This window comes from Tinamus guttatus, unplaced genomic scaffold (assembly GCF_059628265.1).
Source record: "Tinamus guttatus ecotype Peru unplaced genomic scaffold, ASM5962826v1 Tinamus_guttatus_pri_ptg000172l, whole genome shotgun sequence".
Lineage (NCBI taxonomy): Eukaryota > Metazoa > Chordata > Aves > Tinamiformes > Tinamidae > Tinamus > Tinamus guttatus.
The window spans coordinates 5,144,584-5,429,844 of NW_028288706.1; the positions used below are offsets into that span (position 1 = coordinate 5,144,584).

At 44.5% G+C, this 285,261-nt stretch overlaps 8 protein-coding genes across 9 annotated transcripts; 4 read left to right on the forward strand and 4 right to left on the reverse strand.

Moving 5' to 3' along the window:
* Nucleotides 1–8,403: 8,403 nt before the first annotated feature.
* Nucleotides 8,404–25,996, forward strand: RHBDF1 (rhomboid 5 homolog 1). Its single transcript, XM_010222940.2, is given in 19 exon segments — nt 8,404–8,540; nt 10,195–10,325; nt 14,861–14,874; nt 14,877–14,951; nt 14,954–15,072; nt 16,076–16,282; nt 16,988–17,110; nt 17,228–17,388; nt 18,901–19,152; nt 19,758–19,869; nt 20,675–20,749; nt 21,094–21,255; nt 21,372–21,472; nt 22,079–22,142; nt 22,496–22,590; nt 23,515–23,590; nt 23,866–23,966; nt 24,234–24,387; nt 25,236–25,996. Coding segments are annotated over 19 exon segments (2,562 nt in total). The 5' UTR covers nt 8,404–8,420; the 3' UTR covers nt 25,656–25,996.
* Nucleotides 25,997–26,129: 133 nt separating this feature from the next.
* Nucleotides 26,130–29,193, reverse strand: SNRNP25 (small nuclear ribonucleoprotein U11/U12 subunit 25). The gene is made up of 6 exons (XM_088523139.1): nt 29,067–29,193; nt 28,887–28,977; nt 28,437–28,542; nt 28,273–28,347; nt 27,740–27,802; nt 26,130–26,338 (listed from the first exon to the last, which is right to left on the reverse strand). Exons 1-5 carry the CDS (start codon nt 29,172–29,174, stop codon nt 27,748–27,750), a joined length of 435 nt encoding a protein of 144 aa, XP_088379265.1. The 5' UTR covers nt 29,175–29,193; the 3' UTR covers nt 26,130–26,338; nt 27,740–27,747.
* A 1-nt stretch (nt 29,194) lies between these two features.
* On the forward strand, nt 29,195–29,753 carry POLR3K (RNA polymerase III subunit K). Its single transcript, XM_088523140.1, has 3 exons — nt 29,195–29,321; nt 29,397–29,484; nt 29,589–29,753. The coding sequence occupies exons 1-3, from the start codon at nt 29,211–29,213 to the stop codon at nt 29,714–29,716; spliced, it is 327 nt and encodes a 108-aa protein (XP_088379266.1). The 5' UTR covers nt 29,195–29,210; the 3' UTR covers nt 29,717–29,753.
* Nucleotides 29,754–31,253: 1,500 nt separating this feature from the next.
* GTF3C1 (general transcription factor IIIC subunit 1) lies at nt 31,254–75,303 on the reverse strand. Its single transcript, XM_088523141.1, has 37 exons — nt 75,083–75,303; nt 74,269–74,478; nt 73,257–73,433; nt 70,615–70,758; nt 69,917–70,013; nt 69,095–69,218; nt 66,109–66,267; nt 65,084–65,199; nt 64,398–64,719; nt 62,677–62,885; nt 61,606–61,742; nt 60,578–60,731; nt 60,291–60,394; nt 59,785–59,969; nt 59,167–59,451; nt 58,266–58,411; nt 57,330–57,427; nt 55,538–55,634; nt 54,870–55,047; nt 53,956–54,094; nt 52,021–52,156; nt 50,254–50,335; nt 48,757–48,939; nt 47,179–47,336; nt 46,918–47,060; nt 45,130–45,211; nt 44,170–44,282; nt 43,251–43,313; nt 42,597–42,690; nt 41,615–41,787; nt 40,720–41,004; nt 38,501–38,754; nt 36,204–36,490; nt 35,176–35,836; nt 33,078–33,117; nt 32,380–32,572; nt 31,254–31,623 (listed from the first exon to the last, which is right to left on the reverse strand). Exons 1-37 carry the CDS (start codon nt 75,301–75,303, stop codon nt 31,402–31,404), a joined length of 6,471 nt encoding a protein of 2,156 aa, XP_088379267.1. The 3' UTR covers nt 31,254–31,401.
* A 383-nt stretch (nt 75,304–75,686) lies between these two features.
* On the forward strand, nt 75,687–134,340 carry KATNIP (katanin interacting protein). Its single transcript, XM_010223300.2, has 27 exons — nt 75,687–75,775; nt 76,220–76,296; nt 78,668–78,837; nt 79,594–79,676; nt 82,141–82,275; nt 83,223–83,345; nt 85,069–85,330; nt 89,309–89,458; nt 91,733–91,896; nt 93,275–93,387; nt 93,796–93,910; nt 94,732–94,944; nt 97,776–97,916; nt 101,688–102,579; nt 110,587–111,318; nt 111,620–111,828; nt 113,302–113,377; nt 116,564–116,741; nt 118,656–118,821; nt 122,672–122,829; nt 123,142–123,206; nt 125,258–125,368; nt 127,351–127,490; nt 128,944–129,045; nt 129,713–129,873; nt 132,265–132,353; nt 134,202–134,340. Exons 2-27 carry the CDS (start codon nt 76,226–76,228, stop codon nt 134,255–134,257), a joined length of 4,875 nt encoding a protein of 1,624 aa, XP_010221602.2. The 5' UTR covers nt 75,687–75,775; nt 76,220–76,225; the 3' UTR covers nt 134,258–134,340.
* A 16,964-nt stretch (nt 134,341–151,304) lies between these two features.
* On the reverse strand, nt 151,305–217,137 carry GSG1L (GSG1 like). Of its 2 annotated transcripts, XM_088523142.1 has the most exons (8): nt 216,540–217,137; nt 196,859–196,906; nt 178,291–178,443; nt 173,999–174,110; nt 170,896–171,063; nt 163,142–163,209; nt 152,302–152,907; nt 151,305–151,854 (listed from the first exon to the last, which is right to left on the reverse strand). In XM_088523142.1, the coding sequence occupies exons 1-7, from the start codon at nt 216,838–216,840 to the stop codon at nt 152,885–152,887; spliced, it is 873 nt and encodes a 290-aa protein (XP_088379268.1). In that variant the 5' UTR covers nt 216,841–217,137; the 3' UTR covers nt 151,305–151,854; nt 152,302–152,884. The 2 variants fall into 2 exon arrangements, with proteins under 2 accessions (XP_088379268.1, XP_088379270.1); XM_088523144.1 differs by lacking the exon at nt 178,291–178,443.
* Nucleotides 217,138–231,071: 13,934 nt separating this feature from the next.
* Nucleotides 231,072–239,568, reverse strand: IL20RB (interleukin 20 receptor subunit beta). The gene is made up of 7 exons (XM_088523220.1): nt 239,425–239,568; nt 237,383–237,509; nt 236,470–236,660; nt 234,669–234,793; nt 231,851–232,001; nt 231,408–231,553; nt 231,072–231,235 (listed from the first exon to the last, which is right to left on the reverse strand). Exons 1-7 carry the CDS (start codon nt 239,498–239,500, stop codon nt 231,110–231,112), a joined length of 942 nt encoding a protein of 313 aa, XP_088379346.1. The 5' UTR covers nt 239,501–239,568; the 3' UTR covers nt 231,072–231,109.
* Nucleotides 239,569–240,671: 1,103 nt separating this feature from the next.
* Nucleotides 240,672–246,946, forward strand: LOC148594977 (coiled-coil domain-containing protein 81-like). Its single transcript, XM_088523221.1, has 11 exons — nt 240,672–240,747; nt 241,218–241,279; nt 241,823–241,976; nt 242,222–242,478; nt 242,789–242,874; nt 243,370–243,443; nt 244,018–244,123; nt 244,409–244,517; nt 244,679–244,816; nt 245,921–246,078; nt 246,859–246,946. The coding sequence occupies exons 1-11, from the start codon at nt 240,672–240,674 to the stop codon at nt 246,944–246,946; spliced, it is 1,308 nt and encodes a 435-aa protein (XP_088379347.1).
* The last annotated feature ends 38,315 nt before the right edge of the window (nt 246,947–285,261 follow it).

The following is a 285,261-nucleotide window of genomic DNA, read 5'->3' on the forward strand; positions in this document are numbered from 1 at the left end:
TCTATCTTCACGGGAGGAGAAGCCCTCATGTCTGGTGTCACACAGGTTCTTCAGCCCAGTCACTTGTTTGGCCTTTTTCAGAGGTAGCGGATGAATCAGTTGAACTGAACAAGCATCAGGACCTCTTAGTTAACTTACTAACAGAGTAATTAGGTGACTTGTCCAGCAAGTCACCCCCGAGATCAGCTCCCACATGCAAATAATAGAGAGGCACCAGGGAAGGGCCAGTCCCAGCCCTGCAGCTAGCAGTTCCCGGGTGAGGTTTAGCATGGGGAGGAAGCAGGTTTATGAGAGGACGTTTCCCAACGGGCGAGCTCACAGCCCTGTCGGAGTGTCCTCGGAGCACCCTGGGCTGATTCAGCGCGTGCTGCGCGCGGTGGCAGCGCCGGCTGCACAGGCCCCGAGGCCCTGTGCCCTGCCCATGCTCAGAGCCTCGCGCCGACGCGTGGCTTGAGGGCAATGTGGCCCCAAAACCTCTGCTCTGTGCCCAAAAACCTCTGCTCGGCGCCACTGCCAATGACCGGGGTCGATCCCGGCGGAGTGAGGACGCAGCCTGTGCTGCGGACGGAGCAGTGGAAGCTGTGCTGAGGTGATCGCCTCTTGTGTCTGTGTTAGCCCAGGGCTTGCTCCTTTTTTATTTTTATTTTTTGGTTTTCTGATCTAGCTGCTCTCCAGGACTGGTCAAACCCTACTGAAGAGCAGCACTCGTGTGTCTCCAACTCGTCGTTTGGGTCCATGCTGCTGTAGGAATGAGGAAGTGGGTTTTTGTTATGAGTGTTGTGATGATGCCACAAAGAGCAAATTAGTAACTGAAGTTTTGAACAAATCACCTAAACTCTGGTAAAATTCTTCTGTCCAGCAAAGCGTGGCTGTCTGCTGCTTGTTGAAGGCAGAGAGGTTATTCTCCCTGTTGACCTTAATAGTTAAGTGCCCTGTGAGCTACACAGCACAAGTGTTATGGACCGTGTTCCCCTGTGCAGGGAGAGCACATGTCAGAGAGATGTAAACCTTGGGCTCACTCTTCAACTACGCAGATGCAGCAGTTGTTTGAAACGTCATTTAAACTATTCTGTTCACAGCATAGGAATGCTAGAACTACTGCAGTGTAAACCTGAGCAACAGATACATTTCCGAAGAAATGGACCTTCCTTTCGGAGTCAGGGCATCTCTAAAGTGCAGGAACTGTTAAAGGAAATGGGATTTCTTCCCAGTAAACTAGGAGGTGACATAATTTTTCATCTCAATGTCGTTGCAAAAGACTTCCGTAGGGCAGCCTTCCCAGGGAGAGGAGAGATACCGAGACATGTCTGGTCTTGCCTTTTCTGGAAAGCCTCCCCTTCCTGTTTCCACTTTGCTGAGAAACAGCCCCTTGCTCTGCTGGTCAGCAGCATTCCTGCTTTAAAATTGTTTTTTGTTTTTAAGGAATGATCTGTGCGGGATTACCCTGAAGCTGCACAGGATGCTGCTTTTTCTGTTCGCAGCTCCAGCACTTAGCCCTGGCTTAGTGAAAGGTGTGGCAGCCTGAAGTTTACAATCTGGAGGGCTCAGACGACTGGGATCTGGTGAACACAGCGTCTGCGTCTCCGATGTTATCACCCCCACATCAGTCAGCAGATGGGAGATGTGTTTCTCTGCCTGAATTCAGAGTCTGGTGCTTTAAAGTGAACCTCAAAAGACACCAGGCTAGGACTGGTTTTGTCTAAGGCAGGAGTGCAGCTTCCTGTTCTCTGAGTGCTCTGGACCTGTAACTTCTGGGAAGAGGTGGGAAAGCACCTGCCAGTTGCTTAGTGGGCGGATGATACATTGGATGAGACATCTCTACATGCAGAGATGTTTTTTCTCAGACAGAGTTAGCCTGGTGCTTTCTGCTGCTTGCATTACCGGTGAGTGCTGCGCATGAACGTGCACGCGTGTGTGCTCACCCAGCCCCTCCTGCCGCTGCTTCCCAGTTAGATGGTGTAGGAGGAGATGGCCTGACCAGCTGAGGAGAAACTGGAGTGTTGGAGCCTGCGTCTGCTGTCCTCTGCCTTGGCTCTGGCTGTGTAAGAAGAGCAGCTCCTCTTGAACCAGCACCGTGGCTATTTCAACATTCATTTGAAGTCCACCGAGGGCTCCCGAGTAGCTCTGTGCATGGGCATGGTTCTGCAGACCCCTTCTCTCCTTTGTATTGAGGTGAACAGAGCCCTGGTTGTGTTGGAGAAAGCAGCTGTGGGAAGGTGAGTGAGGATGCTCTGAATTTCAAAGGAACACACAGAGGAACTCATCCAGAATGGTGCAAATGCTGCTGCTTCTGTGCTTCAGAACACAGAGTCTGTCTTCGAGTGGCTTCAGCGTTTGTTATTTCCTCTAAGATTTTTTTTTTTTCAGATTGCTATTCAGTGTGGTTTTGTGTAACTTTCCATAGGAAATGTTGTCATTTTGTGGCAGTTCTGATCCCATTTTTCAGTGAGACATTTTTAGTTAGCGCATTGAACAGTGGTTCTTAGCTGTTTTTAGTATTGGAAATCTTTGCTGTAGACATGTGGTGCTTTCTGGTCTAACCTAATTTTTGGATTGAAGTATTGTGACCTTTTCAGGGAAGGTTACTAGATTTGGCAGTTGCTTTTCATTAGTTGTTCATTGGCTTCATGTTTTCTAAATTGCATATACATTATAAACACTAAGTGACATTAATTTACCAAGAGAGTTGCTTATAAGGTGGATACATGGCTGGCTGCTATTCCAAAAACTCCCAGAGCCAGAATCCATGACTGTCTTGAGTCGCACCTGTGCCACATCCTTAGTTTTCTTGTGTCCCAAACCCTTGCAGTGTTCTTGATAAACACAAGACCTGATTTTGAAATTCTGCATCTGGAACTTCTTTTCTGTGAAAAAATGATACCTCTGTTAAAACCCACACCTATTATGTTGTTGCATTTTGTTTTCTAAGGTGGGATCATGGATGCTCTGACGCGAGTGCTTCTGTGACTCTCCGCTTACCATATCCTCTAGGCAATGGCCGTGTTCACGCTTAGGGCAACCCCCACTGTTCCTGTTCTCCTGGGGACGGGAAGCTGCTGGTGACGGTGTCTGGCAGAGCTGTTGGCAAGTTGTTGCAGTAAGTTAAATGCGTGCTAAAGTGGACATGCTGAGATGCAACAACCATCTGGTACCCGGTGACGGATTTAACTGCAAAGCAGCCCCCTTTGCGGATCAAGCAGTGCTGACTCGGCCACCTCCCCTTGTGAGTGGAAGTGCTGCTCGGTGCTGACTTCTCACCCTGTGCTGGAGTCATAGCAGGCGCCAGCAGCAGCCTGTGCCCAGGTGTCCCTGCTGCAATGGGGAGAATTAGGATACGGCAGGTGGAAACGTGGCTGCTGCGTGTGATGTTCTCCGTGCAAAGCTGCACATTGCGTGTTCACAGGGTAACACAATGAAGACGCCAAAGCAGACCCAAAGGTTTCCCTCTGCACCCCTTCCCTGTGGGTTATATTTTACACTCAAACTGTTCCTCTTGCTGCTTTCTGGGTGGGCTGTAGATAGCTCCGTATCAGGCTTCCTCTGGAGGATGGAGTTTGGTGCTGATGCTTGTTGCCTGGGCCCTGTCTGGGCTCTGGGATGCAGCCTCACTGGCCAGTGCTGTGGCTGTCCTTGTGCGTGTGTGTGCTAGGAGGTAAAGCAGGGAGCCCCTCTGCCCAGGCTTCTGTGCTTGGCTCCTTTCCCTCTGGTTGTTTTGTGATGCTGGTGGCCAGAGCAGTCCTGGCAGGGTGAAACTCATTCCTGATCTTCAAACCCTTCTAAAGGATCTGCCCGTAGATGAGACTTGGCCACTGAGCTATCGCTGAATAGGCCCGTCCTACCCTTCCTCTCTGAGTTTGCGCTGAGCTTATCTGGAATTGTGTGAGCCTCTTCAGGATGCCGGATCAGCAGGAAACCATTGACTTTTGGGTGGGGTTAGTTTTATGCTGGTAAAACCCCTTGAAGTGGCTCAGTGAGGGAAGCCAGGCTAACCTGCAGCAAACTGGGGTTGCCTGGCCTGTAAGGGGAGGAAGGGGAGAGCCCTGCGGCCGCCAATGCGGGGCCAGCACCCGTGGCCTGGCTTCCTTGCCAAGGTGGCAGGGGCTGGGATGTGGTGGTGGTCTCTGCCAGGCCTGGGTGCTGCTGCACCCCGGGGAGCTTTCCCCAGGAATGCAGGGCTGCAGGCCAGCTCCATCTTCCTGCCTGCCTTGTTTTAAGGTCTGCCTTATGCCTAATAGTTGGGTTATTGTTTGTAACTTTGGGTCTGCTCCCTGCTAGATGGTTTTCTTGGCAGTTGTCAGGCTGAAAGCCCATTGCTCCTTTTCTTGGACTTCCTGCCTTTCCCTACAAGCAGTGCCAGCAGCAATCCCAGAGACAGAGCTGTGGCCAGCAGCACCCTGCCTCGTCTGGAGAAGACATTTAGGATCCTGATTTCTTTGCTGTCTCTCCCTGTGGAAGCCTGCCAGCCTCCCTCAGCCAGCACACCCACAGGGGCAACCCCCTTCAGGTGCACAGGACCTGGAGCAAATACAGCTGCTGCAGGGACAGCGGGTAGAGAAATGCAGGAAAGCAGTCGGGAGTCCTGCTGGACATGGGACGTGGGGTTTGCATTGCAGTGGGGTAGCCCTGGAGTCCGTTACCTCCCCAGGGGTGTCTGGAAGAACGTGCATGTGCTGGGCTGGGGAGGAGTGCGGGGCTTGGGGGGAAAGGTCCAGTGCATGTTCATGCCATAAAGTGGGATTGAGTTGTTTTTGCTCAGTGTTTTGTTGCGGGGGGAAAAAACAGGTTTATTTTAAGTGAAAATGCTAGCAAAAATAATGGAAATTTGGAAGAAGAAATGAGCAGGTTTCTATGGGACTAGCATGAGTTGTCTGTTTAAATGAAAAGAGTGTCTTTGGTTGAAGTAGTTGTGCAGATCTCAGTGTTCTTGAGATGCCCCTGAGTTGCAGGGCCGTTCTGCAGCGCTCTGTGGGAGGCTTTGTGTTCTCCACTGGGGTCTGGGATTTCACTAAGCAGCTTTTCTTGATCATGGGCCAGCTTGGGGGTTTAGCTCTCTCTCTTTCTGCTGGTTTGGGCCACATCACTGAGGATTTGGATTTCATTCCCCTGCTGTGGCAGCCCTGCTTTAGCGTGGCGTTTTTGAAGCAGCCCTCCTAGGTCATCTGCACCATGCAGATGTGGGTTTTTTTATGGAAATGGTCATTTTTTTTTTTTTTTGTCTGCTGTGTGATTGCACGTGCAGCTGGTCAGGTGGAAGATGCTGGCTTGGCAATTGCTGTGTGCTGGACACTGTGCTGGGGAACAGGGCTGGTACTTGCCAGTGCTTTGGCTCTGCAGGGCTGAGAGAAGAGCTTGGCCCATGGGCAGGGGGTGGCAGCACCAGCCACTGCTGGGCTCGTCAGAGCAGTTCCTGGGCTTTGGGAGAGCTGCAAACCACAAGCTCAGGCTGGAGGTCTAGGCCAGCTCACGTCCAAGGGACAAACAGCTGGATGGGGATTATGCTATTTGTGAGGAGAAGAGGTGGGAGAAAGAACATGGAAGAGATTTGTAGGAGCAGGAGTGACGTGGAGAAGGGGTATTGAGAAAGCTGTTTACTCCTCCAGCCCAAGAGCTGGGGGGGCATCAAGAGAACCTGGCACGTGGCAGACTTAGGAGCAAACCAAAGGAGAGAGGTCTGCACACAACACGTGTCTCAACTGTGGAGTCCTCTGCCACAGGCAGTTAGGGGTACTAAAAGCTGACATGAATTCAAGAGGGGTCTGGATAAATTCTGGATGAAAAAAAAGAGTCACAAGAGCCGTTAAATACAAAGGCATCATCTCTGGTAGGAGAAACTCCTGAGTCAGTCATAGCACATGTCTTGAGTGCGTGCTGGGTGTTAGGAGCAGCGCTGCCTATACTGCACTCTGGTATCGGGAAATGGCTGTTTTGGTGTGTGAAAAAGGTCAAACCGGCTAACGAATTTGCTGCTGAGTTCAAGTTCTCTGTTTGCAATCAGAGCTTACACACACATACACCGTTGCTACCTACCCATTTTGGTCCATGTTTTCCCATTTCTACAAGAATAAAGGAGGCTTAACTTCCATGGTAAATATCCTTTTCACTAGTGTTTTAACATCATTCCAGCATACTCCTGCAGCACTCCAGGCAGGGTTACTGGCTCTCCTTGTCCTCAGAATGTCCCTTCCCTCTGCTCTGGATCGTTCCCGGGTGGAGGATCTGCTGTACAGCTGCAAGTCCTTCGCTGCAAGCTGATCCATTTGGAAAGCAGCTGAATTGTTTGTTCCCTCAGTACTGAGATCCCTGCCTGGATTTGCAGGAGTTTCCTTAAGGAAATGCAGCAGCAGCTTCATGCAGGAGCTCTTAGTTATCAGCTTGTGCTAAGTTAGGCCGTTTCCAGTAGCTTTAAGAGCATCAGGGAGGATTTGCTGAGCAGTGCAGTGTGTCCGCAGCGGGAGGGACCGGAGGGTCGCGGGGCACGAGCGTGTGCCCAGGAGTGATGGGTTGCACTGTGCCTGGACAAGGGCTTCTGTGAGCCCCAGAAAAGCCTCTTTGCAAGGAAAATAGAAGGGTGGCTGGGATCACCTCGTGCTCTCTCCATTCACATCTCGTAGGAAGTCAGAAGAGGTGCTTTCAGTCACTTTTGAAGGCACAGACACTCAGAAATAAGGAATCGTGCCCCTTTTTCTGTGCAGCAGCAGAGAAGCTGTGTGCGCAGGAGCCCGCTGCCTGTACAGAGGGCATGTCTGGACAGGCTACATTATGAATTCCCAGACTTTTGGGGGCCTGCGGTATTTGCTGAAACTCAACCTTCATCCACCTACAGCCGAGTCCTCCCTTTCTGTCGTTCCAGCTCAGCTGAGCGCGACGCTTTTGGCAGCCAGCCCGGCATATCCGACTGAACTAGCAGCTGCTCTTCACGTCCTCGTAGAGGAGATTCACTCCTTTTAACCCAGTCCAGGCTGCCCCACACTCCCAATCCGTTTTATTGACGGACTTCCCCCCACATGCGTGACTTTGGTAGAGGTAAACTTTGCTGCTTGCACAGCTCCCCTTCTAGGAACAGCTTCAGCAAGCCAGGAGAAAATGGTAGAAACACAGTGGCGGACAGTGTATCCTCAGAGAACTAGAGGTTGTCTGGTCCAGAGCAGCGCTAATTGGACCCTGTTTAGGCTAATTCTGAATGTCTCCAAGGATGAAGGTCCCACCACCTCTCTGGTCCTATCCATGGTCTCAGCTACTCCCAGGGAAAAATTGCTTCCTTGCCTCCTAGCCTCCAGTTCAAACCTTTGCCTGTATTGTGCATTCGGAATAAATTGACTGTGAATGTTATAAGTATCACTGAGTTATTTATAGTTCAAACAGAGAGCTTTTCTTCTGCTCCCTTTCAGATCATTTGGACTTGCAGAGTTAACCGGATGCTCATTCCAGCTGTCCACCATGGAGAGGGGAAGAGGCTGAGGCTCTGTGTTGATTTTTGTCTCTTAAGGGATAGATCCCAAGATAGAGATTACGCAGCCTATCTGGACCCTTGTTCCAGTTTGTAGAAACCCTTTTTTCCCTCTCCTGGAAAATGCCTGTAGGAGAACTCTGCTTATCCCCGTTTCCCTGGGCAGGCACAATCAAGGAGATGCTCTGCCAGCGTGAGAGTTGCGTAGCCCCTGTCCCCGTGCGTGCAGCCCGATAGGCAGAAGGAGGTTGCAAGGCAGCAACCAGGGTGGGCAGGATGGCAATGAGTTACCGGTTACTTGGGTGTTCTGTGACACAGTGGTTTTTATTAAAATACTGTATCATTATTATTAAGTAGGAAAAACACTCGCAGTTTGGGATTGATGCCAGTTTTCTGTTTGTGCTGCACTCATTCTGTGCACTGTGTTCTGTCTCTGGAAAACGGTTGCATTTCAAGGAGATTAAGAACAACTATGAGGAACGGTCATTGCTGCTTGCTGAGCAGTGCTTGTTGGGGGCTTTGGGTGGGTGATGTGGCCTGCACGACCCGCAGTCAGGTTTCAGAGGGAGGCTGGTGGCTTCTGTTGCTGCAGTCACTTAGCTAGTTGGGCTGGATCCAGATCTAATTAAGAATTAATCCGTGACTGCTTCTTATGGAATCTGGGTTTTACAGTAGTCTCAGAAAATATTAACGGGAGTGACTGTAAAACCTGTGCCTGCCGTCAAGGTCCTGTGGAGCTCAGCAATGCGCTGCACTGGGTGCCTGCTCCTGCCGGAGCAGCACCGGCACCCGCTGCAATTCCGAGCACCGGGGAGGTGCTGGGTGAGCGGTGCCGCGCGCAGGTCTGGGATTGCAGTCCGGAGAAGGACAGGCTGCTGCCTCGCAGCCCCGCGCGCCGTGTGTCAGAGGGTGTCTGGCTCCCTCCCAATGGCGGCTTCTCCCCTCTCCTAGGCCTGAGGACTGACGCGGGACCATGTCGGAGGTGCGGCATGACAGCACGAGCAGTTTGCAGCGCAAGAAGCCACCATGGTTGAAACTGGACATCCCGGTGCCGGTGCCCGTCTCGGTACCGGAGGAGCCCCCGGCGGTGCAGGTATGGAGCCTGGGGCAGGGAGGGGGGCTGCAGCCATGGGCGTGCGATGAATCTGACCTAGGAAGAGCCAGGACAATTCCAGGGCCTCCTCAGTGACAGCGGAGAGAGAAGAGTGGCTGGTGACCCACAGCTGTTACCAGCTGGAGGAGCATAAGAAAATTGCACAGAAAGAGAAAAAAATAACTTTGAGGAACAGGGAAGGGGCGATAGGTGAGTAGGAACCATACAAAGTATGAGAATAAAACATTCATGTTTGTGAATAGGTAGAATAACAGGAACTACTGCTGCAAGCTGGCAGAAACTCTTACGTGTGCGTGAGCCCTGGGCAGGGTGACGCTGGCTGCTCGTGTGACTCTGTGCAGGAGCTGTGGCCGCCTGCCCCAAAGAGCCCGGGGGCTGCATGTTTGCCCAGCTACGTAGGTGAAAGAACTGCTCGGCCAGGAGGAGCGGAGGGTTGTGCAGCCTCCCCGGAGGGGAGCAGGGTGCAGGCTTGTCTAACAGGGTGCTGGCGTGGGAGCTTTCCGTGATGTATCTCGAAAGGCAAAAATGGAAACATTGACCTGTAGGAGTTACAAGTGGAATGCAGGGTTTGAAGGCGCAGGTTGAAATCATCCCCATCACTTAGATTAGGCTTTGACAGGTGTTGTCATGCTTGAAATCCATCCAGGCATCTTCTGGAGAGATGCTTCTCATGTGCGCTGGAAGCTGCCGTAGGGACAGCCCTCTGGAAGCCTGGTGTGCATGGCAGGCTGGCTGTGCACGGGGACTCCTTTGGCTCATGATGTGTCTATACATCGTGTTTGCATAAAACAACAGAAAAATAAGTTAGGATGAGAGTAAATTAGCACTTCTGTGACTACAGGGACTGAGTGGCAAGCAGCCTCAAGGCACAGAGACTGGGTCTGACCAGGGACACAGAGTTTCACTGGTGAGTGAAGCCAAGGGGCAGGCTGCTCAGCCTGCCTTTCCGGGTAGAAGATAGTGTTTCTGCCAAACTGATGAAAAATTAATCCAGAGCGGCCTTGGAGGAGGTACTTGTATGGGATGAAATCTGCCTGGTGAACTGTGTTTGGTACCTGATGTTGAGCCAGGAGATGCTGGGGCTAGAGTGAATGTAGGGCATGTAGGGAAGCTGATGCAGCTCTCTCAGCCCTTGCTGGGCAGCAACTGCTGTGAGAGTTTTGGGTAAAGCTATGCTGACCTTCCAGTGCAGATCTGGAGTTACTTCCAAAGCAAATCTCTCTTGTCCCCACTTAGTGCACTTAGCTTCACCTTGCAGAGCAGCCTTGGAGCAAATGATTTGAATTGCCTTTGGCTGGACAAAGCAGGAGGGTCCATTGCAGGAGTTCATGTAACACAGTCTTCTAAAACTGGACATGAGTCTGTGGGCCAGGCTAGACGCAAATTGAACTGCAGCCACGTGCAGGTGTCAAGTCCTTGGCAGTGACTTCTCTGCTCTGCATGATCTGCTTCTGTTGGCTCACAGCTGGGTAACGTGGACACAGTTCTTGCCAGCCTGACTCGGCTGCCCAGCTGCCTGCACCCGGTGTGTGTGAGGGGGTCTGTGGAACTGCTAGCTTCATGTTTCAGCCCCTGGCTGGCCCTGTGAACCTCACTTGGAGAACACTAACTCCCCTCCTGCTCTGCCTTGCAGCCAACGAAGCGCCAGGGCTTCCTGCGAAGCGTGAGCATGCCTGCCGAGAACACCCGCGTGCCCTCGCTGGCGAACGAGGCGCGGAGACCGGTGCTGCAACGACAGACCTCCATCACCCAGACCATCAGGAGGTGAGGTGGAGCCTGCTCTAAAGGACGGCACTGCATGGCAGAGTCCACTCTGCCTGGTCTTCTGCTTGTGCCGCTGCCTGCCATTTATGTGGCACTCTGTCACGTCAGGGTTGATTGAGTTGTTTCCCTCATTTTTGGTAGGGAGGTTGAGCCAGAAGGTGGGTGTAGGTTGCTCCATGGCTGCTCTTCTGAGGTGCCAGCCTTCACCCACTTGTGTTGCGGAGCAACTTTCAGCTAGGGGATAGACTGAAGTCCCACGTGCTGCTCTCCTTTGCCTCAGATGATCCCCACCTGCCTTGGTGGTGAAGTCCTCCCACAGTATCCCTGCTCCTGCTGGGGTGGGAGCTGAGCGGTGGCATGGTGGCAGCTCAGGCTGCTTCTGGGCCTGCCTGAGGCTGACCTTGTTTGCCCAGCTCACCCGTGTGGAGGGTGGTGGTGGTGGTGGTGAAGCTCCTGCACGCTGAGGGAGGCTGCACATGTCCTGCTTAGCATCAGGACCGTGGGCAGGTGCACTTGGCAGATGTTTTTGGTAGTGCTGGGATATTCTGTTCCAGTGGCCTTGATGCTGTTTCACTATGTGACAGGTCACATGCAGCCTGTGTGCAACATGAGGGTGGCCAAGAGTCTCTTCTCCTGGAGTTGCTGTCCTCAGAGTCACTGGGGTCTTGCAGCTGGCAGGGGCTTACTGCGGAGTCCTGGTCAAAGGCTGCCCAAGGGACAGAGCTGCAAAAGATGCACAAGACACTGAAACTAGCAATAAGAGTATGAAACAGCTGGGTTAGAAACGAGAATGGCCTAAAATCCCATGGTCTTTATAGGGCCAGAGCTTGGAAGACATGGATCAGGTGCGAGTCCAAGGTCAAACCTGTGTGGTCCTGAACATGGCATTGTAGTGGCTTGGGCACCTGGTTATTACATGTAGGCATCAAACACCAGGCTCTCAGGATGTCTGAGATGTCTACAGGGTGTAACAGATGTGGCACAAATAGACTTGTGCCCATGCCAGAGACCAAGACCGGTGGCATCGGTCACCTGTGTCTGAACAGAACATGTCTCAGCCTGCAGCTGCCTCTGTGCTTTCACACCCCAATGTCCAACGTCACCAGTGGGGTTTGTAGCTGGGTTTCTGGGTGGAAAAGGGCAGAACTCAGAGGTCTAGGGGCAGAAGGGGAACACAGCAACCCTCAAGAGCAGTGCCTGATGTAAGTCAGGGACACAGATGCACTAAGGGACTCAACAGCTCACTGGGTTTGGAGACGGTGGCACGTGCAGCTTCAGTTTGGTTCTTTCCCTCCAGCTGTGCTGTTGGCCAGAGCCTGTTGCCATGTGCAGTATGGGACTAAAGAAGGAGAGGGGAGGTGTCGGATGCAGGTCACTGCCCCACTCCCCAGCCCAACAGCCTCCTCCCTTCAGCTCTCTTTTCTTTGCAGCAGACAGGTACGGTTTCAAAGGAGTCACACCATGCCCGTTCACGGGCACCAGGGGGGCAGGAGCTCCCTGAGAAAGCGGCAGTCCCTGCCCCGATCGTTTTTCAGGTATTGGTAGCACTGAGTGTGAACCCACCCCTGCATGTGTGCGCAAGCTCTGAGCTGCACAGGCCGTGGCTGTGGCCAGGACCAGATCGCCAACGCAGGCGCTGGCCAGGAGGCCCACAAGAGAGCCACAACATCTGTGCGTGCGTCTAACACAAACCCATGGTCACTCCTACTAAGTATGTAGGCAGCTGTCAATAAATAGCATGGAAGTGACTAACGAGCTGTCCACCCGCCAGCCTCACTCCCTCCTGCCTTCCTAACAAGCTGTCACCCTCCTGGTGTTTGCTGCAGCTGGAGCATCTCCCCAGGCAGCTGTGGTGCAGCCTGCCTTTGCTAGCATCCATGGCACACGTGGGATGTATGGACCTCAGCCCCCAGGCCAGCTTGGGCGAGACGGCAGAGAGAGGAGGCCACACTGAACGGATACTCGGTGCAGAGCTGCAGATGGGACTCGGAGGCTGGTGAATCTGACCCTTTCCTCTTGACCCTGTAGGATCATAGCGGATGCTAATCCAAAAGACTGTCTTCCTTTTGAGGTGGAGATCTTAGCTTCAAGGAGATCAACCCTTCCTGGAGTCCGTGGCCCATCCACACCCCTCTTCCCTCCCCAAATGAAGCCCAGTGAACTTGTGAATAAGACAGACAATGTGACTGTGTGTCTGGACCTAATGCCTTGGAGTTCCTTTCCACCCTGTCTTCCTCGCTGCTGCCCTTGGCCAAATCCTGCGCTGGCACCACATCTACCCCGGGCAGCTGCTTGGGTCTGGGCTCAGGCTCTCGGGCCTGGCTGGTTCGAGTTGATAGAAGAGCTTTAGTGAGAGTCAGCCCCTGATGCTGGTTCATTGCTAGTTGCAGTGTTGGTTCATTGCTGGTTATGGTGCTTCATGAGTCTCTATAGGAGGGAATGAGACTCCCCAGCCAGAAGGGATGTTCAGTACCTTCCTGGGGCACTCTGGGTTCTGTGAACTCCATGGACAGCTCTCCTGGACCATCTCAGCTACGGTCAGAAAGTAGGAAGGATCTTTACCCTGGGCCTGAGCTGGCAGTGGTTGTTGGCAGGTTACAAGTAGCACTCACTGTGCAAAGCACCTGCAGTTGTGCTGGTGCTTTCAAGCAGTGGGAACACAGTTTTAGAGGGCCCTTGGGCACTGTGGTTTGCACAATGGCCAGTCACCAGCAGGCTCATACAGACTCAAACATCTGTCCTTTCCCTTTTAAGAGTGACCCCACACACTGGCTTGTTGTCCAAGGTTGCCTTGATCTTGAAATACTGGTTGTAGAAATCTATGGCAAGCCCTCTGAGCTGTTCTAAGGGTTTGTGTGTTGTGCCTGTGTAGGGAGGGAGAGTCCTTGCTTCTGTCCTGGTGTCTGCACAGACAGAACATTCCCTCTGTGCTAGCAACATGGCTTGGGGGTATCAGGTTGGGTGCTGACCCTCGGCCTTTGCAGTTCAGAGTGAATGCTGTGCTGGCGAGGGGGGCTCTGTGGGAGCCAAGCTCTGCGAAGTGGCAGCCCCTTCGCTGGAGCCCTGCCCCATACTGACATGTTGGAGGCGTTAGAGAAATTCGGGTCAGTGAGATCAGGCACCATCTAGCAAAGACCCACTTGCCCTTGGTTCCTGTTGAGTTTGTAGTGGGAGTCTGGGAGAAGAGGGACAGACTGAGGGCAGTGTGTGGTCATCTGCAGCTGGAGGCACTGCATGAAAGGGCTGTGGCTTTTGTATTTACATGTTTTTACATAATGGCAGGATATCTTGACCTTTACATTGGTGCCATTTTTGTTTTTCTGTAGAGCAAAATAAGCAGAATACTGGGCGAGTTCTGCATCTCAGTGGATGGCAGAATCCATAGGCATCAGCTTGGTTCACTTGTGCAACCTGTCTCTAGGTTTAATCAACTACCTACTCCAATGTGGTTTTTAGTGCTCCCTTTATGGTCTGTGAAATTTTCTGCCTCCCAAATAGCTGGAAATCCAGCTCCGGAGGATCAGGGGATTGGAGGCCAGATTTTGGGTTTGGCTTGGAAGGACTTTCAGGTTTTGGCACTTGGGCCAGACAACTGTGGCTCCACAAAACTTGTCCTCTTCTAAAGCAGGATTAGCCCCAGTGGGGAGGGCTTGGCAGGCCTGAGATGGTCTTTGTAGGTTTACAGCACCAGCTGTCCTTCAGCATGTGATGCAGGTGGTTAGTCCGATTTACACCTATCCCTCCCTGCCTTCCTTGGGGTTTTGCTTCTGATCCAGAGCTCTTCTGTGACAGCAGCCGCTTGGCCAGTGCGGGCTGGTGTGTTCCCAAAACAACTTCATCTGGCTGAAGCCCTGGGCTCCTCTTCTGCCACCAGCAGCTCAGAGCAGTGTGTGCCCATTGCAGCAGAGCTCAGGACCACAGCAAAGCTCTGCTGTTAGAGTTACCTATACTTGGGATGGGAATCCTGCAGCGTGGTGTGCAGAAGTTAGTGTGGGGGGAAGGCTGAGAAAACAGCACTGAGTTCTGGTGGGTCTTGGGAGAAGCTACAGAGCCATGAAACAGCAGAGTCCCACCGTGGGTTGGCCTAGAGCTGGCCACAGAACGGTAAGTGTTTTCCATGCATGTTTTTAAAGAAAAAGCCTTTCACCATTTTTTCCTAATTTCTGTTTCATCTCTTTTTCTTTCCTTCTAGAAAGCCTCAGAACTAACTATCCTTTACCCACAGTGAATCTCTTCTGTCTTTTGTTTATTGTTTGTGCGTGTGTTAAATGACAGGATGTCATTGGCGGGTGAACATTTCTGGCCAGCATCTGTTTTTTTTTTTTTTAAAAAAAAAAAGAGAGAGAGAGAGAAAAAGAAGGAAAAAGGAAAAAAAAAAAAACAACGCTGAGAAGAGGCTGTGAGACGTTCATGGGGGAAGAATTCTGCCTTTGGACTGGGTGGGCGGCAAATGATCACCAGGGCTTTTGACTTTAAATTTGTCTAGTCTGAGCAAATGTAAAGCTCCTGTGCACTTGTGTGTTGCAATCTTTCAGAGGTACAGCAGACTGGTTGGGGTGAGCAAAGACAGTGATGCGACCCAGAAATGGCAAAGAAAGAGTCTCCGCCACTGCAGCCTGCGGTATGGAAGCTGAAACCTCAGGTCATCCGGGAAATGGACTTGCCCAGCCAGGACAATATTTCTCTAACCAGCACAGAGACTCCCCCTCCTCTCTATGTTGGGTCTTGCCAGCTGGGCATGCAAAAGGTGAGTGGCATCTAGGACAGAGTCAAGGTCACGAACTTCCTGCCTCCCCAGAAGCTATGTCCAACCTGGGCTTAGTTCTGCCTAGATACTTCTGGTTTGTGTTTTCAGGCACTTACGAAGCCTCAGATAAATGTTCACATGCTCCCTCCTTCAGCAGCCTCTCTCCAGCCTGGTTGGCTGAGATCCTACGTCTCTCTGGGTGACAGGCTCAGAAGCGTCTGTCACATCATGACGCTGGTGCCATGGCAGGTGATAACACCCGTGGGCAGCACTGCAGAGGGCTCCCAAATCAGGCTTTCCATTTCGCGAGGACAAAAGCCATGTCATTCACAGGAGGGACGTACCCCAGACCCGTTTGTAGGGAGCTGTTGGCACTCACACTCGCCTATTGAATCCTTGCCCAAGCTGAGTGCAGGCAGCAGCACAAGTATTGACTGGCTATGACGTAGGTCTTCACAAAGCGTTTCTAACATCAGCTGGATCCCCAAAGAGGGGCTTGTAGCTCCTGGAAACTTGTCTATTTTTTCCAGCTGTTACAACCTTCATGTAGTTCAAACTCAGATAGGACACTACCTAGAAAAAGAGCATGGCTCTATTCAGGATTTGTCCTGAACTCCTGTTCATGTAGCACATCCTCCTCCTATAGAGCTCACTGGCACAGAAGATGCATAAAAACAAGCATGTAAGAAGGGCTGAAGAAGGTTTGGATTCCCTTGTGAACATAAGGAACATTGTACATTAAGTAGTCAATATGAACAAAAAGAAAAAGGAGCAGGGGGGAGAGATTTGAGGACTTACGTTTGTGACTTGGAGCTAAGGCTGAGTTGGGACATATTATTTGTCATTTCTTTGCTGTTGAATTTGTGTCCTTTCCAGCCTGGTTCCTGGTCCATCTCAGGTCCATCTCAGCTACTGCTTAGGCCTCAATATGTTGACTGGAGGCAGCAGGGCTTGGTGGGCAAGGGCTGAGGGTGCGTGGACTGATGGCCTCCTCTCTGGGCAGATCATAGACCCCCTGGCGCGCGGCCGGGCTTTCCGCATGGCCGATGACAACGATGGCTGCAGCATCCCCCACACGCCGATCACGCCGGGGGCCACCTCGCTCTGCTCCTTCACCAGTTCGCGCTCAGGCTTCAATCGCCTCCCACGGCGGCGGAAACGGGAGTCTGTGGCCAAAATGAGCTTCCGGGCGGCTGCGGCGTTGGTGAAGGTACGGCCTGGGGGAGGCAGGGACCAGCCGGGCAGCAGGATGTGGCCTTGCCTTAGGAGAGGGGTGAGAGCGAAAGAGCTGCCTGTGTGGAAGGAGGCTGGTCATGGAGAGAGCAGTGGTGGGTGAGAAACCAAGTCGTCCTGCTGTCCTGTCTCTGCTACTTGTCTAGGAGGGAGGATTCATGAGAAGGGGTGGAGATGGATATGCCCTGCTTGCCCTTAATCAGCCTGGGGGCCTCATTTGCTATGAGCAGCAACTTCAGAGGGTTGCAGCAGTTCCAGTTCACCCTGCCTGGACCTCCAGGTCAGCAGGAATGGCAGAGCAGAAGAACCTGAGCCTCTTGTGGTGCGATGCTCTTCCACCTTCCTCAGGGTCAGTTCTCTTTTCTTGTGTGGCTGCTGGAGCCTGGGGCTGTGCCAGAGTCCCAAGGGACCCCAGCAGCCCTTCTGCTCTGTCTGATGCCACATGTCACTGCTGTTTGGTCAGAGATGTGATTGTACAACATGCGACAGAGCAGCATGTCGCGGGCCTTGCCTGTCAGCCCCCATGGGTGCTGCACATGAAGAAGTGGGCTAGGGTTTGAGTCTCGCAAGGAGGTGTCACTGGGTGCCAGGAGCTGCACTGGCTGCTGGGGCCAGGCTGCCCTACCTGTGCCTGGGCCTCGGGTCTCTCGTGGTGACTCAGTGCCACCCTCTCCTGCTGCAGGGCCGCTCGGTGAAGGACAGCACCCTGCGGAGGGCTCAGCGGCGCAGCTTCACCCCAGCGAGCTTCCTGGAGGAGGACACGGTGGATTTTCCAGACGAGCTTGACACTTCCTTCTTTGCTCGGGTAAGGGGCAGGGTGCTGGGGTGGCCCTAAGTGCCAGAGTCATGCAGGACTCTCCCTGGCTGGTGTCTCCAATGTGACGATAGCCCCTTCTGATGGGACTTCTGTTTCTTTGCCCAGGAAGGAGTCCTCCAGGAGGAGCTCTCTACTTATCCCGATGAAGTGTTCGAGTCACCATCGGAAGCTGCGATCAAAGATGCTGAGGTGAAACCTCTGGATCAGACAGATCTCACAGGAGGTGCTTTGGACAAAAATGAGCTTGAGAGAAGCCATCTGTTACTGTAAGTATGTTCCTGAGAGCTGCCACTGCCTATTGTGGGGCTGTTCAAAGCAGGACCTTCACCATTGCTCCCACATGGGATATGCCAAGGTGCAGGTGCCATGGACACTTAGAGCAGGTCCAGTGTGTGACGAGTGCAGCAACTGGTTCTCCTGAAGTCCAGTTTTGCTTCTCTTGATGCTCTGGGTGAGGTACCTCCTGCTCCAGCTACCCAGGCATGTGGAAGGTGACTCTGAGGGCACCTCTGCAATCTCCAGCAACTTCTACCTTCCCCTGAGGTGCTTCAGAGGCTGTATCACGCCTCGAGGAAGCAAAAGTCACTTTAGAGCAGCTGTGGGATGCTCAGGGCCCAGCTTTCGGCTATGAGAATTTAGCAGAGATGAGAAGGCTGTTGCCGTTGCCACAGTCACCAGGAGCTGTTTCCTTGCTCCGAGGAGCAGTGTGAAGCAGCGCTGAGAGTCGAGCCATGCTGCATTCCTCACTTGAAACCAGAGAAAGGTGTGGCGCCAGCACCGAGAGCCCGGCAGATACGTGGGTGGTTCTGTGCTGTGTGCCCAGATTTTTTCCACCTGAGTAACTGGTACTGAGTAACTGCTCTGTGTCATTCAGAGTTGGCTCTGGCTGCCTCGCAGCTCAGCCCAGCAGGGAGCTTTGCTAGGTGTGAACATGGAGCAGACCGGGAGAAGGTGCTTGTGGTTCTGCCATTCACAGCCCATCTTGCTGGTGCTTTCCCTTCAAGTGCTGCCAAGACCTTGACTCAGTCTGAACGTAGGTGGAAGTAGCATATGGTGGGAATTTGGAGTCTCCCCCCTCAGACAGTCTGAGTCTTCTTGTCTCTGTTTATATCTCCTCAAATGTTTATTTATTTATTTATTTATTATTTACTGAAGAAGATACAATTCTATCACTTTAGATAACTATAATCAGAATGCCAGGCAGGTGGCCTTTCAGATAGAGTTTATCCTGGCGTAGGCTGATTGCAGAGACCTGCACAGGAGATGCTGAGAAACAGCACGTCCCTAGCACAGAAGCAGCCTGAACCCTCAGGACAAGAGCAAGCTGGAGTGGACTCTGCACTTGCTATTGGAAAAAAACATTTTGTGACATCTGTCTTGGGAAGCCTGTCCCAGCCGGGGCTTCTGCTGAGTGCAGTATTGCAATGAGACAAGGGTCCACAGAAGTGATTTGGGCTAATGAGGTATCAGATTTTCCTTCATCCTGTTGCTTGTCCATGCCCCAAAGCTGTCTGACTTCTCTGGGATGCTCTGGTGAATCTTTAGAAAAAAGGTGGAGCACTGGTTTCTCTTAACTGTTTCTGATGATCATTATCTTTGTGCAGACCTGGAAGCCTGTGCAGGAGACATGTTTGTTCCTCATGCACCTGGACAAAATGAAGCTGTGGGGATGTGCTGGGAGAAGCAGGATCAGAAGGGTGGTTTTGCTGGAGAAGGTTCTGATCCCTCCTGCTGTGCCATGGGGAAGGAAACCACTTCTGTCCTGCTTTGTGTTTCAGCCCACTGGAGCGAGGCTGGAGGAAGCAGAAGGACGGGGCCCTGGCTCAGCCCAAAGTCCGCTTGCGGCAGGAGGTGGTGAGCGTGAGCCCGCAGAAGCGCGGCCAGCGCATCGCCGTGCCCGTCAGGAAGCTCTTTGCCAAGGAGAAGAGACCCTACGGGCTGGGGATGGTGGGGAAGCTGACAAATCGCACCTACCGCAAGCGCATCGACAGCTACGTCAAGCGGCAGATCGAGGACATGGACGATCACAGGTGAGAGTCGCAGTCACAGGAGAGCGTCCCCACAAATCTAGCGAGGGAGAGAGTCTCCTCAGGGACTCGGGGCACTGAGGGTGGTTGGGTGGAACATGCTCAAGACTGTTCAGCACAGCATCACGAAGCCGTAGCAGAGAAGCACATTGGTGTCACCAGGCACTGGGAACTTGTCCCTCTCCTGGTGTTCCTTTGGGTGCTGTTATATCTGCTGGTGGTGAGGGACAGAGGGTCTCTGCCCTGCCAGGGCTGTCCTAGGGGAGAAGATGAACAGGAGAGTGCAAGGTTCCCTGTCTCTGATCATTCTCCTACAGTCATTAGGTCAGATATGCAGCACACTGGTGTCAAGCTTGTGTGTTCATAGTTGTTCCCCTCGGCAGAGAGTGGCTTGTCCTAGCTGTGGGGGTCAGTGTAGACAGAGGGTTGTCTGCCAGCAAGGTCTTAGGTTGTTGTGTCCAGTCCTGTGCTCCCTGGCTGATCTTAGCCTGTTCCCCAGAGTCTGCCAGGCATGTGGGAAGCAGCAGCAGGTTTTCTCCTGTGCTCCGTGAGCAGAAGCGATGTGCCTGGATTTTAGCCTTTGATCTTCTCCCTTTCCCTCCACCCAGGCCTTTCTTCACATACTGGGTCACCTTCGTGCATTCGCTCATCACCATCCTCGCCGTGTGCATCTACGGCATCGCCCCCGTGGGGTTCTCGCAACATGAAACTGTTGATTCGGTGAGTAAATCCCCACCACCTGCCCGGGCTGTTGTTGCCTCTCAGCCTTCAGCCGCTGGCCCCAGCATATCAGCTACTGGCCCACGAGCCTTGGCAGGTGGACACCAGTACCCAGCACTGGGCTGGGAGCCAGCCTCGGCCTGTGGACCGGGCACTGCCCCCCTTGCTGGCACCCATGGGTGCTGCGGCAGCTGGACCAGCTGCTGGGTGGGCTTGGGCACGTGTTGGGGGTTGTAGCTTTTAGTGATTGACTGGAGGAGGAGTGATCCTAGCAGACCCACCAGCAGCACTGGGATTTCTTTCCACTTTCTTCCTCGCTGTGGAGCAGTGAAGATGGCAGGGAACCCTGTGCAGGGTGGGTTGAAAGGGGGTTGTCCAGGCCTTGCAGCACTTGGCACACAGCGTGGCGGGCTTGTCACAGGCTCTGGCTGTGGCCTTGCTGGCAGCCCTTGGGGCAGCTTGCTCTCCTCCTGGTGTCCACAGCAGGGAGATGTTTCAAATCTGAGTTAAGTTTATGCAGCAGCTGCAGGAGTCTGCTCCTGCTGAGAGCAAAAACTGACCTGTCCAGCGTTGAGGGCTGATCTCAAAGCTGTTTTTGCTCGCCCCATTTTTGTTGTCAAAAATCTCTCTTAAGATATTAATCGCCCCAGCCACGTCCCTGTTTCACACAGTGGGTGCTCTGTGATATCTCACTGCTCTCTCTGGGTGTCGGTGCCTGCACTGCTGGTGTGAAAGATGCTGCATGTGCCTCTGGTCTGTGTGAAGCTCTGCAAACTCCCGGTGCTCTCGCTTGCTCTCTTTGCAGGTCTTACGGAACCGTGGGGTTTATGAAAACGTCAAATATGTCCAGCAAGAAAACTTCTGGATTGGCCCCAGCTCGGTGAGCGCCACTGGCTGGGCTGTTGTTGGGTGATGGGGGCTGCACACCAGCAACCGAGTCCAGCAACAGCTTTTTGATGCTAGTATCCACTGAATAAAGCAGTACTGTCCCAAAGCCTCCCTCCCCAGCACTGATGTTGCTGTGGCTGTGGTCAAATCCCTGGACTCTGTTTTGGGATTGGTTCTTCAGGTCAAATGCTGAGAATATGTCTGCGTGCAGGTATCCCTTTGCAGGACCTGTCCCAGGTCTCTTTGGCCTGGCAGGGGAGCCCCTCGCAGTGTCCTCCAGCCTGCTCTGCCCTGGGCAGCTGTTGGTTGAGCTGAACGTTTCCATCTTTTTTCCAGGAGGCCCTGATCCACCTGGGGGCCAAGTTCTCCCCGTGCATGAGGCAGGACCAGCAAGTGCACAGCTTCATCAGCGCCAAGCGGGAGAAGGAGAAGCACTCGGCTTGCTGTGTGCGCAACGACAAGTCCGGCTGCGTGCAGACCTCAGAGGAGGAGTGTTCAGTGAGTGCGGAGGCCCCTCTCCCACTGTCCCATGGGCTCAGGGCTGCTCTGTTGATGCCTCTGTGGCCCTGGGCTTCACAGTGATGCCTCCCCTTTCCCCTTCCCCTCTCCTGCAGTCCACCCTGGCCGTGTGGGTGAAGTGGCCCCATCACCCCAGCACACCAATGCTGGCAGGAAACAAGAGGCAGTTCGGGTCTGTTTGTCACCAGGACCCCAGGTAGGTCCTGCCTAGCCCAGCCACTATCCTGGGGCACCAGCGGAGTCAGAGGGGCTTGGTGAACCCAGGCCAGTTCCTTGTTGGACAGGCAGCAGCTGCTTTGAGGACCAGAGACATGTGGGTGGGGATGTTATCGCCTGCCCTGGCAGCTGTAGGGATCAGGATCCCTGGTGGGGGCAGGTGCTGAGGGTGGCTGCGGATGCAGGGAGGTTTGAGGCAGAGCTCGGGCTCAGGCTGGCCCTGCTCGGTGGTCAGCAGCCGTGTTGCCAGCACTGGGTCACCATGGTTGGGACAAGCTGAACCCTTGCTCTTGTGGTCGCCCGCACCTGGAAAGGAGCTCCAGCTGCAGCCAATTGCTGGACGCTGTGAGCTGCCTGGGCGCTGCCCTCTGCTGATGCTGGGCTCTGCTCGCTGGAGGCAGACGGACCCCCTGCTCGTGCCTTTGATCTGCAGGCCCTTGGCTGATCCAGTGCAGCGTGTTGCCAGCTCTGTCCCGGGGCAGGAGAAGACGTGTGGCCAGGGCAGGGGCTCTCAGGGTGATCCCACCTGCTGCTCCTGGCAAGGGAAGCGGCTTCTCTGGGTGATCTTGGCTTTCTGTTGCTGCAGGGTGTGTGAGCAGCCAGCCTCGACAGAGCCGCACGAGTGGCCAGACGACATCACCAAGTGGCCGGTGAGCATCACCAGTGACACGGGGCTGTGCTGGCCTTGGCAGCCCTGGGCATCTCACGGTGCAGAGACACAGCAGTGTTGGTGGAAGGGGCCCTGGCGCGCTGGTGCAGCCTCCTGCTGGTGCAAACACTGGATCAGGGCAGCTGTGGCTTTATCCAGCTAAGGCTCAAGGTGTTCCAAGGTCTCTCGTGGACCCTGTCAGGAGAAGGACTCAGTCAAGGGGCTGTTTTCTTCACTCAGCAGCTGGGAACCTCTCTGTGTGGCATTGGCTGCTTGCCAAGGGGCTGCTTTGAGCCCACCCAGGCAGCAAGCAAAGCCAGGGTTGTCTCATGGCAGCCTGTTGTCACCTTCCAGATCTGCACAAAAAACAGTGCTGGGAATTACACCAACCACCTTCACATGGACTGTGTGATCACAGGCCGACCCTGCTGCATTGGGACCAAAGGAAGGTAACGAGTTTTACCGGTCTGGGAAAGGGCTGACTGTTGGGATGAGATGCAGGGGTCCTTGCCTGGTGATACACACAGTTGTTTGTCCTCTTCCTGCCCAGAGCCCTGCTGGGAAGAAGGAATCAGACAGGAAGCTGGGACACGTCTCCCAGATGGAGCAGAGCTCTGGGGCGAGCATGGGAAATGGCCAGCCTGAGTCCCTGGTGTGGGTCAGGATGCATCATTCCACTGTTCTGAAGTCCAGAAGGACTCCTATCCCTGGGGATTAATTACTTGTCCTGGGCAGGGGGTGGGTTCAGCAATTTCCCTTTGGAAAGGCCAGTGCATTCCTGACATGCTGTGTTGGACCAGCATGATGTCTCTGAGCATTTATGGAGATACTTGAGATGATCTGCCCTGGGTTTGCTGAGGAAGAAGATATTCTTCCTGTTGCTTCTCAGCTTGAGTAGCTACTCAGTGCTTTGACCCGCTCTTTTCTTGCTAGCAAGAAAAATTGGTGCTGCCTGAGGACTTACACTCTGTCCATGAAGGTCATGACAGGACCTTTGGCCTAGTCCCTACTTTCTGCTTTGCCAACTGGCCCCCAGCTACAAAGACCCCCCAAGCTGTGTTGTTCCTTTCTCAGCTGCAGTAACTCACCTCACCGGTGCTTCAGCATCCATGCAGGCACCATGTTAGTGTACCTGGAGACTTGGGCTTGTGTTTGGCAGGGAAGCAGGAGGGAAGTGCTGAGGAGTGGTACCCAACTCAAACGGGAATGTAATAGTGTATGCACTGTAGAGACACTGCCCACACTACAGAGTAGTTCTTAGGCTAGATCTGGGATGAGGGGAGTGGGATTAGATGGCTCGGGGGCACAGGATGGTCCTCTGTGCCATCCATGTGACGTATACTTCTTGTTTTATTTACTTCTGCCTTGCCCAGGTGTGAAATAACCTCCCGGGAGTACTGTGAATTCATGCGAGGCTATTTCCACGAGGAGGCAACGCTCTGCTCTCAGGTACGGGCCGAGCCAGAGGCTGCGATGGTGGCGCGGCCCTTGCCTGCCCGGGCTGGTGGGAGGCAGTCCCTCATCCTGCCCCAGCCAGAGCCCCGCTGCTGAGTCCCACCTCGAGCCCGGGGAGGATGTTCATATGGCTGGGGACACTTGGCCCTGTGTTGGAGACCATTTTGGGACTTGGTGCAGCAGAGAAGAGGGGAGCCCCTCATTTAGAACTAGCCGCGGTCTCTGTGCGCTGGCGGGTTCACCACACACCCCTGCTTTTGTTGCCCTAGGTGCACTGCATGGACGACGTCTGTGGCCTCCTGCCTTTTCTAAATCCAGAGGTCCCTGACCAGTTTTACCGTCTCTGGCTCTCACTTTTCCTCCATGCTGGGTAAGCAGAGGCGTGAAGCTGCTGGAGCCCGAGGGAGCCCTGGGCCCTGGCACTAGGATTGGTGAGGGCTGCCAGGAAGGCCCTTCCCTGGGGAGCTGGGGGGCTGAGCTATTGCCCTGCTGAGGTTCTGTAGGCAGCGTTTGGTGCTGGGGCTAGAGGGGTGGGTTGGGCCCAGAGCCGTCCGCAAGGCTGGACAAGAGAGGCAAGTGAGGACGGGGGGTGGCGGCAACGGCTGCTCCTTCAGCTCCTGTGCTCTGAACTTGGCAGGATCCTGCACTGTCTGGTTTCAGTCTGTTTCCAAATGACGATCCTGCGGGACCTGGAGAAGCTGGCAGGATGGCATCGCATTTCTATCATCTACCTGCTCAGTGGCATTACTGGGAACCTTGCCAGTGCAATATTTCTACCCTACAGAGCAGAGGTGGGTCTTCTACAGACTAGGGTCCCACTAACCTGCCCTGAGACCAATGTGCTGAATTCAGGCATTCTCCACGTGCCTGTGCTGGGCTGGATGGCAGAGAAAGCAGAGTTGGGCTCATCTCTGCAGCGCACGGCTTGTGCAGATTTGTCAGTAGACATCTAACTGCTAAACAGTAAATTCACACCCAAAAGCTCCCCGGGCCTTCTAAGCAACTGGCCTGTTTTGGCTCCAGTAGGAAGGCTGCCTCTTGCAATGAGTGGGCTAATGCTCTTTGGCCAGCCGGAGCAGGAGAGGCTCCTGGGGGACAGGGAATTGAGATCTGTAGCCAGTGCCAGAGACCAGCCGTGTGTGGGTGGCAGGCAGCTGAGGGTGAGGGCAGAGCAGCCTGCTTTCCCCACACAGCACCCAGGACTGTCCTTGTCCATGTTCCACAGCTGGGGAAGTCTGATGTGACCATCCAGCTTCACTTCGGATGACCATGTGGCAGGACCTGGAGAACCATCTTCCAAGAATGGTCCTTCACTGAGGAAAAAGTATGGGATAAGGGGAGGGAGAAGGGAGCTTGAGTCTTCACCTTGGTGACTCAGACTACATCTGCCTTCCTTAAGCCTAAAGTTCATTCTGGCAGTTGTGGACCTCACATACTTCATTCCCAAGATCAAATCAGGCATTTTAGTCCTTAAATTCCATTTTAAGGACAAAGGCTCAAGCTGTGGCATCTCCTTCCTAAGTTCCAAGTATTCCTGAATAGGAGCCAAACGTCAGATAACTGTAATGCCTGGAGCTGGCTGCAGAAGCCAGGCAGGTGGTATGTGGCTGATGTTACTCGTAATGCTCTTCTTCTGCAGGTTGGCCCTGCAGGATCCCAGTTTGGGATTCTGGCCTGTCTCTTTGTGGAGCTCTTCCAGAGTTGGCAAATCCTGGCACGCCCATGGAGGGCCTTCTTCAAGCTGCTGGCTGTGGTGCTTTTTCTTTTCGCCTTTGGCCTCCTGCCTTGGATTGATAATTTTGCTCACATTTCAGGATTTATCAGTGGCTTCTTCCTCTCCTTTGCCTTCCTGCCCTACATTAGCTTTGGGAAGTTTGACTTATATAGGAAGCGATGCCAAATTATAGTTTTCCAGCTCATCTTCATTGCACTCTTCTCAGGACTTGTGATTCTGTTCTACTTCTACCCCATCAAGTGTGAGTGGTGCGAATTCCTTACGTGTATACCATTCACAGACAAGTTCTGCGAGAAATACGACCTGGACGCACAGCTCCACTGAAAGGCAAAGACTGGCTTCTCGAGCAGGCCCTGGAGATGGACTGTCTTTGCATTGCTGTGCCAGTTCCATATGGACAGAGTCGCTAATCCAAATGACACTTCTAACCCTGCCCGTGGTTAATTTAAACTCTCTCCTTAGCACTTGGCAGGCATGATTTGCCTTATCTCAGAAGACTCTGAAAACAGAATTTGTGCCTTGTTCAATTGTATTGAACCTTTTCTGCTGCCATTATTTTTATTACACTAGTTTCAATACTACATTTTTAACCAGAGTTGTTTACTACTGCTAAGGTGGTGATTAAATGGAAAGGTAGCGTTTTAGCTACTGTTAATTGTTCTGCATAGTCTGTGGCTACATTTGTTACTTTATCTCATCTGTGCTGTTTCATGGACCTGTTTAGGTTAAGTCCTTTCTAAGAACCCAACACAGAGCCAGACATGGGTTTGCTAATGGAAATGTAAAGACCATGAAGTATTAGAAAATCGCAGGGTCTCTTTAATCCCGGAGAATGGACACAACATACAGCTTTGAGGCACATTTCAAACAGCAACTGCAAAAGCTGTGCCAGGTAGGAGCTTCCCTTCAACTCTGAGTCTGTTCTCTTTGAAATGCGACAGCCTTTTCCTCTAAGAAGGTGCAGAATCCCCAGTCTGGTCTTGGCACAGCTGCATTCTCTTCTCCCTCTGTTAAAGACAGAAAAAATATCTATAGGGACAAGAGTTACCACATGCTGGGCTCTTATATCACCACAGCACTAGGTCTAGAGTGTCTGTGGGGATCAGTCACTGCCATAAATGACCAGTGGTCAGAGGCACCACCAGGCAGAGCTCCTGTGTGCACATTTTCTTGTGGATGCTGTGAATATGACAGCACTGAAAGAGGAAAAAAAGTCACTGTTGTCACAAAATGCCATTTTCTCATCCAGACAGAGTTGCAAAACAAAATGAGGAACCACACATTTGGAAAGCTGATATTACGACTGCTTTTCAGAGTTTTAGATGCATTTTTTTTTGGGGGGGGGGGCGGAAATAAAGTGGCACAAGTTTACACTTATTAAGCTTGAAAGTCTTGGCCACACCATGCATTTTTATATACATATATATTTATATATTTTAAATGACAGTCTGATACTGAAATCATGATGGCCACAGGGGCTACCTACAGATAAATATACACATATTTACAGCACTTCCTGTGCTGGAAGCATCTCAGATGCATCAAAAATACCAGGAACAAAACTTGTCTAACAGTGTGTCCTGTCTTCCCAAAACAATGAATCAACTGAATTCAAGTTTCCGTAAACCAGAAAATGGAGAATATGAGAACAAAAAAAGATACAGGACATAAGCTAAGATCTCTTTTATCTCTAGCTTGCAGGAAGATGGCTTAAAATGCACCCTCTGTGGAAGAGTGGAGAACACGATGCTGCGTTTGCTATTGCATTTGCTTATATGCACTCAGTGGGCTTTTCTATTATCTGTGGGTGCTCTCACGGTACAGAAAGGAACTAGGGGCAAGGGGTGAGGACAGCTGCTCTCTTCTGTCTGGAGATAGTCTGAGACACAGAGGAGGATCAAATGAGCTGGGTGATGGCTATCAACAGGAGCCACAGAGAGGGCTTCTTCATCCTACAGCTTATTTAGCAGCCTGCACCATTCCTGACAGCGAGCTCCAGAGATGATGAAGCCAAAAATGAAACAACATCCTCAAGCAGTTTAAGGGCAAACAAAGAAGCACTGCACTCAGTGAGCGGCAGCACATGGTGGGAGCAGAGTCAGAGTCCGGAGGTAAAACACACTTAGAGATAAGCCCTTGCCAGCACTAAGATGCCACATTGCAGGAGCAGCAGCAGCGTTAACAATATGCTGCGGTAGCATCCAGTCCTGTGAAGAGCTACGCAGGCTACAAATCCAAAATGTGGAAATGGACCAGACCAGGGTGTGAGGCTCATGCAGATGTGGGCATTTAGGAATGCTCTGCTAAGCAGTGAGGAGCAACCCCACCAGCTGCTGCAAGCACTTGCCCTAAAGCCTTGGGAAAATGAATGTGAGCAGGTAGTTCTTAATGGGGTTTTCAGGACTTACCTGACAAGCTACTTTCGAAGTTTCTTTATGAAGCTGACCTCATCGCGGTTTCTAATGCCGTACCTGAACAGAGAATTATGCTGTTACATGCTAATTCCCCAGGAACCACTGCCTTTGGCTGACATCCTGTTGGCCTCCTTTTGCCCCTGGGGAGATGGACTCAGACTGCCGTGCAGAACAAAATCAAGTTCTCACCGCATGAGTAGACCCTCCTGCCAGCACTCCAGGATGTGATGATCTGCCTTTTAAACTGCAATACACCCCCCAGCCTACTCATGGATAGATCTTTCAAGGAGATTTGCCTTAGGTGGAGCTGTCTTCCTAGGGATTTTTCATGTTTTTGTACAATCTGTTGGAGAGAACTCCAGCACCACCCTCTATGTTGGACTAGATGAAGACCAGAGGTCCCTGGGCCCCTGGCACAGCGGCACAGATAAACCCATGCCCATGTGCAGGCTGCATGGACAGCGTGAACCCGAGCGGCTGCTGCCTTCCTGCTGCCTCACCGGGCCGGGAGACCCCTGCCCACTCACTCTCTCAGCTTCTTCCTGTCATCTGCCAGCTTCTCTCCGGCGTAGGTTAAGTGGTAAGTCCTCCAGATGTATTTCCTGGGGGGGAAAACACGCAGGGGCTGCCCCACCAAGGCGGCGCGGGCGGGTGAGCGGGCAGCGCTCGGCAGCCGCGCGGCCGCACTCACCAGCTGAGGTGCTGGACGCCGCCCTGCCGCGCCTGCCGCAGCTGCACGTGCCGCCGCAGAGCCTTCTTGAGGTCCAGCACCGAGGCGTTCTGCACCACCACCACGGCTGCGGGAGAGGCCTCAGCGCCTGACACCTGCTCCTGGCGCCCCGACCACCCTTCACCCCAGTCCACTCGGCTCCTGCTCCCGCTACCCCCGACCATCCCACATCCCTGTCCACCTGGCATCCCACTCCCAACAAACACCCCTGCCCACCCAGCACCTGCACCCACCCTGCATCCTGCTCCCGACACCGCTGCCTTCCTGGCACCCGCTCCCGACACCCCTGCCCGCTGTCCCGCTCACGGCGCCCTGTCTGCAAAGCGCCCGATCCCACCGCCCCTGCCCTCGCCGCAGCCCTCCCTGCACCCCGCGCCGCCCCCCGTGCCCTCGGCCCGTCCCGCCACGCACGCACGGTCTCGCCGTCCGCCTTGCACACGCGCACGGTCATGGCCTGTCCGTACTCGAGCGCCACCTGCGAGCCGATCTCCTCGGGCGTCACCTGCGGGCGGCAGCGCGAGCCGCGGGGGCCGTGACCCGCGAGCCGGGCGGGCCGTGCCCCGCGCGCCGCCCGCCCCGCGCCGCCCGCACCTGGGGCGGCAGGTCGCAGAGCAGCGGGTCCTGCACGAGCCGCGCCAGCGCCGCCTGGAAGAGCTCGAGCACCTCGGCGTGCGCCAGCTCCTCCTCGGCCTCCGCCATCGCCGCCGCGGCCGGAAGGGGCGGGCGGGCGCCGCCATGCTGCTCTTCTGCCCGGCCTGCGGCAACGTCCTGGTGGCCGAGGAGGGGCCGCGCTGCCACCGCTTCGCCTGCACCACCTGCCCCTACGTGCGCAACGTGACGCGCAAGGTGCCGCGCGGGACGGGACGGGACGGGCCGGGGTGGGGGGTCCCGCGGCCGCTGAGCGCGCCTGGCCGCCCGCAGGTGACGAGCAGGAAGTACCCGCAGCTCAAGGAGGTGGACGACGTGCTGGGCGGCGCGGCGGCCTGGGAGAACGTGGACTCCACGGCGGGTAGGGCCGGGGCCCCTGGCCGGGCCGGGCCGGGAGGGGGGTGGCGGGTGCGGGCCGGGGGCCGCGGCCCCGCGCGGCGCTCACGGCCGCCGCCTCGCCCGCAGAGCCGTGCCCCAAGTGCGAGCACCCCCGCGCCTACTTCATGCAGATCCAGACGCGCTCGGCCGACGAGCCCATGACCACCTTCTACAAGTGCTGCAACGCGCAGTGCGGGCACCGCTGGCGGGACTGAGCGCGCCCGCAATAAAGGTGCTCGTGACCCAGCCTGGCCTCGCGTGCTGCTGTGAGGGGGGCGCGGGGAGGCCCCTCGGGGCCGCCGCGGCGACGGGGCGGGAAGGGGCAGCGGCCAGGCCGGGCGCCGAGGCCCTTATCCTGCCAGGCACGGGGGTTGCACTGAAATCACCCTGAAACCAGCGCTGCGCCCGGGGGGAGCCCAGCGCGCAGCCCCCCCGAAACCACGGCCTGGAATCCTGACCAGAGAGCTCCGAGCCTGAAATGGGGAACCTCAGGGAACAGCCATCATGGGGGAAAACGCCGCCTCTGTGGGGATAAGGGGAGGGGGGAAAAGGACTTCCCTGTGCTGGGCTGCAGCCAGAAACCAGCATCTTCCTGGAGCAAGTTGTGTGTGGACAAACAAAAGCAAATACTCCGGTTAAACTCTTGCAAAAGCTACAGAGCTGAAGGTATGTGTAAAACCAGGCAGGTGGAGCAGGGGTTTAGCACTGCAGCCCTTTCTTTTGGAGAAGAGGCCGTGTCAGGCTCAGTATTTCATCTCCAGCACAAAAACAACACGAGCATTTTGAGGAAAGAAAAATTCATTTTTTATAAACACCCCAATTATAGGTTATTGCCTGCCAAAGTAATCTTGCATAAGAATGCCTGCCAAAGAACCAGTGCCAGATCTAAAACAAAAGAAAACAGCATTACACAAAATACTGTGTGTTACCAGTGCACCTACATAGCAAGGAATAGGAGGGCAGCACAAGCATGGATGTGATTTCCGCACTTTGTATTCTCCCCTGAGGGATTTGACAACATACACTGCTCTGGTCAGACTAGCAGGGCTGCACAACTGAAGATTTATGACAAGTATGGTCTGTCCTACACTTTTTTTTTTTTTTCCCCTTCATCAACTTTTATGCTTTGCACTGACATCAGCTGGCTTCTCTCATTGCTCTGTGAGAACTAGCAAGGCATCATAAACTGACTGGAAGCAGGAACTGATGTATCAGTGAATGAAAACAAATAGGTAGGATGGAAAATCTTAAAGTAACTTAAAGGTAGCAAATGCAGGAGGAGGTGATGAACTGGCCCAACAGGCCTGCAGCAAAGTGCTAGATGAATGTGTTTGAAAGGGCTTATTGCATTTGACAGTATCTTGCATTTTACTAAGATGGGTCTGGATAGGTTCTTCATGGCTACTTGTTTTAAGATTTTAGCACAGCATAGACGCAAATTACTACAGAGGTCTCAGTCAAAGACAAAACTCAGGTCACAGCTGTGAATAATGATGATCAAGATGATAGTGTTATTCCAAGAGGAAAATCCAGAAAGAAGCCTAAAAGGGCAGGTAAGCGATCAAGACAATCAAGACACATGAGATTGAATTCCCTCTGGACTGGTGGTGAGGTCAGGAGTTCAGTAAAGCTAAGCAGTCTGTGAGGAGCATAGTTGAGTTTGCAGAAAAACCCAAAAGATAAAGCAGAAATTGTGAAGTGTAGGCTGTACAAGCAATTAGAGCATGTACTTAAAATACGATGAAATAGGACTTGCATCTTAATGTTAGATTTTATTCTCAGTATATACATTCAAAAGTAAAAAGCATAAATAACTTTCTTACTTAAAAAAAAAAGCACAAATGCATTAATGGTCACTTCTGCCAGCTAAAACCAAGTTAACATGTGTCAGCCTAACCTTTTATACATGGATCATCTGTACCCATTTATTCCAATTAACTTCACAGGGGAACACTCTTCCCAGCCTGAGAGTGCAGTCTATGGTAGGCTCATAGTATATTGTTGGGTTTTCACTCAGTTTGGGATTGTTTAGCTCTTCTTCCACAACTGGATGAGAAAAAAGAGACACTACTGTTGGCTTTTTCATGTAGAATCGTTTAATGCAACCAAGGGCTTCCAGACCCTGTAGAGAAGGGAAAAAAAAATCACATGCTTTCAGCAACAAAAGTTGCACAAAAAGACATATTAAATGCTATTCTAACCATACTGTTTTCAGAAACTTTAGACTTTACGTTAAGTGACTCATCCCTCTTATCCCTGGAGAGCGCAGCGTATGGCAAAGGTTACAGTGGAACAATGCAAATTCACCTGACTATGTGCTCAGTTATCATTTTGTTGTCAATTACAGTATCTATTCAGGATCAAACCTTCCAGCACAATGGTTGACATCTGGATACAGAATGCATTTAACAACAGATCTGCAAGGTTTAGGACCAGTTATAGATCATTTCAGTGCTGCTGTATATGGAATTCCAGACTTCTGGGTTGCTTCTTGCTGAAGGGCTGGCATTTGTTCTCACAGCCACACTCCGCACAACAATGTATGTACTGTAAATATCCAGTGTGTATTTGGTGATCTTACCTAGATAGGCACCTAGATTTATTATGTGTACTAGCAAGTATTAACTTGCATTAGTACCAAAATGAACCTGCTTTCTGAATCAGTACAGTCATTCAGTGAACAGTGGTACAACATCCTCCATCCTCACTGCTAAGAACCTTACTTTGTCTTTGATTAATCTGCACTGAAGGGAAAAGGCCGTTTTTCATGGGCCGTTGTCAACTGCCACCCGTTGCCCTGAAACTGCCAGCGTGCTGAGCGCAGGCCAAGGGTGGAAGGTGACCCAGGTTAAGTTGCAGTGGCCGCGGGTTCACATACCTGCAGTATCTCCAGGACGGCGACGGGCTGCAGCACTCCCGTGTAGTGCTGCAACAGCGCGCGTTCCGTTACGCCCGGTCTTGTCATGACGTGGTAGAGCACAGCCTCCATCATTCCCTTGCACACAGGCTTATTCAGAGTCCCATCCACAATCCTCCACGGTCTCCCGAGGAAGCAGACGTTCTCGCAGGCCCTGCAGAAGATGGGGAGTCAGCGCCCTCAGTTGCTACTTTGATAGTGAGAAATGCTGCTGGCTGCAGCAAGACTCCTCCTCCCACTCCCTGTCCTAGCAGGCAGGAACGAACACTTGCAAAGAGGTCCTTGTCTTTTATGCAGAAGGACCTACCCTGACCTTAGTGCCTGCTGGGTTTTCCTGATGGGAATGATTCTTCTGGCTAGATTTCCCATCAGCTACTGTTTACTAGAGAGTCTTACTGCAAAACCTCGTGGCAGTAAAATTATTTGTGGAGTAAGATTATTTTTTGCTCCTTTGATATTTGGAATTCATTGCTTCTTGAAAACAAACAGGTACCAAAGAGATAAGCAGCATTAACAGAGACAGTCAAAAAAAAAAGGTTCTCCGTCTTCAATAGCCTGTGACCATCAGAAGATGAAACTAAAATCACCAAAACATTTCCTTGGAGAAGTTATTTTGGTCATGCTAAATGTTAGCTATTCCACAGACGTCTCCTACTCACCTGTCCCGGGCTGCCTGAGATAGGTCTGTCACAGAACTTCCTGGAAAGAAAAGGACATGAACGTTGTATGTAAGGTAGCTCAAACTCTACACCTACAGTGCAAGGAAAATAAAAGGTGGCTAAGCTGCAAAAGACAATGATTTATGCTAGAAAATAACACCAGCAAACTGAGCCATGTGTTACTGGCAGTTGCATGGGGCTTTCTGAACTTCCCCTCTGCATTTATCTGTCTGCAGGATCTTCTCTCTCTCCGCAGCTGTTTGTTTAGCCACATCTGTCTACTCCAGCTACAGCTTTTGTGGCCCTGTCCCAGATCACAGCAAAAAGTTGTATTCCTATAATCTTGCTACATGACTGACTGATGGATAATTACAGGGATTGAAAATGAACCAAGTTTTGCACAGAGCGATGCAGGGTCTCTGCTTGCAAGCACTCACGTAGGTTTAACCTTACTACTCCTACCAGCAAAGCGAAGCTGAGCGGGAGACTGAGCAGCTGCAGACCTGTGAGTCGATGCAAACTCGAGAGCTCAGCAGGGTTCAGGTCTGATGAGAAGGCAGTGTGCGACTGCCACGGTGCATTATGACATGGGCTTTAATTACACAATTACTTAATTTGGGGTAATTCCATTGCACCCAGAGGCTAGCAGCTTTGGCATAAGCACGTTTTGCCCTCCTGTGTAAACCCTTCTGAGTAAAGCAGTTGTTAAGCAAAGGCTGTAGACTAAAGCTTTAATGGCAAAACCAAGTCCAACTCAGCACATGAATGTGTGAGGACAACAGAATTCCACACCATGGATCTGACATGGAAGTCAAAGAAACCCTAGCAGGAGCTTTCCAAAAGGCTTTCTTTACCCCATTTGACAACTTGAGCACTTACACTCCATTTGAAGGCAAATGGAAAAGAAATGCTGCTCAGATGCACCTGAAACATTATTTAAAAAACAGGAACTTGAGAACTAAGATTCAACAAGGATGCAAATTTTGTGTTTTGGCAGACACATAATGACTGAGCTAAAAGCTTGGCGCTGCAATCGTGCAACTGTGTGTCATCCTGCACGTTTAGATTTCTTTTTTCTTTGCTTTAATTCAGTGGTACGCAGGATATACCACTTGACAGTTGCCTATTTAGGACATGTGATAATGTTTTAAGACCACAGATGTGTAGTACAAGCACATATGTCTTGGTAAGTGCCAGATGGACTTCATAAGTATGACTGGTAAAAACTGTAAGCTTAGTATAACAACTAATTAGGACTTTTTCCCCTCCTAAAAATAGAGTTAATTAAATCAAGAATACATTAGCAGTTTTACATTAAGCTGCTGAAGTCTGTGTTGTTTAGGCAGCCCTGAGTCGACAGCCTGTAGGAAGGCTCCGTTAAACACCACTAAACTCTGGATTGCTTTGTACTGACTCACGGGACATGGTGCAACTGTCAAAGCAGAGGAATGGCACATATTAGCAAAAAACTTCACAGGCAATCTCAAGTCAAAGCCAATAGGAACAAAAACAAAATAAAACTCTCCAACACAAAATCTGAGGTAGTTCTTGGCATGGACTACTAGCTATTAAAGAACACTAGCAGTAAAAACATAATAAAAATGAAGTCAAACTTGGTCATAAAAGAGGCTGTTAATCTCACTGACACATGCCATTTGCTGGTGAATGGTTTAAGGGCTTCACAGCTTTCAATCATTGATGTTCTAGTCAAATGTAAACCAGTAGCACTGGATTTGCTAGTTCTAAAGACATCTGCTCTTTGTGCTGAATCCAGAGAAGAAAAACCTCAAAATCTAAAGATCTACATCTAAAATCTTCATTCATTAAGACATGAAACATGTTTCTAAGAAAAGCCGATTTCTGAATTAGTCATGAATACTCCAGCAGCAGGTCTGGGAAGGAATCTTTGATGTATTTGAAGCCTCTGTCACCTTCCAGATCAACTAGTGCAATGCCACTTTTTCTGTGAGAAATTAAAACCCCTCTCAGTGGTGTTTGTCTTCACAAAAGACCTTGTATTTGCCTATAAAATGTAGTACCTGTTTGGGATCAGCACACGGTGATCTAGTTTCTATGCCTTACGTGCAGAACTACATACCTGAAGAGACTTCGGGGTTCTCCTGTAAATGGGAAACCTCATCATGCTGCTCCTGGGAAGGATTTTCAAGGCCAGGGAGCTGCTTCTCCTGCTCAGTGCTGAGATCATCATTCTCTGCTTGAAGATCTTTGTCCTCAAAACGAGGTCTGTCTTGTTCCTCCTGAATGTCCACACTGGCAGCATCTGAAGCACATGCTGAGTCTTGAGCTACAGGGTCTGCCTGCCCTCCCGAGGGGTCTGTTTCTTCATCAGCAACTGAAGTGTCCCTTGTTTTAACAGGAGCAGTAACATCTGTGTCAGAGTTATTTTCACTTGCACTTTTCAGACCGCTCTGTGGACCCTGGCAGAGTTGGCTGCTATCTTGTAGCTCATCGTTTTGAATCTTAAGTCTCTTCTTTGGAGGTTCTTCATCACTGACACATTTTATGTCATTTACTGGCTGTTCCTCCTCGGTTAAGCACTCCTCCCCATTCTTTGGTCCTGGCTGCAGATAATCCTGCTGCGTGTCTGAGGCAGTGGTGTCTGTGCCTTGCTCACCAGAATCATCTGATTTATTCTTCAGACATACTGAATGTAGTAGCCATGGCTTGGCAAATATTATTGCAACCAGTCTTACGGAATGGGCTCCTACTTCTAAAACTTGTTGCATTTCGATGAGGTCCTATAGAAGAAAAAAAAAAGTTTTATTAGCTTGCACTGCAAAATAGCACTATATCTCAATATCATAGATTTCCAATCTTTAACTGGCAGCAAGAAAAGATAAAGAGCTTATTGGGACACTCGGCTTACATTAAATGAAAAGGGAAAGCTTTTCGCTTCTGAACATGCGCTCTGGTACCTCTCACTTTCTGCAACTGTTCCTTCCTAGCTTTGACAAAAATTTGCCATCGGGTCATTGGTATATTATCTGTCTATGTATCTTTTTCAATTTATATTTACGTCATACAGTTTGGGAGATTGTCCTGTTCAAGAAGAATACTAAACACAAACACATGCATGCACAGCCACGCAGCTGGCTATGAAACCACCTGAAGGTACTGCTGCAAATTCCTGGTGTGTTCAGGTCCCGTTTCTTCATAGCTGCAGAAATGTCTGCACAGTTCAGCTTTGCCAATCCCAAAGTGGGAAGTTGCCTCTATTGCATTACGGATCTCCAAAACAGCAGCCACATCTCTGGGACTGTAGCCATAACACTCTGTACACTCACGAAGAAAGCCATCAACTTCGTAATTTTCTTCTTGCACTTTTATCAGTCTGGTGAACGTTTTAGGGAGGCAAGAGACTCCCACAGCCATCTTATCAAGCAGAGAAGAATCTGCAAAGCAAATAAAAAGCAAGTGTATATGCTGTGAAGCATATGCTGTTATTGTGTTGTGCTCTATGGAAAGATAAAAAACCTGAAACAGGTAAGAGGTTTTCTAGATGATCTCAATTAAAAATACAGCTCAGCTTTTTGTGTTCATTACTGCAACTCCTCGTTCTGCTTTACACATCACCCTCTGAAAAGATCTGTAGAAGAGCGAGCTGGTTTACAAGGGCCTGTCCTCACATGGATGCGAAGTATCAGTGAAAGACACTGTAGGCTTACTGGTGTTGTCTCCAACGCTCTAAGTTGATGAGGAAATCATCTTTTTTCTCCCCTCATAGAAGGCCAAGTAAAGAGCCTGTGGCATGAAAAATCTATGGAGAACCCTATTAATCAAAATATGTGGTGGATGACAAGTTGACCATGAGGTAGCAGGGGGCCCTCGTGGCCAAGAAGGCCAATGGAATCCTGGGCTGCATTAAGAAGAGCATCTCCAGCAGGTCGAGGGAGGTGATCCTGCCCCTCTACTCAGCCCTGGTGAGGTCGCATCTGGAGTATTGTGTCCAGTTCTGGGCTCCACAGTACAAGAGGGATGTGGAGCTGCTGGAGAGAGTCCAGCGCAGGGCTACAAGGATGATCAGGGGCCTGGAACATCTGCCCTATGAGGAGAGGCTGAGGGAGCTGGGCCTGTTCAGCCTGGAGAAGAGAAGGCTGAGAGGGGACCTGAGCAGTGTCTAGAAATACCTCAAGGGAGGGAGTGCAGAGGACGGGGATGGTCTCTTTTCAGTGGTGGCCACTGATAGGACTAGAGGAAATGGCCGGAAACTGAAACACCAAAAATTCCATAGGAACTTAAGGAAAAATTTCTTAACAGTGAGGGTGACAGAGCACTGGAACAGGCTGCCCAGAGAGGTTGTGGAGTCTCCTTCTCTGGAGATCTTCAAAACCCGCTTGGACGCAGTCCTGTGCCACGTGCTCTAGGTGTCCCTGCGTATGCAGGGGGGTTGGACTAGATGATCTCTAGAGGTCCCTTCCAACCCTAAGCATTCTATGATTCTATGATTCTATGTAAAGAAGGGCAGAAAGCTACTGGCCAAATATGGTAAAACAGACAAGTTTCCAATGTCTTAGTACTATCAACATAACAAAGCACTTGAGCATAGTGTGTTTGGGGACAGGTCTATCACTGCACCAAGACTCACCCCATCTATACAAAGCTGAATCAATATAATAGCATTTTGCAGCACTGGATGATTAGAGAATAGTTTTGGCAGTGTTCCTGTTTGCTCCCCACCCTTGTATCTGCAGGTGCCTTTATATGGTGCCTTCTGGGGCACTCCTGACAGCTACTCTTCTTTGACAGCCAAGAAAAGAGGAGTCCAACTGTAATGAGCTGTGGCTAAGCAGGCCTGCAGGGTGTGTGAGGTAGGAGAGACCTGAAAAGATATTTCTGTTTTACCTCTATCGCAACAGCAGTGGCAATGGACAGGGGCAGCACCAGCCAAAGGAGAGTGCTGGCAAAAAAATGCAAATTATGCAAATTATCAAAATGTTTAAATTACTATACCTAAAATGGCAGAGATTAAACACCATGAAGATGTTTCTAGGAGACAAAATAAATGTGAATTTCTGTCCAAGGATCTCTGAAAAGATCTTTTTTCTTTACCAAAGGGAAGTTCTTACTATAACATAATAGCGGATTGTAAGTTGTAAAAGCGACTGAAATACTTCGTAAAGGGATGACAAAGTTAAAAAACTAACTTCTTTGGATTAATGGTTTCACAAAACATGATATACAGCCTAAAGCTTATTACCACAAAATGTCCCTCCTTAAGCCAATTACCTGTTAGTTCTAAATGAGGAGAAAAAGCATTGCAAAGCAAACCACATGGTCTAACGAGGAGGAAGAAAAATGTTCCTGTTACAAGGCTTTGCTCAAATCAGTTCCTCAGCTCATGAATTTTCTATCGTGCCTCTTCCAACCTACTTCTGTGCAAGTTGGGCTATACAGAAACTAACCTGGATAGCTGAGTCTTCCTGGCACGGGAGTACATCGCAGCTTAACCTTCACTTGGCAGGAGTTAACCACAATGTTGTCACTGGGGCTCAGGTTGCGTGTGCTGACAATTCCAGGCGCGTAGTAGCCTCTCATCAGCAAGTAATTGGTATGAGATGCTTGACGAGCTTTTACTTCTATTCTCCGTTTGCCTCCAGAATTGTCATCTAAGTCATCATCCTCCTCTTCCTCCTCCTCCAGTCCTTCTTTTCCCAAACTACAGCAAACAGAAACATTTTGTTTAGGGGTTCGTTTTTTTTTTTTTCATTTTCCAAAATAATAACTTAAGTGACTTATTACAAAGAGCAGAGGAAGAGCATATGTTTTTCTGTATCCTAGAATTTAGTCATGAACAGCTGTGGATATGTCGATAGCAGGCTAATTTACAGCGCTGAGAACAAGCAGCAACAGAAAGGATAATCCTGTGCAGGTCCTTGGAAAAGGAAACACTCGTTTTGTCAGCATTTTGAAAGGAACCCAAAATGTTTCAGCTCACACTGCTAAGGCTCTGGTTCAGGATGCCCTTCATCACGAGAGCACACATGTCAGAGCACAAAGGCCGAGACCATAAAGGATAGTGCAGCATAGAGCAAGCTGTTTTTAAGGAGGGAGATAAAAACAATTTACAGACCACACGCTTCAGTTACTAAAAAAAAATACACAAAAAACACAGACACTGCAGACAACCTCAAACATGGGAGCAATAGTAAAAGCCTGGATGGACTTGCCAGGGGAACAGATTTAGTGAAACCAAAACTATTTCCTTCCAGGACAGAACATGAGCCCTGTTGGATAAAGGTGAAGTGGATAATTTCCAAAAAAACTTGATCTAGCTCTGAAGTTGCCTCTGCTTTAAGCCGATTAGGCCAGAGACAACCAGAGGCCCCTTTCCAACCTTTACTAAGATGATTTAGACCCTAAGTATCTTCTAAAATCTTCATAACCAAAATAAACGAACAATTAGAAAAACTAGTGTGAATCCATGACCAGTTTTAAAACAGGACTCAGATGCCTGTATTAGCAACTGGGACTTGTCTAGGGTTCAGCCTTGTGTGTGTTTTCACTAATGACCTGGATGATAAAAGAGGGACTTTGCATATTAAGTTTGTAGGGGATATCAAACTGGAGAGGCTGTAAGTATGTGGGAGGACAGGATTGCAGGTAAGAGCTTTTCTAGAAAACGGGAGAAATGGCCTGGAAAAGAAGAGAAAACAATTTAATATGGAAAAATGCATACTGTGTATATCATATACTATGCACCTGTCTCCATCCTGGAGGGGAAACAAGCGACTAGGTAAAAGAAGAGAAGCTTGTTATAGTGAATCACAAGCTGGACATCAATCACTGAACTTCTTTTTTTTTTAATCCCTATCCTTGTGGCCATTCATCATCTTGGGCAGTATGAGCAGACATATCTATTTAATATGTGATGTCATTGGCATGTATCTGCCAACAGGAATACATTATTTGGCTTTTGACATCACAGTTCGGAGAAGAGTAATGAGATAAGGATCTAGATAACATAAAAATAAATAACTAAAGCAATGGAGATGGTCTGTTTTAAAGAATAGCAGATTATGGAAGAAAGCCTATGTTAATATATGTAATAAACTACTCTAAAGAGAAGAGATCATACTGTTTTTTCATGTATACTGCCAAGAACCAACAGGTTAAACTGCAGCAAGAGATTTTAGCTGCACACTAAGAAAACATAATGATAACAACAACAGTATTCATAAGATTAGACAACGTAGGGTGAGAATGGAATTTAAATTATTGGGTGCTTAAAAAAAAAAGAGAATAGGCAATGCATAGAACAAATACTGTGTAGAGTTTTCTCTGAAATGGAAACCTTGTTATCAATCCTTGTTAGCCCTTGAAAAGGGGTGGTGATGAAAGTGCCTGTGCAGCACACACTGCTCTCCTCATCACTTCAGCTCTGCTGGCAGTGAAGTGCCTGGCAATTTAAATGTCACGTACGTGAAGACAAATGCAGTCCAAGGCTATAATGACAAGCACTGAAGTGCCATTAAATCCTCAAAACGCTCCCTGAAAAATAATAACCTAAACAGTGTCACAGCAAAACATGAAAACAGGCTAAAACTAGAGCATAAAGCACTAATGCATGTCAGATCTCCTTCGGCCTTCAAATCTTATTCACAATGAAAACACTGGTGCTTACCTTTTGATCACTTCGTTCTCAACCATGGTGCTGTCCACCACCACTATCTGCTCTGGGATTCTCACATTCACAGATACAAGTCCCAAGGCAAACAGGGAAAGCATCGCCACGCACTGGCCTCCAGGCCCATCCATAGGGAATGCAGTCATGCTTTCTGAGGAGTTTGAGTCTTCATCTTTAAATGAGAAGCTATCCGGCTGGTCGGATTTTTCATTATCCTTCAGCTTCTCAAGGAATTGAAAGGATTCTGTACAAATTGTACTGGGAAATCTCCATGTAAAAACTCTGCACAAAAGAACAAGTTCAAACAAGCACACACCATTGATACTCTGTTCTTACTAGTCACAAATTTCAGTTCTCTGGTAGCACAAAAAGAATTCAATAGTTTAAGTTCCATGCTAATGCTGGTAACCATGAACCTTCTACACCTACTAGTACAGCTGTGTGGCCCAAATATATATATAGCAAATGTAAAGCAAAGATCTCATCTGCTGCTTCAGCATTAAATAAGTTTACAGTTAATGCTGCTTCCCCCATGCCAAATATCCAGGTACAGTGCAGCACAAAATTACTGGGGAGGAAAAGAAAGCAACCATCGGAATGACAAGAGGACTACAGAAATCTTTCCACTGTATCAAGAACTTCAGTGCTACGTCCCTGCTCTGTGACCCTGTGTGAAGGTTTGCTCAGCAAACTTGGCTCTGTGGCCTCTACAGCCCTAATTGCTAACTGCAAACAGGGCTAACAAACCTTGACGTTACCTTCACCTATTCCAACATGCTGGGCAGGTCCTTTGCTCTAGATCCTTCCTGCACACTGTCTCCTGCATGGCAAGCACACGTGGGTGCATTCTTGTGCTGGATCACACATCAGCAGTGAACTTCCTGACACCCACCTGTAGTAACTCTGAGAGAGCTGATAGGACATGGGCACGAAGGGCAAAGCTCGGCTTTTCTTGGGACCCAGCGTGTGGTTCACTCGACGGCGATTGACCAGGCTTCTCTTCTGGCACTCTCCGAAAGCCTTCACCAGAATGTCATCCTGGTACTCGCGGTACAAACGAAAAGTCTGCAGAGCAAAACCCCCTCAGTGGAAACACGCAACTGGCAGTTGCTATTGTAACTCCACTGGACACTTAATGCCACAAAAATGCGTTAAATACAAACGCACTGTTAGACCCACCCACCTGACATTTCCTTTAACTAAATGAAAATAGAATTACATGCCAGAACATAAATGATACATATGCATTTAGTTTTTATATTATTCTATTGCTTTTATAGGGTTCTAGGCTTTCCATAGCAAACACCAAATAAATTAACTAAATATTACAGACATTTAATATCCAAAATGGGATCAGGCTCCTGCTAGAATTATATATATTAAAAAACATTCCTGTGTACCACATCTGAGTGGACTCTTCCAATCGTTTTACCAGGAACACCTGTTTCTAAAAGCTTGTCTGATAGACATTAATCTCCAACTTCTAGTTTTTTTTCTTTAAGTACTTGGTACTTATAGGTGATCTAGGCCTAGGACCGTTTGTGATATCCAGAGCTTAATTCCAATTGCTCAAGCAAGCTCTGAATCATCATATAGTTTGGTCCATTGGAAGGGATGTGGAGTTCATTTCATATGATTTTTGGGGATTGCTCCAAACTCCCATCTTGCGGTCTTATCCTCACAGGGAAAGGCAACATATTGAAAGACTACTTGGAACACACGATTTTCTTCAAGCAGAAGAAAACAATACAGAATGGACCCAGATTTAAGCTTCTGAGTTTTTTTGTCTCCAATTTATCTCCTACTTTGTCAGAGTAGGATGGAGAAGCTCTTCAGAGTTGTATATGTGGTAAAGTTTAGTCTGGATACTGTACCTGAAAAGACTGGCAAGATTTCATCTGGTTATCAGAGAGTGCCAGAGTGCTCTGAATCAGATTCTGTAGCACCAGAAAATGAATATCATAGATGCTGGAGAAAAAAAAAAAAAAAAAAAAAAGCAGGAGAGGTTTTATTCTTGATTTTTGTGCAGGAGGTACCTAACTATTAACCTAGCACAAAAATTCTCTGACTCAATCAACTACTTCTAGAACAGATGTGTAAAGTTCAGTACATCTGAGAACTGTCAATACCAAGGATTTTGTTCCTTTTTCTTGACTTTCCAACCTAAACTTTTGTATCAGTTCAGATGATTTGACATAAAATTACATTCTCTCTAGTAACATTTTCCCTTAAGGTATAGCACCCACATAGGAAACCTCTGTTGTTGTCATAATGCTAACGGACCACCAGAATGAGGAAATAGTGAGATGGTCATCCCTGTTTTCAATTTATCCATTGAATCTATAATTGATACCACAGGTCCCTACAATCTTGAGAGAGTATTTTTCTATTAATAACTTTACACATTCAAGAAACAGCTGAAAAAAGGTACTAATTAGAAAAGTACACATACGAGCTTCACTGATGCAAGGGTGAACATGATCTTGGGGAGTCCTGATTGGAAAAAAGATGATAATACTGCTTCTCACCTGGTGAGACTGTCCTCTTTGGTGTTTTGACTTGTGTCATCTCCAATTGCCAAAACTCGAAATCTAGTTAAGGGAAGAGATAAGAAAACATTGCAACAAAAGTAACATGCCTTCTACTGGATCCGTGCCATACAGAGACCTTGGTTTTTTGTGATCCATGAAACTCAGAGGCTGACAAGTGCCACTGCTAATAAGGTATCTGTTGAAATATCGCCAACAGCCCTCAGCAGAAGTGTCAAAAATCAAATAAACTGTCCAGATCAATCTCCCTCACTCTACTAAGATATTTGTCCATAAGGGGAGATATACGTGGAAAAAAAAGACAGGAGAGAATCAGCAAAAACTTAGGTAAGATCACCCTGGACAGCAAGATTCGTACAAGAAAACTCATAATTTTTCCTTCACAGTTCCATGACAAGAAGGATTTGCTATCTTGAGGTTTTGGATTTCCACTTACCAGCTGCAGTACTTCTGCTGTAATGTACAGCCCTTTCCAAAGTTATAAAATTTATAAAAGTGCGAAAATTTATAAAGATGATCTGGAAAATAGTAAAGGCAGATCTTCTGATTCTTACATCTGAGTATTCACATCTCTAATAGCAAAACTGAGGAAGTGACCATGTATGACTATTTGATATTGTGAATTTTGTTTTTTAAAAAGTATTATTTAGTAAAATGAAAATGCTTCAAAATAGGCAAGCTTATACACACACAAAAAAGAAAAGTAGCTCTATATATTTAGGGAGTACGGATTTGAAAGAAGAATTGTTTGTTCTATTATTTGAATCTTCTTTTGATACCATAAGAACAGGTAACAAAAGGTATAAACCACAAAAAGCACAGAACAGGTCAAATGTGAAACACAATCCTCCCGTCCTGTCCTAGAAACTCAAAAATAACTGACTCATAACTGAAATACCTGGAATAAAGCTCCTGCAAAGTATCAGGAATCTCAAGTTTGGGATTGCCCAGGGTTGAACTGAATTTCTCTTTCAGTCTTTCCACAAACTCTTTAAACTCTTTTGAACAAACCTTTGAAAACAAGAGATAGAAAAGTTGTCAAGCTTAGTTTCCTAGAGTGGTAAAAGATGTTGTAATTTCAAAGTCTTCACAAAAAAATGCCCTAGAAGTGGCTATGTTGTCAATCAAGCTGGAGAAAGAATCTAACAGACAAACTAGGAGAATGCATTAAAAAGCTCTGTAAATGTTCTGTTTGCTGACTTGCTTAACAGTTGCTAATTCTATTTGCTATTAGGATGTCTCAGAGTTAAAAGCAAGCAACCAAGAACATGTCACAGAACAGATGAACAACAACAAAAGATGCATTTGGTGTTATTTTCAAATTCCTTATAAAGTAAGAAACTGTGGCAGAAGACACAAGAAGACAATGTCGTATCTTCGGTTAATTTAAGGGATAGAAAGCTCAAAACTTAAATCTTTTAACTGACCAAATGAAGGTATTCTCTCAGGTGATTTGCTTAAATTCCCTCAGTCACCCTCAAAATTTAAGGCAACATTTAAAAAAATGGAATTAAAAAGAAAAGAGAAATTTCAGTGCAAAATTGTTTTCTTGCTCAGATAAGGAAGAACGTGACAGGATTAGAAAAAAAGAAACAGTGCATGTGCACACAGTCATGGATGTTTAGAAACAAGCACAACGGAGAACAAAACTTTGCTGCACAGCAGAGCTATTCATATGCCTATTCTTATCTTGCTCCCAAAATAGCAATGATGTGGCATTTTTACAATGATGTTTTTAACATCTAAAAGTGCAAGGGGGAAATGAGAAGTGAAATCAGAGTAACCCAAACAGAGCAAATATTTACTGGTCCAAACAGCGTTTGCACTCTGTGACCTTTTAGAATATTTCTCTTTTTACCTGTGGATCTTCATAGTTATTTTCTCTATTCATGAACTCCTCAATGAGGGCTTTATCCTGGTAAACCTCAGCAAGGCAAACTCTGCAACAGATACAATTGAAGGGGTTGTAACGAGTTATAGTTTTCTCAGTTCAGTGCTGCTCAGAGAAATTAAAGCACTTATTTCAGCTGAGGCATCATTTCTGTACATTCCAAACAAGCATTAATCAAACAGGATTTAAAGAAAAATTCTGCCTAACTTATCATGCACATATCAACATCAAAATATCAAATATTTTCAATGCAACTAAGCCAACTCATCACCATCTCATCACTTCGTATGAACTGTGATAGAACTGAAAACCAAATGTAAATCCTCCTGCTATTTTATTTGTTCCTGAGAGAATGCAAACTAATAAATGATAAAGCTTCCTCCTCTTGCAAAAGCTGCTGTTCCACAGCACAAACACATTGCAAGAGGAGTCACGTGTAAGCGAGTCGGCGTCACACCATCTCGAGATGTTATAAGGAAAAGAGAAAGTGGATGGGGATGGGAAGCAGATGTGCTCTGAAAGGAAGGGAGGAGGATTTGAAAAAACTCAGAGGCCTTTCGGTTCTCTGAAGCATGGGATGCTGAGAAACAGTTTATTAGTTGCCAGTCACTGACTGATATTTCCCTGTTGATGTGTCCTTGTTTTAGTCAGAACGTCAGGACAGTGAGGATCGAGTTCTCATATCTGTCCTTCTTGCATATCCCTGTATCTCTAGGTTATTTAGGGAACTACTGCTCTTCATTTTGAACTGGCCATGACTACTTGTTCCTCTTACTAGTATGGATGTGATGAATGATTTTATGGTTCTCTAACATCTCCTCATGATTCTGTTTTCTAGGAAGCAAAGCTTAAAGCTATTTAGCTCTTCCTTGTATAGAACCTGTTTTTACATCTCTAATTATCCTTGCCGCTAATCTCTGTGCTTTTACAAAAAGTACTGTATATTTTTATGTAGTTTTAGGGGTGGGAAGAACATTCGGGCAGAATACCAGCTAGAAACAGAACGTTACAGTGCCTTCAAGATGCAGATGTACTATGGATTTATATTCTTGCCTATTTTTTTGTGTTGCTTTTTCTACCTTTAATAATAATTTTCCACACTGTCTCCTTTTTATTTTTTTTGCCATTTCCATGGTATAGTAGAGCCCAAAGACCATATCTGTCAAAATCAGTTATTGTATATCTAAAATTACAGTTACTGCCCTTTCACTTGAATCATTTTATATGAAATTTCATCTGCCATTTTATTGTGAGGTCTTTCTGCATGGCCCAGAGCCAGTCTTCATCTTCACTGACCTGTTACCATCACAGATAGACAGATCATCACCTAGTGTTCATACCACTGCCAGACCACTTAGGATGTGGAATGGCAGGTGTTTTACCCACATACGTCTGTGTGATGCCACTAGTGACTTCCCTCAATCGAGGAAACTGTTTATTTACTCCTGTTGTTTGTTTCTCACCTTTAATCCATTTAGTTTGAGAACATGAGGCCCTTCCATTTTATCCTATGGCAGCTTGATTTGCCTGAGCCTTACATGAGAGACTTGCCTAAAACCTTTGGGGATTCCAAATACATTTGTCAGCTGTACAGTTGCTGATCCTGCCTTTCCCATTGGAAGATAAATTTCGTAGCACTATCGGGGCAGAGAAGTAGAAATTTAAATTCGACAAAAACCTGGGAAAAGCAAATCCCTTAATTTTATTTCAGAAGACTTTAACTTATACCTAGAACATAGAAAGAAACCTTCTTACTTATAATTAAGATAGGTCTGGGGATTTCTGACAATGTAACGAGCTCTTCGTCCAACAGAATGAGAAGTTTTATCTAGGGACTCTTCAAAGCTGGCATGCATGATATCACGTACTACTTGCCATGGAACAAAGGGTCCTTTTACCTGTGTGAAGAACAAGAATATTCACAGTTAAACTTCAGCTTCTAGGCACACAAATGATGGTCAGCACCAGGATGAATTCCTGGGACCAGTGTTAAGCATGTTGTGTCTTTTCAAATACCTTTGCATTTAGTACATGACTGGCAATTCTGCAGAGCATGAGCAGGCTGTCTTCTTGCACTGTCCAAGTGACACGCAGACGTGTCATTCTCTGCAGGGCACTTTGGTCAGCTTCATCATGGTAGCGGAGCCTTTTGCTTTTTTCTACAGAGTTGTCTTCTAACAAATCCAGAAGAATAGAGTTAATATAATCACAGGTATAGCCAAGCCAAGCTTTTTCCACTGTTGTGTTTCTGTAATTCAGCTAGATGGTTCACTATGACACACAGCAAGGGAGGTGCAATGAAAAGTATCTCTGAAATACGAGATAGGTCAGATGTATTTTAATGAGGTTATGCCTTATCTGCAGGGAAAACTGAAAACCTGCTAGAGACTATGCATTCAGCAAGGTGTATGCATTATGAAAGCCTACGATTTATGATTCGGAGAATACTGTAATACATTAGCAAGTGCTTTCAAATTACTATCCTTTTATGTTTTAATTTACTCTGAATTGTCCTTAGGGCTAGGTGCTTCAGAACTGGAAAGGGAGTAGCTTGCCTTCAAAAGATAGCTGAAGGGCAAGCTTGAATCATCACAACTGCATTTTACACACAATTAAGTCAAAGTGATGTTTCTTGTAAATAAAAGCACAAAGCAGCAAGACATTTCAAATTACAAAAGAGAAAAATGTTTACCTTGACTAGAGAAGAGTGGAGAACAAGCAACTGAGGAGATGAGGGGACTAGGGTTTTAGTTCCCACCACTAACTTTCCAACTAATTCAGAATATAACTCCTTTTTACTGTTGTTATATGATTTATCACCTCAATATCATAAAAATAAAGGAAAAGATTTTAAAAACCCCTTATTCCTAGCACACTTTAACTACAATCTTTATTTTTTGTTTCTTTCCTTCTGTGCTGCTTTTCCATCCTCGGTTCTGTCACTCAAATGTAAATAGCTACTTGTATAAGAGAAGTCTGTTGCACACCACCTTGGACACGTAAGAGGAACAGTCCAGATATGCCACAGACATGCAGTGCATCAAAGACAGTTTATCTGTCTGGATGTGGATCCCTAAAAGGAAGAGGAAGAAGAGTACAGGGCTGAGAGCAGTACTCACAGCTGAGTTTGTAAGAATGAAAGAACAGCAGAGAAGGGAGTATGCAACAGCAACTGAGAAAGTAAAATGCATTAATGCCTTGCTCAGGAATGAGGACACCACCATGTTAGCAAGAAAACCGACTGGAAAATATCCCCCATGGGAGGATGTTCTGAGGCAGCAAATGGAAAATGACTGTGACATTGTAATGAGCTGATCTGGCCCAAACACAACTGGAATTTCTTTGGTTTGCACAGTACAGTAGCACAGCAATGACTCAAACTTAGGTCATAGTTACAACATCCTCCTGTTTTTCCACTGAGCTACTATAGAGCCTTGTGACAGTTGAGTCTCTGCTAAAGGGCAATCTAAAGAGATTGTTAGTCCCAATTCCCAAACCATTTATCAGTCACCACAGCTCTTCTGAAGCAACTTACAGCAGGCTGATGCCTTGAAAATAAGGCTTCTTTTCAGGACATGCATGCTGGTTACTTACCTTTCTTTTTCTTCTTCGTCTTCTTACCAATGTCTTTCTTAAGCCTCTTCCTCTTCTGGCTTTTTCCACCTCTCACTCGTTTGTTTCGATCCTGAGTTGCTTCTTTACTTATTTCACATTCCTCTTTGTGCAGAAATGACTCAGATTCTACTTCTGTTTCTCCAAGAATGCTAATTTTGTTACCTAAGATGACATGTGTTTACATTAGTGGAATTTTGTAGCAATTACACTCGACAATATTTAGAGCGAATGCCAAAGTTTCAGTATATTAAAAGATGCCCTTTCAAATTTGCTCTTTTTTAATTATGTAATTTCATGTTATTTCTCAACAGCTTATACACAATAACACCTCTCACAAATGAATAATGGTCAGGTAATTACTAAGCCTAGACTAAGGTGCACAACCCCAAGGGAGCTGAGTTGAGGTTTTATTATTCAACCTGAAGCTTTTCCACCTTCTTAGTTCAGATGTTTAGATTGCTGTGCAATTTTTGCAGTGTCTTAATAAAGATTCATTAGAGTGAACTTTTAAAAACTTACTGGAAATTTAAATCAATGCAGGCTTGACAAAAATGGCTTAGACATTTCAGAGTTATGACTGTTTAATGTTGCACATTCTTCTCAATTTAATAATAAAGTAAAAGGTTTTTAATTTAATCCTTTAATCCTTTTAATTTGACAAAAGAGGTTTATAAAAACGTGACAAGAATCCCTTGCAACAATGCCTTTGACTGTAACTTCAACTAGGCACTACAAAACAAGCTACGGATGATGAAAATTAGAGGTTTTAAAATGCAATAAGCCTGTTTCAAACCAGATGTCTAGCCATACTTACATATATAACATACACCCAACAGCTTGTCTGTAGGGCAGCCAGAGCCTAACATGCAATGGGTACAAGCGTATGAACATTCTTAACCTCAGATAAAAGATGCTATAGCTATTTTCAAAACAGTCATTTCAATAGAGAAGTCTGCACAGGTCAAATCTCAGTTAATTTAAATGAAGAATTGTCTGAAGTGTTAGAACTCTCTTACATGAAAAATATTTTTCTTTTCTCATCTCCAAGTTACTGAGGAAAGCTCCTAAACCAAAGAAACATGAAGTTTTTCACTTTTGGGAAACCAATGACAAACGGCTCAAAAGATGGAAAAAAAAAGAAATTGCTCTAGAAAAATAATGCTTGTGTTTTACACTACATGGGTACAAAGCAGATTTCTGACATGATTGAGGCCTTATCAGAAAGCTATGTCACCTAGCAGGCCACTCTTAGATAATATTGATGCCTCTGGACTTTCTGCAAACTACACATGAGAAGTAACCAAGGCTAAAAATTATTGTTCCATATATCTAGAAATAGGAAAATAAATTAGTTTTTATTTCTTGCCCAAGAAACGTCCTAGATTATCATAAGAAAGAAGGAATAAACCACATTATCATTGCTGGGTTTGACAGAGACAGTAACATCCGATGCAGATGACAAGGTACATCCCTTACCTCCAGTGCTGAGTGGAAGGGGGTGTTTTGTTAAGAACGTTTGGAGTCTCATTGTCGGTCCATTTTCAGAAACTGTACTTTCCTAAAACAACAGAACTTGCACCAAGGTGAAATGCCAAAAGCCAAAGAGTATACAGGCTTTAATGTTACTATAAATTACTATCTTTAATGTTAAGATTAGTTTAGAAAGATGATTTTAGCATAAATGTTAAAAAGATTCCCAGTTATGATGAAGGATTGATTTATTTTTCTTACTTCTTGACTTCCTTTCTTGTTAAGGAGGCTGAATAGAAATCTTTAAAAAAATATGTTTTTTTTCAAAGCACTCTGCATTACACATGATGTTCAAAATGCACACCATCAAAATGTGAATGCAGATATAAGTAAGTGCCTCCTATACCATACTCTATCCCATATAATTCTGAGTCCAAATGTATTGCAGGATATTAGAACTTTTGCTGTCACAGCAAAAGCCATTTCCCTCGTGCTGAGTTCACTGCGACAGGAGTTGATCAAGGAGTGAACACGACTGCCAAGAGCAAAGCTGAATAACTGGTGACACAACAGTAAATGAAATGATACTGTCCAAATGGAAAACAGCAATTCTGATTTTATATATAAGCTCATGGGCCCTAATTTGACCATTAGTGTCAGGAATGGGATCTTAGGGTTATTATAGCCAGTTCTCAGAAACTATCTGTTTAATGCACAGTAATGGACAATAAGCAAAGCAAATGCTAAGAATTCTTAGGGGAGGAAAGCATCATTATGCAGTTATGAAAATCCATGGCTGGCTACAGCCTGAATACAATATGTGATTCTGTTTCCATCTTCAAAGGGACATAGAAAACTAGCAGAGGTTAAAGAAAGACAGAAACACTCCAAGGCAGGAAGTTCCATGCTGAAAATAGTAAGTAATCCAGTACTTTACGAGCTGGGAAAAAAAAAAGAGAGAGACGGTAATGGCAAACACAAGAGAGCTTTGTGAATTCACAAGTGATGGAGAAAGAGTAATGAAAAATGGTATTTGTTTTGGTTTCCCTTAGTACAGCTTTGAGGGGGCATCACAAACACCAGAGATGACAAGCTTAAAGCCATCAAAAGGAAGTGGTAAATATGCCACAGGGCTTTGAAACTTCTTGTTACAAGAAGTTTTAGACACCAAAGTTTTAGAGGCATCCAAAAAGCAATCAGACAAATTAATGAAAGAAGAAGACTCTACTGACAGCTATGAAACATCACTACCATTCAGGTTTAGAAAGAACTCGAGCAAAACCTGCTGACATCTGGACAAATATTTTGAAGAGGACATCACTATTCGTCTCCCTAAACATGATGTGAACATATCATGATAAACTTCCTGTGGTCTTAGAGCCTTTCGTAGAGATCTTTGACTGGCCAACACCAGACATTGGTCTCAGAGATCGTCATTCCTATCTATTTATGTTGGACTTGGTGGCATTTTTGGCTGTGTGTCTTGTTCTGAGTATTTCAGTTTTCCTCTGACAACTCTTACATTCAGGGAAGGTAAGAGACACCAGTAAGTGATCTTAATTTCTTATTAATGAAGTATTTTCTTCTTTGGCTATGACCACTTTTTTTCCATTCACTTCACCACCAAGATTTGCCACACTTGCCATTCATTTCTTCCAATGATACAAAACCTCACAGAGGTGCATGTTTCTGAGAAAGAAAGCAAAGTTTTTGCTATACCAGTTCTTAAGAATATTAAAGCACTACACAATGGATTAATTTGAAAATACTCACCTTCCTAGTCTTATTGATTATGTAGCTTGTCCAAATCCAATTGCGTTTTAAATGTCCATAAAAGCTGGAATCTAGACCTGCAGCTCCTAGCCCATCCCCAGGAATAGTCCCATCATCAATGACCTCTCGACTGCCTCTAACAGGAAGAGTAACAAAAATACACACACACACACACACAAAATACTTTGCAAGAGCAGCAGAGTAACATTTCCTAAAAGATGTGCACATAGTGCAAAACTCTCCCTCTGCCCTCTGCACAAGTTAGATAGGGTTGGAAAATAACAGAGATTATTAACAGATCCTCGATCCTTAACCCTGCTCCAGAAGTAGAGTAGCAGCAAGGTTTTCCATTATGTTTTATAGCCAATATGTAATCACTGAGCTTTAACTTTGAAATTATAACCAAAGCAACTTCATTATTGTTAACTAAATTCCAGCTGACATGTTAAACATGGCTCTCAGTATGTTTCCTGCCACAAATCTAAAGAAAATACCTGCCCAGATGAAAAACCTTCTCAAAGCAACTGTGAAGAAAACTTTCACAAGCAACCTGTAGGCTATCACATGCCATGATCATTCAAACATACTGTTAAACATAGTTCTCTCCATTTTTCTAAGAGATGTTTTGTTTGAATTTGAATGCACATACAAGCCAAAAACAAAAATCACAATGTAGTTCAAATTCCAATTAAAGAAAAAATGAATGGAATGTAATAGATGAATCAAAGCCCTTCCTGCATGACTGCAAGTAGTTCAGCTACCAAGGTGATGATACATTGCAGGACAAAAACAAGTGTCCTATTTGTAAAGAAAAAATTCTTGGAGACAACAGCTGCTTCTTCAAATAAATGGATGGAAAAATGAATGAACTTTACATTCCTAGTTGGTAGCATATGTCTGACAGTCTTGTACAAACATAAAAAGTATTTTGGAAATCCTGTTTCACCTTATGAAAGATTTATTGGGAGCTACCATGAAAAAAGGATTTCAGTCAAGGTTTCAGCTAACAACTCTTTGATAGAAAACATTACATCAGCAATTCAATTGAAAAACTGCTTCTTGATCTTGGAGATGCTGCTGTCAACTCCAGTCTAACTACAAGCCATAATCATTTAAAAAGACATTGTAGCATGTAATGGAGACCGTATGGAAAAGCTGACAAGTGGATTGAACTTGTCAATCTACCAGCATGAACCAGGGGAATTAGGGGCCTTCAGGTTTTTTTAAATGGTATTGTCAATTGCCTCAGTGTTACAGACAGATATATCAAGTTACCGTAAACAGACTGTTTATAACTTATTAAAACAGAATAGAATATAGACAACAAAACCAAACACCAACACAAAACATGCACCATAAAAAGCATAACTGGCGTTCTGCATGGTTATCACAGGTCATAAACTTGCAGTCTTCTCAAATTTCTGGTTGTGATTAGGCTGAAGATGGAGTGTTTGAGAAGATACTTCCAGATATCACCAGTTTAAATTGATACCATAATCGGAATTAATCTATAAACAATATGCAGCAAAATGCAAAGCAGAATTTAGAATGTGACCATAGGGAGCTTCTGGAGCTACCTGTTCCTTGGGATCTATAAAGTCTTGGGACGGAGAATTTTTGAAGTATTCCCTTGCATTAACTGTATTTATCATTCTTTCTCTCTCCACTTTGCTTTCCCAAAAGATTCTTGCAACCCATATCTGTGCTATTTTGGAAGAAAATCTGAGTCTGGTTTTCCCACTCAGAGAGCATGAACACCTGCGTCGTAGATAATTAACTATCCTTTCCATTAGACAGCTTCTGTATTGCAAAAAAAACCCTGACCAACTGAAATGCTAGATTCTTAACCACCTTTGCTGTCTAGTAACCTTCTCAAAACTAGAATGGCTATTTTTACGCATTCTATTTAAGCAATAAAACAGAAAAAAGACATACGTGGTATATTCCAACATTGCACACTTCCGTTCCAGATTGTGTTTATCCACTGCTGACTCTTGCTCCATTTCTGCTTCTAGTGCAGTGCTGGTCTCCTTTCCTTGATTACTTTTCTTTGTGCGAGGAAAACGGACAACCCCTAGGCATACAAATAGTTTTGACTACCAGCAGGAGAAACAAGACTATAACCCATCCACACCACTATGGAAAACTAGTGCAACCTCTTCCTTAGGGAGGAACGTGAACATTTTTACCATCTCGCTATAAAGACTGTTACTAAGTGACAGAGGCTAATGGCCCTCCAGTTAATTTCCTCTACAAGGTGCTAACTTGCACAAACTGTACTCAGAACAGAAGTATAGGGAGGCTCCTGCTGTTTATAAGTAGAAAATTGCAGCAGTTCAGTGACATTCTAGGCATGGATCCCAGCCCTTAATACGAGATGCAAGCCCTTTATGTTGGAGATATATTTGGGATATAGCACCAGAGTCACATGAAGGTTCACTGAAAATACTGCAATATGAGAAAGCTTTCATAAATATGCGAGCTGGTGAAACAAAATCATTCCTGTATTTTGGATGCCAGAGACATTCAAGGTCTGATCAGCCTATGAAGGTTGTAACAATCACAAAACACGCCACCATTTTGCAGATAACTGCTTTGAAGCAAAAGTAAGCTAAAATTATGAGTAGATTCTTTCTCTTGAATGACTACATTACAGAAAAACAGGAAAGCGTTGTCTGATATTTCAGGTGCTCCCTCTTTCCCACATTATTTTAAAATATGTCCCTGTTGCAGCTCTGTATCCTATTTAAAAATGTAAAAGGACCAAACACATGCCTAATGTTGTGGAAAAGGAAGAGGAATTGAGATACGAATTGAATAAAACATAAGGGTGGTACAGTTCTACCTACCCAATGGTGTATTAAGGCAGACACATTGCAAATCAAACCAGAAGTTTTCCACATCTTGCATGGTGCTCAGGATGTATAAACGTCTCTCAAATGGGCGACTGCTTTGAGCCAGGTTATAGTGAGGGTCACAGATAGTGGTGTCAACAATCACTGCATTTCTCTTCATATACACAAATACCTGTCAAATAGAGCGTGTGTCAGGCAGGTAAAAATCACTGGAATTGCCTAATTTACAGGACAATCAATTAGTTAAGGAGTGATTAGAACTGCTTAGTCTGCTCTTTTGAGCCAATACTCCCGGAAGAGATAGACAGATGCATTGCAAAATATTCCTAAAATTACTTTGCCAGAGATCCAGAAATTTTACTTCTAGATTGAGAATGAGAGTTTCTTTTTCCCCTTGTGCACCGGGACTATTCCAAGTTTCCAGAGAGTGATTATTTTCTATAAGCCTTCATTCAGAATTTGAGGAATAATTAGATCTGATTCAGGGCCTAATTAATTTTTATTCTTACAATTCTTGCAGTATGTCACTAGGAATTTGAAGTTTGTATGCACATTTCAAACATGAACACTTTACTCAATTATTTAAAGTAATTAGAAGCTTGAAAACTCATTTATCTCACTGAGCAAATACCAGAGCAAAAGTTAATTTCTCAGAAAATTACCTGATCTTTGTCTTGAAACTTCTCTGTTGGACCAAACTGAACTAGTCCCATATAACATAATCTTTGAAGATTTTCTACCACCGAAAAGATGTACCTCCTGCAGCAGTGTTACAAGCATTACAATTAGCACTCATGAAAACAGTAATTACAAAGATACCAGAAAACATGATGTGACAGCCTCAAGTTTCAGGAAACTCTCTTTATAAAAAATATTTGGTTTATAGCATTTCTGTAATGGTCCTCTCTTTGAATCATCAGCCTGTGGAAAACACATGAAACACCAAAGCCCGAACATCCTGTCCTGAAATCAGAAACACTACTATTATTTTAGACAATAACAGAATTTTGTTTCCAAAGAAACAAAAAAAATGCCAGAAATGCCGGATCTACCAATGAGTCAAGAAGATCAGAACACAGGCAGATTTGCAGACAATTTTGCATTAACAAAAGAAGTGAGAGTGAGACGAAATGACTCGTAAATACGGGCTGACAGAACTTCACGTATGTTCATATAAAGAAGGGGTCAGACCCAAGATCTGTAGTTAAGATTGTATAGAACTATCTGTTCTAAAACTGCTTTTAGTTGCCTGTAAACTGTAGCAAAGCAAAAATTATGGCAATTTCCATGCTATTTATCTACCTTTCTTTAAAAAAAAAAAAAGAAAAAAAAAAGAAAAGTAAAATTCTGGAAGTTGCAGGAAACTTTTGCAAGATTTAGTTTCTGAGATAGAATATAGGAAAAATCTACTTTTGCCCACACTTAACTTCACTATTTAAGTTTTTCCATACTGTTACACAGGGCTTGTATTTTGTTAGGAGTGTTTTGTAAGGTTCAGAAAGACCCATCGACAATCTCACAAATAATGATCCAATTTGGTAGTATTAGAAGTTCTGATGAATGGAGAGACAAAAAGGCCACTTGATTCTGTACCACACTGATTTGCAGATAGCTGCAAGGTAGAGTCTGCATTTCAGCAATACAATATGCTCATTACTAATATTTAGGAAGTAATATGTTAGGAATTGTAAACTTCTGTTTAGCAATTGTAAACCAGATTTTTCTGAAAAGAAACCACTGCCACAGGAGAGACCAGCCTGACCACAGATCTTGGCAGCTGGCTCTGTCTAGCACTACTCACTTGCCAAAGACATGTCTTCAGATTTGGAGAACGTGGTAGAAGCCTCCAACCAACCAAGTCCATAGCCATGGCAATGGCTTCTTGGGGTACTATCAGCATGATTAATACAGTAATGGAGTCTGGAATAGTGCTGTGAATCCCACATATTCAAATCACTATGATTTAATGTTGCTTTCTTTCCCTTTCCTCAGTCCAATCTCAACTTCTAAATCTTTTAGATGAGGAATGGAAAAAAAATGGCATATACACTACTGAGAGTATGTGGGTAGAATCTAAATGGTATGCACGAGAGACTGCAACTAGGGCATGTGGCATCTTCTGAGAGATTTATGAAGGACAGCAGCATTTAGACTCTATTAAATTCTGAATTTAGCAGCAGGAGTGTGTTTTGAACAGAAGCAACAGCCTGTTGAAGAGTTGTGAAGGACAGAGTCTCCCAGTTCTCACAGACTTCCTGACAGCATGCATGAATATTGTTCATTAATTTCTTATTACCTTCTATTTGGGAGAGAAAAATACAATTTCCACACAGTCCTTAGAAGATTGATGACCCTTGTTTTAGATTACAAAGTTCTCTTTGACACAAACAGAAATAACTGAAAAAACAGTCAGCTGTTCTCCCTAGAGCCAGTAGCTTTGACTCATCTGCTTACCTTTTATAGAGAAGCTGTTGTCGGACTGACCTTGGAAGGAATCTGATCAGCGTGTGCTTTTTCTGAGGATCGTTTAAAAAATCCTCAAGGCCATCAACCTAAAATTATTTCACAAGTTAATCAAAAAGTGAAAGATAATTATCCTTTAAAGTATCAAGCTCTCTTATCAGATATGCCCACACAGGTATTTTTGAACAAATACTACTGCTATTATAAAATAATGGAATAAACGATTCAAGTCCAGTGCAAGGCTACAAAGATGGCTAAAGGACTAGGTAATCTGAACATTTTCAAAAGAGGAAAAGTTAAGAGAGCTGGGACTGTTCAGCCTAGAGAAGACTGAGGGGGAATCATACCAGTGTGTCTAACCATGTGAAGGGAGAATGTAAAGAGGATGGGGCCAAAGTCTTCTTGGTGGTGCCCAGCAACAGGACAACAAGGAACAGGCACAAACTGAAGCACAAGAAATTCTCTCCAAATAAGAAAAAAAGTCTTTTCTTGTGATGGTGACTGAGGACTGGAACAGGTTCCCCAGAGAGATTTCGGAGTCTCCATCCCTGGAGATCATCAGAAGCAACATGCTCTAGGTGACCTTGCTTGAACACTCCGGCTTGGGTTAGATGATCTCCAGGGATCCCTTACAACCTCAAATGTTCTGTGATTCTGTGATATTCATGTTAATCAGCCAGGAAGATTATAAAAAGCACTTTGAAAATATTTCCTGAGGGATTTGCTGAATTACAGGGCTGTACATTTTTATAGTGTGGCTGTGAAAGCAGCTAACCTTTATTTAAAAGGAAATATCAATAACTAAATTTTCTACTCGCTACTGGCTGATATTGTTGAAACAGACTAACAGGGTATGTGTTACTGTTCATAGGAGATACTATCAGATTTTAAACTGAACCAAATATGAAAGAAAGAAAAGCACTCTACCTTGTAGCTGACTTGCACTATTTGCACAAAGATGGAGAGGGGCAAGCAGAGCAGAATGTCACTAACAAGAGCCCATCCGAATCCAAATTCTCTGTGAACCGGGAGAGGAGGGACATAGCGCATCCATGTCGCATCATCCACATACACTAGGAACAAGAACATGGACTTAGACGCAGGCAGGGCAAGCCTAGCACTTCATTTGGACACTGGATGTGAGGAAACAGACGCTTGAAACAAGGTCTACCTTTTAATGAATTTTACCGTGAGTGGCTGAAAACCACCAATATTAACATTCTCATTTTCTGAGACACAAGAAGGATGCTTACACTCACCCCATCAAACCTATTTTTCCCCCAAGATAGCCTGTTCCATAGTTTAACTATTCTTACAGTATGAAAAAAGATGCCATTATTTCTTCTTCTACCCCCAACAGTATGAAGAATCATCTATCAACTACTGCTAACACTCCTTTTCACCTGACAGGACACATTATCCTCTCCGTCTTCTTACATCTTCCTTTTGTATAAGAAATAGAAGTGTTTTCTAGATTAGTTTAATAATACTCTAGACTCTCTCTCCAATCAATTTATCATTCTGAATTCAAAAACCCCTCTCTAATTACTAGCAAATCTCCAGTTTATCACCCACATTTTAAACTTAATTTCATTACCCAAATAATTAGGAAAAATATTAGTTAGGATTGGACCCCCCCAAAAAGCCTCTATATGACATTCAATCTGAGAACAAGCTGTTTATAATTTCTGAAGAGTATTTTTCCAAGCATCAAGCATCTATGTTCCTACCTTAAAGCATTTTCACTAAAATTATATTCTCACTTACAGGAATGTTACACAGGAGCACAGCAAAATCTGTAGTGAAGCTAGGATGTTCCACCTCTTACCTGTTTCATTAGACAATTCTACTTCAGTCTCTTGTGCAGTGTTCTCAGGATTCACCACAGTTGTCGTAGTTTGTGCAGTCCCATCTGTGCCCTCTGGTTGGGCTTGAAGTGCTGCAGCATTCATGTCCAGCCCTTGCTTGTTGGCTTTTTTCTCACCATCACTGCCTACTTTTTGTCGTGTTCCGTTTAAAGGGTGACCATAAATCAAGTACCAGAGGAACAAGTGGACCATTCTTAAACGGGGCATTTTGGGAAGAAAACCAAGAGAACGCCCAAGCCCTGGAACTGTGAGGAAAGATTAAGTACCAAACAGAAATAAAAAAAATAATTAGAGTAGGTAAAATAGCTGGCTCTGCAAAAATGATGTGAAGGAAACTGGAAGAAAAGGCCAGCAAGTGAAGGTAAATATAAGTTACAAATGAAGTGAAGCAGTAGTAAATGAAAATACTCCATTTCACAATTGCTGCCTCCTATGTAAGGCACCTCTTCAAAAGAACAAAACCTATATATATATATGTATATATATATCTTACAAGGGCCCCACATCTGAAAGAGACTATTTAGTAATTGATGGAGAAGTGAAAGTTGGCCAGAAAGAAAAAAAAAAGTCAAGTGTACCTGTAACAGGGTGGTAATTTTTTAACTGTGTTATGCCCATTTTTTCATCAGTTTTCCTTGCCCGATTATTATTTTCAGCTTTACAAGAACTTTCTTCCGTTTCTCCTGAATCAGGGACGGCCTCTTGCCCCAAGTTTTCGTCATCAGCGTGCTCCTGGGATGTTGGTGTCTGGGGCACTTTAATCCTGAATTAAAACCACACAGCATTTCTGTAGAGCTAAACCAGATACTCATGTCTTATCTAAGTTGCACAGAGATGGCATCACTTAGGCTGGGCACCAAAAGAAATGCAAATTCCCTTTTTCAAAAGGAGGATGGCTTTGAAGTTGATTCCACTAAAGAAGAGGTCCTTTTATGGGTTTATTCTGAAAGATAAACCAAGCAATGGGATTTATCATGCTACTTTTTCTTTTGCTTACTTTGTATTTATTTCCTCCATGTATTTTTGTGTGTTTTAGATGTAGTAAGTCAAGTTCCACACAAAACATATGACCAGTGCTACTTACCTGTTTGCTGTGCTTGAGTTGGATATTCGGAAACGCACCTGCTCAATGGCACTTTTTACAAGGGGATCATTAGGACTCACAGAAGGATGAACGACAAACTCTACCTGTTTAGGGCAGCAGAAAACAGAGGTAGTTATGGTGATACTGGCTCTTAATCTGCTGCATAATTCATCAGAGCTTAACAGCCAATTAAGTCCTCCAAATATTTCAGTAAAGAGGCCCCAAACACTTTGCTAAAGCCAGAGGACACAAAAAGGTGTTTCTATTGCCAGAGTTTGAGCAGTCACCTTTTTACTAATGCCATCTTGAATGACTGTAGTATGATAGAGTCTGAGGAGTCCTTCTCGTGAGAGCCTCTGCACCAGTCGGATGATAGACTTTTTGCAACATTTGGTAGAGACACCTTCTTGCTTCTCTTGATCCATGACCATTTTCTGAAGCCTAAAGATACAAACAGCATCTTGCACTTTAAGCCCAGCAGTGCTGCTAACTGCCCAGCCAGCCCTTCCCTTGCAGTGGCCTGCAGGAGCACGCTCCCCTCAAACCATGATAGCTGGTGCATTTCTTCATATATTATTGTGTAAGTGCCCCAGGCCCTATTTCTGATTTTTTCTTTGAACAACAGTTTTAAACCTGTTGGCAGTACTGAAGAAGATAGCAAAGACTTGAATATCTTAGAAACCTGCTCTTGGACTTTGCTGGATGACCCATGATGATGCTATGCCATAGGAGCAGGCTGCAGTTCCACAACACTTTGCAAGTGGACTACATGACAGAAGTCTCAAAATTATCAAAATGGATGAGAATAAAGCCAAGATCTCTTATTCAATTCCTTTGGAAAGCAACCCAGGAAATCATGTCCTGACATTGAAGATGGGGTGGTGAATCACATTTGCCACAACAGTGTCTAGCTCATTTGGAACCTGGGGCTCCAGGGTTTTAATTTCTCTTTTAATGGGGATTATAAAAGGCTAAAAGATGTTTTAACACTCAGGCTAATACCTCTAGTCCAAGAAAAGTCATGTGAGGGCCTATAACCAGTGCACATAAAATGGAAAAAAAAGTTATCTTTTGAGTCAGCACTAGAATCCTGGTAACCAGTGACAACTGACTGGCATGAAGATAAGAATCTCTACAATTAAAGACAGAATAGCAAAAGTTTTGAAAGAAAGCAGAAATAAAATAAAGCCTATGTAATATGAATGTTGGGAAGTGCTGCATCTTGCTACCTAACCCCAGATACTGGCATACTGTAAGGAGGAAAAAAAAAGTCTCTGATCTCTATGGATGGTGGCCCATTTTCAGACAGACTCACGTGAACAAGCTTTCGATGAGCCGGAGGTTCCGGACAGCTTCCACGATGAGATTGCGACGCTTCAGCAGCCGGTACGTCTCGTGGGAGCGCTCCACTGCTGTTGCTCGGGATCGCTTTTCCTTCTTTTGGCCACAGATCTTTTCATGCACAGCATGGAGAAAATAAAATTGTGGCCAAATTATTCAATCTGAGCAGCCTAATGTAGCTGCTCATACAGCAGTGCCCAAGCAACTCAGTTTTTGATGTACTTATTTATAACAAACCGTAGTCATCTGGGAATTATTTATCTACCCTTCACAGGCAGGGAACCAAAGCAGAAACTCAGACTTCCACATAGGCAGGAGTAGAGATTTATGCCCTCTGTCTGCCCATGTTCCAACCCCATTGAACTTGAGCATGTTCTGGCACAGAGAGCCAACTGCATTAACGTAGTCCCGAGTCCTGCCCAGCATATCCTGCCTCTCAGAAAGGCATCTCGGGCTCGGCCGTGTCACTGTGAGGCTGCACAGCTCACATGTCTAAGCCCATTTGCACCACCTGGTTTAGGGGAGGTAGATGCACCAGGTGAAAAGCAGCACTTTTGTGCATGGACAAACATAAAGCTACACTGTGCATTAAGTCAACACAAGGAATATGTAGAACGCTAACAACCTAAACCCAGTACCTTCCTAATTAGTGAAATATTTTAGATTAAAACTACACTGCACTCAAAATATGGAAGTGGTTTCCTTAAGCAATTTACCTTTATACAGCTACAGCACACCTAGCAATACTGCTGAGGCAGCACAAGTCTCAGTGTTTCATGTTCAGCATTTTTAGCAGAAAAGCTGCTTTTAGCAAACTACGTTCATCAGAAAGAAATCTCCATGCTTAGAAGAAAAACGGAATCATTACAGATTCTAACAGTGAATATGCATAGAGCCACATGAGTGCACAGAAAAATGGAAAATGGAAAAAAAGCAATTAGTCCCATAGATGACCACAGAATTAATAGCTTGAAGATTTGCTGCAATGTACATTACTGCTCAGACAGCCATACCAACAATAAAATGCTACGCATTAAGATCTTACCTTGGGGTCTTCAAGTTTGACCTCCTCAACCACAGCCACATCCCCATCTTCATCAGCGGAATGAGCACAGGTGGAAAGATTGGGCTCCTGCTTCAGAGCTTCCAAAGCAGAATTCTCCCCTGCGAAGTTGTCTGGTGGCTCATACTCTTCCAGAATACAAGGGGAAGGCAGCTTCTTCCCTACAGACTTCACAGCTGCTGGCTTTGAGTCTAGTTTAAGAGTAAAAGGCCAAAAAATGGACCTTGTAATTGTTCTGCTCTCACAAGCTCCTGCAAATGTTCACTAAAGGCCTTCCTTTGACCACCCATGGTACTGCACTTCAAAGCATTTTGCTACATTTCTCACATATTCTTGTTCCCTGCTGGAAGCAGTGATTGGATCATATATGACTGCACACAGCCTCCAAAAGATTAAAAAAAAAGAAAAAAGAAAATAAAAGCCTTCAAATTATGCTCTTGTCCAAGCAGCCTACAGAGACAGACAGCCAGGAAGGCCCAGATTGGCTTAGCCAGGAACTACTGTCTGAAGAAAGGGGAGTTTCTGTCTCACAGATTCTTGAGCTCTGCCAGAAACCTGATAGGAAGGGTTCTTACTCAAAGCAGAATGAGAAAAAGGATTTGGAATTACTGCAAAAAACACCTGCATCAGACATGGAGATCTGTTTTCCTGTCTTCCCTGGACTTCACTAATGAAGTGGCAGGAATGTGCCAAGGGTTACAATAAACCATCATATTCCCTCCAAAGTGTCCTCTAAAGGTAGGCAGCTCTTACATAAAGAGGCTCTGAATCTCTCACAAGAAACATGAAGCAATCTGCTTTGTGAGACAGATTGTGTTACAATATGCTCAGATCATGAAGCTGAGGGTCGAGTCCCAACCTCCTGCTTATGTTGTTAGTTACCATCTTATCTGGTCTCAAGACAAGTACATGTATTCATTGCACTTAAAGGTTTGTGTCAAATAACACTTGCTTACGTATAAATGCAAAATAGAAAGATCAGTCTCATACATTTTCAACTGAAAAAAATAAATATTTGGATGAGAGGGGAAAATTTTAGATCCATTTCAAGAGGGGGAAAAAAAGGCTTGCCAGCACCTGTGTTACTTCCTGCACCTAAAACATTTGCATATCGAATGGAATAAACTAGTGCATTTTAATGAGAAGCACAGCTTCTATGTTCCTAGTGAAGAAGAAATAAAACACGTTTCTAAAGCTATGAAGCCTGTCCAGACCCTCTCTACAGTCTTCAAGGACTCTGTAAGCCAAAGCTCTACAACGATAGTGCTGTCTAATGGACATAACCTAAGCTGTAAAACACTTCGAAAAACAGGGCCTGCCAGTATCTCTGACCCTCTACTGAATCATCTCGGCTCTTCAAGCCACCTAAAAATTTTCTTATTTATTTTCTTATATCTAAATTATTGTTAAGGAGGGGCAGGTGTGTTTTCCCAGCAATCAGTGATAACTAGAAGGTTGCTCTGGCACACACAGAGACATTGAAACACACTTCTGCCCTGAATCACCTGAGTTATCCCACCTGCAGTATTCCAAAGCATAGCAAGGTTTGGATAAAGAAAACAACCCAAAAGCATGGAAACATTGGAATAGACATAAATAAATACAAGACCAAACTAAAACTTAATGGAAAGGAATAGCATAGGAAATTTAGAAAAAGATCTATCAGAAAAATGCAGGATTCTCTCCAAATCTCCATGATCTACCTTTAGTTGGTGTTGACTGACTGGGACCACCTTGGAAACTTAATTTCAACAGAGAACTTGCGTTGGCCTTCTGACCTTTTCCCTTCTTCTTGCTGTATTTCACCTCGTCATTATCAGACTCTGAGAGAAAGGTGTCGTCTTCTCCAGGAGACACATCTTCCACAGGGGGGGAATCTTCTGGCACTAGACCCAGAGTGACTGTAGCCAACTGCTCACTCCGAGCCTTCTCTCTCTCAAACTGACGGTTTAGATCGCTCTCTTCTGCAAAAATGTATGAAATATATTTTGTTGTCCTCTGCCGACCTTCATCCTCCATAAAACCCTAAAGAATGAGACAAACATTATTTTAATACCTTTCTTCTCCATTCTTGCATCATTCATCTCCATTCTTGCACTGTCCTCCAGTGTCAGCAGTGGGAAAACTTTCCAACTGTTCTCACCTCTACCAAAGGAAAATGGCAAGTATTGAGCCTGTGTGCTGGGGGCTGTGTTAGAAAGGACAAGTAAAGACCCCTCTGCTCAACTGAAGTCATAATTTCTTTTATCCCAGCAAAACTCTTTCACTCGTAATTGTCAAATCCCTTCCATTTCTGTTTTACGAGGTTAACAAAGTTTTAATTCATTATCGCAGTAATCCCATCATAATTCCAGTTTTAAAAAGTAACTGAATTTGTTTTTGGCATTACCTTGACAACTTTGTATCTCTCCAGAAGACGACAGAGCATTCGTGCTTCTAACTTCCCCACATTCATAGCCATTCGAATTTCTGCCTGAGAAATACCTTTGGTTCCCCTGCTTTCAACTATTTTAGAAAGGAAGAACAGAAAACACATCAGAAATAATGTGATGGAACTATAAATGCATACATTTGCATATATACTCACTTTGAGTATCTGTCATTAAGTTAAACTTGTCTTAAAACTATATAATTTGGAAACATATGCCAGAATATGAACCAAAGAAAACCAAAAGCAAAAGGCAACTAAAGAATTTTCATAGGAACATCCAATATACAGTCAAACACTGAGGTTTTTTTAGGGTTATTTTGCAGGGGAAAAAAATCTATTATATTGTATTTAAAAAACTGGTAGAAGCGAATTTAAGAGACTTTGCTGTTATGGTCGACCATGATAAGTGAAGGTGAGAGCTTAAGATTAAAGGCTGGAGTGAATGTTTCCCCTGACAGCTTTCTACTGTCAGATATCTGGGTTTTTTCCCATTAGCCCAAGTGAAAGACAAAACAAAACAGAAAAATCCAGCAACATGAACTGTGTTTTGTTTTTTTTAAAGACAAATCAGCTTGCAAAGTATTTTTAAAAAGTATTAAGTTATTTTCTGCATGTAAAGGAGCAAGACACAAAAAGATGAACTAGTACTGGAAATACTTCATGCTAAAAGATTTTAACACCTGCATGTTTTCTGAATTCCAATAACAAGCTGATGTTTTGAATCAAAGAAATCTTGCTAAAGATTTAGCATCATGTTCCTCTCTAAGGAGATGCTGGGAAGCCTAACAACCATGACTGAGCTGTTTCACAGCCCCGGTGTCATGCCAAAATAGTGACAAGGGAGGCCCAGCTCTCATCAACACTGGCTTGCTGTAGCTTGAGGTTTCTGATTATCCAAACAGTTGCCCCAGAAGGTAGCAGAAAAGTATTTTGCCCTTCTTAAACAGAGACACATATACACAGAATGTTACTGCATCACCTACTTAACTCGTAAGCTTGGGTAAGCATATCCCTTTCACAAACAATATCCACAGGCGGAACAGCTTTTGTGATGATCTCTTCTTCATCATCATCATGATAATCTTCCATTTTCTTTCGAAATTCCTTTAGCAATTTAAGGCAACGGACCATGACATCAGTCCCTGTAAATATGAACATTAGCATTAACAACCCTGAATAAAATTGGGAGGGGGGATGGAGAGAGGGAGGAAAAGGAGGAGTAGAAACTCCAAATCATTTCATTTTTTTCATAAGTACTAAAAAGAAGTAGAGCAAAGGGGAACAAAAGGCTGATTTCCAGAAAAGGACTGCAACAGTTCTTCCACATACATGAATCTGTCAAAATACTGAATAGTAGAATTTTTGAGATGCTCCAAAAACCTTTACACCTCTATCCATATTTGGGGTGCCCAATACAAAGATCTATGACAGGAATGGAAAAATTCTGCTGAATTAAGAGAAATATCTGTAAAAATCAATTAATAAAATGAGTAAGTGTTGCTCTACAGAGTTCCATCTCCAGAACACTGACCTGACTGTGAGGACCCTCATGTGCACTGTCTTTCCTCAGCACCTTACCAAAGCAGACACTGCTTGGTGGGCCCTGCTGGGTGCTGCCCCCAGTTACCAACATTTAGAAGTCCTGGGTCCTGAGGGAGCTCTCTGTGTATCTGTCTTGCATCCTAACGACTTCTCCAGTGTTTCAGCTATATTAATGAAGCTCTCTGTGCAGCTATGCATGAAAAGCTAAATTTACAGATTTCTCACCCCAAATCCTAAACTATTTTCTGCACTTAGGGAATGGCCACAATTGATAACACATGATGGACTAGAAGTGTAAGCAGTGAAAACAGAGAAAGCTTTCTACTTGCAATATGATTCAATTACACATCTTAAGCAAGGTACCATGCACTAACTGTGCAGCAGCAACCCTCCATGGGCTTTACCCTCCTGGGAATCTACAGAATAGGGGGACAGATGACTTTGGGCTAGCTGTAGTGATCCTCCTTGCTAATACAAGAATGAGTCGGTATCATCAGTGCCATTCAACAGCTGCTGAAGGCTTTAGAGACCAGTGTTCAAGGTAAGCCAACACTGGGCTGCTGTACATTGCCAGCTGGTAAAGAGCAGCAATTCAGTAGCTACTGCAGAAGCAGCCAATTCATCTTGCAGCAGTGGATGTGAAGCTCTAGAGCCATCTCTGCTCCTCTGGCAGCTGTGATAAATGCCAGCAAAAGGCTTCAGTTGAAAATCTTTTTCATTAAGGTTTCAGTTAATGAATTTTATGTTTGTATATGATCAGTTGCTGAAGCCGAGCTGACATGAAGTTAATCCACAGCAACTTAATCATGTGACAAAACTCCAGGACAGATGCTCCTATTATTTTTTCCACAATCTGAATTCTTTTGCTGCCAGATACTGTTTAGAGTAGTAATAAGGCTCTGACAATCTGGCAGGGGCTTTAGGCACTGTTACAAGGTCCTCTGTGTTTCTACACCCCATTAGTTTTCACTTCAAGCAGTACTTGAAAAAGCATTTCTTTTTACTTTAGCTCCTGCTGCTCTATAATGTGCTTCCCATGGCAGATGCTCTGGCTCCATCCTCATTGGGTCCTATATATTTCTGTCTACTTTCCTGTATAATTCCAGAGTAAAGAATCTTGAACTCTGATGAAGCTTAGCCATTATTATTTCATCCTAGTTCAACATCTAGCTTTTCAGGCATTTGGTGAATTTTAGCTTTTACATGAATAAGTTAAGATGGAAAAATCATTCAAGTTAAAAATTCATCCGTTCATATTTCTACCTATTTTAAGCAGTAAATGCAGCTGCCATTGTGCCAACATATAAAGCATCTAGTGTCTTGTGTATTGCCACCAAGTTTATAAATAGACTTACTGTATTTCCTTGTTTTCTAATTAGAAACTCAAATTGGAAGATTTGTTTTTATTACTGATTAGAAATCCTATCTTTTTCATGTGGTCTAGTCTTCTGGGGTTTATCTGCAAATGTCTTGAGTTCATTAGAGCAGCTCTGACACTGCCTGCAGGAAGGGCAAGTATAAACAAACATAACCTGGCATAATAGGACTTGAGGACAGTACAGCAGAGGAGCTAGGTTTTTGTTCATGATGATGACAAACAGCAGCTAAGTGGCTAAAGGTAACTTTGTATGACAAGCTACTGTGAGTCGAGACTGTTGCTTAAACCAGAAATATATTAACTCTGTACAATACATATTTTATAAAAGTTTGATGATAATTTTATCATATCCTGATTCATTCTGGAATGTCTTTGAAGACCTGCAATGCCTTCCTGAAACTCAACTTGTTATGGGAATTTTGCTCTGTACCTCACCCTCAGACATTTTTAGGGGATGGAGGTGTGTGTTTTATAACAAATGGTTTTCCTGAGCAAACACCGCTCATACCTAATGGAACTCCTTCAGGCACTTCTTTAAGTAGTCAGTACAGCTCAGGAGAATTCTCACTGTACCTGGCTACATACTGTAGCTACTTTAGGCCATTGCTTTCCTTGTTCACAATATAATTTATCTGCTCAGATATTTCCTTCACTCATAATAAAGAGATTTAAAATAATCATCTTATCAGGGGCCTTAATCTATCCTCCCTGTAATTACACTCACTTTCTTCTTTTCAAAATTCCCATGTTTTGTTGACTCTTTCACTTCTTCCTTCATGATGCAAAAAATCTTCCTTTATGATCATTTTACTGGTGAGAACTGTCTTGCTTGTGATAAGAAATAATATACTTTTGCACAAACAGTTCACTGCATTTCTGAAAAACAGATACTCAGTTCAAGTAGACTGTTACAGGTTTATTAAGACATTTCTCTAAATAACTGTGAAGAGTTAAGCTTTCACTTAAGTATGTCATAATTCAAGATTTGAAGCTTATATATTAAATAGAATATTTGGAATTACATGACAAGCAGGAATACGGTTCCTTACCTTTCTTTGTCTTGTGGGGTCCCCCATCAGGGTGTATATCTTGTAAAGGGATAGATATTACCTTGGCTAGGCCAGCATTCATCATGTATTGATACAGGCGCTTGAAAGTTCTTTCACAAAGACCCTAAAGCAAAGAGCAATAACAAAAGTCACTGCTGTAGTCCCAAACATTGTATTTCAGGAAATCCGTAGAACTATACTTTGATCTTCACACAAAAACAGACATAAAAATCGCTGGCTCAAGTTGCTCCCTATCTTCATGATCTTTTTCTACAAAAAGTCTCTATTCTTTATGTGATTAATACCAGAGACATTCACAGTGCTGTTTTTAGAAACAGTATTTTGGGACAGTGTAACAAAAGAAGGATCTTTCAAACCTGCTAGCGCAAACACCAGGCAGAGGTAGAGGTGCTTCTTCATGCTGTTACGTCTGAGACTTCCTTGCTGTGTCCTCCAAGGAAGCAGTAGCGATCCAATACAAGAACAGCACAAGGATATTACTGCCTGGATGTGGCAAAAAAAATCTGGTTCTGTGACAGACTTCTTTCTGAAGCTGTGAACTGAATAGAAAGCCTTCCTTATGACGTGCCAGCCTTCCAGGAGAGTAACTTGATCTAGAACAATAGACTAGCTGTCCATGGGATATTTATTTTTTAAAGTTTCCATAAACTAGCAGGTTCCTAAGATCTTTCTTTTGATGGAATCTTTCCATCCCTAAAATATTGTGCAAGGTTAGAAACAGGCAGTATGAATGTCTCACTTAGATAGTAATCATTTAGATTACAAGTGTGAAAATTTGGAAAAAGAAATCACAAGTCTTACCAATTCTTCCCTCAAGTTTCCTAATGTTTCCATCTGGTTTGAACGAGTACTTAGCATACTTGAGAGCTTCTCCATCAGAATATCATATTTACTCCGCCTAATCAAGAAAATAAAATTATTTATCATATAGGCATGGGTATAACTTTAAAAACACGAGGTGTATTTTATCACGAAATATTAGTCACTAGTGGATATAACCTGATAAATGTTATTAAATTGTTTTAGAAATTACGCTTATTTTTTTCTTGCTGTGAATAGATTTCTAACATGATCTAAGAATGAGTTCAATAGCAGATGGGAGAAATTTGTCACTAAGAGAACCAGACTGAGAGAACAGTAACAAAGTCCAGTCTGTTACTTCCTTGGCAAGCCACGGCAGCACAAATTCAATCATGCACAAGAAAGAAAGAAAAAAAATATTACAAATGTGTTTGAAGTAGGAACACCCAAAAGCAACAGAACGATTAAAGCTATAGCGACAACAGTAAGGCTTATGTAGACAGGTGTCAGGCATTGGAATATTTCTTACAGCTGAAAGGTAAGTTTCTATCATCCAGCATCTGGAAGAGGATTTAATACAGAAATCAAGAGGCAAGACCAGGGAAGTTCATGGTTCTGCGACATGAGGGCAACCTTTCATCATACTAAAAGGTCACAGTATATGCTGGAGATATTATAAAAATCTGAGTGGCACATACCTATCAACATGAAAACGAGTCAGAAGCAAGAGAATGGAGTGCTGCTGTGCTCCACTTGGTAGTCTTATGACATGGGACTGCATTGTTATGAGACCATTTCTGTCCAATACTCTTCTGTGATAATGAATTTTTCCAGCATCCACCCTAAAAAAAGATGGCAAGATATTTATAGTAATGGGAGATTTTGCAAATCAACCTTCATCTCAATTAACTATGGTATTGAGACACATATTCTTTCAACTTTTAAAGTGATGGAAGTGCCAAAACTGAGACAGCCTGCAAACTTTATTCACTCTATGAAGCGTTTTCTATTACATTCACTGATTTCCTGCTCTCTGAACTAGACAAATGCCCTTATATAGAGAGAGTAAATTCATTAATGAATTAAGCTTAAATTGTTTCAGAATGGAGGATGAGAATTACACAACAATAAAGTCTTCTAGGTAAGTGAGTTGGACACAGCCTTGTAAACTTGATGTTATTCTTTCTTTAAAATTAAGTTTTTATACAATGATAAACAAGCCATTTAAAAAGAAGCTTTTTCAGAGCAGCTATTAAGTGGGAACTCTATTTTTAGGCACATAATTTAAGGCATTATGACCTAGATTCTGCCATAGCAACAGTAGGAAAATTATTACCTCTGCACCTACAATGCTGATAAGACTGCAAATAGAATATAGAACCCAATACTCTGGAAAATACTATGGAGAGACATTTTTACAGCTTTCCTCTGAACTATGTGCTGGAAAACAAGCTTTAGTATTCAATATATGAAAAAATATAATTAATTCTTTTTTCAACACAGGAGATTTGGCAGTGATTTTAATCAGTGCTAATGGATAATCAATGTATAGAAGTGAGTGCCTCTCAAAATCTGATTTTTCTATAGCATTAAGAATGGACCTATTTCTACAGAGAATTTACAGCATGATCTGGGTATTTTGCCTCTTGTCCTTTGAAACAAAAAGCAGGGCACTGGCTGTAATGACCTGGACATGACTTGCATAATGAATTCCCTCCGATTCAGGCAATGCTGAGCATGAGCAGTAGCTTAATTCCTTCTGTCCTCTGCACTGTATTCAGATATCTGGGAACTGAAACCCTTTAAAGCTTCTAGCCTTCTACAATGCACTTGCATTTAGACTCACACGACCATACTGGTTAAAGTAGATCTCTAGGGCTCTCTAGTCCAATCGTTTCTTGGGTTCTAATTTAGCTGTTGCCTCTCTATCCGTGTGCACCTCTGAGCAAAGTCTGGCTCTGTCTCCTCCACATCCTCTGATTAGTTAGTTTAATATAAGACTGCCTCTTAGCTTACCCTTCCTCAGCTGAATGAATAATTGCATTTTATTCAGAAAGTCAGGTAGGACCAGTAACCTTTAAATTCTATGAAAATAATAAAACAGAAGGCTGATCTTGACAAATTGACTTCAGAAAAATAGGTAAACAAGACTCTGTAAGCCAGAACAATTTTGTTTCAGTGAAGTGTTTATGTAGCAGCCAATTACCCCCAAATCACACCTGCAGTGACAAGAACAACTTATGTTGAATACACATGTAGCAAAGTCCAGTGAAGGGCCACTACAATGATTAAGGGCTGAGAGGCAGATTGTTTAGCATGGGGAAGAAAAGTCTAAGAGGGGATTTTATCAAAATGAATAAACACCTGATAGGAGGGAGTAAGGAGGACAGAATCAGACTCTTCTCCATGATATCTAGTGAAAGGGATAGAGGTGATTCACACAAGATACTCCTTTTTATTTTCTTAAGAGAACTTTTTACTGCAAAAGTGGGTGAATACCTGAACAAGCTAACTCAGACCACCAGATTGGTGAAACATCAACAAATAGTGCTTTGTTTTGTTTTGTTTTTCCCCTCTGAGCTTACTTAGCTAAGACACTCTCCAGGAGTGCTTGTTTAGTAGAGCAAGGAAGCACAGAGGTGCAGTGGGCACGGGGCTGGAATGGGCACTCCAGGGCTATGGCCAGCAGAGGGGCGCAGAAGAACTTGGCTCCAGGTTGGTCTTAGTGGTCCTGGAGGCTGAGGCTCCTTGGCCAGAGGAGCTGGGCCTCAGCCAACAATAATGCTGGTAGTTTAAAAGCCACATATATTTCATCCCCAGGAGTAACAAATCCTTAATGGTGATGCTGATGCTCTGCAGCACTGCCACACAAAACCAAAGATTCCCTAAGAGGTGGTGTCATGCTCTTCCACAGCAAAATGTGATATTTGGGAGCTGGTAAGCTAGGCTTCCAGCCAAGCCATGTAGGGAAACGTGTGCCACAGGGCAACCATTAGCCAAAGTACCTTTGGCTTGCAACCAGAGAGGGCAAAAGTTAGGCATCTCTTAATTACTCGGGCAGAATAACTTACTCAGCACCTTAAAAAAGGAAATGAAAATCCTCTTTCAGCTGAAATTTAAGAGAGGTGATTGAGAGACCTGTGCTATGACTTCAAGGAGACCAAGACCTCTAGTAACAAAGGCTCCAAGAACCAAAGTGCTCCTGTCAGTAAGGATGAGACAATCCTGAAACAGATACCAGTTTCACTCAATACACAGAATTCTGATCTGCCCAGAAATTTTAGGCAACCAATGGAACATATTAGTTCAATTTAGTTTACATAATAAAACTTGAACTTACTTGAAAGCTCCGCTGTGAAGGTCCCTCTGAAGCTCTCCTTGCCACCGAGCACGACCTAAACGCTCCAATATGCAATAGGAGAAGTCAGGGAGTTTCAAGTCGGGATCTCCCTCCCAGCCTATTAAAGCTCTATAACGCTGGTCTTGGGAAGCAACAATAACTAGTTTCTCTCCCCATCTATGAAACAGAATGAAAAGTAAGAAAAAAAAATAATGTTAGCGTATACGTTACAGAATCCTATGCTTGCTCCTATGGTAGAGATAGGACGAAGGTAACACACAATCTGAAAGAAAATGAGTGGCGTCCAAGCTTGAAAGTTAAAGTTTTCTGTACCGTTAAAGTGCAGTTGGAGTTTTGAGTTGTTAAAATGACAAACAGCCACAGACATGCTAGGTCGGACTAAGAATATGTTTTAGTCTATGCATCTGGTTTAATGCATACATCTACTATTTGAGTAACTAGCAGTTCAAACTTGTTCATAAGGATTTTCCATAAATTGCATTTTCAACAATGAATTAATGTATTTACTGAGCAGCCAGCATCTTTCAGATCCCTGAAGTTATTGCTTTGCCAAACATCAAATGTCTACTCCCTGCAACAGAGGGATCTGAATATTTGACTAGTCTTAACATGTTTATTTTTCTGCCAGGGTTTTTTTTTCTGAAAAACTTCTACCTTCTGAAGTAAATATCCAATAGCTCACCTAGCTGTGGAATGTGACTGGAGTTACATTTTAGCAGCATTATAATAACCAGAAACATGCAGTATCTGCACTCTGACAAAATATTAGCGGTGAATAAACCACATCTTGAGGGAAAGCCCTAGTGTAGCACAGATAAAGGCAAGTTCTGTAATATCACAATTAGAGAAAAATAAGTAGTCAGAGAAAGCTTACAGCAATTTAATAACTGATTGAAGGATGACTCTAAGACAGCTATTTGAAAACAGTGAAAAGACTAAATTTTTAGAAATTAACTGAAAGTCATTAGATGCATGTCAAAATTTTACTCACTTTTCAACAGCTTCTGTGTAAGTACAACAAGGCTGCAAATCCTTCGTCCTTATTTGATCAGTAATATTTACTCTCTCTTTAAAATACTGGCAGGAACCTTGTATGCCATCTTTATTATCTAAAATCATGTGAACTGGATAAATATCATCCAAAGGAACAGGATCTCTTTTTGTTTCCAGGATCCCTGTTTCAAGGTCTATTTCTTCATATCTGAAATAAAAACAGAGTCAACACTTAAACAAGCAGCAGGAATTTGGTGCCATCATCAACTATCTTGGAAAAATAAATCTTTTGAAACCTCAGAATTGGCAAACCATAAAGTTAGAGTTACAGCCTTCAAATTAGACCAGACCTTATCAGCATGCAGAGCACAGAAAGTGGAGAGCAGGCAGGAAGTACATTGTTTGCTCTTTTAATATTCAAGAATATTGAAGTGGTTGGAGCAAAAGAAACACTAATAAACACTAGTTTATAGGAAAGGCAAACAACGGGCATATCTGTCCTGGTGAATTTGGACAGATACATTCTGCTTGTGCCCGAGCGGCTAACGGTATCTGGCAAGCGAATATTCCTTGGATCAGAAACCCAACCAGGAAGAGCCCAGGAAGGGTCTGGTCCCCCGATCTCCCGAGCAATGGGCTAGCAGACAGCCCTCCCCGCCGCCTCCCGTCACCCGGCGGCTGCAGCCCCCCGGGGCGGGAGCTGTCCCGGGTGCCCGCGGCGGGAGGCTGCAGGCCGGGCTGGACTCGCCGGGGGCAGAGGAGCGAGGCCTCCCCGGGGCTCCCGCGGAGCGGGGCCCGGCCGCGGCGCTCACCGGTCGTGCAGGCGGAGCGGCGGGCGCGCCCGCGGCAGCAGGTAGAAGCTGACGCCGGGCTGGGCGCTGAGCGCGGCCCAGAGGAGCTGCCGCGTGGCGGGCTCGAGCGGCAGCGGGAAGGGCGGCGCGCGGGCGCCCAGGCGCTGCCAGAGCGCGCCCGGCGTGACGCCGTCCAGGCCCTCCAGGGCCACCTCGTCTAGCAGCGCCCACAGAGCCTCCATGGCGGCGCCGCTTCCGGGCGGCGGCGGCGGGCGCGCCGGACGTGACACGGCAGCTGCGACGGTAACCAAGGGAACGCACAAACAGGGCGGCCCGGCCCGTGCCCGCCCCGCCGCAGCCCGGAGCGTGGGGGTCTGCCCGGCGGGAGGGCGGTCTGCGGGCAGAGCCCGCGGCCCGCAGGGAGCGGGCGGAGCGCGGCGGGCCTCGGCTCCGGGGCCGCGCCGGGAGAGCCGCGAGTTCGGCCCCGACGCTGCCTCGGTGAGGGAGCAGGAAGAGAGCGGGGAGCATTGGGGTAGACATGCTGTGCAAGCGATAGTAGATTTATTTGTTTATTTTTACTTTACTGAATGTTTTGGGACAAGCTTAAACTCCTCCGTGTATAAGCGACCTAGTTAGTCAGAACTTTCAGCAACAGCTTGCAAATACTCGGTGGGAATTGCTGGAAGAGCACATATTTCCTCAAAAGCAAGCAAGGTAAATTCTTTATCAAAATGATTCAGCTGTCTATGACCTCTGAGGTGACTACGATGACCACACAGGCTCGGGAAAATCATCCTATGGTTTGACTTTGGACACAGCCTCTAATTTGAAAATATGTTCTCTGGAAGTATGTTAATGCTGTAGCACCAAACTGGCCTTTTCAAGATCTGCCCCAGAAGTAGATTTCTTTTTAGGGCTTGGAGTAAAAATTCCTCACAGTATGAGTCTCCATTTTCTGTTGAACTGTGAAGGGTTCTCAAAAATCCATAATATAGTCTCTATGCTTCAAGATAACTGTTCATTACACTGTTTAGCATTCTTGGAGAATTTGCTCTTTCCAGTGTCCAGCATTCTTCCTTACTTTGGTAGAAACACATTACTGTTCTTTACTAAATAATTTCTGTGCTGAAGTGTGCTAATTATATTTTCTTGTTTCAGCTTTGTATGAAGGACATGGTGACTGATTTTGATGAAAAGCATGATGAATATTTAATAACCCTTCAGCAGAGAAACCGGTAAGATAAAGAACTGCTACTATAACTGAGTGGGTAGTAACTAATGTGTGCTATGTGTTATAATGTCTAATATCAGCTGTTGTCACTTGTTAGTTTAAAAACTTGTTTGTGACACAAAGTCTGGTTTGATTGGTCATACAACACTCAGGTGATTTTCTTTACTTCTGTATATTTGCTAAGGTGCAAACCAAAGTTTTTTATTTTTAAAGTTTCCAGCGCCTCTTCAGTGTGCCATAAAATACAGAGAAAAATATTTATTCCCATTATTTACTCAGAAGTTTGTTTATAGAGCATGAGGTTCTGGGGTCAGAAGTAACTGGCACTTTAGTGCATGAGAATATTGAGGCAAGGTTTTGTGCTTCCAGAAATACAGAAAACTGCATCCAAGAGCTTTCCCTAGTCAAGTTCTTCTGAGACTGGCAATAATGACAGCTAGGTTGCTCTTGAAAACCTTTTGAGTCAACTTTTACTGACTTCTTTATATGTTTGTACCATCTTCACTGCCTGAGGAAGCAGGAAACATTGTATCTTAGGTAAGGCTTCATAGATTAATTCAGAAAGATCCGCAGAGCTTCCTCTCTGCGTGCCCTCCTGTACCACAAGGAGCAATATTTTCTATCAAACCCTGGAGCAAACTTTTTTCTGTCAAATCTTGAAACAAACATAATGATTTTGGTCAAAAGCCCAAAAAGGGAGAAGCGAGAAGGTGCAGACAGGTATCATTACCCACAGGACCCCAAACCCCTTAGGCTGCCTCTCACCTCACTGAATAAATTAAGACCAACTGAGTGTCACCTGTGGCAAAAAAAATGAGGGAAGCTGAAACAGGGAGGGTACTGGGCTGAAGCTGAGCCTGGAGAAGGGGGAGGAAAGGTGTGAAGTGTTTGTGTTCTCCAATGCCCAAATTGGTGATTAGAAGCAGATGTTAATTGTTAGTAATCTTAAATTGTGTTAAAAAGGCCAGCTGGGCAGTAGGGAAGGGGATGGACTGTTTTTGCCTGCAACAGTACTTGGTGGAAGAGGCAGCTGGACGTGGCATGGCCTGGAGTAACTGGAGTGTATCTGAGAGCAGGGAAGAAGCCTTGGTGATTCTGGTATTGGCAGTTTGTGTTGCTGCAGTGCCAGTGGTGCTGGGGAGAGGGGTGGGTGCGAACGACGTGTGAAACAGGGAAATGCAGCATCTGAGGGGACCTGAAAGCTCTCGTTGGGTGGGAAGGTGGTGTGGGGGTGAAGCTGCCTGCTTCAAGCAGTGGCCTGGACCCTGGCCATGGCCATGGATGGGTCCTGGAGCAGCAGCCTGCAGCTGCAGCAGCTGGTTCAGTCCAGGAGCGGCTGTTGCTGTGTCCGGACCTGCCCTGTGTGCCCAGCGGGGCCAGGCTGCCCGAGGGAGCTGGGGAGGGGGCTGTGGTCTCTGTCACAGTAATTAGGATAGAGTACTTGGCCTGAAGAGGAAGTTCTGGTCAGGAGTGAGTGACTGCTAGTGCTCAGCTACCCAAAGCGAAACCTGTGCTTGGAGCCAACCTACAGGCTGTAGAAGTAGTGGCTTAAAGTGACGGCTCTGGTGTGGGATCCTGATGGCTGGAGTGAGAACAGGAAGGGCTATGATGAACCAAAAGTTCCCTCTGTGCAGCCCCAGTTACACTAATTTTGGCACACCTGCGGTGATGGGGAGTCCTGCTCCATGGAGCATTAGCACTCACTGGCCCTTTTCTCAGAGGGAAATTAAAGAAACATGAGGCATCGTACACTCCTCGAGCAAGTGAGATGCAACCTTTGTCCTAGGGGAGCAGAGCTCTAGGGAGCTTGGTGCCTGTGTCACTTATTAAACTTAGTCAGTGCAATAGAGGAGGATTTTTAAATACCTCATTGGAGAGATCTTATTGATCCCATAATTTTGCTTGGTCTCTCTGCACTGTTCAAAAAAATTCCTGTTCATCTTTTTACTGTATTTTTCTGTTATTTCTAACACTACTATTGATTGGCAGTATTTTTTTTTCCCCATGAGTTTCAAAACACAAATAGCAATACTTTTATTCTCAAAAAGGTTAACCATTTTCATGCTTTTTATTATTATTTAAACAAACCTATCAATAATTCTCATGCAGAAAGTTTGTGTAATAAATCTCAAGTTGGAAAAAAAATGTGAAATTAGAAGCAGCATAGAAACAGTCTTTATATATAGGAAGGTCTTGGTCAAATTTAAGTACTGATGCTGTGTGACATTATAAAGGTCTAAAATGAAGAACAGGTCCTGGGAAGTATATTCTAAAACTTGGAACATTTTTCAGCTTTGTGACTTTGTGTTGTGTAATAACTGCTAATATGGCCCCCTGTATAAACAATGCGTATGTTATTATCCATTCTGTGCCAGGATACTGAAACAATTAAAAAGAAAAGATCCTATACAAATCAAACTGGAGCAGTTAGAGCAAGGATTTTGTCTTTATCTTAATGGAGCTAATTCAGAGCTGAGAAATTATCATAAAAAATCCAACTCGCAAGGCTATCTTAAAACAGAAGCAAAGACTGCCAGGACAAATGGTGAGTGTCATGAGAGTTTTGCAGTGATTGTAGCCTAGATTTAAACATTTCCTCAGCAGAGCTGTAATCTAGTTGGTGAGGCTAGTGAGTCAGGCTGCGAGAGTGAGACAGCAGCAGCTGAGGCTGCTGGAATAAAACTCCATGGGGCACCTTTGTTAAAGTACTTAAGTTGCTTGTGTGTGACAGGTAGTCTCTGTGCCATGCTGTTCATTGCTCAGTTAAGCCCTAATTTCAAAGTTTAAATTCTCCACTCTTCCATTTCTTAAACCAATATACCTGGAACCAGAAGATCAGAAACGTGTATATGTTGCTAGTACAAAATAATTGTATGGCTTTATTTTGGCCGTAACACCATTGAAAGGTTTTATATATATGGAAGTTGACTGTGGTATCTCATCTGGTCTCCTGTAGAGCACAGATAGTAATCAAATTATATTCAATAGCGGCTGCATTAGGCTCATAACTCATGCTTAAACTATAATAGCCCTCTTAAAAAAAAGATATGTAAACTTCATTTAAATATTTGAAGAAGGGAAAGATCTACCTTTTCCTCTCATATATTGTTCTAGTGGTTAGCTGATTTTATTGAAAGTGTGAATCTTATTTCTAGTTAAGTCTCTCTCACAGTAGAGAGCAGTGTAATATAAGCAATATTTTTGTTTTGTGAAGTTATAAAATGTGAGACTAGTGACTTATTTTTCCAAGTATTCTGTTCATTTTCTGTCTTATAAATCTTGTCTTGAAACTGTGGAACAGCAGCCCAGCTAGAAGAGACGGAGCTGCGAGAATGGAGCGTACAGACTGCAACAAGCAAAACAAGGCGCAAAGGATGGCGTCAGGTAAGGGTTAGGCTGGAAATAGTTTTGTGAGAAGATGGCTACAACTGGTGAACAACAGTCAGCTCACACGCCTAAGGGTGATTTCTCATGGAAGTCTGATCTTGGATACTGACTGGCAGGATAAATAAATACCTCCTCCCTCCCCCCCTTTTTTTTTTCTACTTGGAAGTCAAAAGAGGAAGAAAATCTCCTTGAGAAGGTCCAGATTCAGTGGCATCTGCTACAGAAACTTCTGTAGCCTTGAAGTGATTGATTGGCTCACAGTTCTCCAGCAGAATAGTTGCTTCTCTGCTGGAATGCTTAACTTTTAGTGCAACGATGGAAAGCCTCATCCTTGCTTCTCCCTGCAGTTCTCTGCCCTGCAGTACTGTTAAAAGGACATACAGGTGTGATTTGCATAACTTTGGTTGTAATTGGTGAGAAATTACTGTATATTGGAACAGTTAGTTTAAAAAAATAAAAAAATAATAAAAAAATCTCTGTCTCTAGGAAGGTTGAGGCAGCTGGCTTCACAATTCTTGGATCAGTGGAGAAATCTGTCGTATTTTCTTTTGGCTTAAGGCAGGATCTGATCTCAGTCAAGGAAGATGATTCATTTGCCAGAGCAAGCATGTATTTTGAACAGCTGGGACATCTGTCACCCAAACAATTACCCTACTTGATTAGCAATCATCTTGGCTGGATGGCCAGTCTCTGCTTGGGTGACTGAACATCAAGGGTTCATCTTATGTAGGCTTTCTTTTCTTTCAGAAAATATTGCAAATACAAGCTCAGGCTGTTTTACTTTATTTATAAGTCTTGCTACTTACTGAATTAATTTTCCAGACTGTTGTTTCTCTCAGTACTGGCCAGTCCAACCTTGTTTGCTAGTCATAGCTACGTCATTTCAATTACAAGAGCCAAACAAAGAAGAAATCTCATCTCCGAGTGCACTGGAAAGTTGCTGGAAAGCCAGCTATAGGCACCTGTACTGGTTCAAAGTAGCTACTAGTTGAAACTAGATTAGGGTGATACCTTAAATTTTGAGCCCAACTGGATGGGAGTATAGCGGAGTTATAGTAGCTGGATGTACAGCTAGGACTATTTAGCTAAGGAAATGTGCAATCACTGAGCAAACTGCAGGTGGTGCTAGACAGCAGGTTGCATTTTTCTTGTTTGTGTGTGGTTTGTGTTTATTCTTTTAAATGTAGCTTTCATGCAGTATTTGTGAATGCTAATATGGGTCCAGGGAAGCACCGAGTGTGGTGCAAGAGCTACATTCTTCTCGAAATGTCTCAGCTATAGAGAAGAGCTAGAGAATGCTTTGTTGTTTCTGGATGTTTTCTTGCATCTAGAGCTTCAAACCCTCCATTTCACAGATTAGATGCAGAATGGGACTTGGTAGTAGGCTGAGCTTACTCTTTCCTTTCCAGAAGACTCTTTTCATCCATAGCTAGAGAAATTAGTCTACCTGAATTTACTTGCCTAAATAGACTAAACTATTACTGTGATAATGTGCAAAAATCCTACTGCTCTTGTGGGGCTTCTATTCCAAGTATCCTGGATTGCCACTGAAGATAAGAGAGATCTACCTTTAGTTATTTGGGTTAATGTTAAACCTTAATGTCCAAGTGAAGTATGTCCATTTTTAATACGCATCCTATGGAAGGCCCTTCTGTTTCTGTTCAGTAGCACTGATGGCTTTTCAATGAGAGGGATCTCTGTGGGATCTGAAGTGGTGTTCCCAGTTGTCACAGGTGCTGTATTTGAGCAGGTGGGGAGGAGAGATCCAGCACTTGTTAGTTGTGTTCCCGTGGTAGCCTTTGCCCAGACGTGGACACCTTGTAAACTCCTTCAAACTGCTACTCGAGTTTGCCATGGAATTTATCTTAACCAGCAATCACTTAACAGAGCTTATTGCTGTATTCGTTTTCTTCTATGCTGGTTTTCTCCTCTCTTGAAATAAAAGCTACTTTTCAAATGTAGCTTTTATTTCTTTACACTCAAATGTATATTTGAAATATACATTTCAAATGAGGACAGCCTTCTTGTTCTTGCATCCATTTGACTTGATAGGTGTCCCTGTAACAACATTTTCCCTGAGATTTCCAATGGCTTTTCTTTGGGTAGCTAAATGACTTGGCAATTTATATGTGAAACTAACTGAATTCTAGGCTGTGCTGAGGTGTGCTACAAGGCCAGGAGGTGGATTTATTGGCAGAACGCTTTCTATTCTCAAGTTACCTTAGCATCTCCTCTCTGGGTGGCTCTGTTTCTGACAGTTACAAAATGATAGCGAAGTGTATGAACAGCCACATTTTCCTGTGTACCCAGTACAGAACACATGACTAATGTCTTCCAAAAATTATTTCAGATAGGTTTTTTCTGGTTCCTTTATAATACATGGACATTGTTCTGTAAAATATGCTCATTGTCCTTTGTGTACTGTACAAAGCTGAATTTCTTAAACTGTTTCTTTTTACAGAAAGCTGTGGAGATTAGAACAGAAAGTGGATCTAAACTCTACATTAAACCTCCTCCTGAGTACTCTGAGGATTTTGAACCTTATGAAAGTGTGAACATGGAGACAAATGATGATGATTCTGTATGTTACTCCCAGGTACAATTCGCTCCTGCCTTCTGTTGTTCATAGTAATGGCAATAGAAATGCTGAATGGGCCCAGTTCTCAGTCTTCACTAGTATGTAATATGTAATAGCTGTATCACAAGACAATTTGGCATTGATGAGATGTCATAAAGGAACAAAATGAAAAGAAAGTAAATGCTTAAAAATCTGATCTAGGTCAGCAACACTAAACCGTCCCAAGTTTTAGTTTACAGCAGCAGAATATTCTCTCAGACAAGATTAACATATCTCTTTAAATAAGAGTTTTCAGTTTGTTTAGTAGTGATCCACATGGGTATCACTCTTGGCTCTCAAGTCAGAGAATGCTTAAGTAACACTTGTTACTCTTCTTAGGTTATAATTTTAGCCTGAAATTGCCACACGTCATGATTTTACCTAACAGAAGTCAGAGTAAAGTTTAAAATAAGATAAACAATAAAGTTGACTTCCATCAAAGATTATTAATTGTATTGATATGACCGTGATGTTTGACAGTTTAGCCTTCCACTTGACTGCTAATTGCAGTTGGTTCTAACATGAGCCACAAAAGCCTTTTTTTAAAAGGATTGTTTTTCTGCCTAACCAATGAATGGCACCAATAAAGCTGTTCTGCCTCTATACAAAACTGTCCACAGATGATACCACTTATGTCGGGCAAAGTTGCCAAGTGTATTTTCCTAGTCTGCACTTCTGTAAAGCTAAAAACCTCAGAGGTTCATCATCAGACTTAATCTAAAGGATACATACAAGTGATTTTTAGTTATTTGTGTCCTTTGCAGATTTTACCATTTGTCTGAAACTGGAAAACTGAAATTTTCTTCTAATCACTTTAGATGATTTTTGTTTTCCCCTTTCAGTTCTGTAATACGAATCTCGGGAAATAATTTGCAGTTAAAATTACAGCAGGCCTCTTAATTTTTTTTTTGTTGCTGTTGTTCCAGAACTTCATTTCTTCCAGTAACAGTCCATCCAGTAACTTTCAAGATACAGCCCTGAACTCCATTACACAACTTTGCAGTGATCGTAAAAAGGAGAAAATATTACTAAGTATTGAGGACATAAAGGTATGGGACACCGGATTTTTTTTGTTTGTTCTTTTTTTTTTCCATTACATAATTTGATGACCCGCTTTGTAGAAGCTTGGCATGGTGATTTCTAACAAAAAAAAAAAAAAGTCATTTTTTCAAGCTTACAAAGGTTCTGGATTCCGTGTTGAGTTTCAGGCAAACCCTGTCCTTTGCTTTTCAAGGCTTTCTAATGAAACAAATCCAAAACCTTTCTCCTGCTTTCTTTCCCTTATATACTGCCCTTTGAGTCCTGTCAAATCTCCTTGGTCCTTAGCTCTACACTCAGAAGTGGGGAGATCAGCCAGTTTTATTTGTTGGGGGTGATTTTTAACAGATAATTTTGTGCAATTTAAATGCTGTGCCTTGTTTTATTTTGACAGTCAGGCAAAGCTTTATGGAGAAGAAAATAGATAAATATTATGCGGAGGAGGGGTTGGTGGTGGTACGTGTGGGAGTTTTTCAATGGTTTTTCAATGTTTTTCCCCTCGTCACTCCCCTCCGCCCTGGTGCTTGAAATTTGAAGTGACTTAATGGTTTCAGTGTGACAACAAAGATACCTTTTGGATTACAGGGTTATTTTTTCGCTGAATTTCAAGCTTCTGCTCTAAACCATTGAGGCTAAAAATTGTCAGTATTATCTCCGCTAGCAATTTTAATTGCTTGATTTAGTTTGCTTCATGTTCCCTCAAAATATCAATTTGAAATAGACAACATGTCTGAAAAACATCAGCCCAAGGCTGCCTCAAAAAAAGGCAACAAAAATAGGCAGTCATATTAAAAACTGTGTATGCTCTTAAGCATGTGTTTTATGCTGTTGTCTGTCTGAGCATCTTCTGCATAAAATTAGTACCCTGTAGTCTCCTGCATGCTACAGGAACTAATAGATACTTCAGAATCAAAAGGCCGGGAGTAGCTTGTCGCTTTTGGTCAGTTTTGATCCTGATTTTTTTTTTTTTTTTTTTTTTTTTTAAGTGTGGGGGGGGAGGGGATATGAGTGGATCTGCTAGTACTGTAAATATGATTCCTTTGAGGAAATGAAGTTTTAATAAGCATGGTCAAATATAGATTTGGCCAGTTACTCCTACAGCCTGTCCTGTAGTTGAATCCTGTGACTTATATAGACATACACACAATGACATTTTAACTTCATTAGTTTTGAGCATCCACTCAGCTGTTTGAGTGACTTGAACTTTAAATCTTGAAACAATTTTTACCAGTGAGGGTTTCCTGAGCCTGAAGGAATGCCTTTGAGGTGGTATATCTAACAGGTACTTGCATTAGCTGCTGAATCGACTGTTGCCTAAGTCAGCAATCATGTGGTTGCTCTTTTCTGCCCTGCTGTATTTTCAGCCTGTTTCCAGTACAGCAGTTCATTGAGCTATGTTCACAGCAGGAGATAATGTGACACAGTGTTTAAGATATGGGAGTTAAGATTATGAATTTTGGCTTCCAATCTCCTATAACAGAAGATTTGAGTAAACAAGCTGCATTATGAAAGCTATTGAATCTCTTGGTAAGCATGACTTAAGGTTTTCTTTAATAACAGCTCCTCATCAGAGGGATGAACATGTGGCATATAAGTATAAATATTTTTGGCTTGATCATAGCTCTGAGTTGATGAGTACATACTTTTTCCTCCTGGGGGAGGAAGAGGCAGCTGTGTTACTGTATTTTAAGACATTTTTGAGCTTTCTTGACAAATCTGTTTGAATTGTACCAGGATCTGAGAAGAAGCTTGCAAATTAGTATAGAAGAGAAAAAGGTGGATGAAAACTCTTCTAGTGACGATTATGACTCTGTTGAAGAAGATGTGTCTTCAGAAGCATCTCCTACTGAGGAAACGATTGCAAGCTTTGGAGACCTTCAATTGCATAGCAGTAAGTCACTGCAGAAGGAAGCTGCTGCTCATCAGGAGGCTGAGAGGTGCTCTGGCCTTGATTCTGGGGCACTTATTGTGCTGGAGTTCAAGGAGGATCAAAATAGTAAGTTCCTCTGTTAGACAATTTCTTCTAGAGTACTGTAATATTTTTTTGGGAACACTGGTATTTAGATTTATGATACAGACCTGTAGCAGTTCCTTCAAAAGCAATGCTCACTGTTTGGTGCTGGAAAGTTCTCAGGCAGGAGTGATACCCTTGCTTCTTTCGAGGGACCACATCCCTGGTCGCTTCTGTTCCTCCCAGGCAGTGTAAGGAACCAGCAAAGTCCTGGCTGTATCTCAGACTAGGCTTTTGGATGCATGGGCGGGTTCTTTTGTTGTGTATCCTTACTGAAATAATTATTTTTTAAGTATAAGTGAATATGTATCAGAATCAGACTGCTTCTGTCAGTCTCAGGGCCTGTCAGACCTCTGTACAGTACATTTTAAGTGTGTATGTATATGGATAGGCGTCATATAATTTCCTTAATGTAATGTGTAAATAAATGTGGATATCCCTCCTGTGGACCACTCCGGAGATCAATGCTTACTGGACTCACTAACAGACCAAACGGACTAACGGGCAGTAAATTCCTTTTACATTATTCATGGTTGGACTTGATCTTGAAGGTCTTCTCCAACTGTAATGATTCTATGATTCTAAATATCTCTTTGAGTTAAGATGTTCCTTAACTATTGACTGCCAGAATCAGATTTTATTCAAGAAAGAGTTGTGCCATACGTGCCATGCTCCTCCCTCTGCATCCACTGCTGGTCGAAACTGGCATCGATATTATATAGTATTAAAAATAATACACAGGAAGCTACTTAGGTGTTTTGATAAATAAACGCTGCCTCTGAATTCAGAAGGCAGAAGCATGTTCTGCCACCCAGGCTTTATCTCCAGCTCTCACACAGTCACATAAACCAGAAGGAATGGCTGTATCCTGCAGGCTGAGCAGGCTACCTTGTACAGTGCAAGACATGGCACTTCCTTGAGTTAATTGTGGATATTTTCAGGAGAATTTCAGCTTTTTCAAGGATTAGCAATACATGCAATGAAATGAGTGTGTCCTTGCAGATAAGAGAATTCTTGCTTTAATAGAACTCCTATGTCAAACTCCTGCTGTGTCTCCTTGTGTACTACTTGCAGGGCTATGTAAGAACGAGGACACACTGTATGTACCTGCCTTTTGCAGTGATTCAAAATGTTTGTATATTTTCACCAAGTCTTTTACCACATTAGTTTCTGTTGTTTTTCTTAGTATTTTTCTTTTTTTCTTAGCACAAATATTTTTTCTACTGCAACAGAAAAAATAACACGCTAGCATTGCTAGCTTTTTTTCCTTATTGTTAGCACAAATGTTTTTCTACTGCAACAGGAAAAAAGCACACTGGAGCAATGCTAGCTGAAGCTTCTGTTAACATTTCAGTTCCTCCATTCTCACTTGCTTTTCTTTGCACAATCTCTTTATTGATTATCCTTTTCTCAAATTGACTTTTCTTCTGAAACTCTTGGATTTTCTCAGATCTACTTCAAAGAAAGGTTTTTGGTTTTCCAGATGGAGTTTAAGTTATCGAGATGGGGTTGCAAAGATGCTGGCCTCTTAATGTCTGTTCTGTTTGTGACAGCCAAACATGAGGTGTTTGTACAGTCTCAGAACAGACTCAAGTTTCAGATGAGTGTATCTCTAAGGTATTCAATGTGATACCTCCAAAAATATCTTGGACTGTTTTGTTTTTCCCATCTAAGGGAGAACTGCGTACGATGAGCTTCCAATGTGAAGTCCCAGTGATTGCTGTGGTAGCCCTGGGTTGTAGCTCTTCGTTGAACTCCATGTCCTGCATTACTGAGCAGGAGAAGTGAGACTAGAGAAAATGCCAGATCTCTGCAATCTGCAGAGATTCCAAATGTGCAATTAAGTTGGTATCCAAGCGGACTTGATGGAAAAGAATTTTGATTGAAAAAAATCAGCATCTTTTTAAATGTAAAAGCTGTAATGAAAGGTAACAGTGATAATCTGAAATACAAAGAAAATGTGTCAGGTCAAGAATGGCAAAGTAGTCAAGGACTTCTTTAGTGTGAAAAGAGATGTTTGAGAATAGAAGTACAGAGGGTATTAGGCAGAGCTCCATAAAATGGCATGTGATGCTAGAAGTTCCATCACTTGAACTTGTAGTGCAAGAATTAAGGACATCAATGATGTTTTCAAGCAGCAGGCCTAAAGGAAACAAATGGTAGTATTTTTATGTGCAATGTATAATGAAGTTGTTCCCAATGCTAGAAGATGGTATGGAAGCTAAATTTTTTTAAATGCATTCAGAAAGCCTTTACATGGTTTCATAGAAGATAAGAGGGACTGTTGTCCTTTAAACAGTGGTTTATGTGTATCCTTCTGCTGAAGTCCCTGGGGCGCTGCTAGACAGTGTTGTGGAGGGAAGTGTTGCTCTGTCTGTTCCTGTTCGCTTTCTTGCACCTTCCTTTGGCCAATTTAAGAGACAGGGCTTTTCAACAGTCGTGTTCTTAGGTTTCTTGTGCTTACTAGTAACACAGGAATCCAAGCCATCCTAGTCTGAGCTTCATCCATTTCGCATCCAGTTACTGTGGCATATGCTATTTGTCCCTGCATAAGGATAGACTTTCTCCAGTTAGTATGTCTACCTGGCTATCTGAGCCAAACTTTTTGTTAGGTCCCATGTTCTCATTTGGAGACCTCAGCATCCAAGCCCAAGTCAGTCACTGAATTTCAAATGTGTTCAGTTGATTAAAGGTGTAGAGCTCATGGGACAGATCAGAGACTTGACCTACACTGAGTGCTTGTCAAAATTCCATCTTACTTCATTCAGGACCTAAAAGGAAATTAAGTGGAGGAATGTTCTCATTACCATCCTAATCATGTTAGGATGTTAGGGAGCGTCAATGAGGAGGGCTGGCAGAAGCAGAGATGAGAACAAGGGACAGAGCAGCTATGAGCAACACCCTGCTTCAGCTGAGGACCATGAGGGAGAGGTGGGGGGAGCTTTTCTCAGCATAACTTGATTCATAACCATCATCCTGTTGCCTTGCCACTGAGACCCTAGTAATAGTGGGTCCTGTGAGTCTTAAGCCTGCCTCAGAGTGTGTTATGCTCTTGGTGGGGAGAGGGACATATCTTCACTTCGGTCGAAGCAAGCAGCTGAAATCTACTGGTGTAGAATGGAAGTCTCCTTAGATCTGGGAGATGTTGAAGTTTGATATCCTTCCTTTTCTGTCCCTGTCCTGAGAAGGACATTGGACAGCTTGGACTATATACTCGATCTAATGTGATCTGAGTGAAGTTTGGCTCAGCCTTTCCTTGTCACCTTCAGTGCTGGAGGGCTTTATTCAGTGTAACAGGGCAAGAGCTAAAGGAGATAATGGTGAAGAGGAGGATATTAGAGGAATCTCCTGTGGCAAGTTCCCATTCAGTGCCCCTGTGTCTATTCTGGTAGCTCCCAGCTGTTCCCAGCACACTGCCTGCTGCTTTTACTTCAGCAATTTGGATCAAGATGTTTAGACAGTAAATGATTTTCCTCCAGAGAGAACTTTTCAAGCTCTGATGCATGCAGCGGAGGTCTTAATATTCTCAAACAAGAGTACTCTGCAAACTCTACCAGGCAGCTCTCTATCCTTTGACATTTTTAAGTAAGATTAAATTTTAGTTTATGTTTTAAGAATTTAATTTGGCCTATGTTAATAGGTGACTCAGGGCTTCTTGTTCTCTTTCTACATTTATTGACGGTAATGCAGGTTAAATGTCTGTTGCAGAAAGAGATATATTGGTTTAATGTATTTTGTAATGATATGTTTTGTTTCATTGAGTCAGTGCGAGTCATGCATCTGTACTTTTACATTAATAGAAGTGTCAACAAAAGGAAAGTGAGGCAGAAGATGTCATTTTAACTATGCTCATATAATTGACTTGGAAAAACTTTAGTTTTTAAGGTCCAATATGTTTTCCCTAGCTGACTGCTCCTAAGTATCTCTGAATTTGATTATTTCTGTTCCTTTATCACCTTGCAGAAGTGAAGCCAGCCCGAGTTTTCTCTGCAAAAAGAAAGGACAATGCTGAAACGTATGTTCCCGTCAGACCAATTGTGGTAAAAAATGAAATCACCCGACCACTCTCTGCTGAGTCCTTGCAGCAGGAAAGACAGGAAAAAACTTGCTCAAGTAAGAAATAAAAATATATAATGCCAAAAAGGAGAATTTTCATGCTTTTTCTCCTCTTTGGCTCAGGTGTAATTTCTACACGCATTTGTCATCATGAGTGGGGTTTTTTATTGTTTGTTGTCCACTTTTTTTTTTGCTTGTACCACCTCAACAGTTTTGACTCAGTAGCACTGTGTGAGAATCCACAGCCTGTGTATTTTAATTCTAATCTTCCTGCCTCTTAATCTTCCTTTACTTTTGTACCCACAGCATAGGACTCTCTCTTCTTGCTTTCAGTTTTATGCTCACTGTATTTTCTAGTTCTGTATTAGACTTACTCTCTTCAGTACTAACAGAGGTCTCTGGCATTTATGTGGAAGATTTTAACACAAAACATTTGTAACAAGAAAGGAAAATAGTTTTCTCACTGCATGCAAAATCTGCTTTAGTTTCTGCTCTGAGGAGATAGATGATAGATGAGCACCAAGGCAGACACTGTGAGGCAAACTTGGTCAGAGCAGCGAGCGAATGGTGCTAGTGTCATGTTATATATATGCTTGAGTAGTGGTTACACACAGTCAGAATTCAGCAACATCCACATCTAGAATATACTGTGCTGTGACTCTGCTAAGTGTCCAATTCTTTGTGCTCAGCAGTCTCCACAAACGTGCCTGTGCTCTGGGTGGTTTGGCATGGACATCTTTTTTGCTTTGGTTGGAAGGATGATCTGCTTGTTGTATTTGCCTGGGATACTGCTAAGGCTGTCTAAGCATCAGGCTGGGACTATGCTTAATTTACACCTTCAACACTGCATATTGGTCTTCAGTGGGGTAGATAAGCCTCTATCTGGTATGATACTGGATTTTATTTTCTTTTTGAACTAGGTAACACCATTTTGAAGACACAGCTGTTTATTCTAGAAACTTGCTGCTAAAATGGGGGTTTTACATTGGTTTAAAAATCATCTCACAAATCTAGTGGCTGTAATCAGGATTGCAGTGTTTAATTGAGTTTAGCCTTTAACCAAACAAATTAAACTTTGGTTATGACAGTGCTGAGATAACCATGCAACATGGTAACCCTGAGGACTTACAAATGGTTTTCAAGGAAATAAAACTCAAATGTGTCCCAAGAAAGCAAGGTATTACTGTTTTTGAAAGATCATATAATAGCTGTTTAATTGAAGGAAAACCTTAATTAAATTAAGAAGCAGCAGCTAACTCTCTTTGCCTTTGGGGGGGAAAAATGTCCCTCCTGGGACTCCCAACAGCGTCTGGGCAGGTGCTTGCTCTGACTATTTTCCAAAGAAAGTTGTAGCTTTTTTTTGTAAGGTTTTAACAGTGCTTCTTAGAACTGCTTCAGTCCAACTGTCATTTGCTTTCACGGAGGATAGTGTAGTATAGAAAAAACAAAAGGAACTTTGTTCTGTCCGTAGATTTGCAAGGATGACTAATGCTTGCTGGAAGTATGTGGTTATGATTGAGGATGACTTGGGGCTGAGGGGGAATACACTGAAAGCTCAATTCCCGTTACTTGTTTCCACTAGCAGTTTACTCTCTTGCTAACTTTATCTTGCTGTAGCATTATCAGCATGATGTCCTATCAACCATGTTTAATATTTTTGCTCGAGTTTAATGTCTATACAGTGAGTTTCTGTTATTTGCTTGACTCTGAAATCCTTGAATACAACTGCATTTCTATGACATTTAGTCTTAAATTCGCTATAGTTCAATTTTATTCCTTTAAAAAAAGAAGTTTCCAGCCTGTGATGTTTTTACTTCTCCAGCATGTGTGTGGGAAGACTGGGATGGTATATGGATGTTTTGATGGGTGTTTAGGTGATAAAGTTAATCTATTTTGTCTTAGGAATAGCAACTTCTGACTTCTCTGGTTTTGCTGTTCTTGGGGTTCTTCAAAAATAGCTGAATATCTATAAGCGAAAGTCTGGTGCGCTTAAAGTGTATATATGTTAACATTTTTTTACGAAAAAATTTTCATTAAATACCTGAACAAAGCAAATACATAAGCGTTTTAAAATACAAAAATCCCATGTTTCTCAGTTGCTAGTTTTCCCTTTCTTAATGACACTGTTTCAGCTGTTGTCTAGAGTAGATGTGACCAGGAATTCTAATGTAAAAACAAATTGAAGCAATTCAGTTGTGCTTTGGCTGTTTACAGGCTATTAGCTAGGCCCTCTGTTAGCAGCTGAAGTGTGTGTTTCAAATGTACCCTGCTGTAATGTGCTGTACTCGTACAGTGGGACTGATGGATATTCCTTGCTGCTTTTGCTGGCAGGACCGTTAAGTCGCCCAGAAAGGCCACTTTCAGCAGCTCGGAAGAACGTGTGCGAGAAGGATCCTGAGCTCTCTGTTTCTGCTGTTATTAAAGCTATGCAACTTGAAAATGAAACATTGCAGAAAGATTTGCCAAGGAAGTCAGTTTCCACAAGCCATGAAAAGGTATGGCAAATTGCAGAGAAGGGGCACTTGATCATGTAGCAAAAAAAAGGCTTTTTCCTCAAACATGCATTATTCTCTTGTATATTTAAGACTATGTAAGAATGAACGGTGATGTGTCAAACTCTTAACTGAATTTGAATTATTCTTCCATAGGATGTGTTTTTTAAATCTCCTTCCTCAGGATATCATCTCACAGTATTCCCTTGATTTCAGGGATCAGTGAACAACTGACAGACCAGTTACATGATGCATCTGTACAGACAAGCGCACACTTGAAAAACCGATCCTATTGTTGCATTTAGGTTTGTTCATTCTGGAAGCTTCTTAAGATGGTGTGTGATTCCCATGCCAATAAATTCTACCTTCCTACTGAGCTCATTAATGTGGGCACAGTTCCCTGTTAATACATGTTCTGCTTCTGGAGCCGAGCTGTCATGTACACTTCTGGCTTTAGTGAGGGGGAGCTAGTGTAGGTTGTTTGCACCTACCTCTGTTGTGTACATCTCTTATCTTCAATACCCACATTTAAAAGCAATTAGGAATTTCTCCAGCAAACACCTCTTCATTCCTTTCAGATTTAGAGCAGACCTTCCTATGTGTTAAGTCAAATGATCAGGACGTTTGTACTGACAGTTCTGGCAAAATTTGATGTGCATAACTCATAATTCAATTCTTTTAACAGAAAGAGAGAACATAAACTCAGGCAAAACCTGTAATTTGCAAAGCTTCTCTAGTCTAATCTGCTTTGGATTTTCTGTTTTGATGTTTGTGAGCCTCACTTTTATGCAGCATTCTCGGAGTTGCTCATTTGAGTTGACCGCGGCTCATAAAATTGAGAGCCAACCGGAAGGTAGGGATTCTGCAGCAAGGGTGGGCTGAGCAAGCAGACATTTGTTCATATTTATTTTTAATGTTTTGTCTGAGCTGGTCACTATGCCACCTCTCTGCTTAAAGTCAATAACTGTAGATTTTCGTTAGATAAAACAACTTTGTGGCAGAGGGATTTAAAAGCATTTATGGTGTTTTTCTTGAGTCCAGGAAGGAGGATGCTTAGGCAGGCAGAAGCCTTGGTTAATTTGGAGCCATATCACACGTGCAAAATGAGATTGCATACAAACATATATATTTTCAACAGTCATTGGGAATTACTTTGTTTTACTCTCCTTACATAGGAGTTCAGGCTGCAGTCTTGGCACTCATTATGAATGAAGACAAATTTTGAGAAGTGTTTAAGCTGGTACAGAGCTACTAGTTAGTCACAGTTAGCTGATGCTAGAGCTGGTTTCAAATACTCATTTATTCCAAAGCTGCAGGCTAATAGTCATTTTGTGTAGGCAGAGAAAAACATAAATAAGCGATGTTCATTTCTCTTATGTAGACGCTTCCCGCTTCATCTGTTTTTGTTTCTGCAATGACTGAACCTTCGGAAAAAAGTCAGACAACGACTGCAGTCACAAAAGCTGTTGAAAGAATAAGTCTTTTTGGAAGCAGGTATATATTCTTAAGGTTAGCTCCCTTTTGTGGGGGACACTTCTCAGTCTTGACCATCACTGCACCTGACTATCCTCAGATATAGGAGACTTCATACAAGCAGTGGCAGAAATATGGAGAAGGATCCAGCCTTTGCCAGTGCATTTGGGAACTACCATCATCTCCCTCTAAGGATGCCTTTACGTTACCTTCTCAGATCACCTCAGGTGTAGCAGAGAACTGGATCCTAACCTCTTAAGCAGACTCTGTATCTAAGACGGGATGCTGAGACAGCTGCCACTCTGCAGAGGGATGCCTGGCATGTGGGGGGTTCATCTTGTCTTTACTTTCACACTGGCCGAACTGTTTGTTAAATATAAATGATTTATGGGGGGGGAAAAAAAACTTAAAAGGATGCATGTGTTTCAGGCAACAGAAGAAACTTCTGAAAGTTCTTCAGGAGATTGAGAGACGTTCGGTGTGTGACAAGGATGTATTTCTACCTGATGAAAAATGTGAAGAAGATTCCACAGCCAGAGAGAGGGTTTGTGTGGATGAGCAGAACAACTGATACTTCTTAATTTTTTTCTGATTTGATGTTACCAAGTGATCTTTTCCCTTATGAATAGAGACCTCCTTGGGGTACTTAATTAAAATCTTCTTGAGGTAGAAGAGAACGTAAAGGATGTCTCTAGTCCACAATTACTGTCAACTGTGTCTGCATAATTGTCCTCTTTAATGTAACAAATATTTTTCTCCCATGTTATAGTGGGGCCTCTAGAAAACCTCGCTCATGTTTTCATCTCATTTAGGCTGCCTTTCCTGCTTTGGAGGACTTAGCCATAAAAATACCATACACCTGTTTCTAAAATCTGTCTTGATTTAGGGATGTTAGTTAATTCATGCTTTCAGTAAAGTCTCCCAGTTGCATCCTAAAGCAAACAGATTACTATTTGTGAGTCAAAAGACTCGCACCTCTAAGTTTAATATAACAGTTTGTAATCACAGTTCACACATCATTTCTATAGTAGAACATTCTACTTCCTATGTTCATCAGGATGATAAATGAATAAGACATCAGAGAGTTGTTCTTTCTTTAGGATTTGGAGTGGACTGAAATCCAAGTGATTGAAAATTTTGGTCCCCTTACTCTGCCATAGGCTTCCTAGTTGATATGGGGCAGAACTAGTAGACTGCAGAATGATTCCAAATGAGTGTTACCAGGTTTTACTTAAGTCTGCCTTTTTTTCCTTTTTTTTTTTTTTTTTTGTGCCTTTTTTTTCCCTCCTTTTCTGATTGTTCAATATTGGAATTGCTGTAGGTTTTGTTTTGTCATTCCTCTGTATACCACAATATTTTGATTAGGTCCAGACAGCAACTGGCTTGGATATTCGGGATGCCATCTACGTGACTATGGAACTTCTTTCTAACTGGGGAAATCCAGTACACGTGGGATTGAGAGAGGTGGAGTTCTTCGATTTATGTAACGACAAGATGTTTGTGTCTCCTCATGATGTGGACATTCGAAATACTGACTATCCAGGGGATTTGTGTCGCTTGGTCAATAAGAAATTACATGTAAGCTAGTTTATTCCTGGATGTGAAAAGCTACTGTGTTTATTTAACACTCTATTGCTGTTTTTATAAACATGATTGCATTTTTAGGATGATTGCATGACAGCTATCTGATAATTTTAAAATTACAAATACTTATTATTTGCACAAACAGAGCTTCCTGGACAAGGATTGACTGAAGTCAATCATAATTCTCTTTTAGAGCAGAACTCAATTAATTTGAGTAAGGGTTCTGATTTATGTCACTAGACAGCTGGAAGAATGCAGCTTTAGCTGCCTCCTTTATATATATATGTGTATATGTGTGTGTGTATATATATATATATATATAGTGGTATGATGTTTTTTGAAAGGACATGTTCAGTTTTTAAATTGTTGGAATATAATTGTAATAGAGCTGTAGAAAATGATAATGGAATGTTAAGGACACAGGGAATTTCACTTAATTTAAAATAAGCCTGATGGTAATCTTTAGTAATTCTTGCCATCTGAAGCTATGGGAGGCACATACCTTGGGAAGGACCCTGTGTGTTTATGGATGTTCTTCAACAAGCAAAGTATAGAGCATGACAAAAGAAAAAGTCTGTGAGGCTTCTCTGTTAGAAGGTGTAATGAGGAGACATAAGGTCTTTGTATAAAGCCACTAATGAATTTCTATACCCCTTCGTACAGCCAGGGTTTCATCCAGGTCTTTATCTGTGCCACAGGTTCCCTGTATTCCTTTGACCAGTCAATAAAGCAGAATATTCAAAAGTCTCCATATTTCAGAGCTTGAAACCTAGTAAAAATGGGTATGATCTTAGTGGGTGAGGATACCAAATGACTTAAGTCTTCTGAAAATGTGAAAATGGAAGTTTTAACTCACTTTGCACTGGTGATAATTTTCTACCTGTAAGGTAGTTGAAAAGAGGGTATTGAGATAATTTTTTTTTTTTGATGTGGAACATCTTACTGTCTCTTGGAAATTGTAGCCTGGATGTTGTAAACACCCATTCTTATTTAAAGACCATAATCTCTGGTGGGTGACGTTTTTACTTAGAACTAGTAATGATTCATGGACTTTCTAGATGACTATAAATTATATAGCAATATAATTATAAATCCATTATAAAGCCGTTATCCGCAGCATTTCTCATATATTCATATATCCCATTATTCTTAAGGTAATGAGATTTTATATTTCATTGATTAATGTATTCGTTTGATTTGCTGCCGTGTAGTATCTTGTCTTGATGCTAGAAAGGTATTGCATCAGAGATGGTGTAATTTGGACAGAAAATTAGGCATGTGTACTACATTTCTCTTTTTTAAAATAAATAAATAAATAATGTTTCCAGATTGTATAGACTTCAGATTAGAGATGAAGGTTGTGGGATGCAGTAGATACAATTTGTTTGAAGATTAATTTATTTGTTGTTTTATTTTGAGCAAAAGGGACACCATTAACATAACTTACTTTGTGGAAAACCCACTCTGCCATTGATAAAACACATCTTTGATCACTTAAGTGTATGTTTGTGTGTAAATATAGACATACCCTTATTGAAAATAAGGGTGTATTTTTGTGTGTGTGTTTCCGCCCTCCCCCCCCCCCCAGCTTCCCCCCTTCTTGCAGACTGTTACATTTGCTATCCTGTGTAAATAATGAGTTGAATTTCTGGTGTCAAATCTTTTGAAATGGTGCCAGAGACTTAAATGCCTGTGAATTTGATTACCTTAAGTCCTGAGCATTTGAACTGTCTGCATGTACACTTCATGTCCTCCTTTAATATTCAGCATCTAAGAGGTAGCTGAAATGCCAATATGCTCCACCACACGAGGGATAGTACTGTGTGACTGTATATCCGAAGATGTTGCAACTTTTGCACACACAGCTTTTAGTCATAGGACAGACTCAAACTTATCTATATATGGACCTTCAAATACCAGAGTATGCAATTGCTTGTAAATAAACTTTTGGATTTTGGAGGAACTTCGTCCATGTAGCTGTCCCTTTCTCGGAACACTTTTCTGTCACTCCTTTTCTTGTCCCTTTATTGCTTATATGTATGGACACCTGCACAAATCTCAATCCATCCCCTTCCCAAAAGAACCTTTATGCTTTTCGTTTCTAATTTTGAAACAAGTTGTTTATTTTCCACCTATGGTCTGTGGTTGTGAAAAGCTCCTTTTCCACAGTTCCTGAAAATGCAAAGATATCACTTAAGCCCAATGCGAAGAATTAAGTATGTTTTTGTGCTGTAAACTCTCCCGATTGTCTGTGGTCTGTAAAATTCATATTTACAGTTTGTGTCATGTCTTAGAAAAAGGTCTAGCTTAGACTTCTGTATACTAAGGAGAAGATCTGCAATTGAAATTGGTTGTGTTGTCTAAAGCCTAATTAAAATAAAGGCAGTGAAATAAAATTCTTCAGGTTCCCACATTCTGTAGAGGGTAAAAAAGAAGTGTTAGCACTTTTGTAAATTGAAAAACAATTATACGATGTCTTTGTGCTCAGTGATCCCCATCAGAGCCTGCAAAGCTGCTTAATGTGATTAAAGGGGCCTTACTCTGACCCCGCAGCATGGCAGGCCGTGTGCCGCCCAGAGCACGCGGGCCCGCGGGCAGCTGACGGCTGCCGCCTTGTCCGGCTGTCGCGGGCTGCCTTCACGGCACCCGGGAGGGTCAGATTTACTGCTTGAAAACGAGGTTAAGGTTTTGCTTTTAACTTGGTATGTTTTATCCGGTGGTTACTTTTCTGCTTGGCTTATTACACAGAAGGTAGGGAGGGCAAATTAATCCAAATATTCTGTGGAGAAGGAGTGTTAAGTGGGGCTTCCTGTTTGTGTTTTTAGACTGCGAAGGAGAGCTTCCTTTGGATGTGCCCTTTCTATCCGCCCGTTCAGCTCTACTTCGTTATCCGCAATCCCACCCGGTCACGTGACTTTGGTATATCCAAGATCAAGATCTGGAATTACAACACAACAACTCTTAGTGTAAGTAGTCTATTCTCAACTCTTCTACATGTATGCTCTGCCTTGTGCTCGGCTTGATCTTATTTCCAAAAGTATGAAATAAAAATAGGTACAGCTTTTCTAATTAAAGGGGAAATGGGACATTTCCTTGTCTGCTGCGGTATTTTGCTTTTGTATTGATTAAAACTCGTAGCAATGTAAGTGTTAATGTTTTTCACAGGCACGGATAGCATTTTTTTTTTTCCAGAGCTATTACAGTTCTCTAAAGAGATTAAAAAAAAAATGCATATTGTGTCAGTTAATCCTTTACTGTGGTGAGAAATAAAGATACAAAGGTAAGTGTGTCTTAATGTTCAGGGCTCTTTGGGACTTTTTATCAGAATATAAAGAAATATTTGTTTGATTTCTTGTGCGTGTTTATATACACACACACCTACCTTTGTATACATGCTCATACAAGCATATATGTGTAAATAGGCTGGCTGGCTGGTTGTTGCTCTCTTTGGGTTTTGTTGCCTTAATTCCAAAGTATACTCATTACAAATGCATAATAAAAGAAATAATCTAGTATTACAACAGAGACATCTCATGGCAGATGGTGACTTGTTTTTGTATTTGAATTTCCCTGTGGAAATTATTCTCATTTGTACATTGTGATGTTAAGAAAAAAAATACCACAGGTACTGGATCAAAGAGGATTTTCTGTTCTGGATTACAGATAAGATGCTTTATCCTCCTGATTTTGCTCTCAGACATGTTTTTATATGTGCACATATGTTAATTCATACATATGGAAAAAGCTATGGAAGCAACAGCTTAAGCAGATATATTATAATATGATTTACATTTATTTTCTAGAAGCTGAATAACATTTTTTCTGTTAAAATGTGGGCTACAGTGTGTTCTGTGATGAGTAGAGGATGTGAAAAGGACTGCTGCTTTTACAGCTTGTGTTCGATTTGTTGGCAAACATTGAATATAATGTAGGAAATAAGTAAATGTATTTTCATGTCTCAAGGCCTCTTTTTAAATTTATTATTGATTTATTTTTAAACAAATTGCTATGAGAGAGGCTGTAAAATCTGTTAGGAATATAATCCCATGGATTTCAGTAGTCATGCAGCAGTCTACACTGATTAAGTAAATGATTCAGTATCCATAGTTTGAAACACTAATACAAAACAGTTCTGTCAGTTCTATATATTTTCATAAGGAATTTTTATCTGAGAAGTGTTTTAAAAAAGAAAAAAAAATCCACCACAAAAATATGATTATCTCTTCCTGCTAATGAAAACTCGAGCATATATTACTTTGAGGTTTTTTTTAACCATTCTAACTCTTATAGCTTCCTCTCTCTCCCTCAAAAGCAATGTGAGAGGTGCCCAACAATTCTTCAAGATTTTTTTTTTGCAAAAAATAATTTTTAAAAAAATCAGAGCAGTGCTGCATGAGTTTCAGAACTAGAGCCTCAGAGCAGAAAAAGGATGTCTGAAAAGGACCATAGAAGTCACATTGCTTCATTATCATAGATATATTGATTTAGTGCATGACAAGAAAGATCTCTGAATGCTTCATTTTGTTGTCTTCATTCGTTTCCAATGTTCATTTACTAGAGGTGGAGTTTTTTTTCAGCCTTTAGGGTGCAGTTTATCACTTCTTGGCTACACTGGAGCTTTGTTCACACTAGGATATTCCCAGTGGAGTTAAGTTTATACAAGAACTTTTTTTTTTTTTTTTCCTATCTCTTGGCTTGCTTTTTTGTTTTTGTTTTTTTTGGTTTGTTTTGTTCCTCTTTTTTGCCTTTCCAAGGAGAAGAGAGCCAGCGAAGAAACTTCCAGTCCTTTTCTCTATGTTTAATTCTTGGAAAAAGTGTCTCTGGTTTTGAGCTTTTGCTCCCCATTCACAAAACTAAACAGCACTGTTGGGTGAAAGAAAAGCTGTCTCTGCCACTTGATAGGAAAGCGCTTTCCCAGCTGGCCTCTTTTCAGGGTTGAAGGTATAAGCCAAGAAGGACTGCCAAGAGAAACAGTAGGATTATTTTCACTAAATATTTCCGCATTCACTGACAATATATCTGCTTACTCTTCTGAGAAATTGTGTCTTTCTAATTACTGTTTTGGGAGGAAAATAACTGCCTTTGTCTCAAATGTGTGCTTGTAGGCTTTTGATGAAGCTACTCATGGAGTAAGCTTCTTGGTGGAACTGCTCTCACAGTAGTTGATGGAATGACTCTCAGGGCAGATCTTCAGAGCAGCTTCATCAAGAAGCTGCCCTACAAAGAAGGGGATTTTTCCAGCCTCCCTGTACAGGAGGAATAGTAGTGCTGCAACAGGATGTTGTGTCAACCTTTCCTCTTCACCTTACTTGCAAGTGTGGAACAGGGTAGGGGATATGAAAAAGTGGAGTTTTGCACATTCTTTGTTCTTTGAGTCCCTGGGATCAAGTCATATTTTTCCACGTTGAGCCTCAGCATGCTCAGAATTTTGGTGCATGAGATTTTCATTAGCCACTTTACTGGTAGTTCATGTATAGCTGGTGGTTCTAGGCCATCATCTGTCTTTACTGCCTTTTCCAATTCTGTCTGTCTGTCTTTGCGATCTCAGAAATATCCATAGATTTGGCTGGTTTGTCTTAACACTCCTCATACATGAGGAGTGTGCCCTCTTTGGAAAGTAGTGGAATGAGAACTGTGAAGACTGGCATAAAATGCATTTAAGAATGAATAACTAGAGGCATGTGAATACACTCGAAGGTGAAGGAAAAAAATGACTTGGAAGGCTGAGAGCGGAGGAAACTAAATCAGTATTCAGGGAGGACTGACTTCCTTGAGATGACCATGAGGGATGAAACTGAAGCTTAGTCAGTACAAGAAACCTCAATTTCCATAAAAATGTGGAAAGAATAGTTTTTAAGGACTACATATGATGACACGTTACAGAAATTGAGATAGCAGAAAGATTTTTGTCTGATCTTTTATCCTTTATTTGGAGATACTTTTTTTTTTGAGGGAGAGAAAGGTAGATGGTAAAGAAAATAGAGACTAAATTTCAAATGGAGTGGAATGAAACAATCAGGTTTCAATGGCTGCCACAGAAATGGGGAATTTAGAGATTAATTTGTGAATGTTAGATTTGTTTGTGATAAAGGCCTTCAACTTAAACTCTAGTTAATAATTGGTATAACCTATTGAGGCAGATGACCACATTATTATTCAAAAACTGTAGAAAAACAGATTGATTGGGTATTTCTTTGCTATGATATAGTGCTCTTCTTTCTTAAAAGCACGGGGATGGAATGTAGGATGTTCGTGTGTATTTTTTGTGTGTGTCTGGTGGTTGTTTTTTAAGTGTCCTTTTCAGGCCTCTATTTTTGTAACTCTCTAACTCCTGGCTTTGATCTGGGTATCTGCTCAGCATATACCTTATGTGTCATGGTAGTGATAAGTCTTAAAGATGCTGTGCTAAACTGTGCCTCTGGAATATACTTTCTGATGAAACACCATTATACTTAAGCTTGACTTATAAATATTTAAACCTTTATTTTGTAGGTGGCTGCCAAAATGGTTCACACTAGTGCCTGGGATGATCTTTTAATAAAATCTTAAATATTTTGCAGTATTTTCAGCTTCTTAGAACTTTTCATTAGTAAGCAGATAAAAAGGATGTTGTTAGTTTGAGCTTTTAATGCTTTTCTTCTCTATGTTAATTAAATATTCAGATGTTAGAATTTCAGAACAGTGATATCTAATGTTTGAAGAGCATAATGGAAAACTTCGTATTTTTGTTTCTGCAGGACCTTGATATAGGAGCAAAGAAAGTGAAGCTGTATGTTGATGAAAACCTGGTGTTTGATGGTGAATTAGAGAGAGGCTCTGGAGATCTCATCACCAATTGTAGTACTACAATTGACCTTACACATCATGGACAAAGTGTCACTACACATTCCTCAAATGAAAGGAAGGAAGAGAGTACAGCTGGAGTCACAGACAGTAAAGAGGACCTATATTTAAGGTACCTACAGCCAAACAGTACTTCACTATACCGGAACTCTCTGTCCGAGGAAAGTCACCTTGAGGATAAGATGAACTCTGTCAGCCTTATGCAGGAAAACTTGACTGAATTAGAGGATGATCCAAAAGTGTTACCATCTCTTGTTTGTATGAAAGATACCAAAGAGGGTGAAGTAACAAAGGTTACAGAGCATATTCCATCTGATGAAGAGCTTAGTTTGAGTGAGGAAATAGAAAAGCTAATGGGAAGAAAACTACCTGAATCTACAGGTGTGCTTCCTTCTTGGTTACAGTCATCATCCCAAGTAACAGAGAATACTCAAGGTATTTGCAGTAAGCAGAAGCCTTCCTGGCTGGCTACGGAACGTTGCTTGGGATTGAGATTTCAAACACCATCCGATGGAATCATAAAAAACATTTCAGGTCTGACTAATGAGGATGTCAAATGTCAGAGAAATGAATTGGGCAGACCTGGTAGTAGAAATGCAAACAGAGGTGAAAGGTTGGAAATGCTACCAAGAAAAGATGATGGTGGCTTGGACATTTTGGAGCAGTTTTCTGACAAACATGGCTGTAACTTAGACTATCCTATGAGTGGAAGGAGAAGTGTCAAATATGGAAGAAAGGAGGGAGTAAACCCTATAGATGTTGGAGAAGGGGATTCAGCACCCAGAGGTAAGAGCTTACAATAGCAATCTCATTGCAAGCACTTCTTGCATGTTTTTAGTTTCTGGAAGTATAGATAAGAAGATTATTTACTTACCCCACCCTGTGGAAAAACATACATTCTGAATTAGTATTTTAAAATTTGTTTGGAGAGGATGGAATACAGAATTTTGTTTTTAATATTTACTATTTTATAATTATGCTCTGTAAAATGACAGTCCTACAGACAACCAAGTATTTTTGGTGAAAATGTGCAGAAAGATTGAGGAAGAATGGCCATGAGGTTGGTAGTGAGTAAGTTTTTCTTTGTAGTAGATATGTCTTTGCAATGGGAATGTTGGCTGCCTGCTGCAATTTCTACTCTTTTCACCTTATTTGTGCAGCTGTTTTATTTTTGTCTATACAGTACAAGGAAATAAGATACAGATATCCAAACTAATCCTTCATCTGAATTTGTGTGGACTAGTACACCACAAATTTACAGACTTTGTTTAAGAAGCAGTACAACATGCACTCTTATTATGGGCATGCTACAATAAGGATTACTGGACAAAGACATTTGAGGCAGAGAAGCATTATACTAAGTATAATAAAAAGGAAAAAAAAGTGTGTGTTTTTTTTTTTTTAATAACAGCAGATCAGTTGCAGCATAACTACTGAAGGCAACCCTTATCTGTTTGACTTTTTCATTGAGGACTAATCTACGTCAAAACCTCTTGCTCATGGAGTCTGAGCACAGTGCTCCTGTTTTTAATACTGCCTTAGAAGATTGCCTCCTCCCGTGGCTGTCCTGATGAGTGTTGCTTTATCCCTGCAAATGCACACACACATTCCTCAAAAACCAAGCCTGCATGAATGACTGCATGTCAAGCTAGGCAGCTTGGCAGATGCAAGAGACTTAACCCCACAGATTTGGGGTTTTTTAATAGTATTTAAAAGCAGGACTGAAAAGGATCGATCTCTCCTCAGCAGAGTTGCCAACAGTGTCCCTGGCCCTAGCTGTGCAAGGCAAAAGCATGCAACAGTTTCACTTCATCAAAAAGCTTCTTACGGTGTGGTGGTTTGTTCTTCATGGTGTAAAATCCAGAAAAAAGGGAATAGTATAAGAAGTTACAGCTTGTATGTGCTCAAATCTAACTTTTTGAGCTGCTAGGTGTAATCTCTTATTTTGCTTTATAAGCAGAAACAGGTCAGGTTTTTGTGTGGTGTTTTATTTTTTAGTTTGTTTTGTTTGTTTTAGATTTTGACTGCCTAGGTGAGAGAGCTCCCCAGTTTCACCAGTGTTTGCAGTCTTACTCTGTATGCTTTACAGAAGAGAAGAAGTAAAAGAAATTATTTTTTGACATTGGTTTCTGTTTTAACTAGACTTATCTTATTCTTAGCCTTCTCTGTGGTTTGTACAAGTTTGCAGGCCAATCTCTGAGCCATGTCACACAGCTTTGCATTGGGTAGGCCTGAATCTCCCACTTCTTTGTTTCAATGCAATTCATCACATTCTGGGATATATTTTATTTCATAAATCCTTTAATCAGATTTTGCCTTATGTTAAGGAATTGAAACCTACTCATAATCGGAGCACATAGAATATATAATTTAACTGTGGGTCTGTGACAAGCAGTATAAGTGATTTTCCTACATTAAAAGCAGCAGATTTGACCAAATCACAATATGGCATGTAAAGCCTCTCTTGCTGGATTATATTATCTAAAATGAAATAAAAGGAGAGATGCAGGAATGCCAGTTGAAATTGTGTGGCAGGTACTGTGTGGGGTTACTGGACGAAGGTGAGGAGAACAGTTCTTTCTAACCTTGAAATACTTCAGTGTTCTTCTCTTGCTCTGTGGGGGTGGAAAAAAAACATCATTTTATAAGTATATCAGAAATCACACCCAAAGAACAAAACAAAAAATGTTTAAGTAGGTAGGATAAATACCATTTTGCCTTCACCCACCCTTCACCAAAGCCTAGGGTTGCAGTTTCACACGTTTTACGCTACCTCTGTCAGTTTTAAAACTTTTTGGTGTTAGGGAAACTGAGTAAGTCCCACTGTAATAGTTTCCATTCAGTATTAAACTGGTAATGGATTCACTGTAAACTCTCACCTGAGGGTTATCGGGGTTCTCATTGTGATACCCTACCTCTGCTTTTGCTCAGAGCGAGCTTAGTCATTTAGTGTTTAAGACTTACGGAAAAATTGAAAATAAAACTCCCAATGTGTGTTTGTTCCTGGCAAAATAGCATGCTACCTAGGTACTTTTGGTGTATTTGTACTGTACTGTGCAGGGTAAAGCCATCTCCAAAGTGGAGCTGAGGGAGCATTAACAACAGGGAAACAGTTTTAAGTGTTTCCCTAAGAATAGTGGATTTTAATTGATATGGGGCTAAGGGAACTGCAGTTTCCCTGTAGCAGCAATATGTGACCAAGGGGAGGCTGCACAGGCCCTAGTACAACTGCACAGGCCCTGGTGCAACTGCACAGCACATGTTTGATCTTTAAATGAAGACTAACAAGAAAAACAGAAATTAAAAATCCCATGTACATGCCTGCTTAGCTTGAGCTGATGTCCCTCTAAAAGCCATACACTTTTTATTGAATAACTGCCTCAATATGCAAAGAAAATACTGATGGAAGTATGCTGATTAAAATTGGCAAATCACATAAATTGGTATATTATGAGTTAAGAGGATTGGAAAATTGCAGAAAAAGATGTACTTGAGGACTGTGGTAATACAAAATGGAATGCAATTCAGTAGTACTGGTTGCAAGGTCATTTGGGGACTAATAACAGAAAATTAAATTGTAAGCTGAATAATCAGTTGCAAATGATCGAAGAAGAGAAGGATCTTAGCTGATTAGTTGATCACAGTCTGACTATGAAATACTAGTGACATGCAGACATGAATATAGCAATGCTCTGAGGATGTATCAGCAGAGGTATTTGTGTTAGTGTTATGGAAGTGTTAACATCTCGAGACAGGCGCTCATGAGATTTCAGTTGCAAAACTTCGCAGTCTGATTATCCATATTCAGGAAAACTGATTACCAAGTGGAGCAAATACAGAAGAGTTTTTAGAATGATCAGGGAAATGAAGTGCATGATTGCAGCAAGGAAATAGGACTGCTGTTCATAATTAGAGCAATTAGAACTGGGTTTAGTGTAGCAGAAGAAAGGATTTGTGATGGGGTGTTTGGGTCTTCTGCTAGTGTTATCCGAGGTATAATTCAGTATAGTTACAAACAAAATGGTACAGTGTGTGCTGCTTGCAGGACATGGAGCTTGGTGATTCAAGACACCTCTCCTAGGCCCGCAGGGAATGCACATTTGAGGTGTCATAAGTTCCTGGACTGTCTGAGTAGCATCCATCATACAATCCCTTCAGGCATGTGGAAGACTAGGAATGTGTCTGCCAGTGGAATCGTCTTTATTATATAGGTAGAGTTTATTGCAGGAATATCCCAGTTCCTTGACATGCTGCAATATAAACAATAAATTTTAGGCCCTGAAAAGAATGCCAAATACTGTAAACCTTCCGCCATTGACCTCTACTGCCAAGATACTCTACGCGTTCTGTTAAGGAGTGACAGCAGGAGAAATAGAGCTCTGGATGTAGCCTGTGTATGTTAGAAAGCCATTAGCCTCCCACTGAAAATCAGCCTGCTGCAGTGCTTTGGAGCTGTAGAAAGCCACTGACTATCAGATACCTTTCTGTACCTGCTCATCCTCAAGTTTTCAACCTTTGATATTTTAAAATGGTAACTATTTATTTAGCATCCTCTCCAGGTAAACTGTGGGGATTTATGAGGGACTGTGAGTATATCCTGTGGATATATGTACGGACGGTGATTTGATTTAGCAAATGACGTACAGATGACTGAAGTTCTCTGAAATGGGATGTTTGCTGCCAATCTGGATCCCCTGTTCCCAGGGAAGGGGTGGGGGTAGGGAACGGCCAGGTTTTAATCTCCAGCCTGTGCATACAGATTTACGTAGTTACCCATCTGCTTTAAAATTTGTGTTCTGATCTCAGTTGTTCTTCATTTAAAATGACTTTTACTCATAGATTAGGAACGCTGCATGGTTCCTACTGATTCTGAAAACAAAGTTAAAAGTTAATCTTAAAGCAGTCTACTGGGAGAATATTATTCTGCATTTTACTGCAATAGGCATGTATTTCCATTCTTGATAACCATTTGCTTTAATATCCACTCAGGGATTTTTTATGGAAGTAAAACCTGGCCAATGGCTCTGTAATTGTTCAGTGTTACATTTGCTTTTCTTCATTTATATAAAGAAAATGTACCATCAACAGTTTAGTTGAAAATTGCTGTTATCATCTGCTCCCTAATTGTTTTGGGATGGAAATTGAGCAGCCTCCCCAGGGCGGTCTCAAGGAGAATGTACTTGGCTCCCACTGTGCTCCTTTAAGGTGTTACCCCTGCTGCATTCCCAGTACCCACTTTACCATCATCTTCCTTCCTGCATCATGACTCTTGCTGAAAAATGGGGAAAATATTTGAGCCTCTCACCACTTTTCTTGAAGAGCCTTTTTCCTTTTTTCCATTTAATTATTTTTAGTTGCTCTGAGTATTCTCAGTTTATAACATCACTCCGATATAGTTCTCTTCACTTAGACACAATTCTCCTTGTCAGATCCTTTTCTTAATCCTTGTAGGTTCTGTTTACTCTGAATTACCCTCAAGAGATCCGTTAATCTATGGAAGCCTGTATCCTTCAAAGTATTGCTTCTGCTTTTCTGACATACAGGAGACATTTTACAAAATGATGCAGGTCAGTGTATAGATTTGGACAGTATTTACTGTTCTGCATCATCTACCAACTTTGCCCAGCAGTGACATGGTATTTTCCTTCTTGTTGTGACACTTCTCTAAGTGTTCAGTTTTAGGGGTGTCTCTTATGTAGCCTTCAGAATTGCCAGGTGGAACAATCAACAAGCCTCATTTCACTAAGAAATACATCTAGTAAAGTACTTGACAAGCCTATATGCCATAAAATTATGTTTGCTAGTAATGACTATATCCTTTTCTCAATTGAGCAAGCCTTTTTTTTGTCATGAGATTAGTGTCAAAAGTCAGCAAAATTATTGTATTTAGTACTTTTCAATATTAGTGTAATATTAGCATGATACCAATTTTATGGAACCTCTTCAGCTAATTTCAGCCTAATTTCAGCTTTAAAAAAATCAGCATAAGCAAACAGATCAGTCGCAGGCCAATGCTTTCAGAGTACTTGAGTGTGAATAATAGAGGCAAAACCTTTAGGTAGGTTGTTAAATTGTATCTGTTAATACTCTTACTCATATCCTACCTATTAATAGGATTAGAGTAACACATGGGTTTTTTGATGCATAGAATGAGAATTAATCTTATTTTTTTTTCATGAGAAATGGATGAAATAATACCGTCCGTTCCATAGTCCCTTTCCTTAGCAACAGGAAACTGAGATTTCAGTAGTCTGGACTCCTGCGTTCAGGATAAAGAGTTGACGTATCTTATTGTGAGTGACAAAAGCAAAGGAAATGTGGCTAATTTCATTCTCTGTTCTCTGTCTTTGAGGTCCCTCTCTCCTGTGTTGCTCTTCCTTGTATGTGCTCTTTTTCATTCCTTTTATTACTTTCCTTTAACGAGTGTCTCTTCTTGCCTCCTTTTCTTCTACACAGCAGTTCTCCAATTTTCCTTGAGCAGCACTCAGCAGTTAGGAGGGTTGCTAATACAGACGCAGCAGTTTAGGCTGCTGTGGTTGTGGGAGCCTGTATGAAGAAGAGAGATCTTGTGCAGAAGGGTGATGACAACACAAATTGTAGTTAATGGTGGGAAAAGAGTGGTGAGTTGCTAAGTACTAATGTCAGCAAGGCAAAGAGAAGGAGTCCAAAGCACTTAACCATCAGGGATGCAGACAGTAACACCTTGTGCAGGGTCCTGTGCCTGCCAAAGGCAGTGGCAAAAGCTAACAGGAAGAGAGCCTGCAATTATGTGGATCTGATGCTGAATTTTATAAAAATGACCTTGCCAAGCTCAAGGTGGTCTTTAGCAGCAGTTTCTGTGTGTGGTTTACCCTCCTCCAAGCCCATTGTTGTGTGCTTCAGAGTTAGCATCTTTCCAGCAATCATTCTGAGGGGGTTTCGGTCGCATTTCTCTTCTTGAATAAGGTTATTTAATTTAAAAAAAAAAAAAAAAAACTCACTGGAGGGAGCAAGAAACAATTCTGCCTGAAGATTTTCACTGAGTGTCTCACTTTTTCTGCGGTGCATCCATACAGGGCTTTATAAACACTTAAGAAAGTATATTTCTTAGGAATCATGCATGGGAAAGTCAAAAACTCTTACCTTTTTAGATATCCTTCTTCCTTACGCCCCAACCATGAATGTTACACTGATGCTAGTGAAAGGCAATAGGCCCTTTGAAGATACAGGCAGGACAGGGTGTGCAGACAAGACACGTACAGAGTAGGAAGAGGAAATGGACAGTCCAGTAGTTTCTTCCTGGTTGCTCAGCAGTATCCTGTGTGTTCACATGGAGTAAGGAAACATTTAGGAAGGGTATTTTTGTGGAAGGAGGTAATATTGGATTTGCTGCGCTAATATAAAGCTTAAGACTTCCTTGGGGTTGGAAGTTAATTCTTTCCATTTATAAATACTAATTACGCTAATGACAGCTTAAGCTTCCATTATTTTTTTTAACTTGGGTATATTTGAGACACGTAAAAGTTCACCTGTTATACAAGAAATAACTGATCAATACTGCCAAACATAAAATACTTAAAGAATTTTGAGGTTGTCTTAAAATGTTACCTATACAGAGTTCCCGTTTCTATCCATGTGTGTCCTGTAGAGGAGTTATGTCTTTTCTACTAGCTATACAAATAAGCCTGTTTCTTTCTGCTTGTATCGAACATGCCCGGCCCCTTACACTGGAATTTCCCATCATCTGATTTCAACCTACTTTGACAAGAATGACTGCCCTTTCTCTCTAAGGCTTTAGAAACCTAACCAGCTCAGTTCTTTCTCACTCTGTAGCCGTTAGTACTTGAGATTATTTTGCATATTTTAGGATATCTGGGATTTCTGCATAAATGCAAACAGGAGGTTTAAATTAATTTGACACCAGCCCAATAACTGTTTAGACAAAATCCTTGGATCAATTAGTAGACCCCTGCTTAATGCAAGTACCGTCTGTTAATTAACGCAGATTTTTAAGAGATCTAGATGATAGCAAAAAATAAGTCAGGCATCCAGACACTACTGCCAAACAAAGGTTTAATGAAAGTTCTTCTTGCTGAGATAATGAGGCAAAGCTGTCTAAAAACTTCTGTCTTACTGAGTAATTACGCCTTCTGTCAGTCTGCACAATTAGTGTTTACTTGCATCCTCTGCTGTTTCTGTGTGTTTATACTGAAAATCATAAACTTATTTTAAGAAGATTATGGGTATCACAGCTAGAAAGATATGCAAAAGTAGTGAGGAAGAGTAAATTTTAATGTTTATATTTTTATCTGTATTTAATATGTGATATATATGCAAGAAAGTTCTGATAGAAGTGAACATAAAAGCAAAATATTGATTGTCACCTTTCAAATCTAATGTGTAATGAAGATTGTAGTAGAAGCAGGTAGGGTGTAGTTATTAATGAGCATTTCCTGCAGAAACTTTTGGGTTTCTGGTTGTTTATTTTTTGTTTAAGGGTTTTACCCAAGACTTTAAATTATAAAACTTGCTAATGATGAAATTCCAGAGTCAAGATTTCTCAGGCTTAAACTTGGTTTTGTTTTTTTTATGTTGGCATGTACTCTTCAATATTCAAGTAATGGCTTTCTTTAAGTCTAATTGGAGGATGTAAACTGTGGCATGTGGCACTTATGATTGGGAAGTAATATAAAAATAATAACAGAATTTAGTAGTAACAGAGCACAAATATGACAAACAAGATTCTAGAAAGTTTGTGTTAGTGATTTGTTTTCAGTCCTGTGTATGCGTTAAATCCTTATGCGATGTTTTCAGATGAAGACTTCTCTATCAAGGGTGTAGCATCTAGAGCAAGATGGCACAGTGAGCAAGAACATACTCTCCAGGAGTCCTGGAACTCCTTGGTGAAGTTTAATTATTCCCATCGAGGACGAATTTCTAATATGGATTTTCAAGGGGATATCTTTGATGAGTTTCTCCATCAGCAGAAAATCAACCGGCTTGGAGAGTATCAGCTAATGAGAAAAGATGGACTGCAAACACTACCAAAAAGGCAAGAAGAAGAAAACTCTATGGAGGCAGATGATGGAAGTGATTTCAAAATCCCTGTTTTGCCTTACGGGCGGCACTTAGTGATAGACATTCAAACAACATGGGGAGACAGGCATTATGTAGGTCTTAATGGAATTGAAGTTTTCAGTTCTAAAGGAGAGCCTGTTCAGATTTCAAAAATAACAGCGGAACCACCTGATATAAATATTCTACCAGCTTATGGCAAAGATCCCAGAGTAATAACCAACCTAATTGATGGGGTAAATCGGACGCAGGATGATATGCATCTCTGGCTAGCACCATTTACCCCTGGAAAACGTCACTTTATCTTTATTGACTTTGTGAATCCCTGTCAAGTAGCTATGATTAGGATTTGGAATTACAATAAATCTCGCATACACTCTTTCAGAGGTGTGAAAGACATTGTAATGGGGTTAGACGAACAGTGCATCTTTAAAGGAGAAATTGCAAAAGCTTCAGGAACCTTGTCTGGAGGTATGATATCATTCCTCGTTTTCTTTGTGAAAACTTTGGCACAATGTAAGCAAATACCTTTAGTTGTTTGTTATCATTTTCGACTTCAAACCAAGCTGGTGCTTTTTGTAGTATTCAATCTTTTTAATTTCAAAACATAATGTAAAATCCGCTACTGCGTTCTCTAGTTACACTGTGTAATCAAGTAGTATATAGAGCTAATTTTTATTCTTAACGCTGTCTTGGTAACCAGATTGGATTCCTGTAACAAATATACACTCTTTATGTAGTTTTTACGTTTAATCTTGTATGTTGCTTTCAGCTCCAGAACACTTTGGGGATACTATTTTGTTCACTACTGATGATGATATTCTTGAAGCAATATACTGCTATGATGAGACATATGACGGCGAGATGGAAGGCACCTGTTGCCTGAGATATGAAGAAGAGCTAAAGAGACCAACAACTGCTGATGGGGAGGGAGATGAAAGGCCTTTTACACAGGCAGGGTTAAGAACAGAGGATCAAAAGGTAGGATCTCTGTTTTCAGAAATCTCTGTAATGTATTTCCGAAACATCATGAAAGTAAAAGGCACTAATTCCCATGATGGAATAAAGCTGTAAATGATACAACTGTCCATTTTGAAGATTATTTTCCCACAAAATTAATAATTAAGGGAAGATTTTTAAGCTGAAAGGTTTGGTCGATGGTTCTCCAAGTTTAGTGTTCCCTGGTTAATTTAATAAGACTATGTGGAACACTGGACAAAGTATCCTGAATTTTAATTACATACACATGCAGGAATAGAGGGGTTTCTTCTTGATTCGGGTACACTTGAAAGTTTATACGTACTCATCCATCATGAGGACATCTGTTCTGCTGCCTGAAGTATGTTACAGCCTGGGAAATAAAACATGTAAGATCCAAGGATATCAGTGGCTCTACTGTAGAGGTATAAAATGATGTTAAAAGAAAAGTATGATAAGTTTTATATTTCCTAGGCACAAAGTAGATCCATTTGGTGTACTCTGAACCACAAGAAAGTTCACCTCTAATGATGAATGAACCTTTAGAGAATGTATCTAGACTCCTATCTTTTTTTTTTTCTTCTCTTGACTGCTCAGGAAGATTGAACTCCCTTTTGTAGAGGCGCCTAATAATGTTGAAATTGCAGCATTAAACTTCTATTACTTTGTAATCTTTTACTATATATGTAAAATGAGAATTGTTTTCCTCATGTGCAGCATTTTTATATTTGTCTACAATGAACTTAATTGGCTGTTTTATCACCTTCATTTAGTGAAATTAAGTCTTCAGGCAAACCTTTGCAGTTGACCTTTGTCTTTAACTCCCCTAATTACCCTGGTATGATCAGCAAATTTTGTCTTCTAGTTATCCCCTTTCTGGATCATTTCGTTGAATAGTATAGGCCCCAGATACCTCTCAAAACCAACAGTTTATTCCTCTTTATTAAGCAGTTCAGTCAAGTAAGGAGCTTCCTTCTTATCCTATTGCAGGTTAACTTACTAAAGAGCTTTGAGGAAGTCTGTCTTTGAAAATGCTCTGATTTTTGTCCTGCATATTGCATGATTTAGGAATTTTTACTGGATTTTTTGAGATCTAGTGAAGTGCTTCTCCTGACTGCCATGATCTTTCAAATGGAACTGAGCATGGCCTTACAATGACAACCACCAGCTCCGTCAGCAGTGGTGGATGTATTCCAGCAGCGCCCATGGACAGTTCAGTTTGATTAAATATTCCCTAATCTGTTCCTTCTTGACCAAGGGAAAGTAATACTTTTCTCCTTATGTTAGTTTTGATGCTGATGTACAAATAGAAGTGCTTCTTGACCTTGACATCCCTCACCAGATCAAACTTCACATGAGCTTTGGCTATCCTAGCCCTGTCCTTTCATGTTCAGGCTATATGTCTCTGTTCTTTCCAGGTTACCTTTCCCTACTTCTACCTTCTGTATTCATCACATCCGTTGATTTACTTTTTAGGTTCAAGAGCAGGTAATTGTGTCAGACCCACTGCCTGAATTTACATCCAAGGAACCAGGGATATTTACTGGAAAGTGTAAGTTTTTCACTTATTCACAGTTTGCCTTTGTGGAAACCTTTTGACATCTACTTAACCCTGTCATGCCAATAAATATATTTGCTTGTTGTGGAGATGCTTTTCTAAAAGTTCCAAGATTAGCTAAATAATGCTTTTCTATCTGAACAGCTCTTGATGTGAGAGTCAAGTGTGTGTTGGTGTTTACAGCACCTCCACACGTTTTGTACCACAGGTAATTTGTGGATTCACTAAAGGTATTACTCTTGACATTATTAACGGTTTATGTTGATATTAATAAGGCCCTTGGCACAATCTCCTGTAGTTTCCTTGTAGCCAAACTGGTGAGAGATGGATGGAATAAGCAGATAATAAGGGCTTGAGGTTCTGGTGGACCACAAGTTGATTTCAACTGTATAGCATTGCAGTAAAGAAGGCTAATTGTCTCCTGGACTATATGAGCAAGGTCATACCTAACAGGACAAGGAGGAAATCTTCTCTTATTCAATATTCACGAGGCTGCGTTTGGGTCCAGTAAGTATCCAGAAAAACATCTATATACTGGAACAAAGTAAAGGAGGGTCAGCAAGGTGGTTGGGCAGCTAGAGTACCTTATGTGAGATGGGCTTGAGAGCTGGATTCCTTCATCCTGGAGAAAGAAAGAGGAAGGAGGAGATCTTGTTGTGTACCTGGGAGGGAGGAGAGTGTGTAGAGAGGATGGAGCCAGGCTCTTCTGAGGTGCACAGGAACAGGGTAGGAAGCAATAGATGCAACAAGGTGGAAAGCAAGACTTTCCAACTAGGTACAAGGTGAAGCGTTTTTAGCACGAAAGTTGTCAAACAGGCCCAGAGAGGTTTCAATGTCCTTCCTTGAAGATGTTACCCTGTACTGGGCAAACTCCTGAGTGACTTGACTTAATGGAGACTCTCCTGGTGGGGGATTGGGCTACAGAGCTGCAGAGGGTCCATCCACCCTGTATCATTCAGTGATTCTGTAAAGTATTTGGATTGACAATACAAGTACTAAACCTTGCGCGATAGCTGCTTGACCCTGTCTTTTTCTTTAGTGTGTTTAAAAATATACTCTAGTTTTGAATGAGATCTTTCTTGCATGATTGCAGTTTTTATAGTAAATGAGTTGAGACTTAAAAATGGCCTTGGAAATAACACATAATGCCAGTGTAGCCATAGCTTCAAGCTTGTCATCTAAATGAACTATATTTCTTAGTGCCCTTGTAAATGCTAAAGAGATCTTAAAAACTCAGCTGAATTTGTGTGCATCAACAGTGAGTCTTGTCTAAATTGCTACCACTATTTATAGGTAATTGGCCTGTATGGTTTAGTAGTTTTAATGCCACATTTTTTATTTTATTTTTTTTCCAATGTATCCTGACTACTAGTTCTTTTTAGGCTTTTCTAGGCCTGATTATTTCTGCTTTTTTTGCGATGTAGGAAGTAAAAGATAGCTTTCATTTATAGTGATGGATTTTTATCAATGCTGATTGGACTGGAATATTGGTTGTCATAGCTGTAAATGTTAATTGTACTTTTCCCTAAGACATGAAATATCTGGACCTGAAGACACGCTTGAAATCTTTTGTCTGGAGGATTTTTCTATTTATTTTCTGGAGATGGAGGGTAATCATAATTGCTGCTTTTCCCTAGTGTAAGCAATACTGTCTCATTAAAATGCTTCTGTGCGTCCAGTTCTGACATGAAGATCGCAACTTAAATGTATTGCTAAACAACATTTCTTTTCTTGGCTTACCTACAAGTTGATGTTCTCCAAGAGATCTAATCACTTAGGATTTATGGGAGGCTGGATTTAGATGAGGCTGTATAGTGACTTAACTCATAAAAGATCATAATTAAACTTCAGATATAATAGGTCTTCTCTATTTCTGCATAATCCTAAAATCTGTCATGTAACTGTTCAGATGTATTGTTTAATTACTGTTATTGCCCAGACTAACTAATAAGACATTTGATAATATGCTTCATCCAGAGCTGTATAGTGACAAATGAATAGAGTATTGTTAGCCCACTGAAGGTATAACAGAGATTTACAGAAGTTATTGTCATTTTATATGGAGGTAGACATGTGGGCTAGGAGGTACAAAATCCAAAAAAAATCAAGTACAAAATACCAAATTATTTAATCTAAGCAAATATATATGTTTCTAATTATTGGGGCTTGCATGCATGATAGAAAACAGTAATCAGCTGGAAAAGATGTGCACCAGTAGGTCAGAGCCAGGTTGGCTTTTTTTAGAAAAGCAGCAACAAGAAAAAAGCACTTTGCTGTACCAGACTCCTAAAAGTGCAAAGAAAATGAAAAGGCTTGAGGTGTTTTTCCACAAAACTATTTCTGGCTGGAAAATGTGCCCTGTACTGTGTACCAAGAAAACAGACTGAATGCTAGTTTTCTTTTTTCTTTTTTTTTCTTTAATAATAATTTTTTAAAAGGGATACTAGGGAAAGAGGGGAAAACTTAATACCAGGTGTTTTCATGCCTAAATAAGTGGAATTAATTTCCTTTCTTGTGCTGGAGTTGGGGATTGTTCTTGTCACTGAAAAACTCTCCTTCCTTTCTCAGCTTGTAGCTTTTCCTTAAAGCACTATTCCAGGGAATTGGCAACCATCTCCCTTTAAAGCTGGTGTGTGATGGCTGGAGCTCGCCCCACTTTGCTCTTGCAAGCTTTGCAGATGAGGAAGGGAATATCCTGCAGTGTCAGTAGCAACTTCAGTGAGCAGGGGATATCGTAGCTCCCCGCAGAAAGCAGGAGATGCAAACTAAGCAGTCATGCCACGAATGTTGCAGCATAAGGCATGATTAAACCATTTAATAATCTCCTAAAATGATACATATAGTGAAGGAGAGGACAGAATCAGCTTGATGTGTAAGGATAGTTTAGAGTTGTACTTCCATGCAGGCCTTGACAAAAGGAGAGCAACTGGAAGCGAGGTATGAGGGAAGAGGAATGTAAGTGTTGGGTGACTCATAGAAAAGTGGCCAAGGCTGCAAGAGCCTCAAGTATGAAAGAAGAGGCAAGGGGGCAAGAATTCACTAATGATGAAGTATTGTGTTTTTTTTTTTTTTTTGTGCTATATAACTATGAAAATGTGTTCTGCTTCACACTTACTCAGGCTTCAAGTCTTGATGCCTTACTTTATGCTGTTAAGTATTTATGTATATTCTTTTATGTAGGCCTACAGCTGAATTTTACCATGACCTGGGGAGACTCTCATTACCTTGGACTGACTGGACTTGAAGTGATAGGAAGGGATGGCCAAGCATTAAAAATAACTACAGAACAGATTTCTGCATCACCCCAAGACTTAAATGATCTTCCAGAGTATGTAGGAGATTCCAGAACATTAGAAAAGTAAGTAAGGCTTGAAATGTCTAAACATTTTCTGCAATGTTTTGCCTTATGCCAGCTCTGCCAGTGACAGTCTGCTGGATTCTTATCAATCAACAGTTTCAGGAGTTTAGCAGTTTTTAGGTTTTATATTTTGCTTCAAAGATTATAGTGATTAGATTATATAAGCTTTATATTACGCTTAACACGTGTTAATGCAAAAATTATTTCTGTACCAACATTGCTTGCTCTTAGGTTTCACAAGTTACCCAGGCGCTGCTTATTGTAGAAACATAAAGAAGATTTTTCCAAAACAGGATGGCAGAATTAGAAGATGTTAACATGCCTGCTTAGTATCTCTGCTCAGGACTTTCCAAGCAGAAATGTCTCCTTTATAGCATCTATCTATGCATATGCAGTGAAACTTAGTCAGGATTTTTGAGGGAGGGGGGAAATCAAGGAAAAATTTCTAGTTAGAAAAAGTCAACAACTTATTAGGTATTTAGTGTTGTTACTTTTGGCAATCTTGCAGCTTCTCCCTTTTAACCTATTTTTATTGAAGCTTTCTTTCATTACCATGTATGTTTCCTCAAATTACCTTGTAGTTACTAAATGGTAACAATATAGAAATAATAAGATTTAACTCTGGGGAGGACTTGGCATTATTGTTATTGAAGCTGCATCCTGTTTTTTTAATTGTAAGAGTAATTTCAATTCTAATTCTGCCTTCTAGCATGTTTATGGTCTCCTGATAGGTTTATGATAGACCCTCTCTTTTCAGTCCTTGTTGAGTCTTTCTTAAAATACTGTATTTACCCGCACAGACACTAACTCTGTTCGTTATTACTATTCCTGCTAATTTGACTAATATGGATGTTGAGCGTGCTTGTCTGTGATTTTCCAGCTCCTCTGAAGAACTCTGACTAAAATTATCATCACTTGCCACCTTTCCCATCCCCTGTTATGAAATCAGTTTTAAGGTTTGCTTTTATGTATGCATTTAGCCTTCCAGAGTTTATGATCCTTTTTATTCTCTTTGTTTCTTCATAACTTCTGCTGAAGGGTGACTTCCAATAACTTTATTCATCCTGTCACTAAGTTTGGCTGGGTTCTTTTTTTTGAAGTCCTCTCTTTTTCTAAAGTCTTTCTTAGTACGTGGAATACATTTGTTCTGTGCTTGCAATATGATGCACCATAATATTCTATATTCCGAGTGTGGCATTCTTGTTTCTGTGTGCACAAGCCAGTGCACAAAGGAAATTGCAATGAGGTCTTATTCTTTTTTTACCCTCTATTTGTGGGTCCATAGTTTGTGGTGGGAGATACTAGGCTAAAACGAAGAAATAATTAAATTTATCTAGTAAGCCTGAAATGTATGTTCTTACAAGTAGGTGTTTTTCTACTAGTTGTTTTTGTTTTGTTTAAAGGGTTATGCTCAACTGTGCACACACAAAAGGGTGTGAACAAACCCTGCTTCTTCCCTGAGCTCTCCTCAGCTGCCATCCACCTCCTTGCTGGAATCAATAGAGTGGTGTTAGTGCAGTAATACGCTGCAGAGTGGCAGGCGCAGAGCTTAGGCATGGAATTATATTGATAAATTGTATGGCTGCTTTACCTTCAGCTGTCATGCAAATGTGGCAGGGCTTTCCTCTGCCTGCTCTCATGCATATAAGCACAACTTGAGAATTTTATTTTTTTAGCTTAAATATATCCAACTCGAGGAAATGTTGTGTCTTTCCTCTCCCTTATCTTTAATTAGATGATTGCATATTATTTTTGATGTTTACTGCGCTTTTTAATTGAGTGCACAGAGACATAATAAAGCTGTGTTTCTACAAGTGGAAATTAGAAAAATTTTAGCACCTCGTAAAGCACCTATTTTTCATGAGGAAAAACAACCTTTTCCTTTTTGCCACTAATGGATTTTTCTCTTTGCAGGTTAATAGATGGGACTAATATCACAGCTGAGGATGACCATATGTGGCTTATTCCCTTCTCTTTTGGAGAAGATCATCTGTTCACAATCCATTTTGATAAAATTGAAAGTATTGCTGGGCTTCGCTTTTGGAACTATAATAAATCTCCAGAGGATACCTATAGAGGGGTAAGTAAAAGAAAAGGAGCCAGCAAAAATATACAGCAGTGCATTGGGAAATTGGTACTGTGATAAATGAATATAGCTATCTTAATGGAACCCCATAAATCTTTCTAGATTGTCTGCCTCTAAGTTTTGTGGCAGGTGTAATGCATTTCTGTCTCCACAAACAGCAAATATAGGGAAAAAATGGCCAGGGATAGTTTAAAGAAATTTTCACAGCTGATTTTTCCAAGCCACACATACAATACCACATGCTATTCTCAAGATATATGATGCCAAAATGGTATCCTTTCAGTATCTAGGATTTAGGCCTGCAGTATGGATTCTTTATTTCCTGCAGCACAGGGCATGATAGAACATGGGATGCATCTGAAGAGATTTTCTGTGGGAGAAGAGTTACAGAAAGCAATATTTATGTCAACTTTTTTGTGACTTGAGAGCTTCTCAATATTTCTGGGCATCTTGCTTTTCTTATGTTTGTCACTTTTCAAAATTATAGTGAGTATTACCTTTCAAGATAGCCTCAAGTATGTTGGGTCATTGTTTCATGTAGATGTTCAGCCTCAATTAGCCCAAATAAATCTTACAATTCTATTGTGCAAGGAGAAATGATGTCTTTAATTTGCTATATAGGACACTGACTATAAATGTGAAACTGCTTAGTTAACTGTAAGATGTTGAATAGAGATTTGGTGCACATTTATAAAACAAGGAATAAAAGGGAATTTCTCTAAACTTGCATTATGAAATCTAAGGTTCTCTGCATATGGCCACATCATACATTTTTTTAAACTTGGTTTCCATTTTTAAATACAGTCTAGCATTCAGTTTATAGTATGCTGAACTTATGTACTCGTTAGCCAGTTCAACCAAAAATAGCTACTGCTGACAATGTCATACTTGGCTGATATAAGTATCAACCTTGTTTGATTGTATTGAGCCCAGTCAATCAATACTGCCCCTTCAAGAAGAAGGAAGAGTCTAGAACACTAATACTTGTTTGGAAAAGTTGACATCAAATTGGCTAAAATTGTTTGGCAAACTAACGTATGTCCTCCCTTTTTTTCTTGCTGCTTGTGTCAAATTTCATACGTTGGGTGTGTGTATATATACGTGAGATGTACATATATGTATATTGTTGAATTTTTGGAATAAATGGCCAAATGACACCTGTTGGAGGGCATGTGCTACGCCCAGCTAGTGCTGCAAGTCTCACCATCACCTCTTTCCCTGTTTTAGTTATCAGAAGATACACATGGAGTTGTAAGAAGAATGATAAAGTAGTTGTTCACTGCACAGAAATCTTATAAACCTGTATACAAAGGGAAAGATTTGGAAACACAACCTAGGTATTCTTGACTTGCGAATTGAGTCAGTAATTAAGAAGAAAAATGTTAATAAATATGAAGCTAGCGACAGACAAGCCAAAAAGAATCCACAGAACTTGTGAAAAAAATCTCTATGATCAAAGCTGGAGGCTTGGCTCTTTCATATGATTGGGCAGGATAATGGCAGAGGTTGTAGAACTGCTTCTCTGTGCACGTTTGCCTCCATGATTACCTTTACATGGACACTGATGGGAAGTATTCCCTCTCCAAACTTGAGCCCTGGCATCTTGTAATAGCATCATGCTGTGTGGCAGAGTGACAGTATGTTGTGATTAAGCTGCAATTGATATATCAACTCCCAGATTTTGAGGTGGTGTGCTTCTGTGTATAGGTTGGGTTTTCATTCATTAGTCTGAATGAAATATATTTTCAGCAAAGCAAGGGACAAGATTTCTGCTGAGTCACAATAAAGATACTTGAGACTGTAGACCCTAGGGTGTTAAGAAGCCTTTTTTCTTGAAGTACATTGTTGCTTCTAAGCTGCAGTCCCCGGATGTAATAGTATCCTGATTTGCTAGGCAGCTGCAGGTTGGTGAACTCTATTTATAGGTATGGTGTGTGAGGGTGATGGCAATGAACTGCCAAAATGAAGGCTCGTGTGCTATTTCCAGCTGTATGAAAAATTACCTTTTGAAAGCTTTGTTATGCGCCGAGTAAAATGCTGTGTTTGATGGTTGAGCGCCTTCTCACTGATGAAAATTACTCTAGAAATGAGGGCTGTAAGGCAGACATAAATGTAAGCAGCTGTGGTAAAATAGGCAAGATTTCATCTTTAAGTCTCTAGACCTCCCATTTAATAACTGCTACCTAAACTAAAGCACATTTCAGTGAATTTGCATTTCCTCTCCCAACTTGGCAGCCTAGTTCAATGGAAACCAGTGTGCAGAGCAGTTTATAGTGCAAAAACATTCCCTCCTTTTGCTTCCAAGCTTTAATAAAAGGTGAAACAAGAAATAGTTATTTTTTTACCTCCTTGATACTCTTACAAACATTCTGTCAATCTTCATGCTCTCGTGGAACTGGAATGGTCAGCCCTCCCAGTGAAGTACCTGCTTTTTTCAAACCAACAGTTGTCTATGTTTTAGAAAAAAATCTTTAAAAGATTTGATTTTTTTAGGATATTTCTTCTGTAACTTTCTGAAATTATAATTAGAAAAGTAGGTTTGTAAATGGCAAAAATATGAAAACTGTTGTGACAAGTAATCGACAATATATGGGCTTTACAGAAAACCGTGAAGTCTTTAAGTTCTTAGCCTGACATCTGAAATGGAAAATTTCTCAACTATACATTACTTGCATTTTATTAATAGAAATCCTAACAATTGATGGAAATAAAATGTTTGCATGCAAAACTAAATTAACCTCAAATTATCATATATACATACCAATGTAAAATCAAAAGATGGGAAAAACTGACTCACTTTACTTTTAGACTAGTTAAGTCTTTTGTGAACTAAGTGAATTCTGATTCACTCCATTAATCAGCAAGTTTTGAATCATAATAACATCTTGTTTTATTTTACAGGTGATGTTCTTCCGTTATCTAATAGTTACTGAAGGACTCAGTGCAGTACATGCCCCTTCTGATCAGCTGAGTCAGATTTAACAGATATCAGGGCAAGATGCAATGATAATTGTTGCTGTTGTTGTGACAGGGATCATGCATGTAATATCAGGTGGTGCTAATGGAAGGGGATGGAGGGGTTGACAAGGCTCCATCTTCTGAACAAGGGTGCCTGAATTATTTAGTTTAATTTTTAGGCACATATGCACCTGTGGTATGGTCAGAGCTCAACCTTTTTGTTTGGAGTGGGTACCTCCCCTTTATTCATATGCCCTTATGTTACCCACCAGTGCTGCTTGGTAGATGGGACTGCATGACCTGGAAAAGACCAAGTGTCTCCTGCCACAAATACAAATGGAACTGATTGACAGCAGGCTTTCTAGAAAGGCAATGCAGGCACAGAGAGTCTCTTACAGAAGAACTGAACAGGTTATGTGATTGCTTAAAGTGCTGAGCAATGTAACCCAATCGAGCAGTGCATTCAGGTGCAGGATAAAGTACCTCTAACCAGCTCCTCAAATACGCTCTGGAGATGCCTGCAGAATTTGAAGCTGGATCCCCCTGTTCTGTTGATGCATGTGCTGCTGCAGGCTCAGTTTGTTGGGGGCTAGTAAAGATCCCGTAACTGAAGAAGCTCTCCAAATCCTCCCCATTCCCTCCCCAATTCCAGCCTCTCCTTCCTCAGTAATCATAGCAGCTGTTGGTCAGTGCTGGCTAGGATGCTCTGAATTGGTGGTGTGGACTGCAGCCAGCATCTCTTGCCTTATGTTTCTTGAATGCTGGTGTGTGGTAGAGCAAAGAAACAAATGCAACAAAATTACTGAAACAACTCTTTCAACTTATGAAATTAATGTGATTGCATTAAATCTATTTTATTTTGCTGCATGTTCTTCTTTTTAATTAGGCTAAGGTAGTCCATGTTTCGCTGGATGGTCACAGCATCTCCCCACCGGAGGGATTTCTTATCCGTAAGGGACCAGGCAACTGCCACTTTGATTTTGCCCAAGAAATTCTCTTTGTTGACTACCTGCAGCCCCAGCTGATTATGAGAGCGCATAGGAGGTAAAGAAGGATGTTTTACTATCAAAACAACCCAATTTTTCTTAACTGTTTAGTATTCTTTTTCTATTTTCCCTTGAAGCAAATCTATATGAAGCACCTGGGTGAAAGTATGAAGTACTTGGAGCAAAATATTTTGCTGCATTTTTAAATTGCATGCTGTTTCCATGGTTTCCTAAGATCAGAGTTTCAGGACTCTGCTCCATAATCTCAGAGCTATTGTGGATTGGTTTAAGTTCTTTGTTTCCTTTGCTCTTTTCTGAATGAGCCAAGAATGTACTAAGGAACTGTTTTTTGTGTTCCTTACTTTTGCAGCACTGGTTCAAAGAGAACAGAACGAGCTAGTATGGACTATGAAGCACCATTAATGCCATGTGGTTGTATCCTTCTCTGTTATTTTCGACCTTTTTTATGGTGTATAATAACTTGGAATTAGGTACTGCATGAATACTGACCCTTTTGAATACAACAGTTTCTGGTGTTTTAAGAAAGTGAACAAGATATCAAGAATATGAGAATGGCATCATTAAATACATATTAATAAATGTAATATATAAATATGAATGTATGACATGCACAGTATCTAGCAGCCGAGTAATTAATGCAAATGGAGAAATACAAGAATACAAAAAAACCATGTTTTGACACTCGGAATACCTTGCTAGTGCAGCTAGAGTACCAGCCGTATGCTGCTCAGAGGATGTCCAAGGCAGAAGTGGGCTTTGTGTTTTTGCATACCTTTGAACATTCTGCTTTGCCCTCCTTTGAAATTTGTCTCATTTAATATGTTTAAGGTTGGGTGGAGCGGAACCATGTAATATCTTTGCTATTTTGCTGGTGGCTTTTTAAACTTATGTTTTCTTAAATAATCACAACCTTTTTTGATCACACTTACTGCTATGCCATCCGTCTATTTGACAGCCCTTTTAAATCCATTAGTTTGATGGAGACAATGAGGTCTCAGCAATACTAGGTTTCTGCCAGTTTCATGAAAATCAGTGGCTGGGCAGAGGAGGTATAAATGAATTCTCCCATTAGAGAAAGGTCTACAGCACAAATTGCATTAGTGTTTCCTGCCATTCAGTTTAGGCATATTAAATGTCATTTATCATCTAGATAACTCAAAAGCAGGCAAATGCACATTCAGGAAACATAGGAAGGCAGGGTAGGGGCAATGGTGTTGGTAAGTGGAACGTATAAAGAGGTAGGATACAAAACTATAGAATTAATTTATTCTTCATTTTACAGAACAACATGTGTATGTTCATATCTAGCTGTATCAACTGCAAGGGTTGTGCATGTGTATGTTTTCAGTGATAGAAATGGAAGACTTCTTAAGATTTATTTAATGAAGTTTAAGATACAGTAAGGTCATAAGAGTAAGATTTTATTTTTTCCAAGCACATCATAATTAGATAATGGAGCTTTTTGGCACAAGATGTCTCTTCAAGCAAGGAAGGATTTGGACTGATCGAGCATTAAGAACATACAGAATTGTAATACTAAATACTGTGGGTATTAGAAGGAAAATTCCCCCTTTCAGGGATTAAGTTGCTTTGTTTTAGGTGTTAAAATATATTCCTGATAAATACATATTTTACTATATCTTCTACTTCAAATGTTTCCTTTGTATGTTTTTAAGAAAACATTAGGTAGTGGCTACTGCTGGATTGGATTGGATTTTTTGTCCTTTTTTTTTTCCCCTTTCTAGTTCAGTCAGGTGTTTTTTGGATTTGAATAAGAAATACTGGATGAAATTCAGTGCCTGCCAAGACCTTACTAATCTGTCAGACTGTATCTGCAGCCATAAAGAAAATGGGCAAGCAGCCGTTCTCTAGCCTTGAGGCCAAAACGCATGGCAAAGCTTGGATCTGCTCAGCTCAACTCCTTTATTCTGCAAAAGGGAATGACCCCATTCAAACTCCTCTGGCCTTGTTAAGCTGTGAATCTGTTACGAATATACGTAGCCTACCTACGTGTTCAGCTAACTAGTGTCAGAATCCTCTCTTAAACTGCAAATGAGAATGTCTGTGCAGTGCATTTCTGAATAATAAATCTGTGACACAGTTACTTGCCTGTTATCCGCAACAAAAGAATGTCTCACTGATTTGAGGAAATGAAATTGAAGATGGTTTATTTGGTAAATTCTTTTTTTTTCTCTCCCAAGTATATACTTAGATTGTAAAGTCACTAAGAAAGGAACTACATATCGAGGTGGGGTTATTAAAATAATGCAACAAGATTCTACCCATTAATCCAGAGTTTAGAAATATGTATGTTATGATAGTATGGGAGTTTACAGGCAGCTAAACCTACTAATCAGCGTTTACATTAAGTGGGCTGCATAGCAATTTTAGAAACTGCAAATTAAATATTCTGTTAGGACAAAATATCAGAATCAGAATTTTCCTTAATAGCTGTTTGTTCTTAGTTGTTTTCCAGTTTCAGCTTCTGACAAGTTGGGGTGATCCATACTACATTGGCCTGAATGGACTAGAGTTGTTCAATGAACATGGAGACCAAATCTTGCTAACTGAAAACAGTATCCTTCTACAGAGCAAGCACCTTGATACCTTTCAGATACAGTTTGCTCTCTTGCAGTCTGTCATGATGTTGGTTTATGATGGAGAATCTGCTATAAGAAGCCAGCTGTAAGACTAAGACATCTCTTAGTTGTTTGAATCGGGAAAAACTTCTGTGTTTCCATCACCTCTTCTTAAATTCTTACCCAGGCATTACATGATGTCTTAGAGTTGATTGTTAAGCAGTGCTAATAATAATCGTTGCATGTGCTTTCTTTTATTCCAGAGAGGAAAGTGTATATAGCAAGGTATTTTTATTTTGGAATGTATATGTGCTCATCTGTATTCCTATCTGTCTTATGCCAGGCAAAAAGAAAAATTTCATCTTATATTTAGAGCAGTTGATGATGGATCTGTGGGTCTTGACTCCCTGTGGGAGTCTCAGAGTCACCTGAGAAAACACTATTTCCAACAGAAATAATATTTTTTCTCTCCTGTGGAATCTTTCATTGTACCACAGGCAACATTCTTCGTGACTCTTGTTCTGTAGGTTTAGGCTGCTCTAGGCAGCGGGCCCAAGTCAGGAAGACAAGGGCTGAGACTTTGAATTTGATTTGAGGTTCCCAGGGAAACCAAGAGAGGGAATGAAGGACATGTCTGAAAGACTCCTGGTAATCAGGGTTGCTGAAGAGTTATACTTGTGCTCTGTACCAGCTGCAGTGTCTGTAAGAGCTCAAGGCTTCATATCCTAGTATATAATTAGGTAGCTTGATCACTATCCTGGAAGAAAGGATAAAAAGGGTTGATGCTGCCTGAATTGTGCATCTCTAAGATATCCATTGCCTAATATATAGAAGTTGCAATGAAAAAGGTAAAGACTCTTTTTCAGTGCAGTATCTTTATTTATATGTTCCTTGATGTGTGATGAACTTCAAAAAAAAATAGTGCTGTGGTGGGGAAGAAGTGTTTCAAAATTGAAAAGTGGCAATAGATTGTCTTTAGGAGCAGGCAATCTTTAAATGGTACATTTTTACAGTATAATGCAACTGCTAAGTACAGCTACCTCAGCTAGTTCTGAATGATCTTGTTCCTGTATCTACAGTACCAGTGCGTGGCTATATTAGGGTCCCAGAAAGAGCACAGCTGTACTAATGCAGTGCTAAATATGATGAGTCAGCTGTTGAGTGTGGAGCAAGCTTTTTTAAATAGTTGAGACTCCTCTGCATTCTGTGTTAAACTCCTCAGAAATATGAACTGCCTCAGGCCTTTTAGAAAGCAGGACAAGGAGAAATTAATGCCCCCCACCCCCCCAGCTGGATTGCTAGGCATTTATAATTCTGAAGATATTGCTGTCCATCTGCATTCTCCTGTCTTTAACAAAGATGTGTCTCATCAGGAGAAATTCTAGTTGTCTGGAAAGTTGGTTCAGTAGGAAGTTTATTCTTTTCCTCTCAAAGAACTAGATAGATAGGTTTTATTTTATATATATATATATGCATATATATGCATATATATGCATATATATGTGTGTTTATACATACATATGTATCACACATCTCAAGGAACTCAGCAAAACCTAGTCACTCATGCCTGTTTCCTAAAGGGATATTCTCCTTGAAGGTACATTTTGTAAGAGGAGTTTTTGCTACCTCATGCTAAAAATCTGCCTTTGTCACCAAAATAGTGTAGGAAGTTCTCATTCTTGATAAAGGAACTTTATTGATAAGTCATAACTATTGAAATGAATCTATTTAATTTCTTAGCATTTTAGAAAGAATATTGAGTGCCAGAATCTGTAAGGATTGTCCTGCTTATAGAAAGGGATTTGGTAGTCAAATTCCTTGACTGCCAAAGTAGAGTGTTTTAGAGAAGTTTACAATCTCCACTACTGTAATGGAGATTGTATCTAGTTCATGGAATCCAGGAGAGCAAACATGAACTTTTAAATGTCTTATTTCCAAAATGTTCTTTGCAGTTATTTATGCTTAAAGTTTTGTTTCAGATATTGCTGCTTTCCCAGATAGTGTCAACATTTTAGAGGATGTGTCTGGAGACATCCGTACTCCAGATAAACTCATTGATGGAGTAAATGACACGACTGATGGCAGACATATGTGGCTTGCACCAGTTCTTCCTGGTGTGGTATGCATGTCTACCTACATTTTCCTTTTTCATTTAATTTTAGTGATGTGCATGGAGGTAGCTAGAAATATAAAAGTAATTCAAATAGTATTAGATGCTGCAATACAGTGGATATAGGTAAAGCTTTTATGCATGCTTGAGGCTACTGACCACATGTCTTTCTAAGGGAAGTAAACAGTAATAGCCTTTGTAATGCTTAAGGCTCTTAGTGTCTAAATTTTACGTTTTAAATGCCGGTAAACTACTTGATAGGGTTCTCAGGTGTTCACTATAATGACATGAATGATTGACTTGATGACCATTTTGGCTTGTACATTTGCTGTGTGCTAATCTCTATAAAATACGAGTTTGCAGAGGCTACCTCATTTTGGCAAAAGGGAAATATCAGTAATTGGAGTTCTAGCTTAGACACATACTGTTTTGTAGAAGGTTACATTGTTTCTAAAACCAGGAGAAGAACACAAAGTGTTAGTATTAAAAGGACAGATGGATAACAACAGAATTCCATTTGCTAGTTTGAAAAGCTGAAAGAGTTTAAAGAAAATTTTATGTAGTAGCCTGCCTTTTTCTTTCCAATTCTCAACGTTTTTGTCTTTTGCAGAAGTATGGTGGTTTTAAGTTTAGAATTTCTTTGTTACCCTGTTTCTGTTTGTCTTTTTATGTATTTATCTGAATATATTTTCATCAGTACTTCCTGTGAGACTAAAAACAATTGCTACTGAGACCCAAACTCACATCATCTTCTGGAGGATTACAGATATAAACAGTTTTATTGATCCCAAGCAGTTCTTTCTCCAGTGGAGAAAATACAGCGTGATTTAGTACAAATACAGTGCTGTCTCTGAAGAATCAAAGGATTAAATCACAGAATTAACAGTAACATCTGAGATGAGTTTCCTATATCCTAATCAATAATTTTCCTGAAAGTAAAGTGAACAGTATTTCAAGCCATAATTGTTTGGAAGTATCATGAGAATTGTCTCTTCATAGCTGTTTGTGCACCCCAGACCAAAGTTGCAGAAGGGCTCGTAAGGGTTTTAAAATGCAGGGGATATAGAAAGATGGATTCCATGTGTATATGTGTCCATATATTTGTATGAATATATACACACACCAGTTTGTCTCATCCTGATGTACGTATTATCTATCTGGTTAATGAAATGTTCATTAAATGCATTTCTTTACCCAACTGACGAGGAGTGCAGGATGAGGAGCTCAGATATCTAACTTTGATGAACTAGACGTACTTTCAAGAGGGCAGGGCTGGGTTATGAACAACATAAGAGAACTATCAACAGAGGTGATAACTTAACAGACGGTAAGGATAGTAAAGTTTTATCTGCCCTTTAGCTGCATCTGTTTAAATACAGGCCAGTTTTGGTGGACCCTAGGTTAGAATTTCATTTTGGGGGATTTGTGCTCTTAGATGCAAATTAATTTTTGTCTCTTACAGGTGAATAGAGTATATGTTATTTTTGATGTGCCTACTACTGTGTCAATGATCAAGTTGTGGAATTACGCTAAAACACCTCAGAGAGGTGTGAAGGAATTTGGTGTAAGTTTAATTTTTTGAATGTGCCATTGACTGCACATGCTATGAGTTCAGTATTTGTTTTCACAGATTACTAAAGTGTGGTTCTGTATAATCTCTAAATGATGGGATTCATCTCACTCAACTCTGCATTTTAATACTAAAATGACTACTCTGCGCTGGTCTTCTGTGCTGTCTTTCATGTTCAAGTAGAGAACAGTTTATCTTATCTGTCTCAAATAATTGTCCTGGGATAATGCTTTCCTTTCTCTACTGGCTGCAGAACAGGCCTAGCAGACCAGATCAAACTACATATCTAGTTTTGATAAATGTAAGGTGTAAGTAAGGTGAAAATCATTCATTCCAAGATTTAAGTTATATCATTCCAGTCAATAAAATGTGTTTATTGTAAAGTAATATCATATATTATTTTGCTACTTGGGTTCTTATTTGAAGCACTTGGTGAGGAGACAAACCTGATGAAAAATAGGGGAAAAAAGGACTAATTGCTAGTTGAGAAAGATGGCATTTTTAAAAGAAAAAAGCAAAACCAATGACTTGAACCTGTTTTACAAGTGTTTGGGAAGACTGCTGAAGGCAATGCTTGCTCATTTAGATGCTCAAGGAAATAAAAACAAACAGTAAGTTGATTCCTAGAAATATTTGTTTTTAATCTGTTTATTATCTTTAGCTTCTAGTGGATGACTTGCTTGTGTACAATGGAATCCTGGATATGGTGAACCATGTCGTATCGGGCATCTTACCCACCTGTGATCCTGTGGTCCCATATCATACCATTCTCTTCACAGATGATGATAAGATTTGCCATCAGGAGAAGAGGAATGTTATTAGGTATGTGAGTGGATCTTTATTGAAATAAACAATCTCATTTTCCCAAAAAAAAAAAAAAAATTCTGTGACTAAAATCAGTGGTATGTGTATTGCTGTAGAAGATTTGCTTCTGAACTATACTCCGCCTCAATGAATAGCAAATGATCAGTTGTTTTATATCATCGAGACCAAGTAGCCAGCGTTATTTGTGGGTAGTTCTTGGCATTTTGTAGGATTCTTGATTCATATTCAGACATACTTTCATGGCAGCCCATGGTAGCAAATATCCAATAAAGAAGTTAAGTTTCCTTACAGTAGAAAGAATGGACCCTGATGTTTCTACACTATAAAAAAAATAGGAAGCTAATGAAAAGGAAATGAACATGAAAATTGAGGATTGGTGCTACTTAGGGCATAAAACTCTGGTAGCTTAGAAATATTCTAAAATAATGAATGATTGTGAATAAGAAATGACTTGCATCCTGTGGAAGGACTCTTTTTTACAACTAAGTTGGAAATCTCATGCTTTCATAGAAAACATGATAAAATACAATGAAAAATACACTTAGAAAGCATTTAGAATGCAGGACTGATAGAATCTAAAAAAGGAAAATTAAGAACATTTATTTTGGATGAGATTGGAAGTTTCAAAATTGAAGTCTTAGAAAAGTAAATCTTCATACAGAAAACAGTTAACAACACAGTGCACATACATTGTTTGAAAACAAGCTAAAGCTTTGCATTCAGAAGGGGCATATGTTTCATTTGAATCATATTAAAATATTTGGAAACAAGTTTAGAATCCTGGAGGGAATGTAAGCTGATTCAGAACAGAGATTTGCATCTGCCTGTTCTGGTGTTTCTTTTGTTTTTCAAAGGGATTGGCTTTTTACCACTGGTACTGTCAGATGTGGGAATAAATGATCATTGCTTGCTGTATTGTTAGACTCATGTTTTTGCACAAATGAATGTGTTGTCCTGGTAAATTTTCCAAGTAAACAAATTTTCAGATGAAAAAGTGATTAAAATGAAAGTGCCTTGAGGAAATTAGTGTTTAAAGAAAATTTTCATCAGAAGACAGCAGTGAAGAGGGGAAATATTTATTTATTCAGCTTAACACCTTTGTATGACTTGAAGCTGTTTTATTGAAGAAAGAGAAGCTCTAGCTGTAATTGAAGATCATTTTCTTTTGTAAAAATGCAAAGCAATGACAACATCCTTAGGACATATTTATAAGACAAATATTCCTGCATTTCGTTTTAAAAAGTGTCACCCATGTTGCACAATCTGTTTTTCAGTCAGGATTATGCTGAGTCTCTTCCCTTCTAGACTTCCTCTGCAGGAGTTTTCTTGCTCTATTGTCTTAGTTACCCTGCTCTTTAGTCCTCAGTTCCTTTTCATCACATGGTACCCAACTAAAGGGATAGAGTAGTTTGTCCATAGAAGACAAATCTCTGGATACTTGCCAGATTATGTTCTTGTTTTAAGGGGTGCTTTTGCAGCTCTGTGTGAGGTGCTTTTTTTGTTTTTCTGTGTGTGTGTATGTGGTTGTTTTTGGTTGTTTGTGTTTTGTTTTACATTATTACTTTGGCATATTCTCTTTAGCATGTCACTAAATATGCAATATTGATGAGCAATATTTAATGAACTCTGGACTTGAGTCAGTTGTTATCATGAGTGGAATAAATTCTGATTTACTTCTGTATCGATTCTCCTGCTTTGGTTTGACGTTTGAGATATTACATTTTTCTCCAAGAAAACAAAGCTAGATTATGCAGTATTTTTTGAGAAAAGAAAAACCCTTTTTATTTTCCAAGAACATGGCTGTTTTGTTTTTGTCTATGTGAAAAGTAGATGTTACTAGAGATGACTGCTTCAGCTTTCATTTCAGCTCTTTTATTTCTTTTTTTTACTCTCTGCGACTTGTTTAATTGAAATTTGAAGTTATTGCTGCCCTCTTGTAAAGAAATTAAGATTCTGCATAAGCTTGCAAACAAAACTAGTCATGGTAAATGAATTTTGTGCAGAAATTTCTGAAATAATGCTATATCAATATTACAAAGCAGTGTTAAGTTTCACACAGGGGTTTGCTCTCTGTATGATGTTGATTTAAAAATCCCTCTTTGCTTAATGTAGCTCAAGCTGTATGTACATGTTAGAAGATTGTAGAGTGAAGGCAATATTTGTATTTGAATGTATATTTATGACAAAAATTAAGACTACAAAGAAATACTTCAAGTAGGTGTGGATAGAATGCCCTTTGTTTTTAGGATGTCTCGTGTAACGTGGTTGTGCTTTCTAACTTTGTTTAACCTCGTGGACCTAAATAACAGACTTAGTCATGAGAGTCATGTGAAAGGATATTCCCATAACAGTGAGTTTTGGCCATTGAACTGATTTTAATCTTTTCAGCAATCATGTGGAGGATCAGGATGTGAGAATGATGAATGAAAATCAAATTGTCACAAACACCAAAAAGAAGCAGGTTATGGCTGATCCAGGTTTGTTCTAATTTTTACAATTTTCTCTTGCTCATTTTCTGTGGAGTCAGTGTGGATAAAAGGCATTACTACAGACCTGACCAGTGAAAAGGGGAGGCTTGTACCTCTTTTATATTTTCAGCTATACTATCTGTTATGAGAGCCAACTTGGAATATCACACTTGATTTTTTTTTTTTTTCCTTTTTTCATATTTAAATCTGAAAGTGGCTGATACAAAGCAAGGACCTCTGTGGGAACATAGCTGTAGCTTATACCAACACATACAACTATCACCTTGCAATAGAAACTGAATTAAGGGAAACAAGTATAATTGTGCTGGTCTAAAGATAACTTTCCAGTTAATAGGCTCAGTGCATCTCCAATTAGTTGGTTGTTCCTCCTCAAGTAAGCCCAAAATCACAATCATTGAAACTAGGGAAAACAAAACATTGACGTTATTGCTACAGCTATTTTTCTGGTTGATCTTCTCTTGCAACATGATAATTTAGAAGATTATGTTTTCCCCCCAACATCCTGGGGCAGAGGCGGGAAATACTAGATTTTATTTATATCCTTGAAGAATTCTAGTCATTCATAATATTCAGGGAGCTGTTCTGAGCAATTTACGTTATGAATTCTCTGGCAAGCCAGTATATTCGTGATTGGTTTTCTCCCTTGTGTGACACTTTCTCCAATTAGTTTCTCTAAAAAGTGTTAGAGAAATTATTCAATGGCTTTTAATAACAGTGCTGTAAGAGCAGGATTTGAAATGCCGTTGCCTGTGCAAATATAGCTTCAAAGCCATTAGTACATTAGCACAAACTCTATTAAAACTCTCCTAAATGCAGCTTTGTGCATGCTGTAATGACATCTTGAGTTGCAGTATAGACATACCCTGCAGACATCCAGTAAAGAATATATGTCACTGCTGTCACATTTCTTGTCCAGGCATTAAGGAGACAGAATACCTTTCTCCTCACTTAAAAGTGGGTCAGTGCTCATTTGTCACTTTGAAGGCATCAGATGAGGATTATTTGCTTTTATCTGTCCACTGTCTCTGTAGTGCACTTACAGATACAGATGTGAGCGTGGCTGATACAGGATCACAGAATGATTTGGATTGAAGGGAACTTCAGGATGTCTGTGGTCCAACCTCCTGCTCAGATCAGGGTAGCATGTATTCCAGACCAGGTTCTTATGGGGAAAGAGATTTTCTTCTCAGTTTGTGCTCTTTTTGCCAGCATTGAGTTCAAATAACGCTTTTCTCCTCACCCTATTGCCACATCCTCTATCTTCCTTTATTTTTTTCGCCATATTCATCCTGTTCACTAAAAAAAAAAAAAAAAAAAAATCCTAAATTCATGATAAATTAGCCGGATCTGGTCTTTGAAATCATTAATGTAGAATATTTCATTAAAATATTGCTGAGAAGGTGGTCCGAAAGAAACAGTGAGTGACAGTGGGCTTTGGTTTACAAGAGAACCATGGTGTGTCATTCTGCCACCGTTGCTTTCCACATGACGTGTCTTGATTCAGCTTCTACCACTGTTCTAGACCCTGTGCTGTCCACTGCAGGGCAGAACCTGTTATGTAATGCCCACAAATGCTTTTCAGCCTCTAATTAGAATAATAGATTGAACAGTTACCTCCTTATCCCGATTCAACTGTTTCATATCCTAGCTCTCAGATTCCTATATCTGTAGAGGAGAATTTGGAGCTGCTCACTTGTGCTGAGACACATCACTGAGAAGAGCTTAGTCTTCTCTCTGGGGTGGAAAGAAAAATGGGCATTTTTCCCCTTTCTAGTCTACAACTTCACTATTGAATTCAGATACAGTCTTAAAATGAAATTTAAATTTCCTTAACAGCTTTACGTCCAAAAACCTGCTTATGTGATAAAGGACTACTGAGGAAGAAAAGATAACAAGGGCTTATGAGCGGATAGTCCTGAATATATCCAGCCCTGGATACCTGCCACCTAATATCATCTGAATGGAAGATATTTCCTGCTTGCTACTGCTGAACTTCCTCCAGTCTTATGAGAGGAAGTTTTATCCACTACAGGAAACTTTCTTCAGTAATGAATTTTAAAGCATGAACTTAAAAGTTTTCTGGGTTTGTTTTTTTGTTTATTTGTTTGGAATTTTTATTACTATTATTTTTATGTACTGCCCGAGGTTTTTTTCCCCTCTCTTAATTGAAAATCTAGGTAGAAAGCAGTGTGAAGGAATACAAACCTCATTGCTAACTGACACTAGAAGAATGTGTCTGCTGTATTTCTGTTCAAAAAGTCTGTTAGCAGTTTTTGAAAAATGCACTTAGGAGAAATATTCTTTATCTCTCTGCCTGGGTAACCATTCTACCTTTTTATGCCTGAGCTCTTTTCAGGAACTGACATTATTTCTGAGGTTTGAAGAATTTTTGCTGGAAAAGCAGAGGTATTCTAGAAAATGGAGACCAGGAAGTGAGTTTAGCAAGGTTTGATACGTAAGTTCCACCTGTCACTTCTGTCAGTCGTTACAGTGAAATAATGGCTTCTTTTATTATTTCACTATCTGGAGGGGGAAAAAAAGTGTTTTGTTTTGGAGTCCTATCCACTGACTGTCTGCATCCTTCAGAGTCATTCTGCTATACAGCAACGCTGCTCTTCCCCGTTTTATCTGTTCTTGGTTATGTTAACAAGGAAGACTTACCATTATGCTGCACCAACAAGATCTATTGCTAGCAACAGATCATCCCTTCTGAAAAACATTAAATGTGTTTTAACTAGTAATGGGTTAACTGCCCATTTTAAAAATGCCAAATAACTTGTGTTAGTCAGATAACTGAACACTCATACCAAATAATCATGTTGCAGAATTTGTAACTATGCAAATGTTCTTTTCACTGAAATCTTGTCAGTGGTAGCAACCTGTAAATGTCTTCCATAGAAAAGATTCTCCCTTTCCCATTTGGAGTTTCCTGTTTTCAGAGACATATGAAAACACTGAAATCAGTGAATGCTTTTAAATGTGAAAGAGAGACGCTGTTGCAGCTCCTGACAGAGCAGCCAAAACTACTGCTTGCCTTTCTATACTACATCAGGAGTGCAATATTGTCTATATTTGTTTATAAAAAGTGTGCTTTGTAGCTGTAAAGACTGAAAACAGCAATGCATTCCCAGATGCCTATGCACTGATGAAGCAGTAAAATATATTTTTTACTAAATGCAAAATACTTTTTACTTCTAATTGTAAAGTAGATGTATATTTCTTTATAATATCAATAAAAGTTATGGATTTGAATTCTTAGTATTTTAGTTACTAGCATGACAAATGTTCTCTTGTTAAACTGAAAGATAAAAATAAAATATAATTTTACAAAGCTTGGTTAAGAGTTTGGTTTTCTATAAATTGCTAGCTGAATGAAAGTGCCTTTTGGTCATCGGGGGCATTTGTAATAATTATTAAATATGTGGAACATCTTCAACTCTTAGTTTTTCCTTTCATTACTAGGCTTCGTAGAATAGAAAGTGCAATCCATTTTGATAAGGTGAAATTCAAATAATGCACGTGCAAGAATTCTCTGAAGAACACTGGCAGAGTTTAGATGAATCAGAATAAGGATTGTCATATTCCAGGTAGACAAAAGGGTGAGTCTTGTTCTGAGGCTGATTTGACAGCCAGCAAGAAACTTCACGTCTATGTGAGTATATCTCACTCTGTTTAAAGCTTCTTCCCAAGTAGCACTGGCAAAATGTCTGCTGCTGTTAAAAGAACTCTTCCCCCTCTATGCAGTTACCAGTGTAACACTATTTGTGGATGAGAAGAGACCTGTCAAATTGTCTCTTTTTTCCAAGAAAACTGCATTGAACCTGGAGAGAGATGGGTCTGGGGAAACTCATTGTCCATTCTAGCAGAGAACAGCACCCTTACGGATCCAGCAAAGGTATGAGGGGAGGAAAGGATCTTCTCTGTTCTCTGCATCTGATGGATGTGAGATGCTCTGCAATCATGCAGGATAGAATCCTGTTTCTCCAGTCCTGGTGCTGTGAGTTGTGTAAACTGATGTAAAGTACATGCTTGTTCTCAATTAGGTCTTCGACAAAGCTGTAACCTTCAAATGAGAAGCTGAAGGCTGCATACCACTTCCGCTTGTCTGCTGCATCACCACCAAGTCCTGTCTTCAGTAGAGGATAATGAGGATGGTCTTCAGAAACTGCATTAACAGGTAGCCTAGACAAAGTATGTGTTTGTGATCCAGCCCTCATGACCTGTGAGTGGAAGACCTGGCAGAAGTTGAAATAGGGCAACGTTTACTGCCCAGGCTAATTCACTCAGAAGTTCTGAACTGACAGTTTAGTGGGTGGTGGCTAGTCACTTCATTCCTTCTGGGCACTGCTCTATTCAGTTAGGGAGAGTTGTGTCCTGTGACTGTGTCTGCTTCTCAACACTAATGTTTCTTCTTTTGTTGGTAACTGCAGCCAGCTTCATGCCTTTTGCCTCCAGCGCTCTGTAGGTAGTGCAGCTGGCCTGACATTCGATGTGCTGGCTTGTACCTTCTCATAGCCACTGGGGTCTCCAAGGAACAGCAGCTCCTTTTACCAGTTCAAGAGACTCCTCCCAGTTGCCATACTGTGAAGATATTGTAAGAGTCCTTTTAAAGCATTGTCAAAAATAGTTAAGTTGTGGAACATTCTCCTCTGCAGTGTCTCTCTGAAAGAAAAGTTTCCCAGCCTTCAGTGTGCTCTGGGATGACGTGTCACCTAGTCAAAGCCTAATGAAGTCCTTGACTCTTGTCAGTCTACACTGAGAGTAGCATGGTGTTTAGATAATGCTTCATTAATCTCTGTAGGGTAGGAGATGTCAGCTTCTGCTTTCCTAATCATATCTGAAATGCAATCCTTTATATAACTACAGATAATTGTGTCCTACTCATCCCTATATGTTCAGACATTCTACTCTGTGGATATTAGACTTATCTCCCTACTGAATCAGGGGGAAAAAACCAGGTTCTTTTCATTACCCCTTTATTTCACTTATCAATGCTTAATCACGAGTAAAAATATGTCAGACTAGTACTTACAGGAGGAAACAAAGAAAAAGTAAGCAAGCAAGAATTCCCAGAGAGCAGACCAGTCAATGCTGGTCACTGTTTCACTAAGAATAATCCTCAGGCAGCAGTCACATGTCATTTGACATTGCCAAAAGCATGGCAAAGGAAGAAGACTGATTAATATGACTTCTTGCTTAAGCCTTTAAAGTAAATTATTAAACTTCAGGTTTAGCCCAGTTCAATTTCTGGGCTGCTCAACAACATTCATGTAGTTGCTCACCTCTACTTCCATTGCCTTGCTCTGAAGGGGTTAGATCAGAACAACAAAAGTGAGTTTTTATCCCACGATGATAGTGAGAAGGGCAGTGGGTTTTTTAAAAAGTGAAATCTCTGAAAGACCACATCTTATGCTGCATTCTTTTGATTTTAGAAAAATTTTTATAGAGGTATTTTTATCTATTTTCACAGTGGAATCTGAGAGCCAGGGTGTGTGAGACAGCCTAAAACTTCAGTTTTCAATTTCTGTCTTTCTGTGGCTTGATCCAGTAGAATTTAAATGCATTTCCTGGTGAGAAGCACTGCTTTGTGGATGAAGAAAATGATGAAGACAGTGTAACAGCACAGCATAGAAAGCACTGGAATTTCTCTAATAATGAGCCCAGAGAGGATTTGCAGAACTCTAAGGTCTGGGATGTCAATTAGATCTTGTGTCACATACTTCTGTACTTCGTCTGTGCTGCTTTCCCCTTAGTGAAGATCCCAAGGCTCTACCCTGCTGCTCTTTGAGGATGAGAAGCTGAGAAGCTACATAAGGTAACTAGCTTAACTCAACTCAGTTTTTCACCTGTGCACAGGCTGTCAGAACTTGGATGTTAAATTGCACCTCAGCATCCTGCTTAGCTGATCATAGAATCATAGAATGCTTAAGGTTGGAAGGGACCTCTATAGGTCATCTAGTCCAACCCCCCTGCACTCACAGGGTCACCTAGAGCACGTGGCACAGAACTGCGTCCAAGCAGGTTTTGAAGATCTCCAGAGAAGGAGACTCCACAACCTCTCTGGGCAGCCTGTTCCAGTGCTCTGTCACCCTCACTGTCAAGAAGTTTTTCCTTAAGTTCCTGTGGAACTTTGGATGCTTAGGTTTCCGGCTGTCTTCTCTAGTTCTGTCGGTGGCCACCACTGAAAAGAGGCCAGCCCCATCCTCCTCACTGCCTCCCTTGAGGTACTTATAGACACTGATCAGATCCCCTCTCAGCCTTCTCTTCTCCAGGCTGAACTTGCCCAGCTCTCTCAGTCTCTCCTCACAGGGCAGATGTTCCAGGCCCCTGATCATCCTTGTAGCCCTGCGCTGGACTCTCTCCAGCAGCTCCACGTCCCTCTTGTACTGTGGAGCCCAGAACTGGACACAATACTCCAGATGTGGCCTCACCAGGGCTGAGTAGAGGGGCAGGATCACCTCCCTCAGCCTGCTGGAGATGCTCTTAATGCATCCCAGGATCCCATTGGCCTTCTTGGCCACGAGGGCACACTGCTGCCTCATGGTCAACTTGTCATCCACCATGACACCCAGGTCCCTCTCTGCAGAGCTGCTCTCCAGAAGGTCGGTCCCCAGCCTGTACTGGTGTCTGGGGTTATTCCTCCCCAGGTGCAGAACCCTGCACTTGGCCTTGTTGAATTGCATGAGGTTTTTCACCGCCCAGTTGTCCAGTCTGTCCAGGTCCCTCTGGATGGCAGCGCAGCCCTCAGGGGTATCGGCTACTCCTCCCAGTTTGGTATCATCAGCAAACTTGCTGAGGGAGCACTCTGTGCCTTCATCCAGGTCATTGATGAATAAATTGAACAGGACTGGACCAAGGACTGACCCCTGGGGGACACCGCTAGTTTCAGGCCTCCAACTAGACTCGGCTCTGCTGACCACCACCCTCTGAGCTCTGCCATCCAGCCAGTTCCTAATCCACCTCACTGTGCACTCATCTATCCCACACTTCCAGAGCTTGCCCAGGAGGATGTTGTGAAGGACGGTGTCAGAAGCCTTGGTGAAGTCGAGATAGACGACATCCACCGCTCTCCCCTCGTCTATCCAGCCAGTCGTTCCATCATAGAAGGCTATCAGGTTAGTCAAGCATGATTTCCCCTTGGTGAATCCATAATGACTACTCCTGAGCACCTTCTTGTCCTCTGTGTGCCTGGAGACAATGGCCAGTATGAGCCGTTCCGTCACTTTCCAGGGACAGAGGTGAGGCTCCCTGGCCTGTAGTTGCCTGGGTCCTCCTTCTTGCCTTTTCTGAAGACTGGTGTGACGTTGGCTTTCTTCCAGCCCTTGGGCACCTCTCCCATTCTCCAACATCTTTCAAAGATGATGGAGAGTGGCTTAGCTATGACATCCGCCACTCAGAACTCTGGGGTGCATCCCATCAGGGCCCACGGATTTGTGGGTATCGAGGTTCCTTAGGTGCTCTCTGACCCAATCTTCCTCTACCAAGGGCAAGTCTTCCTCTCTCCAGGCTTCTTCTCTTGTCCCTAGGGCCTGGGGCTCTAAAGGGCTGCCCTTGGTAAACACCGAAGCAAAGGTGGCATTCAGCAACTCTGCTTTTTCTGTGTTATTTGTAACCAGGGTGCCCATCCCGTCCGCTAGCGGACCCACGTTTTCCCTGATCTTCCTTTTGCTGTTAATATATTTGAAGAAGTTTTTTCTTGTTATTTTTAACATCCCTTGCCAGATTGTGTTCCAAATGCGCCTTAGCTTTCCTTGTCGCATCTCTGCATTCCCTGACTACGTTCCTGTATTTCTCCCAGGGGGCCTGTCCTTTTTTCCACATTCTGTGTGCCGCCACCTTCTGCTTGATCATTGCCACAAGCTCCTTGCTCATCCACGCAGGTCTCCTGCCCCCTCTGCCTGACTTCTTACACACAGGGATGCACTGCTGCTGGGCATGGAGGAAGTGCTGCTTGAAAACTAACCAGCTCTCTTGGGCCCCGCGTCCTTCTAGAGCTCTAGCCCATGGGATTCTTCCTGAAGTCCATCGTTGCAAGGCTACTTACAGCCCTGCCACCTCCTCGTTGGATCCTGAACTCCACAAACTCATGGTCACTGCAGCCGAGGCTACCCCCCACCTTCACATCTCCTACAAGTCCCTCTCTATTTGTTAGCACAAGGTCCAGTAGCCCATCTCTCCTCATTGGCTCTTCCACAACCTGTGTCAAACAGTTATCATCAGCGTACTGCAGGAACCTCCAGGACTGCTTGTGCCTGGCTGTGTTGTCCTTCCAGTTGATGTCAGGGTAGTTGAAGTCTCCCATGAGAAACAGGGCCTGTGACAGTGAGGGAACAACCAGCTGGCTATAGAAGGCCTCATCAACCTCCTTGTCTGGTCAGGTGGCCTGTAGCAGACACCCACCACAGTGTCTCCCATATTAGCCTGCCCTTTAACCCTTACCCACAAGCTCTCAACTCGCTCATCATCCACCCCCAGGTTGAGCTCCCTGCATTCCAGTTGCTCTCTCACATAAAGAGCAACTCCACCACCTTGCCTGCCCAGCCTGTCCTTCCTAAAGAGCACATAGCCTTCCATGGCAGCGCTCCGGTCGTGTGAGCTATCCTACCATGTCTCTGTGATTCCAATGAGATCATGACGCTGGGACCGCACACAGATCTCCAGTTTGTCCTGCTTATTTCCCATGCTTCGTGCATTGGTGTACAGGCATTTCAGGGAAGTAATTGAGCCTGCAGGTTTCCCCGGAGGAGGGGTGAAAGAGGACCCTCTATAATCACACCTTATCCTCACTTCCCCACTACCATACTCCTGCTGGATGCCATCTGACTTTGGCTGTGTGGTGCTGATTGCCCTGTCTGTGTGACACTCCCCTTCCCCCTTCTCGCCTAACCAGGTTGGCCAGCCTTTTGGCAAAGAGATTTGTGCCTCTCTGGCTGAGATGGTTCCCATCATTCCCCACTAGCTGGTGGTCATAAAATGGAGTCCCATGGTCATAGAAGCCAAAACCCTGTTGCCAAGCCCAGCAGTGCAGCCAGTTGTTAATCTGCCATATCTGCCTTCTCCTCCTTTCCATTCCCCTCATTGACAGGATAGAGGAGAACACTACCTGGGCTCCCATACCCTTGATGGCCATCCCTAGGGCTCTGAAATCTCGCTTGATATCCCTCAGTTTCCCCATGGCATCATTTGTGCCCACGTGAAACGGTACCAGGGGGTAATAGTCAGACTCCTGGACAAGCCTTGGGAGCCCTTCTGTAACATCCTTTATTCAGGCCCCTGGCAAGCAGCAGACCTCTCTTGATAAGGAGTCCAGTCTACATAACGGTGCCTCCGTGAAAGGCATAGTTGATGCTAAAGGAATAGTTGATGCTATTTTCTAGAAAATTTCCTAGTCCTACTGGGCTCTTGCTAGGATCTGGGGTGCTGAAGTCATCTCCCCTCAGTGATGTTAAGGGATACTCTAACTCCTGAAGGAGCCTGGCCATGCACATGAGTACTTGGGCCTTGGGAGAGCAGTCTTGGAGTCCCAAGTAACAGTCTATTTTGAACACCTACCCCTGTGTCCACACTGGAGTGACCGGAGATGCCGGTCACTGCTAATAATGTTCTGAGGATGAGGGTAATGGGATATGGAGGTTAAATGTTGAATCTTTAAATTTTCTTACAGTACCAGGAAAAGCTCACTGCTGAATCAAGTAGCAGCAAATACAAAGTGCTGTATTGACATCTCAGTTCTGGCTCACGCAGGGGAGGAAGCTTGCTTTCCTTTTGATCCAGGACAATTGCTTCTACCTCTTCAAGACAGAAGCATCTGACAGAGTCCAGAAACATTTATCTTCCTGCTTCCTTCTTCCTCTGTTGATGTAGACCAAGAGAAGGCAAGTTGTCGTACTTCACGGAAAAAAATTGTGGTGAAAGAAGGTGGATTTTTCATTACTCGCAGTTTGTATTTTGTTCAGTTTCCAACTTTTCATTCTTTGATCTTCTCCCTGCTGTAAGGATGGGTGGTGGGAGCATATCTGCTCCATTTATGTTATTGATTTCTCAGCTCATGCAGTTTGAATCAGGAAAAAGGCAGATACCTAAGCTGTTGCAAGAACATCTATAGCTTTAGAGGCTGTTGCGAGACAAGTGTATCACATCAGCCTGAGGAGACCAGAAATGGAGAAGTTCCAATCCAAAATTCCTTCACAGTGCTATTTCTAAACATGTTACCAGTCTGCTTTTTCTGGCCCAAACTGATCCCAAAGCATGGCTTGAAACCAGGGGTCATTCCACCTGGAGTGCTGAGGTGAAGTAGCTTTTCATTACTCTTAGCCAACTGCTTTTTGCCTGTAGAGTAAACCTCACTGTTGGGTGCAGATCTGTGCTGTCCTGGAGAATACAGCAGGTATCTCAAATTCAAACCAGCACTTGGGACCAGACACACTTACAGGGGTGCCTTGGGCTGGTCCCATGGTGTTCTCTGCTGATATAGGAGGCTGACTTCTAGCAAAAGCTACTCTTTAAAGGAGAGAGACTGAACTGACTGAATCCTCTCTAATGTTCTTTAAAAACATATGCACTCCAGAGCTTAACAGACTCCTTAGAAATGGCTTCACTAGTGCTATACATACAATAGTGTGCATATTAAGAGTATTTGATGTGCCTTTCTTTTAAACTTCTAGTTTTTTTCATCATGTCTCTTTTAGCTGCATCAGTCTGCTTAGAAGGCTGCTGCTCTTGTTTTCCTAAATGGTCCTCAGTTCTGTTCAGGCTCATCATTCTTTGTCTTGCAGGTGTGACCAACCTGTTCTGCTCTTTAGGTGTATGTGCTTAGATGTATTAGAACATGAGTTTCATTTAACCTGCTTACCCATACCTACTTTATTTGCTGTGTGACCCATGTGGTCACAGTTCACCAGCTCCTCCGCCATGATCACAACACAGTGGATCCTTTTTGCATTGGCCCCTCATTCTAGACATGCTGGTGCTGCACATCTGTCCTTTTGATTAACATACATTCAAAAATGCTGCAGAAGTGGAGGTTAATTCTGTTCAGAGCAAGAGAAGAAGGGCTCTTGGCTTGGGGGTGTCTTTTGCCAATTTCTATGACTATTTGCTGGATTCTTGTTTGCCGAGAAATGACTTACAGCCCATGTGAGACACAAACATCCCTTTATCACACAGCTTGTATCACCCTAATGGAATTCTGTCAGCTGAGGATAAAATGTGGACTAAGAAAGCAATTATAGAGTGAATCTCCTAGCTGCAGGAAGAGCTGAGAGATGGGGACAGAGTGCCCAGCTGGAGTAATTTCCTGTCTCACTGGCCTCTAAATCTTGCTGGGAAGAGATCAATTTTCCTTCCTTGTCTAACAACATCAGCTCTAGTTACCCTGGTTCAGGATTCTATGACGTGCTGAAGTGTTGAGATCTAGGAATAGAAGGAATAATTTGAGAATTGTAACTTCTTCCTTTTTAACCTAGAAATTACTAGGAAATGGGAAACCAAGGATATGGACCCTTTGTTTGATTGAGTTATTCCCTTTCTTAGCTTCCTGTTGAAGAAGTGGTCCGTCCATCCCAATGATCCATAAAATAGCAGCTTCTGGGCTAGAACTTCCAGTACTACACAGGCCTCCACCACAGCTAACTGCTTTGGTTCTTACTAAGAGAGGAAAATCACTACCCTGTGATCTGCTAGCAGCTTGCCCCAACTATGCTGTTTCCTTTTTTGCAGGGGAGAAGGTCACAATTACATAGCAAGACCACAGGAAGGTCATGCCTATAGTTTCTCATTCCCTCAAGGCCTGTTTTTTCACTGTGTGACTAAAATCAATTTGTCTCACAAATTCTTAGTGTGTCACTGCTCCATCACTCTTTGAACTTCAAAAAATGTCAGTGCACATAGATTTTTGTGCAGTTTTGCCAAGAGGAAGGGCATTATGGGAACCCACAAACCCAAGGCAACACATTAAATGTATAAAATTGACTTGTGTTCAGCTGTTTCCTCGTACTCACATCTAATCTGTTGTTTCAGAGCTTGCCTGTATTCTTAACTGTTGTGTATCTATCTTACTGGAAGGTGACTGTTCCCTGATGGTTTTTAGAAAGTCCATCATGCTGAAATAAGCGTGTTTAGGAGGTAAATGTCAGAGAATGTTAAAGAATCTCAGGAAACAGTGAAGGTGTCTGCTCAGTGTAGAAGCCAGTAGCTATTTTGAAGCCTCCTGGTCCTGCAGGAAGCAGACCGATCCAGTACTAAACAGGATTTCTCAGTTTCAAGTTTTAAATTTGGAGACTGCATTTCAGACCTGTTGTAAGGACCAGGAGGAGCCCAACACTCAGTCGCTGTTTCCTGAGCGTATGAGCCCAGCTGAGCCCTGTAGCTTGAACTTCCAAATTATGTCCCAATCTACCCTGTCCAGTGGTGTAGGCTCTGTTGTAATTGGCAAGATTGCTCTTGCCAATCCTTTGCTGGTTTGCATAACTGTTCTCTGAATCTTCCACTCTGGATTTATGGATGTCGGAACTGTGTGTGGTCAAATTGTGGACACTGCTGCCATGTGGAAATAGTATGTTTCTGTCCTCTTAGCTGAGTTATCTTGTTCTTGGATCTCTCTATAGTTCTTTAAAAGGAAACTGTTGTCATTTTGAGAATGTCTAAAATGAGTCAAGACGGAACAAGGGAACTGATGTTCAGCCAGCTGTCTACTCTTGCAGCATTAAAACTTCCTTGGAGACATCCCTTTCCGAGATAGTTGTTCCTATCCTATATCTTTAGCTTTTAGAAATCTTACTTAATATATACTAGTATTAGCATCCCCTGTTTGTTGGTGCAAAGCTTTCCATGCAATCCAGATTACTTCTTATATTCTGTTATTTACCTGTCCCCCAAGACCTGTATAAGCTTTATTAGTGATTTATGTATGATGTACATAATCACACTGTTAAGTAGTGTAGGCACAGTCTTATCTGTGTGGCCTCAAATACACTTATAAATTTTGCCAGCTATTCAATTTTGATCCATATAGTATATGTCAGGTTGAGTATCAGTCCTTTTACTCTGTTGCTACTATGCAACAAGCTATCTTTGTTATGCAAAATATTTCAGAATTACATTTTTTATGGCATAAATAACTGAGATGAAAGGTGGTTTTAACGCAAAATATATCATCATTAATACATTCAACAGTTAAAAAAGCTACAGGCGATGGTAAAATGCAAGGGTGTTATCTATCATAAAAAAAAGAATTTCGCTTTTGGAAAAGCGAACCAAGTTCAAGTCAGTACAACATGGTAGAATCACAGAACCAACAGGTTGGAGGGGACTTGTTGAGGTCTCTAGTCCAATCTACTCCCCAAAGCACGGGCAGCTAGGAAATTGCACCAAGTTGCTCAGAGCTTCATCTAGGTTGGTCCTGAAAACTTCCAAAGGTGGAGACGGCACAATGTCTCTGGGTAACCTATTCCAGGATGTGTCTGTCCTGACAGTGAAAGCTTTTCTTTCTCTACATTATAATCTGTATTCTCCTCCACTAATTAAAGACCTCGATCAGCATGGATAAGGCCTCTCGCACTGCAGAAAGGGCACCTTTACTGTTGTCATCTAGTTGTATAATAATAGAGTCTGCCAACTATAATTTCAGATTTGCAGATTAGCAGAAGTCTTATGATCTGATTTACTCCCCTACTTTGCTGGAGGCAATGCTAAAAAAAGCAAGTAGAAAAGCTTGATGAAATGGTGTAAACCTGAACAGTGGTAAATACTTATGAACAACGAATGTTGATTTTGGCTTGTTTCCAAATGAATGTTTTGGATGACTTACTTTATGCTGGAAATTATTTGGTAAAGTTTATTGGTGAGCAGATGAATCAAACTGACATTTCCATTACCAACAGGAGATCTGTCTGTGGTCAGAATTCATGGAGAAGAATGTGGGATGATAACAAGACTATTCATTATGTTTAATATTGTCAGAGAAATGAAATAGCTCCTATTATTCATCTCCCTGGGATGGTAATGTATCTCTGAATATTAACACAAAACATTGGGATCTGATTAAAACCCACTGACCTAGCAAGGCTTTGATATGTATTTTAATCACACTCTTTGGGGCACTGAGAAAATGTACTGTTCACAGTAAATCCTCAAAAAGCTAAGATCTAGTTTGCATGTCAGTGTGGTGTTTTGGTAAATGAGTGCACATTCTGTCCTCGTGTGTCCTGATCAGGAGTCCTTTAGGATCTCCCAGTATCACTCTCTTTTTCCTGTGGGACTAGCAGTAGGACTCTAGCGAGATCTGCAGTTTGGTCATTTGCTCATGAGAGGAGAGTGGTTGAGGCTTTTTTTTTTTTTTTTTCCTGGTCTACTCCAAATGGAATATAAAATGAAGTCTAAGCTTGGCAGGATTGTTTGCCACTTGCTGCAAGGTGTAAGTGGGAGCACTAGCTTCAGTTCCCCCTCTGGCCCAGTTGTGGCAGAGACTGGTGCCTTAGTAGCAGGGCTCTGGCTACAACGAAGCTTGCAGTAGTTGTCCTAGTTGTCTTTTCGAAGGAATTTGAGGTTTGGACCACGGAGAGAAACCTGCTTGCCTCACTGAGCTGCAAATTTAAATGCAACATCCAGCAGTTCTCTCCAGTGTTCTCTATTAGGTTCATTTACTTTCCCAATTGTCCATTTTTCTATAGCTCTTCTACTTGCTGGACACTTGTTTGCCTGTCAAAACTCCATGGGGGAGGAGATGCCCAGGAGGATTTCCAGATCATGGTAAATAAATTATCACCTGTAGGTGCACATAAATAGAAGAAATGGAAAAGGGGCTCCAAGGAGAATTTCACCTTGGGAGTCAAAGATTATAAATTTAGTGCAAAAATTATCAAAGTCAAGTTGAATTGAACTGTGCAAAGGGAATTAGGTATATAAATGAATAGAGAACAAAGTGTGGAGAAGCAGACATTCATGTAGGAAGAACAGAGAAGGGATTAATTGTAATCTAGGATAAGGCCCAAATCCTTATGACTGAGATTTCAGTAAAGATGTTGCTAGTGATAATAAAGATAAAACCAACATTGACAGTTGCCTAAAACTGTAGTACTGTTAAGTTTTATGTCATAAACCAAAAGAGCCAGTGGACTTATTTTGCATGAAGTTTTCATCTAATGGATGAGTATTATTATTGACAATATGAAGGGGTAACCATAAGGTTGTAAAATGTATGATTAAATGACTGTTTTTGACTGTAATTACACATTATAAATATTCATGAAAAGCCTGAAAATGAATTGGCAATGTATGTAGATCGAAGCACACACACCATAAACAACCCTCCATAATAGCATTACAGAAACTATGCCATTTATCTTATTTATCCAATGATACAGATTTAAATCGAGCTTCTGCAGCATATTTAGCCTATACCTAGATGATCCCCCACATAGTGCTTCTGGAAGAAGAAAACCTCACAGTTTTTCTAGAGTGGATCTGCAAGTAACTCCATTGCAGGTTGTTTGGATGATCTCCAGATTTTTATGGTACTGCATAGTCTAGTTTTTCCAACAAATTTTATTAATTATTTTGTGTCACTAGAAGACTATCTGTAAAAGGGATTTCACCAGATGACCTCAAGAAGTCCTTTCCAATGTAAATTATTCTTTGGTTCTATGAACAACATGAATTAGGACCCTCTGTTTAACATAACTTATCTGCTGCAGAATCTATTCTGCCAGCTAAACCCTACTGAGCCTCAGCATGGTGAACATTAATAGACTGCTTAATTATCTCAATCAATCAGAACAAACTACAGATTGCCTGAGGCTGCGAAAAGTGTTCACATCCTTACACTTCTGACTGGGCATTTGCTCCTAAAAAATGACACTGGGGAAGACAGACTTTTGGTCTAACCTGTGCAGTGGCTCTTACACCCTCAGGTTATATATAAGAGTGAATACAGAAGAGTGCATGTTGCTTGAATGAATGTTGTAATAATGAATCTCTCCAACTGGGGGATACGACTGAAGAATAATGAATGTAATACCTATAGTTAAGGAAAGAATAATTATTTGCTCTAGCATTGGCTCTTCAGGCCTTAAAGTGGTGTTCAAGAAAAAAATATGTATAGTTAAATGCAGAATAGAATAAAATGCAACATTTGTGGTTTTATAGACTATTCTGATGCTTTTTGCTGTGTGTTTGATTGCTTTCTCTGTCTGTCTCTCTATAGGTGAAGGTGGCAAGATTCTGGGAGAAGGATTATTTAGGCTAAGAAGCAATGCAGGCATAGAGCAAATGAATTGTCCAAGAAGAATTATGATTGAATGTTTTTGTTTGTCAGAATATCAGGACTGGGTAACTGCCTTTCTATCTGAATACCAGCAGAAAGACCTAAAGTCTTAAGACAGGGCATGCTTGTAACAGGACACATTTCTTAAAAAAACAGGATGCTAAACTTGAAAGACAAGATCATCCGGTCAGACTGGATAGCTGTAGTTGAATCTGGTTAATCGGGAAGCTCTCCTAGAATTGCTAAAAACTATTAATGGCGGAGTAAAAACCACTGCAGATCTCTAAGTGGGTGTGATTCTTACCAAACCATATCCAGAAGAAGGATGACTCTACAGGTCCCTTCCAACCTTAACCATTCTGTGATTCTGTGATGACATTGAAACCTGAAAGGGCCCTGGAAAGACCAATATCTCTCTGACAGGATTGTCCATGAAGGCCTGAATCATGTATTTTTATATATTTATAGTATATAAAAAATTATATTTATATATATATGCATATATAATAAGTCAATAGTTTTCTCCTTTTCCCCATTATTATTAAGAAGATATTATTTTCATTCTATTATGAAGAAGATGTGCAGGGCACATCCTGTGGTGCTGGGCAGGCTGAACCCAAAGGTGGCTTTTTGTCTGTCCTGCCAGCCTCAGTGGCCTAGCAAGGAAAACTGCAACAGTGTGCAGGAGAGATGTGTTCTGTTTTTTCAAGTAATCTGCCTGTTGGGGTCAAGGAGTGACTTCTAGAAGTGTCAGTGACCCTGTGAAAGGGGATGAATGAACCAGAAGAGCAGGGAAGCAGTGTCTTCCATCAGTGCTCGCCTAAATAGCACAAGGACAACCCTCCACCTCGCCAATTTTTTACAAAACTGCCTACAACTCCAGTTCTGTCAAATGAAGCCAGAGGTAGCCTGGAGCCATGTATACAGTGCCTGCTCTGTGAGCAGAAGTTCATCTATTGCTTTTTGCTGCATCCCAGCCAGGGACAGAGGCGCTCCAGAGCCTTTTCCCCTCTTCCCTCCCTTACCTGCTGTTGTCTTTCTCCAGGTAGACTCCATAGCAATGAGGGGCCTTTGCAAGGAGTCAGTCTTTCAGCTGTGGCACATGAGCACCAAGGAAGACAAGCCCCTCATGTGCAGCTGTGCCTGCAGGTGAGTCTTAGGCTCTGACCCTCTGCTCAGGCCCTGTTAGCGTGGCCTGTCTGAAATTCCCCTGTTGTACCTTCCCCTTCAGCAGTAGCTTCACAGGTGGGAACTATTAGCTCTTCTACCTGCAGTTCCCACAGCAGATGGGAACTATTAGCTCTTTGCAGTTCAGTCAGAGAAGGTGATCCTGCAGATGGGACATTTTCTCCTTGAAGATGGATTTCTTAACTTGTGGAGGTAAGGACCTAGTTTTGGTATAATCTTGTCCTAAGGCAAAGGTAACAACTTCAAACTTAGTTTATGGTCTGGGGGATGGATGGGTTTCTGAGCCCTATACAGCAAAGCAGATGTGTGTGGGGCCAGGGGTAATAAAGGTGAGCAGAAGAAGACAGCAAGTGCTCGTGTCGTGGTGGAGTTGTTTGTGGGATAGGACTCTAATAGAGGCCTGGGAAGCCAAATGCTAGAAGGTAGGGAAGAGCACAGAAATACTACTAACAAGTGAAAAGACCAAACCTCCTCATTTCTTGTTTGCTGTATTAAGGGTTTCTGAATAGAGAGCTTGCATGTGTATTCTCTTCCTCAATCAAAGCTTAGTAACTCAGATCTGAGGCAGCCTTTTCAGTGCTGCTCAAGTAGAGCAATGACTGACAGTGTTGTCACAGTTAGCATTGTGAAGGTAGAGGCGCTTGATTGCAATCAAGCAGTAGTTTTTCATAAATGTACTACTGACCTTAAAACCGCATCACTCACACAGACATGCACTGACATACATAAAACTCAAGAACCTGGATTTCTCTCCTACGTTCCCAGATGCTGGATTGTTATATGAGAAAGATGTAGATAACAATGAGCAGGGAAGATTTGCACCAGAGAGCACCATTCTATGTTAAGACCGAGCATGGTTGTCGCTATACGCAAGCTGTTTTGTTTGCTCAGCTACCTGAGGCTGGGAAAGATGAAGGTTACAGACTCCTACCTCTACCTGTGTGGATTATGTTCATCATGTCTAAACTGATTTAAGGGCATATGGTTTGCCCTTGCACCCTTGGCCTCCCACTTACCTAGAATGTATGAGTGCGCTGCTGCTTTTGACCAGTCTGTGTCCTGTTTTTCTTCCCACAATGCAGGAGGGCAGGGCAGGGTGGCTTGCTGCACAGCCAGGTCTCATCCTATTGTGTGTTCCAGTTATGATTGATTTGATGTGCAAAGCATTTTTTAGGGGGCAGGGGAAAAAAAAAGACAGGCAAAATTTTCTAACAAGTAATGTCTTTTAATGAATGATATACTCTAGAAAATAGAAACTAGCCAGATGCTGGTTGGTAGATCTGTTTGGGGAGGGGGAAGGCCCTTGCCTCCATACACAATGCCTTCTTTGGCTTCTTTTGGCAGCAACTGTAGTTATTGGAACCAAGGGAGCATCTGTATATTAAAAGAGCCACTAAGGGGACCTTTTTTATTTATTTTTTTTCCCCAAAAACGTAGGAAGTGTGCAGAATATCTTTCCGCTGTCTCATCGGGTAAGGGTGACATGAAGGGCTCAGAGCTCACCAGTGTGTTTACCTGGAAGGGACAGACCCAGCTAACTTGCCACAACGCAGTTCAGTGCTCTGAAGTCATCAGAGAATTTTTTTTTTTCCAGAAGATTTTGTGAACTGCCCTTATTGTACTTCTTTCTGGGCCCTTTTCTGAAAGTGTTGTGTCTCTTCCCTCAAGGTCTGACTGCTAATTCCAGGGAATATGTTTTCCAGAATGTCACGGTAGACTGTGTACAGCTCGGGGTCTAATTTGGGCTTGGGCAGAGACCGTGAGTTGCAGGCCTGTTCGGTGACTGAGTGCTGTAGCAAGTTCACATCACTGAAGAGCACAGTTAGGATTTTGTGTGCAGCTTTGTAAGGATCATCTTCAAACTGCACCATTGCCTTGAGCTCGGTCAGGGTGTAGCCGTTGTAACGCTTGCTATCCTCTGCCAGGGGCTGCACGGTCTCACCAATGTGTCTCACCTTCCACTTCAAGCATTTCAGTTCTTCTCTTACATCTTCTAGTTGTTTCTCCATGGCTTGGAATTCCTTTGCAGTTACAAATCTCCTGTCAAGAAAAGAAGTGGTAGATACAGTGTGGAACTCATAGGTTCACTAGAGGAAAATCAGTCCAGCTTGCTGGGGCTACATGCCAGAATTTGAGGTTTAAAACCTGCTGTGCATTTTTTCATTTTCAAGGATATGAGATGACCTTAAAAACTGTGCCTTGTTTAAGGAACTGAGATCGACAATCTGGCCCAGATATAGTCTGTAATCAGATCTGAAGTAAGTATGTATGTTATGTATGTATGTACAAAGTAATGAATGGAAAGTATAGTATTTTGCTTCTCAGAGAACAGGTTTTAATGGGAACATGCAATCATTACTAGAAAGCAAACACTGGGAACACATAAATCCGTAAATCTACTCAAAAGATTTGATGAGCAGTTGTCAGATGACTCTACCAAGTTGAATTATGTGGTAACTTAAACATGAGTATGATCTCGATACATACCTTTCATGATCAGGATCTTCCAGGCCTGTTTCAAAACACTTTCCCATAGTCTTTAATTCAGTATTAAAATAGTCAGGAGACTGGGAACTATCTTCAGGAGTCCTTGTTGTTGAAGGCCTTGTGCTTTTCCTGGTTGGGGTCAGTGTGTGGTCTGATGTTGAAGCTTGTAAGTTTTGTGCTGTGTGAGGACAGAAGGAATAGAAGGAACTTGCATTGATCCCTGCACTGGCTGGAGAGGAGTCAGAGTATTGCTGTGAATTGGCTGAGCTGGGTGTTAGACTGAGCCTGGGGCTGCCTGGGCAAGATGCTGGAGTTGTTCTTGCACTGAGTGGACTGGAACCCAATGGTACTAACATTTTATTTCTTTGCTCCAATGGTTGAGGATTTGGTGATTCTCCCAGGGCCAATCTAGTGACGGAGACAATGTCCAGCAGGGCTTGATCCTGAACCGTCGAGATCTGGCTGGCTGGTTTTGATGAAAGTGAAGAGCTTTTTGATGTGTTGCTGGAAGAGCTTGACGTAGTGAATGGGGGTATTTTCTGAGCATTATGGTCTCTCCTGTTCCTCTGTGTGTTAGTAACACTTAGAGCTGGGTGTTGTGAAGCCCTGAGGAAAGATAAACAAATACTTTTTCCTTTGGACTGGATAAATGGCTTATAAAACACTGCTTTAGGTCACTATTAAGCCTTTTATTTTTCCCCCGTAATCAGGTTCTCCTATTGTTTGATTTGCTATTCGTATCTCTGTAAAACCCTCTGCTCCGGGCAGCTAAGAACAAAGTGTTAGAAAATAAGGCACGTGAATTCAAGAGCAGTTCCCTCATGGTGTCAGCTTATCAATATCATCAGGGTAATCCATGGCATAGTTGTGTTTTTGTTCTCGAAGTCACAGAGGCTCTGTGAGAACCAAGGACTTGGTGCTGGGAGTGGGGAAAGGAAGGGCAGAAAGTTACTGGTACATGGAGAGTGGGAAATTCCAACATGAATTAGCTACTTATCAATGTCTCCACCTCCCTGTGTGTGTCTCAGTGTTGGACACAAGTAAGGCACAAATTTTGAAAGCCCCCAAATGCCTCACAGTTCCTGCCTTCAATGCAGGAGTGGGGATGGGTGTCACATGGTTAAGGCTTTTGCTATATCACAGTGTAATTATCAAGTTTAAATCAAATGTAGGGTTTTATAATTGGAAGAACAAAAAAAGTCACAATTCTACTGACTGAAAAGCAGCATAGAATAGATTATATGAAAGGTAGGAAGGAAAGCAAGAACACAGTCCTTCCCTAGAAATGCCTTCGCACAAACTGAGTAAACAGGAATTGGGAAGATATTCCCATTGCAGTAATTAGAGATGCTATGGAGCAGGTTCTAAGATGCAATATGGAGAGAGCAGCTTGGTAGAGCAGCAGGCTTCCTACCTGCACAGGGACAGGAATCAGCCAATGCAGCAGAATTCAGGGGAGAGCAGCTTGAACTCCTGCTGCTCTTCACTGTCAAGGCGGCTGCCAAAGGCAGAATGTGACATGTTCGGGGCCAAGGCACTGGGGATGGAGCTGCATGTACTTGTCGGGGCTTTGGAAAGCTCTTAGCTAAGTGAGTCACAGTTTGTCAGGAAAGGTAAAACATTGTTGCAGCTGGGAAAAAAAAAAGACAAATTTGGGGAGTATGATTGCTTTTGCAGGTTCCCTGCTTTTTATTTTATTTTTTCCTTTCTTCCTCCTTTGACAAAAGGAGGAAATTTGCTCATGCACAATATTCTTTGGTTACCTGGTGCAGCTTTTTTTAGATAGGTGGAGAGATCCTGGGCCCATGGCCTAGGATTGTGATGAGCCCTGGGCTTACCATCACTTAGGCGTCACCAACAAAGATATTGTTAAAATTACTCTTAGTAAAATGGCGCAATCATTCCTTCTTTCTTTTACTACCTTCTTGTGAGCAATATGCTCCACTGTAAAGGATTGGAAACTTGGAACAGCTTCAAAATTCAGTCCTCTCCAAACAGAATTTGAAATGAAATGGAAAACTTTTCAGGTACAGAGGTGGATTCTAGTACTTCTTCCTCTTTTCTCGTAAGCATCTGTTTTCTGAAACAGCCCAGTGTATCCTTATGCATTCCTTAATGTGTAAACAGGTTTATACAACTGCTATTGCAAATGAATACAATGCCTTGCCATAGCTTTCCACTTTTTACCAATTACTAAGTTGAGACTTATTTTCCATATAAACTAAGACATTGCTAGTAGAACATCATGCTTAATTGAACAATTTCTCTCAAGGGTGGTATTACAGAGAATATTTTAATTTTTGCTTTCTGTCTTAAGGTACTCTGACAGAATTTAAGATTCAATTCTTTAACAACTATCCAGGGATTTGAGAAGTCTTAAAAAAGATTTTATATAGAGGCTCAAAAAAAAAAAAAAAAAAAAGCCCTAGCCTGATGCTTTCAAAGCAGATTGACTTCGTGTATACAACTAGTCCACTTCATTTTTTAAGGAGGCTTAGAAAGCCATCTCTTATGATCTTCTATCTCTGGAATTAATATTTTCATTTTTTATTTGACTGAAAACATATATACTGATGAAATAGTATATGATACGTGTCACCTCTGACAAGTAGATGGTTTAAAGAATAATTCCAGTCATTTTGCAGAATAAACTCCAGGCCAGATTTTTCAAATGTGTTGAATCATGGCTCAATTTCAAGTCACTGAAGATGCTTTACTTTAGTGCTTCAGAAAAATCCAGTCCTAAATATTTAAATCTCTGTTTAACACGTACAGAAGGAAAATTAACACACAGTTCCCAGTTTGGTAGATGGAGAGTGAGTTGTCTGCAAGCTCATGGGCTGCTCTGGGGTCAAGGGGAAGACTGCAAGAGGATGATCATCTGACCCAGGGAACACGCATCGAAGTGACTGGCTATGTAAAACGGAGGTCAATCTCAGGCGTTCCTTAATTCTCCCTACAAAACCCCACATTCAGTGCATTTCCTTTGGTCAGGTGGAAGAAGTTTATTCTGGCAGGAGCAATACTGCTTTGAAGACAACTAAGTACATGTTTGTCCTGAACTATCCTATAAAATGATCTAAACATAAAATGAGCAACAGCGCTTATCTGCATTCTGAAAGAAATAAAATATAGCCAGTAACTGAAAGGCTATTTGAGTGCACATACAATCTGAAATGCTTTGATTTGCATCTTTACCAATGTTGGACAAGGATTTTTAAAATATAATTCCAGAATGAGCTGTAGGAGATAGCACCTCTGAGGAAAGATGCGACTTAAAAAGATTGAAGAAAAAAAGGCATTTACATAACTGATCTTACTAAATGTTTACAAGAACCTTCAACAATTCACCTGCCCACCAGGGTAATCTGAACATTTTTTTAATTTTGCTTTTACAGTTTTTACTTTTCACTGGCCGCAGTGCTAAACATGGGATTCAGTTTACATTTGTCGTCATGTCTGCCTCAGAAACACAGGAGCTGGTTGATTAAGAAGAAATCTGAAGTTTGTTAAAGCAAAATGTCAGTTTGGATTTAAACAGAGGAAAATGCAGGCAGAACTGAGACCTTTAATTCTGGAGTATTTTAGTAGGCAAGGGCTTCCTGGAGGCCAGGATCAAAAATCCCATTGGTTTCAGTAAAGCAAGAGTGCATCTTAGTTCTATAACCTTAGTGCTTCATTGGAGAGGTTTTTTTGTGTAATGAATCACTACGAGCTGAATAAATTACAGGGAGAATTACATGAAGAATTGCAAGAACCTGGAGTTGGAAATCACTGCTGACATGAAATAGAAAGGTGATTGCAGCTGTCATGCACCTCCACAAGGAGAATCCTTGACTCAACTTTGAGCAGCACTTCAAATGCGTCAAGTCCTTGTTGTCTGCCTTGCTCCAGCCCGGCGCTGCTCAGCATATAAAGCACGTTCCCTGCTGCCAGAGTGACCTTGTCTGCCGGCTGCGCCTCACCCTCGCCTGCTGAGCTGGTGCAGACTCTTCATAGCGGAGTTATACAGAAGTACAAGATTTTGGAGTTAAACAAAAGTAGCCTGAAAACCCAGGGCCACCTTCTTTCTGCGGCTCTTGCAACCAAGAAATTGCAGTGGATTTTCTTTCTTCTGAATCATTTGAACTCTATTTAAAATCTACAAATCTTTGGGTTATCTTGTTAAAGTAGAAGAAAGAACAATGTGCCTTAGAATGAAGCACGGAGGGGCTCATTGCATAAATCTTACTGTAGACAGGCAGGGGTGGGAGGATGGCAGAGGAGCTGTGGGATGGAAGCAAGAGAAAATTCCTGCGGGGTGATAATGAGGAGAAAAGGATTTTTTTCAAGGCCTACGCTGTGTCAGATGACCCTCCTAAAGTGCCCACGCTGTCAAAACATTGACTTTCGTATTTTCCTAAAAATTGATTTATTTTCAATGTTTTCTTCCATTTTTGAGAGAAAACTTCATGTCCTGGATTCTGGATTGATCTACCTCAAATACCAGGCAGCAATTATGCCAGATAGTCAATCTGCTGTTTCCTGCTCTTATCTTGCCCCTTTTGAGCTATCCCTTTCTCCTCTTTAGCTTTGTTACTGTAACCTTATGTAATTTTTCTAATGCCTCTCCCTTTTCCCTTGTATTAACAGCGATCACCCGAGCCTCTTTCATGTGTCCTGCAGGCCCCAAGCACATTGGTCTAAGGAACGGGCACATCCTATCAAGTGGTGGGACAGGACTAGGGGAGATGACAGAAGTGGCATGGACATACACATGCCTGAAAGCAGGTACAGTTGCTGTCTGGAGTCTAATAGCAGCAAAGTGTATCATGGTAGCGAACAAATGCATAACAGCAACATCCTAATGTGAAACTTTTTATCCCTGCACTACAGCTTGGCATAACGAGAACACCAGTGCACTGCGATGTCCCAGCACTGAGCATCTGAAAGAGAAAGCTGAGGTCAAAAAAGACAGCAAATGGCCTATTAAGAGTGTTTAGAAATTTGGGATAAGGTAAGTTTGGCATGAATAAAATATGACTGGGAATATTGGTGTATAAGGACCAACTTTGTGTTTGACTATGAAGTGACACTTAAAAGCCAGTTCTGGAGGAATAGGGAATGCCAGTATATAGCTAGAGCTCTTCAGTGCTCCCAGTTTAGACACGTTTAAACCCCGTTAAAGGAGTACAGCATTTTAATGATAAGCATCATAGGGTTTAATGTAGAATTATGCATTACCCTGATCAAGACTCCTAGGGAATCAGTTTCTGATGAGATTTACATTTTGGGGCCACTTTTTGGAAACTGATAGCTTAATCATATTAATTTTTCTAGCAGAAATTATCCACGGAAGTCACTGATGCACTTCACCAAGAAAAATGGTCAAGTTTTAAATGAAATTTATAATTTTAATTACCTTAGTGATACTAAGAATTGAATGTATTTCATCATGGACTTCTTTGCATCATGGCTTCTCTCCAGAATTTTACAGCATGCATGTAGGTACTGTTTATATGAACAAGAAGGATGTGAGGGTCCAAGCCCAAGCCTGTTTGTTCGTTTGAATTAACCAGGTCCTTCAAACCAGACCACTAAGCTATGTTTTAGCACCAGGACTCTTGATGGCACACTGTGGGCTTTCTCTAGACATAGCCAGCTCTCACTAGCAGAGCAACCGGAGATCCCATCCTGATCCTGGCTTGGCTGTTCTTGTGTGTTCTCAATCCTGCAGCCTTTTTCTTCTAAAATGACTCATCTGATGAGCACTTGTTGTCTTTTGTCATTATTTAGTATTTATTTTTCCTTTTTTCTACTGAAAAATTGTAGTGTCTTCCTCTATAGCAGCACTCCCTAAAATTCCTTTTCTTTCAGTGAGGCTCAGATGCTCTGTTATATCTTTTCAAGAGGACAAAAGATAGAATGGTATCTGAGGATGAGTGAATTTTATTTATACAGTCTGGTCCAAATGAAAATAGCCTGGGAGCATTTCGAAGCGAGGCCAGCTGGCAAGGCCCTCAAAAAACAAAATGCTAGTTGAAATAAGCAGTAAGAAACAACTTCTGATTACATGGTCCAATGTCTTGCTGGTGCAGGACAACCTCTGTATGAAAAGTTCATATATGAAGCTCTTCTCACATTGCCCCTGCTAGAGTAATGCAGATGGCAAATTTGTTGGCAACGCAGAGGTCAGTCTGTATTCTGAAGTGCAGTTTCCTGTTTGACAAAAGCAGACCCCTGAATAATCAGAACGGATAATGTCATTTTTGTGATTGATCTGGCTCAGCATGGCATTTCCTCTGTCCTGTTCATGCCATTAACAGGCCACTGTCACAACACTGGCTCCTCCAAATGGAGAGGCCTTGTCCCCTGTTGCTTGCCACTGCCAGAAGACAAATGCATAATAATTTAGTGCTAATATTAATAAATAATGTTAGTACTAAAACATCCATACTAATCTTCTCTGCCTATTCTGTGATTCTGTGATATTTTGTGGCTAGAATATCTGCCTTTGGAGTTTGCACTTCCTTGTTTACATCCCTTTCATTTTATTCTACAAAAACAATCAACACTTTGGAACATGTGAAAAAAGCAGCATGAATGTTGCCAGCAAACTTTTATGAGCAGGCAGTAGAGAAGCTTCAAAGCCAGGTGGAAGGTAGAGATAGATGTTTTTTCCACATGCAGAATCTGTCTCCAAATTACGGTTCAAAGACCCAAATTCCATGACAGTCCCCTTCCTAAAGCATTAAGAAAGGATGCAGAAAGGTGAGTCTGAAGCTGCAGCATGTACTTCTTGTGACCTTGAACACGTTTCTCACTGCTGCCTGCTTGCTTTCCTATCAATAGAAATTATAGCACCTTCCTACCTTGCAGGGGTTTTGAGCCTCATCACTGATCATTTTGCTGCAGCTCTGCATGGCATTTCTTATGCATAGAGTATAATGACCTTGTTTGCATATTTGCAACTAATTGGCATACAACCAAAGAGATGAGCTTTCAGAGAGGAGGAAAAAAAAACAGGGCTGGTGTTAAGGAAAGAAAGCAGCTTTGGTTTCTTTGGTTTGGCAGAAGACTGTTGTTTATCCTCAATATGAGATGCCTTTGATTATTTACTTAGGCCAGGTGGGGAGGCAGATGCTGGTAGTCTCAAGTGCCGTTGTCTCCCTGAAGTGGGTAGTAGTTCTGGTAGTTCTGTGAGTGAACTCATGAAAGCCAAGGTAAGTGCACAACTTTGGAACTGCACTGAGACTTTCCCAATGCTTTCTGTTTTCTAGATGCAGAAATACAGAATGTTTCCTGGGGAGAAACAGCTTTGAATCTACACTGTGCTGAGTTGCCACACTTGTTAGTGATGCAGCTGAAGAGCTCAAATCCATTGACACAGCACAGGCCCTGTGAGCAGCTTTGGAGATTTTGGCCCCACTACAGACAATCCCACAATGATAAAGAAAGCGTTGGTCACCAGGAAGTTTTCCAACAAGGTTAGTATAACTGCTATGTCCTGTCTCCTCTCACAAACTGGCACTGCACACAGTTACAGAGATGAGGAGGCTGGATATCTTGTGAATCTGTGATGTGCCTGTCGTGCCCTGTCCCTAACAGGCTCTCAGCAGACAGTTCTGAAGCATGGTGTTTGCTTGCCCATATTGCAGGGAGTTTGTGCAAAGTCATGTGTGGGTCCGGACTCAGAATGCGGGTTATTGTCTCAGCCTCCATCATGATACGTTGCCAGAGAGGATTCCCAGCCCATTTCCTGTCTTGTGTTAAAACAGTTTGGCTTTATCACTGTAGGAATGGCTATGCCGAACAGAGGACAAGAGTGCTATAATTACCGCCTTGAAGTTCAGGCAGTAAAATCCAAGGCTTATGGTGTAGCATCCAGTAATTTCAAGAGCTATTCTTTGTGTCGTCCAAAACAGACATAATTACATTTGTCTGCTCTGTCTATAGTCACCCAACTGCAATCTCACAGGGTCAGGAGGAAGCACCAAGAACTGTAATTCCTAATAAAGTTCACAAATAACCAGTTAATGCAACAGTTTGCAAAATACAACCTTTTTTTTTTTTTCTGGCCTTTTTCTAAGGAGGAATCTGTGGTTTCAATCCAAGAAATAAAAATTGAGATGATATTGAACTCAAGAGCCGAGCACTGAGAAGGGATTGTGGATGCTGTGCAGTATGCATGTGTTTATATGTTTAAATACAACGTTTTCATTGTCACGTTTTTAGCATTTACGTTTGTGTAACGGTACAGAAATAGCAGGAATGTCTGAAGCTAGCAACACAAAGAATCCTCTGGTCAGGTACAGGCATGTTATGACTTGATGAAGTACAAGAATTGTTCCAAGAAGCAGACTTTTCATCTCAAGGTCGTGAGGCTTTGTGCCATCTTGAGCAGCAGTAACTTTTTTTTTTCCTTCCCTAGTAAACATGAATAATGAAGTTTCTAAAGTGAAAATTGCATTCATAACTAAACTCTGAACTTGGAACAGAACTTACCCACATCAGTTTCTTAAACCTGATCTGATGCAGTCACAGTGCATCAGATGCAGTAGGTAAGTGATATGAAACTGAGGTGATGTTGAACAATGGCCACAATTCTTTAGCCTGGTTTTCCTCTCCCAGCTTAAAAGGCATTTCTTTTCTCCTCAGGGAAAATGTGGTGACCCTAATGGTGTGGAAGTTCTGATATCATTGTAGGTTATTGGATTTGCTTGTAATATTTCAGTTCCTGTCTTCAGTTTGACCTAGAGATATTAACTGTCTGGTTATGAATCTTGTTACAGAGTTAAACAATGATCAATTACTGGTAGTCACATCTTTGGATTAATTCACTTTCTAAATTGATTTATGAGGTTTGTTAACTGCTCCAGGGAAATAATGGCATATCACAGGTTTTCCACTTTGTGAGGCCACCGAATTAAGGCTGATCTTTTGCCCTACCTTTTGAATTTAGGAAAAAAGTGGGAGGGCTCTTGGATGATTTTGGTTGTACTGTTAGGAAAAGCAGAATGCTGGGTTTGTAGATATTTTATATGGTGACTGGGAAACCTGCTTCCAGTCAAAATGAAGGAGTGACTCCACAGTTCATTCTAAAACATCACTCAGAAAAAGGGAACTGGAATATTTTAGGGAAGCTACTTAAGTATGTGAGAGCAAGAGGAAAGAAAATGAACTTACAGTTAAGGGGGGATGCTCTTGGGTTTGCATCTACTCTTATAATATCAAGGTGTGATACTGATCAGAAATTCTTTACGTGCACTAAACTTCACATCTATCAGTCTTTTTTTTCTCCCTCTCTCCAGATCATGCTACATTCCATGTGTGTGTGTAACATTTTAGTCAAAGCATTGAAATAGTCTTTACTGATAAGAACATAGCATTATCGTGAGGTCTAATGAGCTGAAAGTACACATTTTTGCATAATGCTTGCATTAAATCATTAAGCGATAGCAGCAATGGGAAAATGTAATTTTTCTTTGCTTTCAGGTATAATTGATTGTAATTCAAGACACTAACTTGAACCACTAACTTGAACGCAGTGAATGAAGAGCACCAGGTAATTTGGATATCTATCTTCTCACTTGATGAGCTGCCAGAGCTGCCAGCACTACTATGGAAGTGATACATGTCCTTTGTACCCAAGTCCTGGAGTGGAGCTGGCGGTAAGACCAATAGAATCTTTGTTCTATTCCCTGAAATATCTCCCAGTATCAAGAGCTGTTACTTTTCTTTGAAACAAAGACAGTCTTCATGATGAGACAAGCCCGTTCGAACACTAGTCAATAGCGTGGTATGTTGGGAATTTTCTTTGGAATTAATGACCCAGATCAATTTCATATTAATAAAAATGTTCTGCCTGTGAAAATGAAGGATGTGCATCTGCTTGTGGAGAGGCCTCTGACTGACATGACATTTTAAAGAGGATCTGTTACCAAATGAGTTGGTGACAAACCAGGCTTGAGTGCAATGCTAGTACTATCATGCCTATAGTAAGATGGCCTGCAAGGACATGGAGCTAGAGAACTATTTAACAGGTCTGATGAGGAATCAGGAACCTCAGTTGTCAGGACTGTGGGTATGATGTTTCAATGAGTATGTAGCTGAGAGGTGCATATCATAAAGACAGAGGCAGTGAAATGCTCTGAGGTTTCCACACTTTAACAATGCAGAGTAAATCTTAGAGCTCTGACAAGCAGGTCACTTTCCCAGCTCTCCCTTTTGCTAAATGAAGAATCACTTGCTTTCTCTGGAAGGAAATTAATGCAAAAAACTGCACACATCTTTCCAGGAGAGTAAAGGAAAAGTGTAGTATCCACAATGGGCCAGGAGCCATGCTCCAAAATTGTTCCATCGATAGAACCTCCATCAAACATAGCCTAGAGTAAGAATTTTTGCAATGATGAAAAACATAGTGTTTTTTTTTCTGAATAAAAATTAAGAGAAGCACAAGAAAAATGACATTATTAATCACATTGCCCACCAATAGCTATTTTCAGTTGTTTTATATTCAATAGCATGCATTATCATGAACTGGTGATAGATAGAGAATAAAAAAGGTAGTGATACTGCAAGTTATGCAGATATAAATTAAAGCATGTTTTAAACTACTGTGAAGTCACAGCTTCTTGAGATAACATCAAATTATAGGATATGTACACATCCTAAATTGAGCCCTGGAGAATTCTGTGCTGTTTATATGCTAGTGGATTATCATTTGGGTAACACTGGGTAAAGTACAAAACTCTATTTTCATAAGTTCCTACTCCAAACCTTGTTCTTAACCCCAAGGAACCATCATGGGGATGGTACAAGCCATTGTGTATTGGACATATTTGGAGCCATGGTCACTTACTATTTGGGGAGCAGCTATGGAGGCACTGTAACCTCAGGTCCCCAGCCTCAGCCCTCTCTTCCTCAGTCCTGGAAAAGAGAATATAGAAGTAGCACTTTTAACAGAAACAAATGCTGCTCCCAAATGCACAGAAATGGAAGGTTGAAAATCAGTAAGAGTACAACATACCTGGGCTCCTCCATCTATAGCCAGCCAGGCCCATTATGGTGATCGTAATGGTCTCAGGAAGGACTTGGTTCCATTGGCCTTGCCCATCTCAGGGGAAAGCTTATGTTAAAGAGGCCATGGGAATAGAAATGAGGGGCTCAGGGCTGCGTCTCTCCCATTCTTTCATTCTTCATGATGAATCTAAACGTCGGGGACTAACAACATTGTACAGTACATGTGTGATGGAAGTGGGTATGTCGCTAGTGCTACACCATTAAATGCCAGTCCGTGTAATTTTCCAGAAGGAACAGCTCTGCAGATAAAACTTCCTGTGTTGCAGAATAAAGTACAGAATAAATCCAGAGTAGAATGTTACACTCATTCTTGTGTGCTAATGAAAGGTGAATGAGCAGATTTGAAATTCTTATTGATGTCCATATGAAAAAACACTGATTCTGGACATGGGAAGTTCTGCAACTCACCAGCTCAAAATCTATTCAAATATCTGGGTGACCAAGGTGGACATCAAAGCAAAAGGCCGATATGTCTTTGGAAAATATAGGTTGTGATCTGCACATCATTTTATATGAGTGCAATGAAGTTAGAGAGAAAAAAAGGTAAAATTAAGGTACCTTAGAGAAATGCTGGTGGATCAGGAATAGTTCTGATTTATGATCTCTGCTACAGTTTTGGTCCTGATGTCTGCTTCCACCTGCTCCCAGCATTACAAAACTGCATTTTCAAATCCCCGAGGAGACATTTGTGTCTGCACTGGTGTCAATGGAAGTTTGAACTCAGTTCACATTAGAATTTCACCAGTGGCATCTCCCTAATGCTGAATTGGTTTTGCAGATCAGAGCAAGTTCTCAGTCACCAAGGCCAGCGCAGTGAAACTAGCTGCAGTGCTGTAGTAGTGGATGGGCAACTGTAGGTTGGCAAATACTGTGTTGTGGATGAGTTAACTGGAAGGCTGAACCTTTCAGATTTAGTTGCCAAGCATGCATGTTGGATGAACAGTGCCTAGTAAGTGAAATTTGCATTAAACAGGGAACAGAAGGCTGGATACCAGGCTGGAGACAAGGCTATAGCAATCCTTAGGGTTCCCTTTGCCACTGATTCCCAGGTGGGCTGACCTCCTTCCCCTCCTCTGCAGTTCTGATGGGACTCAACTCCTCCGGCCTCCTCCAGCCTATCTAGATCTGGATGCACTTCCCAAAGCTGCTGCTCTTGTCAGCAGCAAAGCAGATCAGTGGCTAATTCAAGTTGTTTCATATCACTGCAATAAGTTCTCATTCCTTGCCCAGGCAAGTAGTTCCTCTCCACGCAGAGCTTCACCCATCCTTTCAAACCCCCTCTGCCTGACCCTAAGTTCCAGTTCTCCCCTGCTCTTGTCCCAAGCCCCTTTGCTCCATTGCTCTAGATTCTTCCTCTGGTAGCTACAGTCCTCCTTGTGCTGTGACAGTTGCTCCAGAGCCCCCTCCTGCTGCTAGCATCTGGCCTTCCTCTGGCATGTTGAAGAAGGAAAGAGAAAAGTTTGCTTTCTTTATCTGAAATCTAAGTCCACCAGGGTTCTGGAAGCAGGGAAAGAAGAGGGAATGGCTGAAAAATGTTTTGTTGAGTATATAAGGAAAGCAGAAGAACTGGGGACAAACCTAGGGAAGACATTCAGCCCAAGTGGCCTATCCCCTGCCTGAGCTGACGTGCTAGCATCACTGTAGCCAGCTGGTCTGAATACCAAGTGCAGCTCTTGTATTATGAGTGTGCCCTAATTCTAACACAGTAATAGGCTGAGCAAAGCTGCTAAAATTGCTGCATCTACTATTGATTTCCATCTTTTCTTCCTCTTACTGCTTCTTTTTGAACCTCCAAACTAGGCAGTTGCATGTATGAAGTTACACAAGGAAACCTAAAATTTGACAGTTCAGGTGCATCAAAGCTGGTGCTGCACTGGAAGGGCCAACTTTGCCTCATGCCTAAGACTTTCAACATCCCATGACCTTACAATTGAGCTTGTGCAAGGCAGAGAAGAAAGAGAGGGAGGTCAGGGCAGTTTCCTGGTTCCCTGCCCTGGACCACACTGCAGAGCAGCTAAAAAGAAGGTTCCAGCATGTTGACATTTAGCTGTTTCACAGGGTATGCAATGAGAGAACACAGGTGCCCCAGCCTCCCAACTCCTCCGCAAGGATCCTCAGAAGTAGAGTGAAGTAGAAGCCCATGTGGAGTGACACCTCCTGTGCTAGCTGGTGTGAACTGTAGATGAAGGACCACGCTCAAGATATGTGGAGCAAGAACAACTTCATATGAAACAGATGAAAGGAGAACTGCACAGCTATTGTGAACAGAAGCCTACTTAAACCAAAAATCGAAAAAGTTGAGGAAAAAAAATTGAAAAATACTCAGGCAAAGGAAAAACAATAGAAAAAGGAAAGGCAACAGAAAACAAAGATTAGAAGCTGAGATTTCGTGACTTCTATGGGTAGTTTTCCAGAATGCTTAATGCAGGAATCATACCTCCAAGTCCTCCTCATCCCCTTGTTCTACCCTGAGTTACTGTGAACACAGAAGGGCTAAAATGTCCCCTGATTTCATAGTGTGAGCTGCATAGTCTTTTTTTATTTTAGACTTTTTAAAATATGCCAGACCTGGGAGAGAAAGAATTGTTGAAAATAACACCATTAATCTTTCATTTTTAGCAGCTCTTCAAATAGTTATCTCAGTGATTAAGGACAGCAGAATGTTTTGAGGTTGCTCACAGTCACTGAAGTAGGATGTGCCTGTGTAAGCACATAGTCTGCAACTTTATTGCTGTAGAGTGTGTTCCATAAGGGATGTCCCCCTGACTGCTTTAAGCCTGTTAGAATTTTTTTTTTCTTATTTTTTTCTCCAATTTTGCCTTTTACTTAAATTTTAAATCTGAAACAGGCAGACCGAGGTGGCAGTAGTGGAGCCTGTGCAAGGCCAGGCCCATGCACTAGAGGAGGGGATGGGGTGAGCTGATCTGGAGGGAGGGAGCAGAAAGAGTCTGACTGGGCTTGTCCCCCCCATGACACCTCTGCACTGGTTGCTGGATGTGGCACACGCTTTTGGAATTGGGAACTTTCATGGAGCAGGAAGAGGTCTACAGGCTAATCTCTAGTAAATCTTCAGTTTGAATCTTAAGGAGTCCTCTAGCAAGGTGATGCAGTTATATGTAACCAAAATTAACTGAAACAGAGTGATGCTACATTTGACAAAATAGTTGCGATATTTGTGATGTTTTACTGTCAGTATTTTTCATAAAAGAAATGTTTTCTTCTCTGTGAGCAGGGACCTGCAGAAATATGTTCCAACAGAGAATTTCTGTCAGGTGAAATGGGGTCTAACTCCTTCCCTGTCTTTAGAAGATAAACTGCAGCTGTGGAGAATAATGATAAAGCTTTAGCTTTCAAAAAAACCTGCCTATTGCATCTAGTCTGCTCAGCACACAGACTAGCTGCGTGTGTACAAGGTGTGCTCAGGTAGAGGAACGTGCGTAGATGGGGGTAAGGATGTGTGCAAGGGAAGAGAGGCCGAAAGGATTTATTTATAGGATACAGAATGGAATGTGGAGGTGTAGAAGTAGGAGGGAATTTGAAGTATCCCTGGATCTGCATGCAGGAAGGAAGGTGAATATAAGTTCTATTTGTGCAAAGGAAGGACAGAGAGAGAGGAAACTGTGTGCTTGCTGGGACTGCTGGCACTTTGCTGGTGATGTAAAACAAATGAAAATACTGTTACTAATTGTTCACAACCCGCTGCATTGGCAAAGAATACCCAGGTCAAAGTAGTGAAGCCAATTATGAGGATGTCAACTGAAAAAAAAGTGCATATATTGCTACATAGCTTTAGATCTCTGGAATGATCCCATGGTAACGCTCTCTCTGGGCTTCTGGTTAGGTATTCAAATACAACAATTAAAATCATGTGAAATAAAAGAGCAAAGTCATAATCACGAAGTACATTAGTTGACAGCGAAGCTGAGATCCACATACCAACAACACTAGTTAAAAAACATTTTAAGAACGTTGTCATTATGAGTACAGAGATGCAAGATAGTCATAGCTGAAGGGCATGTGCTGGGATGTCCGCTGAGCCTTCGGCTGAAGGATGAGCAGGGAACTGGCAGGGGGATATTGTGTACAAGACGTTTGAGTGATGCCAGCTCTGTGTATGATACTGGACCTGAGAGTTGCCTGAGGCGCCTATGCCCATACCATGGGTAGGAAGAGCATGTTCACAGGGTAAACATGTTTTAGGCCATCTCTATGAAGAGCACTTCCATTCTCAAGGGGGTCTGTTGCAGAAGTGTTTGGGTGTGTGCTAGGCAGTTGTATGTACACAGCGGTGCTTGGGAATACGATGCACTAGGCTGTGTTGGCTGAGTGTCTGTGAAGGGGACTGGAGGATATGACCAACAGGTGAATTGATTACAAAGACTGAAAATGTGTGGAGATGTGGCATGTGCTGCAAGGACGGAACAAAATATACGGGCCTGTGAGAAGGCAAGTCATACAGATAAACATAACAACACAGGGTAGCTCAGACCAGGACACAGAGGAGTCACAAGGAACAGGCTGTTCTTTATGTACCTTGTCTAGTATGGAGGTAGTTTTGTGTGATTTGATGTATATTTATGTGTGTTCGTGTATATATTTATAAAAGGAGAGGTGTATATTTACATATCTGTGTGTGTGTGTATATATATAAATATACATATGCACATAATGGAGAGGTAAAGAACACACTGGCTGAAGTGGGACTTTTATCTTGCCTAAGGCATCTGTTTTTAAATGTCCTGCTGGGTGCACAGGTTTCTCCCAGGACACCTGAACCCGCGCTTACTGCTGCATTCGGCTTGTCATTATTTATGGACCAAGGTTAGCACTGACCTGATTAACTCATGCATTGGTATGAAGCTCGCTGAGGTTACAGCAACTCCAATGGGATATGGGTTGGAGATGATGAGGTGGTGTTGATGTACACGTATGTAAAAACAGGAGAGTTTGAAGTGTCAGATGGAGAGAAACACACAATACAAACATGGAGAGATGGAGGGGGTTACAGTCTTCCATGCAGTTAACGTTCTTTGCTATTTATTGTTCCAGAAAGGGTAGTAGTGCTACTTGATAAAGTTCCCTTAACTTTTCCCATTATAACTCAGTGCATTCTGTTGCCTACAGTTCTGTCATTCTGTCACCTTTAATTCTGATTTCAATAATTCAGTCAATGTTTTCCCATCACTTGCTGCTGATTTTCCTCGAAGCACATGCTGACCAATTTCCCCTCACTGTGTATTTTTTTCCCTCCAAAGAATTAAAAGAAAAAAAAAAGACACTGTCACATCTAAAAACAAAACTAGGAAGATCTTGGTCATTTGAATCCTTTCAATGACCCTTCCAATGTAAGAACTTGTAATTTGGCAGAGGAGTAACTGCAATAACAGAGCCTATTAATGAGCCTTAGCTAATGCAAGCAAAGTAATAAGCATGGAAGGTCTCTCCTGCTCAGAACTTCTCATATTTGGTACAGTAATCTCTGTTGACTCCAAATCTGTCTTTGAGTTTACCACCGAGAAACAGCCACACCTGCCAGCAGAACAGGAATAATCCTCCTTATGCCCCTAAATGATCTTTACCCAAGAACAGACTTTTGGTAAGCCTTCTTCCTGCAGTTATCGGACCTCCTTTCTCCATGCAACGAGAAGGGGAATCTATTCCCCACTTCCTTGTATCTGGGGTCAATGTTTGTGTGTTCTTCACATTCTACAATTTAAAGCAAAGCCTCAAGCTCCTCATCAAAGGAGGGCAGCAGTTATCCCCATATATCTGCATAGTGTAAAGAAGAGGCTACACAGTGTTATCTCTAGCAGAACTCTGAAAAACATACTTTCTAGCATGGCATGTCTACATCCCACTTGCTGAGCCACAAGGGCATTTCAGAAGGACCCTGCAAAGTCTGTTCTATTCTGATTGTGGAGCAACTACCATGCGACGCATCAGCACCTTCCAGAACAGTTGATGGGCTCCCTGTTTCCACTGCCATGTGTGTAATTACTGCATTAGCTCATGTCAAGGCACATTGTAAACCCCACTCAGACGAGGATAAGGGGAAGGGGGGTGGCCTTCATTTTGGTAAAGACAAAAGAAGAGAGCTGGGTGGTAGCAGGAAGGACAGAGGAGATGGATGGACAGGCCACAGTTTTTCTCACAGAGACTGACCAGCATGTTTTTGAGAAGGCCAAATCCTTGACATGTAGCTGATGGTTCCACTGGGCAAGCAGTAGGTAGAGATCACTGCTGATGTATGTACTTGTGTAGGGGAATGATTTGTGTGTGTATAAGAGCGTGAGGGAAGGGAAGCATGTGCTAGGAGGGGGTGGTTGGTGTTTTGTGGGCCAAATACAGAAGGAGATTGGAGGCCATATAGTGTGTGGGAGGTTACTAATGTGTATGAAGGGGGACACCAATGCATATGCCAAGATGTTGTGCAGAAAATGTGTGAGCCATGCTGGATGGAGAGACTGGGTCCTGTGTGCATGGGGGTGTATGTATGTGTGCGTGTATATATATATGTATATATACGTACATATAGTTATATGCTGAAGAGCTATGCAATTGTTTAAAGAAGGCATATTCAGAGACTTCCAGGGTTTGTGAGCGGTGAAATATCTAAACCAGGATTAGCAGTGTGGTAGAACAGGTAGAAGGGTGAAGAACTTCATATATGTAAAGCAGCAGTGGAAGGAAAACAGACTGTGTGTGCACAGAGAGAGATGGATGAGTTCTGAGAGCCAAGGGCTAGAGATTGTGGACGTGGAAGGGTATGGTGTATTTCTGCAGGGTCGGTAGGGAGCCATTCTGTGTGGCTGTGGGGGGGCTGTGCTTGCAGGTAGGTAGTGCAGGCAGATGGACAGTGCATGGCCTTGAGCAGTGTATGGGGTATGTGAGGGCAAACTGTATTTAAAAGGAGAGCTGGTCTGTGGAGAGTAGTTTTGGCCTTCAGGGTCTTCACTGAATTTACAGCCCTGGTAGCAGCGTGTGTGACAGTGTGAACCTGTTTCTGCAGGGGAACATACTCGTGCAGAACAAGATATGAGCTTGTCTGTGTGGAGGAGCCCAGGATGGGTTGTAAGAATGTGAGTATGGAAGATGGCAGCTCAAGTGAGGCTTGGAGGTGGCTGGAAACAGCATCAAAGCAGTGGTAGGACTATAGGAAGTGCTCATTAAACGTGCCGAGAATGGATGGTTGTAACAGTTGTTATAATTCTGTAATTTTCCCTGATGGGAGAGGGAAAATCTGCTTGTATTTTTAGCATAACTTCTCATGAAATGCTACAAATCGGACACATACTATAAGGCCTTGCCAGTCTTGTGGTTTTAATGAGTATATAAGAAATGGCAGGCACTGGCACATCACAAAATTTAAGAAAAAACAAATCCAGTAGGAACTTCTGTGTTTCTCTTTAACACACATCTCCAAGTATCTCAGAGACTTCACCCATATCTGCTGAAATGGGTGAGAGTCTGGATTTTCTGAGACTAGTAGAGACCACAAAAGCCTCCACTGACCGAGAGACTGACTGCACTGACCTTTCTCTGAAGTACTTGATGGCTTCCTGGTCTAGGAAGTTCTGCTCTTCTCGAAAGCCCTGCTCAAAGATTTTGCGCTTGTGTCTGAACTCAATGACAGTCTTAGTGTAAGAGTTCAAGGTGGTAACGGAGGCCGCCATGCAGCAGGTGAAAGAACCCCATGCCAGACTGTGGAAAGAGAAACCACCAGACAGAGCTGGGTTAAGACAGTAGCTCATGTTGCATTTCTGGAGTCAAGCGATACACATACATAGGATGTGACCATATACGTAGGTCAGCAGTGACAAACCTATTATCCTCATGTGTACTTCAATTGATCCTGTGTTCTAGGGGATATTCTGGCTCTTCTTATGGGGTTGGACACAACTTTCATCCCATGGAGAACCACGTGGAAGAGCACTGACCTAAACACTCTGTACACTGGAGAGGAGAGTCTTAACACACATTGGGCCCCCTTGGAAGTATTTCAGAAACTTGCACGCAAGTGCTGAAATGTATAGAGCAGTAACAAACTTGTGGAGGAAGTTGTGCAGGGAAGTGTAATGCCTAGAGCACTGGTATTTTAGACCAGAGGAAGTTCTCCAGCACACACAGAGTCTCCCCTTGCCATCACACTCGGCCCTTCATTCCGGCTGTACATAGTTTGTAATGTTTTGCTAACTAATTTAATTATCGGTGTCACCTACACGCTTTACCTACTCCTTTGTTGCACCTTGTCTATACAAAATATATTGATGTTATAAATTATGCAGCACAGGATAAAAACAGCCGCAGTAGCATTATCTTATAAATAAGAATTATAAATAGAGCTCTCAGCATGAGCTGTTCTCCTATTCTGCAAATGCTTTACAGGCAGGGAAGCAATTCCCCATTTCAAATTCAGACAAAGTTGAAAAAAAACCCACACATTTTCAAGAACTGAAAAGTTCTGGGGGAAAAAAAAAGTTCAAATAAACAAAAATGGTTTATTTCAATAATTTCAATTTCAAAGTGCAAGAGCAGTCCTTTAGGGAATCCCATGGTGAGGAGGTGTGTGGAGGCAGACCTTTCCTAATAATTTTTGAACCTGTTTGCCAGTTGCAGTCAAATCAGAAAAAATGGCAGTGAACTCCGTGATGATGAAGGTTTCCCATGATTGGATGGAGAAGTGGAAAGGGAGCCTGTGGCTATGTGTGATCACCCAGCTACAAGAAAACCTGGCAAGGGACTTTGCACACAGAGTCTGTGGACAAGCTGTAACTGCTCCAAGCAGGGCTCATAACCAACTGCAAGGAAACCTGAAACCACCTTGAACCCTAAGTAATCTAAATAGGTCATAAGCAGCCATCCCTCCTTTTGAAGAAGGGAATAATTATCATTCCCATTTGACAGAGGGGGAAAAAAACTTCCAGAAACAGTAGTTGTTCCATTGTCATGTGGAAAGCTGATAGTCTGGATCTCTGCTCATGCCCTCTGGCCCTTGGCCACGGGTAAATTGTTCCCTGGCACCACTTTTCAGCAGTGTTTGAATTCTCCATGCTCTAACAGGTTCTTTAGTAGGATGCTACAATGATAGTTTTTACAGGAGGCTGTGAGTAACACTGCTGTTGACAGTACTGATATAAGGGTATTTAAATCTCATGCTTTGAGACATGGCCTTGCTGGGACAGTGCAGCGTTTGAGGCTTTCCTTGCCAGGGCTGCTGCCGGTCACGGACATGGCCTGAAAAAGCCCATGGCCTTCCTGAGGCTGCGGAGCCCCAGCGCAGGGCGAGAACGCTGTTGCTGCTGCTGGTTGCGTGCTGCTGCTTGCTCCGTGGAGGGGAGAGTTAACGGGCCCTGGGTGGTCTCCTGAGGCTGTACAGGACCCATGAGTGGCCAGTGCCTCTTCTGGGACATGGGGTGGCTTATTTTGCACAAGGAAAGGGCAAACTAATCTAATGAGCGCTTTATTACACTAGATATTTAGCACCGTTCTGAATTTTGAGTATTTCAGTAAATTATAAAATTGATTGCTAAAGACAAATAAATAGATAACATTATTGCTTAACTGTATTAATAAATATATAGCTAATATCATTACAAATGCCTATGAGTATTCTAGATATATGTGCATACTATATTTGTCACACACAATAAATACTTATTAATAAACAAAATTATATTATAAATCTAACGCAATTTATAGTTTGTAATGTGTTACTAAAATGTTAATAATTCCTCTCATAAAACACAGTGTAGTGAAGGGTGAAAGAGAAACTAATGATCCCCTGCAGTGCTCTGCCTAAGAAATATTCTGGTGTTGTTTTTTCCAAAGATTGTTGTCTCTGCTTTAAGAAGAAATTAAAATTAGGCAGTATATTCAGAAATGGAAAAAAAAAAAGAGTTTTCCCCAGCCATCCAAAGAGTTTGATGTCTCTGGAGGGCTATAAATGTTGTTTGTGACACAGGTATTCTGTTCTCTGCATTCTCCTCTACTTGTTACACTTCTTATAAAGTTGGAAGCAATAAAATACACCTGTCCTATCTTGACCAAATTATTTCTATGTGATTTTCAGAGTATAACTGGAAAAGTTATATTCATTCTTTCAAGCTATATTCATTTTTGAATATATTCGTTCATTGTTTCATGCTAAACAAAGCATGAAACAACCTTTCTCCAAAATGTCTGTTTTTCCAAGACTCCTCCACATGGTTCACAGAGAAGTATCATGGTATGAGGAGCAGTATGCCTTCCTCTGCAGTTGTGTTAAAAATCTCAGTGTAAGGTTCAAATGAAACATGAATTAAAAACAAAAAAGCTAAGTCTCTGAAATGTCATGGCAGTTATGAACCTAAATGGAACTTCAATGAGAGTGCTCAATCTGGGTTGGTAATTGTGGCTGCTGTTTATTTTTAAATACTTATGTACCTGCTGATGTGCACAGCTGCTGCTGCACAGTTACTGAAAACTGTCCTGTAACACCACAACAATTGTGTGTCCACAGTGGGTTTTGCTCCTTGGATTTTGGCAACTGGAAATTCATATGCATATTCCTTGGAATTGGAGATGACATGCAGAATTGCCCAACAGATTGATGGGACAACCCCAAAATGAAAAGATATTAACTGGTAGTGACACTTACCAGAAGGACCATCCATAATCCCATGAATGTGGTCTCCAGTCCTCTGGTCCAAGGCTGACTGTCACTTGGAAAACTTGAGTATACATCATGTGTGCCACCATCCCCAAGAGACCTGAAAAGTAGGAATTATTAAGGGTTTTTATGCTAATGGTTTTTACGATTGTTGAGAAAGCTACTGCTGGAAATGCTTTGAATGTTCCAGCGAAGGGCTGTTGGACTCTATGCCTTCTGTCCTACTGTGGAGGAGGGAACTGCATGGGCAGAGGAAAGGGGTGGCTTAGAACTCATTATTTTGCATCATACTGTATTCTCAGTTGAAGTGAAAGAGAGAAACTCTTTGAAGAAAATCTTGCACAATTAGCATCACTACGAACCTTGCTGCTGCAAACCAAAGCTATGCCACCCACAAGATATTTCACTTAGCCCATCAGGCAGGCCTCAGGCAAGGAGAAAGACTTTTGAAGGCAATACTGGATTGAATATGGTAATTCCAAACAGAACCATATTTTATCTGAAAAAATCCTAAATTTAAATCTTTAAAAGTCTTGGATGTTATACAAGGAATTTAAGTTAACTCAGTATTCCTGATGATATGAGGTGGGAGCGTACCGCAAGAATACTACTGATTGTATGGGGTTGAAGACACCATTTGTGACACCATTATGTGTTGCTGAGATAATTGCAACTGGGTGAAGGTAAGAGAATGTCTGAGTCAGTCTACTTATTATGATATTAAAGAATCTCAGAGCACAGTCCTGTACTCTCACAAAATAGTGCTGTTGGTGGGTTGGCAGAGTAGGAATAGGTGGTAGTTAGATCGTAAGAAAGCCTGAGTTTGCTCTACCTGAAAACCTACCTTTATTTTTAAAGGAAGACATCTATCTAAGGAAAATCAAAAGAAATGATGACCAGTAGCAGCTCTGATGCTTGCAGGATTTTCTAGCTAAAACAACCAGGGATGTCCCCTGTTAGTAACTAGGTGGTTCAGAATGTTGATGCTAGCTGAGCTCAGGAATGGCATGGATTTGGATGGTTAGCTCAACAGCAGAGCAGGATCATCCTGGTGCCAGATAGATCTTAGGCCTACAGATGCCAAATAAGCTCTTGGGCTGCAAAATGGTTTAAGGCACTTTGAAACTCTGATGTTCTGCAGCAATAGAGTACAACATCAGCCTGTGCATTGCACATCAACTGAGGTCACTACTTACTGCTAGCTCTGACCATCCATTCTGCTCTACAGGGACCTTCCTCCACATGAAAAATCTTTGTTTGCTCTTCCCAGGCCCAAATTTGGCTCTGGTCTCCTGTTTACTTTCAGAGTCTAATGAACTTCGTTTGTCTCACCACGCATATAGGATGATTCAGGGCAATTCTGGAGGAGGGAGATGGGGGGAATGTCATGTTAGTGTTGTGGGTATGTTAAGCGAGACATTCAACAAGACAAATGTCATATTTGATAGAAATAACCATAGAAGCTGAAAAGAGGATATTTTATTGCAAGAAACTGCAGTGATTTGCTCAGCTGCTTCATGCTAGTGTGACACACTGGGAAGTTAGGAGGTGGAAAGCAGCAATTCACACTGGCAGAAATGAGATATTGGCAGGGTGGGCGGCCTAATGGGAGCACAGCAACCAGGTAAGCACCTTGCTTGGTTCTGGCTATATTTAATTTTCAGAATTCGTTGGGAGCCTGCAGTACTTTTTAAATCAGGGTATTTTTCTCCAGTTGACAGTTACAGCATTGATGTTAAAGTTTGTGGATTGCTGTTCATATGCCTACTGTCAGTAACTTTTCAACCTTGATAAAACATTACAGATAGGCTGCCCAGAGACGTGTCATCGTCACTCACAGCCAGCAGCAAGGCTGACACCGCCAGGACTACCTTCAGCAAAGCACTTCTTTACAATCATACAAAACCTTAATGGGGGGTTCAGGAATGTTCAAGCCTTTCACTTGAAGGGCCTGCGTGGGAGTCCAGGATGACAGTCCCTTGATGCAGGTGAGTAGGAGGTCACCAGCCAGCGCTGCTCGAACACGGCAATCAAAATGAAGCCATGTCACTGATTGCTTTTTCTGCCTAATGAGGGAGGGTCAGAGGAGGACCCTTATCTGGCTGTACTGACAATAGAGTTATGTAATGGATAAGCTAGAGGACCTCAAGGTATGGCTTTTTTTTTTTCCCTATGCTGCTTCACACACTTTTTGTTTGTTCCTGATGCCACCCATAGGTTTAGTGGATTTTATGTATACCTTGTGAACTTCTCTTTCTGGAAATTCTATGATATTTTATGCTATGTTTCAAATGCAACAGAAGCACTGATTGCATGGGTTTTCTTTTTCTCTTTTTTTATTTTGAGATCATTAAACTTGTAGGATCACAGCTATTTCTAGGTGTCAGTAATGGGAAAGATTAAGGAACTAGTTTTGGAAAATACAATGTATTTTAAAGTATGTTTGAGGAAATTTCCTGAAAATATTACTTGTGGAATATATCACACACATAAATATTACCAGAGACACCATTTACCTGGTACATTGCTGAAACGTGGGAAATGTGATATGGACGTCATATGGAAAAACTTTTGACTGTGAGGGTGACTGAGCGCTGGAACAGGCTGCCCAGAGAGGTGGTGAACTCTCCATACCTGGAGATATTCAAAGGCCCTCTGGCAGGGTCCTGGAAACCTGCTCTCTTGAGCTAGGTGGGCTGAACTATGTGATCTTGAAAGGCCCTTTCCAGCCTCACTCATTCTGTGATTCTGCTCTGTGATACCATTTTTAGGTACATCCTGAGCCAGAAGTTTTCTTCAATCCAAATTTATGCTTTTCAGGAATTAACACTTGGTAGAGTTGCCAGTGGAGAGGAGCTTTTTTTTTTTTCTTCAGGATTTTAGAATTAGAATAAGGAAAACTGCCTGTCCAAAAGATTTCACTTGTACAAAATAAGGACAGAAAAATAGAAAGGAAAACAAAGGAAATTATGTTTCAGATAAAATGTTCATTTTTTTTCAGATTTGGAGAAAATGGGCTCTTTCTAAAAGTAGTCTTCTTTCCTTCCTCAGATATTTTTGTCACTGAAAATAACAGCATTTATTTTATTGCCTCTTCCTGTTTTTCCATTACTGTCCCCTGTAAAACTTTAAAACCTATTCTTGGAATCTGATGTCCCTTTTTTTTTTTTTTTTTTTTTTTTGTAAAGGGGAAGAAAAAATGAAGGACAGAAAGATGTGTGAAAGAAAACTTTATAGTTCTTACAAAACTTACAATTGCACTTAATGGCAAAAAGAAAAGAAAAATGGCATGGAATAGTTACCTGCATTCTAAAGAATTCAGTGTTGTTCGTTTTTGAAATTTGAACTGAAAGGACATTTTTTTAATCCAAGCAACATGCAGAGGTGAAAAATATGCTTTGGGCATTTTTACCAGAATTTTTTGTCCTCTGCGACCCAATTCTGATTCAAGTTTTCTGCTACAAATTGCAGCGCACAGTTTGAAACAATCCCTGAGAACAGACACTTCTGCACAGAAACGAGCCCTGTGTGTTATAGTCCCTTTTGGCTTGCAGTGCAGCAGGGTGAAGTGCACTTGCTGCCTTTCGTTGCAGAAGTCCTGCCCGTGCAGGAGTGCTCACAACTGACAGCAGCTGCTGGCTGCTTCTGTAATGTCTGGGAAGCTGCTCTGTGAACTGTGAGGTTTTTAGTCAGCTCAGGAGAGAAAAGACCCTTAACTACACAGTTATATTTGATACCTTCCTTTGGAGAAGTGAATTTCCTTAAATTTATACACCGAAGGACTCCAAGCACAGGCCAAGCTTGAAAATAGTCTACTCTGAAGGATATACTTGTCTCTCTCTATTCTTGGGGTTGCTAGGGTTTCCCCTTAACTCACCTAGAGGTGTAATTGCTAGAACAATTTTTTTTTCTTTTTAGTTAGCATATCAAGCTTTCATATTTTCTCGGGATTAACAAAGCAAAAACTTTTCAAAATTATACATTTTTCACCTTCTATGAGAAAACTAGTGTAATGTTGCTGAAAAAAGGAGGATGCTGTAGATGGGGGTGGGGAGGGGAGTGGGGATGCTGTGGGTCTAATAACTGTTGTAACTGGGAATTCAGGACTATGCTCCCTAGCAAGAGATAACTTTGTTATGCTACCCTACACTAAACTTGCAGTGAAAATGGGGTGGCTAAATGTGGATGAATCTTGCAGCTGCGTATTTTTATTCTTTCAAAGTTTTAGAATTTTGTTCTGTTCTCATTCCTACGGCAACAGGAAAAGGGGAGATTCATACCTGAAAGTACAGTGAAGACAGCAGCAAAGGCATTTAACTTGAGCCCATCTATCACACTGCTTGAATGAAAGAGCTCTAGGCACATAAGGCTGAATCCAACGACTAACAGCATGATGTACAACACCTCAGACACTACTGACAGCCACAGGACACCTGCAATGTACAAGAGCAGCAACCAGTCACTTATTTCGTAAATACTTTCAAAAGCTTAAAATAAATCGGGAAATCAGTAATATATAGCAGTAGTTGACTATTCAGACAGTTCAAATTTAGCAGACAACCACCCAAACTCTCTGGAGAAATAGAACAAGTGGTGAAGGAATGTGTGAAGAAGGGAATCTTGGTAAAGGCACAGGAGAAAGAGAAAGCTGTTGCCTAGGAGCTTGGTTTGACCAAAGAGTTCATTGATTTACCCAGATCATCTTGGCTCCCGTGACCCAAAACATGAGGCACAGGATCTCTTTTTCTATGCTATAACATGATTTTGATGAGCAGAATTTAGCTTACATGATGATGGGAGTACAGATTACCCCGCAGTGTATGGGATGGTGGGAGATGAAACAGTTTTTCTCAAGACTGTTGAAAGCAAATGCTTTCAATGTTTTCAAAGTATACCAGCCTTAGGCATAAAGAATCCTCTTCTATAAAAGTCTCTTTCCTATAAGTTAGTGTCCTGCAGAATGACTGTTCTGACTTGGGGTGTTTGTATCCAGCACACAGATCTTTCTTGCCAGGCAATTGCAAGATAAGCTGAGCCTGTGACCAGTTATTTATAACATATCAGTGATAGAACTGCAGATACAAATTTTGTCTGTTTCTGCACCCTCAGCCCACAGATAAAACCCTATAGATGAATGGAAACGTTGCTGTGCCTCATGGGGCCTCAAGTAGTGTAGGATTTTGGAGACATGCACAGGTAAGTGGTTCTGGCAGTGTAAAATGGCAGCCTGAGGTTGGTGCATCCACTGAAGGTTTTATATTTGGAGCTTTCAGCCCAAAGCCTCTACATGATCTGAGTCTTTTAAAGTCATCAGACCAGGGGGTGCATTTGGAAGGATGGTAGCAAATAACAATATTAAGTCCCTGCTAGATTTCCAATAGTTGGCCCAAGAATCTGCTAGAATTCTTTGCTAACCTAATTGTTAGAGAAATCATCTAGAAACAATGAGCAGTGATGGAAAATTTCAGTCTAAGTAGTTAAAATATGGAAATTTTAAGCATCTGAAGATGATGGCTTATATGAGAAAATTTTAGTCTGTAACCATAGAGACTGCTACAGATTCCACTTTATATTAGTATGTTCTTTCCTAAATGTAAAAGCATGTGTTCAATAATGATTATAGTGGAGCTTATCAAATCAGATATGCAAGCCTCATGGCTATCAAAGTATTCAAACCTTATAGTGACCAGGAAGATCCCAACTCACATTTTGTTTGGGAACCTGTCTTTTTAATTTCACCTGTTAATATTTGCTACTAGTTGTTGCCACTAGATTTGACCTTTTGAGTTTTAAAGAAGAACTACAGAGATGGCAATAAATAAGCCTTTTAATTTCTCACTGTGACTTTATGTATAATATTGCATCTGTCAACAGCAAACAGCTGTTAATGTCATCGCTATTAGTCAGTTCGGTGTCAGGGCAACTGGCAAGCTTTTCTGGAAAGAAGTATGAGAGACTGACAGCAAGGGTGTTGTTCAGAGATATGGCAGGATTAATGAGGGATTTTATATCATATCCTCACAAACAAAAGTTTCTATGACAAGAAAATGGTGACCACCTTTGAGCTGGAAAGTCTCCTCTTTAGATTATCTAAGCCTGACTTATAACCTGAAGCAGCAGAGAGCCCTAATTAATCCTGATTCATAAATGTCTCAACTCACCCAGGAGTGATACACAACATATCTGTCAAGATGTTTATTTATTGTCCTGATTCGACTTCTGAGACAGGTTCACTACTGGTGCCTATACAACAGGGGTAGTGCAGTAGCAGTGATTTAGTGACTGCCCTTCTATGTAATGATGCAACTCTGTCCTCTGCTTCCCTGAGCATGAAATCTGTCCCCTTGTTTCAACCCCTTTCTTTGCAAGACCTCTTCCTTTCCCACTTACCCTGTGCCCATCCCCATGTGTGCCACCATGTGTCCCCATATGTCCCCCACAGCCCTCCTGAAACTCCTGGCTCTGCAATGACCATGTGCGTGTAGCTGCTCTGAGTCCTTCTGCCTGTCCACGAGCACAGTGCATTTTAACAGTGCAGAATAGTGCTGAAAATGGCATTGCAGAGCACAGCGTCCTGCAGCATCACTGAAATATCTGTACCTTATGTGTGTAATTTTGGTACTGGTGGTGTTAAATAAGTTGTTCATTGTGAATTTCTTTGTGACATTTTCATAAAAAAAATATTGATTTAATCTCTCATGTAGTTTTATGAGCATCTGGTTGTCTTTAATCCAAGCATTTACAGGCACATTTTATCTCAGCTTTACTGAAGTTATGGTAGTGATTTTGAAGGAATAAAAAGTAGGGATTTCAGACTTGTTCTCTAATGTTCCTATCTTCATCCATCTATTGAATCTGGACTTAGATTACTAGAGCCCTGATGTGACAAGAGGATTCCACAGTCTGTTCTATATGAATACCTGCTACTGAGTAAGGGATGTAAGAAACACAGGCAGACTAGTCCACTCGAGAACTCCAAATTCAATTTGCCTTGCATCTCCTGTCAAAGTCTCTGGCCTGCTTCCATGGCAGAGTGGAGAACTGGCAGGCAAGGAGTAATAAAGTATTCTCAGGACCAGGTCCTGATGTTCAGTATTATTTGAAGTAGACTTATAAACATGATTCATTTTTTGAGCAGAAGCTTTTCCTAAAATGCTATGCTCATTTGAAAGTCAGACCTAGATTTATTTGGTAAATAAAACATGCCACCTGTCCTCAATTTTGGTTGGAGTTGTAAACAACCAAAAATACTAACTTCACTGTGAAAGTTCTGGTGATTCTTTTCAGTCTCTCTTCAACTTGATTGCTACTGCTGCCCCCTCACCTACCAGTGCGAAAACACTATCATCTTCCAAAACCCTTCACCCTGAAAAATGAACTACAGCTGTCATTCATTCACTTTACAGTGGGCTGTGAATGTTTTAAGTTGACTAAGGAAACCAACAGCTTGCAGCTTTTCTAAGTTTCCAGAATGTCTGCTAAAAGCTGAGATAGTTCATTGATATTAGTATGTCACTACCAAGCTTCAAGAATGTACTATGAAATAAATAGTCTAATGCAGTTAGCAAGGAGCAGGAAGGAAAGGTGAATTTTAATGCAAGTGGCAACGAAAAGACCTCAGAGCTAATTGCTTGAAGAAGTTAGGAAAGCTAATGTGGGCTGAGACTCGTGGGGATTTCTCCGAGTTGGCTCATGGGGGTTAGTTCGTGTACATCAGCTATATGCAAGTTCTATCTATTGCTCACTTATGAAACGGTGCTTAAAGCTGGATGCTGTACATGCGAGCATAGCGTGTTTCAAATGGCAGGAAGCTGATGAGATGCACAGCACATCCCTGCAGAAGGGCTCCTGTTAACATATCCAGAAGGAGAGCAAGTGAAACAGCTCAGCTGTGTAGTCCACAGCCTATCTTCCCAGTTCATTAGATAGTCATTTGATAAAATGGGTAAAAACCCAGGACAGGAGCCCTTGGACTTCACTGTCTTCTTAGCTACTTTCACTCTTCATTTATGGATTTTGCCTTTAAGTTTGGAATGTTACCCCTGGCACCCCATTTCTTTCCTTCTTATACCTCCAGACTGAAGGGTAGTTTGGAGATTCCAGCACTTTCTTATGGATGCAGGAGTTATGGGTTCAGAACCATTCAGTCTCTTCTCCACTGAGCAAGGATTTATATTATGCAAGAAATGATCTGTCTATCTCCCTCCTTCGCACTCTGATTTACTAATGGAGAGGAGGGGAGCATATTAAAAGGGTTTATTTTTCTTGTTCTGAGCAGTCTGAACATTTCAGCATCTGCAGCCACAGTGGTTTTCTGTTTTTGTTTTTTATTTCTGCTCTTCATTGGACTATTCATACTGACTGCCATGACCATCCTCCCTGATGCTATGTAAAAAATCACTAACCAGTTAAAATCATTAGTGAAATCTGCCTTCTCCCTGAGACCCTTCCTAGCCTTTGGTAGTCTCACCATAAATGGATCTCAGAAACAACCTCCCTGCAGTCTGGCATGTGCTGAATGAATCTAGACCATACCCAAAAAGCAAATAAAATCTTTGCTGACACATCTTAACCTGCTATAGAGCCTTTCCCTTCTTGAAATAATATATGCACAGAGCCATCTCAGATAATTGATAAACTGATAAAAAGTATAAGGTGGATATTTTTTTCATAAAAGTCAAAGCTTTTCATAAGAAGATGCTTAGCAAAAAAAAAAAAAAAGCTATTTCAAGAAGGAATTAATTATGTCTCCCTCTTTCTGCTATGTCATAAACACTTTATCTACTTGACCCTACCCTCACTCTTTGCTATGTGCCATCTAGGTCCTTCTGATGTATCATCTGATACAAATTTAATTGAATTTAGAGTGTTTGGTCTCAACTTATATTTAGCTATGAAGTTTGCAGCTTCTGTTTCAAGTAAGAAAAAGGAAGCGTGTGCAAGAGTGTGTGCTTACAGTTTTCTGAAGATGTTAGCTGGCCTAATAAGAGATTTTCAGTGTCTTCCAGATTTTGGAATGTAAGGGCTTTTCTGGCTTTGAGCCAATGCTCTTCAGGGAAGAGAATGTCTCTTCGCTATGTGGTTGTGCAGTGCTCAGTAATGTGACACTCGTGTTCACAGAAACAATGCAGATAAATAACAAGAAAAGTCTAATAAATAATAGGCCTTTTCAGGACAGGAATTGTCTTATTTCTCTGTTTACAGAGTCAAGCACAATGAGACTTGAATCCTGAGAGGTGACAACCCGAATATAAACATTTAATACCATGGTCCGCAATAGCCACGAGAGTTGACAAAGGAGAGAAGACACATGTGCCAAGACACAGCGCGTGACCAAGAAGCCAAAGTAATTGGTGAGCTGCCGCTGGGAGGAGCGGACTCGCTGTCCTCCGAGCCTTGTGCTCCTCGTGTTTTGTTACGTTCAGGCAGCAGCTGAGTGCTTGTTCTTTGGGTCAGCTCAGCGAGTTGGTTGGTGGCAGATGAACCCTGCAAACGTATGGAGTTTTGCACGATGGCCAGCGCAGCTGCCTGTGCCTGCTGCATGGGAAGCCGCTCTGTACCTGGTGGGCAAGACCACAGCACGGAGAGCCCAGCAGAGACGGAGCAGTTGTCACAGTAGTAAGTGCAGCAGGAGGCAAAAAGTCCAGCAACTTTGCTCGGGACAGTGTGGGTGGGACTGCTTGGCATCATGTACTGGTGGCTGTGATGTACTGAAAGGAATGCAATAGAGCTGACGTGGAGAGTGCTGGCTATCGGGGCACCCATTTTCCAGTCCGACTAGCTGTCCTAGGTGGTTTGCTGCTTGCCAGGGGATCTCATCTGGGATGCTCCAGAGGAATTACCAAGGCTTATTTGGCCCTCAGACTATTACCTCTTGCTGCTCATCCTTGTTGGCACCAGTGATACTGCTAGGGGCACCCTTAAACATATACAGAGTGACTGCAGGGCCCTGTGTAGCAGGGTGAAGGCAAGGGAGCCCAGCTGGAGATCTCAATCCCGCTGCAGGGAGGAATGTCTTGGGAGGAGTGGGCACGTGACTGCATGGCTGGTGTTGCACAGTATTCACATACTTCTGACTATGTTTTCTCCTGCCTGTTTTGATTTTGAATTTCAAGAGAAATAATAACATCCTGCAAACCCAAGCTGTGTCTGCATTTTACATCTCCTGGAAGCTGTCAGAAGAAGAACAGTAGATTCAGGTTATTAATTCAGCAGACTGTCTCTCTGCTCTGTGCTGATGCTGAAGTGATCTCCCACTGCGCTTCTCTCGACATGAGATTCATGAGGCAGTCACTTGGCATCACTTACTTCCACTTACAATCTCAGATGCATCCTTCCTGCAAAGGAGAGAGCTCCTTCTCTTGAGGAGACCTCAGTTGTTCCCAGGTAACAGAGAAGTTCTCCTGAGGGTTTTTCTTTCTCCTCTCTTTGCCTTCTCTGCTGTCACTTTTTCTGTCTTAGTTCGCACCGCTCTGTGTCCTCTGCCCCAGTAGTTTCTCTAGCTTTTGTCAAATTTTGTGAAAATCCTTCCTTAAGAGGAGTTGAGTCATTAAGAGTCTCCTACCTGCCTGGCCAGTATCTGAGGTCCATATTCCCATAAATCTTTAGCTTTCCTTCATTTTTGGTCTGTGCCCTGCTTATTCTTTTGCCTTGTCTCTTTGCTGAACTGACTGTTATGTCTACACCGATGCTGTGGATTTTGTCTAGAGACCTCACTTAAGTTGTGCTGTTATGTCAAGGTTGTTTCTCTTTACTGCAGAAAGATTTAAGGTTGTTGACCTAACTCTTCCTCACATGTGCAGCAGTCGTCCTGCTGTGTGTCATTCCTGCTCATGTTGTAGGAAAAATATTGTAATATTGTAGCAGCAATATAGTAAATCTTGATGTGAGAAGCTCTAGGAAGGGAAGAGCTTTTATTAAAAATAAATAAATAAATATGAAAACTGATTTCACTCAGGCTCCTGTGCCTGCAATCTCACAGCTCGAGTGGGTGCAAGGAGCCCATCCAACGTGCAGGCGCCAAGAATCACCAAAATTCAGCCAGTCCTTCCAGGATTTCCTGAAATGATGCAAAGGGCAAAGTATGCCAGCTGTCAAGTCCTCCTCACGTCTTCTGAGCTCATTGTTGGTTAGCAACCATGCTGTAAGTTTGGATGTGCCTTTTTGTCACTGCTAGGAGCTGGCAGTGGTCTGTTAGTCACTTAGTTACACACCAACAGTCACACTCTGTTAGTCACATTCTGCTAGTCTGTTAGTCACAATTTACTCACTGTCCCTTTTTTTTCCAACCTGGTATCCTGAGAAGCTACAGGTACTAAAAGTTGATCTAGATCCCATCAACTCCTGCCATTCTTCTTTCCCTTATCCTGCCATTTCTTTCTCTGGTGCTTCTACACCAACTATTCACTCTCCATTCATACCAGTCTTAATGCTGCTATTACAGTCTTCTACAGTGTTGTTGATAATGATAGTTATATTGTGTACTGTGAGCCATTTTGGTTCTTTTCTCCAGTCTGAAACCTGACACTGTCTCTGCAGTGGCCCAGGCTCCACAGACTGTGGAGCTGTTCCTGGAGGGTCATCATCTTCCGCACAGTGTCCTATTTTTTTTAGGTAAAAATCATAAGTGCAAGGTCTGGTCTGAGAGGCTCATTTAGAGCCTAGGATGGCAAAGCTGCAACTTGTTGGAAGGATGTTCATAAGTCATCTTACATCACAGGATTCCTACTCAGAAAGACTGCAGTGTTTTATATTATCTGTTCTCCAAACAAGTTGCTGTGCTGCTATACGATCATCTGCTTTGTCTCGAATGAAAGCATGGTCCTGCTGAAAGCACATTTCTCATCTGTGTTGCATGTTATTGACCAGCGATTGGGATTTCATACGGAAGATCAGCAAGCTAGCCAGGATTTTACTGGACTTCTTTGGGTCTCTGAGTATCGCATATTTGTTATTTTAACAATAATATGTTAAGAGATTGTGTTTTCTGTGGAGTTCAAGGTGAAGTGGAGTCCAGTACTGCTTCTCACAGAGGTGATTTCACCTCTGTGATCACTCTGGAAAAGGACTTGCCAACTGAATCAGCATTGCTGCAGAGAAAGGAAATTCATTTTCTAGCAATCTCAAGTGAAGTGAATGTACTGTTCATCATGATTGAAAAGATAATTGTTGTCCTCGTGACCCTGAAATCTTAGGAACTTGAGGACCATCAGACAAGATCAGTTCCTTGCATTTCTGTAAGACAGTGGAAGGCAGCATCAACACTTTAAATTCAAGGATACTAAGGGCATTTCTGCAAAACTGGTGACCCTGTTGAGTGCATCCACCAGGCAGAGTGTTAGCAAAAGTATGTTGAATATGATTCTTAAATGGAAGAGTGAAACAAACTGAGTATTTTCTTGGTGGCAAGGTAAAGAGGTTTTACCAGAGTCTGCACAGTCTATAATGTGCCTCAGGACTCCAGAAGTCTTCACAAAATTGAACTTTTTTTAAACTTCTCAACTACTGATCATCAGGAAAGGCCCTGCAGATGAACAGGCTATTATCTCTCATGAAGGAGCATCAAGAATCAGGAATCTCCTGTCCTCAGTGTCCTTTGAAAAGGCAATTCTGGAAAAAAAAATCTAGAAATTCTGCTTGCAAGAATGCCAGGAGGCATCAGCCCACATTTCAGTGAATCCTGATTAAGGAATCCAGAGATCTGTGTGGTTAGTGACTTCCAGAAGCTTTCAGATGATTCAGAACATCTGGTATCTAATTTCAAAAGTATATATGTGAAATTTCATTAACCGCAGCTGCTGCCTTAGATTATTCTTTTAGTATTCATATGACCTTTTTTTCCTTTGGAGGAAGACAAGGTAAGGGTCATTCACAGTACTCAGAGCAAAAATACAAATCAAAGCATCAGTTTTATTAATTTATTTATTCTCCAAATCTACTGCAATTTCTTGTTACAAAAAAGCAACAAAATTGCTGACCTCAGCTTTTCTCTGACAGAATTCTGGTTAAACTGACCTCCAGGGAGTCAGGAAACGACTAAGACATCTCTGTGCTCTTTCTCCACAACATGTACAGATGATTATTATGTGTAAATAGATTATTATGCTAGATGTTGAAGGCCTCGGTCCATAAATACATTGAAAAATGTTGACATCTCTTCCTGGTCTGCTTTTTCAGGCTGCACAAATCATGAAAATGATTGACAAAGATCCAATATTAGTACCTGTTCTCAAGGCAACCTGCATGTGTTCATCCCTCTTGGCACTGAAGGGGTGGCCAGCAGAGAAATTGCTTTTTGAACCTCAAAGCAGTTTTTAATCCATAAACATGAGCTGTTTGCTTGTTAAAAATCCCTTCTGGAGAAATCACATTGCTATTCCTGAAGGAGATTGCTGAGTCATGTTACCTATGCTGTGTGCAGCATAGGCAGGAACTGTGAGCATGAAAATGTTAGCCATGCCTTTTGGCTAGTGACTTGGAATTTATAACAGCATAAAAAGTCATAAATGAAGGTATTGCCTGCCAAGCTATGGGATGCCACCTGCTGAAACCCGCAGTGTTCCCTGGACAATGCCTGTTCTGACTTCACTGAGCCCTTCCAGACAGAAAATTATCTTCCTAATTGTGGTGAGCTCTTACTCAGAGTACCTCAGTGGGATTTTATCCTCTTCAGTAACACCTACTGTGTCAATCTCTGCGCCCCGCTGAAGATGATCTGTGATTACTGCTTACCAGCTGTTCTAACCACAGAATTGCCCTCATGGTTGGTAGTTCAAGAATCAGACTGAGAGATCCTTATCTGCACTGTCACACTGTATCATGCTGCTCCTGAGCAAGTGGCCAAGCTGGAGAAGGTTGCAGACGTATGAGACCTTGAGACTCTCATTTGCCAGGGTCCTCATAATGCACTGTTGCACATGTGGTCTGATAGAATAAGTCCTTTGAAGATGCAGTGAGGCAGCATCTCTGTTCACTTGCCTTTGGCAGGTCTCAGTTCTGTTTGTCCTGCTTTATAAACACAACACTTACACTGGAGGTGGTGGGAAAAGGGTGCCTGTTTATTACTTGTTCTCGGTTTCATTTGTTTTGGTTGGTGAAATACTAAAGGTAGTCTTTAGAGGTACTGAATTTAGAGGTACTAAATAGTGCTTGAAGGATCCAGACTATATCTTCCCAGTGATTCAAGGATGGCGGAGGGGATCCGCTATCACCCTTGCTGCGTGACTGGGAAAAGGAGCACAGTGACTCTAACAAGTCTCTTGGGCTTCCTTATTCCTTATATAGATTTAATTCTCAAAAAGATGCTGATCAAGCATAAAGCATGGCACCCACGGTGATCTGTCACAGCAAGAAAAATCTGGCTATTTCTTTAGTAATCAGTTCCAGAGACAGTGGCTCAAATAGAGTCATCCACGTGTGGCAGCTGCAGAGTGTGTATTAGACACGGTTTCATGGTGAGTGCTCTGTTGAGAATTAATGGGTATTTGTTTTTCTTTCACTAGTAATGTTTAAGATGTCAGTTTGCATATGTAGAGGGGCAGTTCCTTTGTGGTTTTCATCCTGCCTACTTCATTCTTCCTCCTCTATATACTGGCCCCTATGCTTCAGAGCCCCTGGCTGTCATTGCTTTGCTTTTCTGTGCTTACCCAATGTGTTAGAATGGACACCTGGATCTCACTTTAATCTATTTCCTTACCATTCAGTTCAAGAGAGAAAAAATATTCTGATGAGTATAGGTTGCTAGAAGCTGCATATTTTGTTTGAGAAAAACATGAAAAGAGGCTTAAATGACTGTTATATCTCATCCTTTCTCTTCCAGTTGTATTCTGATTGCTTTAGTCACTTATCTCTTCTGCTCCGAGGCTGGAATTATAAACCAGAAATATTGGAGTGATCAATTAAAAATGGGGTAAGGAATAAACACTGAGCATGCTGTTGTGGCTGGCATAGGGATCCAGCTCTGAGCAGTCGGCCCATCTGTTGGTTAATGTAGTCTCATAATGTCAGACCATCTGCCTGCTCCTCTTGTGCGGCAATGTAGAAAACTGGGATGAGAGAAATAGATCACAAAGCTATGTAGGACCTTCCTCCAAAACAAAATAAGCTCCATGATACTAAAAGCCATCAAAGATATCTACAACAGCCCCATCAGGTCAGATAATTAAGACAGTGAAGATAGAAAAAGGGCCAGCACCCAGACAAGACAGGGCAGTTCACAGAATGTGAGAGAGCACATGATAATCACCAGAAATGGCTTAGGTGATGGCAGAAACACCAACTGTTTTGATCTCGATTGGCTTTACTCTTCATTGTTTCTTTTGTTTTGATAGGTGAGGTGGAGCTGGGAGCCAGTTAAAGCCATTCTCTTTGGTGTGATGCTGTGCTCTCTTGGATGTTTTCATGGTTCTGCTATTGAGTGTAATTCCGAATTTATTCAGGTATGTGACACTGGGCAGAATGTGGAATATCTTTGTGCCTATTTTCCCCCTTTTCTGGTGTGAATACAGTAGAGTAGCACTGTAGAAATGACTGAAAAAACACCACTCTACACCAAGACATATGCCTTAATAAAAATATTTGGATTAAATAGTTCCCCTTGAAGAACTATGGTGTGATATGCTTCCATCCTCAACATCGGGCTGAAAAATGAATTATATTCTGACCATGTTACTAGCAATCCTCACAGAATAAAATTCCACTGTTCTCCATGTCTCTGGTATTACCAATGTGAAAAGAAAACCTATTGCTTCCTAATGTACATTTACCTTTAATTCTGCTATTATACATAGTTTCTTCCCTGTATATTTTAATTTGTTGCAGAAAAACTTCACTGATTTATAATAGATACGTAATAAAACATAGGTAAAAGGTTAGTAATACATTTTTTTTCTACACACTTTATTATATCTCTCCTAAATACAAGTGTACAGGTACTTGTCTGTGTGTATGTCCTATTAGAGATAAATTAAAAACGGTGTAAGTAGAACATGAAATTTGCACAAAGACAATGGGGAATATTTTCAAAAGGGTACAGTTTCCCCAGTCACATTTCTTTTCATTAGATGCAGACCTCTAGGTGGACAAAACCTTTCTAAAAAATGATTTTTTTTTTCTTGTCAAGATGAGCTACCCAGTATACACACACACGCAAAATAAAGAGGGCTAGATTTGACCTTGTTCTGTCTGAGGTTTGTCTCTTTCCAACTTAAAACTTGTTCTGTGTTGCCACTCTCATACAGAATGTGTTCCCTATCTTTGGCCATAACTGTCATTCTCCTTTATCTCTTTAAATTTTGTCCCATCACTTTTGAGCTGGGGCTGGCAGGGGACAGGTTGAGAGGTGCACACATTGCTGGATGTGGGTACATCACGAGTACATGTGGTATGGGAATGGGTTTTCATTCTTTATTTCCTACCATCATCCTAATATTTCTTTTCTTCCTTCTTTTCCTTTTTTGATCTCTTCAGAGCAGTGAATTGATGTTTTCATAGAAGTGTCTGTCATCACTCCAAGAGCTCTTTCTTGAGGAGTAAGTGCTAATTCAGAACCCATCACTTAATATGTAAAGGTAGGATTATTCTTCATATACACCACTTTGCATTTATCAACATTGAATATCATCTGCCATCTTCCCTCTTAGTCTCTCAGTATCATAAGAGTCTTCTATCTTTTTTGCATTTTTTTTGGTTTTAGTCCTGTGAATGGCCTATTATCAGCACTAAATTGCTCACCCATTTTCTCAAGCACTTCTCACTGTATAGAAGATCCGTAGCCATACATTTCCCTGAGGGATTCCAGTGGCCACCTGCCTCAATAATGAAATTTGACTTTTAACTTCCTATCTTTAACTAGCTTATTATCCATAGAGGGACTTTCTTCTTCTGCACTGATGACTTTAAGAGATTTTAGGAAAGGACCTTTCTGGAAGTCTTTTGCAATCCCAGGTAGCCTGTAAAAATCAAATATCTTTTATACTGTGTTTTCAATGGCTCCTTAAGGAATGCTAACAGATTTGTGAAACACATTTTTTTCCCCTAGAAGACTATGCTAATTCTTCTCTCTATATGATGCTTCCTATTTGTGTATTTTTAAGTCTTAATCATTTTGCTTGTCAAAAATTCTGTAGTTCCCAAGTTTCTCATGTAGATCTTAGAAAAACAATTTAGTGCCACCTTCCCTTCCTTTGATACAAAGGCAGCTTTAAGTGATTTTTACACAAGACCATAACTCCCGTTCTCCTGAGCTCCTTTAGAAGTATTGGGTGAATGCCATCTAGTTCTGGAGATGTGTCACTGTTCACTTTGGCCATTTGCTCTAAGACTTGTCTGCTGGAAGATTGATTGAAAATAGATGCTATATCTCTCTGTACTGAAGGATTCCACTAGGAACCTTCCTAAGCTTCTCCATGGCAAGCAGTTACCAAAATTTTAGTTTTTCTTTTTTGAATGATTCTTTTGTCTTTAGTCTATTGGCTAGAATCTGTGCATTCTAGTAGGTTTCTCACTTGAAAAAAAGAAAGATTTATGATTACTTCAGATGCCTGTAGCACATTATTCTTCTGGCTCTCTTCTGCCCTGCCTTGCTGTGTTTTCACTTCTAATTCATGGAGTATATATTCTTTTTAATATTCCTCTGTTCCATATGAAGTGTTCTTCCCTGTTTTGCTGTGGTGTTAACAACACTGAATCCTATTTCATAATTCTAATTTATTTTCTGATAAATTATATAGCATCCTTTTTTTATACACTATCCTTTTAGATGACCTTTTTAATTTCTTTTCATCAGCTTCTTTATCTCTCTCTTTTTTAATATTCATTACTTCACAGATTTTTCACTCTTACTGCTCCTGCAAGGATGCTGAATCTGTGTATTTTGTGGTCACAAATACAACCCATCTCTCAGTAGCATTTTGAACCGGGTTCCTGCATACCATTCAGGACTTAGTAAAGAATTACAAGTTTCCCAACAAATTTCTCTGCAGTCATTAGGTGTCTCTAAATTCTGAACTCTGCATCATACTGTATGTGACATATTCTGTTAAAGCAAGGGTTATTTTTTTTGCCCGACTATTTTATTTTCTTTACTCATACCTATTCTTAAGTTTATCCCTGCTATTGTCACTACCCCAATGGCTGATCACTAATATGGGTCTATTTATTGTTTGAGCACGGGGTTCATCCACACAGATTCTGTGGTGTTTCGGCACATAACATCTACTTTGTCTCTCAGTGTAACCAGTACCATGATATTGTCCTGCTAGTTATCTTTCTACCATCTAATTTCTGATACACCTATGACATTAGCAGCTATCAAAGGCACTCATCTAGTTTTTCCTCTTATTAACTGCTGTTCTTAGAAGCACATATGGGTTTAGCTCAGTTTTCTCTTTCTCTACGCTCTGTTTAGATGTTACCCTAGTTCTGCCAGCTCCTTTTTAGACAATACAGTATTTTTATTGCTGCATCTCTGCAGGATGCATCATTTTGAACTGTGCAGAGGACCTGCAGAAAACATCTCCTACCTCTGCCCCTACGATCCGCAATTTTAAAAGTCCCTTGCCACATTTTTGAGTGTTAAATGCTCACTGGCAATGAACATATTTCTTCTGTAAGATTTTGCCCTGCTTCATCCTACATACCTTCCAGAAAGGCTTGTTTATTTTATGCATGTGAATTTCGCTATAAGAAAAGAAAACTCACTGCAATATGCTGAATTAAAAAGTGCGCCAGGTAGCTAAGAGCAGGTCCTTTGCCTGATGAGAGGGGAAAGGAAATAGGAAAAAGGTCCAATGGAAAGATAAGGAGTTTTGGAAAGAAAAGGATTTAGTGCACAACCTCACTGTGCAGCCTTAGAAGACTTAGAAACCTCAGATAAAGGGAAATCTGTCAGGAGATGGGCTGCTTTATAAGGTGTCAGCAAGAAAGAAAAATAAATTTCTTCACATATGTAAAAAAAATTAAAGTGAACAGAAGTCCTGTAAGGAAGAAACCAAAGAGCCACAACTAAGTTCACTGTTCTGTGAATGCCACAAATATCCCTCAGTGAACATACTGCTATTTTATTCTTTGGACACCAAAATGCTCAGCAGGAACACAGCTTTGATTAGTGGGGAGAAAATTACATGAGCAACTGAGAACTTGAAAATCAGCTACAGTCTGCAGGGATAGTTTCCTTCCAACTCTTTTTGGAAATATTTGTTACCTTACTATTCACATCTGTAATGAAATTTAGAAAATAGCACACTGCCTGTAGCCCGAAAACACCTGTTCTGTGACAGCCCATTAAGGGTCCTGGCCAGAATAACCAACTCTTGCCCTATCATTCTTGATCAATAGCAAATGGAAGCTGTCATCAAAAATATTTGTGGACACAGAAGATTTTTTTTTCTAGTTATTATCTACCATCACCAAGCTGATTTTGTTAAGCAAATTTGGCAGTAACAGCCAGCAATAGCTAATAAATTCAATGCTAGGCTTACAAGGTTCTGACAAAATGTTGGCAGCTGCCTCCTTAAATGCAGGGAAGGGCTCTCTCAGTGTGGGTTGGAAGTGTTTATTTATACCATGCTGTGGGGCTGTTTGCCCCAAATTTGGCTGCCCAGATTTGCCTTCTTTTAGTAGGTGTTGTTGGTGCAATATATGCGAAGGGTATAATAGCTGATCAAAGGACTTGGTATCCAGCTACACAAGTGATCAGCACAAAGGGATTGAAGTTAGAGAATTCAAGTATAAGTTATTGCATTTTTACAGTAATAATAAGAAGAATGATCTCATTTATTAATGCAGCATTTGTGGAAAAGGTGTAGTTAGCCCTTGCCATGGATTTCTTCGTATTTTATCATGAATGATTTAGGGATTAGCTTTTCTACACTAAGAAGCTTTTAATTAATATTAAAAGGGCTTATACTGACTTGCTGTTACATGGTGATAGACTTGAGAAGAGACTGCTTCCATAACAAACCAAGATTCTTCTTAGGATTTCTTTTAGCCTGACTTAAATGTGGAAGATGATGTGCTCAGGGATATTTGAGTGGGCTTTTTGATCTACGCAGGGCTAAAAGTCAGTTACATAGAGGTTTTCTTTGGATCCAGGAAACCAACTGAAAGAAATCATGGAAAGCTGAGTGCCTAGGTGCAGCAGATGCACCTGCAGCAGATGCACCAGACATCTACACATGGAGATATTTAGAAAATCACATCCAGGAACTTTTTAGTGGTAAGTGATGCTAAGGAGGTATTCAGAAACTGAACGAGCTGAAATCTCATTGTGGAGATAAGTTTAATTTTAAATCCCCAATGGACGTGAAAACCAAAATACATTAATATAACTGATCTTAAGAACGATACTCAATTTTTGATATTCATTGCACTTTATCAGATCTCATTTCTTTAGAAGAGGAATCAAGAACCTGCCCCAGCGCTGGGTGTCACCGAGCAGCCGGCAAGCCTCTGTGTGCCAGCCCAGTCAACGCAGCAAGCATCTGGAGGTAAGAACTGGTATGTCCATGCCCCAAAAGGAGGGTGGAAATCGGCCTTCTGTGCCATACCAGCATGGCTAGCCAGGTGCCCTGTGTTACTGCCGTTATCAAATAGGATGTCACCTTGGGGTGAATATAGATCAGCTCTCAGGAATCTTCTCCTTTCATTACATTCATTGCTTCTTTTGAGAAATAGTTTTCAAATACTGATTTCTCAAAATGCCCTATTCAGCGTGGGGCATACTTAGTAAAGTCAATGACAAGTGAAGGAAGATGATGAAATTAAATGAGTATGAGATCCTTTTTAACTGGAAAAGAACAACAGAATAAGTCAGAAAGTTTAAGAATTCTGCAGTGAAAATAAGCTGGCATTAAAATGCACAGTTTTCTCTTTGAATACAAGACAGATTGAGAAGAATTTGGATTGACTATGTTTCAGTGTCCAACTTGATGTACAATTGCAGTTTATTCTGGTTTTGTTGAGTCTGGTTGTCAGCAATTTCTATCTCCAAGCAAGTGTTCCCCTCTCCTGTGTGCAAGCTATACAACTCAACAGAAAGACATAAGAAATATAAAGAAATAATTTTCTTCACTAAGCCTATAGCAGATGTACTCACTAGAAAAAGTAGAATAGTCTAGAAACATATTCTCATACCAAGCAGTTACTCTAAAACTTCTACAGAAAAAAAATCTATTGCTGACAGCTTTTAGCATGACCAACAGAAATATTTAATGTAAATGACTAAATGCTGGAAAGTGTGTGGGTGAAGCAACAAAACATTATGCACCAGAATGAACTTGCTCAGAAAAATAATGCACGGAAAGATCCCCTTGCCTTTTGAACACACTCATCCTGTGCAAGGGAGCTCCAAACCTCAACATACTATGGAACAAGCATCCCGTTTGGCTTGTTTTGGATGTGCCTCCTGGTATTATCGTGTAATGTGCACTAGTCCTTTTATTGGGAGAAATAGCCAACAACCATCCCTCAGATTGCCTTTTTAATTCCTCTCTCAGATTTATAGATGACTATCATTTTTCCTTTCAGGCATCTCTCTTTTAAGCCTTACTCTTACCCTTGTGTGGAAGCTTACAGAGATCAGGTAATTCTTGCTGCCATTCTGCAAATTGTACTGAAAAGGACAAAATCACACGCCGTAGTTAATATATGGGAGAAGCTCTTGGATAGATAAATTCATCAAACATCAGGATGTTGTTTGCCCTGTCCTTTCCTCTCAAGTCCTTTCCCAGTGCTTTCTAACATCCAGTCCCTTGGACTGAGCTAGAGGTTTTGTAAGAATTGCTGTACCCCAAAGTCCCATTTCTGTGTGTAAGACTTAGCTCAGAGCCCATTAGTGGTAGTACCTCAGAATTGTTTTTACTTCAATTTATTCCACAATTTATTTTAAGTTTACTAACATTAAATTTCACAGAGGCTTGTCTGTTACCTCTTTTCCAACCAAAATACTCCTCTACTTCATCAGTGGTAATTACCCTTCTTTTTTAAATTGTCCAGCTGATCAACAATAAAGATAAATTAAGAACAGTTGTTCCTAACAGCATTTATTGTCTCCCTGCCAAACCTGATGAAGGTACCATATACCCAAAAGGTTTTCTAATTCCGTCAGGTGTTCTAACAATATATATCCGTTCTTCTCTCAAATATTTCTTTTCCTCTGTCCTTTGGCTTTTCCAAAAGCCCATGACTGGCATGAAGGACACTGCAAAGCTCATGTGCCCATTCAGCTGTGGGCACAGTGCTCAGTCTTGAGCAGAAAGCAGATTGGGCTGAGCTGCCCGGGTTGTCAGTTAATTGAATTCCACCCTTTTTTTTTTTTCCCCATGACAAATACCATTTTTGAAATATGGATTAATTTAGTACCAGTCTCCAGCTCTAATATTGGAGTAAAGAAAAACTTTGCATCCTGCCCTTTCTCTGCACTTGATTTTTTTGAGGGTAGCTCAGACAGAGAAGCAGCTACATGATCCCCTCTCACAGACACACAGCTGGTGCCTGATAAATGAACGTGACTTCAGTTTTCTGTCTATTAATGCCTTTTGTCTCTGAACTTGCGTATCATGCTCTTCCTCAGTAGGAAGTTGGGAAATGTCCATATTGTGATATTTACCTTCTTGAAAAAATATGGCCAAGCAAAGACAAAAATGCATCAGAGAAAGGACAGATTTGAATAAACCCCTGAAGAAAGAACTCTTTTAAACTCTTGGCACTAGCTTCAGCTGGCAGTATGTAATCTGGACGACATGCAGGTTCTGTGTGCTTGAAGGTGTTTCCCCTGGCACTGCAGTATGACAAGGACAATACAGATGAGAGCAGCAAAAAGGGAAGAAGCCTTGACTGTGTTTGTCTTACCTTTTTCAGAAGCTGGGGCAAGGTCAATAAAGCTTCGACATTTTTCACCTTTAAAAGAAAAAGAGTATTTTAGGAGACAAAAATTGATTCATTTTGCTCTGTCTTCCCTTTCTGACTGGTGTTTCTGCCACCTCTGTCCCCAGAGATGCTATGGGGCTGCTGAGTTCTCAGTAGCCCTTTCTGCTAATGTTCTGATTTCTAATTCTGCTCTTTTACACAGAAGGCAGACATTGACTGGGATTCCACTGGACAACACACACATCATCCTTCCGTGGTTGGACTCTCCCCTAGGACTTAAAGACACTTGGCCAGAAGTGAGAAATACGGTTAACAAAGAGAAATTTTCTCTCTGCTTGTCGGGGCCGTGTTGACTGAGTGCTGTTCTTTTTCCAAGGGTTGGGAAGGTGCTGCACTCTGGTTGGAGTGGCACAGTGCAAAGAGCTGTAGAGGGATGACAGTGGGAAAATACAGGCCTCTTGTCACCAGTGCTCATAATGCATTTCCCATCTTGAGGATGCCCTCTGTGCCCCATCAGGATTGGACTGAACCTCCCGTGCCAGGAGGCATTCCCAGGGATACAGATGTGTCTCAGAGCTGATCAGACAGTTTTTCTTATGGCATGTTCATGGGCCAGTGTAGTGGCTGCAGAAACCTGTTCAGTGCTGTGGAGCTGCCATTGGTAACCTCCCCAACCCCCCCAAAACAATACTGACATTAATAGCAGATATTTTCAGAGAAAAAAAAAATTACAGAAATGATAAAGAGGGAAAAAAAAATCTTCTCACCATTACCCAAAAGAACTACTGTGTACAAGGGAGCCAGGTTCACCCCAGAATATTGGCTGCTCTACAGTAACGTCCTGCCAGAGTGCCCGAGGAGATGGATGTGTGCTACTGCAGCAGCGAGCTCTCCTGCCACCCTTGAATGAGGCCCTTCCTGCTGGGAAGCCCTGGTGAGTGTCCGGCAGACAGCAATCTGGCATCAACAGCCCTCAGACAGGGGCTGCCCATCCTGTCCCGGAGCTCTCTGATCAAGTTCAGAGATCCCATGAAAGCTCACTTAGCAACACACTGGTGCAGCTGGTCATGCAGCGTGTTCAGTAATTAAAGAAACATGAGCAAAGAGCTTGGGATTTGTTTAAATTGTGGGAAAAAGCAGCTGCAGGAGCTGACAATTGGAGAGAGAACTACTAGTTACCCTAAGCTATATCTTTAGCTTGTCAGAGCTAGATGCAGACATGCACTGCCTGTGCCACAGAGATCAGGGCCTCCGTGTTGTTCCAAAGGGGCTGTAATAATGTGAATAGGATGTTCTAGAGTGCAGCCACCTTGTCAGTCTTGCAGTGTGTGAGTAAGAAAAGGCATGAAATGAGGCAAGAGGGGAGAGAATAAGGTCAGAGAAGGTGACTTGGAGCACCAGGGTAGCAGCTATTGGAGCAGTCCACGTAGGATACTGTTGCTTAGATCTTTGTAGACACTTTAGCAGAGAGCGATGAGGAAAGAATAAGAAAAGGTTGAAGAATGATGAGTAGTAGTAGAGATGTTTGAAGTGGCAAAACCAGAAAGTGACCTTCCATCTTTCCCATTGTTATTCTGAAGGCTACAGAAGCAGGGAGGATTGCACTAAGGAAGGCCAGAAAAAAGTGATTTGCTAGATATGCAGGAATTAAGTTCCCATTGTATAATGGAAATAGCCAAGAATCACCTGCCTGCCTAGACTTTGGTGATGGGGGAAACTAAAAAAGGTAAGTTGTCCTCAATGACTAGAAAAGGAGAAAGCTCTGAAATGTCACTGGGTTTATGTCCCATCTGCTGCATAGCCACAAAGAGAGGTCAGAGACCTTCAGGGGTTGGATGTGAGGAGAAGAATTCAGAGTAAGGACAGGTCTCTGAATCATGATGCCAAGTTTGGAGAGGTAAGCAGAAGCTTTAAGGCAGACTGAGGATAAGTTTGGTCCTGCAGAGAAAGAGTTCAAAGAGCAGGAGGAGAAGTGGGAGGTGAGCAGGGTAGAACAAAAAGAAATAGATAGGGAAATAGAAAATAGATAGGCCTCCTAGGAAAACAAAATCAGAATGTAAAATGATGAAGAGCTAGTAGAGTGCTGTTGGGAGGATGAGATTATTAAAGATTTCAGTAGAGTTATTCCAAACGGAGATGAGCTTTTCTCATTTTGTTCCTTTAAAAGGTCTGAAAAAATTTATCTGAGAAAAGAAAACATGATGAAAACACATCCCTTGCCATCTTCCACGTCTTCCCTGTACATCCGTATGAAATTGAACACACAAATGGAGGATCATCTCTTTTTTTTTCTCTCTGTAACAGTGACATTCAGTGGGATTACAGCCCAATAGCCGAAGCAAATCTAGTGCAACTGAAGGCCTCATACAAGATTTCTACTGTACTAATACTACTTCTGGATGCTGCGAAGTAGCTGGCAGATAATAAGAACAGCAGGATCTGACTACATAAGTTAAAGTGGAAAAAATGCATTAATAGGTATAAATACCAGATTGCAAAGTATTCATAATACTGTAAGGCCACATTTTCTTTGTTCACAGCTTTTACTATTCCAATCTGAATTTTCTGCTTCTGTTGAAAATTCCCAAGCCATAAGGAAAAAAGCTTAGAAAGAGTAGACATAAAAAGTTCAACTGTTGAGTAATAGTTATAAAAGAACAACTTCTATCTCACCAGCCATTAGATAACAACTCTGCTTCAGAGGAACCACATCACCTACAGCGCACAAGCACTGGATTGCCATTTATGAGCAGGATTGACCAGGACTTCACAGAGTTTTGTTATGACAGGTATCTACCACTGTCTAAAAAATATCAGTTTTGTAGTGCTTGTCTGAAACTGTGTATCAAAAAGCAATGTCAACAACAGAATTTGTCCTAATAATAGTATTTATACTGAATTTCTGCTAAAAGAAGAAAAATCACAGGTAGTGTCTGAAGATAAAGGCCTTCAAAACTTGAATGCACTTGAACAAATTTTCTGTGCTTCACTTCAGAGGTTTTTAATAGCTTTGGCTCAAACAAACCTGAGGGTCACTTGAGTCACTTGTATAAAGCCCAGCATTCAAATTATGACTGCCCAAACACTGTGCTTTTCACTCAGGGAGGATGTGAGTGAGGGGAGAAAGTCTGGGTTTTATTATTTTAGAACTAGTTTATAAATCCAAACTATAAAGACTTGCTTATTTTCTCATGGAACAAAGTAAGCAGAAGAACAAAAATCATACTGATCCTACCTGCAGATACTACTGGATTCACACTGTCGGCCAATTATTTTGGAAAGGTTTTTATTAAATGCTTCGAGAATTGGCCTGGGGTCCCAGCTGGGCACTTGATCAAACAGCACAAAGCGAAGAGGCAAGTGCTTTCCACAAGAACTTGGTATTTAAAAGGTACTGGCTCACTGGGAAGATGGACGGCTTCATCCTTGTGGGAGGGTTGAGCAGAGCAACTTGTCTTACTCTGGTTTTCTTTGATGCAGAAGTCTAAACTTCATCCATCCCCTTCTCCAAATGTCAAGAATCAGGCCCTGGTTTAGATGAAACTTATGACTATAACAAAAACTTGCAGAAAGCATGCTAAGCAATACATAACATTTTCAGATCTTTTTTAAACCACCGTTTAAAAAAAAAAGTGGTCCGTGCCATATCTGCCACAGCCCCAGGACACTGGCCCAGATACTCTCTCTGCCTTGTGGCTGTTGCATCCTTTTGTCACTGTATATTGAATTCCCTGTGTTTAGGACTCCACCTCTGCTTTCTCAGGCACTCTGAGAAGCATATTGTTTCTGAGCAGGGAATGTATCTTGAGGATGAATGTTTTGACCTTTCTTTCTACTTCTTCAGGCAACCAGAGAGATTATAAAATAATTCCTTTGCTCAAGTGCATCCATCCACCAAATCTACGTGTTTCTTTCAATATGATATGTCACAAGATGACCAATAGCCCACCTCAAGTAATCAGAGCACTGCATGCCTACCGGAGGTAATGGAAAGGAATCCATTTTGCCCTTTAAGTCTTTAATTCATGTAAAGACAACTAAAGGAGGAAGAGATTTTATTTTACTAGTTTTCCTCAATTTTGATTACACAGTCGAAGACTGATTTAGTAAATGTGAGCCATTAAAAAAGGATAAACAGCAACATGCTGTAGAGATGTTGAAGTCAGTGTGTAATTTTTTCTGAATAGTAATTAATTATATATACAAACCACTATAAAGTGTTAATCCCTCTGGTGTATTTGGTGCCAAGATTGAGATGAAAAAAAAAAGTCAAATGATAGCTGTGCTGAAATAACAATATATTATTATAATGCTATTATTACTTTTCAATTTACTCTTTACAGTTTAAAGCCTATACTAAATGTGCTGTGTATATAATCTGTTGTTTATTTGTCTGTATGTAAGTTGCTAGAAAATAAAAAGTTCATTTACAGTTGAAATGAACATGTGGAGTCACCCTTGCAGAGAGGGGCATTTACTCCTTGAACCCCAGGGCATTGTCAAGAGGAAAGTCAAGGAAAGGAAGGACCGTATCAAAGCAAAATATCTATTTCCAAAGAGGTAAGGCAGTCTGTACCTAATATTGGTATAAGCAGAAGGCACAGAGGTTTTTCACTTCAGCTATATGTATCTGTGATGTGGGTTTCAAATATGATCTGTTACTTTTATTGGCATTTTATCTTGACCTGACTTCAAGGTGACTGGCTAGCACTGTCATCGCTCACCTGTGGGTGCAGTGAATCTGAAGTCATTACTGCAGGAAACTTTTAACAAATACCTGACTCTAGCATCTTATCCCACTCTAGCATCTTATCTAGCATCTTATCTAAGCACATAGCCAAAGGAGAACAGCATTTTCTATCTCAGAAGCTACGTAGCCCATTCAGAGAGCTGCAGCTACACAGTGTCTTTCAGATACATTGCAGAGTATTGAGAAAGCCTTTTTGGTCTGCTTGGGTGCCAAGGGGGCTGAGGCACCACAGTGTCTGACTGCAGGTGCCTCACCTGCAGGACTAATGTAAAGTGTGTGACCAGAAGTTATCCTGAGGAATGTGCATCCTCATCCTTCCTCAACCCAGCTTGCTCAGGATGCCTTTTCTCCAAGAAGAGCTGGCTGTAACCAAGGATACAAAAAGCAGGAGTGTCCAGGAGGAGGCCTTTTGGAGCCATGGCACAAAGAACGGCTGGATATTGGCAAGAGTAAGTAAAGCAGGGAGAGGATCACTTCAGAGATCACTTCACTTCCAGCTGTTGATTGCCAGATTGTGCTGGGCTTAGTGCTAAAGACTGTGATTCTGTAGGAACTGCACAAGCAGTTGCTGATGAAGGACATTTCACTTCCTTGTTCCGTGTATCTATTTATCATCCTGTCTAGGAAAAACCTTCCTCCAACTTCAGTGGTAACCACTGATTATAATTTTAGATCATGTTCATATCCTAACATGCAGACATGCATCTCACTGAGAGCTGAAGATGTCAGCAGTGCTTTCATTTTTCCTCTTAGGATTTATTCTAAGTTATTTTTGGATATCTTGTATAACTGATCTCTTAAGCCCTCTTAAGTTTAATTTTAGACTTGGCAGAGTTTATCCTGCTGTGCTGCCCTTTTCAGATGCTTCTCCTACTCATACCCAGGCTCCTGGAGAGCCTTCAGAGAATACAGCAAAGCTGGCAACTATGCTCTAGGTAATGGATTTAATAAGAATGGAGGCTAAGATTCCTCACCTTGATAGTCTTGCTCTCAGCCGGTAGCAGAAGTGATTCTGAGAGAGGAGAAAGCCAAGGAGCAGTCACTTCTACGCCTAAGCATAGAAAGAAGACCTGGCTTGAATGCCCTATACTGCTCTGCAGAGCTGTGGCCGTATAAGGCTCACCTGAAGCTCTCTGGAGCTACCGTTGGGTTTCTTGGGAAGCAGCTATAGATCATAGGGTCTGTGGGCCATGGTGGTCTGGGCCCAGTAACAGGAGATGTGTGTGTGTTGCTCTAGAGAACGCCAGTCCTCTGTGTGTGTATGTATGTGTAATCCATTAAGGAACTTCAAGCTGGAGCAGGCAGAGACCTGCATCCAGAAAGACCCAGATCTGAGGTGGTGGGTGGGTAAGGGGCCTGTGCTCAGGGCATGGATATTAAACAGACTTAGAGCCTGTGCAAATTTTGAGGGATTCACGGGCGGCGTGCTTGTGCATTCACAGAGGGAAAGGCCGTGTGTGTTTGACTAATGAGCTTCAAACCTGCTCAGCCGGAGGGGAGACGGGGAGCGAGCAGCGTCGCTGCGGATGTGAACACTGGGGGCGTTTCTGAGGGTGACGGTGACGGCACCACTCGGCCTGGGTCGCTCTGCGTGGCGCTGTGCTGGCATCACGCGTGTGTGCATGCACGCAGGCACGTGTCTCGTATCGTAAACACGAGCTGGACCTGCAGAGAGGAACAGCAGCAACCACCTAGGGAGGAGAGATCCACCGCGTCCTGAAATCCCCCGGGCTGAGCTCCTGTTCCCAGGAGCTCTGCAGCTGCACCGGCCCCCACAACATTGCAAGGCCTTACAACAAGGCCCCCACAACATTGCTGTGTTCCAGCTCTGCAGGTGTTTCTACTGCAAAAGGTTGACTGAATTTTTGTTGAAGAATTTGGGGGCTTCCTGGAAAAAGTTGGATCTAATCTGTGCAAGCATCAGACCCAGAGGATGAGTGTGAAAGCTGCTCAGTGTAGGGTGATGACCTTCCTGCCTCTCACAGCATCAGGGCTGTACCTTTTCCTAGTACTCTGCTACTTGCAGTGTGGTGGAATATTCTGACCTTCCAACTCTTCCCAGCCTATGGCACCTACTTGTCATGAAAATTGTCTCCTGCTTGAAAAATGAAATGCTTTCAGGGAAAAGGAAAAGGTTACATAAACTGAACTGGTAAGGATAGAGGATGCTGCAGGGATGTGAGAGGCACTACGAGATACTGTCCTGCGAGTGTCCTGTCACCTCAAGTGGGTCAGTGCAAGCACCACTGAGTCCCCTATACAGAAACAAGGCTACAGAGCAGCGCTCGTTGGCCAGTCCCGAACACGTCCCTGTCCCCAGTGCCTGCAGGCAGTGGGGCTGCTGGCTTACCTGTTCCACTGGAGACCTACTTCAAAGTCAGCCACACTTTGAAGCTGAGCTGCTCCTGCCTCTGTGTTAGAGGCAAATGCTGTTTCTCTTTCCTTCTCCAGGGTTCAAAGACACCCCTACCTTCCTAGCCAGATCAGTGGTTTGAAAGGAAAAGCCAAGAAAGAGAAATAGCTCTTCCATATTCCCCAGATTGAAACCTATCATAAAACTAACCAAGACAGACTCATGCAGCTGTCAGGACTACACAGTATATTGGCTCCAGGGCTGTGAGTTACTGCTCCCCCATATCGTTGCCATGACGGAACCGCGCTGTGACAGATGAGATGCACCTTCCGAAGTGGACACGATGTGACATCTTTCCAGAGGCTCGTGGAAGCAGTGGACTCTTGAGAGCGATTGCAGAGGACAGCTGGACATGTGTCCTAAACAGGCGCAGGCTGAATCTAATCCATAGCACCCCGGAGGTATTCAAAGTCTGTAGTGTGGCTGTTGCGATAGCAAGGACCAGAAATTTATGTCCTGAGTCATCCTTATTGGCCTGTGTTCTTAAAATTCCTCTCTGAGCTAGTGATGAAAGTCTGATTAATAACCAGAGCACCAAATAAAAGAAGCTCTGAAATACTCAGGTTTTCATGTCTTCCATGTAAACTATTTCCTAATAATCTAGTTAAATAATTTGACTTGAGAGAAATGTGATGGTTTTGATGCTGAGGAGGATTTCTCTTACAACTCTGCTTTTCATCTTGAAAAAAGAGGGAAAAGAAAAAGCTGTCTGTGTTCACTTACTCTGCATAAATTTCCACGAGTTCAAAAGTACAGTTTTGAAAGAAATTTAATTGTTTAAATTTCATTTAAACAGCATTTCCTTTCAGTAACACCTTGGCTCCCAGCCTACAAAAGACAAGGCCTCTTTTTTTTCCCCAATAGGCCTTAACGAGCCTTTATCTCTCCTGTTGTATCTAGAGTCATGTGACTTTGTTGAGGTTCCCACACAATCTACTGAGACTAAAATCATTGTATTTGTCTAAAAAAAGATATAACCCTCCAGGGATCCCAGTCTAGGAAAGAGGATAAGGACTGCAACATAACTTCAGTGAAATAAAGAACTACATGAGGGGAAAGGCAGGTTAATGAGCTAATTCAAACTGAGTTGTATGAGGTTAATTAAGAAATAAAATATTCTACTTTTGATTAAACTGATCCCAGATGGAGGATTTAATTGAAATTTTTTCTAATGAAAAATCAAATCTTAATCAAACCCGAATGGTCAACTGGATAATGTTGATTTTGCTAGAACAGTAACACTTTCTGGTAAATAAGCCACTTATTCCAGAAGAGCATTAAATTTTGTCTTGAGCTACAAAAAGAATTGTTTTCTCTCTCTAACAGCTGTCATTCATACCTGTTGCCTGTCAGTATTTCTCCTGCTTCCAGGTAAAATGAGAATTTGCTGTTTGTTCAGCCTCTGCTGAAACAACCTGCAGTGTTTTTCCCTTTGGGGACTGTTTTTATGTCTGAATATTGTAATATTTCTTGTTTTCCACAGGCTGAACCTCTTTGAACTTTCTGCTTCTTAAAGTACAAGAGCGCTGCTGCAAGCTTTCCGCTTTCTCAATTAAGCTCGCCGCGCAAAGGCACCGAACAAGCACCTTGGTGCTAGTTGTGTCGGAGAGGTAAGTCCATATGTTTTGCAGACTCCGGCGTTTCCTCTCTGCATCCCTGGAGCACTCGTTAGCCGTGCCGAGGGCACGGGTGCAGGCGGAGCGGGGACCGTGCCAGCGCGCTTGTGCTAACCCAGAGCATGTGCCATGGCAACTGGGTTTGCTGCACTGAAACTCTCTCTGTTGCGTGAATCTTTCACAGTGTCTGAAAGCAAAACTCCTCCACAGTCTGTTAGCAAATCATGTCTAATTCAAACACGTCCAAGTCACAAGACTCGTCTGATTATCTTAGTTAGACCTGATGGGTTGAGTGGCCATTTGCATGCACAGATCTATCGTTTCTTGGAAAATAGCTCGGATTATTGAGTGAATGGGAGAATCAGGAGAACAAGGGTGCAGAAAGAGGCTTTTAATGATGTTGTGTCAAATTGGACTTAACTTTAAAATCAGGAAAATATGAAATAAGGCAAGCAATTGTGAGCTGCTTTAAATGTTTACCGAGCAGCGTGGGGAGGTGGGAGTTGTTACCTGCTAATGCAGCAGTGACCCATCGGCCACACTGTGCTCAGCTCCACGGCCAGAAACCTGCACCTGGCTTTGAGGCTTGTTAGCTGCAGGAGACTCATCCCTTTCCAGTTGACATTCCAGACAGATAATGGGAGAGTGGAGGTGGCTCTCCTGTGCGCTGGCTCTGCAGGGACCTCAGAACTAGGGATTGCCCCTTAGTCTGCACATGCAGACCCATTTCCAGAGAGCTATGACCCAGCACTCTAGCTAAAGGCAGAGTGAGCTGGAAGAGGTGGGGTGATCAATGAAACTATTGCAAAATAAACTAGCTCTCCGGGGGGTCAGTATGTGTGTAAGTAATGAGTCTGTAGTCTTGGCTTTAGGAGAAGCCATGTGGATCAAGACCCCCCCTGCTCTCTGCTGATCAGCTGTGGATCTGTGTGGAGGCTTTTTTAACCATGCCCAGGCCTTTCTCCAGAGGATGCCCAACATGAGCATTGGATCTGTGCCCTAGCTCCAGCGATATGTAACAAGGTAGGGAGAGATGAAAGTCACTGAGAGCAGAGAAGGGATCTTTATTTCACAGATGGGATTATTTCAGAAAAAGAAAGAAATCAGATTTTAAAGCCAGTGTGTACCAGAGATGGGGAAGAAGGCAGGTTCAGGACAGGGCATAACTCTGCTGGCACTGCATGGTGCTGTGAGCATAAATCCTGACACTACAGCTTCAAAGGTATCCAAGGGAGTGCAGGTAAGACCTAAGGCAATTGCTGGAGGGGTGAGGACCCAACTTGGAGTACATCAACCTGTATATTTGCCTTACAGCTAACACTATAACACTATTTCTTCTCTGGCTTGCTCATCTATCTGCCCTCTCTTCTTAGCTGTTGTGTTTCAGGCTCCCCGCTCCAAAATGAACTCCTGCAAGCATCCCTACCCAAAGATGCGCAGCTGCATTTTGGACTGAGGCACCCAGTTTTTCCAGACAAGCTTATCTAACCCTAAGCACAGAAACTAAGACAACCTTGACCTTCCAGCCACAGTCTTTTAAAGAAACATAACAAGATGGCCTGTATGGCACTCCTGCACAGCCCACTGCAGATGAACAGCTAGTGGCTAAGTGAAAAAAATGTGCTTTCATTTCCTTTTGTGCACCTTATTTCCAAGCTCAGGTCTAGGAGTTCTGCAACTGTCTCACTTAATGGCTTTTGTCTGGTCAGGTGAAACAAAGTGAAATCAGGCTAAAGGACGGTGCAATGTGCTTCTTCATCTCTGCAGACCTGGTGAGTCTAGAAATGGAGGAGCAATCAGGCCTCCCAAGCAATTCCCCACATTGTAAGCCTGGCTTATATCCTTCAGCTCGCCACTCCCCGCTCCCCCAAATACAGCCAAATGCAAGGTGGAACATATTAAAGCTAATTTTGTTTGATTGTGACTATTGTACAGGTCAATTCATGTAATTTTGTAGTAATAATATTTGCTTTTCAGTGTTTACTGCCTTCTGTAGTCCTCATATCATTTCCAAGATAGATCAGAAAAGGTGAATATCACCTTTTAAATTACCAGCAGTGATAATATTACACCAAAATGTGATTCACAGAGGGTTCTGCTAGAAGTGGCCTTATTCCCTGATTAATCCCCATTTTGAGATCTCTCAATAAGCCAGTTTTTAATTAACCTAATGTAAATTCTTTTAATTCCATATGAGAGAATTTTTCAAATCAGGATGTAGTATGGTGTTAAGTTAAATATCACGGGGATACTGTGACAATTGACATTCCATTCCATACTTATTACTATAGACCTCAATGCATTTGCTCTAACCAGCTTGAGAATGAGATTGTCATTTGTATTTCTTTGAAATATAGGAACTGTGTGCTAGTCTTCAGCTTCTTTGAAATTTATTCAGTTAGCAAGAGACTAGGAGAGCTCCTCAGATGTATCCTTTAAGACTGCTGGATGTAAATGGTGAAGATGGAAACATTCAAACAGAAATCAACATATTTTTTGCCCATGCCATGCACAGAGTAACTTACCAAAATAAGGAGCAGATCCTTGCCTAGTCCCATGCTTTTTTACTCGCCTATTGTGGGCACCAGCCTGCAGGGATTTTGGATCCACGCTTTTATATAACAGATGTTTATACAGCTATTCTATCTAGCAGGATCTGGAGGGCATCTGATCCACAAATCCCAGGGCACCACAAGCACATATGATCTTGAACATCCTAGAAAGACCTGAAGGTTTGAAAGGCAGCTACAGAAGCCACAGCTATCATGTACCACAGGAAGAAAACAAGAGTGATCATGAGGATGACTAACAGATCTGAAAACTCTTGTAATTAGTTTATATTCCTACGGTCAGGACCATCTTATTCTGTAAGCAACAGCCATTTGTTAAGAGGAGTTCACAGGTGCTTTTCTGAAATGGACCTTTTCCCATGTTAGAAAGAAAGGCAAAAATCCATTACCATCCCTGTTATCTAGCCTGGGGGAGATTTCTTTTCTGATCCCAAATTAGATCATCAGCTTAATGTTCAGTGCATGAGCAGACATACCAATTAGATACCGAGAAGCTGTAATAATGCTAACAGCAGCAAAGCATCCTCCTTGCATACTGTCTCCAGCTGTAGCCAATTTCTGATGCTTTAAGAGGAGGCATAAAACTCTCCAGAAGACACGATATGCATCAAGCAGGCAACTAATTCTCTCCTGGCTCCCACCAGCGACCAGCAGAAACCCTGAAGCATGGATGTAATATAGTATAATATAAACACGGTGGGAACAAAGGCAGTCAAATGAAGAGTGCTCTGTTCAGAGCTCATTAAGATACCAACAAATCAGATATGCAGGACTCGGTCCAAGTTTCCTCATGCCAGAATCATTCCTCTTTCCTCATAGAGTTCCTTTATAAAGTATCATTTTCAGCCCATTGTTTTTTTTCTCACATTGCCCTCTGTGGAGGTCAGATATACAGCCTCACTTCCTTGGAACCTTTCTGTGGATATTCACTTTTTTTCCTTAGCAGCAAATTAAATTATTTGATACTGAGTGCCTGCCTTTTACTTAAATTATCATATTCTTTTCTTGATGTTAATCCTGAAATATATACAAAAGGTACCATTATATTTCCCCTTGATCTTCAATTTGTTAGATGAACTAAGACCCATTCTTCATTTTTTTTCTTGAAGAAGACACTCTTTTCCTTAAATTAATTTGCAAATCCCGCTCTGCATCTGTTTCCTACCCCACCTCTCTTTTTTTGCCATAACCAGCATGATGGTGTTAATAAGGTGCACAGGTGTTACCTATGTCTTTCATAACGATGTGGATTTTTGCCTAGAATAACACCTTTCCTTTATATAGCAGCGCTTTGGCGGCTCATAGTCACCCCAGAGCCAAAGCCCACAACTTGTTTCTTATTTTGTTGTCTGTAATTGCTAAGTTCCTGTGATCACACATAATTTTATGTCTTAGCATTTGGTGCTTTAAAATTTGATTTTATTCTATTTATTTGAATACTATTCTTACTAATCAGACCAAAAATCTCACCTTTTTCGCTATGCAGAGATACCTCTTCTGAAAGCTGATATTCCCAAACTTTGTGTCACAGCATATGTAATGAGTGCACTGAGGATACGATTGCTGTCTCCAGATTAAGACTTCTGCGTTGGAAACTTCAGTTTCTTGGCCAGATTTCTCTTCCGGACAAAGAGCAGGGCAAGTAATTCCAAGTTCCAGTTCATATGACATCAGGAGGAACTTAGACCCCTCCAAAGGTACTCATTACACCTCCCTGATTATATTGATGATGTGGGTTCATTTAGGCACAGACATCCACATTTGTTAATGTCCACAGGTTTATTGTGGAATTCACCTTTACTTCCTTTTCCAAATAAGATTAATTGTATTCCTAGATTCATTGTATTCTATGTGATTAGATACCACTAATCACATAGTGATAACTGGATCAGGCCCAAGATCAATTCTGAGTATCACTGGAGCTAATTATCCATATTGTGATCCTTTCCTTTTTTTCATATTACTTGCCACAACTCCCTTGTTAGACTGTTCTGTAACCATTTTACAACTTCTCATCATCATAATAATATAAGGTAAAATATGCACAGTAGATTCAGACATAAGGTCTACCTACTTCAGTGTCTTCTCTCAGTGATTAAATAATAGATAATTAAGGAAGAGCAAAAGAACAGGGTGAATATGGAGTGTTTCTCTCCTGACATACTCTCTCTTGATATACCCTATATCTGAGTTTGGGGGTTTTCTGGTCAGCAGTTACATCCAAAACATTGTATTAATAATGCCAACAGGTATTTTACTCCCTGTGCCAGATAATCCCTAATTTTGTCCTTCTCAACATTTCATAGCAGGGAGCTGCACAGAAGAGAGCACTGCTTTGTCTGTTATGCTCTCCTGTTCTTAGATGATGGAAGTAGTGAAGAGTATTTCTTGCCTGATCTCTATCATTCCCTATCAGTCCCCGTCAGTGCCATAGCTCTCTGTCTGTTGTGTCTCAGTCTTCTTTCCAGTCTGAAGAGGCTCAGGCTATTCAGTATCCCCTGATGTGGAAGTATGTCTATATCTATCACTACATTGTTATGGTTCTCTCTGCTGTCTGCAGTTCTTCTGTAAAGAATTTTCAGCGGGATACTCCATCAAATGCTTTACATAAATCAAGGGTGACTGGGTCTAATGCATTACCCTTGTCTAAGAAACTATTCATCTTGTTAAAAGATCTACCTTTGATAAAACCCCACCTTTGATAAAACCCATTTGTTGCTCTGTACAGACTGCTTTGCCTGAAATCTGTTCTAAACTTGCTGGGTCAAATGGCCTGTATCTTTATTTCTTTTTTTTTTTTTTTCCCCAGTCATCTTTGAATATAGCAATGTACAGATTCATTACACATCCTTGCTACTAACGTTGCATTTTCATGTGCCAATTATTTCAGCAGTCTCAGGTGAAAATTATCCAGGCCCCCTGGGTTCTGTTCCTCTATCACAGGAAATTGTATCTTAAACATAGAGCTCTGCCTCCTCAATTCCTTTTACCCACTCTTTCCTTCCTAAACAATTTCTAACTACCAATTTCTACATTCCAGTCATGCAGACAGACCTGCCAGGTTTCAGTCATGCCAATTATACTACATTTCTCATAATCCAGCAAGAATTCCCCATTCCTCTTGCTTTTTAATTACATACTCACAAGGTGCTCTTCCTCTGCTCCTCTCCCCGGCCTGCCGCCTGCAGTGATTCACATATGCTCATTATCACGTGAGGGGAGAAGGGTGATGCAGGATTACTCTGTATCTGTGAGAGTGTGTGTCAAGTTCTTGTTTTTATTAGAGATCTATCAATTTCTGCAGGACGCACCTCTTGTTCTCCAGCTCCTACTGCAAATGAGCATTTAAAATCAATACTTATACCCAGCTTTGATGCCTCCTTGCTTTGCATGTAAATTCCACTCTACCATTTACTCTTTAAAGAGTGCTAAGGAATATATTATAAAGAGAATGCAAAAAGTTACAGCCCCCTTGTCCTAAAAACACAGTTCAAGTAAGCAAAACAAGCCTAGGTGTATACTCATTCTGGATATCCCTCACTTCTTAAATGTGGAGCATGGTGAGCTGTGTGGTTCATTTAAGGGGATAGTATTGTTAAATAGCACCTAGACACCTGTTTCTCTTTTACCATTTTTCGCTCTGAATATGGAAGTTATTACTGAGATTATGTAGAATCACAGAATGGTTGAGGTTGGAAGGGACCTCTCGAGATCATCTAGTCTAACCCCCCTGCTCCAGCAGGGACACCCAGACTACGGGGCACAGGGTGGCATCCAGGTGGGTTTGGAAGATCTCCAGAGAAGGAGACTCCACAACCTCTCTAGGCAGCCTGTGCCAGGGGCTCTGTCACCCTCACAGGAAAGAAGTTCTTCCTCACATGGAGATGGAACTTCCCGTGTTTCAGTTTGTGTACCCTTTACCCGTTGTCCTGTCACTGGCCACCACCGAGAAGAGTTTGGCCCTATCCTCCCTACATTCTCCCCTCAGGTATTTATACATATTGATCAGATCTCCTCTCAGTCTTCTCTTCTCTAGACTAAACAGGCCTAGCTCGCTTAGTTTTTCCTCATAAGATAGATGCTCCAGTCTCTTAATCATCTTGGTCGCTCTATGCTGGACCCTCTCTAAAAGTTCCACATCCCTCTTATACTGGGGAACCCAGAACTGCCCACAATATGCCAGGTGTGAGATTGTTTCTTCATTAGGAATTAAAACAAGACATGAGTTAGCATGAGTGTTCTCCTCTATTAGAAATCAAAGTAAACACTCAATAAGCAAAATCTGCTAATGTGCTGTTACCTTTCCCAACTCTCAAACTCTTCTGTTTGTATATGGCATTCTATATCCATAACAACTGCTTGAATTTTCTCATGTCATGTATGTTCATGAGTCACAACATATACAAGCTACTTTACTAGTGGATCACTCCTGTCCTGCTGTTATTAGCACATCACCCGTCTGGTGCTCTATGTCCAGGATGGACACAACACAGACCTAGTCTGCAGGTTGCAAGTGAGACACGCGCTAGTGACCATGCTCAGAAAGGAATGAGGTGATAGAGGGCTCGTGTTGGAGGCAGCAGGCCATAGCCACGGAATTCAGGAGCTGGAACCAGGCACCATGTGCCCAGTGATGCTCTTAAGCGCAGAATGGGACTTGTGACCGGCAGAGCTACAGAGCTCTTGGGTACGTGTTAGCTTTATCCCCTCCGAGAGACTAGACTTCTATCATTGCTCTTATGCTCCATAAGGGATCCAAAGCACTGACCCTGCTCTGAAAGAGAGAGCCTTTATCCTCTTTTTACTAGACTGGGATTCAGCAATCCTGAGTCGAGATTTTTTTTGGCTACACAGTTATATTCTACTGGTGGGTGGACCCTGTATCTGCTCAAGTCCCTCTTTTCCCAGAGGGGATTTGCAGTCATATTTCACAAGGGACAAATGCTTTTCATCTTCATTACCAGCCTTAGACTTAGTGGATAAAAATAAATTTTAGATTCACCAAATAATCACAAGAGCACTTCTTCTCATTCAGGCTCTGTAAGAGATGTCACAGTGATACCTAGAATCCCTCAGCAAATAGAAGGCCCATTTTACATGTATGATGCGATTATTACACCACTACATCCAGAATCTAAATGGACATTTCAGATAATCAGTAGGAGGTGATGACACTCAAACATTTTTTTTTTTCCATTGTAGCATAAATGGCATTTTAAGGTGGGGCCCAGCCTTTCCAGCTGGTTGGAATTCTGGAAATATTGTCCTCCTTTTGCTGTCAGGACTGGTCCTGCTGTCTCCACACCACAAGTTCTGCTCTTCAGCATCTCCAGTGCGGAGCAGGGAGCTCTTGACAGTGCCCCCAACCATAGGGAGAGGAAAATCAAAAGTCTGGTGGATATAGGAAGAATGTAGCTTGGAGCTGGGAAGGCTGAGGGTCCCTGGAGGGCTTTGTGAGCCCACAGGGACACAGACTGTTAGTGGCATTGCAGGTGGGATTCATATTGCCTGTCTTCAGCTATCTGTGGTGAGGAAGGAGCCATAGGGCACCAGGTGACCGTTGACTACAGGGCAGTTACTGAAAGGATGCAGCAACTGGCTGCATGCAGGTTTTTGGCATCAGATGAGGGTTAAAAGAGGAGTGTTTTAATATGTGCAGACTGTTTAGAATGCTGCTATGTGTAAGGCATATAGGGTATCAACACACAGGACAAGCAGGATTCAAGAGCCTGGAGCACAGTGTCCGCAGCATGGCAAGTTTATTAAGAATAGCACTTAGGCTACGTACAACAAGTAGGTGTGATTGGTACATGGACTATGTGACTGTCTTTTGTGTATCACTGAGAGCACAGAGAGCTGAGGAAGGATGTTGTGATGATGCCAAAGCTCTACGGAGCGAGTGGCTGAGAGCATCATAAGCACACAGAGCATTTAATGATGGTATTGAGGCTAAATCTCCTATGCTGTGGCCATTTTCAGTATGCCTTTGATAAAGCTGCAGGAAAGGTGCTATTGACCTTACGGAGTACAGTTTTGCTGGTGATTTGGTTAACACCCTGCTCTCCATGTGTGTGGTTAGTGCTGGTTTCTTGACATGCCCGTGACACCCTAGGCGCTGTGCAACGTGTGATACAGGTTGGTGGGCAGTAACTGGGCTGTGGGCAGCACAGCGAGTCCCTGGGATTGGTGACCAGCTGCTGTGAGGAGCCTGGGGCTTGTATGCATGGCAGGAAAGCTGTTGGATTGCAGCTGGCCGGTGACTTGCTGCCCTGCACCTCAGATAAATCGATCCGGCTGCAAAAAGCCATGACCATATAGACAGTCTGGCATTACCAGCCAGTCAGTCCAGGTAAAGACTTTGCATGGCCATTTCATGCTGATGTTTATTAAGACTTTGTTATATCATTCTTGTCCTTCCAGAGAAGATATGATAAATCCTGAGCAAGGCAGCATTCTGTCCCTGTCTGGATTCTGTCTAATGGCTGGTTGCTCCTAGCTGGCTAATCGAACAGGTCCTTTCACCAAGTAAATAAGCATAAATACGAGCAGGCACACAGGTGGCTGCTGTGCTGCTGTGCTTTCTGCTGCTTTCACCATAACTTTCGAGATCTGGCTTTCAGCTTTCCCCTAGAATCACCCACTACAGAAGTGCTTGGTTTACCATGGATTAAATCAATGTAATTTTCTTCTCCCACAGAGACTTCAGGATTCAGACTGGATTAGTCACACTGTTACAAAGTAGCCGAGACATAAAGCTCGGCTTGGAAACCTTGCAGCGTCGTCCAGGAACGTGAGTATGTTTTCTCTACCTCAGAGAAAACTCTCAAAAAGTGCAAAAAAGCTAAGCTGCTCTTTTGGGCAGGTGTGGCCTGGACTCATTTTCAAATCAGTAAGACAAACTATCTTTTTTCTGAACTTTTTAACATCAAGAAGGTTGCTTCGCTGCACATATTTCTCTGTGGGGGTGTTTATTGACAGTGACAAGCTTGGAGTTCATGAACATTCCTGTTGTAATGACCACCTAATTTTTGAAGCACTAGCCTCCAAAATACCCAGGGAGATACACAGCACCTTGGGATGAAATGGACTGTGAGCTGCTAGTCAAGTTTGCCCCACTTCATAGTACATTTTTATAGAGCAATTTTGCCTGAATCCCATAAATTTCCCTTTATCCGTACCAAGAAGCCTGCTGCAGAGACAGAAATGATTCTACCTTCACCAGACTGGCACATCCTTTTCAATGCTGTTTTGGGGCAATAATTTTTGCTCAGTTCAGGGCAACACAGGCCTTTGTTGTTTCCTGATATACTGTCCTAGAGATGCGACTAGGACTATTCCTCTCCTTTCATGAGGAGTGCTGAAGGACCAGTTCTACGACTTACTCCTTGAACGCAGACAAGGTAACACAGAAACAGCCCAGCACTGGCTGTTCCTGTCACTGTTCCAGCACTACGCCAGCCATCAGTGTCCCTGTCGTACTGTATCGTGTCTGTAAACTTCATTTTCTAACCACATAATCTAGGGAAAAAAGCTCATTTGAAGTAGAGCTGGGACACTGGGGCTATCAGGCAGCTTGGGGTAGGACTGTCAGTGTGCATCTGCCGAGCCTTGGAGCAGTCCCGGCCACCCTGCATCCTCCAGCGGTTTGTGTGCTGGTAGGTGCCAGCATACAGCGATGCGCTGATACGCTGGAGAGATGCCTTCTCTGGCAGCTCACAGCAAGTAAATGGCTGAGCAGGGAACAAAAATGGGCTTTCTTGTGCTCAGTCCTGCCCTTTTAACTGCCATTTCTCTCCCCCACTTCAGTAAACAGAGCAGTTAGGCACAAGGAGGGGGCGGTGGGTAGTCATTTCCTTAAGGAATGCAAGAAAAGAGGAGGTCTGGGCTGCAGACTGTGAACTTTATGCTTTCTCTATTAGTTACAGTGCTGTGCCCTGTGTTATTTAAGGGGCAATTATAATTAGCTTGGTCGGCTACTAGCACCTCCATAAAAACTAACAGCCCCTATCTTTTGTGTGCTCCATGGAGCAGTTCCCAAAGAAAAGCACTGAACTGTCTCTGGCTGCAGCGGCAGTGCCGGGTAGCCCATATTGCTTGGCTGAGGTTCGGCTGAGCAGACTCTGCACCAGGTGAACAGGCAGATCTCTGCTCCTGTTGGAAACAGGTTGCTTTTGCACAAAGAATTGCTAAAATTCTGCCTCTCTGCAGGCTGAGTCTGCTCTGTGATACAGGACACAGCCACTCGCCTGAGTGTTTATTGCAATAAACCGAACAGAAAGCAATGCAAGCTGGAAGTAAGTTGTTTTACACTCACCGGCAGCATTGATATTTTCCTCACAGGAGTACCAGATTCCGGTGTGGAAATACCTGAAGAGGAAGCGGTCATCTCCCGTCTCCCAGCTGTAGTGAACCACGTTCTGGTTTGTCTCATTGGCAGTCTCATTGCCACTGTAGTTGAGGCAGTTCGTCTTCTTCTCTTTCCCGCAGCTCGGCTTGGGGACCCTCTGTGTGCCCTCGCACCAGTGGGTCGTGATAAAAGCTGTCGTAGAGAAGAGGAGAGCCATCAGATTCAGACTCACTGCTAGCAGGGCTCTGCATCTTCGATTTGTCTTCATGGTAAATCCGCCCTCCCTCCCCCTCCTGCTGAGAGAAGAAGTCAAAGGGTTTGGGTTTTTTTTGTGTGTTTTTGTGTTTTTTTGTTTTTTTATTGGGGGGGTGGAGTTCAAAGCCTCTCACGATTCAGAATCCAGTTTTCCAGGGAGCAAAACTCTCCGCTTCTTCCAGTCTGCTGCTGTAGCGGCGAAGGAGATGCTGCAGCCAGGCTCCCATTCTCCTCCTCACTGGAAATCCTGCCTTTGTGCGTTAGTGCAGCAGCTGCAGGCGCGGGAGAGCCGCCGTCCCCGAGCAGCCCGGCTGCCTCAGCGCGCCGCGAGGGCCACGGAGGCTCTGGCTCGCTGCGAGCGCGGCGAGCGAGTGAGCATCTGCTCGGGCAGCGCACATGATCCCGAGGGGCTCCGCGGCTTCCTGCGCCGGGGGACACCTGCAGGCTGCAGGACTCGCTGTCCTCGGCGCCCCGCGCGCGCCGCGGCTGCCGCTCCGCTCGCTGCCACGCGCTGTGGCCACCTCAGGGGCCACTGCATCACACTGACGGGCTCTCACTGGGGGGAGGCGTCACATCCAAGTCTCCGGAAGAATCCGTATCCGTCCCTGGGAAATGCATTGTTTTATAGCAGGGGGTAGAAATCTGTCCACAAAAAAGGAGGGATTGAAGGCTACTTTAGTGCTTCTGGGTGTAAATGAGGGGGCTGTTTCTGCTGCCAGTTTAGCAGTGCAATTCTCCGTCTTCTGGAAGTCAGCACAGTCCCAGAGGAGTTCATATTTAAAAGTGTGTAATGAACAAAAAGCGTGTTTTCCACCATAGCAAGCGGAGCCCCTTTCGCAGGCTTTCTTTTGCAGGCACAGCCCATGCAGGTGTTTCATTTGAAGTGGGTTTTCATGATGCTCCTGGCTTGTGTGGTGGGATAGAGCTAATTAAAACAAATGCAGGGAGCACTCAGTAATGTCCCCTTCCCAGAGCATTGCCCCATCTTGTTGATGTGCTCACTCTTACAGTTGAAGACCATTTCCATGCCGGGTCAGAGCTGCGTGGTGAGCACTGAGTGCTGCGAGGAGGCAGGATACCCGATGTCAGCGGTGATGCACTCTGAAAGACCTGCCTCAACGTGCTCAGGCAGGCCATATCTGTCACACAGTGTTGCTTTTGTCCCCGTATTAGATAAGATCATTTTTTTGTGGAGAACAACCTGCTCGTCCACCCAACCCTTGGACTGAGTGATACTTGAAGCTTTGTTCAGATGTCCTGCAGGGCCTGTGGGGATGTGGGGACCCTGGTGGAGCAGCGTCTCCTCAGCAGGCCGCTGCGCGAGCCTTCAGGAGCCCCTCTCACACATCCCCACCACAGGTAACCACAGGACTCTGCACTGTGTTTTTGCTGGTGTCTGTCCTGCATGTCTGCTTCCAAATGTCTGTTGAGAAGAAAGTTTTCCCTTTTTACACAGAATCTTTTGGTTCCAGCCTTTTTAAACTAAAAAGGTAGAAGTAGAAAATTCCGCTCTTTGAGAACAGTTGAGAACTTCGCAAGATTAGAGGAACAGCCTCGTGCAGCAGATACTTCTCAACTCATGTGGCCTTCACATGGCTCATTGCTGCACATACATGATGATGCCTCGTTGACACCAGATTTCTCCAGGGGCCTGTGCAGGAGGATGACACCTGTGCACAGTCTTCCTTGCACTGTAAGAATGATCTCTACTCTCTTGGTGTTGCAGTCCTTTCAGCATTTCACCTTGCAAGCTACTCAACATTATCTGGTTGGTTTTAATTCCAGACAGGCAAGTATAGATGACAGTTATTTAGAGGATGACAGGATTATGGCAGCAGTGTTTTTCATGTTGCAGTATAATTCACTTAGAAATGTTTAATTTCACACATTTCACTTAGAATGTTCCCAAGTGTATCTACCTGTTTAGAAAAATAATTAGTGAACCTTCACCTTTGACAAAATAGCTTCACAGGGAGCTCACACCCTTCGCCAGGATTATGCTTCCAGCAGCTGTCAATATCTGACTCCACACTTCTCTAAGTGTGAATACATATTTTTACAGGTCTTTTCTCACAAATCTTCTCTCTCTGCTGTTCCATGGCTTGTATTTTCCAGTCCCAGGAACAACTTCGTGACACACAATTTCTCCTACTGGGAGATGGGCATCAACAGCTTTTGTTGTCTGTGACAATATTGTCCTAAATGCTTCAGAGATTTTTTCAGTCCTAATCCTAACAGAGTCTTCTATATCTATTCCTCATTATCTTCTTTGCTTTTGTTTTCTGTGGGGGCTGACAAGTCTGTTGAGAACAGAGATAGTGGCAATACGGGAAAGTAAGGCAGCAATTTGGTTTCTTTTGTGATGTAGAGTTTTAGGATCTCAAGAGTTTTAAAACATTCAGCACAAAGTAAAGCATGGTGAAAGTCGGGGTTTTTCTTATGCGAAAGTTTTTTCTTCTTCCAAACAAAAGTCAGCTTTTTTAATTATTGGACTCCTATGTCTGAATTTGTTAGGATTTATTGGAAAGAAGGAAAGTAGTCTGTGCTATACTCATGGTGTAATGCCCCAACAATTTATCTTTATATAATCTCTGTTTATCAGATTTGGTGTGTATAAAAATGGAAAGATCATGCATGTGTTACAGAAAGCAGTTCAGATGCCTGGATTAAGTTGTATTTATGTGGTATTATCTTTAATAGTAAAGCAGAAGGGTTTGAATGTTATAGAGAAGTAGGCTTTATATTGCAACTACAAAAACCTCTGAAGTCAATTTTGAAGTAATAGCTTTTCTCTCATGTTTAGAGAAAAACTATCTTCATGGGTAATAACTAACCACCTTTTCCTTTATTATTTCCTACTGGATCAGTGCAAATTGTTATTACTCAGTATTTACTTGGGAACAGAAAGAATTCGACTCAGAGGATTTAAAATATTGATAGCATTTGCAAAGGAACTCTTTTAACCAGCTGTGTTTTTTTCTAGTTTTGAAGCACAGCAACATTCACTAAAAACAAGGAGGGCATTCCTTTGGGTTCCTCAGTGATGGTGGTGATCTAATGAGCTTAGTTTGGTTACTCATTTGATGCCAACAGTGTTGAGAGGTTTCCTTCTATAATGTTGTCTTCAGCACTCCCTGGACGAGGCTTCCCAGTTTCTCCTTGGGCTGGACCTCTCCTGGTACTTTGTCTACTCAATTCCTCCGCACCACAGAGGCACATATTCCACCTCTGCAACTCGTTTGTCATGTGAATGGCTCAAAATCACCTTCTCTAGTCAGAATTTTTCTCCTTTTACCTAGACATATGCTATCTGCAGAACTTATCTTTTTCTAGTTCTCTTCCTGGTTGGAGTGCCCTGTTCCTCCCCCATCATTCCTGCCCAGTGTGCTTCTGTTGGATCCATCTGTTAAATAAAATATTTTTCCCAATCTAAGTCACTCAACTGGTTTTACTTGTATAACTGGAGAAGGCTGGTGTAAGGGTGCAGTCCTCCCCTAGATTGTGGCCATATAGGTGGTCACTGATGCAGTTTTCCCATTCCATATCAAGGTGACCTGTTGCTGTTTTCACTTCATTTGCTAGTTTTACCTTTTTTTAAAAAAAAAAATTCTCTCAGTGCTCAGTTTCACCCAAATTAGCAGCAATGATCCTCAGCTCTCCAAGCCTACAGGCTGAGCCATAGATTGACCCCACAGATCTGTGAGGTCCTGCTGAGACATTACTGATTTTCTACACAAGCATCAAGTGAATTGACAATCTGGCGATGATAGATTTGAAGGTGGGCCGAATATTGAAACCAGATAAAATCCTGATCTTCCGTTTAACTTCGGACTTTACTAAGGACAAGCCTGCCATGCACACTGCTTCTGGGGGTTGAGTCAAGCATAACACGATTGCTCAGGAAATTTTTCCTGCTCCTAAACTAACCAGGCAAAAAAATGGTTTCTGACAGTATTGTAGCCAAAGGCCTTTAGCAATCTGGACAGCAAGCAAAGCAATAAAAACAAACTGCTGGCTCTTTTCTATGCCTGTCCCATAACTAATGCTACATTTTCCTTGACCCAGTGTTGCTTGTCCATATACAAGACATTTCTAAGTTCTCTCTTCTAAGTAGTTGGTTTGGGTATTTTAATCACTTGTTGATGTTGCTCACCATATCCTTGACACCGTAACTGCATCATTCAGACACTAGATCTGCAGGTATTCGTTCTGCTGACGACAAATGGTGTCTCTGCAGCTTGCCTGAATTGCAGTCTGCCGCAAACAGAGGGTCTCTCTGTAAAACCTGTGTGATCGATGTATTTAGCACACAACTGGCATGCAAAAAAATTGTATGCATTTGATATCTGCGTTTAGTTGTTTCAACAGCTGGTGGAGAGAGATGAACAGAAATGACAGACTTTAAACAAGTTTATGCTGTAAATTATGGCTCGGAGTCTTGACTGACTAACTTGCCTGGAAAGGCAGTCCTCCTAATGCAAGGCTATAGCTTAGGGCATCCTACTTACAACTGAAAAAGAAGAGATTTTGTCTGAGCATAGTGATAAGCTGAGAGATAGAAGATGCTCTCCAAGAATTGTCTGACATGAGAGATGGCTAATAGGAGTGAGAGATGGCTAATGGGAGTGAAGGGTAGAATCATAGAATCATAGAATGCTTAGGGTTGGAAGGGACCTCTAGAGATCATCTAGTCCAACCCCCCTGCACACGCAGGGTCACCTAGAGCACGTGCTTGGACTGCATCCAAGCAGGTTTTGAAGATCTCCAGAGAAGGAGACTCCACAACCTCTCTGGGCAGCCTGTTCCAGTGCTCTGGCACCCTCACTGTTAAGAAATTTTTCCTTAAGTTCCTGTGGAACTTTTGGTGCTTCAGTTTCCAGCCATTTCGTCTAGTCCTAAATACATGGAAGAGAGGGACAGACAGAAAGAATGAGGGATGGTCATGCCTGAGCAACTAGGATGTTCCAGGGACCATTCTTAATAAACCACTTGCCTGTGACCATCTATTTTGGAAGAAGAAGGTCTGTCATCATGACTCCAGAAGCCAGGGCATCTTGATGCCCCAGAGCAGCAGGACAGAGGAGCTGGGGTTTCCTCATCCCCCAGATTGGGCTGCTGGCAGAAAACAGTCTGGGCAGCCTCAGGCTGTGGCACGGAGGGCAGCACCAGAGGGGCTGCAGTGGAGCAGTATTAGGGCAGCTGTAGCAGTTACTTTAGCTGCTGCAAGGGCTTGTGCCCAGTGCAAAGATGCAGTTCTGCTCTATCTGAAACTGAGTGGTTTTATAACCCTATGTGGTGGCTTTTATTAAACTGCATTGCTGATTTATGGGTAAATAGGAAACCTTTCCCCATTCACAATAAGAATCTTTCTGACATAATGGATTCTTGCTCCCTGGATACAGATTTCATTCTTCTAGTTGTTATAAGGGGCCTTGGTATCCTACTTTTGACTCTGAAATAGAAATCTTTCTATCTTGGATTTACAATAATTATTTCCTCAGAGTCAAAATGCTGACTGTTGGATTAGATTCAGATGAAAGTTTAATTAATATTTGTTACTTTTTCGAGGTTAACTTTGCTCAGATACATTTAAATTATTTTAAGAAGTTACAGGCTCACCTAAGCAGAACTCTAGAGGCAGAATTCACATTCTTTATTACTAAAATTAAAGAAGCATTCTTGCACATCAAAGCCTTACTGGCAGCTTGTGAGCTTTTTAATATTCATAGACTCCTTGGCCTGGCAAAACAGTGGCCCCAAGAGATGATAAGGATAGCAATATTGAGAAATGTCAAAGGGGCATTACACAAACATGCCCTTTTATAACCCCACACATCTGATTTCCACATTCATGTAAATTTATATATGGTCATATTCCACTGTGCATTTGCAGGTGCCTCATCAGCTAACTACAAATGAATTTGTTTATACTACTTCCAGTTTTTGCAACATTACTAGAGTCACACTGACACTACAGTAGCTGATCAAAATCTTCTGAGAACATATTGACCTTAAAATCGTTGCATTGTAGTACTTCAGGCTAAACAGCGAAACTGGGATGTATTTAATGAAAAATTTCACTTCTTCCTCAGATGTGAGCTTTGGCTCAAATGCTGAAATAGATGTTTTTCCTCCTATTATCAATATATTCCTATGAGAAAAACCTAGAAAATTTAAGTGATTGTAGTTTTCAGCTTCTGCCTCACAAAGGAATAAACTATGTACATTTAATGGCATTTACATGAAGACTATTAATCACTTATTAATACGTTGGTAAATCTTATTGCCATTGCTAGGATTTGACTATATGCCCAGACTTTTGTAAGTAGTAAAATACGATTTGGCAATGAAATTTTACTTCAAAAAGAGGTGACTAGGCAGATTTGAGTGAGGTCTGTATCTTGGGATTCGTTTTCTGCGTATTCCCTCTGGAGAATCTGTGCCTTGTACAAAATGCATCTGAGAAATTAGGCTCTACTGGAACTAAGCAGAAAGGCTACTTACGTATTCTGCACAAAGAAGGCTTTTTGGTGGGACCACTCTGACTGGCATCATTGAATACGACCAATTTGTATTATTTTGGTGTTTTTACTTTTTTGTCATTACTGAAGAGAAAATAAATTTCAGCGACACAAATGCACATTTCAATAAAGACAGGATCATTAACAGGATGACAAAAAGGGCTCTCTACACAGAGCAAGCATTCAGTGACTCAGGCTAGCAGAAGATTTGGATTTCAAGATCAAAATATTCCCAAATATCTGTCAAGTCTAGAAATAGCAGAAGCAAAAAACTAAGATTCGCAGAAGGGACTATTTAAATTTGCACAGGCAAGAGCTCTAGCATACCTATTTACTGATACAGATGTTTATCGCAGGATTGTTGCCAGGAAATGTATGAGTTTATAATGGAAACTGTTTAAAATCAGGCTTTGGATTTTGAGGGATCAGATCATTCTCACACGCCTACGGAGCCGTGGTGGTTGCATATAGCCCTAGGCCATTGCAACTGCAAAGGAATGCAGCTTCAGTATGGATTAGGTTGGGCTGAATCACCTCCTCTTTGCAGCAGTCTGTGAATGTACAAGGAAACACCTGCTATGCTGTAGCTGGCAAATGGAATGAAGTCTGTCTGTCTGCAGGTAGTTATTTACCCTGCTGATTTCTAAATCTGAGCTGTTGTCTGGAATCAGTTCATAGAAACACAGACTTCTAGGTGGAGAGTAAGTATCTGAGATGTAGCAGCTCTGCTGGGCTCCTGTTTGGCCCTGTGGGCTGTAAAGAATGGAGTATGTTTTCATACATACCCCTTCTCAACCACTTCATGATGCCATGTGCTTCACCTGGCAAGAGCAGTGGGCTTGAGCTGGTGCCCTTTGAGCAGAGCAGCCTCAGAATTACAAGGCACTGGAGGTAGCATGGGACTCAGCAGAGTGACGGGGACAGTGTCAAATTTAACAGTGACTTTATACCAGATGGCAGAAGAGGGAGCCAAGGCCAGGCCTTGGCAAGGAGAGAGGAAATGTTAGCCTCAGTGTGTCTGGAGAGCAGCAGGAGGGAGGAGATATATGAGCAGCCCGGAGGATGAGAAGAACACTGGGAATGAAAGCACAGCAGTGAAGAGAGAGGCATTATACAACAAGTGGGAGAGAGGTTTGAAAAAAGGGTATTTGCAAAACTATAGAGTTGCAGCAGGCTTGTAACAAAAGCCACCTCCATGGGATCATGTGAACTCTTTGGCCAAAGTAAAGGGGAAAAATGAAGCAGAAACTGCTCAAAGGAAACATGCAATCATCTTCTAGGAAACAAAATAGGAGGAAAAAAGCTCAGCCTTAGTACAAGGACTCTGGCCTGTTTAGCTCAGGGGTCTGCAGCTGTACCTGCAAGTTGGAAGCTGACTGCACACCCCTTCTTTCTAAACCCTTCCCTGCATATAAAGCCCACTGAGTTTCTGTTACGGAACAGTCCCTATTTCAGTTTCCTGCAAGGTCTCAAATAGAAAACAATCTACCTCTCCGCTTAGTCTTTAAGGCCATATTCATCAACTGAAGTGATCTCTAATTTTTCTATCATGTACTCCAATGAGAGGCTCTGACACATTGGAGATCCCATTCAAGACTCACAGATGTCCATTATTCTTCTATAAAACACTCTGAACAGCTTTAGTAAAGCGGAGAGCATCTCCCTTGTTCAAGGAAACACCGTAAGATTTTGCATATGCTAATATAACCCACATAATACCAAATGGTGTACATAATTTGATATAGGTATAAAGAATTCAGTTAAAATAGCTCTGCAAAATGTGAATCACAGGGATATTTTCAGCTGGAATGGGATCTTCAGAATTCTTCCAAGCAGAGCTAACTTCAAAGCCAGATCAAAGCTACTGAGCCTTGACCAGATCAGTATTATAGTCAAAATAATGCAAGAGAAATTCTGATTGGATTTAAGAAAAAACTTTTTCACCTTGAGGACAGTCATGCAGTGGAACAGACTGCCCAGAGAGGTTGTGCAGTCTCCATCCTTCAGGACCATAATGGGTAAAGCCCTGAGTAATCTGGTCTGAGCAGGAGGTTGAGCTAAAGAGCTCCTGAGGTCCCTTCCAGCCTGAATTATCTCGTCATCCCACAAGTAGCTGTGCACCATGGCTGGTGTTCAGCTCTCCCACCCTCACTTTGGAACTCTTGGCTGAATATTACCCAGGCAGCAGAATTGTCTGGACTGCAGATGCCCATCTGCTTGCAAAAGATAGTCCTATGCTCTCCTGAATAAGGATTCCAGCAATTAGAGAATATATTATTAGATGAGATGTCTTCAGCAAGTTGTTCCTCACATTCTTTTTGTCCTGATGCGCTGTGTGTTTACATTTCATCAGACAGAGAGTGTGACTCCTCCTTTTTTTCTAGTATGGACATGACTTCAAATTTTGGATGGATGCCTCCTTCCCTGTACTATCTTCCCTCACCTTCCTATTTATTTATACCAGCTTTTCTTTGCTTGTCCTAGAATATTTTTTGACAGGTAAAACGTATTTAATTTGAGCCTTGTTGTGTCTTTAAATAGTCTTCATGACACCTGCAAAGACTTTCAATTTAATTGCCCCTTTCTGCTGTGTCTTAATGAGCTTCCTAATTTTCCTGTAATACTCTTGTCTGAAATTAGCACAACGATAGTTGATTTCTTATTCTTAGTTGTTCTCACATGGATGCTGATTCTGAGTATATTATGATCATCACTCGAATATGAACATCTCTTGAACTCATCAACAATAACATTAAGAACCTGTTCCTGTGCAGTGCTCAAGAAAGTCGAGAGTTGTTTTTCTTATTATTGTATTCTGAACTAAAGACTCCAAAGAAATCCCATGATTAGACTCAGCAAACTTCACTGAGAAATTTGCCACATCCATGTGAGGTAACCAGAAGGTCCAATACAAGCTGATTTTGCCCCACAAATCTTTCCTTATGCAGCAGGTAGAGCTCCAGAATTTCAGTCTGCAGGAATTACACTACTTACTCTTTGTCCAGTTGGTTTGAACTGAAGGTGTCTTCCACATATTGCACTGATCGGGGACCTTCATGACCCAGGCTGTCCTTTCAGAAATTTCTCCTATGCTTGATGAATCCACTTTTATACATTCAGTTTGTACATGACCAATACTAACAATATGCCCATGAGGGGCAGAAGAGGCTGAGGAAGCATGTAGCTACTGCCGAGGTCTGGCTAGACCTGTGCACCTGAGAGCTCCACTTCACAGGGTCTCCTCGCTGGCATTATTCCACAGTGCCCATCACATCCTGAGCTTTGGCCAGCAGGGAGGGAGTTGGGAATGCATTTTTTCCTGCAGTTTTACAGTCATGTAATTCCCAGCACTGAGGCCAGCAGAAACCCTGTTGTTATGGCTGCAGGCAGATACGTTGGCCCTGGCCTGAGGTTCTGCTCATTAAGGAGAACATAGAAAATTACTGGAGACAACATGAGAACTTGCTGGACACAACAGATAGCAATGTAAGGTGCCAACACCAGGAGGGATGGCTGTGTTTCACAGGTACTTAAAGGGGAGTGAGTTGAGAAAAAGTCAAATTTCATATACCGTTTCAGGTCCATTGGGGACCTTTTGTGGAGCAGAGCACTGCAAGAGCAGCAGAGCACTGCAAGAGCAGCAGCACCTAGGGAGCTATTCCTATAACACTATATAGGGTCAAGATCATCCGTGCAGTGGTGTTAGAACTACCATACTTATGTATGGATACAGCAAAACAAGGACAAACAGGGTAATTAGATGTGTTGTTTACGTGAAAGGGAATTGGGATGGAAAAAGGGAAGAAAAGGGTATTAAAAGGTAGGGTGAAGAAATGGAAAAAACCTAGTAAGAGCTCCTTTCCCTGGCTAGCAGGGAAATACCTAGATAGTTGGACAGATTGAGTGTCCCAGCATCACCATGTGATGCCATCTGTCTCACTCTTGAAGCTTGGCTTTGCCTAGGTGAGGATGCCATGGTGTCCTGTTAGAAATGGCTGGTGGTAGCAATGGCAAAGACCTGATACCAAAGAACAGAGAATGGTGTGCAAGCCCATCCCAAGCTGGACAGTCAGGACAATGCTCTGTATTCAGACATCTGGTAGAAGATAAAGACTAATGTTGATGTCTGTGGTTCAGAACAACTCAGATCTTGTTCATGTCCTAAGGGAAAAATGAAAACCCAAGACCTTCAGCCGACTTGCACAGACAGTTGATGGTCTGTGGCTTAACAGTCTCCTCCCAAGGCTCGCTCTGATGTGCAGCCATGTAACGTGGGAACTGTGAGAAGCCACTGACATCTTAGGCCAGACAAATTCAGACTGGGGGTTTCCACATTTTTCTATTTTATTCCAGTGCTGCAGAGTTGTAAAGCCAGCTCCAGCACCCCACTGAAGCTCACTCCAGGAGTGAAGGTTGTCGCGATGAAGAGGACATTTTTGGAGGAGAGCAACTGCCTGCTGGCCTGAGCAATGAAAGCCTGACCTTGGCTGTTAATGAAAGTTTGCTTGTGATCCTGAGCAAATCAATGGCATTAAACTTCCCAGAAGTAGCAATTTCTATAGTAATAGTTAAATTATAGCCCATACACAAAATGAAACCAAATTAGGGCCCCATTTGCAATATTCATTTAAGCTTATTCAAAATGTAAGCCCTTACCCTTGCTATTTTCTAATTCCTTTTATACCTTACCCTAGTCATTTCTATATTTTTAATGCTTTGTATTATTAAGAAGAGTAAAACTTACTTGTACTGAGAATTTTCTGCTTAGGCAGTTTTGTAGAATTTTAATACCAATGAGAATCTTTTGTATATTGACTAGTTCAACAATAAACATCGTTATCCAAAGTGTTTTAGCAGTTTATAATCTTTGTAGCATCTTATTTGCAGGATGCAGTACCATATTCACAGGAAATTGAAATTAATTTGTATTCAAAGTAGTGATTTGGGCTACTTTTAGATTTTGTAAGAAAAAAATATAACTTTTAAAGAGACAAAATCATATAGCAATTATGCAGCAAATAGTTTTTTTTAAAAAAAGTCAATTTAAAGATTTCTATTTTTGTTTGGACAATAAAATGCTGGAGTCTGTATTAACATCAATGGTACTAAAAAGTAGCTAACAGTAATATGCTTCAAAGGAAATAAACCTCACAGGAAAAATTAGGGTATATTCCCTGGTTAGTGTTATGTAAAAGATAACTGAAGTTCTTCCTTTTTTTTGTCAACTCAGTAATATTATGAAAAGCTTTAAAATGTTCGTGTAATAACTTTAAGCTGGACTGCACTCAGTAGAATGAATTGTTTTTCTTTGAGAACTGGTCTTATCAGTATTTACTTTGCTCTTGTTTTCCCACAAAGTTGGCAGGAAAAGACCGTTTTTAGGAACCACAACCTCCAACTTATACATGGCTGAACACACTGCAGGTTAGTATTTTATTGTCTTACAGCACCTTCTGAGGACAGCAATGAAGTGCACTCAGAAACGAACAGCACTCACTGCCACATGGGTGCAAAGACAGGGTGCATCGGATCACGTTGCCCTTTGCTGCAGTTACTTGTGTGGTCCTTCTGTAAAATGAGGTAACACGACAGTGGGAGCAAAATCACTTATCAAAGGCAGCCACTATGGCTGTTAAGGCACAGTTAACTCCTTCCCCCTGTGGAAATGGGCTACAGGGAGTAGATGGCATAGGAATTACTTCTGTAATTTCTCCAGCCTAACCAAACCCAGCACATATAACACCAAAGCTTTCCAGGGACATGCAGGCAGCACTGCAAATTTGGTCTCAAGCCTCCAAAGACACAAACTGGAATAGCCTGAGGCTAATTGCATGAGGTCTTGCTGAGCAGTGAGCAGGCTGTAAGCACTTCTCTCCCATCTCCCTGCTTTACGATATTTTTTTCAGGTGTTTCTGGTGTCCAGCATGGTCCTGGCAGCTCTGTACAACAGGTTAGTCCTTTTATTAGCAGCGAGGCAGGCTGCAGTGCGCTCCCGCGCTGCGTCCTCCTCGCCCACCACGGCTCTCGCTGCCTGCTGCCAGGGTCAGCTCTCCACCAGCTGCTTCCCACCCCAGACCTCTGCATTTGTCACGGCAGCCCAGGCACAGGGATCTTCTCTCCCAGGTCCTCTCCTTGTCCGGGAGCACCATGGCACAAGTATGTGCAATAAGCCCTTCCCCGGTAATCAGACGGGTGATGGAGAACTGCCTTGTCCAGAGCAGAACACAGAGGGGCCAACTGAGCCCAAAGTAACTTTTCTCTCTTTTTTTTTTTTTTTCTTTTTTTTTTGCACAGAGCTTTGTTGACATCTGGTGGCCTGAGGTAAGATTGCAAGAATGAAATTCTTTAAAAAGACATATTCCGTAAGGGAAATATCTGTTCGCTTTCATTAGAGCCACCAATCACTTTAAAAAAAGCTTTTCATGTCATTTTATGTCCTGCTAACACTGCTTTCTTCTCCACAGAGCTAAATGACTGTTCTTACAAATGACAAACGAATTGCTATACATGCAGAACAGCTGTGTCTTGCTTGTACTTGGCAAGAATTTTCCTTCTCTTCAGACCTCACACATTAGGATGATGCTAGGGTACGTGGAAAGCTATGATGCTGTCAGCAGAAACAGCACTGATGCAGGGACACTTGAACCTTCTGCCCAGGCATTTGCCTGCTAGCCACGGACAGTGCTCTGCCTACTGTCCACCCTGCAGATCACCTTGTGCAGCGTGGTCAAAACACAAGGTCTGGTTTATTGTCCTGTCTCAGCTGCAGGATCCACTATCCACTGTGTCACAGGTGCCCTGGCAGCCCTGACCATATGGTTTGCACACTCCTTTATCCCGTTTCCCCTTTTTTAAGCATCCCTTTCTCTGCCCTTCTCCTCCTCTAATTATCTTTACCCCTTGGTCCTAGTTCTGCTAAATCCAACCTCAAGTCTGGTACTGCTGGTACTGCTGCCTGTGTGCTCTCAGACCCATATGGCAGAACCAGTGCTGCTCTGCAAGGCTCTGCTCTACACAAAGGCCTCAATGGTCCCTGCAACTATCTGCGAGGTTTGACAGTGTCTCACATCGCTCCCCCTGAAGCACTGGTGAAATTCTGCCATTGTCCAGGTTGTCTGTAATTTCTACTGGCACCTTCCGCTGCTGTCTGCCACATCCAGCCAGTTCTCAGGTCACGTTCAGGAATTTTCCACATCCTTTTCAAAGTGCGGAACCTCAGGCCAGGGCTGAGGCTTCTTGACTGCAGCCCTAGCAGCAGGTTCTGAGTTAGGAGGCAGGGGGGCAGTGAATAGAACAAAGAGATGGCACAAGGTTCCAAACCTCAGAAATTAAATGTGGACAGGACAAAAATACCCATCTCCCCAGCCTTCCTCCTGTCATCCATCCCTTTTGGGATGCATGGGGAAGCTCAGGATATGTGTCCTCAGACAAGGGACAAAAGATCCTAACACTCATCTTGACCAGTGACAACACTCAGAACATGTCTGCCATCACTATGGATGTGGAGGGAAAGTACACAAACCAGCAGTTGGTATCTGTAGTCTTTACTCGCTTTTGTTGATAGATGAGGATGTTACAAAGAGAACAATAGCAACCAAAACCACATGCTCATACACAACACCTCTAGTTTTCAGCATATTTTAAACACAAAGAAAACAGACATTCCTTATTGGTACTGTGAGGAAAACTGGTGGGGCACAATCTGCCAGGCCTGTTTAGAAGATGTGTTTCCACAGTACCTTTTTTTTTTCCTTATCTGCTCTAAAGTGTTTCTTGAATCCACAGTCGGAGAACATCTTCTGAGGGCATCACATGCACCATCAGATCACAGTGTTCAACTGCTTCACTCCCACACAGTATCAGCTGTGTGGAGGGCTCTGATACTTTCTGTAAAACAAGTGTACTCATATTCAGTCACTCTCAGATTGGCAAGCTTGTCTGTCTGCCTTCTACCTCCCCTCCAAAAACTGTTCCTCCCATCTTGCCTGCCATAACTGCCCCAAGAACTGGTGCCCAGGATCCAAGCCCCTAGTAGCAATGGGAAAATCAAAAAAGTTACCAGTGTGTCTGGCAAGACAGCAATGGGGCAGCAGGAATACTGAAAGATTTTGCTTGTTTTCCAGGCAAGGAAAGGAAGGGTCAAAGCAACCACAGCAAAGCTGGCAGAGGAGATGAGGGCAGTAACAAGCCACGTGGATCTGTCACCTAGAGACAAGGAGAAAAACTTCTTAGAGAATCTGCAAGGACAAACCACTCAGTACTCTCAGACTGATCCCTCTGGTCCCTCTGATCCGCTCTTCCCACTAACTCTGGTGACATTCACTGCACACACACCACGGAAGGACATCAGTGCCAGGGCACCTTTTTTACCTTCCTCAAGGAACAAATGGGACAACACACTTGCAAACAAGACAGGAGACATTAGGAGGAAACAAAATGAAAATCACTGAGCTGCTAGGGTGTGACTGCTCTGGGAGAACAGAAAGGAAAGGTGGCTGTTACCTTGTGCCCTCACACACTGCATCTCGCTGAAGTTGCTGCTTCTGTTGATGGCCTCTACATATGTCTGAGCTTTTACACAATATTCAGTTCCTGCCTCCATGGTGTCCAGGTGAAGTGTGGAGCTGATCTCTTTTACCATCTTCTGCTGTATCTGCAACAGGCTCAAGAGAAAGAGCATCTGAACTTCAGAGGCTAATTGAGCACAGGGGTCTCACCATTAACAATAGCTTAGACATTCTAGGAGAAAAGATAGGAAAGTAATAGAAGCAGCAGCTGTCAGGGCAGATTGTGTTAACAGAAGAGAAAGGAAAAGCAGCAGGCAAGAAAGCACAGTAGAGCAAAGCGACCACCCTTGTCTGGAAGGGCAGGAGGGGATGGAAAGAAAGAAGCAGGAACCAAAGAGGCTTCATGATGGTGTTGGCCCACAATATTGGACCATGACCTACTGAAAGGGCTGGGATCAGAGTTTCTGTTGGGATGCCAGTATCCTGCCCGTGATACTAGTGCTGCTGTTCTAGGGATGCTAAGGCCTTTCTGCAATTTTGCAGCACAAAAAGGGAAAGGGATGGACTAAAGAGGAGCAAGGGAGAGCAGCAAGTAGATCTCAGTACCATGTCAGATTTTTGCACCCTCAGTGTCCTGCTGTTGCAGGTATTTGAAGCCTTTCCATCTGTTCATCTGTACAATGTAGCCATGTCCCACAGTGTATTTTCTCTGTCCCTCATTTATGATTTCCTCACACATCTGGTTCCTGACAGAGTGTGAAGGAAGTATAAGGAAGCTTCTCTCATGTGGATGATGTCCTTAATACACATTCCCTCACTCTCACCTCTCAGAATCTGGCATGTGCAACTGTGTATGCTCCAGTGCACCATAAGCAGTGTATAAATGGGGATAAATATCACATATTGAGAAAAAGGTAATAGGCATTTGTAAAAAGAAGTCAGTTACAAGTCAGTAGGATTCCTTCTAGAGCACATGGACAGGAGACACCTGGTCGATACAGTTTACTTGGATCTATACAAAAAAAAAAAAAAAGCCCCTTCCAAAGGCTGTTAAGTTAGTAGCCATGGGGTAAGAAGGCATCAGGCCCCATGTGCACTGATCAGGCTGTGATTGCCCTGACCAGCCTCACCTGGGCTGCCCCACTACTACCACCACCACACTGCCAATGGCCCAGGGCCGCTATTTAAGCTCAGCCCAGGAGCCTTAGACTTTTTCTGAGCTATGCTGTAGGACTGCTGGTCTCCAGTACTGCCTTCCTGATGGACCTTGGATCTATGCTGCAGACAAATGGTCTCCTGGATAAGCCCCGGCATGTATGTTGTTCTCTGACTTTGGTCCTGTCCCTGCCCCTGAATCTTCTTGCTTCTGACTGGGCTCTCTATATGGGCCCTGGGCCTGCCGCATTGCTTCCCCTCTCTGGATGGTCGATGGATTCTGTTAGGAGCCTCTGATTCTCTCTGCTGTGGTTGGACCTTGTTGGTCTGCACCCCATTAAGGAGGGCATTGCCTGTGCTGGTTCCCCCCTTGGATCCTGGTTTTCTGACCCTTAGGGAACAACCCTGCTGCTCCCTGACAAAAGTAAGTCTTTTGCATGGTTAAACTGCTAGTTAAAATACAGGTGAAGACACAGAGGCCCATTAACTATGAATAACTGCAGAAGGACCATACAATAAAATAAGTGAGATTCAGCACAGATAAATGCAAAATGATGTTCCCACGATTTTTTTCTTCCTCACTTTCAGATAGTGGGCATCAGTGGAGCATTCAGTAGGAACAGGAGCTTGAGTGTAGTCCCTTGCCACATTTGTAAAGGCATAGAAGTATAGCAAGAAGAACTGCAAGTATAGGAAGGGTACAACTCAACAGTCTAGTTCTCAGCTTGGGAAGAGAAAGTCAGCAGTCAATACAAAAGAATTGCTGTGGTGAGGAAAGTGAACAGGAGTAACTTCCTCACTGTGGCACATGAATCTTCATTCAGAAGAATTTAAGCTGTCAAACTCCTCACTACAGGAATCTGGGTGTGCTAAGTTTACATGGCTTCAAAACCAGACCATTAAAGCAGCAGTTTTGGATCAGGAATTCCCTGCAGATGTCTCTCTGAAGCTTGAGAAATTAAGATTGATTGTATACAGATCCTGTTTTTATTTGCTTTCCTGATCATCTCCATTAGCCATTGTAAGAAAGAAAGTATTTGACTGAATGCACCTGTGATCTGATTTGATATGGCCGTGTTTATATTTTTAGGCCCTCTTGTGCTAGGGAAACATGATGCTCCCAAGAGAAGAGTTCTTGGTGGCTAACAAACATAAGTACCTGAATGGAAAGCCACCTGTCAGTTTTCATTATTACCCAGGTATAATCAGAACCCTCAGCTAAGCACATTAAAGTTCATTTGGCAGATCTACTTTACAAGAGACTCCTGAGAAACCTGTGTAGTGCTTCCAATGTGACACCTTAATTCTAGGTCCAAGTAAACCAAAGGATGTTAAGAAGGCAAGCCTTCAGTCCGTGATTTTTCTTTTGGTTTATTTTAATTGTTGAGGTTCCTGGTGGAATTCCCTTTCCAGGAAGACAGATTATGGAAAGAGCAGACAGACTTCTCCAGAGGAATGAGAAGAACAAAACAGTGAGTACAGAGGAATACTGCAGACACTGACTCTGTGCAGGTCCTCCAGCCTCATGTAGCAGTGACTGGCATGACCCACTTGTTGTAGCATGGAATAGAAAATGGCCCCTGGACAGTGTCTGTGTGGTCTCACTGCAAGTCCTGTGGGGTCTCCATCTTCACCCAAAACCCAAGGGTAAAACTCACCCTACTCTCCTGGCCCTTCCTCCAATAGAGAACACGGAACTGAAAGGCTGGCCCCATGTCTTCCAGCTCCACTAGTAAATGATACCCATCTGCTATGATCTTCATCAGAGGTGGGGTCAGGTAAGCTGTCAACATAGAAAACACCATGTCATGTCAGAGGCAACTCTAAAAAGAAAAAATCTTCCTTTTCCTGGCTAAGAGAGGGAGGGAAGTACTTGCTGTTACTGTCCTTTCACTGTCATAAGCACATTGGTCTGAGATAACAGTTGATTGCTCCAGGGCAGAAATTTCCCTGCCTTCTCAGAATCACTAGGTACTGAACAGGAGGACCACCATGATTGTGCTGTGATGTTTGACAATAGCTGAGCTGCACAGACTTGAGAGGTTTTGAATTTCTTCCAGTGGAGGAAGGTGTCTGGCCCATGAGCCCCATGTGACCTATAGCAGCAGAACCAGTTGGGCCACCAGAAGCTGAGACACTGGATTAGGCAGCTCTGCTCCTAGGCATAAGCTTACTCTAAGACATGGACTAGGGCCTGTGAAAACTACTGCTCCTTCATGGGAATGTTGGCAATAACTATCTAGGAGCTAGCAGCGAGGGTCTGAGTTTGCTATAGTCCTAAAGCAGGTGGATTCTGGATAGCCTGCCCTCAAAGTGAGGGGAGGACTGAAATTTTGTTCAGGAAAGAAGGTGCCTCACTTTGCCATGCATCTTCCTCAGTGCTGACTTAACACAGGTTGCCAGGTAGAGTTAGGATCAGACTACAACAGAGGTAACAAGGGCACAAGCTGAAGGAAATGACTTGTGAGCCTAAGCTGGAGAACAACTTGAGTGATAAGCTGGGACACTGCACATACATGCAACCCACCAGCTTTCTTTTGGTGACCAGGATGAGAACTGCTCAAAGCTACAATTCAACTCTTTGAAGATGTTGATGGTTTCAAGCAGTTGGAAAATGGCATGTCCTATATGAAAGTTCTTCCACAATCTGCTGCTTGTTCTTCAGCAATGCTGTAACTTGCAGGCAAACAGTGACCATGCTTGCAGAGAAAGAGGCAAGACATCAGACTCCCTCAGCTCCAAATAGTGGCTTATGAGTCACTAGGTAACTACAAGTGACCCATGAGGGTTTCAGATGGGGTCTGCTTTGGCCTTCGATGCAGCTGGCTGAAACTGATGACTGCTTCCCAGACTAAGATCTGCAAATCACTAACAGTGACCTCAGGAGAGGTGTTTGTTGTTGTATAATCTCTATTGTTAGGATTTCTGCAATGAGGTGGCTTATCTCTTTCTTTTGAGGTTACTTCATATAGCCAATGACATAAGAGGAGGGAATCATTTCAAGAAGGGAGCTACATTTTGGGGACAGCATGAGACAGACTGAGGAAGATGTGACTGTTTTCTAGAGTTTCCCAAGGAATCCTGGACCCAGGGTCATGTGAGGTTTTTATTTCTTCCTCAGAAGAGACTTAGAGCATTCATAGCAATCCTAATTGATGAGGAGTCCTCGAAATCAGGAGCAAGACTAGTCAACTTGCTGAGAGAAGTGCCTAGGGTGTTCCCACCTTTTTTTGAAGTTTGTGGAAGGATGAAGCTTGTATCTGAGAACAGAGTGAAGCAGTCTGAAATACGCCAACTCAACATGAGGATGACAGAAATAGTGTGTGTAGGGCACACCGTGCATTTATAGTCTTGAAGTCACATGCGCACCTTGCAGCGATAAACATGTGCAATGCCTCAAGAGAGCTCTGGGACAGATGAACTCAACTGATGCAGCATCATTCAAATGGCAGGACTTACTTGTGATGCGATTGAAGAAAACTTTGAGGGTGCCCCACTCTGATCTTTGAGTGCCAATGTCTGCCCTCACACGCAGGTTATAGGGAACAGTGGCTGAGATATCCTCTGTGATGTTACACACTGTGGCTGTAATGAGCGAACACTCACAGATGGGGATCCAGCTCTCGTTGGCATACTCCCGTTCATACTCCCTGCAGAGAGGAAAAGAGCAGGCAGACAATGAAGATAGTGATAAGGGATATCTCTATGACTGCTTGCCAGTTAAACAAGGACAGGGATAAAGTGGGGCTGAAATACTAAGAGCATACGAAACCAGCATGGCTGCTCTCTAAACATTATCTAGAGGTGATCTCCTGAGCAGGCTTGTCCATGAGCCAAATGCAGCCTGTTACTGTGGGAAGTAGGAACATTCAACCCAGGGCTGGTGCACCAGATCTTGCTCCCTTCAGCTGACTTGGTTGTCTTTGGTAAACCAGAGTCCCAAAGAAGCCATGTTGTGATCCAAGTCATCGCTCAAGATGCATCCCAAACCTCCCACATTTTCTTAGGAGATATTCATGTCTGTAAACTGATTAAAAGATTAACACTGAATAAATCTCTTCCTCTTGGTAACTTATTGCTCTTAGTTTGAGTACTTTGGGCAAAGGCAGCCCTCATTATGTGGGTTTAATGCACACAATGGATCATTTGCGTATCTACTACCAATCAGCTATTGCTAAGGCATGACCACAAATGAACCTGGAATTCCATCAGAAGGTGTTTGTTTTTTCAATTTGTGATTGACAATGATGGAATATCTAACTACTTAGACCTATGAGCTGAGCAGTGTTCAAGACATGAGGAATGCAAGATTTCACGTCTAACTAAACAGTTCAAAGAGGGGGGAGGAAAAAAAAAGGCAGATGAAAGTTACCCCTGAAATTCAACAGAGTATCTCACGGTTTCTCCTCGGATGGTCACAGGACTCCAAGTTAAGAAATGTTTCATGTTGGTAGAAATAATAGAGATATTCTGAGGTGCTGGCAGCAAAGCATCTTCATCTCAAATTCCCAGCAAAAGAAAGAAAAAGAAAGGTATAAGAATGTAAACTTAAATGAATTCTGCAAAACTGTGTTCCACAGCCAAAAAGCAAATGACAGAGCAGTTAGGCACAGAACTGCTTACAGAAAGGCAAAGCATGCATTTCCATTGCTTCAGACTTTTTATTGTATCAGTAAAAGAATGTGTAAAGGTCAAGCTTTTAGCGAGCCATCTAATCTGATTTAATGAAGCCAAATAAAATAGATACTCTATTGTGCACGATAAACTGCTCCAATGGACCATTTATCTCATGGTTAAAAATGTGCAATTTCTTTCCAAGCTTGACTCAGCTTTGTAGATGATCCTGGCTTAAGTACTTTTTTTTTTTCATGTTGCAGAATTCTAATAGTGTAAGTGCTTGTAGATTGTAATCAAAGTACTTATTAATGGTCTCTTGGATAAACTTAATCAATGATTTATCCCTGAAGTTATCATGTTAGTCTCTGGAACCAGGGACTCCTAGGTTTGGGATGATGCCTACAGTGTGGTTTACGGATTTTATCCTATAACATCTTAATGAAAAACACATTAGGAGTTCTGGAGTAAGAGTGTGGAAGGAGGATTCCCCAGGTGAGCATCCTATGGAAACTGCTATGGAGCCTACTATTTGTTCTGCCACTTGCTGGTCCTGACAACAATTACATTCTTTCTGCTCAGCAGTGAATAGTTCCCAAGGTAGAAAAGACTATAGAGACAGCAGATGAGAAGATTGCAGTGGTTCCGACCAGTCTAGGACAGCAGTGGCCATTTCAGTACTTTCCTAGGCACAAGGTAACTGCTCTAGCATAATGTCTGTTGAAGAAAGATGATTACCTTTTTCATTCAAACTTTTCAAAAATCATATCCATTTCACTTTAAGTCCACATTCCATTAATCTCTAGCTGGCATTAAAACAAGGCTCTTTGGCCACCTTTACCCTGAGGCTCTGGGAACACCATCGCCTATGTTCCAGCTGCAAGCACCGACTCCATAGGCAAGATCATAGCATATATCGGCCTGCCCCTTTTTCCTTCCAGCAGCCTCGACACAAAGCCCAGATGCCCGGGCTTGACAGGAACCGTACTGTGATCTAGCTTGATATCTGCTCTGGGTGACAACAGACAACCTACCACTGTAAAATGCTCTTTACCCTAATGAAGGAGACAAGGAGACATAGGTCTTCACGTTTCAGGTGAAGGTGAGTGGACTGGGAGAAGGCTTGTTGGAAAGTTATCTTAGCTTTCTTTCCTGTGGTCTGCCACAGTGTGGAAGACAAAGTTGGATGAATATCAGTTCTGAGAACATTGAAACTGAGCCAGTGATTGCCTGTGTAGCAACTAAGAACTATAAATCATTTGTTTAAAAGGTTTTGCTGGTCAGAAAAGCTATAATATTGTTTTTTTCTGAAGCAGAGAACAAAAAGCGGCAAGACAACCTGAATTCAGGAGTTAAGATGGCACCTTTGGAAAGACATAACCATAACTACCAGTGAATATTTTTGAAACAATAACTAAAACTTTATAAACCTTCCTTTCTTACCCTAGATTCATGCCACAGGTAGGGAATCCCCTATTTTTAAAGTGATAAGCATTTAAAGAGGAATTGCAAGTTCAACCTCTCAGAGAACAGAGGGGAAAAAACAGCATTAGTAAGTTAATTTCCTTAAAATACATTTTTTCCTTTAGATTTCAGAACTGACTTGTAGAAGACAACTTACGGATTCTCATTTGCTTATTCTAATATTAGTTTTTAATGAAGAATTAAAATTCAAGATGACTTGATCTTGAAGTATTTGGTTTAAGTTTGCATATGCAGAATTAAAGAAGAAACACTTTTTGTCCCCCTCCCAACTCCTAGCACTTCTGAGAGTCAGCTGGAAATATTTTAACCATTTACCTGTGAGATTAGGTGCAATCAGGGTGCAGAGGAAGAAGGAGGCGACCTTTAGGGACATTTTGCGCATACTTGTCATCTTTTCCCACGTTCATACCTTGTTTTGCAGTTCTGAATTTTCCCTTTCTAGACAGGGAGCCCCATCTGAGCTAGCCATGACATGAACAGAGCGGGGATTTCAAGGGAGTATTGCAAATGCTTCTTGTGTGCCAATACCAAGGCCCCATGCATTGTTTATAAGGGTGTAGTTGCAGGGAGTGCCGAGGTAATTCAATTCCAGCATTGCTTTACAGGTCTGTGCAACTGCTCAACTAGACAGCATTACCCTGGATTAGCAGGTATATGTATTAAATGAAGGAATTCCTACGATTCCTCCTCGTAAGGTGGAAACAGAACTCATTCGTTCTGTTTATATAGCTGAAAAGGCTCGGGTTTCTGCTCAGACCTCAAGCTGGCTAACTTCTGGTGTTTCCAGACACCTAAGCACAAAGCAAGTGACCCAGTATTGCCAAAGCACAGCTGTAGCCTCAGACCTTGCTCAACGGACTCGTGAAGGATGGTGTGCCTCTGGGCTGGCATAAGGGAGATTTATGCTTTGGTTTATTCATGCTTCATATGGCTTGGTGATTTTTTAATTCTTTTTAATAGCATTTGTGTTGGGTTTCTATCTTCAAGAATTTTCTTTCTCTGCTCTCTCTCCCTGTTGGCCTGGCTACATGTCCATGGCCTGGGGAAATGCCAAGCAGCTTCAGTCCTTCCTCCCCAGAGGCTGACCAGGGTCAGGGGCAGCCTTGCTCCTCCTTCCTTCCTTCTGTCCTTCCCATTGCCCATAATCATAGCCCAGTGCCCCACTTTGGAGATACAACTGAGTCAGTATCACTGGGGAGCCCAAGGTTAGGGACCCACTCCCTGCCTCACAGCCTCTGTAGGGGAAGGTGAGGGCAGGAGGGCACATTCTCCATTGTTCCAGTGGGCCCAAAGGGGCCAGACCTGCCCATGTCTGCAAGCCTGCAGGTCCTGGTAGCCCTCTGTGACACAGTGGGTGTCACAGTGGGGTGCCCACATCACAGCGACACTTCTCTATCCCCGACAGGAACCAGCCAGACTTCGCAGCAAGGCCTGGGTGACATCAGGGCCTGCTGTCACCAGCGCTCTGCTCCACCAGCGCTGCAGCAGCGCAGGGGTTGCCCGAAGGACCAGCAGAGTGTCTTTGTCCCCTGTCACTGTGAACTTAAGCGAGGGTGGCAAAGATGGTCAATTTCCTGGTCCTCAATCCGCCCTTGGGGCCTGAAAAGTTTCCAACCCTCAAGCATCTCAGCACGAATGGTAAAGCTCTAAAGAGCCCTTACAGGAGTGTTCAGGCACCCAGACTCTGTGGAGAGTCTGGCACTGAGCCCCTCGTGACACTGCCTCCTGGCCCAGGGCTCCTGCTGACAGCTCGGACATGGTGCCCTGGCTCCCTGGGCACTCCTGGGCAGAAGTGTGGTGGACGGGCTTGCTGCTTGCACTGCAGTGGGGACTGGGTGCCCCCAGCAGCACAAGGAGCTGCAGCTGCTGATGGGGCTGTGCAGAGTGCGTGTGGGGACTCCCCAGACTTCCCTCAGCTCAGTGCAGGGCATCCCCTAGGTTGCAAGCTGTGAAAAGCTTGGCCACGATGCCCCAGCCATGCATGTGCTTGTCCTCAGCCACAGTGGGGGACTCTTGTGCTCTTGTCTCTTGCCTCCTTCCTTAGGAGAGTGCTGCAGGGCAGGGCTGGGCTCACTCGAAGCATGACAGGTCTTTCGTTTGCTTTGCAGACATCGTTAAGATCTGGGCTAGTGCGTGCTACTCCCTCAGAATAGAACTGCTGCGGAAGAATGTGAGCCTTGCATCCTGCTCATCCACTGGTCCCAGGAGGTCTTCCGGAGCCCTGATGCCCACCCCACCTCTGTAGCGTGCACTGCCTTTTCCCTCCCCAAAGAGCACAAGAGACAGGAGGCTTAAGAGACCCAGCCTGCCTCACACCCCAAGCCAAAGAGCACCCACGCAGTGAGGCGCTTGCCACAGCACACAGTCTCAAGAATAGATGGGAAAAAAGGCGTTTGTCCCCCCTGATGCAAGGGCAAGATGCCAGCAGAAGCCCTGGGTCCTTTGAACCCAACCACCAAGCTCATTACCTAGCCATGGGACACTTGCTCTGCCTTTTCTGCCTCAGCAGTGCTTCTGGGAGCGAGGAGGAAGATGAGGAAGAGGAGGGAAGTACCCAGCAACAGTGCGTCTTGCCCTGAGCTTTCAAAGGCCCTTTGGATCTCTTAGAGCAGCCACGGCCCCAAGCACCATGCCATGGTCACCCAAGGGAGACACTAGCCTTCCCCCACAGAAGGTGCTTACTTTGCTTGGGGTACTCTGCTTGTTTTTCCAGGCGGTGAGCATCGGAATTGGGACATTTGCAGTTGTCAAAGACCATGTCAGTGTGGGAAAGGACGAAGTTTTGGTTGTTCAAAGGCCCTTGTTCCAGGTGTGCCGGTTTCTGAAGAGATTTTACCAGCTCAAATATGCTCAGAAGGACATTCCAGGTAAGAAGGCAGAAGAATACTCTTTCCCCGCTGTGCACCCCATGTATGCCTCATTTCACTATTTGCAGAGACCTTGGAACACATTGCAAGAGATCGGGGCCCATGGGCTCCCTTTTGCAGATGTCTCCCAGGATTATATGGGACTCCCTGGCACTATATTGATGGCCGTGAGCTGCTAAGGTCCAGAACATATGAGTCAGCTGAGTAATTTGGATGTGACTGGTTTCCATCTACTTGTGTTTTAGATGAGATCCCGGTTGTGCAGCTGAACTATGAGCAGATAGCAAAGGATACCGGCTTCCTGTCAGAAGCAGTGCAGCATTGCATAGAAGAGACTCTGCTTTTCTTTTCTGGAGCATTGGCAGAAGGCAAGGAGGTTGAACTGGTGTTCAAGGATATTGGCATTCTTGCCGTACGAAGACAAGTGGTCACCATGAACTTTTTTGATCATTGTCTCATGGAGGTGGATTCCACAGGCAACATGATGCCAGCTCTTCTTGCAGTGAGTTTCTAATTTCTCTGAGAGGTATAGGGAGCTCTCTGAAACTCCTGACAAAGCTTCCTTAAAGAGGTTTCTCTTGGTGTGCCACCATCCAGCTCAACACTTGGGCTGGCCACACTCTTCATGAGCGACACCACCACTTGGTGGCGTGTCAGCTCGTTCAAGTAAGGGCTGTGCAGTGCTGAAGAGAAGGTAGTAGGAGGCTTTGCAAGAGGCAGCTCCTTTGCTGAGCAGCAGAAAGGGAGGCCGCCCTTGACAGCGACAAGCACATGTTCCTGACATCACCTCCCATGGCTCTGTCCTGCTGTAGGATTCAGAGATGACGGATGTCGTCACCTTTGATACCCGAAACGACTTTCCTCGGGTCAGTCATGATGGCGTCATCGTGTTGCCAAGGTGAGGAGACTCATTCCTGCAACCCCAGCTGCCCCACAGTGCAGCTTCTCAGCTCAGACATGGGACATCCTCTTGGCAGGACTTGCCTCTTGCCTTCTCACACAACTACTCCAGTTCAGCTCTATGCAAGACAAGGCTTCTAGCTGCCTCCATGCTCTCTCCTCCACAGCCGGGGCAGGGCAGAAAAAGGGGCTGGTGTGTTCTCAATGGACACAGAATGCAAGACATGGGAGGCTCTCCAGTGACACCAAGGAGCCCTTGTGTAGAAGGAATTGGCTCTCTCACAACAAAGCAGGGGAAGCACTGCCAGAGATTGATGGAAACTGGTGTGGCCCTCCGGGCTCTGCTGTCATTCCCTGCACCCCTCAGATCCCACTATTGTTACCTACTCCACGAGTGCACAAGGAACTCGAAAGGCTCTCAGTAAAGACGCTATCAGTGCAAGCAGCCAAGGGACCGTGTTGCCCTTTGTTCAAATGAGCCTCTTCTTTCCAGGTTTGCCCTTGAGCTCCCAGGCAAATCTTCGCTCCATGCACGTTCTGTCAAGCCCAGGGAGGAGGTGGTGCCTGGTGAGCCCCATAACAGAAAAGGTAATGTCACGGCACCCTTCTGTCAGGTGTTGTGCCTTCTCCTTTCATCCTTGCGAGGGAGGAAAAGCCAAGGCTCCAATTTCCCAAGGCAAGGGACACAAGAACGCACCTGGGTGACTCTGTGTACATGTCATGGTAAATCTCTAATGATTCTTCCCAGTAGGTGCTCTGGGCACAGTCCAGCACTCCCAATGGCAGCTGATGCCTGATGCTCTCAGTGTTGATACTCTGAGTTGCACTTACCCTGAGGACCCCCTTCTCTCATGTAGAGGGCCACCTGCTCTTCTGTCTGAGGTTGTGATTGCAATAACAGGAGTCAAAATGGAGGAGAAGGCCTCAACATCTTAACTAGCAACATCTGCCAGGAGTTTTAGAAATGGAGGAGTTTCTATAGCTCAAGGAAGCCAGGTGCTGGAAGCTGAGGAGGAAGACAGTCTGAGGGGAAGAAGCCTCTGAAGACTCGTGCAGCACAACCAAGCAGCTCCATTGCTTACACCTGCTTGCACAGGCACAAAGACACACTTCTGAAGAGTCTCTTGATTCCTGTTTGCAGTCAGCCTGCTGGATCCAGTCCTTCTGGCTCAACGGAGGATTTCTCTGGCCAAACTGGCATTGAAGGAAAGCGACGACTTTAAGGGAATTGGAGGTGGCCAAGGCAGGTGAGGATCCTGGAAGAAAACGGCAGAGATCAGGGCTGTGAGGGCAGGTGAACACACGTTGTGCTCCTGTCGTTGCGAGAGTGAGATCTCTCCTCTGGCCACGCTGCCCATCATCACACTGAAAGGCTTTGGATTATCGCAAGGACCTTTGGTCTCTTGCTGGCCACATGGATTTCCTGCAGCACTTCCCCAAGTTGCAGCAGCAGGGGCACAGGCTGTGAGCCCAGCCCAGAGGAATGGGCTCAGGTTCTGCTCCCTGAGACTCTCCTTGTCCCGTCTCTTCAGATTTCTGCCATCAGTTCCGGAGAAGCCCTCCAAGGCAGACAAGCAGCCAAAGCCTCAAGCCCGACTCAAGTCTGAACTCCCTGCTTGTGTTCATCAGCTGTCAGGAAAGGTACACGGCAGTCATTTGCCACCTCTGTGTGGACTTCCCATCTCCAGAGAAGGAACAGAAGAGGGGGGAACTACAACCACCACCACCTTGCCTGCCCTCCTCCACCTGCCTGCATTTCTGGAGGCTAACACTGAGGGCTATTGTGTTTTGCTTGCTTCCAGGGAGTCTGCTACCTTTGCACAGCTCCAGCAGAAAGATGCCTCCATTTGCTGATGGCGGCAAAGCGCAAAGAAATTGAAGGGGAAATCTGGGGTGAATACTATGCCAACAAAACGAAGGAAAGATTACTGCAAGGCCAGGTACAGCAAGTACTTTAGAGCCTTCAGGAAAATTGCTTCCCTGACACTGACTGGCAGCAGAGCAGCAACAGTGTGCCAGGAGCACCAGGATTGTGGCAGCCACATAGCTGGGCCGCTGTCCACTTGTAGGCTCCCTGCTGCCAGGGAGGAGCTGCCCCTATCATGCAAAGGCAAAGTGAGCCATCCGCTACAGCCTCCTCCTTCACTGTGTCTCTCAGAGGCATTAGGAATCCCACTCCAGAGCCAAAACTGGTCTTTTTAGATGGCATTTGTTAGCTGAAACATGAGGCCTCAGTCCCCACAAAATGACTAAGAATCAGAATGCTCCTGTTGGCACAGCCATAGAATCATAGAATCATAGAATCATAGAATGCTTAGGGTTGGAAGGGACCTCTACAGATCATCTAGTCCAACCCCCCTGCATACACAGGGACACCTAGAGCACGTGGCACAGGACTGCGTCCAAACGGGTTTTGAAGATCTCCAGAGAAGGAGACTCTACAACCTCTCTGGGCAGCCTGTTCCAGTGCTCTGTCACCCTCACTGTTAAGAAATTTTTCCTTAAGTTCCTATGGAATTTTTGATGTTTCAGTTTCCGGCCATTTCCTCTAGTCCTATCAGTGGCCACCACTGAAAAGAGACCATCCCCGTCCTCTGCACTCCCTCCCTTGAGGTATTTATATACACTGATTAGATCCCCTCTCAGCCTTCTCTTCTCCAGGCTGAACAGGCCCAGCTCCCTCAGCCTCTCCTCATAGGGCAGATGTTCCAGGCCCCTGATCATCCTTGTAGCCCTGCGCTGGACTCTCTCCAGCAGCTCCACATCCCTCTTGTACTGTGGAGCCCAGAACTGGACACAGTACTCCAGATGCGGCCTCACCAGGGCTGAGTAGAGGGGCAGGATCACCTCCCCCATGCTCAGCACATGGTGCAAAGTGGTCTTTTCCCAACAGCTGGAGCTTCCAAAGCTTCAGATCCTGCCCACTGAAGCCATCACCAACCCCTTCCCTGCTGTTCAGTCCCAATTCCCCCAGTTCTCCCTTTTGGGGAAGAGCCCCAGCTATGTGCAGCAGTACTTCAGGGAAACCTCTTCTGCTTTTGCAGACCACCTGTCGCTATGTGAGTGAGGATCCCAAGCCTCCTTCCCATGTGCTAAGAAAGGAGTATGACAAGAAGCTCAAAGAGGGAATGAAAGAACAAGACTCAAAGAAAAGCAGCAGGAGAACATCAGAAGGGAGGGAAGAACTGTGCCTCCCAGAAGAGTAAGTGGATGCATGTGTGTGCTCATTTGTGTGTGCGCTTCCCTGTGTGACCGCGGAGGGCTGTGGAAGGGAAGAGGCAGGTGCACACCAGCCCAAGAATGACAACGATCCTCTACCTGCTCTTGCAGCCTTTTTTGGCCAGGAGCAAGCCCAGCCCTGAAGCTGCTGGAGATCTACAAAGCACAGCAGGGCGAGTGGGCAAGGAATGCTGCTCTGAACAGGGACGCAGTGAAGCAGGAGCTCATCTGGTAACAGTTGTCCCAAGCCCATGGAGCTCCCCTCTCCTGCCATGCCCTTCGGTTCCACTGGCAACAGCCCCTGGGGAAAGAGGGTCTTTCCCTGACAGTCCTCAGTGCCAAGGAGCTGTCTGAACAAGATACATGTCCCATCCACTCAAGGGGTACTTGAGGGGCACCCAGAAGAGCATTTCAGTGGGGTACCCCCAGATAACGAGGGGCTGAAGCTGAAAGCATTACTCAGCTGCTTAGCGTTCCCAAAACACAGAACTGGAGCTTTTTTCCCTCTGAGCAGTAGTATTGAAGAGCCTGATGCTCATCTTTGACACCCCATCGGTCCCAGGTCTTGTCCCTGCCTGACTTCACCCTGAACTCACTGGCGCTAAGTGACCTGATCTGCACACACGGGCCCAAGGCCCACCACACACACCACTGAGCTGGCCCTAGTAGCTCACCCAGGAACAGCCGCCTGAAGGAGGCCTGCAGCGTTTCCCTCCCACGTGCCTCACCACAGAGCTGAGGCCCTTTCTTTTGCATTCTCTAGCAAGGGGGAGAAGAAGCCGCTCTTTGACCGCCGCGAGATGGCCCGTGCACTGCCAGCTGCACCAAGAAGCCGCGAGCCGGCTCCTTAGCCATCGCAGCAGATGCTGAAGGCTGAAGGTGGCACCTGGGCCTTTACCCATGTATTAACATCTGCCTCCTGCTGGGCGCAAAATAAAGACTGTTGGTCCCTCTTGCAGCTGCAGTGACCTCTCCATGCGGCCTGCAACACCCTTCTCTGCAGGAACCCCTGGAGCTGCACAAAGGCCCTGTGCTCAGCTGGCTATTTCAGGAGCCCTGAGAGCTGCCTCTGCTGGGGCAGGGCAGCTCCCCTGGGAGGGACATAAGCCCGGGCGGAGCAATCCCTGCAAAACCAGGATCTCATTGGGCATTGGCCGTGCTGTCTCCAGGGCCCTGCTCCACTGGAAGGCCACGGTGCAAGGGAGCAGGGGGTTGTGGCTTACTGGAGGGGAAGGGCCAGGCTGGGAAGTGCAAAGGGATCAAGCAGCTAACATGAGTCCTTCTGAGGGGAGCCACCATCAATGCTGTTGTTTGCAGCAGAGCCCTCCTCATGGCCTTCCAGCTATGAGGTTCCTGCAGCAGGAAATCGGCTGCAGGCTGAGGAGCCCATCACAGCACTGGCACAGGAGCTGCACAGCCAAGAGAGACCTTGTTCCGTGTGACCTGGTGGCAGGCAGGCTACCTTTAAACACCATTGTCTCCCTAGGATGTGGGATAAAGGACTTTTTGCCATTAGAGAGAAGCCTTTGCTTTTCTGGCAAAGGTGGCAATCTGTTATTGCTGGAATTTCTCTTTCAGTGTCCCTTAACACAACTGTTGCGAACATTTGGACACTGGAGAAGGCAGGATATGTCTGTAGCTGTTCTGCACCCTTGGCCCTGGCCGAGCCGTAACTGCAGAAGGGTCCTAGTGCCGAGATTCAGTGCTGAAGAACGCCTGCCTGCTTGGTGGTTGGTCAGAACACAAGCTTCGTGTGCTAGTGCTCGTCAAGAGTAGAGAGCGCACATGGCAGCAAGGGCAGCAGGAATTTCCCCAGGACACTTTCCAAGCTGAAGAAGCAATGGGGCTTTTTATGGACTTCCTTTAGGTCTTCAAGAAGTTTCTTTCTCGGTTCCTTGCCCCTGCTGGGCTGGCTGTGTGCCCATGGCATAGACTGGGCTGGCACCATGCTCATGGCCTCAGGAAATGCTAGGGAGCCTCAGAGGCCAACCAGAAGCAGTGGCAGCCCTGCTCCTCCTTCCTTCCTTCTTCTGTCAATCCTTTCCTTCAGGGCAGAGTTCAGCACAGACTCTTCCACTGCCCATGATTGTACCCCAGGGTACTCCTTTCTGGACATCTCTGGAGTCAGTGCCCCTGGAAGAGCTTAAGTCTAGGGACATACTCCCTGCCCCACGGTGGCAGCAGTGAGGCAAGATAGGGCATCCTCCAGTGCCCCATTCAGTTCTCCTGCACATGCTGGGCTCACACCTGGCCATGACCACAAGCCAGAGAGGTTGTAGCCATCTGTGACATGGCAGAGTGTCAGACCAGGGCACACGTCTCACAGCACCACTTTCCTGTCCCTCCAGGCCCTGGATGGACTCTGCAGCAAGGTCTGTGTGACACTGGACTGTGTTCTCGCCAGCACTCTAATCCAGCAGAGCTGCAGCAGCACAGGAGTTGGCGGGGGGGAACGCAACCAGTAGCGTGTCTATGCACCTACTACAGTGAAGCTAGAAAAAGGGTGGCAAAGATGGTGAATTACCTCATCCTCACCTGCCCCCCTTTGGGACCTGAAAAGTTTCCAACCCTAAAGCATCTCAGCACCAATGGTAAAGCTCTTAAGAGCCCTTACAGGAGTGTTCAGGCACCCAGACTCTGTGGAGAGTCTGGCACTGAGCCCCTCGTGACACTGCCTCCTGGCCCAAGGCTCCTGCTGACAGCTCGGACATGATGCCCTGCCTCCGACTCTGCCTTGGCTCCCTGGGCACTCCTGGGCAGAAGTGTGGTCAACGGGCTTGCTGCTTGCACCGCAGTGTGGACTGGGCGCCCCCAGCAGCACAAGAAGCTGCAGCTGCTGATGGGGCTGTGCAGAGCACATGTGGACACTCCTCGGACCTCCCTCAGCTCAGTGCAGGCATCTAGGCTGCAAGCCGTGAGAACTCGGTCACGAAGACCCAAACATGCATGTGCGTGTCCTCAGCCACAGTGGGAGACTCGCGTGCTCTTGCTTCCATGCTTAGGAGAGTGCTGCAAGGCAGGGCTGGGCTCACTCGAAGCATGATGGGACTTGCGCTTGCTTTGCAGACATCGTTAAAATTTGGGATGGTGCCTGCTCCTCTCTCAGAAGAGAGCTTCTGCAGAAGAATGTGAGCCTTGCATCCTGCTCATCCACTGGTCCCGGGAGGCCTTCTGGAGCCCTGATGCCCCCCTCTGCAGTGCGGACTACCTTTTTTTCCTTCCTCAAAGAGCACAAGAGACAGGAGGCTTAAGAGACTCAGCCCACCTCACACCCCTAGCCAAGGCGCACCCACACGCTTAGGCACTTGCCACAGCACACGGTCTCGAGAAGAGACGGGAAAAAAGGCGTCTGTCCCCCCTCACGCAGGGGCAAGGTGCCAACAGAAGCCCTGAGGCATTCTGAGGCCTTTGAACCCAGCCACCAAGCTCATTGCCCAGCCAGGCAGCATTTGCTCTGCCTTTCCTGCCCCAGAAGTGCTTCTGAGAGTGAGGAGGAAGAGGAGGGAAGTACCCGGCAACAGTGAGTCTTGCCCTGAGGTTTCAAACGCCCCTTTGGATCTCTTAGAGCAGCCACGGCCCCAAGCACCATGCCATGGTCACCCAGGTGAGAGAGCAGCCTTCCCCCCAGAAGGCGCTTACTTTGCTTCCTGTGCTCCGCTTGTTTTTTCCAGGCAGTGAACATTGGCATTGGAACATTTGCAGTCTTCAAAGACCACATCTTTGTGGAGAAGGGTGAAGCTGTGGTGGTTCTAAGGCCCATGTTCCAGCTGTGCAGTTTTCTGAAGAGGTTTTATGCGCTCCGATATGCACAGAGGGACATTCCTGGTAAGAAGGCAGATAAATATCCTGCTCCCCGTGTGCAGCCCGGGTATGTTGCTTCTTGGGACACATCTCACGCATGGAGGAGCCAATGCTCTGCCAAGCTGGATGACACTGAGCTTGGTGCACTTAGAGCAGCTCAGCCCCCTGTCCTTGCCAAGAGGACTGGCTCCCAATGACACCGCAAGTTCTTACAAGAGAGCAAAGTTCCATTAGGCTTCCTTCAGTCCTGAAAAAAACCTTGTGGACCCTTGCAGAGGCCTTGGAACTAGATGCAGGAAGAGCCCTCATGAGCTCCCTTCTGCAGATGTCATCAGGGTTAAAGAGGACCGGTCTCGCGCACTGTACTGCCAGGGGAGGGCGTGGAGCTCCAGATGCTCAGCCTGCATCAGCTCAGTACTGTAGGAGCAACTAGTTATTTTCTGCTTGTCTCCTAGCCAAGATGCCCGTTGTGCAGCTAAGCTATAGACAGATAGCCAAGGACACCGGCTTCCCGACAGTAACCGTGAAGCACTGCATAGAGGAGACCTTGCTTTACTTTTCGGGAACACTGGCAGAACGCAAGGATGCCACACTGGTGTTCAAGGATGTTGGCGTTCTTTCCGTAAAGAGACAAGTGGTCACCATGAAATTTTTTGATCACCATCTCATGGAGGTGGATGCCACAGGCACCATGGTACCAACTGTTCACATGGTGAGTTTGTCATTTCTCCAGGGAGCTGCAAGGAGCTCTCTGGAAGGTCCATCAAAGCTCCCTCAAAATGGCTTCCCAAAATGGTGGGTGCCTCCTGGTCTAGACCACTACGGCTGGCCACACTCTCCATGAGAAACAGCAGCTCTTAGTAGTGTGTCAGCTCGTTGAAATAAGGGCCGTGTGGTGCTGAAGAGAACATGGTAGGAGGCTTTCCGAGAGGCAGCTCCTTCTCTGAGCAGCAGAAAGGGAGGCTGCACAGGCAGCGACAAGCACATGTTCCTGACGTCACCTCCCATGGCTCTGTCCTGCTGTAGGAGTCAGAAATGACGGACATCATCACTTTTGATACGCGAAACGACTTCCATCGGTTCAGTCATGATGGCATCATTGTCTTGCCAAGGTGAGGAGACTCATTCCTGCAACCCCCCCAGCTGCCCCACAGAGCAGCTTCTCAGCTCAAACTTGGGACATCCTCTTGCCAAGACTTGCCTTCCCACACAACTATTCCAGGTCAACCCTATGCAAGCCAGGGCTTCCAGTTGCCTCCGTGCTCTCTCCTCCACAGCCGGGGCAGGGCAGACGAAGGGGCTGGTGTGTTCTCAGTGGACACAGAATGCAAGACATGGGAGGCTCTCCAGTGGCACCAAGGAGCCCTTGTGTAGAAGGACCTGGCTCTCTCACAACAAAGCAAGGGAAGCACTGCCAGAGATTGATGGAAACTGGTGTGGCCCTCCGGGCTCTGCTGTCATTCCCTGCACCCCTCAGATCCCACTATTGTTACCTACTCCATGAGTGCACAAGGAACTCGAAAAGCTCTCAGTAAAGACGCTATCGGTGCAAGCGGCCAAGGGACCATGTTGCCCTTTGTTCAAATGAGCCTCTTCTTTCCAGGTTTGCCCTTGAGTTCCCAGGCAAATCTTCACTCCATGCACGGTCTGTCAAGCCCAGGGAGGAGGTGGTACCTGGTGAGCGCCGTAAGAGCCAAGGTAATGTCAAAGCCCCCTTCTGTTAGGTGTTTTGCTTTCCCCTTTCATTCTTGCGAGGGAGGAAGAGCCAAGGCCATAATATCCCAGGGCAAGGGACACGAGAAAGCATTTGGGTGACTTTATGGACGTATCCTGGTAAATCTCCAGTGACTTCCCAGTAGATGCTCCCAGCACTCCCAGTGGCAGCTGATGCCTGATGCTCTCAGGGTTGATACTCTGAGTTGCCCTTACCCTGAGGACCCCCTTCCCTCATGTAGAGGGCCACTTGCTTTTCTGTCTGAGGCAGGGATTGCACTAACAGGAGTCACAGTGGAGGAGAAGGCCTCAGCATCTTGACTGGCAAAGTCTGCCAGGGGGTTTTAGAAATGGATGAAGGCCAAGGAAGCGAAGTGCTGGAAGCTGAGGAGGAAGACTGTCTGAGAGGAAGAAGCCTCCTGAGCCTTGCACAGCACAACCGAGCAGTACCACCACTCACACTTGCTTGCACAAGCACAAAGACACATTTCTGAAGAGTCTCTTGATTCGTGCTTGCAGGCAGCCAGCTGGATCCAGTCTTCCTGGCTCGAGAGAAGATTCCTCTGGCCAAATTGGCAGTGAAATACCAAGAGGAATCTAAGGGTATTGGAGGTGGCAGAGTCAGGTGAGTCTTCTGGAGAAAACTGCAGGGATCGGGGCTGTGAGGGCAGGTGAGCACACGTTGTGCTCCTGTTGTCATGAGAGTGAGATCTCTCCTCTGGCCACGCTGCCCATCATCACACTGAAAGGCTCTGGATCATTGCAAGGACCGTTGGTCTCTTGCTGGCCACATGGATTTCCTGCAGCACTGCCCTGAGTTGCAGCAGCCGGGGCACAGGCTGTGAGCCCAGCCCGGAGGAACGGGCTCAGGTTCTGCTCCCTGAGACTCTCCTTGTCCCGTCTCTCCAGATTTCTGCCATCAATTCCGGAGAGGCTCTCCAAGACAGACTGGCAGCCAAAGCCTGAAGTCCAGCCCCAATCTGAACTCCCTGCTTGTGCTGATCAGCCATCAGGAAAGGTACAAGGGAGGCATTTGCCAACCCTGTGTGGGCTTCCCATCTCCAGAGAGGGGGCAGAAGAGGGGGGAACCACACCACCACCACCCTCAGCTCCATCCCAATTCTCCTGGGCCTGCCTTTTGGAAAAGAGACCCAGCTATGTGCAGCAGTGTTTAAGGGAAGTCTCATCTGCCTTTGCAGAGCACCCGTCCCTGTGTGATTAAGGATCCAGGAGCTCCTTCCCACATGCTCACAAAGGAGTACGATGAGAAGCTCAAGGACCAAATGAAAAAGCGAGCGCCAAAGAATGGGCCCCATGGAGCCTCAGAAGCGCGAAAACGGGCAAGGCTCCCAGAGAGAGCCCAGAAAGAGTAAGTCTGTGCTGGCTCCTGCAGAGGCCTGGAAGCATTGGGTGACCGTGCACCACAGAGTCCACACTTCCCTGAGCTCGGGGATTGGCATTGTCTGCTTCTTCATGACACCGCAACGGCCTGGAGTAGATGCTGCCGCCAGGGGCAGCTGCAGTCACAGCAGAATGGGATGAAACTTGTCCTCAGGTCTAACTGTGGCTACTAACGGTGACGGCTGTTTGAGCCTGGATATGTGCATGTGCGCACATGTACACACGGGGCCTTAGGGAAGGGGAGGCACGGGCAGCATCCCAGCCAGAGCATGACAGAGAGCGTGTCCCTGCCATTGCAGCTTCCATTCCCCACGAGCCAGCCTCACCCTGAAGCTGCTGGAGACCTACAGAGCACAGCAGGATGAGTGGGCAAGGAAGGCTGCTCTCAACAGGGACACAGTAAAACAGCAGGAGAAGCTGCTCTGGTAAGGGTCTCCCCATGTGCATGCGGCCTCCCTCTCCTGCCATGTCCTTCAGTGCCACTGGCAGCAGCCCCTGGGGAAGAGGGTCTTTTCTTGATGGCCTTCATCACTCTGGAGGCAGGTTAGCAAACTGGCCCTGAACAAGGGAGGTGTCATGGTCATCCAAGCCCTACTTGGCTGGCACTTGGAAAAGCAATTCAGTGCCCCCCCTCCCTGCACACGGTGGCTGAAGCTGAAAGCACTGCTCAGCTGTTCGGCCTTCGCTTGGTTCACTGGCACTGCAGGTAGCCTGTTTTGCACACACGGGCCCAAAGCCCACCACACACGCCACTGAGCTGGCCCTAGGAGCTCACCCAGGAACAGGGGCCTGAAGGAGGCCTGCAGCGTTTCCCTCTCACGTGCCTCACCACAGAGCTGAGGCCCTTTCTTTTGCATTCTCTAGCAAGGGGGAGAAGAAGCCGCTCTTTGACCGTTGCGTGACAGCCCAAGCACTGCCAGGCATACCAGGAAGCCATGACCGGACTCAGAGAGTCCAAAGGGTGGCTCTTCAGCCATCGCAGCAGATGCTGAAGGTGGCACCAGGGACCATCTATCAACAACCGTTTTCTGCAAATGCAAAATAAAGACTGTTGGTCCCTCTTGCAGCTGCAGTAATCTCTCCATGCGGCCTGCAACACCCTTCTCTGCAGGAGCCCGTGGAGCTGCACAAAGGCCCTGTGCTCTCCCTACAGCCCTGGCCATGGCTGGCCCTTCCAGGAGCCCTGAGAGCTGCCTCTGCTGGGGGAGGGCAGCTCCACTGGGAGGGACATAAGACAGGGTGGAGGGTCCCTGCAAAGCCAGGAACTCATTGGGCATTGGCCGCACTGTCGCCGGGGCCCTTCTCCACTGGAAGGCCACGGTACAGGGGAGCTGGGGGCTGTGGCATCACTCAAGGGTAAGGGGGGACCAGCCTGGAAAGTGCAAGAGGACTAGGAAGCTGGGATGGGGCCTTCAAGGGGTGTCACCATCAACCCTGCTGCTCCTCAGGCCCACTCTTGGCTTCCTGCAGCAGCAAATGGGCTGCAGGCTGAGGAGGTCTATGCAGCACTGGCTCAGGAGATGCACACCCAGGAGAGCCAGTGTTGTGCGACCTGGTGCCAGGTGAGCTGCCTTTGAACACTGGTCTCTTCCTATAATGTGAAATAAAGGGCTGTCTTGCCTTTTCACTGCCCCTTAACACAACTCTTGGGATCATTCTATCACCAGAAAGGACACTGGAGAAGTCAGGATGTCTCCACTCCCCTTCTGAACCCTCAGCCCTCGCCCTGGCTGAGATGTAAGTGCAAAAGCCTCACAGGCCCAAGACTCTCCACACAGTGCTGCAGAACGCCTGCCTCCTTGGTGAATGGTCAGAACACAAGCTTTATTTGCTAGTGCTTGCAACAGGAGAGAGGGCACATGGCAGCAGGAACCTCTCCAGGATGCCCTCCATGCTGGAGAAGCAACAGGGCTTTTATGGACTTTCTTACATCTTCTAGAACCTTTTTCTGAGTGCCTGTCCCCACCCCCGCCCCGCCCCGGCTGGGCTCACTCCATGCCCAGAGCCTGGGGAAAGGCCAAGGAGCCTGAGCTCGCTCTTCCCAGAGACTGACCAGAGGCAGCAGCAGCCCTGCTCTTCCTTCTCCTTCTGTCCTCCCCTTCCTTCAGGGCAGAGTCCAGCACAGACTCCTCCACCTGCCCACAATTGTACTCCAGTGTCCCCAATTTGGGGATACCTCCAGAGTCCCTTTCCCCAGGACAGCCCAAGTCTAGGCACCCCCTTGTGACCTCCCTGCCCCATGGCCTCCATCGGGGCAGGCGAGGGCAGGGGGCAGCATCCTACAGTGCCCCATTTGGCTCCTCTGTGCACACTGGGCCCACACCTGGCTGGGCCCACACTTGGCCGTGCCCATGAGCCAAAGGGGTCGCAGACCTCTGTGACATGGCAGCGTGTCACAGCAGGGCACCCGCCTCACCGTGACACCTCCCTGCCCCCACCAGGCCCCGGACAGACTCCGTGGCGAGGCCTGAGTGACGCCAGGGTCTGTTTTTGCCAGCGCTCTACTGCGCCAGAGTTGCTGCAGCAGCACAGGAGTTGCAGAAGAGGCGAACAGCAGAGCGGCTTTGCCCCTGCCGCAGCGCAAGCTTGAGCAAGGGTGTCAAAGATGGTGGACTACCGGGTCCTCAACCCCCCATTGGGACCTGAGAGGTTTCCAACCCTCAAGCAGCTCAGCACCAACGGTAGGGCTTTCCCTTTCCTCCCTCAGCTCAGTGTGTGCATCCTCCAGGCTGTCAAAACCTCAACCATGCCGCCCCAGCCATGCATGTGCATGTCCTCAGCCACAGTGGGGGACTCGAGTTATCTTGACTCCGTGCTTAGGAGGGTGTTGCAGGGCAGGGTCACTCGGAGCATGACAGATCTTTTGCTTGCTTGCAGACATCGTTAAAATTTGGGATGGTGCCTGCTCCTCCCTCAGAAGAGAGCTTCTGCAGAAGAAGGTGAGCCTTGCATCCTGCTCATCCACTGGTCCCGGGAGGCCTTCTGGAGCCCTGATGCCCCCCTCTGTAGTGCGGACTACCTTTTTTTCCTTCCTCAAAGAGCACAAGAGACAGGAGGCTTAAGAGACTCAGCCCACCTCACACCCCTAGCCAAGGCGCACCCACACGCTGAGGCACTTGCCACAGCACACGGTCTCGAGAAGAGACGGGAAAAAAGGCGTCTGTCCCCCCTCACGCAGGGGCAAGGTGCCAGCAGAAGCCCTGGGGCATTCTGAGGCCTTTGAACCCAGCCACCAAGCTCATTGCCCAGCCAGGCAGCATTTGCTCTGCCTTTCATACCCCAGAAATGCTTCTGAGAGTGAGGAGGAAGAGGAGGGAAGTACCCCGCAACAGTGAGTCTTGCCCTGAGCTTTCAAACGCCCCTTTGGATCTCTTAGAGCAGCCACGGCCCCAAGCACCATGCCATGGTCACCCAGGTGAGAGAGCAGCCTTCCCCCCAGAAGGCGCTTACTTTGCTTCCTGTGCTCCGCTTGTTTTTTCCAGGCAGTGAACATTGGCATTGGAACATTTGCAGTCTTCAAAGACCACATCTTTGTGGAGAAGGGTGAAGCTGTGGTGGTTCTAAGGCCCATGTTCCAGCTGTGCAGTTTTCTGAAGAGGTTTTATGCGCTCCGATATGCACAGAGGGACATTCCTGGTAAGAAGGCAGATAAATATCCTGCTCCCCGTGTGCAGCCCGGGTATGTTGCTTCTTGGGACACATCTCACGCATGGAGGAGCCAATGCTCTGCCAAGCTGGATGACACTGAGCTTGGTGCACTTAGAGCAGCTCAGCCCCCTGTCCTTGCCAAGAGGACTGGCTCCCAATGACACCGCAAGTTCTTACAAGAGAGCAAAGTTCCATTAGGCTTCCTTCAGTCCTGAAAAAAACCTTGTGGACCCTTTGCACCCCCACTTGCAGAGGCCTTGGAACTAGATGCAGGAAGAGCCCTCATGAGCTCCCTTCTGCAGATGTCGTCAGGGTTAAAGAGGACCGGTCTCGCGCACTGTACTGCCAGGGGAGGGCCTGGAGCTCCAGATGCTCAGCCTGCATCAGCTCAGTACTGTAGGAGCAACTAGTTATTTTCTGCTTGTCTCCTAGCCAAGATGCCCGTTGTGCAGCTAAGCTATAGACAGATAGCCAAGGACACCGGCTTCCCGACAGTAACCGTGAAGCACTGCATAGAGGAGACCTTGCTTTACTTTTCGGGAACACTGGCAGAACGCAAGGATGCCACACTGGTGTTCAAGGATGTTGGCGTTCTTTCCGTAAAGAGACAAGTGGTCACCATGAAATTTTTTGATCACCATCTCATGGAGGTGGATGCCACAGGCACCATGGTACCAACTGTTCACATGGTGAGTTTGTCATTTCTCCAGGGAGCTGCAAGGAGCTCTCTGGAAGGTCCATCAAAGCTCCCTCAAAATGGCTTCCCAAAATGGTGGGTGCCTCCTGGTCTAGACCACTACGGCTGGCCACACTCTCCATGAGCAACAGCAGCTCTTAGTAGTGTGTCAGCTCGTTCAAATAAGGGCCGTGTGGTGCTGAAGAGAACATGGTAGGAGGCTTTCCGAGAGGCAGCTCCTTCTCTGAGCAGCAGAAAGGGAGGCTGCGCAGGCAGCGACAAGCACATGTTCCTGATGTCACCTCCCATGGCTCTGTCCTGCTGTAGGAGTCAGAAATGACGGACATCATCACTTTTGATACGCGAAACGACTTCCATCGGTTCAGTCATGATGGCATCATTGTCTTGCCAAGGTGAGGAGACTCATTCCTGCAACCCCCCCAGGTGCCCCACAGAGCAGCTTCTCAGCTCAAATTTGGGACATCCTCTTGCCAAGACTTGCCTTCCCACACAACTATTCCAGGTCAAACCTATGCAAGCCAGGGCTTCCAGTTGCCTCCGTGCTCTCTCCTCCACAGCCGGGGCAGGGCAGACGAAGGGGCTGGTGTGTTCTCAGTGGACACAGAATGCAAGACATGGGAGGCTCCAGTGGCACCAAGGAGCCCTTGTGTAGAAGGAACTGGCTCTCTCGCAACAAAGCAAGGGAAGCACTGCCAGAGATTGATGGAAACTGGTGTGGCCCTCCGGGCTCTGCTGTCATTCCCTGCACCCCTCAGATCCCACTATTGTTACCTACTCCATGAGTGCACAAGGAACTCGAAAAGCTCTCAGTAAAGACGCTATCGGTGCAAGCGGCCAAGGGACCATGTTGCCCTTTGTTCAAATGAGCCTCTTCTTTCCAGGTTTGCCCTTGAGTTCCCAGGCAAATCTTCACTCCATGCACGGTCTGTCAAGCCCAGGGAGGAGGTGGTGCCTGGTGAGCGCCGTAAGAGCCAAGGTAATGTCACAGCCCCCTTCTGTTAGGTGTTTTGCTTTCCCCTTTCATTCTTGCGAGGGAGGAAGAGCCAAGGCCATAATATCCCAGGGCAAGGGACACGAGAAAGCGTTTGGGTGACTTTATGGACGTATCCTGGTAAATCTCCAGTGACTTCCCAGTAGATGCTCCCAGCACTCCCAATGGCAGCTGATGCCTGATGCTCTCAGGGTTGATACTCTGAGTTGCCCTTACCCTGAGGACCCCCTTCCCTCATGTAGAGGGCCACTTGCTTTTCTATCTGAGGTAGGGATTGAACTAACAGGAGTCACAGTGGAGGAGAAGGCCTCAGCATCTTGACTGGCAAAGTCTGCCAGGGGGTTTTAGAAATGGATGAAGGCCAAGGAAGCGAAGTGCTGGAAGCTGAGGAGGAAGACTGTCTGAGAGGAAGAAGCCTCCTGAGCCTTGCACAGCACAACCGAGCAGTACCACCACTCACACTTGCTTGCACAAGCACAAAGACACATTTCTGAAGAGTCTCTTGATTCGTGCTTGCAGGCAGCCAGCTGGATCCAGTCTTCCTGGCTCGAGAGAAGATTCCTCTGGCCAAATTGGCAGTGAAATACCAAGAGGAATCTAAGGGTATTGGAGGTGGCAGAGTCAGGTGAGTCTTCTGGAGAAAACTGCAGGGATCGGGGCTGTGAGGGCAGGTGAGCACACGTTGTGCTCCTGTTGTCATGAGAGTGAGATCTCTCCTCTGGCCACGCTGCCCATCATCACACTGAAGGGCTCTGGATCATTGCAAGGACCGTTGGTCTCTTGCTGGCCACATGGATTTCCTGCAGCACTGCCCTGAGTTGCAGCAGCAGGGGCACAGGCTGTGAGCCCAGCCCGGAGGAACGGGCTCAGGTTCTGCTCCCTGAGACTCTCCTTGTCCCGTCTCTCCAGATTTCTGCCATCAATTCCGGAGAGGCTCTCCAAGACAGACTGGCAGCCAAAGCCTGAAGTCCAGCCCCAATCTGAACTCCCTGCTTGTGCTGATCAGCCGTCAGGAAAGGTAAAAGGGAGGCATTTGCCAACCCTGTGTGGACTTCCCATCTCCAGAGAGGGGGCAGAAGAGGGGGGAACCACACCACCACCACCCTCAGCTCCATGCCAATTCCCCTGGGCCTGCCTTTTTGAAAAGAGACCCAGCTATGTGCAGCAGTGCTTAAGGGAAGTCTCATCTGCCTTTGCAGAGCACCCGTCCCTGTGTGATTAAGGATCCAGGAGCTCCTTCCCACGTGCTCACAAAGGAGTACAATGAGAAGCTCAAGGACCAAATGAAAAAGCGAGCGCCAAAGAATGGGCCCCGTGGAGCCTCAGAAGCGCGAAAACGGGCAAGGCTCCCAGAGAGAGCCCAGAAAGAGTAAGTCTGTGCTGGCTCCTGCAGAGGCCTGGAAGCATTGGGTGACCGTGCACCACAGAGTCCACACTTCCCTGAGCTCGGGGATTGGCATTGTCCGCTTCTTCATGACACCGCAACGGCCTGGAGTAGATGCTGCCGCCAGGGGCAGCTGCAGTCACAGCAGAATGGGATGAAACTTGTCCTCGGGTCTAACTGTGGCTACTAACGGTGACGGCTGTTTGAGCCTGGATATGTGCATGTGCGCACATGTACACACGGGGCCTTAGGGAAGGGGAGGCACGGGCAGCATCCCAGCCAGAGCATGACAGAGAGCGTGTCCCTGCCATTGCAGCTTCCATTCCCCACGAGCCAGCCTCACCCTGAAGCTGCTGGAGACCTACAGAGCACAGCAGGATGAGTGGGCAAGGAAGGCTGCTCTCAACAGGGACACAGTAAAACAGCAGGAGAAGCTGCTCTGGTAAGGGTCTCCCCATGTGTATGCGGCCTCCCTCTCCTGCCATGTCCTTCAGTGCCACTGGCAGCAGCCCCTGGGGAAGAGGGTCTTTTCTTGACGGCCTTCATCACTCTGGAGGCAGGTTAGCAAACTGGCCCTGAACAAGGGAGGTGTCATGGTCATCCAAGCCCTACTTGGCTGGCACTTGGAAAAGCAATTCAGTGCCCCCCCTCCCTGCACACGGTGGCTGAATCTGAAAGCACTGCTCAGCTGTTCGGCCTTCGCTTGGTTCACTGGCACTGCAGGTAGCCTGTTTTGCACACACGGGCCCAAAGCCCACCACACACGCCACTGAGCTGGCCCTAGTAGCTCACCCAGGAACAGGGGCCTGAAGGAGGCCTGCAGCGTTTCCCTCCCACGTGCCTCACCACAGAGCTGAGGCCCTTTCTTTTGCATTCTCTAGCAAGGGGGAGAAGAAGCCGCTCTTTGACCGTTGCGTGACAGCCCAAGCACTGCCAGGCATACCAGGAAGCCATGACCGGACTCAGAGAGTCCAAAGGGTGGCTCTTCAGCCATCGCAGCAGATGCTGAAGGTGGCACCAGGGACCATCTATCAACAACCGTTTTCTGCAAATGCAAAATAAAGACTGTTGGTCCCTCTTGCAGCTGCAGTAATCTCTCCAGGCGGCCTGCAACACCCTTCTCTGCAGGAGCCCGTGGAGCTGCACAAAGGCCCTGTGCTCTCCCTACAGCCCTGGCCATGGCTGGCCCTTCCAGGAGCCCTGAAAGCTGCCTCTGCTGGGGGAGGGCAGCTCCACTGGGAGGGACATAAGACAGGGTGGAGGGTCCCTGCAAAGCCAGGAACTCATTGGGCATTGGCCGCACTGTCGCCGGGGCCCTTCTCCACTGGAAGGCCACGGTACAGGGGAGCTGGGGGCTGTGGCATCACTCAAGGGTAAGGGGGGACCAGCCTGGAAAGTGCAAGAGGACTAGGAAGCTGGGATGGGGCCTTCAAGGGGTGTCACCATCAACCCTGCTGCTCCTCAGGCCCGCTCTTGGCTTCCTGCAGCAGCAAATGGGCTGCAGGCTGAGGAGGTCTATGCAGCACTGGCTCAGGAGATGCACACCCAGGAGAGCCAGTGTTGTGCGACCTGGTGCCAGGCGAGCTGCCTTTGAACACTGGTCTCTTCCTATAATGTGAAATAAAGGGCTGTCTTGCCTTTTCACTGGCCCTTAACACAACTCTTGGGATCATTCTATCACCAGAAAGGACACTGGAGAAGTCAGGATGTCTCCACTCCCCTTCTGAACCCTCGGCCCTCGCCCTGGCTGAGATGTAAGTGCAAAAGCCTCACAGGCCCAAGACTCCCCACACAGTGCTGCAGAACGCCTGCCTCCTTGGTGAATGGTCAGAACACAAGCTTTATTTGCTAGTGCTTGCAACAGGAGAGAGGGCACATGGCAACAGGAACCTCTCCAGGATGCCCTCCATGCTGGAGAAGCAACAGGGCTTTTATGGACTTTCTTACATCTTCTAGAACCTTTTTCTGAGTGCCTGTCCCCACCTCCCCCGCCCCGGCTAGGCTCACTCCATGCCCAGAGCCTGGGGAAAGGCCAAGGAGCCTGAGCTCGCTCTTCCCAGAGACTGACCAGAGGCAGCAGCAGCCCTGCTCTTCCTTCTCCTTCTGTCCTCCCCTTCCTTCAGGGCAGAGTCCAGCACAGACTCCTTCACCTGCCCACAATTGTACTCCAGTGTCGCCAATTTGGGGACACCTCCAGAGTCCCTTTCCCCAGGACAGCCCAAGTCTAGGCACCCCCTTGTGACCTCCCTGCCCCATGGCCTCCATCGGGGCAGGCGAGGGCAGGGGGCAGCATCCTACAGTGCCCCATTCAGCTCCTCTGTGCACACTGGGCCCACACCTGGCTGGGCCCACACTTGGCCATGCCCATGAGCCAAAGGGGTCGCAGACCTCTGTGACATGGCAGCGTGTCACAGCAGGGCACCCGCCTCACCGTGACACCTCCCTGCCCCCACCAGGCCCCGGACAGACTCCGTGGCGAGGCCTGAGTGACGCCAGGGTCTGTTTTTGCCAGCGCTCTACTGCGCCAGAGTTGCTGCAGCAGCAAAGGAGTTGCAGAAGAGGCGAACAGCAGAGCGGCTTTGCCCCTGCCGCAGCGCAAGCTTGAGCAAGGGTGTCAGAGATGGTGGACTACCGGGTCCTCAACCCCCCATTGGGACCTGAGAGGTTTCCAACCCTCAAGCAGCTCAGCACCAACGGTAGGGCTTTCCCTTTCCTCCCTCAGGTCAGTGTGTGCATCCTCCAGGCTGTCAAAACCTCAGCCATGCCGCCCCAGCCATGCACGTGCATGTCCTCAGCCACAGTGGGGGACTCGAGTTATCTTGACTCCGTGCTTAGGAGGGTGTTGCAGGGCAGGGTCACTCGGAGCATGACAGATCTTTTGCTTGCTTGCAGACATCGTTAAAATTTGGGATGGTGCCTGCTCCTCCCTCAGAAGAGAGCTTCTGCAGAAGAAGGTGAGCCTTGCATCCTGCTCATCCACTGGTCCCGGGAGGCCTTCTGGAGCCCTGATGCCCCCCTCTGTAGTGCGGACTACCTTTTTTTCCTTCCTCAAAGAGCACAAGAGACAGGAGGCTTAAGAGACTCAGCCCACCTCACACCCCTAGCCAAGGCGCACCCACACGCTGAGGCACTTGCCACAGCACACGGTCTCGAGAAGAGACGGGAAAAAAGGCGTCTGTCCCCCCTCACGCAGGGGCAAGGTGCCAGCAGAAGCCCTGGGGCATTCTGAGGCCTTTGAACCCAGCCACCAAGCTCACTGCCCAGCCAGGCAGCATTTGCTCTGCCTTTCATACCCCAGAAATGCTTCTGAGAGTGAGGAGGAAGAGGAGGGAAGTACCCCGCAACAGTGAGTCTTGCCCTGAGCTTTCAAAGGCCCCTTTGGATCTCTTAGAGCAGCCACGGCCTCAAGCACCATGCCATGGTCACCCAGGTGAGAGAGCAGCCTTCCCCCCAGAAGGCGCTTACTTTGCTTCCTGTGCTCCGCTTGTTTTTTCCAGGCAGTGAACATTGGCATTGGAACATTTGCAGTCTTCAAAGACCACATCTTTGTGGAGAAGGGTGAAGCTGTGGTGGTTCTAAGGCCCATGTTCCAGCTGTGCAGTTTTCTGAAGAGGTTTTATGCGCTCCGATATGCACAGAGGGACATTCCTGGTAAGAAGGCAGATAAATATCCTGCTCCCCGTGTGCAGCCCGGGTATGTTGCTTCTTGGGACACATCTCACGCATGGAGGAGCCAATGCTCTGCCAAGCTGGATGACACTGAGCTTGGTGCACTTAGAGCAGCTCAGCCCCCTGTCCTTGCCAAGAGGACTGGCTCCCAATGACACCGCAAGTTCTTACAAGAGAGCAAAGTTCCATTAGGCTTCCTTCAGTCCTGAAAAAAACCTTGTGGACCCTTTGCACCCCCACTTGCAGAGGCCTTGGAACTAGATGCAGGAAGAGCCCTCATGAGCTCCCTTCTGCAGATGTCGTCAGGGTTAAAGAGGACCGGTCTCGCGCACTGTACTGCCAGGGGAGGGCGTGGAGCTCCAGATGCTCAGCCTGCATCAGCTCAGTACTGTAGGAGCAACTAGTTATTTTCTGCTTGTCTCCTAGCCAAGATGCCCGTTGTGCAGCTAAGCTATAGACAGATAGCCAAGGACACCGGCTTCCCGACAGTAACCGTGAAGCACTGCATAGAGGAGACCTTGCTTTACTTTTCGGGAACACTGGCAGAACGCAAGGATGCCACACTGGTGTTCAAGGATGTTGGCGTTCTTTCCGTAAAGAGACAAGTGGTCACCATGAAATTTTTTGATCACCATCTCATGGAGGTGGATGCCACAGGCACCATGGTACCAACTGTTCACATGGTGAGTTTGTCATTTCTCCAGGGAGCTGCAAGGAGCTCTCTGGAAGGTCCATCAAAGCTCCCTCAAAATGGCTTCCCAAAATGGTGGGTGCCTCCTGGTCTAGACCACTACGGCTGGCCACACTCTCCATGAGCAACAGCAGCTCTTAGTAGTGTGTCAGCTCGTTGAAATAAGGGCCGTGTGGTGCTGAAGAGAACATGGTAGGCTTTCCGAGAGGCAGCTCCTTCTCTGAGCAGCAGAAAGGGAGGCTGCGCAGGCAGCGACAAGCACATGTTCCTGATGTCACCTCCCATGGCTCTGTCCTGCTGTAGGAGTCAGAAATGACGGACATCATCACTTTTGATACGCGAAACAACTTCCATCGGTTCAGTCATGATGGCATCATTGTCTTGCCAAGGTGAGGAGACTCATTCCTGCAACCCCCCCAGCTGCCCCACAGAGCAGCTTCTCAGCTCAAACTTGGGACATCCTCTTGCCAAGACTTGCCTTCCCACACAACTATTCCAGGTCAACCCTATGCAAGCCAGGGCTTCCAGTTGCCTCCGTGCTCTCTCCTCCACAGCCGGGGCAGGGCAGACAAAGGGGCTGGTGTGTTCTCAGTGGACACAGAATGCAAGACATGGGAGGCTCCAGTGACACCAAGGAGCCCTTGTGTAGAAGGAACTGGCTCTCTCACAACAAAGCAAGGGAAGCACTGCCAGAGATTGATGGAAACTGGTGTGGCCCTCCGGGCTCTGCTGTCATTCCCTGCACCCCTCAGATCCCACTATTGTTACCTACTCCATGAGTGCACAAGGAACTCGAAAAGCTCTCAGTAAAGACGCTATCGGTGCAAGCGGCCAAGGGACCATGTTGCCCTTTGTTCAAATGAGCCTCTTCTTTCCAGGTTTGCCCTTGAGTTCCCAGGCAAATCTTCACTCCATGCACGGTCTGTCAAGCCCAGGGAGGAGGTGGTGCCTGGTGAGCGCCGTAAGAGCCAAGGTAATGTCACAGCCCCCTTCTGTTAGGTGTTTTGCCTTCCCCTTTCATTCTTGCGAGGGAGGAAGAGCCAAGGCCATAATATCCCAGGGCAAGGGACACAAGAAAGCATTTGGGTGACTTTATGGACGTATCCTGGTAAATCTCCAGTGACTTCCCAGTAGATGCTCCCAGCACTCCCAATGGCAGCTGATGCCTGATGCTCTCAGGGTTGATACTCTGAGTTGCCCTTACCCTGAGGACCCCCTTCCCTCATGTAGAGGGCCACTTGCTTTTCTATCTGAGGTAGGGATTGAACTAACAGGAGTCACAGTGGAGGAGAAGGCCTCAGCATCTTGACTGGCAAAGTCTGCCAGGGGGTTTTAGAAATGGATGAAGGCCAAGGAAGCGAAGTGCTGGAAGCTGAGGAGGAAGACTGTCTGAGAGGAAGAAGCCTCCTGAGCCTTGCACAGCACAACCGAGCAGTACCACCACTCACACTTGCTTGCACAAGCACAAAGACACATTTCTGAAGAGTCTCTTGATTCATGCTTGCAGGCAGCCAGCTGGATCCAGTCTTCCTGGCTCGAGAGAAGATTCCTCTGGCCAAATTGGCAGTGAAATACCAAGAGGAATCTAAGGGTATTGGAGGTGGCAGAGTCAGGTGAGTCTTCTGGAGAAAACTGCAGGGATCGGGGCTGTGAGGGCAGGTGAGCACACGTTGTGCTCCTGTTGTCATGAGAGTGAGATCTCTCCTCTGGCCACGCTGCCCATCATCACACTGAAAGGCTCTGGATCATTGCAAGGACCGTTGGTCTCTTGCTGGCCACATGGATTTCCTGCAGCACTGCCCTGAGTTGCAGCAGCCGGGGCACAGGCTGTGAGCCCAGCCCGGAGGAACGGGCTCAGGTTCTGCTCCCTGAGACTCTCCTTGTCCCGTCTCTCCAGATTTCTGCCATCAATTCCGGAGAGGCTCTCCAAGACAGACTGGCAGCCAAAGCCTGAAGTCCAGCCCCAATCTGAACTCCCTGCTTGTGCTGATCAGCCGTCAGGAAAGGTAAAAGGGAGGCATTTGCCAACCCTGTGTGGGCCTCCCATCTCCAGAGAGGGGGCAGAAGAGGGGGGAACCACACCACCACCACCCTCAGCTCCATCCCAATTCTCCTGGGCCTGCCTTTTGGAAAAGAGACCCAGCTATGTGCAGCAGTGTTTAAGGGAAGTCTCATCTGCCTTTGCAGAGCACCCGTCCCTGTGTGATTAAGGATCCAGGAGCTCCTTCCCACATGCTCACAAAGGAGTACGATGAGAAGCTCAAGGACCAAATGAAAAAGCGAGCGCCAAAGAATGGGCCCCGTGGAGCCTCAGAAGCGCGAAAACGGGCAAGGCTCCCAGAGAGAGCCCAGAAAGAGTAAGTCTGTGCTGGCTCCTGCAGAGGCCTGGAAGCATTGGGTGACCGTGCACCACAGAGTCCACACTTCCCTGAGCTCGGGGATTGGCATTGTCCGCTTCTTCATGACACCGCAACGGCCTGGAGTAGATGCTGCCTCCAGGGGCAGCTGCAGTCACAGCAGAATGGGATGAAACTTGTCCTCGGGTCTAACTGTGGCTACTAACAGTGACGGCTGTATGAGCCTGGATATGTGCATGTGTGCACATGTACACACGGGGCCTTAGGGAAGGGGAGGCATGGGCAGCATCCCAGCCAGAGCATGACAGAGAGCGTGTCCCTGCCATTGCAGCTTCCATTCCCCACGAGCCAGCCTCACCCTGAAGCTGCTGGAGACCTACAGAGCACAGCAGGATGAGTGGGCAAGGAAGGCTGCTCTCAACAGGGACTCAGTAAAACAGCAGGAGAAGCTGCTCTGGTAAGGGTCTCCCCATGTGCATGCGGCCTCCCTCTCCTGCCATGTCCTTCAGTGCCACTGGCAGCAGCCCCTGGGGAAGAGGGTCTTTTCTTGATGGCCTTCATCACTTTGGAGGCAGGTTAGCAAACTGGCCCTGAACAAGGGAGGTGTCATGGTCATCCAAGCCCTACTTGGCTGGCACTTGGAAAAGCAATTCAGTGCCCCCCCTCCCTGCACACGGTGGCTGAAGCTGAAAGCACTGCTCAGCTGTTCGGCCTTCGCTTGGTTCACTGGCACTTGCAGGTAGCCTGTTTTGCACACACGGGCCCAAAGCCCACCACACACGCCACTGAGCTGGCCCCAGCAGCTCACCCAGGAACAGGGGCCTGAAGGAGGCCTGCAGCGTTTCCCTCTCACGTGCCTCACCACAGAGCTGAGGCCCTTTCTTTTGCATTCTCTAGCAAGGGGGAGAAGAAGCCGCTCTTTGACCGTTGCGTGACAGCCCAAGCACTGCCAGGCATACCAGGAAGCCATGACCGGACTCAGAGAGTCCAAAGGGTGGCTCTTCAGCCATCGCAGCAGATGCTGAAGGTGGCACCAGGGACCATCTATCAACAACCGTTTTCTGCAAATGCAAAATAAAGACTGTTGGTCCCTCTTGCAGCTGCAGTAATCTCTTCATGCGGCCTGCAACACCCTTCTCTGCAGGAGCCCGTGGAGCTGCACAAAGGCCCTGTGCTCTCCCTACAGCCCTCATGGCTGGCCCTTCCAGGAGCCCTGAGAGCTGCCTCTGCTGGGGAGGGCAGCTCCACTGGGAGGGACATAAGACAGGGTGGAGGGTCCCTGCAAAGCCAGGAACTCATTGGGCATTGGCCGCACTGTCGCTGGGGCCCTTCTCCACTGGAACGCCACGGTACAGGGGAGCTGGGGGCTGTGGCATCACTCAAGGGTAAGGGGGGACCAGCCTGGAAAGTGCAAGAGGACTAGGAAGCTGGGATGGGGCCTTCAAGGGGTGTCACCATCAACCCTGCTGCTCCTCAGGCCCGCTCTTGGCTTCCTGCAGCAGCAAATGGGCTGCAGGCTGAGGAGGTCTATGCAGCACTGGCTCAGGAGATGCACACCCAGGAGAGCCACTGTTGTGCGACCTGGTGCCAGGCGAGCTGCCTTTGAACACTGGTCTCTTCCTATAATGTGAAATAAAGGGCTGTCTGCCTTTTCACTGGCCCTTAACACAACTCTTGGGATCATTCTATCACCAGAAAGGACACTGGAGAAGTCAGGATGTCTCCACTCCCCTTCTGAACCCTCGGCCCTCGCCCTGGCTGAGATGTAAGTGCAAGAGCCTCACAGGCCCAAGACTCCCCACACAGTGCTGCAGAACGCCTGCCTCCTTGGTGAATGGTCAGAACACAAGCTTTATTTGCCAGTGCTTGCAACAGGAGAGAGGGCACATGGCAGCAGGAACCTCTCCAGGATGCCCTCCATGCTGGAGAAGCAACAGGGCTTTTATGGACTTTCTTACATCTTCTAGAACCTTTTCCTGACTGCCTGTCCCCACCCCACCCCCACCCCGGCTGGGCTCACTCCATGCCCAGAGCCTGGGGAAAGGCCAAGGAGCCTGAGCTCGCTCTTCCCAGAGACTGACCAGAGGCAGCAGCAGCCCTGCTCTTCCTTCTCCTTCTGTCCTCCCCTTCCTTCAGGGCAGAGTCCAGCACAGACTCCTTCACCTGCCCACAATTGTACTCCAGTGTCGCCAATTTGGGGACACCTCCAGAGTCCCTTTCCCCAGGACAGCCCAAGTCTAGGCACCCCCTTGTGACCTCCCTGCCCCATGGCCTCCATCGGGGCAGGCGAGGGCAGGGGGCAGCATCCTACAGTGCCCCATTCAGCTCCTCTGTGCACACTGGGCCCACACCTGGCTGGGCCCACACTTGGCCATGCCCATGAGCCAAAGGGGTCGCAGACCTCTGTGACATGGCAGCGTGTCACAGCAGGGCACCCGCCTCACCGTGACACCTCCCTGCCCCCACCAGGCCCCGGACAGACTCCGTGGCGAGGCCTGAGTGACGCCAGGGTCTGTTTTTGCCAGCGCTCTACTGCGCCAGAGTTGCTGCAGCAGCACAGGAGTTGCAGAAGAGGCGAACAGCAGAGCGGCTTTGCCCCTGCCGCAGCGCAAGCTTGAGCAAGGGTGTCAGAGATGGTGGACTACCGGGTCCTCAACCCCCCATTGGGACCTGAGAGGTTTCCAACCCTCAAGCAGCTCAGCACCAACGGTAGGGCTTTCCCTTTCCTCCCTCAGCTCAGTGTGTGCATCCTCCAGGCTGTCAAAACCTCAGCCATGCCGCCCCAGCCATGCATGTGCATGTCCTCAGCCACAGTGGGGGACTCGAGTTATCTTGACTCCGTGCTTAGGAGGGTGTTGCAGGGCAGGGTCACTCGGAGCATGACAGATCTTTTGCTTGCTTGCAGACATCGTTAAAATTTGGGATGGTGCCTGCTCCTCCCTCAGAAGAGAGCTTCTGCAGAAGAAGGTGAGCCTTGCATCCTGCTCATCCACTGGTCCCGGGAGGCCTTCTGGAGCCCTGATGCCCCCCTCTGTAGTGCGGACTACCTTTTTTTCCTTCCTCAAAGAGCACAAGAGACAGGAGGCTTAAGAGACTCAGCCCACCTCACACCCCTAGCCAAGGCGCACCCACACGCTGAGGCACTTGCCACAGCACACGGTCTCGAGAAGAGACGGGAAAAAAGGCGTCTGTCCCCCCTCACGCAGGGGCAAGGTGCCAGCAGAAGCCCTGGGGCATTCTGAGGCCTTTGAACCCAGCCACCAAGCTCACTGCCCAGCCAGGCAGCATTTGCTCTGCCTTTCATACCCCAGAAATGCTTCTGAGAGTGAGGAGGAAGAGGAGGGAAGTACCTCGCAACAGTGAGTCTTGCCCTGAGCTTTCAAAGGCCCCTTTGGATCTCTTAGAGCAGCCACGGCCTCAAGCACCATGCCATGGTCACCCAGGTGAGAGAGCAGCCTTCCCCCCAGAAGGCGCTTACTTTGCTTCCTGTGCTCCGCTTGTTTTTTCCAGGCAGTGAACATTGGCATTGGAACATTTGCAGTCTTCAAAGACCACATCTTTGTGGAGAAGGGTGAAGCTGTGGTGGTTCTAAGGCCCATGTTCCAGCTGTGCAGTTTTCTGAAGAGGTTTTATGCGCTCCGATATGCACAGAGGGACATTCCTGGTAAGAAGGCAGATAAATATCCTGCTCCCCGTGTGCAGCCCGGGTATGTTGCTTCTTGGGACACATCTCACGCATGGAGGAGCCAATGCTCTGCCAAGCTGGATGACACTGAGCTTGGTGCACTTAGAGCAGCTCAGCCCCCTGTCCTTGCCAAGAGGACTGGCTCCCAATGACACCGCAAGTTCTTACAAGAGAGCAAAGTTCCATTAGGCTTCCTTCAGTCCTGAAAAAAACCTTGTGGACCCTTTGCACCCCCACTTGCAGAGGCCTTGGAACTAGATGCAGGAAGAGCCCTCATGAGCTCCCTTCTGCAGATGTCGTCAGGGTTAAAGAGGACCGGTCTCGCGCACTGTACTGCCAGGGGAGGGCGTGGAGCTCCAGATGCTCAGCCTGCATCAGCTCAGTACTGTAGGAGCAACTAGTTATTTTCTGCTTGTCTCCTAGCCAAGATGCCCGTTGTGCAGCTAAGCTATAGACAGATAGCCAAGGACACCGGCTTCCCGACAGGAACCGTGAAGCACTGCATAGAGGAGACCTTGCTTTACTTTTCGGGAACACTGGCAGAACGCAAGGATGCCACACTGGTGTTCAAGGATGTTGGCGTTCTTTCCGTAAAGAGACAAGTGGTCACCATGAAATTTTTTGATCACCATCTCATGGAGGTGGATGCCACAGGCACCATGGTACCAACTGTTCACATGGTGAGTTTGTCATTTCTCCAGGGAGCTGCAAGGAGCTCTCTGGAAGGTCCATCAAAGCTCCCTCAAAATGGCTTCCCAAAATGGTGGGTGCCTCCTGGTCTAGACCACTACGGCTGGCCACACTCTCCATGAGCAACAGCAGCTCTTAGTAGTGTGTCAGCTCGTTGAAATAAGGGCCGTGTGGTGCTGAAGAGAACATGGTAGGAGGCTTTCCGAGAGGCAGCTCCTTCTCTGAGCAGCAGAAAGGGAGGCTGCGCAGGCAGCGACAAGCACATGTTCCTGATGTCACCTCCCATGGCTCTGTCCTGCTGTAGGAGTCAGAAATGACGGACATCATCACTTTTGATACGCGAAACGACTTCCATCGGTTCAGTCATGATGGCATCATTGTCTTGCCAAGGTGAGGAGACTCATTCCTGCAACCCCCCCAGCTGCCCCACAGAGCAGCTTCTCAGCTCAAACTTGGGACATCCTCTTGCCAAGACTTGCCTTCCCACACAACTATTCCAGGTCAACCCTATGCAAGCCAGGGCTTCCAGTTGCCTCTGTGCTCTCTACTCCACAGCCGGGGCAGGGCAGACAAAGGGGCTGGTGTGTTCTCAGTGGACACAGAATGCAAGACATGGGAGGCTCTCCAGTGGCACCAAGGAGCCCTTGTGTAGAAGGACCTGGCTCTCTCACAACAAAGCAAGGGAAGCACTGCCAGAGATTGATGGAAACTGGTGTGGCCCTCCGGGCTCTGCTGTCATTCCCTGCACCCCTCAGATCCCACTATTGTTACCTACTCCATGAGTGCACAAGGAACTCGAAAAGCTCTCAGTAAAGACGCTATCGGTGCAAGCGGCCAAGGGACCATGTTGCCCTTTGTTCAAATGAGCCTCTTCTTTCCAGGTTTGCCCTTGAGTTCCCAGGCAAATCTTCACTCCATGCACGGTCTGTCAAGCCCAGGGAGGAGGTGGTGCCTGGTGAGCGCCGTAAGAGCCAAGGTAATGTCACAGCCCCCTTCTGTTAGGTGTTTTGCCTTCCCCTTTCATTCTTGCGAGGGAGGAAGAGCCAAGGCCATAATATCCCAGGGCAAGGGACACGAGAAAGCATTTGGGTGACTTTATGGACGTATCCTGGTAAATCTCCAGTGACTTCCCAGTAGATGCTCCCAGCACTCCCAATGGCAGCTGATGCCTGATGCTCTCAGGGTTGATACTCTGAGTTGCCCTTACCCTGAGGACCCCCTTCCCTCATGTAGAGGGCCACTTGCTTTTCTATCTGAGGTAGGGATTGAACTAACAGGAGTCACAGTGGAGGAGAAGGCCTCAGCATCTTGACTGGCAAAGTCTGCCAGGGGGTTTTAGAAATGGATGAAGGCCAAGGAAGCGAAGTGCTGGAAGCTGAGGAGGAAGACTGTCTGAGAGGAAGAAGCCTCCTGAGCCTTGCACAGCACAACCGAGCAGTACCACCACTCACACTTGCTTGCACAAGCACAAAGACACATTTCTGAAGAGTCTCTTGATTCATGCTTGCAGGCAGCCAGCTGGATCCAGTCTTCCTGGCTCGAGAGAAGATTCCTCTGGCCAAATTGGCAGTGAAATACCAAGAGGAATCTAAGGGTATTGGAGGTGGCAGAGTCAGGTGAGTCTTCTGGAGAAAACTGCAGGGATTGGGGCTGTGAGGGCAGGTGAGCACACGTTGTGCTCCTGTTGTCATGAGAGTGAGATCTCTCCTCTGGCCACGCTGCCCATCATCACACTGAAAGGCTCTGGATCATTGCAAGGACCGTTGGTCTCTTGCTGGCCACATGGATTTCCTGCAGCACTGCCCTGAGTTGCAGCAGCCGGGGCACAGGCTGTGAGCCCAGCCCGGAGGAACGGGCTCAGGTTCTGCTCCCTGAGACTCTCCTTGTCCCGTCTCTCCAGATTTCTGCCATCAATTCCGGAGAGGCTCTCCAAGACAGACTGGCAGCCAAAGCCTGAAGTCCAGCCCCAATCTGAACTCCCTGCTTGTGCTGATCAGCCGTCAGGAAAGGTAAAAGGGAGGCATTTGCCAACCCTGTGTGGGCCTCCCATCTCCAGAGAGGGGGCAGAAGAGGGGGGAACCACACCACCACCACCCTCAGCTCCATCCCAATTCTCCTGGGCCTGCCTTTTGGAAAAGAGACCCAGCTATGTGCAGCAGTGTTTAAGGGAAGTCTCATCTGCCTTTGCAGAGCACCCGTCCCTGTGTGATTAAGGATCCAGGAGCTCCTTCCCACATGCTCACAAAGGAGTACGATGAGAAGCTCAAGGACCAAATGAAAAAGCGAGCGCCAAAGAATGGGCCCCGTGGAGCCTCAGAAGCGCGAAAACGGGCAAGGCTCCCAGAGAGAGCCCAGAAAGAGTAAGTCTGTGCTGGCTCCTGCAGAGGCCTGGAAGCATTGGGTGACCGTGCACCACAGAGTCCACACTTCCCTGAGCTCGGGGATTGGCATTGTCCGCTTCTTCATGACACCGCAACGGCCTGGAGTAGATGCTGCCTCCAGGGGCAGCTGCAGTCACAGCAGAATGGGATGAAACTTGTCCTCGGGTCTAACTGTGGCTACTAACAGTGACGGCTGTATGAGCCTGGATATGTGCATATGTGCACATGTACACACGGGGCCTTAGGGAAGGGGAGGCATGGGCAGCATCCCAGCCAGAGCATGACAGAGAGCGTGTCCCTGCCATTGCAGCTTCCATTCCCCACGAGCCAGCCTCACCCTGAAGCTGCTGGAGACCTACAGAGCACAGCAGGATGAGTGGGCAAGGAAGGCTGCTCTCAACAGGGACTCAGTAAAACAGCAGGAGAAGCTGCTCTGGTAAGGGTCTCCCCATGTGCATGCGGCCTCCCTCTCCTGCCATGTCCTTCAGTGCCACTGGCAGCAGCCCCTGGGGAAGAGGGTCTTTTCTTGATGGCCTTCATCACTTTGGAGGCAGGTTAGCAAACTGGCCCTGAACAAGGGAGGTGTCATGGTCATCCAAGCCCTACTTGGCTGGCACTTGGAAAAGCAATTCAGTGCCCCCCCTCCCTGCACACGGTGGCTGAAGCTGAAAGCACTGCTCAGCTGTTCGGCCTTCGCTTGGTTCACTGGCACTGCAGGTAGCCTGTTTTGCACACACGGGCCCAAAGCCCACCACACACGCCACTGAGCTGGCCCCAGCAGCTCACCCAGGAACAGGGGCCTGAAGGAGGCCTGCAGCGTTTCCCTCTCACGTGCCTCACCACAGAGCTGAGGCCCTTTCTTTTGCATTCTCTAGCAAGGGGGAGAAGAAGCCGCTCTTTGACCGTTGCGTGACAGCCCAAGCACTGCCAGGCATACCAGGAAGCCATGACCGGACTCAGAGAGTCCAAAGGGTGGCTCTTCAGCCATCGCAGCAGATGCTGAAGGTGGCACCAGGGACCATCTATCAACAACCGTTTTCTGCAAATGCAAAATAAAGACTGTTGGTCCCTCTTGCAGCTGCAGTAATCTCTCCATGCGGCCTGCAACACCCTTCTCTGCAGGAGCCCGTGGAGCTGCACAAAGGCCCTGTGCTCTCCCTACAGCCCTGGCCATGGCTGGCCCTTCCAGGAGCCCTGAGAGCTGCCTCTGCTGGGGGAGGGCAGCTCCACTGGGAGGGACATAAGACAGGGTGGAGGGTCCCTGCAAAGCCAGGAACTCATTGGGCATTGGCCGCACTGTCGCCGGGGCCCTTCTCCACTGGAAGGCCACGGTACAGGGGAGCTGGGGGCTGTGGCATCACTCAAGGGTAAGGGGGGACCAGCCTGGAAAGTGCAAGAGGACTAGGAAGCTGGGATGGGGCCTTCAAGGGGTGTCACCATCAACCCTGCTGCTCCTCAGGCCCACTCTTGGCTTCCTGCAGCAGCAAATGGGCTGCAGGCTGAGGAGGTCTATGCAGCACTGGCTCAGGAGATGCACACCCAGGAGAGCCAGTGTTGTGCGACCTGGTGCCAGGTGAGCTGCCTTTGAACACTGGTCTCTTCCTATAATGTGAAATAAAGGGCTGTCTGCCTTTTCACTGCCCCTTAACACAACTCTTGGGATCATTCTATCACCAGAAAGGACACTGGAGAAGTCAGGATGTCTCCACTCCCCTTCTGAACCCTCAGCCCTCGCCCTGGCTGAGATGTAAGTGCAAGAACCTCACAGGCCCAAGACTCTCCACACAGTGCTGCAGAACGCCTGCCTCCTTGGTGAATGGTCAGAACACAAGCTTTATTTGCTAGTGCTTGCAACAGGAGAGAGGGCACATGGCAGCAGGAACCTCTCCAGGATGCCCTCCATGCTGGAGAAGCAACAGGGCTTTTATGGACTTTCTTACATCTTCTAGAACCTTTTTCTGAGTGCCTGTCCCCACCCCCCCCGCCCCGGCTGGGCTCACTCCATGCCCAGAGCCTGGGGAAAGGCCAAGGACCCTGAGCTTGCTCTTCCCAGAGACTGACCAGAGGCAGCAGCAGCCCTGCTCTTCCTTCTCCTTCTGTCCTCCCCTTCCTTCAGGGCAGAGTCCAGCACAAGACTCCTCCACCTGCCCACAATTGTACTCCAGTGTCCCCAATTTGGGGACACCTCCAGAGTCCCTTTCCCCAGGACAGCCCAAGTCTAGGCACCCCCTTGTGACCTCCCTGCCCCATGGCCTCCATCGGGGCAGGCGAGGGCAGGGGGCAGCATCCTACAGTGCCCCATTTGGCTCCTCTGTGCACACTGGGCCCACACCTGGCTGGGCCCACACCTGGCCGTGCCCATGAGCCAAAGGGGTCGCAGACCTCTGTGACATGGCAGCGTGTCACAGCAGGGCACCCGCCTCACCGTGACACCTCCCTGCCCCCACCAGGCCCCGGACAGACTCCGTGGCGAGGCCTGAGTGACGCCAGGGTCTGTTTTTGCCAGCGCTCTACTGCGCCAGAGTTGCTGCAGCAGCACAGGAGTTGCAGAAGAGGCGAACAGCAGAGCGGCTTTGCCCCTGCCGCAGCGCAAGCTTGAGCAAGGGTGTCAAAGATGGTGGACTACCGGGTCCTCAACCCCCCATTGGGACCTGAGAGGTTTCCAACCCTCAAGCAGCTCAGCACCAACGGTAGGGCTTTCCCTTTCCTCCCTCAGCTCAGTGTGTGCATCCTCCAGGCTGTCAAAACCTCAGCCATGCCGCCCCAGCCATGCATGTGCATGTCCTCAGCCACAGTGGGGGACTCGAGTTATCTTGACTCCGTGCTTAGGAGGGTGTTGCAGGGCAGGGTCACTCGGAGCATGACAGATCTTTTGCTTGCTTGCAGACATCGTTAAAATTTGGGATGGTGCCTGCTCCTCCCTCAGAAGAGAGCTTCTGCAGAAGAAGGTGAGCCTTGCATCCTGCTCATCCACTGGTCCCGGGAGGCCTTCTGGAGCCCTGATGCCCCCCTCTGTAGTGCGGACTACCTTTTTTTCCTTCCTCAAAGAGCACAAGAGACAGGAGGCTTAAGAGACTCAGCCCACCTCACACCCCTAGCCAAGGCGCACCCACACGCTGAGGCACTTGCCACAGCACACGGTCTCGAGAAGAGACGGGAAAAAAGGCGTCTGTCCCCCCTCACGCAGGGGCAAGGTGCCAGCAGAAGCCCTGGGGCATTCTGAGGCCTTTGAACCCAGCCACCAAGCTCATTGCCCAGCCAGGCAGCATTTGCTCTGCCTTTCATACCCCAGAAATGCTTCTGAGAGTGAGGAGGAAGAGGAGGGAAGTACCCGGCAACAGTGAGTCTTGCCCTGAGGTTTCAAACGCCCCTTTGGATCTCTTAGAGCAGCCACGGCCCCAAGCACCATGCCATGGTCACCCAGGTGAGAGAGCAGCCTTCCCCCCAGAAGGCGCTTACTTTGCTTCCTGTGCTCCGCTTGTTTTTTCCAGGCAGTGAACATTGGCATTGGAACATTTGCAGTCTTCAAAGACCACATCTTTGTGGAGAAGGGTGAAGCTGTGGTGGTTCTAAGGCCCATGTTCCAGCTGTGCAGTTTTCTGAAGAGGTTTTATGCGCTCCGATATGCACAGAGGGACATTCCTGGTAAGAAGGCAGATAAATATCCTGCTCCCCGTGTGCAGCCCGGGTATGTTGCTTCTTGGGACACATCTCACGCATGGAGGAGCCAATGCTCTGCCAAGCTGGATGACACTGAGCTTGGTGCACTTAGAGCAGCTCAGCCCCCTGTCCTTGCCAAGAGGACTGGCTCCCAATGACACCGCAAGTTCTTACAAGAGAGCAAAGTTCCATTAGGCTTCCTTCAGTCCTGAAAAAAACCTTGTGGACCCTTTGCACCCCCACTTGCAGAGGCCTTGGAACTAGATGCAGGAAGAGCCCTCATGAGCTCCCTTCTGCAGATGTCGTCAGGGTTAAAGAGGACCGGTCTCGCGCACTGTACTGCCAGGGGAGGGCCTGGAGCTCCAGATGCTCAGCCTGCATCAGCTCAGTACTGTAGGAGCAACTAGTTATTTTCTGCTTGTCTCCTAGCCAAGATGCCCGTTGTGCAGCTAAGCTATAGACAGATAGCCAAGGACACCGGCTTCCCGACAGTAACCGTGAAGCACTGCATAGAGGAGACCTTGCTTTACTTTTCGGGAACACTGGCAGAACGCAAGGATGCCACACTGGTGTTCAAGGATGTTGGCGTTCTTTCCGTAAAGAGACAAGTGGTCACCATGAAATTTTTTGATCACCATCTCATGGAGGTGGATGCCACAGGCACCATGGTACCAACTGTTCACATGGTGAGTTTGTCATTTCTCCAGGGAGGTGCAAGGAGCTCTCTGGAAGGTCCATCAAAGCTCCCTCAAAATGGCTTCCCAAAATGGTGGGTGCCTCCTGGTCTAGACCACTACGGCTGGCCACACTTTCCATGAGCAACAGCAGCTCTTAGTAGTGTGTCAGCTCGTTGAAATAAGGGCCGTGTGGTGCTGAAGAGAACATGGTAGGAGGCTTTCCGAGAGGCAGCTCCTTCTCTGAGAAGCAGAAAGGGAGGCTGCGCAGGCAGCGACAAGCACATGTTCCTGATGTCACCTCCCATGGCTCTGTCCTGCTGTAGGAGTCAGAAATGACGGACATCATCACTTTTGATACGCGAAACGACTTCCATCGGTTCAGTCATGATGGCATCATTGTCTTGCCAAGGTGAGGAGACTCATTCCTGCAACCCCCCCAGCTGCCCCACAGAGCAGCTTCTCAGCTCAAACTTGGGACATCCTCTTGCCAAGACTTGCCTTCCCACACAACTATTCCAGGTCAACCCTAGGCAAGCCAGGGCTTCCAATTGCCTCCGTGCTCTCTCCTCCACAGCCGGGGCAGGGCAGACAAAGGGGCTGGTGTGTTCTCAATGGACACAGAATGCAAGACATGGGAGGCTCTCCAGTGGCACCAAGGAGCCCTTGTGTAGAAGGACCTGGCTCTCTCACAACAAAGCGAGGGAAGCACTGCCAGAGATTGATGGAAACTGGTGTGGCCCTTCGGGCTCTGCTGTCATTCCCTGCACCCCTCAGATCCCACTATTGTTACCTACTCCATGAGTGCACAAGGAACTCGAAAAGCTCTCAGTAAAGATGCTATCGGTGCAAGCGGCCAAGGGACCATGTTGCCCTTTGTTCAAATGAGCCTCTTCTTTCCAGGTTTGCCCTTGAGTTCCCAGGCAAATCTTCACTCCATGCACGTTCTGTCAAGCCCAGGGAGGAGGTAGTGCCTGGTGAGCGCCGTAAGAGCCAAGGTAATGTCACAGCCCCCTTCTGTTAGGTGTTTTGCCTTCCCCTTTCATTCTTGCGAGGGAGGAAGAGCCAAGGCCATAATATCCCAGGGCAAGGGACACGAGAAAGCATTTGGGTGACTTTATGGACGTATCCTGGTAAATCTCCAGTGACTTCCCAGTAGATGCTCCCAGCACTCCCAATGGCAGCTGATGCCGGATGCTCTCAGGGTTGATACTCTGAGTTGCCCTTACCCTGAGGACCCCCTTCCCTCATGTAGAGGGCCACTTGCTTTTCTATCTGAGGTAGGGATTGAACTAACAGGAGTCACAGTGGAGGAGAAGGCCTCAGCATCTTGACTGGCAAAGTCTGCCAGGGGGTTTTAGAAATGGATGAAGGCCAAGGAAGCGAAGTGCTGGAAGCTGAGGAGGAAGACTGTCTGAGAGGAAGAAGCCTCCTGAGCCTTGCACAGCACAACCGAGCAGTACCACCACTCACACTTGCTTGCACAAGCACAAAGACACATTTCTGAAGAGTCTCTTGATTCGTGCTTGCAGGCAGCCAGCTGGATCCAGTCTTCCTGGCTCGAGAGAAGATTCCTCTGGCCAAATTGGCAGTGAAATACCAAGAGGAATCTAAGGGTATTGGAGGTGGCAGAGTCAGGTGAGTCTTCTGGAGAAAACTGCAGGGATCGGGGCTGTGAGGGCAGGTGAGCACACGTTGTGCTCCTGTTGTCATGAGAGTGAGATCTCTCCTCTGGCCACGCTGCCCATCATCACACTGAAAGGCTCTGGATCATTGCAAGGACCGTTGGTCTCTTGCTGGCCACATGGATTTCCTGTAGCACTGCCCTGAGTTGCAGCAGCCGGGGCACAGGCTGTGAGCCCAGCCCGGAGGAACGGGCTCAGGTTCTGCTCCCTGAGACTCTCCTTGTCCCGTCTCTCCAGATTTCTGCCATCAATTCCGGAGAGGCTCTCCAAGACAGACTGGCAGCCAAAGCCTGAAGTCCAGCCCCAATCTGAACTCCCTGCTTGTGCTGATCAGCCGTCAGGAAAGGTACAAGGGAGGCATTTGCCAACCCTGTGTGGACTTCCCATCTCCAGAGAGGGGGCAGAAGAGGGGGGAACCACACCACCACCACCCTCAGCTCCATCCCAATTCCCCTGGGCCTGCCTTTTGGAAAAGAGACCCAGCTATGTGCAGCAGTGTTTAAGGGAAGTCTCATCTGCCTTTGCAGAGCACCCGTCCCTGTGTGATTAAGGATCCAGGAGCTCCTTCCCACATGCTCACAAAGGAGTACAATGAGAAGCTCAAGGACCAAATGAAAAAGCGAGCGCCAAAGAATGGGCCCCGTGGAGCCTCAGAAGCGCGAAAACGGGCAAGGCTCCCAGAGAGAGCCCAGAAAGAGTAAGTCTGTGCTGGCTCCTGCAGAGGCCTGGAAGCATTGGGTGACCGTGCACCATAGAGTCCACACTTCCCTGAGCTCGGGGATTGGCATTGTCTGCTTCTTCATGACACCGCAACGGCCTGGAGTAGATGCTGCCTCCAGGGGCAGCTGCAGTCACAGCAGAATGGGATGAAACTTGTCCTCGGGTCTAACTGTGGCTACTAACGGTGGCGGCTGTATGAGCCTGGATATGTGCGTGTACACACATGTACACACGGGGCCTTAGGGAAGGGAAGGCACGGGCAGCATCCCAGCCAGAGCATGACAGAGAGCGTGTCCCTGCCATTGCAGCTTCCATTCCCCACGAGCCAGCCTCACCCTGAAGCTGCTGGAGACCTACAGAGCACAGCAGGATGAGTGGGCAAGGAAGGCTGCTCTCAACAGGGACTCAGTAAAACAGCAGGAGAAGCTGCTCTGGTAAGGGTCTCCCCATGTGCATGCGGCCTCCCTCTCCTGCCATGTCCTTCAGTGCCACTGGCAGCAGCCCCTGGGGAAGAGGGTCTTTTCTTGACGGCCTTCATCACTCTGGAGGCAGGTTAGCAAACTGGCCCTGAACAAGGGAGGTGTCATGGTCATCCAAGCCCTACTTGGCTGGCACTTGGAAAAGCAATTCAGTGCCCCCCCTCCCTGCACACGGTGGCTGAAGCTGAAAGCACTGCTCAGCTGTTCGGCCTTCGCTTGGTTCACTGGCACTGCAGGTAGCCTGTTTTGCACACACGGGCCCAAAGCCCACCACACACGCCACTGAGCTGGCCCCAGCAGCTCACCCAGGAACAGGGGCCTGAAGGAGGCCTGCAGCGTTTCCCTCTCACGTGCCTCACCACAGAGCTGAGGCCCTTTCTTTTGCATTCTCTAGCAAGGGGGAGAAGAAGCCGCTCTTTGACCGTTGCGTGACAGCCCAAGCACTGCCAGGCATACCAGGAAGCCATGACCGGACTCAGAGAGTCCAAAGGGTGGCTCTTCAGCCATCGCAGCAGATGCTGAAGGTGGCACCAGGGACCATCTATCAACAACCGTTTTCTGCAAATGCAAAATAAAGACTGTTGGTCCCTCTTGCAGCTGCAGTAATCTCTCCATGCGGCCTGCAACACCCTTCTCTGCAGGAGCCCGTGGAGCTGCACAAAGGCCCTGTGCTCTCCCTACAGCCCTGGCCATGGCTGGCCCTTCCAGGAGCCCTGAGAGCTGCCTCTGCTGGGGGAGGGCAGCTCCACTGGGAGGGACATAAGACAGGGTGGAGGGTCCCTGCAAAGCCAGGAACTCATTGGGCATTGGCCGCACTGTCGCTGGGGCCCTTCTCCACTGGAACGCCACGGTACAGGGGAGCTGGGGGCTTTGGCATCACTCAAGGGTAAGGGGGGACCAGCCTGGAAAGTGCAAGAGGACTAGGAAGCTGGGATGGGGCCTTCAAGGGGTGTCACCATCAACCCTGCTGCTCCTCAGGCCCGCTCTTGGCTTCCTGCAGCAGCAAATGGGCTGCAGGCTGAGGAGGTCTATGCAGCACTGGCTCAGGAGATGCACACCCAGGAGAGCCACTGTTGTGCGACCTGGTGCCAGGCGAGCTGCCTTTGAACACTGGTCTCTTCCTATAATGTGAAATAAAGGGCTGTCTTGCCTTTTCACTGGCCCTTAACACAACTCTTGGGATCATTCTATCACCAGAAAGGACACTGGAGAAGTCAGGATGTCTCCACTCCCCTTCTGAACCCTCGGCCCTCGCCCTGGCTGAGATGTAAGTGCAAGAGCCTCGCAGGCCCAAGACTCCCCACACAGTGCTGCAGAACGCCTGCCTCCTTGGTGAATGGTCAGAACACAAGCTTTATTTGCTAGTGCTTGCAACAGGAGAGAGGGCACATGGCAGCAGGAACCTCTCCAGGATGCCCTCCATGCTGGAGAAGCAACAGGGCTTTTATGGACTTTCTTACATCTTCTAGAACCTTTTCCTGACTGCCTGTCCCCACCCCACCCCCCCCCACCCCGGCTGGGCTCACTCCATGCCCAGAGCCTGGGGAAAGGCCAAGGACCCTGAGCTTGCTCTTCCCAGAAACTGACCAGAGGCAGCAGCAGCCCTGCTCTTCCTTCTCCTTCTGTCCTCCCCTTCCTTCAGGGCAGAGTCCAGCACAGTCTCCCCCACCTGCCCACAATTGTACTCCAGTGTCCCCAATTTGGGGACACCTCCAGAGTCCCTTTCCCCAGGACAGCCCAAGTCTAGGCACCCCCTTGTGACCTCCCTGCCCCATGGCCTCCATCGGGGCAGGCGAGGGCAGGGGGCAGCATCCTACAGTGCCCCATTCAGCTCCTCTGTGCACACTGGGCCCACACCTGGCTGGGCCCACACTTGGCCGTGCCCATGAGCCAAAGGGGTCGCAGACCTCTGTGACATGGCAGCGTGTCACAGCAGGGCACCCGCCTCACCGTGACACCTCCCTGCCCCACCAGGCCCCGGACAGACTCCGTGGCGAGGCCTGAGTGACGCCAGGGTCTGTTTTCGCCAGTGCTCTACTGCGCCAGAGTTGCTGCAGCAGCACAGGAGTTGCAGAAGAGGCGAACAGCAGAGCGGCTTTGCCCCTGCCGCAGCGCAAGCTTGAGGAAGGGTGTCAGAGATGGTGGACTACCGGGTCCTCAACCCCCCATTGGGACCTGAGAGGTTTCCAACCCTCAAGCAGCTCAGCACCAACGGTAGGGCTTTCCCTTTCCTCCCTCAGCTCAGTGTGTGCATCCTCCAGGCTGTCAAAACCTCAGCCATGCCGCCCCAGCCATGCACGTGCATGTCCTCAGCCACAGTGGGGGACTCGAGTTATCTTGACTCCGTGCTTAGGAGGGTGTTGCAGGGCAGGGTCACTCGGAGCATGACAGATCTTTTGCTTGCTTGCAGACATCGTTAAAATTTGGGATGGTGCCTGCTCCTCCCTCAGAAGAGAGCTTCTGCAGAAGAAGGTGAGCCTTGCATCCTGCTCATCCACTGGTCCCGGGAGGCCTTCTGGAGCCCTGATGTCCCCCTCTGTAGTGCGGACTACCTTTTTTTCCTTCCTCAAAGAGCACAAGAGACAGGAGGCTTAAGAGACTCAGCCCACCTCACACCCCTAGCCAAGGCGCACCCACACGCTGAGGCACTTGCCACAGCACACGGTCTCGACAAGAGACGGGAAAAAAGGCGTCTGTCCCCCCTCACGCAGGGGCAAGGTGCCAGCAGAAGCCCTGGGGCATTCTGAGGCCTTTGAACCCAGCCACCAAGCTCACTGCCCAGCCAGGCAGCATTTGCTCTGCCTTTCATACCCCAGAAATGCTTCTGAGAGTGAGGAGGAAGAGGAGGGAAGTACCCCGCAACAGTGAGTCTTGCCCTGAGCTTTCAAAGGCCCCTTTGGATCTCTTAGAGCAGCCACGGCCTCAAGCACCATGCCATGGTCACCCAGGTGAGAGAGCAGCCTTCCCCCCAGAAGGCGCTTACTTTGCTTCCTGTGCTCCGCTTGTTTTTTCCAGGCAGTGAACATTGGCATTGGAACATTTGCAGTCTTCAAAGACCACATCTTTGTGGAGAAGGGTGAAGCTGTGGTGGTTCTAAGGCCCATGTTCCAGCTGTGCAGTTTTCTGAAGAGGTTTTATGCGCTCCGATATGCACAGAGGGACATTCCTGGTAAGAAGGCAGATAAATATCCTGCTCCCCGTGTGCAGCCCGTGTATGTTGCTTCTTGGCACACATCTCACGCATGGAGGAGCCAATGCTCTGCCAAGCTGGATGACACTGAGCTTGGTGCACTTAGAGCAGCTCAGCCCCCTGTCCTTGCCAAGAGGACTGGCTCCCAATGACACCGCAAGTTCTTACAAGAGAGCAAAGTTCCATTAGGCTTCCTTCAGTCCTGAAAAAAACCTTGTGGACCCTTTGCACCCCCACTTGCAGAGGCCTTGGAACTAGATGCAGGAAGAGCCCTCATGAGCTCCCTTCTGCAGATGTCGTCAGGGTTAAAGAGGACCGGTCTCGCGCACTGTACTGCCAGGGGAGGGCGTGGAGCTCCAGATGCTCAGCCTGCATCAGCTCAGTACTGTAGGAGCAACTAGTTATTTTCTGCTTGTCTCCTAGCCAAGATGCCCGTTGTGCAGCTAAGCTATAGACAGATAGCCAAGGACACCGGCTTCCCGACAGTAACCGTGAAGCACTGCATAGAGGAGACCTTGCTTTACTTTTCGGGAACACTGGCAGAACGCAAGGATGCCACACTGGTGTTCAAGGATGTTGGCGTTCTTTCCGTAAAGAGACAAGTGGTCACCATGAAATTTTTTGATCACCATCTCATGGAGGTGGATGCCACAGGCACCATGGTACCAACTGTTCACATGGTGAGTTTGTCATTTCTCCAGGGAGCTGCAAGGAGCTCTCTGGAAGGTCCATCAAAGCTCCCTCAAAATGGCTTCCCAAAATGGTGGGTGCCTCCTGGTCTAGACCACTACGGCTGGCCACACTTTCCATGAGCAACAGCAGCTCTTAGTAGTGTGTCAGCTCGTTGAAATAAGGGCCGTGTGGTGCTGAAGAGAACATGGTAGGAGGCTTTCCGAGAGGCAGCTCCTTCTCTGAGAAGCAGAAAGGGAGGCTGCGCAGGCAGCGACAAGCACATGTTCCTGATGTCACCTCCCATGGCTCTGTCCTGCTGTAGGAGTCAGAAATGACGGACATCATCACTTTTGATACGCGAAACGACTTCCATCGGTTCAGTCATGATGGCATCATTGTCTTGCCAAGGTGAGGAGACTCATTCCTGCAACCCCCCCCAGCTGCCCCACAGAGCAGCTTCTCAGCTCAAACTTGGGACATCCTCTTGCCAAGACTTGCCTTCCCACACAACTATTCCAGGTCAACCCTAGGCAAGCCAGGGCTTCCAATTGCCTCCGTGCTCTCTCCTCCACAGCCGGGGCAGGGCAGACAAAGGGGCTGGTGTGTTCTCAATGGACACAGAATGCAAGACATGGGAGGCTCTCCAGTGGCACCAAGGAGCCCTTGTGTAGAAGGACCTGGCTCTCTCACAACAAAGCGAGGGAAGCACTGCCAGAGATTGATGGAAACTGGTGTGGCCCTTCGGGCTCTGCTGTCATTCCCTGCACCCCTCAGATCCCACTATTGTTACCTACTCCATGAGTGCACAAGGAACTCGAAAAGCTCTCAGTAAAGATGCTATCGGTGCAAGCGGCCAAGGGACCATGTTGCCCTTTGTTCAAATGAGCCTCTTCTTTCCAGGTTTGCCCTTGAGTTCCCAGGCAAATCTTCACTCCATGCACGTTCTGTCAAGCCCAGGGAGGAGGTAGTGCCTGGTGA

Coding starts and splice junctions, on each gene's coding strand:
- SNRNP25 (XM_088523139.1), bottom strand. CDS start 29,174: ATGGCGGAGGCCGAGGAGGAGCTGGCGCACGCCGAGGTGCTCGAGCTC. Junction 28,978..29,066: donor TCTGCGACCTGCCGCCCCAG/GTGCGGGCGGCG, acceptor TGCCGCCCGCAG/GTGACGCCCGAGGAGATCGG. Junction 27,803..28,272: donor GACAGGAAGAAGCTGAGAGA/GTGAGTGGGCAG, acceptor TTCTCTGTTCAG/GTACGGCATTAGAAACCGCG.
- POLR3K (XM_088523140.1), top strand. CDS start 29,211: ATGCTGCTCTTCTGCCCGGCCTGCGGCAACGTCCTGGTGGCCGAGGAG. Junction 29,322..29,396: donor TGCGCAACGTGACGCGCAAG/GTGCCGCGCGGG, acceptor GGCCGCCCGCAG/GTGACGAGCAGGAAGTACCC. Junction 29,485..29,588: donor GAACGTGGACTCCACGGCGG/GTAGGGCCGGGG, acceptor CCTCGCCCGCAG/AGCCGTGCCCCAAGTGCGAG.
- GTF3C1 (XM_088523141.1), bottom strand. CDS start 75,303: ATGGAGGCTCTGTGGGCGCTGCTAGACGAGGTGGCCCTGGAGGGCCTG. Junction 52,157..53,955: donor GCAATGTTGGAATATACCAC/GTATGTCTTTTT, acceptor TCTTCCTGTTAG/AGGCAGTCGAGAGGTCATTG. Junction 35,837..36,203: donor ATTTGCAGCAGTACCTTCAG/GTGGTTTCATAG, acceptor TTTCTTCTATAG/GACCTCATCGAAATGCAACA.
- KATNIP (XM_010223300.2), top strand. CDS start 76,226: ATGAAGGACATGGTGACTGATTTTGATGAAAAGCATGATGAATATTTA. Junction 82,276..83,222: donor ATTCTGTATGTTACTCCCAG/GTACAATTCGCT, acceptor CTGTTGTTCCAG/AACTTCATTTCTTCCAGTAA. Junction 91,897..93,274: donor TTTCCACAAGCCATGAAAAG/GTATGGCAAATT, acceptor TCTCTTATGTAG/ACGCTTCCCGCTTCATCTGT.
- GSG1L (XM_088523142.1), bottom strand. CDS start 216,840: ATGAAGACAAATCGAAGATGCAGAGCCCTGCTAGCAGTGAGTCTGAAT. Junction 178,444..196,858: donor TGCCCCAGCTTCTGAAAAAG/GTAAGACAAACA, acceptor TGTACATTGCAG/GTGTCCTGTGGCTGTCAGTA. Junction 174,111..178,290: donor TGTCTTCACTGTACTTTCAG/GTATGAATCTCC, acceptor CCTACTTTTCAG/GTCTCTTGGGGATGGTGGCA.
- IL20RB (XM_088523220.1), bottom strand. CDS start 239,500: ATGACAAGTATGCGCAAAATGTCCCTAAAGGTCGCCTCCTTCTTCCTC. Junction 236,661..237,382: donor TACTCTGTTGAATTTCAGGG/GTAACTTTCATC, acceptor TCCTCTCTGCAG/GGAGTATGAACGGGAGTATG. Junction 231,236..231,407: donor CTGTCTTGCCAGACACACTG/GTAACTTTTTTG, acceptor CTTGTTTTACAG/AAAGTATCAGAGCCCTCCAC.
- LOC148594977 (XM_088523221.1), top strand. CDS start 240,672: ATGGTCAATTTCCTGGTCCTCAATCCGCCCTTGGGGCCTGAAAAGTTT. Junction 240,748..241,217: donor CAAGCATCTCAGCACGAATG/GTAAAGCTCTAA, acceptor TTTGCTTTGCAG/ACATCGTTAAGATCTGGGCT. Junction 246,079..246,858: donor GAACTGTGCCTCCCAGAAGA/GTAAGTGGATGC, acceptor TGCATTCTCTAG/CAAGGGGGAGAAGAAGCCGC.